At 59.6% G+C, this 227,069-nt stretch overlaps 6 protein-coding genes and 1 non-coding gene across 8 annotated transcripts; 6 read left to right on the forward strand and 1 right to left on the reverse strand.

The window, feature by feature from the left end:
* Positions 1-8,328: 8,328 nt before the first annotated feature.
* UBE2G1 (ubiquitin conjugating enzyme E2 G1) lies at positions 8,329-47,342 on the forward strand. Its single transcript, XM_029082195.2, has 6 exons — positions 8,329-8,442; positions 36,925-37,027; positions 41,270-41,367; positions 41,918-42,096; positions 44,459-44,583; positions 46,741-47,342. The coding sequence occupies exons 1-5, from the start codon at positions 8,397-8,399 to the stop codon at positions 44,543-44,545; spliced, it is 513 nt and encodes a 170-aa protein (XP_028938028.1). The 5' UTR covers positions 8,329-8,396; the 3' UTR covers positions 44,546-44,583; positions 46,741-47,342.
* Positions 47,343-52,376: 5,034 nt separating this feature from the next.
* Positions 52,377-76,129, forward strand: ANKFY1 (ankyrin repeat and FYVE domain containing 1). Its single transcript, XM_029082217.2, has 25 exons — positions 52,377-52,412; positions 57,976-58,168; positions 59,094-59,212; positions 59,315-59,450; positions 60,113-60,236; positions 60,714-60,863; positions 61,486-61,651; positions 63,834-64,038; positions 64,343-64,411; positions 64,872-65,071; positions 66,127-66,224; positions 66,657-66,882; positions 67,648-67,746; positions 68,290-68,443; positions 69,021-69,189; positions 69,525-69,643; positions 70,114-70,270; positions 71,341-71,541; positions 71,912-72,088; positions 72,220-72,367; positions 72,566-72,656; positions 72,828-72,952; positions 73,128-73,274; positions 73,381-73,471; positions 73,847-76,129. Exons 1-25 carry the CDS (start codon positions 52,403-52,405, stop codon positions 73,977-73,979), a joined length of 3,507 nt encoding a protein of 1,168 aa, XP_028938050.1. The 5' UTR covers positions 52,377-52,402; the 3' UTR covers positions 73,980-76,129.
* MIR1363 (microRNA mir-1363) lies at positions 65,330-65,455 on the forward strand. The gene has a single exon (NR_034758.1). It is a non-coding gene; the product is annotated as a microRNA mir-1363 (primary transcript).
* Positions 76,130-76,831: 702 nt separating the features above from the next.
* Positions 76,832-82,339, reverse strand: LOC100085968 (neuferricin). The gene is made up of 4 exons (XM_029082463.2): positions 82,072-82,339; positions 78,421-78,561; positions 77,921-78,107; positions 76,832-77,272 (listed from the first exon to the last, which is right to left on the reverse strand). Exons 1-4 carry the CDS (start codon positions 82,322-82,324, stop codon positions 77,059-77,061), a joined length of 795 nt encoding a protein of 264 aa, XP_028938296.1. The 5' UTR covers positions 82,325-82,339; the 3' UTR covers positions 76,832-77,058.
* A 167-nt stretch (positions 82,340-82,506) lies between these two features.
* ZZEF1 (zinc finger ZZ-type and EF-hand domain containing 1) lies at positions 82,507-143,531 on the forward strand. 2 transcript variants are annotated; one of them, XM_029081891.2, is made up of 55 exons: positions 82,507-82,865; positions 89,811-89,955; positions 91,797-91,991; positions 92,335-92,506; positions 93,096-93,295; positions 93,926-94,136; positions 95,044-95,160; positions 95,602-95,780; positions 96,818-96,916; positions 97,857-97,948; positions 98,212-98,360; positions 98,608-98,716; positions 99,557-99,772; positions 100,101-100,201; positions 100,824-101,002; positions 102,432-102,565; positions 103,123-103,193; positions 103,775-103,889; positions 104,932-105,091; positions 106,314-106,435; positions 106,541-106,663; positions 107,921-108,087; positions 109,546-109,627; positions 111,978-112,179; positions 113,316-113,458; positions 113,670-113,910; positions 115,693-115,772; positions 116,621-116,714; positions 117,662-118,145; positions 119,374-119,538; positions 120,509-120,628; positions 121,010-121,171; positions 122,757-122,886; positions 123,055-123,193; positions 124,379-124,544; positions 125,247-125,509; positions 126,710-126,882; positions 127,703-127,877; positions 128,117-128,256; positions 130,363-130,640; positions 131,317-131,491; positions 132,297-132,429; positions 132,934-133,148; positions 133,824-133,943; positions 134,269-134,448; positions 134,806-134,906; positions 135,009-135,138; positions 135,223-135,582; positions 136,381-136,524; positions 137,314-137,482; positions 137,652-137,750; positions 138,017-138,182; positions 138,943-139,096; positions 139,386-139,457; positions 141,305-143,531. In XM_029081891.2, exons 1-55 carry the CDS (start codon positions 82,548-82,550, stop codon positions 141,377-141,379), a joined length of 8,904 nt encoding a protein of 2,967 aa, XP_028937724.1. In that variant the 5' UTR covers positions 82,507-82,547; the 3' UTR covers positions 141,380-143,531. The 2 variants fall into 2 exon arrangements, with proteins under 2 accessions (XP_028937724.1, XP_028937725.1); XM_029081892.2 differs by having other exon boundaries at positions 137,368-137,482.
* Positions 143,532-162,750: 19,219 nt separating this feature from the next.
* Positions 162,751-196,040, forward strand: ATP2A3 (ATPase sarcoplasmic/endoplasmic reticulum Ca2+ transporting 3). Its single transcript, XM_029082308.2, is given in 23 exon segments — positions 162,751-163,546; positions 175,165-175,182; positions 175,419-175,447; positions 175,449-175,502; positions 176,894-176,980; positions 176,983-177,000; positions 177,412-177,550; positions 177,978-178,058; positions 179,140-179,225; positions 179,837-180,304; positions 182,824-182,912; positions 183,368-183,470; positions 184,443-184,574; positions 185,188-185,313; positions 186,045-186,263; positions 187,283-187,618; positions 188,013-188,233; positions 188,687-188,889; positions 189,842-189,927; positions 190,511-190,644; positions 191,489-191,606; positions 191,700-191,818; positions 193,672-196,040. Coding segments are annotated over 23 exon segments (3,591 nt in total). The 5' UTR covers positions 162,751-163,404; the 3' UTR covers positions 194,255-196,040.
* A 9,414-nt stretch (positions 196,041-205,454) lies between these two features.
* Positions 205,455-223,839, forward strand: P2RX1 (purinergic receptor P2X 1). Its single transcript, XM_029081753.2, has 13 exons — positions 205,455-205,591; positions 209,120-209,267; positions 210,556-210,627; positions 211,117-211,186; positions 211,488-211,584; positions 212,216-212,296; positions 214,676-214,817; positions 217,510-217,640; positions 218,337-218,424; positions 218,658-218,723; positions 222,305-222,406; positions 222,548-222,604; positions 222,914-223,839. The coding sequence occupies exons 1-12, from the start codon at positions 205,455-205,457 to the stop codon at positions 222,599-222,601; spliced, it is 1,188 nt and encodes a 395-aa protein (XP_028937586.1). The 3' UTR covers positions 222,602-222,604; positions 222,914-223,839.
* Positions 223,840-227,069: the final 3,230 nt, after the last annotated feature.

A 227,069-nucleotide genomic window follows, 5' to 3' on the forward strand; every position in this document is an offset into this window, starting at 1 on the left:
CGTGCATCTTCCGTATTGAATGACTAGGTTGCTCGAACGGGTGAGCAAGAGGGCGAGACGGAACAATCGAGAGTATTTCGGTGGTAAAAACATTTTTATTTTTAGAGAAGCAGCGTGGCTCAGTGGAAAGAGCCCAAGCTTGGGAGTCGGAGGTCGTGGGTTCTAATCCCGACTCCGCCACTTGTCTGCTGTTTGACCTTGGACAAGTCCCTTCACTTCTCTGCTCCCCAGTTACCTCGTCTGTAAAAATGGGGATTAAACAAATTTAAGTCCCACGGGGGACAATCTGATGACCCTGTATCTACCCCAGCGCTTAGAACAGAGCTCAGCACCTAGTAAGCGCTTAACAAATACCATCATTATTATTACCATTGTATGTTATTTGTTAGTCAATTATATTGCCTGAGCACTTGCTATTTATGGTGATTAAGTTGTCTATTTATCGTGATTAAGTGGTCTTGTTTTTGTCCGTCTGTCTCCCCCGATTAGACTGTGAGCCCATCCCTGGGCAGGGATGGGCTCTATCTGTTGCCGGATTGTCCACTCCCAGCGCTTAGTCCAGTGCTCTGCACATAGTAAGCGCTCAATAAATACTCTTGAATGAAGGTGCACAGCACTGCATTCATTCAATCGGATTTCTCGAGCGTTTACTGTGTGGCAGGACACTGTGGGGGAGCACACTACCACAGTGCTCTGCACACAGTAAGAGCTCCACAAATAAGACTGACAGACTGCTGGGCACGTAGTAGGCGCTTAAGAAATATCATGAAAAAAGAAGGATTCTTTCTGGGAGGAAAAGGTTGAAATGGAGCTGGGAAAGAAAACCACGAGGTGGCACCAAAGTCCACACCAAATAACCCCCTTCCACCTTTGGTCTGCAGCTAAAATAATAATAATAATGTTGGTATTTGTTAAGCGCTTACTATGTGCCGAGCACTGTTCTAAGCGCTGGGGTAGACAGAGGGGAATCAGGTTGTCCCACGTGGGGCTCACAGTCTTAATCCCCATTTTACAGATGAGGGAACTGAGGCACAGAGAAGTTAAGTAATGATAATAACAACAATAATAATAATAATAGCATTTAAGAGCTTACTAGGTGCTGCGCGCTATTCTAAGCGCTGGGGAAGATGCAGGGTAATCAGACTGTCCCCCGTGGGGCTCACAGTCTTAATCCCCTTTTTACAGATGAGGGAACTGGGCCCAGAGAAGTGAAGTGACTTGCCCAAGGTCACGCAGCAGACAAGTGGTGGAGTCGGGATTAGAATAATAATAATAATAGCGTTGGTATTTGTTACTGTTCTAAGCGCTGGGGAGGATACAAGGGGATCAGGTTGTCCCACGTGGGGCTCCCGGTCTTCATCCGCATTTTACAGATGAGGGAAGTGAGGCGCAGAGAAGTCAAGTGATTTGCCCAAAGCCACACAGCTGACAAGCGGCTGAACCGGGATCTGAACCCATAACCTCTGACTCACAAGCCCGGGCTCTTTCCACTAAGCCACGCTGCTTCTCTCAAAGCCAAATGGCTTTGGCAGGCAGCTCAGAGAGGAAAGTATTTATACACCCATACATGCATATATAATCTCTATCTATCTACATCTATACCTATCTCTATATATCTATCTCTTTATAGGTAGATAGAGAGATAAGATATATTTATACATAGAGAGAAGTACATTCAAGTACATTCATCTGTTCATGAATGACAAGTATATATTTTATAATAATAATGATGATAATAACGTTGGTATTTGTTAAGCGCTTACTATGTGCCGAGCACCGTTCTAAGCACTGGGGTAGATACAGAGCAATCAGGTTGTCCCACGTGAGGCTCACAGTTAATCCCCATTTTACAGATGAGGTAACTGAGGCACAGAGAAGTGAAGTGACTTGCCCACAGTCACACGGCTGACAAGTGGCAGAGGCGGGATTCGAACTCATGACCTCTGACTCCCAAGCCCGGGCTCTTTCCACTGAACCACGCTGCTTCTCTATTAAATATTATTAAATGTGTGCTTTTATCTACGGTTCTATTTCTCTATTCTGACGGTAGTGATGCCCGTCTCCTTGTTTTGTTTTGTTGTCTGTCTCCCCCTTCTAGACTGTGAGCCCGTTGTTGGGGAGGGATTGGCCCTATCTGTTGCCAAATCTTACTTTCCAAGCGCTTAGTACAGCGCTCTGCACATAGTAAGCGCTCAATGAATGCGACTGAATGAATGCACACAGTAAGCACTCAGTAAATACGATTGAATGAATGAAATATAGGTATTCTCTCTCTACATGGAGTTTCTCCTACCTGTAGTCTTGTGTGTGTTTCCCCTATGTGTGCGTACGTGTGTTTTTCCCTCCTACCTATCCCTCTGTGTGTCTATTTCCCCTGTTTGTGTGTGTATTTCCCCTACCTGTCCCCGAACGTGTGTCCGTTAATAATAATAGTAATAATGTTGGTATTTGTTAAGCGCCTACTATGTGCCGAGCACTGTTCTAAGCGCTGGGGTAGACACAGGGGAATCAGGTTGTCCCACGTGGGGCTCACAGTCTTCATCCCCATTTTACAGACGAGGGAACTGAGGCCCAGAGAAGTGAAGTGACTTGCCCACAGTCACACAGCCGACAAGCGGCAGAGCTGGGATTCGAACTCGTGAGCCCTGACTCCAAAGCCCGGGCTCTTTCCGCTGAGCCACGCTGCTTCTCCGCCCTCCCTACCGGTCTATTCCCTCTACCTATCCCAGCTGGTGAGCGTGCCTGGAATTCCAGGGTCAGGTCAGAGAAGGGACTAGGCCGGTGAGAGGATGAGAAAGAGCATGAGACACAGAGAGAGGGAGAGACAGAGAGAGTATGTGTGTATGTGTGAGGGAATAAATAATGATAATAATAATGTTGGTATTTGTTAAGCGCTTACTATGTGCAGAACACTGTTTTAAGCGCTGGGGTAGACACAGGGGAATCAGGTTGTCCCACGTGGGGCTCACAGTCTTCATCCCCATTTTACAGATGCAGGAACTGAGGCCCAGAGAATAATAATAATGTTGGTATTTGTTAAGCGCTTACTATGTGCCGAGCACTGTTCTAAGCGCTGGGGTAGACATAGGGGAATCAGGTTGTCCCACGTGGGGCTCACAGTCTTCATCCCCATTTTACAGATGAGGGAACTGAGGCCCAGAGAAGTGAAGTGACTCGCCCACAGTCACGCAGCTGACAAGTGGCAGAGCTGGGATTCGAACTCATGACCGCTGACTCCAAAGACCGTGCTCTTTCCACTCAACCCACCGTTCATTCATTCGATAGTATTTATCAAGCGCTTACTATGCGCAGAACACTGGACTAAGCGCTTGGAATGGACAAGTCGGCAACAGAAAGAGACCATCCCTGCCCAATGACGGGCTCACAGTCTAATCGGGGGAGTCAGACGGACAAAAACAAGACAACATAATCACGATAAGTAGAATCAAGGGGATGTACCCCTCATTAACAAAATAAATGAGGTAATAAAAATATAGACAAATGAGCACAATATTATCCGTCTGGACTTTGGGTTTGGATAATTCCTGTCCTCTTTCATGCAATCATTTATTGAGCACTTACTGAGTGCAAACCACTGGACTAAGTGCTTGGGAGAGTACAGTATTAGAGAAGCAGCGTGGCTTAGTGGAAAGAGCCCGGGCTTTGGAGTCAGAGGTCATGGGTTCGAATCCCAGCTCTGCCACTTGTCAGCTGTGTGACTGTGGGCAAGTCACTTCACTTCTCGGTGCCTCAGTTACCGCATCTGTAAAATGGGGATTAACTGTGAGCTTCACGTGGGACAACCTGATTACCCTGTATCTCCCCCAGTGCTTAGAACAGTGCTCTGCACATAGTAAGCGCTTAAAAAATACCAACATTATTATTATTACAATATAACAACACACGGACATATTCCTGCCCACAACGAGCTCAGTCTAGAGGGGGAGACGGACATTAATATAAATATAGAGAGAAATAGATAGATAAATGAATCAATCACATCTTCTAACTCTACGATAGGCTCCAAGCACTTATTACAATGCCCTGCAGGGAGAAGGAGAATCAATAAATAGCAGTGATGGACTTAATTGAGGAGTAGCCACTGGGTGAGCGGGAATTTTGAGGGAATACCATCCTTAACCGCAAGGATTGGATTAATCAGTTGTAATTACTGAGCACTCACTGTGTTCAGAGCACTCTATTAGGCACTTGGGAGAGCACAGTCTAGTCCGCAAACTCCCCGTGGGTAAACAATTGTATTTTTGGAGCGTTTACTGTGTGCAGAGCACTGTACCAAGAGCTGGGGCGAGTATAAGACGACAGGGGGGAATACAATACAACAGTAGGGTAATAATAATAATAATGTTGGTATTTGTTAAGCGCTTACTATGTGCCGAGCACTGTTCTAAGCGCTGGGGTAGACATAGGGGAATCAGGTTGTCCCACGTGGGGCTCACAGTCTTAATCCCCATTTTACAGATGAGGGAACTGAGGCACAGAGAAGTTAAGTGACTCGCCCACAGTCACACAGCCGACAAGTGGCAGAGCTGGGATTCGAACTCATGAGCAAATACATGGGTAGCAAATACACCGGCCAAATCTGTACTAATGTACTCTCCCAAGCTCTTACTACAGTGCTCTGCACACAGTAAGCGCTCAGTAAATACGATTGACCGACTGACTGAGGCAACTGCCCAGAAGACACCACCCACTCTTTCCCGTTAATAGGGATCAGTGGGGAAAACTCATGACCAAAATGGAATTTGTTTTTCCATTCCTCGGAAAGGACGCGGAAGGCAGATTTTGGCCCGTGCCTTATTCATTCATTCATTCAATAGTATTTATTGAGCGCTTACTATGTGCAGAGCACTGGACTAAGCGCTTGGAATGGACAAGTCGGCAACAGATAGAGACGATCCCTGCCCATTGACGGGCTTACAGTCTATTCGGGGGAGAAAGAGGGACAAAAACAATAGCAATAAATAGAATCCAGGGGATGTACAAGAGGCTTCCTGGATTTCTGACCTCGTGGCTATATTCCGACCTCAAGTGCAACTGTGTGGACGCTTTAATAATGTTGGTATTTGTTAAGCGCTTACTATGTGCAGAGCACTGTTCTAAGCGCTGGGGTAGATACAGGGTGATCAGGTGGTCCCACGTGGGGCTCACAGTCTTCATCCCCAGTTTACAGATGAGGGAACTGAGGCCCAGAGAAGTGAAGTGACTTGCCCGCAGTCACACAGCTGACAAGTGGCAGAGCCGGGAGTCGAACCCATGACCTTTAGCGTCGGTCATGTTGACGTGATTTCCACTGTTTGCAGGTCCAAATTATTATTAGTATTTTCTAAAATAAGTACACAGAATCAACAAAGGATGCGGGACGGGTTCAAAGTAAGCAGCGTGGTACAGAGGAAAGAGCGCGGGCTTGGGAGTCAGAGTTCATGGGTTCGAATCCCAGCTCCACCACTTGCCAGCTGTGTGACTTTGGGCAAGTCACTTCACTTCTCTGGGCCTCAGTTACCTCATCTGTAAAATGGGGATTAAAACTGTGAGCCCCACATGGGACAACCTGATTACTTGTATCCCCCAGCGCTTAGAACAGTGCTTTGCACATAGTAAGCGCTTAACAAATACCACCATTTATTTTTATTTTACGACTGGATTTGTTCCGAAGAGCATGCCGTACTCTTATAGAGTAATAGTGTTACCTTGGCCTTCAGATGGCATAATAATAATAATAATAATAATGATAGCTTGTATTTTGATGGTGCCTTTGTTCAGTGTGGAAAGCATAATCATTACTCCTTATATACACAAAGAAGCGCCATATCCACTGTGCCATAAAGCCCTTTTTTGTGAATTAGGTTATAGCAAGGGTTCACACCAGAGGATGTATTTTGGCTCTTGCAGAGGCAGGAAAGGCAACTATCAAAAGCTGGCAGGGATTGGTGACCATTTTTCGCCCCTTGGGCAATCTGGGAGGAAGGGCAGGCCTCAGGGGTAGTGGGGAGCTATATAATCATAATAATTGGGGTATTTGTTAAGCGCTCACTACCTGCCTTGGCTCAGTGGAAAGAGCCCGGGCTTGGGAGTCAGAGGTCATGGGTTCAAATCCCAGCTCTGCCACGTGTCAGCTGTGTGACTGTGGGCGAGTCACTTCACTTCTCTGGGCCTCAGTGACCTCATCTGTAAAATGGGGATTAACACTGTGAGCCTCCCTTGGGACAACCTGATGACCCTGTATCTCCCCCAGCGCTTAGAACAGTGCTCTGCACATAGTAAGCGCTTAACAACTACCAACATTATTATGCCAGGCACTGCATTAAGAGCTGGGGTGGATCTAAGCAAATCAGGTTGGACCCAATCCCTGTCCCATTTGGGGCTCACAGTCTTCACCCCCATTTTACAGAGAGGGTAACTGAGGCACAGGGAAATGAAGTGAGGTCACGCAGCAGACGAGCGGTGGGGCTGGGATTAGAACCCAGGTCCTTCTGACTTCCAGGTCTGTGCTCTATCCACTAGACCACACTACTTCCCGCCCCAGAGGCGGGGGGCAATTCCCAGTGGGGTTCAGAGATGACAGGCTTGCATCAATCCCAAATACCATAATCATTATTATTATCTGTAAAATAGGGAATCAGAGTGTGAGCCTCACGTGGGACAACCCGATGACCCTGGATCTCCCCCAGCGCTTAGAACAGTGCTCGGCACATAGGAAGCGCTTCACAAATATCAACGTTATTATTATTATTCACTTCTCTGGGCCTCCGGTCCCTCGTCTGTCAAATGGGGATTAATACCAATAATGTTGGTGTTTGTTCATTCAGTAGTATTTATGGAGCGCTTACAGATGTTGGTATTTGTGAAGCGCTTACTATGTGCAGAGCACTGTTCTAAGCGCTGGGGAGATACAGGGGAATCAGGTTGTCCCACGTGGGGCTCACAGTCTTAATCCCCATTTTACAGATGAGGTAACTGAGGCCCAGAGAAGTGAAGTGACTCGCCCACAGTCACACAGCTGACAAGTGGCAGAGCCGGGAGTCGAACCCATAACCTCTGACTCCGAAGCCCAGGCTCTTTCCACTGAGCCACGCTGCTTCTCTATGTGCAGAGCGCTGTACTAAGCGCTTGCAATGGACAAATCGGTAACAGATTTGTTTTTTAAGCGCTTACTACGTGCAGAGCACTGTTCTAAGTGCTGGGATAGATACAGGGTCATCAGGTTGTCCCACGTGAGGCTCCCAGTTAATCCCCATTTTCCAGATGAGGGAACTGAGGCCCAGAGAAGTGAAGTGACTGGGCCACAGTCACCCAGCTGACAAGGGGCAGAGGTGGGATTCGAACCCATGACCTCTGACTCCCAAGTCCAGGCTCTTTCCACCGAGCCACGCTGCTCCTTGTGAGCCCCACGTGGAACAGGGACTGTCCAACCCCATTAGGTCGAATAATAATACTAATAATGTTGGTATTTGTTAAGCGCTTGCTATGTGCAGAGCCCTGTTCTAAGCGTTGGGGGAGACACAGGGTCATCAGGTTGTCCCACGTGAGGCTCCCAGTCTTCATCCCCATTTTACAGATGAGGGAACTGAGGCCCAGAGAAGTGACTTGCCCCCGGTCCCCCAGCTGACAAGGGGCAGAAGCGGGATTGGAACCCATGACTTCTGACTCCCCAGCCCGGGGCTCTTTCCACTGAGCCACGCTGCCGTTTAGTACGATGCCGGGCACGTGGTGAGCGATTAAAAGAACGGCTCAATTCTTCTTCTGCTGTGGGGAGGACCCCGAGCTCGACCTCCCCGTCATGGCGTCGGGGGGGGGGAGGGGGGGAAGGGACCTTCCCAAGATGGCGGCGGGGGCGGGGAGCCAGAGCGCGAGCGGAGGCGGCGCGTGGCCTCGTCGGGGGGGGGGGAGGGGCGCGAGGCGGCGGGGGGGGGCGCGGGCCCGGCGCGAGGCGGGGTCTGGCGCGCGCGGCCGGGGGGCGGGGCCCGGCGCGCGCGGCGTCGGAGGGCGGGGCCCGGCGCGAGGCGGGGGCGTGACCCGGCGCGCGCGTCATCGGGGGCGGGGCCCGGCGCGAGGCGGGGGGCGGGGCCCGGCGCGCGCGTCGTCGGAGGGGGCGGGGCCCGGGGGCGCGGAGGAGGCCCCCAGCGCGCCTGCGCGGAGCGGCCCTGCACGCAGCGAGGCCGTGTCGGGGGTCGGAGCCGAGGGAGGCGGCGGCGGCGGCGGCGGCGGCCCAGCTCCCCCTCCCTCCCTCCCTCCCTTCCCTCCTCCCCTCCCCCTCCCCCCGGGCGGCCGCGAGAGGAGGCCCAGCCGGCCGCAGCCGCCCGCACGCCGCCCCCGGGGCTCCCCTCGTCCACGGGGGCCTGCCCCCGGGCCCCGCTCCCCGCTCCCCGGCCGGGAGGATGACGGAGCTGCAGTCGGCGCTGCTCCTGCGAAGACAGCTGGCAGGTACGGCGGGGGAGGCGGCCGGGACCCCCACCTCCTCCCCCTCCCTGCCTCGAAGAGGGGCCGGGGCGGGGCTCCCCCTTTATAAAGCAGCACCCTCGGGGGGGGGGGGGGCTGCAGGAGGAACCCCCCGATGTCCCCGGCGGGGGGGAATCCCCTCTCGCCCCCCAAGAGCGCTCGAGGGGGGGGGGGGCGGGCGAGACCCCCGTGCCGTCGCCGGTGACGTGGGGCGGGTGGAGAAGAGGGCATCACCCGACATCAACTTCACACTTCCTCGGTGGGGGCGGGGAGGACTCGGAGGCGAAGGCGAACGGGGCCGGGTTGACCTTTAACCCCGCAGGCCTCGGGGGTGGGGGGGAAGGGAGAGCGTGTCTATAAGTGTGTGTGTTGGGGTGGGGGGCGGTCAGCGTCTGCGCTTTCCTGCCCCGCTGCAGGAGGGGGAGGGGGTCAGGCCGGTTGCTTAGGCGGGGGGGAGGGGGGTCGCCGCCTTTGTGTCCCAGTGATGTCCCGGCGCCGGGACTCCCACCCCCGGGAGGGCGGGACGGGGCGGGACGGGGCGGGCCCCGGAGCCGCCCCCACCCCCTTTGTGGGCCGGTCGGTCCTTCGGCCGGCTTTGCCTTTACAAGGGGTCGGCTGGGGCTTCGGCGCTGCCCGCCCGGCCGGAGCATGCGCGCTGCGGGGGCCGGGCGCGCGCGCCTGCGCCCTGGCGGCGCGCGGGGGGGGGGGAGAGAAACCGTGCGCGCGCGAGCGCGCCTGCGCCCTGGCGGCGCGCGGCGAGGGGGCGGGGGGGGGGAAACCGTGCTCGCGCCAGCGCGCCTGCGCCCTGGCGGCGCGCGGCGGGCGGGGGGGGGAGAGACCGTGCGCGCGCCAGCGCCCTGGCGGCGGGCGGGGGGAGAAACCGTGCGCGCGCGCTAGCGCGCCTGCGCCCTGGCGGCGCGCGGCGGGGGGTGGGGGTGGGGGGAGAAACCGTGTGCGAGCGCGCCTGCGCCCTGGCCAGGCGGGCGGCCTCACAATGCAGCCCCACGTGCTGCCAGATTTAAAGAGAAAGGAGCCCGGCCTCGCCGGCCACCAACAATCATCATAATGTTGGTATCGGTGAAGCGCTTACTCTGTGCAGAGCACTGTTCTAGGCGCTGGGGGAGATCCAGGGTCATCAGGTGGTCCCACGGGAGGCTCACCGTCTCCATCCCCATTGTACAGATGAGGTCACTGAGGCCCAGGGAAGGGACTCGCCCACAGTCACACAGCCGACAAGCGGCAGAGCCGGGAGTCGAACTCATGACCTCCGACTCCGAAGCCCGGGTTCTTTCCACTGAGCCACGCTGCTTCCCATAACTCAAGGCCTCCGCCCCACCGGTTGGCTGAAGGTGTCGCTCCCGCCATCCTGCCGCCCCGCGGTTTTCCAGAGAGAGCGGCCGGGCTGAGTCTCCGTTCCCTTGGGCACGCTCCTCTGCGCCCCGGTGACCTCATCCGTCATGGGGACGGGTCATAATCACCACGATGGCATCTGGGGAAGCGCCTCCTCTGCGCAAAGCGCTGTGCTAAGCGCTGGGGAGGGTGCAAGGGGACCAGGTGGGCCCACGTGGGGCTGGCAGTCTTCGTCCGCCACTGGTGGGCTGGGTGACGTGGGGCCAGGCACTTCACTGGGCCTCAGTGGCCTCATCTGTCAAATGGGGATGAAGACTTGGAGCCCCGCTCCAACCTGATCACCTTGTATTCCCCCTCCAGTGCTTAGAACAGTACTTAGCACATAGTTTGCGCTTATCCCGGATCCGCCCCTTGTCAGCTGGGTGACTTTGGGCAAGTCACTTCACTTTAGAGAAACAGCATGGCTCAGTGGAAAGAACCCGGGCTTGGGAGTCAGAGGTCATGAGTTCGAATCCTGGCTCTGCCACTTTTGTCAGCTGTGTGACTGTGGGCGAGTCACTTCACTTCTCTGGGCCTCAGTGACCTCATCTGTAAAATGGGGATGAAAACTGTGAGCCTCACGTGGGACGACCTGATGACCCTATATCTCCCCCAGCGCTTAGAACAAGTGCTCGGCACATAGTAAGCGCTTAACAAATACCAACATTATTATTAACAAATGCCATTATTATTAATAATAATAATCCCCATTTGACAGATGAGGGAACTGAGGCGCAGGGAAGTGAAGTGACTTGCCCAAAGTCACAGAGCTGACAAGCGGCGGAGCCGGGATGAAGACCGGGAGTCCTTCAGGGGACAGGGACTAGGTCCAACTCGATTTGCTACGAATAATAATAATGATGATTGTGGTATCAAGCCCTTGTTAAGCGCTTAGTCCTGCGCATAGTAAGTGCTCAGTAAATACGATTGAATGAATGCATGAATTATTGTGTGCCATGCACTGTTCTAAACGCTGGAGCAGATACAAGGTAATCAGGTTGGCCACGGTCCACGCCCCTCACCGGGGCTCACGATCTTGATACCCATTTGACGGATGAGGAAACTGAGGCACAGAGCACTTAAGTGACTTGTCCAAGGTCACGCAGCAGATATGTGGCGGAGCCGGAGTTAGAACCCATGACCTCGGACTCCCAGGCCCGTGCTCTTTCCACTAGGCTAGTCCACCCCGGCGCTTAGTAGAGTGCTTGGCACATAGTAAGCGCTTAACAGATACGATCCAATAAAAACAAATACCGTAATTATCGTTATTGGAGCGGGAGGCAAGGGGGCTCGGGAGGGGTGGGCACGGAGGGGCTCCGGTTTTTAAAAGCCACGGCCGCGCGGATCGTGTTCGAAGGAAATGGGACCGGGCAACCTTAGAAAGGCACCGTCGCATCCTGTATTTGTTTTCAAGTCCGTCGTCTTGGGCCAGGTAACTGGGAGGGGTGGTTTTTGTTTGTTTTCAAGGGGAGGAGGCAGAGGAGATTAGTCCCGTTTATTCCTCTTGGAACTCTTCGATTACAACAGGAAAAGGTTGGCGGCCTTCTCCCGGAACGCGGCCGGCTCCATAGTGGAGAACCCTTACGGCTTTGACCGGGCAGCAGAATGAAACCCGGGTCCTGCCCTGTCAACTCTTTCCTCCTTAGCCTTGTGAAAGGAGAAGGGTGACAAAAGTTGAAGTGCGTAGGAAAGCCGGGTAGGTTCCGGGCCGCTATTATTAACACTATTACCCGTACCAGTATTTTTAAACTCACATCTGTTCGCTCTTGCAGGAACACCCCAAATCGAAGGCAGGGAACAATGACCTTCCTCGTATGACGGTGTGTCTCGAGATGTTGACGGACACACGATTCCTAGCCTCGCGGAGCTGCGGCAGGGTAGTTTACGGGGGCCGAAGGGCTGTTTGGAAAGCAGTTGGCGGAGCCGGGCACAGTTGAAATGATAGACTGAGTTTACGTCAGTTGAGTTCGGCGAGCGATTTCGATCCCTGGTGCAAATCCGGAGCGGCCACTGATTGATTTCGGTCATGTCGTTCTCTCGTGTTTAGGCGCTTAACTCTGTGCCGGGCACCGGAGTGGATAGAAGTGAGTCGGGTCGGACATAGTCCCCGTCCCGCCTGGGACTCCCGGTCTAAGTAGGAGGAAGAAGAGTAGGAAAACCCTAATCTTGTGTTCTTGGACCAGAAAAATGCCATCATCTCTGACTTTTTGACACCCAGATAATGACTGCCCTCTTTCTCCGAGTTCACGTAACGTGTGTCCGAACGAAATAGGAAAAATGACTGTGAGCCCTGGCCGAGGACCAGAATATTCTCCGTTGTTTCAAATGCTCTAGAAACAATAAGTAAATAGAAAGCCTGGAATGAGCCAGCAGGGGCTTCTCGTGAACCTCCCCTTTGCCCGCCTCCCAAAGGAAAGTCCTCTCCCGCTTGTAAAGTCACTGAACCAGACCCGCTCTCCACTACCCAAATTATTTTTTTGCAGCATAACAATAATAATTATTGCCGTGGTATTGGTCGAGCGCTTACTCCGTGTCAAACATTATTCTGAGCGGTCGGGGGGAGATACAAGTGAATCAGATTGGTTGCTGTCTCTGTCCCACATGGGGCTCGCGGTCTAAGAGGGAGGGAGAACAGGTATTGATTCCTCAGTTAGTTGAGGAAGTGAAGCCCTGAGAAGTCAAGTGACTTGCCCAGGGTCACGCTGCAGGCCCGTGGCGGAGCAGGGATTAGAACTCAGGTGCTCTGACTCCCCTTCCTGGGCTTTTTCCCATCGTGACTTGAGAGCGGAGGACTCGTGTTTGCAATCTGGTAGTGTATGAAGTCGATGCCCCCCCTCCCCGGGTACCCCGGTTAGCTGTTTTGGGGGTGCCTTTGCTCATTCATCCAGATGACGCCTCTCTAACGTAACTTGGGGTGGACATCTTTGAGACTTCTCCGCAAAGAACCATCTCCAGCTCTGAGTTGGATTTGGGCTGCTTTTCCTTGTCACTGTTGTGGTGGAGGCAACTGAAGAAGCCATAGTAGTAGTGACCGCAGTCGTGGTATTTAGTGAGCGCCCACGGGCAAGTACAACGCATAGAAGCGTGACATATTCCTGCCCTCTAGGAGCTTGCCTTCTCCTCCGTCCATAAGTGCTTGGTATTTACTGAGTTCCTCCTGTGAGCCGAGCACTGTATAAGGACTTAAAAAAAGGGCGGTATAATGGAGTTGGTTCATTCATTTATTTATTGAGCGCTTACTGCGTGCAGAGCACCGTACTAAGCGCTTGGAAAGTACAATTTGGTGACAGATAGAGACTATCCCTACCCAACAACGGGCTCACTGTCTAGAAGGGGGAGACAGACAACAAAACAAGTAGGCGGGCATCAGTACCATCAACATAGTTAAATAGAATCGTAGATATGTACATATCATTAATAAAATAAATAGAGTAATAAATATGTACAAATAGACACAAGTGCTGTGGGGAGGGGAAGGGGGTAGAGCGGAGGGAGGGAGTACGGGGGTTGGGGAGGGGAGGAAGGGCGGAGGGAAAGGGAGGGCTCAGTCTGGGAAGGCCTCTTGGAGGAGGTGAGCCCTCAGTAGTTGGTTGACACGATCCCTGCCCACAATGATCCTACAGCCTACAGGGCGGGGGGCGACAGACAGAAAATATTGGCAATGGAGTAGACAAAAGAGTTGATCGCGTGATTGAGTAAACATAAAATACAAAATAATAGCAATAAAGTTATGGCATTAAGGGCTTATGTGCTAAGCGCCGAGGTAGGTAGAGGATCACCACATGGTGGGGAAAAGCGCTTAGGATGGGTATAAGTATATGTGTAGTGAACCCTCCTAAGCGCTTAGTACTGTGTTCTGCACATAGTAAGTGCTCAGTAAATAGTACTGATTGATTTACAAGGACTTGAGTTAAGAGGGAGGAGTTGGGCGGCATAAAGCAGTCGGTAAAGGAAACCTCTGGGACAGCGCTTATTTTATTTCCTTGTGCGAGCGTTGGGGACTAGTACGCGAGGAAGTCTCGTCAGGGTATCACCGGAGGGTATTTTGGGCGCTCTGAGAAGGTAGTTGAAGTAATCATGTTTTGCAGGCGTTGACTCTGGCCAGAAATAAACAAGGGAGCTCCCACCGGCTCAGGGTCGTCTTCAGATTTCTTTCCCCAAGTGACCAGAGGGCCACGGCGATTTCAAAATGAGCCTCCTCCTTTCGGGCCGAAGTTAGTTGTCCAGATTTGGTCTCACGTGCCGGCCAGCCTGTGAAATTCACTGGTCCGTAGCACTGGCCCATCGGTCTCTTCCGAAACCTCCTTTACTTTGCGCAGGGGACTCAATCCTCAGAGCCCGTGCATGGAAAATGCTCCTTTAAATTAAGCCCTGGTCAAGAGTCCTCTGGCTTTCCAAAAGTGGGTAGCACGGCCCGTTGGCATCGCCCCGCCGCCCCCGGGCAACGGATGAGCCCCGACTCTGCTCTAGCTGTATAAATAATAATAAAAATTGTGAAAATCCTTGAGAAGCAGCGTTGTCTAGTGGATAGAACCCGAGCTTGGGAGTCAGAAGGGCCTCGGTTCCAATCCTGGCTATACCCACTTGTCTGCTTCACTTCTGTGGGCCTCCGTTCCCTCGTCTGTAAAATGGGGATGAAGACTTCGAGCCCTCTGTGGGACAGGGACCGTGTCCAACCTAATGAGCTTGTTTCTACTTGATCACTTAGAGCAGGGCCCGACTCGTAGCAAACAAATCCAAGCGGAGAGCCCCTTCCTGGGCCGACCCTCCAGCCCTGCCGGAGACCTCTGGTCGGCCAGAGGAGGGCTTTTTGAAGAGAGTGGAGGATTCTCGTTCCAGATGACCGTGGATCCGGCACCTAGAGGCTGGCCTTTTCCTAAGCAGACCTGGGTTCCTCTCCACCTTTTGGTGTCTCCTCTCTGCCTCCCCCCTCTCCATTTGTCCCCCAGGACCCCCCAGGCCCTGCTGCTGGGGTCCCAGAGAGAGCTCTTGGCCAGTGGATTGGCGGCAACCAAAGGAAGTGGTTGGTTTTGAAGTCTTCTTGTCGGGGACGCGGGGGAGAGAACTGTCCCCTGGTCGGCTCCGTGCGGTAGACCCGGTGGGGAAGAAGCCCCGTGTTCTTCTTCCCCGCAGTCTCCGGGGCAAGAATGAGCCGCACCAGCAAGGGGTGAGCACGCCTTCCCTCTCGGACCGCGTCCCTCTCTCAGATTCTCAGTCAGACCGAGTTAACGCCCGCTTCCCCCCTTGTTGCTGTGTGATTTTGGGGAAGCAGCATGGCCTGGTGGATAGTGCCTGGCCCTGGGATTCAGAAGGTCATGGCTTCTAGTCCCGGCTCCACCACTTGTCTGCTCTGTGCCTGGGCAAGTCACTTTACCTCTCTGTGCCTCGGTCACCTCACCTGGAAAATGGGGATTGAAGCTGCGAGCTCCACATGGACGGAAACTGTTTCCAACCCAAATTTCTTTTGTCCACCCCAGCGTTTAGTACAGTGCCTGGCACATTGCGTACCATAATTACCATCATTATTTATTATTACTTTGGACAAGTCACCTCTTTAGGGTCTCCATTTCCTCATCTATAAAATGGGGATTCTCCCTCCCCTTAAGACTGTGAGCGTGGGACAGGGACTGAGTCCCTGCTCAGTACGGTGCCTGATGCATGATAAGTGCTTAACAAATACCGCGATTATTATCTTTATTGAAGTCTGGAGAGGCAGGTCCAACCGGCACCGGCAGTGACCTCTGCCGTCTCCGGGTCGGCCAGCCCCACGTGGCGCTCGGCTCAGGCTGGCCCTCTGCCCGGTTGTGGGGGGCCGGGGGGTCCTGCTGGTGTCCGCGGCTGGGCCGGAACGAGGCCGAAGCCGCCCCGGTTACGTAGTAGGTGCTTAACAGATACCCCTTATTATTATTTTAATTGATAATAATAAATCCAATTGCTCTGTGAGCTCCAAGGCCTCGGCCGCAGCCAGAGGTCAGGCTTGGTGCCCGCAACCAGAGCCCTTTTCCGGGATCGCTGGCTTATTGGTGCCCTTCCAGCCTCCCTGCTTCCTTGGATTTCTTTCTTTTTCTGTGATTCTGTCATCCTCAAAACCAGTAAAGACTTTGAAGACCCGACATACCCATGGGCTACTATTCCTGGAAACAAGGGTCCCAACAATCAATGTAAAATGTTGGGCCTGAGGCAGAGCTGCAGTCGTATATTGTCTTATAAGAAGGCCAAGACGAGGACAGTCGGTAAGGAAAACTCAAGTGTGACCCCATGTAGGTCGGTCAATCATATTGAACACTTACTGTGTGCGGAGCACTGTATTAAACCCTTGGAAGAGTGCAATGTAGCAGAGAGTAGACACATTCCCTGCCTACAGTAAGTTTCCAGTCTAGAGGGAGAGACAGGCATTAATATAAATAAATGAATGATGGATGTGAACATATGTGCCGTGGGGCTGAGGGGGGGTGACTAAAGGGAACAAATCAGGGTGACGAAGAAGGGAGTGGTGGAAGAAGAGGAAATGAGAGTTTAATCAGGGAAGGCCTCTTGGAGGAGACGTGCCTTGAATAAGGCTTTGAAGGGGAAGAGAGTAATTGCCCGTGGGATGTGAAGAGGGAGGGCTTTCCTGGCCTGAGGCAGGACATAGGTGAGATGTCGGTGTCGAGGCAGATGAGATGGAAGTACAGTGAGTAGGTTGGCATCAGAGAAGCCAAGTTTGTGGGCCGGATTGTAGGAGAATAGGGAGGTAAGTTGGGGGAGAGCTGATTAAGTGATTTAAAGCAGACGGTGAGCAGTTTCTATATGATGCAGAGGTGGATAGGCAACCACTGGAGGTCCTTGAGGAGCGGGGAAACGTGGTCTGAAGCTTTTTGTAGAAAAATGATCCCAGGAGCAGAGTGAAGTATGGACTGGAGTGGGGAGAGACAGGAGGCGGCGAGGTCGGCAAGGAGGCTGATACAGGAATCAAGGCAGGATAAGGTAAATGTTGGATTGACATGGTAGCAATCTGGATGGAGAGGAAAGAGTGGATTTTAGTGAAGCTGTGAAGGTTGAACCAACAGGATTTAGTTATAGACTGAATATGAGGGTTGAATGAGATAATCAAAGGTAATGCCAAGGTTGTGGACATGGGAGACAGGAATGATGGTGGTGCTGTCTACAGTGACAGGAAAATCACAGGAAGGACAGGGTTTGGGTGGGAAAGTAAGAAGTTCTGTTTTGGACATGTTAAAAATGAGGTAAGTCATTCCAACCACTTCCTTCTAGAACTCAGGCTTCTAAATTGTGTTGGGGAGCAATTTTGGAAGAAACAGCGTGTCTGGCCCTAATTTAACGTGGCTGGGTTTTAAGCAAGTGATGGACAGTGGACTTTGAGCAGTATTTCCACCTCCCACCTCTCCCCTGGTCCCCACGCTCCTCTTCCAGATTCTTGTGAATTGGAGGAGGCAGATCGTACAACGGCGGAATAGCTTGTCCCAAACTTCTCCTCCTCGTGGGTCGTCTTCAGCCCACCTGGATTTCACTGATTTGAAGCCCCCTCCGGTCGGTCAGTCGGTGGAATTAATGAAGCGCTCACTTTGTTCAGAGCACTGTAGTGAGCGCTTGGGAGAATCCCACATAACAGAGCCGATAGACCCGAGAGTCAGGACCTGGATTCTGATCCCACCTGTGCCGTGTCCCTGCTCTGTGATCTTGGGCAAGTGGCTTAACTTTTCTGGGCCTCAGTTCCCTCATCTGTAAAATGGGGATTCAATAACTGATGCCTCTCCTACCTAGATTGTGACCCCCGCTGCCCAAGATGCGACGAGGTGACCTTTAATCTACCGTAGCGCTTAGTATGGTGCTTGGCATGTAGTAAACACTTACTACTATTATCGCGATTATTCTTCAAGCGGAGTTCTCTTGTGAAAACTGTAAGCAAAATCCTGCTTTATCGCTTTCAAGCCTTGGGTAACGTTACCAATGTTAAGCGCAGTCAAGACCTGTGGGCAGGTGGACAGGACACTCTGTCCACCCAGAAAGCGGGCCTTCCCCTCGTGCTCTGAGCCGATCACTGTCCGGGGAGGCTGGAGAGCGTCTGCCGTGACCAGCACACGTGCCAGTCCGGGAAGGTTGTAGAGTGACCGCTGCGGCCAGCACGTGTGTCAATCTGGGTAGGTTCGAGGCCATGTCGGAAGAGGCCTGTGCCATGTGCAGCCCCTGCCTGGTGGCGTTTTCCATCCGGAACCCGCCTCCCCCAGCCGGTGGAGTTGCCCGAGGACCCAGGGTGCGAGAACACGTGGCCCCCAGAGCCCGAGGTGTGAGGGAGGGGAGCGAGGGGCTGCCCGGTGAGGGGCTAGCCTGGAAGCTCATTCTGGCCAGGCTAATTCTGCCGTATTGGACTCTCCCAAGCACTTAGTACAGTGCTCTGTACACAGGAAGCACTCAGTAAATACCATTGAGTGATCTATTGACGGTAAGATCCTCGCAGGGTCAGCCCGATGGTTTCAAAGTAGGGGCCGGACTCCGAGCCGGAGCCCGACAGAGCAAACTCTCGGTGGGTGGCCAGTGTTGGGGTTCGTTTACAGAAAGTCAGAGGGCACCATCCTTCACCCGGGTACAAGGAGAAGCCTCCGGTATTACTTCTGTGACAGGTTTCTGTTTGAGAGGGGCAAGAGCTTTCAGACGGCCATGCGGGAGGGTGTGTGGGCGTGTGTGTTGCGAGGGGGGAGAGGGAGTTGTCAGGGGCTGTGACCCCCTCCTGACTGGTAACTTAAAGACCCCCGGCCCCCGAGGGGCTTTTTAGTGAGCTGAAGCCCAGTGAAGCCATCCATCTAACCTGTTATGGGGGGCCTCGGGTCCCTTTTTGGATCTTCAGAGAAGCATCAGGAAAGACCAGCCTGGAGTTGTCGTTTTGGAGGTGAAAAGGCAGGTCCCCGGCCATGCTGGAGAAACCCGAGGAGCAACGCGGCCTGGTGGATACAGCATGGACCTGGGAGTTAGAGGACCCGGGTTCTAATCCCGGCTCCACCGTTTGTCTTCTGTGCGGCCCTGGGCTTGTCACTACACTTCCATGGGCCTCGGTTTCCTCATCTGTAAAACGGGGATAACGGTTGGGAGCCCCACCTGGGACATGGACTGTGTCCAACTTGATTAGCTCGTATCTACCCCGGTGCTTAGTGCAACGTTTGGCATGTAGTAAGGGCTTGACAGATAGCTTTTTTTTAAAAAAGAAAACCCCGACCGGACCTTTCTCTGTGCTGAATGGGGAGCTCTGACACTCAGCGCGCGTTTCCCCCCGACTAGAGACTCTCGGGCCTCCTCGGCACCCGGGGCACGTCCAGCCAGTGTTTCCGGGCCACCCCTGCCCCTCCGGTGGGCCCCGTGCGGCCGGCTAACGGCGCCGGTCACCAGGCCCGGCCGAGTCAAGTTCGGTGGTTTGGGTCGAGCGTAGCATGGGAAAGGGGGGTGGGGCTTGGTTGTCGGGGACGGGAGGGAGTTTGGTGGATGGGGACTGAGAGGAGGATGGGGACAGCGGGTGAGTAATGACACAGAAGGACAGGATAAGCCTCGGCCTCGGCATTCCCCGGGGGACCGTGGAGCGGCCTCCCTCTGCCTCCTGAAGTGCCAGAACCTGTCCCGGGACCCACTTAACCAGGCCGGATGGTCTTCCCCGGTATTCCCGGGAGAGGGGATCCCGACGCCAGGAGACGCAGCCAGCCGACATCCTTCTTCCACATAGCCCCGGGCCCGCCGTGGTTGGAGAGCGCTTGCCTAGCGGGGCCACGGCTCCGGCCTCCTCGCGAAGCGACGGGGAAACGGGCCGGCGCCTCTCGGCTTTCGTCCGGAAGCCGCACCTCCTTCGCTGACTGGAAGAGAGCTGTGATCGGCTCCCGCGGGGAGTCCAGGGAGCCTTTCCCGAGAAGGAAAACGAGGTTCTCCCGGCAGTTCGGAAGAACGCCACGGCCCACGACGCCGGAGAACAGGTTCGGAGAGCCTATTATTAGCCCCGTCCAACGCGGTGGAGATGCGCCGCTGGGATTACTCAACTCGGCCTATCCGGATTATGGCAAACACTGTCATCCACATTATGAATCATGGGAGTGGAAGCGTAGGTTGGGTTTTCTTAATATGGCATATGCCCCTAGCCGCTCTGCTCCCTCCCCCTTCTCAAGTTCGAGTCCCCGGAATCTGGGCTATTTTTACTCGTGGAACTGTATCTCCTGGAGCCGACTCTGATTTCAAACTCGGAGAATCAACAAGAGCCTCGTGCCGGCAACACGCGGGTTATGTAATAGGGGACCAGTCAGTCCTCTAGGCCGAAAGCTCGTTGCGGGCAGGCGACGCGTCGATCCGCTCTGTTATGCTGTACTCTCCGAAGCGCTTAGCACAGTGCTCTGCACCCAGTAAGTGCTCGATAAATACCATTGATCGATTGGCTAGGAAGTGAGGCTTCCCCGGCGGCGGGAACGTGTCTACTAAGCCAGTTGTACGCTCCGAGGCGCTCAGTAGGTTTGACTGGTAGGAGGATAAGCTTTTTTTTTTATGGTATTCAAGCTCTTATTATGTGCCAGGCACTGTACTAAGCACTGGGGTAGTTACAAGCTAATCAGATTGGACACAGTCCCTGTCCCACATAAGGCCCCGGTCTGTCCCCATCGTGTAGATGAAGTAACTGAGGCTCAGAGAAGCGAAGTGACTTGCCCGGGGTCATACAGCAGACGAGTAACGGAGCTGGGATTAGAACTCGGGTCCTCTAACTCCCAGACCCAAGCTTTTCCCACTAGACCCCACTGTGTCTTGTCCCGGTGGTTTACTTCTGTTATCTCAAGCAGTTTAGTTGGGAATGGAGCTGGCAGTATCACGGTTCAACACTGTATTCCTCCCCACCCCCTTTCCCACCCCCGACGACTATTTTTTTTCCTCTTTAAACAGGGGTCATCCTGGAAACCCCCCAACTTGTTTTGTAAAGACTTCATGTTCTCCCTGCCACAATGGACCTTACTTAACGGTCGGCGAATTGGGTGGGTGAGAAAATCATCTGAAGTCGATTTAACTTATTTGTGAATGGCATGATTGACCTAGGAATAGTAAGTGTAATGTTTAAGCGCTCACCATAGGCCAAGCACTGTACTAAGCGGTGGGGTCGGTACAAGCTAATCAGATTGGGGCTCACAGTCTAAGTAGGAAGGAGAACAGGTAATAATAATAATAATGTTGGTATTTATTAAGCGCTTACTATGTGCAGAGCACTGTTCTAAGCGCTGGGGGAGATACAGGGTAATCAGGTTGTCCCACGTGAGGCTCACGGTTAATCCCCATTTTACAGTTGAGGTAACTGAGGCACAGAGAAGTTAAGTGACTCGCCCACAGTCACACAGCTGACAGGTGGCAGAACCGGGAGTCGAACCCATGACCTCTGACTCCGAAGCCCAGGCTCTTTCCACAGAGCCACGCTTCTTCCCCTACTGAATCCCCAGTTTGTAGACGTGGGAACTGAGGCCCAGAGAAATGAAGCGATTGGCCCGAGGTCGCACAGCAGTCAATTGGATTTATTGAGCGTTTTGTGTGCAGGGCACTGTACTGAGGTCTTGGGAGAGTACAGTACATCACCATTAGCCGTCACATTCCCTGCCCGTAAGGAGCCGGGATTAGGAACCGGGTCCTCTGACTCTCGGGCCCATACCCTTTCCACCGGGCCACGCTGCTTCCCAGGAATGTGGGACCGGTGAACCACGAGAAAGGATCTGTGGGATTTAGGTACAGTTGTATCTCCGCTGGATGAGAGGCAAAACTTAAATATACACTAAAACTAAAAACGAAATAAACTAAACGTAAAGCGCAAGCCCATCTGGGACTTGGGGCGTCGGTGCGAGGAAACGACCCAGCCCGTCGGGGGGCTTCTTCATTCGCGGGTGCCCGGTCGGGTCGGACAACCGAAGTCGCGGGGCAGTTCGGGGGCGGTGCGCCGCGTCCCGTGGGCGAGGCCGAGGCCACCGCTCGGGTCCCCGGAGGAGGAATTGGGTGGGTTGGTTTCAGCGGCCATCCGTTCTGCCCCGCTCACCTGACCGAGGGGACTCTCAGGCCCCCGTGCACCTCTGTGCCGGGGTTGGGCGGGTTTCAGGTGAGCAGACCCTCTGTGGGAATGGGCGGTCCGTCTGTGCTGGCTCTGTCTCCCCGCCTTGCCAGGAGGATGCCCCGTGGGCGGTCAGGCTCCGGGGAATCATTTCGGAGGCACACCAGGCGAAGAAGAGAAGGAAGGAGATTCGTTTTCTCGGGGAAGGTCACTTGCTCTGATGACTGCCACTTTCCCGCCCTTCACGCGTTTCTAGGTGTCTCCCGGCGTCCCACTAACCAGCAGCCTGGCGGCCCCCGACGTGCCACCCCACGTGCAGCATCGTGTGTGAATCGTGGCCTAGTGGATAGAGCCCGGGCCTGGGAGTCAGAGCACCTGGGTTCTAATCCTGGCTCCACCACGTGTCTACTGTGTGACCTTGGGCGAGTTGCTTCATTTCTCTGGGCCTCAGGTACCTCATCTGGTTCATGGCGATTAAGACTGTGAGCCCCATTGTGGGACGGGGACTGGGTCCGATCCAATTACCTTGCATGTACCCTAGCACTTAGGACAGTGCTTGGCACGTAATAAGTGCTTAAGAAATGCTCTGATTATTATATGATCTCCCCCAGCCTCCCCACAATCTCTCCCGTCGAGGCTGGTTTGATCCGTCCCCTCCCACCCCCCAGGTCACTTGTAGTCAGGATTTTAATCGTGGATTGCAGGTATAGATACAGCTACTGGAGAAGCAGCGTAGCCTAGTGGATAGAGCATGGGTCCGGGAGTCGGAAGGTCATGAGTTCTAATCGCGGCTCTTCCACCTGTCTGCCACGTGGCCTTGGATAAGTCACCTCCTCTGCCTCAATTCCCTCATCTGGAAAATGGAATGTGCGCCCTTTGTGGGGCAGAGACCGTGTCCGACTCATTTATCTCGTACCTACCCCAGCGCTTAGAACAGTGCTTGGCACACAGTAAGTGCTTAACAAATACCGTAATTATTGTTATTATTATTGTAATACAGCTTCATTGGATTTATGGCAGCCGTCCTCACCGTGGATCAACTCAGTGGGTTTGGGAGCGCGCCCTGTTCCGTGAAGCAGTTCCGTTGAAATAACTTACTAAATGGATGGAATTTTTCGAAGCATCAAATTAAATTTCACTTTCATCCGAACCCTGGTATGTCATCATTCCTATATGATCGGCAGTAGTCAGTTTGACCTTAATAATTCTTTGAATTCGGGTTCGTCGGGCGCTTTTATTTTCCCAGGCGGCTTTTACATTCCGAATGACACTTCTTCCTCCCAACATCCCTGGCGGGAGGGCGTGACAGACAGTACCAATCTTCCCTTTTTGCAGGTGGGGAAACCGAGGCCCAGCACTGACTCTTTCTCTGGGCTCCTGCTTCACAGATTAGCCCCGGCAAGAATCCTCCACTGTACCGGGGGCGATGAGCCCCATCCGAGGGTTGGCCTCTGTGCCTATTCTCTCACTGGTTCTGGGACCCCTCTTCTCCTACCTACTTCCCCGCTGTTCTCAAGTAGCCGGGTGGCCGGCCACCGGTGGTTTTGTTTTTTTAAAATGGTATTTGTTAAGCGTTTACTACGGATCAAACAGCGTTCTAAGCTCTGGGGTAGGTACAAGTTAATTAGGTCGGACGCAGTCCCTGCTCTTCATGGGACTCACCGTCTAAGTTGGGAAGTGGTCATTACTGGGGATGAGGGGAGGGGAGGACAGATCTTCCTTTCCTAAGTTTTCCACTGAATATTGTTGCAAGAGCCCCGTTCTGAAACCCCCTGGGTTTTGTGACCCGAAGCCTTTCTTTGCATTCCCTCTTCCAAATCTTTCATTGTCTCCTTGTGAGCTCCTGGTGCCTGTAGATTATTTTGCCTAATTTGTTTTGAGAAGAGTGCTTGTCTTTTTTTTCCTCTTCTCCTTCCCTTTTGGCTTCGCTGGTGGTGCTTTCCAGAGACATCCCCTGAGCCTTGGTCTCTAGAGTTGGGGTTTGTTGAAATGGAGAGGAAAATTACTCGTACTCCTGTATTTCTCTGAAGAGACCCTTGCAAAAGGATGCAGAGCAGTGCCAGAGTTGGTGAGGAACTCGGTCCCCAAATCCCTGCTTTTGCTTCCCCTTCCAGGAAAGGACTCCTCATTATTGATCTTCGACTCTCCTGGAGAGACGGCGGTCGCCAGCAGTGTTAAGTTTCGGGCCACAGGGCTACCGAGCCCCACTTTGTAATGGTTTCTCTCTCCGTTTATTTTAACCTTCAGAATAATCCCCCTCCCCCCCCTCCCCACTATACGCCCTCGAGATGGGTAGTAATAATAGTGGAATTTAACAATGGTTCTTGTTAAGCACTTAACTATGTGCCAAGCACCATTCTAAGGGCTGGGGTAGATACAAGTTAATCAGGTCGGACACAATCCCTGGCCCACGTGGGGCTCACAGTCTTAATCCCCATTTTGCAGATGAGGGAACTGAGGCCCAGAGAAGTTGTGGCTTGCCCAAAGTCACACAGCAGACATGTGGCAGACCCGGGGTTAGAACCCAGGTCCTTCTGACTCCCAGGCCCGTGCTCTGTCCACGCTTACTATGTGCAGAACACTGTTCTAAGCGCTGGGGTAGACACAGGGGAATCAGGTTGTCCCACGTGGGGCTCACAGTCTTAATCCCCATTTTACAGATGAGGTAACTGAGGCACAGAGCAGTTAAGTGACTTGCCCACAGTCACACAGCTGACAAGTGGCACTAAGCCACCCTCCTCATTTTAACCCTTACTCTGTGCCAAGCCCTGTACTAAGTGCCGGAATAGGCGTAAAATCATCAGATTGGACACCGCCCCTGTCCCACATGGGGCTCACGGTTCAAGGGGGAGAGAAGACGGGTGTTGAATCCCATTTTACCGATGAGGAAGCTGAGGCCCAGAGAAGTGAAGCGATCTGCTCGAGTTCAGGCCAGCGGCAGAGCCAAGATCAGAACCCACATCCCCTGACTCCCAGGCCCGGGCTCTTTCCACTAGGCCATCCCACTGCACTGCCCAAAATAGGGGGTTGTAGCTCGCTGGAGATCATAAGACGGGTGAGTCAATGGATGGTATTTATCGAGCGCCCACCGTATGCAGAGTACTGTACTAAGCGCTTGGGAGAGGACGACACGGTCAAGTGTTCTCAGGCCCCACGGTGGATCGTCACGGCGGGTCTCGGAGAGAGCCCCGTTCCTTAGGACGCCTTGAGGAAATCGGGAGAGGAGGTTAAAGTTAAAGAAGGACAGCGCCGCCAAAGAGAAGCTATCGAAGGAACGCAAAATGGAGGTTCCGATGGTTTTGGCCGGAGTGAATCCAGCCTCGAGTCTCCCGAGTGGGGTGAGGAGGGTGTTTACGTGCCATCGTGTCTGCCGCTGTCAATAAATCAGTCATATTTATTGAGCACTTCCTGTTTGCAGAGTGCTGGGGGGAGAGTACAATGTAACAGAGTTGATAATGATAATGATGATTTATATTAAGCACTTACTATGTGCTGGGAACTGTACTAAGAGCTGGAATGGATACAAGCAAATCAGGGTGGATTTGCCCTGCCCACAGTGAGCTTACAGTCTAGATGGGGAGACAGGCCTGAACATAAAGCAGCATGGCCTAGTGGATAAAGCAGTGGGCAGGGAATCGGGCAGACCTGGGTTCTAGTCCCGGATCTGCCATACGTCTGCTGCGTGACTTTGGACAAGTCGCTTAACTTCTCTCTGCCTCAGTTACCTCACCTGTAAAATGGGGAATTAAGACTGAGAGCCCCACACGGGACAGGGATTGTGTCCAACCTGATTAACTTGTACCTACCCCAGTGCTTAGACTAGTGCCCGGCATGTAGTACAAGTGCTCAAAAATACCATAAACACTTAAATTCCGGCTTTGGAATCGTAATATTTGTTAAGCACTTAATCTGCGCCGGACACCGTACTGAGCGCCGGGGTGGATACAAGCCAGTCGGCGGGAAGCCCCCTTGAGGCTGTTAAGCTGCTGCCGGGACTTTGGGGTGGCCACCGCCTGGCCAGATCCCTGTTTCCAGGCCCGGATCTGACGGCACCGTCCGCCACGCGGGGTCCGGACTTCCCGGGGTGCCCGACCTCGACGAGCGCATCCGTCCGGTAGCACACGTCCACTTGGATCTCCCCCGGGATCCGCCGCAGAAATGGATTCGAACCAGGCTAATCCAGGTTTCTTCCTCTGTCCCATCATTTCACCGGGAGGTTGGAACTCGACGGCATTCCTCCCCCATCCAATTCTCCCGCAGGCTCCGGGTTTTGGGGGCCGAACTGAGGCCGGGCACCCGGCACGTTTGGGTGGACGCCAGACCGAAGCGGAGACCGAGGTGGTCGTGTGATACTGCTCAAAGCCAAAGCTGGGGCTCCGTGGCGAGAGAGAGGCGGCCGGCGGGGGCCGGAGAAGTAGAGTGGTCCGGCGGAAAGGGTGCAGGCCCGGGAGTCAGAAGGCCTGGGTTCTAATCCCGGCTCTTCCGCTCACCTGCTGTGAGGGACCTTGGATGAGTCGCTTCACTCCCATGGGCCTCCGTTTCATTCTCGGTAAAATGGGTGTTCAACCCATGGCCTCCCTCCTGATTAGCTTGAAGCCCCCGTGTCGGGGGCAGGGACCGTGTCCAACTCAGTCATCTCGCTTCTACTCCACCGTACGGTAGAATGCTTGCCACCTAGTAAGCGCTTAATAAATAGCCCCAGTATTATGCCCTCCTTTCCTCTACTCCCACTCCTTTCTGACTTGCTCCCATTTTATTCATCCCCCCTCGCACCCTCACAGCACTTAGGTCCATATCTGTCATTTCTTTCTTTCCGTTAATGTCCGTCTCCCCTTCTAGACTGTAAACTCGTTTTGGGGAGGGAACGTGTCTGTTCTGTTGTATTCTCCCAAATGCTTATTACAGTGCTGTGTTCACAGTAAGTGCTCAATGAATATGATTGGCTATGATCAGGAAGGGGACAGAGGAGTCGGTGGGAGCCTGGATGGAAGAGGACGAAGGGGTGGCTGGGCCGGTTTGGAGGCAGGACGGGAAAATGAGAGTCCCCAGCTGTAGAGAACGCAGAGACTCCTGCCTGGGGGACACGCGGAGACAAAACGGGGTACACTCTCACGGCCTGCTGGCGGGCGCTCACCGGCCAGTGAGCAGAAGGCGTGCCAAAAATTGAATGCGCCCTCGGTCATCCCCAAGAATTGTAAAAGCAGTCCTTCGTTCGTTCAGTCCGATTTATTGAGTGCTTACTGTGTGTGCAGAGCACTGAACTAAGCACTTGGGAGAGGACAAGAGAATGATATAACGAAGGGTGGAGGGGGGAGCACATGCAGGCGAACACCCAGAGAGGTCAAACGATACGTGCCGAAGGGCTACTGAGGGTGGCCTTTCGGTTGCCGTGGCCTGGCCGGGTGGGAATCGCTCTGGAAAAATAAGACCGTAAGCTCATTTTTAGACCCTAAGCTAGTTATGGGCAGGAAACATGTCGGCTAATTCGGGTGTATCGGACTCTCCCAAACGCTTAGCGCAGCGCTCTAAGCACAGTAAGCACTCGATAAATGCCATCGACTGAGTGATTGAAAAAGTTCCTGGGAAAGGTGGGATTTGAGGAGGCCTTTGGAGAGAGGGAGAGCCGTGGCCTGGAAGGGTAGGGGGTGTCAAGGATGGAGAACCGTTCGCTCATTAGAAGAGTGGCTTTTACGGAGGTCATTGCAGCCTGGATTGCCCTAATAACGTTGGAAGGAAATGGGGATAAAGAAGCAGGTGACCCATCCATCCCTTAGGTTAGTCGAAGTAAGATTGCAAGGAAAGATTTCCCCGAGGGTCCCCTTTTGGTTTCTGAGACTCCTGTAAAGGAAACGTTGAGCCCGGTGAATGGACCATCGCCAGCTTCTCCCCTGGCTGCCGATGTCACCCTTTCTACTTTGGGAAGGAATCCCGCTAAGCGCTTTCTAGGTGCCAGGCACTATACTAGATACTGGGGTGGTTACAAGCAGATGGGGTTGGATACAGTCTCCCTCCCACGTGGGGATCCCAGTCTCCATCCCTGTTTTCCAGCTGAGGGAACTGAGGCCCAGAGAAGTGAAGCGACTTGCCCAGGGTCACCCAGCAGAGAAGTGGCAGAGCCGGGATGAGAACCCAGGTCCTTCCGACCCCCCCGGGCCCGGGTTCTGTCCACCGGGCAACGCTACTTCTCTATCTCCCCGCTGCGGGAAACCTGCCCACCCCGGGTACTGCTCCGGGATGCCGCGTTGCCTTCGTGCAGGGTATCGCGAAGACGGAAGCTCCTTGTGGGCAGGGACCGTGGCGCCCGTGGAGTCCTGGGCATCGCGGCCTGCAAAGGATGCCAGGAGGTGACATCTACTCCTACTGCTGGTTCGGCTTGGGAGAACCCTGAGGGAGGAGGTTGCAGCCGAGCGTAACGGCATGAATGTGGGCAGAAACTGCAGTGTGGGAGAGAGTCCTAGAGAGAGCAACTTCTGCCTAAGCACACGCTCCTCGGACAGCTTATAACTGTGAGGTCTGTTGTGGCGTACGCTCCCAAGCCCTTAGTACAGTGCTCTGCACAGAGTCAGCACTCAGTAAATACTGACGACGATACAGTGGCCGCAGAACTACCCGGGAAGCAGCGTGGCTTAGTGGAGAGAACATGGGCCCGGGAGACACAGAACCTGTGGGGTGATCTTGGACGAGTCGCTTCACGGCTCGGAGCCTCAGTTTCCTCACTTGACAAGTGGGGTGACCTCCTACTTGGACTGTGAGCCCGGCGAGGGGCGGGGACAGTGTCCAGCCTGACGATCCTGTATTTGTCCCCGTGTTTAGTACGGTGCTTGGCACGTAGCACTTAGCCGATACCTTTAAAAAATAAATCAGGAGCCTGGCGGATTCACAGTGAACAGACGTTAAAATAAATGCTACGAACCGTGCTCTACCCGGCACCCCTCCAGAGGAGAGGAGGTGGGTTTGGAGACCGGTGGGATTCATTCATTTAGACATGTTTATTGAGCACTAACTGTGTGCACAGCACTGTAGTAAGCGTTTGGGAGAATCCATTATATCAGTAAAGAGACACACTCCCTGCCCACAGTGAGCCGAGTTGGCCAGCGCCACAGGAAGCCCCGGTCACTCTGGCCGAACCAGGTTCCCCAACAGAATAATGGCCAGAGTCGGTGCGCGGTGGGTATCGGAACTGGAAAGGATACAGACGAAAGGATTCAGGTGAAAGGTGCACGCAGGCCGAAGGCCCCGACCCAGGAAGGGGCTACTTGTCCCGTGACCTGGTTAAGGCCGGCCGAGCACACGCGACTGGACGTTTCTGGCTTTTGTTTGGGGGAAGGGGGTGGGTTCCAGCGCACCCCAAAAGGCCGCGCTTAGGTCTCAGGCCTGGGGTAGTCCAGATATGTTATGCGGAGGGAAACAATCTCACCACATGGAAATCTTTTGGCAGGGCCCCAGGCTGAAAGGGAGCCGGGAGCGGCCAGGAGGAAGCCGCCGCCTGCCGGCAAGTCAGCAGACTTCCTGGAACCCGGAGGGGCGGGGGTTGGGGGGCGGGGAGCCTTTCCTCTGGGAAATCCCTTAGGCAATCAAAACTCCGAATCCGGGACCTCCCAGAGGTGGGTGTAACTCTCCCCCGACTGGACTGCCGGGGGGGGGGGGGGGGTGTTGATGGGGGAAGGAATGCCCCCGTGGCCTCTGAGAAATAGAGGCCAACCGGGCCCCCTCGGCTTCCTGGGACTGGTAGAGTCTGTGTGTGTCCGTCCCTCCCCGCAGCGCCGTGGCCGCCTTCCAACCGGACCTGCCCGGAGGACTTGAAAGCTCCCCGCTCCACCCGGGATTCGGGCGAGGGCGGCCTGCCAACCCCCCACCAATCCCCCGATCCAGAGTTGCGGGCCGGTGCCGGGGCCCCCCTGGCAGACTCGCTCCGGTTCTCCTGCGGCAAGTTGGTCTTCCCAGTTTTTGTTCCTGTTGTTGGCAGCTTGAGTCGGGCTTCCCGGCTCTTACCCTGAATGGCAACGATTTTTTTCCTCCCCACCTCCGTGCCAAGGTGTGGAGGTTCCATGTCAGGTGGTGGAGGGCGGGTACCCCGTGGACCAGGCTGGGGAAGCAGCTTGGCGTAGTGGCTAGAGCACTGGTAGAAGATCATGGGTTCTGATCCTGGCTCTGCCACTTGCCTGCTGGGTGACCTGGGGCAAGACATTTAACTTCCGGGCCGCAGTAAAACGGTAAGTGAGATTGTGAACCCCGTGTGGGATTGGGACGGCGTCCAACCCGATTTGCTTGTATCCACCCCACCGCTTAGTACAGTGCCTGGCACAGAGTGAGCACTTAAAAATACCACAATATTATCATTATTATTGTTCTGAAGAGTTCCTAGGCCCGGTCTCGCCCTCAGAAGCATTGGGTGGAATCCGTTCGCTCACAGGTCCAAGATTCCCTTTAATCTGGGCCAGGTGATAGCGTCCTTCTCCTGGGTGGGTCGGTCAATAAATACGATCGATTGATTGATTCTTCCACCGACCAGAGAGAGACTCGAGCCCAGGGGGAATCAGCATCTCTGCCTCCCAATAGAATTATCCGGGTGTTTCTTAAGCGCTTATGATGTGCCAAAGACTGCCCTGAGTGCTGGGACGGAAACAAGAAAATCAGGTCAGACACGATCCCCGTCTCACACGGGGCTCACAGTGTGAGGAGGAGGGAGAACGGGGATTGAACCCTCCCCGTTTTTCAGATGAAGGAACAGGCGCGGTGAAGTGACGTGTCCGAAGTCATGGAGAGGGCAGGCGGCACCGGGATTAGAACCCGGGACCCCGGCACCCAGGCCCGGGTTCTCTCCACAAGGCCCCGCTGCTTCTCCCGAGATGGTATCTCAGCACCAGAGCTGTGACTCTCGCAGGCCCCGGAAAGGAGGTGGGGGGGTGTCTCTGTGCGTGCTGGGTTGCCACGTGGGTATCTTACGAGACCACGACCAACCAGTCAGTAGCGAGTAAGAGCCTACTGTGTGCAGAGCGCTGTCCTAAGGTTGGTAGAGCGCAGCCGAATTAGTAGGCACAGTCCCTGTCCTCAAGGAGCTGCCAGGTTGGCTGGGGAGACAGACATCCAAGTGAATTTCAGGCAGGAGAGGATGTGGACATGAGTTAATGCGTAAGAAAACAGGCATTCATTCATTCAATAGTATTTATTGAGCGCTCACTATGTGCAGAGCACTGTACTAAGCGCTTGAAATGGACAGTTCGGCAACAGATAGAGACAGTCCCTGCCCATTGACGGGCTCACAGTCTAATCGGGGGAGACAGACGGACAAAAACAAGGCAACTTAATCACGATAAATAGAATCAAGGGGATGGACACCTCATTAGTAAAATTAATCGGGTAATAAAATTATATACAAATGAGCACAGTGCTGAGGGGAGGGGAAGGGAGAGGGGGAGGAGCAGAGGGAAAAGGGGGAAAGCAGGCAGGGAAGATGTGTACAATGTACAAAACTTTGGGGGGAGGTTTTGGTGCTTGGTATTTGTTAAGCACTTACTGTGTGCCAGACGCTGCACACAGGAACAAAGTGATCAGGTTGGACACAGTCTCTGCCTCACGGGGAGTTCGTAGTCTAAATTGGAGGGAGGGCGATTTAACCTCTATTTTACAGATGAGGTAATAGAGGCAAAGTGAAGCGACTTGCCCAAGGTGGAGCTGGGTCTGTCGTACTCTCCCAAGCGCTTAGTACAATGCTCTGTACCTAGTAAGCGCTCTGTAGATCCCACTGATTGATTGATTTTTCCCCTAGGCCACACTGCTTCCCCAACCAAGTGCCCCAAAGTTGGGTGTCCAACCGCGCTTAGATGGTGCAGAAGGGCTGAAGAGAACTTGGGGCGATGAGAAATTAAGAAGAGGGGAAAAGGAGCCTATTTTGGAGCCGAAGCTAGAGGGTCATAAACTCCCCTTAGAGCTCTGGGACTCCCCGAGAAGCCATTCTCTAGGAATGTCGCTCTTGGAAAACAACCTTTCTTCTGCGGAGTTTAGGTCCCTCTGGCTTAAACGAGCAATGGGGACTAGACTGAGAACACGAAGCTCACAGGAAAGCTTCTTAGCCAGTCTCTACCGTGTACCCGAAGCTTCTTTTTCTTTTCCTTTTTTTTCTTTTTCGTGTGGGCTTTGCCTTTACCTCTTCCTTCTCAGCTGTCCGAATCTTAGAACCCTTCAGGCCTTGCGCTGCTGGAGAAACGCAGCCCGTCTGTATCTTTTCGAGAGGCGCGGTGTGGCGGTCTCGGGACAGACCTAAAATTAGAGGAGCTGTTGGGTTGGGAGCCGGCGTCGGCGACCCGAAATAGTCAGCAGGCCGAGCCCCCGGGGAGCTTGGGAGGGGAGGAGAGGGGCTGTGGCAGGAAGCTGCCGCCCAGTGCAGCTGCCGATTTCCCCGGTGTGGGTTTTTGCACCCAAGACCGGAGGCGTGGTCCCTGGTCCCAACCGTTCTCCCCAACTTCCAAGTCCTGCTAAAATGATATCCCTCCTCCAGGAAGCCTTCCCTGACTAACCTCCCATCTCCCCACCCTACTCTCCATCTCTCTTTTTTTTTTTTAACGGCATTTGCTAAGCACTTACTATGTGCCAGGCCCTGTACTGAGCACTGGGGTAGATACAAGGTAGTCACGTTCGACACAGTCCGCGTCCCGCGAGGGGCTCGGTCTTAATCCTCTTTTCACACGTGAGGTAATTGAGGTACAGAGAAGTGAAGTGGCTTGCCCAAGGTCACACCGCAGACGAGGGGCGGAGCCGGGATTAGAACCCAGGTCCTTTTGACTCCCAGGCTCGTGTTCTAACCACTAGGCCATGCCGCTTCTCAAATAATGGTGTTTAAGTGCTGACTGTGCCAGGCATTGTACAAAGGGCTGGGGGAGTTATGACTCCCAGGTTGGACACGGTCCATGTCCCACACGGGGCTCATAGTCTTCATCCCCATTTTACAGATGAGGTAACTTGAATCTCAGGGAAGTGACTTGCCTAAGGTAACACAGCAGACAAGTGGCAGAGCTGGGATTAGAACCTGGGTCCTCTGACTCCTTTGATCTTTCCAGTAGGCCACACTGCTCCTTTGTTGCCTGTCCCCCTAAGCACTCTGCTACTCGTCTCACCCCTCACCACTGATGTCCAGATCCTCAAAAACCCTTTAACTTTCCCTCCCAGTAATTGATTTTGTCGACCGATTTTCCTGACCTCTCCCAAGCCCTTAGTTCAGTGCTCTGCACACAGTGAGTGCTCAATAAATGGCATCGATCGATAGATGGTTTGAATTTTCTGAATTAGAGACCTGGCCACGTAGGCGTAGGTGAGGCAGATCCCCCGAGGGGATTTGGCGGGAGCCGGAGCAGAGGCCGGGGACTGACCAGGAAAGAGTGATCCTTCCAGTTTGGGCTCCCTCAAACTTTGCCATTTCTCCCAGGGACGGGGAGCGAGAGTTTTGGGAATCACCAGCTGATTAATCAGGGCGCTTTAATTTGCGTAAAGTACCAATCAAGAGATTAAGCCTCCTAATCTCATTTGTGGAGAACCGGGTCCACTGCGGGTTATTTTTAATGCAGTGTGTGGTCTCCCTTCTGCGTCGTCTGTGCATTCGGGTCTGGACCCCTTAAGCGTTTTGATCTTGAGCTCCCAGCCGCACGGCACTGAACGTCCATAACTGTAATTTATTTATTTCACACTCGTATCTGTCTCCCCCTCTAGTCTGTAAGCTCCTCGTGGACCGGGATCACGTCTGTCAACTCTGTTGTACTCTCCCCAGCGCTTCGTCCAGTGCTCTGCACACAGTAAGCGCGTGATAAGCCCCATGCCTTCAGTCAGTAGTATTTATCGAGCCCTTACCTTGTGCAGAGCTCGTTTTGGGCGGGGAATGTCACTGTTTATTGTTGCATTGTACTTTTCCAAACACGTAGCACAGTGCTCTGCCCACAGTAAGGGCTTAATAAATGATTGAATAAATAAGTGCTCGGGAGAGTGCTGTATGGCACTAAACAGACCCAGTCCCTTGGGCCGAGACCGGTCGATGGGTCGTTTTTCATTTGAAGCGGGACGGGAAGGGGTAGGGGACTGACTTGGCTCGTGGACTCTCACGAAAGAATGTTCTAGAACCTCGGGCTCAGTAGTAGCTGCAGAGCTTGCCCTTAGAGCAAGACTCGGCATCAAGCCTGAGGGCAGCATTAAGTGCTTACTATGTGCCAGGCACTGTGCTGAGCACCGGGGTAGATACAAGACGATCGGAGCGGAAACGGCCCGTGTCCCACGTGGGGTTCACCGTCTTCAACCCCATTTTACGGACGAGGTCACCGGGGCACAGAGAAGTGAAGCGACGTACCCGGGGTCACGCAGCAGACAAGTGGCGGAGTGGGGATTAGAACCCAGATCCTTCCAATTCCCAGGCTGCTGCTATGTCCACTAGACCAGAAGCGGCGTGGCTCAGTGGAAAGAGCCTGGGCTTCGGAGTCAGAGGTCATGAGTTCGACTCCCGGCTCTGCCACTTGTCAGCTGTGTGACTGTGGGCGAGTCACTTGACTTCTCTGGGCCTCAGTTACCTCATCTGTAAAATGGGGATTAACTGTGAGCCTCACGTGGGACAACCTGATTACCCTGTACCTACCCCAGCGCTTAGAACAGTGCTCTGCACATAGTAAGCGCTTAACAAATACCAACATTATTATTATTATTATTATTAGACCACTCCTCCTCTCTGCGTCGAACGGGTTCCGTCCGGGCCACGTTCAGAAGCGCGAACCGAACTCTTCTACCCGGTGAGGCACGGCTTTATGCGTCTCACCTCTCACCAGCGCTAAAAATACCCTCAGGGCTTTTGCCTCAGATCTGGTCGGATGCTCTGGCACAGTCATTGCCGACCGCCCGTGTCGGTGGAGGGAAACGGTGAGCCGGTGATGTCAGCATGGGGTGAAGAGTGCCACATACGATCAGTCGTCGCATTTAGCCGCCCGGAGGCCCTTTCTGTTTAGTTGGTGTCGTGTGGCTGCTGGGCCTCAGCCTGGGGGTCCGTGGCGGGGGACGGAGGACACATCTGTGATAGGACCCCGGGGAGGGGAGGTTCAGGAGACCCCGGCGCCCCGGGAGGGGTGAGGTCAGCAACGTCGCCGACCCTAGGCGGCTCCCGCTGAGAGTGACTTTATGTTCAGGAAGGGGGCCGTCAATCAGTCGTATTTATTGAGCGCTTACCGTATGTAGAGCAGTCGTCGTTTCATTCAGTCAGATCTGTTGAGCGTTTACTGTGTGCAAAGCAGTGTGCTGAGCGCGTGGGAGAGTACAGCATAACAACCACGACCTCGTCCCTGGTTTCGGAAATCCGTCCTGGCCGGCTGTGTTGGTCCGGAGCGGCCCCTTCCTGGCCCCGTGGGTGCCTCTCCCCATCCTGACCCAGCCCTTGGCTCGTTTCTTGGTGGTCCCTTCCCGAGCTCTTGCTTGACTGAACCTTGCGGGCGGGGAAGGGAGCCTCCAACTCCGTGGTAGCCTGCTCTCCCCAAGAGCTTAACGCAGTGCTGCAGTGATCTCCCAACCCGGCGCGCGCCGTCTCGGCCGGTGTAGCCGTCGGCACCGGGCGTCGTCCTGCAGCCAGCTCGGGGCTGGGCTGTAGGAAGTGAAGATGGAGGGTGGGTGAGGAGGGGCAGCCGAAGCCGGGCCCGAGTCCTCCATCCCGGTGCTCCCCACGGCGTGCGTTGGCTCGTGGGGTCTCTATGGCACCTCTGACCCTCTGCGTGGGGGACGACGGAAGGGAAGGGGAGACTCGCAGAAACCAGCTTTGGCTGTCAGAGGCGGCTGCCTCCCCCACCCCCTTCACCGGCCCTCCCACCGACTCTTGCGGCCTGGTCCAGGTAGGGTCCCCGGCCCTCCGCCGAAGCGGGGGAGCGGTCCTCTTACACTTCTAATTTTTTGTAAAATTAGCTCCTCTGGGCCTCGGCATCCTCATCTGTAAAATGGGGATTAAGAGTGTGAGCCCCATGTGGGACAGGGACTCTGTCTCACCTGATTAGGATGTATCTACCCCAGCATTTAGAACAGTGCTGGACACACAGTAAAATGCTTAACAAATAACCTGATGATAATTAATCATCATCTTCTCCCTCCTACTTAGACTGCAAGCCCCATGTGGGACAGGGACTCTGACCATTTGATGATATCGAATGAACGCCAGCACCTAGTAAGTGCTTAACAAATACCAATATTATTATTATTATTGTTAATAATAATTATTATTGTAATTCTGCACCCAGACCCTCAAACCAAGGGTTTCTTTCCCCCCTTCATTGAGATGCATAGCCCAAGATGAGAGGCCCACAACCAAAGAACTGTTGTCTCCACTAGGCCGGAGAGCTAAGGGCTGTCATTTGGGACGAGCTGGGGAGAGCGTGGGGAAACAGAGGAACCTTTGAAGCCAAGGAGACTCCCTCCCATCGTCCCCACAGGCTCAGTTTTCACTCTTTTTTTCTGGTTTGTTTGTTTTTATGGTATTTGTTAAGCACCTACTATGTACCGGGCACTGTACTAAGCACTGGAGTAGATACAAAGTAATCAGGTTGGATCCAGTCCGTGTACCACATGGGGCTTACAGTCTTAATCCCCATTTCACAGATGAGGGAAGTGAAGCCCAGGGAAGCGATTTGCCCAAGGTTGCCCAGCAGATAAGTGGTGGAGCCGGGATTAGAACCCAGGTCCTCCTCACTCCCAGGCCTGTGCTCTAGCCACTGGGCCACGCTACTTCTCTGAGGGTGTCTTCTGTGTCCCCCCCCACCCCCCGCCCCGCTTCGTCTAGGTGCCCTGAGGACAGTGTGCAATTCTTCTCAGGAACATTCTTCCCAGCGCTTTACAGTCTTGCCAGAAACTCAGTCCCGTCGGGCACTCGCGGCTGAACTGGCCAAATGACCATCTGCCTCTCGAGGTTCGGGAGGCCGGGGGCATCCCGGGCCCGCCCCGTGCCGTTGGGTTCTTCCCGGCTCTCGGCGAATTACCGTCCGTGGGAACGATGATGGAGGCCCTGACCGGGCTTTTCCTTGTTCTTCCAGAACTCAACAAAAACCCAGTGGAAGGGTTTTCAGCAGGTCTGATAGACGACAATGATCTCTACCGGTGGGAAGTGCTGATCATCGGTCCTCCAGATACTCTCTAGTAAGTGCCTCTCTTCCTCTTCCCCCGCCTCCCCCCAGCCTCGTTGTCCCCCGGCTACCTGTTTTACCCCCCCCCCCCCCCCCGGGGCTTTTAAAAGAGTCTTGCCTACCTCACCTGGGCTCTTAGAAAACCAGGGTTTGGGGCTACTCTCCTGAAATTGGACGCTTACCTTTGGAAATCTGATTTTTGGCCACCCCCAACCCCACGGCGTTTACGTCGATATCTTTAAGTTATATATTATAAATTGCTTATTCATGTTAATGTCTGTCTCCCCCTCAAAACTGAAAGCTCCCTTCGGGCAGGAAGCACATCTGCTAATTCTGTTGTACTCTGCCAAACGCTCAGCACGGTGCCCTGCATATAGTAAGTGCTCTATAAGTACGATGGATTGATTGAAATTGGGGAAGGGGAGAGGGGCTCACTGTCAGAATGTCTCTGGGAACCCATTTTCTCTACTTAGGTTTACACGAGCCTAAGCGCCTTATATTAATGTCTTTCTCCCCCTCTAGACTGTAAGCTCGTTGTGGGCAGGGAACGTGTCTGTTTACTGTGTAGCATATTCTCTCAAGCGTTTAGTATGCTGCTGTGCACACAGTAAGCACTCAATGAATACGGTTGACTGACCGACTACTAAGCGCTTAGGAGAGTCCAGAATTAGTAGACACATTCCCTTCCCACAGCGAGGTTACAGTCTAGAGGGGGAGAAAGACAATATAATTTACATATATGTACATAAAGTGCTGTGGGTCTGGCGGTGGTGGGTGAATACTAAATTATTATTTATTATTATTATTACTATTAGTACTAAATACCCAAAGGGTACAGATGCAAGGACATAGATGACACCGAGGTGACAGAGAGTCTTGGAAGGGGACTTATAAGCGGGGCCTTAATAATAATTATGGTATTTGTTAAGCTCTAATGTGCCAAGCACTGTTCTAAGCCCTGGGATAGTAATCAGGTTGTCCCACGTGGAGCTCGCGGTCTTAATCCCCAGTTTACAGATGAGGTCACTGAGGCACGGGGAAGTGAGGCGGCTTGCCCATCGTCACACAGCAGACGAGCGGCGGAGCCGGGATCAGAACCCACGTCTTGTGACTCCCAAGCCCGGCCTGTTGCCTCTAAGCCATGCCGTTTCTCTTCTCGTAATGAGGCTTTGAAGGCGGGAAAAGAGGTGGTCTGAGGTATATGGAGGGGGAGGACGTTCCAGGCTGAGGCAGGATGTGGGAGAGGGGGTGGTGGCGAGGTAGACGAGATCGGGGTACAGTAAGCAAAGTAGCCGTAGGGGAGTAAAGCGTGCAGGCTGGGCTGTAAATAGGAGATCAGTGAGGTAAGGGAGAAGGGTGCAAGCCTCACTGAAGGCACGCCGTCTCCGAGAGGCCTTCCCTGACTCAGCCCCCCTTTCCTCTTCCCGCACTCCCTTTTGCTTTGCCCTGACTTGCTCCCTTTACTCGTTCCCCTCTCCCAACCCCATAGCACTGATGCACGTGTCTGTAATTTTATTTATTTACATTACTGTGTGGGTGTCCCCCTCTAGACTCGTTGTGGGGAGGGATTCTCGGTTTACTGTTGCATTGTCCTCTCCCAAGCGCTTAGTGTGACTGTGGGCAAGTCACTTTACTTCTCTGTGCCCCAGTTCCCTCATCTGTCAAATGGGGGTGAAGACTGTGAGCCTCACGTGGGGCCACCTGATGACCCTGTATCTACCCCAGCGCTTAGAACGGTGCTCTGCACATAGTAAGCGCTTAACAAATACCAACATTATTATTATTAGTAAGCGCTCAGTAAATCCAACTGGGATCGCTGGGATCCGAACCCGCCAGGCACTTGATGTTCCCGGCACCCCTCAGATCCAAAGCTCTCAGGTCTATATCCTTACCCCGATATTTCCCTTCTCTGGAATTGATTTGAACGTCTCCCTCTCTAGACCCTAAGCGCCTTATGGTAAGTGATGGTGCCTACCAGCTGTACTGCGGCCTTCCCAAGCGCTTAGTCCGGGGCTTCGCACCCAGTCAGTGCTCAAGAAATGTCTCTGCCCCACTGCAAGAAAGGAACCCTCCAATTTATTTATCTATCTCTTTAGGTATTTGTTTATAGTAAATGTCCCTCTCCCCCTCTAGACTGTGAGGCCGTTGTGGGCAGGAATAATAAAAATGGCATTTGTTAAGCGCTTACTATGTGCCAAGCACTGTTCTAAGCACTGGGAGGGATACAGGTGATCAGGTTGTCCCACGTGGGGCTCATGGTCTTCATCCCCATTTTACAGATGGGGGAACTGAGGCCCAGAGAAGTTGTGACTTGCCCCAAGTCACACAGCTGACAAGTGGCGGAGCCAGGATTATTAATAATAATAATAATAATAATAATAATAATGTTGGTATTTGTTAAGCGCTTACTATGTGCAGAGCACTGTTCTAAGCGCTGGGGTAGATACAGGGGAATCAGGTTGTCCCACGTGAGGCTCACAGTCTTCATCCCCATTTTACAGATGAGGTAACTGAGGCCCAGAGAAGTGAAGTGACTCGCCCACAGTCACACAGCTGCCGAGTGGCAGAGCCGGGATTCGAGCCCATGACCTCTGACTCCCAAGCCCGGGCTCTTCCCATGGCCTCTGACTCGCAAGCCCTTGCACTCTCCACTGAGCCATGTGTCTGTCGTTATAATGTACACTCCCAAGCGCTTAGTACAGTGCTTGGCACAAATTAAGCGCTCAGTAAATAGGTTTGAACGAATGAATGAACCCTCGACCGGATTGTGGTTCCTGTGGAGGAAGCGTTGCCGCGGTGGGACCACTAGGGGGCGAACACGGGCAACTCCAGGCGGCGAGCGCCCCCTAGTGGTCGGAGAGGGGCACTGCGCCTCCTTGAGGCCCATCATAATAATAATAATAATAATAATAATAATAATAATAATAATAATAATAAGCGCCTACTATGTTCTAAGCGCTGGGGGGATACAGGGTGATCAGGTTGTCCCACTTGGGGCTCACAGTCTTCATCCCCATTTTACAGATGAGGTAACTGAGACTCAGTGAAGTGACTTGCCCCAAGTCATACAGCTGACAAGCGGCGGAGCCGGGATTAGAACCCATGATCTCTGACTCCCAAGCCCAGGCTCTTTCCACTGAGCTACGCTGCTTCTCTACCAACATTACCAAATACCAACATTATTATTATAAGTTATAATTACGATATTTGTTAAGCGCTTGGCACATAGTAAGCTATGTGCCAAGCACTGTTCTAAGCGCCGGGGTAGATATAAGGGAGTCAGGTTGTCCCACATGGTGCTCACCGTCGTGGTCCCCATTTTATAGATGAGGTCACTGAGACACAGAGGAGTGAAATGATTTGCCCAAGGTGAGGCAGCAGACAAGTGGCGAAGCTGGGATTAGAATCTAGAGCCTGCTGACTCCCAGGCCTGCTTTTGATCCAGTGAGCCATGCCGCTTTTCAGTTTCTTCATGAATGCTTGCCTGTGGACAGTTAATCTTTTCATAACGGCTCCGCCCACAGAGCTACCCAATGCCAGCCCTCTGGGCCTACTTTAATAACCGAGATGCAGTGTGGCCCAGTGGCATGAGCACGGGCTTGGGAGTCAGAGGACGTGAGTTCTGATCCCGGCTTCGCCACTTGTCTGACCTTGGGCAAGTCATTTCAGTTCTGTGCCTCAGTTGCCTCATCTGTAAAATGGGGATTAAGACTGTGAGCCCCACGTGGGACAACTTGATTACCTTGTGTCCACCCCAGTGCTTAGAACAGTGCTTGGCACATAGTGCTGAGCAAATACCATAATTATTATAAGTGGGCTTCCTGCCTCGAGACTTGTTTGAGGGGACTTTTTGGGTCAAGCGTTTTAATCTTCGGGAGAAGGTCACAGGCGGATTTGTGGACAATCTGATATTGGTTCTTTTCTCCTCCGTTCTCTCCTGCACCACCCCCTCAAGCTCACGCTTTTTGCTCCTCCCCCACCCATCTCATCGTACCTGTCCCGTGACTCCTGACCGTTCCATCGCCGACCCGAGGCCCCTGCCCTCTCCTACGGTCCGTGGCTTTCAGTTACCATTTCTGGACAATTCTGTGGCTCAAACGTGCCCCGCCACCGGACACAGCCCAGCGACTCACTCGTGAGGCCCCGGGGCCGGGGCAGTCCGCTCTGGGTCCTCAGCAGTGGTGAAAATCCTAAGGGAGACAAAGAAGGGCTTTGAAGATGGTTGCTCATGGCCCATTGTTTTTCGATTTCCCAGTGAAGGTGGAGTTTTCAAGGCTCATCTCACTTTCCCAAAAGACTACCCCCTCAGGCCGCCGAAAATGAAATTCATCACGGAAATCTGGCACCCGAACGGTAAGCGGCCTCGGTATAGCTTCGTCGGCCTTGGGGGGTTGGGGGCTACGGTTCGGAAGGGAGAGGAAGGGCGGGCGGGGTTTGGATCCTCCCGAGACCCTAAGCCAGCAGACTTGGGGAGGCCCAGTGGGCCTCCCGCCCGCCCCAGTTGTCTTGAGGGCCGCCGTGCAGACAGCCCTTCGCCGGGCACAGGGTCGTGATGGTCCCAGCCTTTGGGGAGGTTTCCACCATTTCTTGTAAACCCTGGCCCGGTGGCATCGGTCGAGGTTTTTCTGAGCCCCTCCTATGTGCTGAGCACTGTAAGAGAGGCTTGAGATAGAACAATACAGTAGACGTGTTCCGTGAAAGCTAACGTTTAAAAAAAACAACGAAACCAAAAAATCCCATCTCACTCCTCGCACCGAAGCCCCCGGTCACTCTTTTGGCGAACCCCACTGGCAGGTGGGGCATCGGGCTCCGGCCCCGTTAGCGAACGGGGCCCAGAGCTCACAAAGTTAGCGTCGCTGGGGAGCGAGGCCCCGGCTCACGGCGGCTCAATGTTTCCACGCAGTCGACAAGAACGGCGACGTGTGCATCTCCATCCTGCATGAGCCCGGGGAGGATAAATACGGCTACGAGAAGCCAGAGGAGCGCTGGCTCCCCATCCACACGGTGGAGACCATCATGATCAGCGTCATTTCTATGCTGGCAGACCCCAACGGGGACTCCCCTGCCAACGTGGATGCAGCGGTAAGAGGCCGGGCTCCCCTCTCCCTGCTTCTCGAGAACCCTTCTGCGGGCGGGGGGGAGCCGAACCCGGTGGAGAAGGGCGGCCGGCTCAAGGAGCGCTTGGGCCGGAGATCGGGTCATTGGGGCACACCTCTGAGACGCTGGGTGGCCCTGGACCCGGGTCAGCGCGACTCCGGGGGCTCGTGCGGCTGCGGGGAGGGTCTCTGGAGGGCCACCTGGGAGAGACGAGGAGGGCAGAGAGTTGTATCGTCAGCAGTGGGGGGTTTTTTGTATGACATAGAGGCTTGGTGGGGGCAAAGTGGGAATGTCGAAAGCATGGTCTCGGGAGAGATCTGATTACTAGCTGGAGAGGGGGCTAGTTCGGGAGCCAGGAGACCGGCATTTCATTTCTCAAAAGCACATGCCTCGAAGCTTCTGGAAAAACAGGTTGAGAGGAGAGGGATCTGGACCAACTGGATTTGAACCAAGAAAGGCCCGGGCAGGAGGAGGGCAAGTGAGCGGCTGGCCAGCTTCCTCTGTCTCTGAGGAGTGAGGGGCTAGCATGAGACTCTCGAGGAGGGCGACCAGGTCGGTCCAACAGGAGAGACGCTTCCTCCCCCATCAGATCAGGTGAAAGAGGCTGGCTTAGATTCGAGCCGCCTTCCACGCCTGGGGGGCCCAAGGGGCCTGGGGTCTTCTCGGGCTCAGGAAAGGCAGAGTTGAAGGCAGGAATATCAGAGCTGCGGGCGGGATGAGATGGGCGGCCTCTCAAGCCGGCCACTCGAACGCTTCTGGGCCTCAGTCTAGATCAGCATTGCCGTCACCGGCCCGGTCGGGTCAGCCCTCTGGCCTCCGTTCCGGGCCTCGGTCCCAAATAGCCCCAAAGCCACGGGCGTTTCCCGGAGGGAAGCTCTCGCCGTGTGTCTGAGGATGGCCTGTTCTCCCCGAGCCTAGAAGCAGGTGGGAGTGGGAGGAGGGTTTTGAAAACCTAACCTAGTTTCACAGTGAAATAGCGGGGTGCAGCTTTCCAGCGGTCACTCATCCCATCCTAACCAGGGAGAAGGGCCCCAGTGCTTCCAAGCTCGACACTCGTCATTTGGGCCAAACAACTCAGCCCCTCTGAGGGCTAAGTGGAAACCCAGGACTTGTCCCTCTCTTCGAGTTAGTGAAAATACCTCAGAGGCATGGGGGAGGGTGGACCTGGGAGAGAGTGGCGTGGGGTGCCTGGCCCCACGAGCCCCACCTCTCATGGCCACATCCCGCAGCCCCCCAAGCCTGAATCGATGGTGAGGACCGGCTCCGACCAGCCGGGTGGGAACAAGAGCGGTTCCTCTCACAACTGGTGATGTGGCTCCTGTGGACTTGGCGGGCTTCAGAGCCGGTGGCCCAAAGGCATCCTTTCCTCTTTCGACCCACCCCGTTGGGCCGATTGCAGTTCTGCGTCCTCGCCGTCGGCTCCGTGACGGATTGAGTCCGCCCGGCGTCGGACTCCGCCGGCCTCTGCCTCCCCATCGCTTCAGGATGGAGAACAGCTGCGTGATCTGGAGCCCTCGGTTCCGGCTGGCAGGGTGCCCACGCCGCGGGTGCCCGACTCGGGGCCCGTCTCCCCGCGGACCTGTTTTTGGCCTCCTCCTCGCGGCTTTTGGGGCCGAGCGGGCGGCCTTGGAGTCAGTTGGGGCTGGAAGCGGACTCACGGTGGAAGTGGTAATGGTATTTTTTAGGTGCTTACCTTATGCAGAGCACTTTACTAGTTGCAGGGTAAGGACACAGTCGGAATTATCAATCCCAGTGGCACAGTGAGAATTATCGGTCGGTGGTAATCATTGGCATTTATTGAGTGCTTATCATGTGCAGAGCACTGCACTAAATCTTTGAGAGTACAATTCAGTTAGACCCAGGTCCTGGGTCTCGTGGGTCGGGGGGGTGGCCCTACCCACCCAGACTCACCTTCAACCTGATGGAGGGTCTGCTCTGAGCTACCAGTCCATCTTTGAGGGCTCTGGGGGCCAGGTGGAAGGTTTGTGCTGGGCTCTTTTCCCCCTCTACGTGAATTTTACCTTCTTGGAGGATACGGAGCCCCTCCGGTTTGGTCCTCCGGTGGCCCGTGGGGCCCTGAACTGGCTGGCCCCTTTGTTCACAGGAAAACTGGGAGACAGAGCGGGGTTCCGCAGCTGGTGGGGGCAAGCGTGGATATCCTGCCCCGAGGCCGGCAGCCTCTACTCCCAAACGCTCTCCCTTGATCGGCCGTCTCGGCCCCTCAGGCGACGGAAACCAAGCGCCCGTGATTTCCGGCTCCGAGCCCCGGCCGCTTTCCCCAAGAGCGACGCCTGTCCGAATGAGCGGCCCCGACCTGACGACTCCCTTGTCTCCCGTTCTCCTGCAGAAAGAATGGAGGGAAGACCGAAACGGAGAATTCAAGAGGAAAGTGGCCCGCTGTGTAAGAAAGAGCCAAGAGACTGCTTTTGAGTGACATTTATTCAGCAGCTATAGTAGCTTCACTTTTTCAGGGTAAGTGGTGGCGTCTGAGTCGCCGGCCCGCCCGCGGCGGCCTTCCGCTCGGACTCCGGAATTGGACGGGGCCGGCTCGCCGAGGTGCGTTTTTCCTCTCGGGGTGTCTCACCCTCCGCCCAGTGGTTCGTCCCGTCTCTTTGCCAAGTCCGGGGTCCAGGATCTCCAGTAGCTTTTCCGCGGGTTCTTGCAGATCACCCGGCCCGGGCGTCGCCGCTGTGCCTCTAAACCCCATCTCCTGGCGGGCGGCCTCCCTCCGGCTCGTGGGCCGCCAGCCCCCGCTACCGAGTCTCTCTGGGGCTGAGCCACGCTCTCCCGGTTTGGGGACCACCTTCCCCCGCGCCTGTCCGCCTCAGAGCACGGGGCAGTTCCCTCGGCAGCCTCACCCACCCGCTCACGGGGCTCTCTGAGGCGCAGGGCCAAGAAAATCGATCACACGACCGGCTTGACCTCGGATGCTCAGGTCCAGACCCTGCGCCCAATAGTCAATCAGCCAACCAATTAATGGTATTTATTGAGTGCTTACTATGTGCGGAGCACTGTACTAAGCACTCGGGCGAGTGCAATGCAGTCGAACTAGTTGAAGCGTTCCCTCTGTAAGCTTTGAGAGTGCAGGTGTTGTAGCCAACTGCCATGCTGACATCAGCGACCACTGGCGGAGTCATCTGGTTTGGGGGCTTTTAAAGGGGGCTCGCTCGGTCAGCCGGTCCGTCGGCGGGCCCGACGGAGGAACCTGCTGGGACCGAGCACTGTGCTAGGCGCTCGGGAGAGGAACCCGAGGGGCTGCAGCCTGGGCTTAGTGGAAAGCCGCCGAGCAGCCTCAAATCCCCGGGTGAGCGCTGGCGTTTTCTCTGTTCACTGTGCCATCTCGGCGGTGTTCTCCCTCTCCTGCCTGTGTCACTTCCTGTCTCTGCGGTCTCTCGCTCCACCCCAGAAGGAAGTTGAGGTTACCTTCCGGCCCCGTCGCCCCGCCCGGGTGGAAGCGAAGCGATTTCAAACGGCGGTAGGGATTTCCCAGACCTCGGGCCGCCTGGATCCATCTCGGGGCGACCGGGGACGGGTCTGCCAGAGCTGCCCCTTGGTCAGATGGGAGGGGGATCACGTCTGTGGGCGACGGCATCTCGGCCCCGGGGGGAGCCCCCCGCTCCTGGCTCCCTGGAGAAGAGCCCTCCCATCCTGGGGTCGCTCAAGCAAGGGTCCCCTCTCGCCCCAGGCTGGAAGGGGGTCATCGCCCGCCCAGCTGCAGAGCGTGGCGTCCGCCCTCCCCCGATCCTCCGCCCGCCCGCCCCACCCTTCCCCAGTCCACTCCCGGTCAGCCCTCCGGCTGTCTCGAGAGCCAGCGCAGACTTGTGGGAGGGGCCGAAGCATGTTGATGAAAACAAAAGAATAGTCTGGGAATGTCGAACATGTCGGTATATGGCCCGTAGGGGCCTGGCCTGTTATTTTTGCAGACGTTCCGGAACGGATCACCCTCAGCTTTAACCCGCGAGCCCTGGGGGGAGATATAAGAATAGTGGTAATCGTGGTCATTGTTCAGCAGCCGCTCTGTGCCAAACACTACACTAAGCACAGGGGTGGGTAGAAGAAAATCAGATCACACACAGTTCCTGTCCCACGTGGGGCTCCCAGGCCTAGGGGAGAAGCAGCATGGCCTAGCGGATAGAGCACGGGCCTGGGAGTCAAGAGGACCTGGGTTCTAATCCCAGCTCTGTCGCTCTGCTCTGGGACCTTGGGTAAGTCGCTTCACTTTTCTGGGTCTGTTACCTCCTTTGTAAAATGGGGTTTAAGACCGCGAGCTCCGTGTGGGACGGGGACCGCGTCCAACCTCGTATCTGCCCCAACGCTTGGTACGGTGCCTGGCACATAGTTAAATACCCCTTTAAAAATAATAATTGGGGGAGGAAGGAGAGGCATTTCATCCCTGTTTTACTGAGGGCCAGAAAAGCAAAGCGACCTGTCTGACATCTCCGAACCTCCAGCCCCCGTGCCCTTTCCGCCAGCCTGGGCTGCTTCTCACCCCATCCCGAATCCCCGGCCAAAGCCGAGGCGGGCCGAACGCCCCTTCCCTCCTCACCCTGGAGGGCCCTGGGGGGCCCGGGGGTGGGGGGGACCCCTGGGAACGCAGAGGTCACGAGCCATCTGTCTGTTGCGTTGCAGGTCTCCAATTGAGAAACATGGCACTGTTTTCCTGCACTCTACCCACCACTTGCTGGACTTCAGTTGTAAGACGTTGGCAAACACTGGCTGGAACTAGGCGGCAATAAAACAGGCCAGTGACCGACGCTGACCAGAGCCGAATTGGTGCCAACGGCCAAGAATGAATGATTGCGCATTTCGAATCCTCCTAATGAACTGCTTTAACCTTCAGGAAGAATTGTAAAGACCTGTACATAGCACAACAGGATCCGAATAATATATACACACACACCCCCCACACACACACACGTACATTCTCTCTCTCTCTCTCTCTCTCTCTCTCTCTTTCTCTCTCTCTCTCTCTTACACGCGTGGCTCGTGTACATCCACACACACCTTGTACCAAATAATGCTTTCTCGTAGTTAGGATCGAAAATCGTGTAAATTTGAAAGATTTTAGCAGGTTTTTCACCCCCCCTTCCCCCCATCTTCTTTGTTTCTTTATCAGTTAAAAGAGACTTCTCTGAAAGCATGTCGGATTAAAAACCAATTAGGATTTAAGGTTTTCCATTTAACTTTCCTTTGAACCATCGAGGCTTCATTAAAATCTTTCACTTACTAAACTTTTTGTATCTTCTTTGTTTGGAAACTCTCCCTCCCGCCCGGCCCCTCCCGGCACCTCCCTCTCCCCGCCCTCCCGCACCTCCCAGTCGAGTTCCGAACAGAAATGACCGAGGAGGAACCGCCCGAACCGAACGGCGACTTCAGACGGACACCCCCCGCGGGGAGCTTGGTCCGTGCGAGGGCAGAGCAGCGGTGGCCGCCTCTGTCGGGAGCGGAGGGTGGGTGACGGAAGGACTCGTGACCGGGAGGGCTGGGGGTGGGGGACGGAGGACGACCGACCGGCCGGGGGGAACGCACCCCGGGACGGGGCGGGCGGGCTTCCTGGACGACTCTGCCGTCTCCCCGGCCCCGACGTGGGACTCGGACGAACCGAGCGGGCCGGGCCGGCGGGGAACCTGCGGGTCCGAACCCGGACGCCCGGCCCCCTGCCTCCCACCCCCTTTCGGAGGCCCTTCACGGTCTTTGCCTTTGACTCTGCCGCGGAGTTTGCCTCACCTTAATGTACAAAGAAAATGCGATGTATATTTTCATGTAATTTGATTTTGGAATTCTGTCACCTTATGTAGTGAGTTCTTCCAAAATATAATTTTTTCCAATAATGACAAGTTGTGGGCTTTTTCTGTATGCAGCGAGGGGCGGGGTCCCGGGGGTCCGAGGAGCGCGGTGCGAGGGGGGACGGTCGCCCGCCGGGGGGGCGGGGTGCAGGCGGAAGAAGGGGCGCGTTTGGGGTACCCGGAGGCAAGGGAGAGACCGCGTTTCCCTCCCTCAATTCCCCCGGTCACCTCATCTTCTCGCCTCTACCTGGGGGCCGGTTTCCCGACTCGTTTGAGTCGGGTTCAGTTGGTGCAGGCTGTGACTTACCCCGAAGACCTAGGAGCGGCCGGAGCTCCCGGGTGGGGCGGGGCGGACTGGCCAGATTCGCCTTCGGGTTGGCAAATCCCCCTAGACTGGGTGTTCATCGTGGGCACGGAATGTGTCCATTTATTATGTTCTCCCAAGGGCTTAGTACAGTGCTCCGCGTGCGGTAAGCGCTCAGTAAATATGACTGAGTTGGTAGGCATGTTCCCTGCCCTCCACGAACTTCCGGTCTAGCGGAGATGCGAAGGGCAGGGGTGAGGTCGGGAAGGGGGCCGGTCCGGGATGCCCCTCTCCGTCCCGGCCCTGCCTTGGGGAACTGGCGATCGTAATTTCTCAAGGGGAAGGTGGTGGGGGAATTGGGGATCGGCTGCCAATCGATCCGTGGTATTGAACAGTAACTGTGTGCAGAGCACTGTACTGAGCACCAGGCACTAGAGTTGTTACACAGGATCCCCGCCCTCAAAGAGCAGTTTTGAGGTGGGGAGACGGGCCGGGACCACTGTCTGTGTCCCTTGACCCTTGGTTTTGGGAGGCAGGAGGGAGGGAGCAGCCTCCCGCTCCCCCACCCCAACCCAGGCACACACCTTGATGCTCTTTGGACTGGCGGATTTAGGAGAAAAAAGGTTTGGCCGGGCCTTTCTTTCCCTCCCCTTTGAAAGGGCCTTTTCAGGATCTGGCAGGCAGGAGTAGAGAGACTGAATAATGATCTGTTTGATCGTACCACTGGTTAACGATAATGATAGGGTTTGTTGAGCGCTTATTATGTTCCAAACACTGCTCTAAATGCTGGGGTAGATACAAGTTAATCAGGTTGGATACAGTCCCTACCCCACGTGGGGCTCACACTCTTCGTACCCATTTTACAAATGAGGTGACAGGCCCGGAGAAGTGACTCGCCCAAGGTCTCACAGCAAAGCGGTTGAGCCAGGATTAGAATCCATGACCTCCTTACTCCCAAGCCCGTGCTCTATCCACCACGGGGTGGGACGGTTCCTGTGACTCGTTGCGGTGACTGGGCAACGTAAGATTTCCCCACCCAGGGCTGGGCCTTCCAGGAAGTTGCGCCACTGATCTGTAATATTGACTGAGCGCCTACTTGGTGCAGACCCTGTACTAAGCGCTTGGAAGGCTCCAATGCAACGGAGTCGGTTGACTCTATCCCTGCCCGTGAGGAGCTTATGATCTACAGGGGGAGACAGACATTTGGAGAAGCAGTGTGGTCTCGTGGTTAGAGCACAGGCCTAGGCGTCAGAAGGACCTGGATTCTAGTCCCGGTTGCACCATTTGCCGGCTCTGTGACCTCACTTCTCTGAGCTTCAGAAACCTCATCTGCAAAATGGGGATTAAGGCCGTGAGCCCCATGTGCATCAGTGGGGAATCTATAATGGGGAATCCATAATTCTATTTATTTGGATGCTATCGATGCCTGTCTCGTTGTTTTGTTTTGCTGTCTGTCTCCCCCTTCTAGACTGTGAGCCCGTTGTTGGGTAGGGATTGCCTCTATCTGTTGCGAATTGTACTTTCCGAGCGCTTAGTACAGTCAGCACACAGTGAGTGCTCAACAAATGCGATTGAATGAATGAACGAACGAGGACTGTGTCCAATCAGTTTACCTTGTATCTACCCCAGCGCTAAGCCCGTCAAACGGCAGGGACTGTATCTGTTGCCGACTTGTTCATTCCAAGCGCTTAGTCCAGCGCTCTGCACATAGTAAGCGCTCAATAAATACTATTGAATGAATGAACAGTGCCTGGCCCACAGTGAGCGCTTAACAAATAGCATTAGAAAGGAAGCAATAGATTTCGGAGAGGGGAAAGAAGAGTTTTATTCACTGAGCTACTATTACTGTGGCCAAGGCCCAAGGCAAAGGAAGCCAAGGAACGTGACCGAGTTTTCAAGTGTCCCATTCCTGAGCAGTAGGAACCGACCACCTACTGTGTGCAGAGCGCTGTGCTTGTGGGATGGGCCGATAAAGTGTACCCTCCCACCCCCCACCCCCCACCCCCGGCCCTCCGGGACCTTCTAGTCTAACGCAGGAATAAATCAGACCTAAATCGACCGGGAGGCGGATTTGAGAGCGAGAAAACATTCCTTCATTAATTCATTCAGCTATCGAGCACTTAGCGCTTGGGAGATTTACAATATAACAATTAACATTCCCCCAACAAGTTTACAGTCATATAAGGACATTTTTACCCCCCTCTAGATTGTAAACTCGTTATGGGCAGGGAATATGTGTGCTATTTCTGTTGTACTCTCCCAAGTGCTTAGTTTAGTAAGCACTCAATAAATAAGATTGATTGATTATAATTTAATATGTGGTGTGGGGAACAAATGGTAACAACTAGAGGAACAATTAAAGCTGCCTTCTTATCAGGTTGGCAGTCACTCAAGGCCGGTCGCTGTGCCATTTCCTCCTCCCGCTGGCTCCACCTGACCGGCCGAATGAATTCAATTCATTCAATCGTATTTATTGAGGGCTTACTGTGTGCAGAACACTGTGCTAAACGTTTGGGAGAGCACAGAATAAGACACATTCCGTGCCCACAGCGAGCTTACAGACTAGATGAGAAGTAGTGTGGCTTAGTGGACAGAGCCTGGGCCTGCGAGTCAAAAGGACGTGGGTTCTAATCCCGGCTCCGCCACTTGTCCGTTGTGTGACGTTGGGCAAGTCAGTTCACATCTCTGTGCCTTGGTTATCTCATCCGTAAAAAGGGGATTGATAATAATAATAATAATGTAGGTATCTGTTAAGCGCTTACTATGTGCAGAGCACTGTTCTAAGCGCTGGGGGAGATACAGGGTAATCAAGTTGTCTCACGTGAGGCTCACAGTTATTCCCCATTTCAGATGAGGTAACTGAGGCCCAGAGAAGTGAAGTGACTTGCCCAGAATCAGCCAGCTGACAAGTGGCAGAGCTGGGATTCGAACCCATGACCTCTGACTGGGTTCTTTCCACTGAGCCACGCTGCTTATAATGAGGATGACGGACTTTGTTAAGCGCTTACTATATGTTAAGCGGTGTTCTAAGTGCTGGGGTGGATACAAGGTCATCAGGTTGTCCCATGTGGGGCTCAAAGTCTTCATCCCCATTTGACAGATGAGGTCACTGAGGCCCAGAGAAGTTAAGTGACTTCCCCCGAAGTCACACAGCTGATGAGTGACGGAGCGGAAATTAGAACCCACGTCCTCTGACTCCCAAGCCCGTGTTTTGCCACTAAATAATAATAATAATGTTGGTATTTGTGAAGCGCTTCCTATGTGCAGAGCACTGTTCTAAGCGCTGGGGAGATACAGGGTCATCAGGTGGCCCCACGTGAGGCTCACAGTCTTCACCCCCATTTGACAGATGAGGGAACTGAGGCCCAGAGAAGTGAAGTGACTTGCCCACAGTCACCCAGCTGACAAGCGGCAGAGCCGGGATTCGAACCCATGACCTCTGCCTCCCAAGCCCGGGCTCTTTCCACTGAGCCACGCTGCTTCTCCGGGTTGATTAACTGATTCAATTGCATCTGTTGAGTGCTGTGCGCTTCACAAATACCAACATTATTATTATTAGAGAAGCAGCGCGGCTCAGCGGAAAGAGCCCGGGCTTGGGAGGCAGAGGTCAGGGGTTCGAATCCCCACTATGCCACTTGTCAGCTGTGTGACTGTGGGCAAATCACTTCACTGGGCCTCAGTGACCTCATCTGGAAAATGGGGATGAAAGACTGTGAGCCTCACGAGGGACCACCTGATGACCCTGGATCTCCCCCAGCGCTTAGAACAGTGCTCTGCCCCTAGTAAGCGCTTCACAAATACCAACATTATTATTATCATAGTAAAGCTGTTCCCTGAGTCACGGTCTTCCAGGTCCCCTCAGCGGGGCGGCGCCTCACAGACGCTGCTGGGCCGTCGCCCTTTTTCCTCCCGCTCGTTCTCCCTCCCTCCTCCTCCTCCTCCCCGGTCTCTCAGTGTGCACCTTCCCCCTGCCTGGCTTCCCCTTTAGGGCATTTTCCCCGTGGGCGCGGCCGGCCGCAGTTTTCCCTCACGGGCTCCCGCTCGGGGGTCGTCGTCGTCGTCGTCTCCTTCCCGCCCCTTTTCCCGCCCCTTTTCCCGCGCGGAGCGGCTCTCGCGAGACTTGCGGCCTCTCTAAGCGGCGGCCGCCGCCCCAGCCCCCGCCTCTTCTCGCGAGATTTGCAGGCGGGGGCCCGGAGCCAACATGGCGGAAGGTAGAGAGCCGGGGGCCCGGGACGGCCCGACCCCTCCCCGCCCGACCCCCTCCTTCTCTTCCTCCTCCTCCTTCTTCTCCTCCTCCTCCTCCTCCTTCTCCTCCTTCTCCTCTTCTTCCTCCTCTTCGTCCTCCTCTTCCTCCGCCGGGGGGCGGCTGGCCCCTGGACCCGTTCCCATGGCAACCCCCGGGGCGGCTGCCGTGCCCGCGCGCGCCCCCCTGCGGGGGAGGAGGGGAAGGGGAGGAGATGGGGGGGGCCACCCCGCACCCCCACCGGGACCCGGGGAAGGACTGCTCGGGGAACCGGGAAATAGGCATATCGGTGGCGTTTGTTAAGCGCTTACTACGTGCAGAGCACTGGTCTAAGCGCCGGGGGAGAGACAGGGTCATCAGGTGGTCCCACGTGAGGCTCACAGGCTTCACCCCCATTTGACAGATGAGGGAACTGAGGCCCAGAGAAGGGTAATAATCATGTTGGCATTTAGGGGCTTGCTAGGTGCAGAGCACTGTTCTAAGCGCTGGGGGAGAGACAGGGTCATCAGGTCGTCCCACGTGAGGCTCACAGGCTTCACCCCCATTTGACAGATGAGGGAACTGAGGCCCGGAGAATGATATAATCATGTTGGCATTTAAGGGCTTACTGCGTGCAGAACACTGTTCTAAGCGCTGGGGGAGAGACAGGGTCGTCAGGTTGTCCCATGTGAGGCTCACAGTCTGGGAAGCAGCGTGGCTTAGTGGAAAAGAGCCTGGCCTTCGGAGTCAGAGGTCATGAGTTCGACTCCCGGCTCTGCCACTTGTCAGCTGTGTGACTGTGGGCAAGTCATTTCTCGTCTTTGGGCCTCATTGACCTCATCTGTAAAATGGGGATTAACTGTGAGCCTCACGTGGGAACCACCTGATGACCCTGTAGCTACCCCAGCGCTTAGAACAGTGCTCTGCACATAGTAAGCGCTTAACAAATACCAACATTATTATTCATCCCCATTTGACAGATGAAGTCTCTGAGGCCCAGAGAAGTGAAGTGACTGGCCCGCAGTCACACAGCTGACAAGGGGCGGAGCTGAGGAAAGAACTGGGCGGGGAACTGGGAAATAATAATAATGTTGGTATTTGTTAAGCGCTTACTATGTGCAGAGCACTGTTCTAAGCGCTGGGGGGGGGATACAAGATGATCAGGTTGTCCCACGTGGGGCTCATAGTTTTAATTCCTATTTTAATAATAATGGTGGTATTTGTTAATTGCTTACTGTGTGCAAAGCACTGTTTAAATGCTGGGGGGATGCAAAGTGATCAGATTGTCCCATGTGGGGCTAACAGTTTTAATCCCCATTGTAATAATAATAATGGTGGCATTTGTTAAGCGCTTACTATGTGCACAGCACTGTTCTAAGCGCTGGGGGGATACAAGGTGATCAGGTTATCCCATGTGGGGCTCACAGTTTTAATTCCCATTTTAATAATGTGGTATTTGTTAAGCGCTTACTATGTGCAAAGCACTGTTCTAAGCGCTGGGGGATACAAGGTGATCAGGTTGCCCCACGTGGGGCTCCCAGTCTTCATCCCCATTTGACAGGTGAGGGAACTGAGGCCCAGAGAAGTGAAACGACTGGCCCAAAGTCACACAGCTGGCAAGCGGTGGAGCCGGGATTAGAACCCGTGTCCTCTGACTCACAAGCCCGGGCTCTTTCCACGGAACCATGCTGCTTCTGAGAAAGAACTGACTGGGGAACCGGGAAAAGAGGCTGTCTGGGGAACCGGGAAGGACTGGCCGAGGAGCAGGGAAGTGAAATTTCCTGCCTCCGGGAACGAAACCGCTGAGCCGGGCGGTTCCCTCGCCCCGGGAGCCCGGTGGCGAGATCGGGTAGGGTGGGGGCTCTCCTCGACCCCAGGCTGGTTGGCTTGGCCCTTTACACTCAAATAATAATAATCATAGGCTGCGTTAAGCGCTTACTTTGTGGCAGGCACTGTACTAAGCGCAGGGCTGGATCCAAGCAAATTGGGTTGGGCACAATCCCTGTCCCACGTGGGGCTCGCAGTCTCAATCCCCATTCTCCAGATGAGGGAACTGAGGCCCAGTGAAGTGACTTGCTCAAAGTCAGCTGACAAGTGGCAGACCCGGGATTAGAACCCGTGACCTCCTGACTCCCAGGCCCGGGCTCTCTCCACTACGCCATGCTGCTTCTCAAGCTCGTTGTGGGCAGGGAATGTGTCTACCAAATCTGTCGAACTCTCCCAAGCGCTTAGGACAGTGCTGCACACACAGTAAGCGCTCAATAAATACCACTGATTCCTGCGGGAATGGCCAGGTGGGGACGGGAGCATCAGCCCCTCCAATCCATCCGTGGTCCTTATGCAGGGCTCCCTGGGGTCAGAGTCCAGTATAGTATTCATTCACTCGATCGTATTTATAATAATAATGTTGGTATTTGTGAGGCGCTTACTATGTGCCGAGCACTGTTCTAAGCGCTGGGGGAGATCCAGGGTCATCAGGTTGTCCCGCGTGAGGCTCCCGATCCCCATTTTACAGATGAGGTAACTGAGGCACCGAGAAGTTGTGACTTGCCCGAAGTCACCCAGCTGACGGGTGGCGGAGCGGGGATTAGAACCCGTGACCCGGGACTCCTAAACCCGCGCTCTTTCCACTGAGCCACGCTGCATTTATTGAGTGCTTACTATGTGCAGAGCACTCTACTAGGCTCTTGGGAGAGCACAATATAGCAGTAAACGGACACATTCCGTGCCCCAGACGAGCTCACAGTCTCCAGGAGAGTTGGTAGGCACCACCCACTGTTTTTTGCACTCCCAAATTTGAAACACGCGCTGAGCATCCTTCCAGCCAGAAATCTCTAAAGGGAGAAGCCTCGCCAAAGCCCACAGCCTCGGGGGGGGCTCGGAAGAGGATTTTCTGGGGGGCAGGAGACCGTTGCGGATATTGTTGCCCGTGAGCCCCGATTTCCCCAGATAATAAACAGTAAAGGCAAAAAGAATCCGTCAGTCGGTGGTGTTTATCGAGTGGTTACTGTATGCCGAGCACCGTACTAAGCCGGGGGGTGAGAAGCAGCGTGGCCTAATGGCTAGAGCTTGGGCCTGGGAGTCAGGGGGACCTGGGTTCTAATCCTGGCTCTGCCACTTCTATGCTTGGACAAGTCACTTCTGTGCCTCAGTTACTCATCTGTCAATTGGGGATTAAGACTGAGCCCCACGTGGAACGGAGACTGGGCCCAACCCAGTTTGCTTGTAGCCACCCCGGTGCTTAGTCGAGTGCCTGGCACGTAGTAAGCGCTTAACGAAACCACAATTGTTATTGTTATTAATAAGTGCTTGGGAGAGTCCAAGACAACAGAGCTGCTAGGCATGGTTCCTGCTTGCAGTCTAGAGGAGGAGACAGACATTAAAATAAATTATGGATTCGTTTAGAAGTGCTGCGGGGCTGAGGGTGAGGTGAATATCCAACGTTTAAAAGGTGTCACGTGAAGAAAACCCAGCTTAGGGCCATGGCTGTCCCAAAGCAGGGACTTTCCTCCGGGGAGTTAGGCTCCGGTCACTTGGTGTCTCGGACTGTCTGCGCCTCCCTAGCCCGACTCCATCGGACTGTGGCAGCTTGGGGTTCTGGGGTGCTCTGACTCAGTGATTTCACCTTCCCTTTGGCCTAGAGAAGCGGCCCGGCCTTCTGGGCAGAGCCCGGACCCGAGTTCTAATCCCGGCTCCGGCACTTGTCCGCTGTGTGACCTTGTGCCTCAGTTCCCTCATCTATAAAATGGGGATTGAGACTGGGAGCCCCAGGTGGGGCAGAAACTGTATCCAACCCGATCATCTTGTATCTATCCCGGTGCCTGGTACCTAGCAAGTGTTTAACAAATATTATTATTTGGCCTTTCTGAAATTGTCGCAGGGTGCGTTGCGGGCAAAGATCCGGCCCCTCCCCTCAGGTAGCAGCCCCTTGGAAAGAGAACCTGTCGGTAGAGTGCGGTCCTTAGTTCTCCAGGATCATCCATATTCTGTGGCGCCCCTACTAGCGATGATATTTCTTGCCCCGGGCCCGGAGGACGGAGCCCGGGCTTGGGAGTCGGAGGACCCGGCTTCTATTCCCGGCGCTGCCGCGTACCTGCTTTGACCTCGGACAAATGGTTTCACTTCCCTGGGCCTCACTTCCCTCCACTGCAGAGTGGGGATTTGATACCCGCTCTCCTTCCTACTTAAACCGTGAACCCCACGTGGGACCTGCTTTTAAATTCACCCCGGCACTCAGTACAATGCTGGGCACATAGTAAGTGCTCAACAAATACCGCGGTTATTGTGCCGAGCACCGTGCCGAGCACGAGGGGTGGAATCCGAAATTCTGATTCCGCCCAAGGATGGACTCAAGGAGTCTTTAAGGATTGTGGGGAGGGATGCGCTTGGATTTTGACCCCTTTTTACTCCCCACTCCCTCCCTCAGCCCCACGGCGCTTGTGTCCGTATCTGTAAGGTAAAGGCCGCGTGATCGCGTGCTATCGTGGGAGTTGAGGCGTGGGGGGTGGATGTGGCCTGCTCCTGCTGCCAGAAGCCAAGTGCCCACTCCCGGCGGAGGGGGTTGGGAGGGACAGAGAGGTGTTTGGCTCGCTCTCCCACCTTAATTCTTCTCCCGTCATCGTGCATGATCTCGTGGGGCATAGGGGATGGAACACGGGCCTGAGAGTCAGAAGGTCACGGGTTCCAATCCTACCTCCGCCACTTGTCTGCTGTGTGGCCTTGGGCAAGTTACTTCACTTCTCTGGACCTCAGTTACCTCTTTAAAATGGGGATTAAGACTGTGAGCCCCACAAGGGACTGTGTCCAACCCGATTTGCTCGTTTCCACCCCAGCGCTTAGTACAGTGCCTGGCACATAACGCTTAATAAATACCATAATTATTTTTATCATTATGTGGCATTAGTGCCTTAGCCGAATTTCAGACTGGCTGGCTTTGGGAGCCGGTGGCATCTCTGAGTCAAGTCAGTGGGTCGTATTTATTGAGCACTCGCAGTGTGCGGTGCACTGTACGAAGCGCTTGGGAGAGTACGGTAGAACAAGAGGACGGACACATTCCCTGACCACAACGAGCCGACGGCGTAGAAGTGTTTGGTTCCGGCAAAGAAGCTCGGTCAGTGGAGCCAGGGTGGGTTCGGCCCGACTCGAAGCGGTCGGGTTCTGGTTCCGAAGGAACGCGGCTGGATTAATGGCTTTCAGCCATCTCGCGCTCGGATCTACGGCCTTTATTCACCCCAGTCCCACAGCGCATAAGTTCATAGGTAGCCACGATTTATTTAGATGTAGGGGAAACGGCATAGTGTAGCGGATCAAGCACAAGCCTGGGAATCAGGTGGTCGTGGGTTCTAATCCCCCGGACGCAGGGGCCGCTCGGTAGGTGTCGTCGCAGCGGCTGACGTCCACGGGGTGGGCACAGAGATGCCTTTCTGGGGGCCAGAAGTTTGCTTTTCCTCCCCTCCCCCCCCCCCCGGCCCCCGTGTTGCTATTCTTGCCCCGGCCGCTTTGTCTGTGCCCACCCGTGGCGTGGCGCCACCGGCTGTCTGTCCTCATTGCAGAGGAGGTGGCCAAGCTGCAGAAGCACCTGGCCCTGCTGCGGCAGGAGTACGTCCGGCTGCAGAGCAAGCTGGCGGAGACGGAGAAGAGGTGCTCGCTGCTGGCCGCCCAGGCCGACGCCGGGAGCAGCGGTGACTCCTTCATCGGCCGCCTGCTCGCCATCGTGGCCGAGCTCTATCAGCAGGAGCAGTACAGGTAAGGAGGCCTCTGGCCCGTAGGGCTCGACGGGGCCTGCCGGGTGGTCCCCCCGCCCCGGGCCCCCCCTCACCTTCCGTCCCCCGGGGTCAGCTGCCGGGATCGGGTCCGCCTCCGGGTTCTCTACGGTGGGGCTCCGAGTCGGTCCTGGGCCACGTCCCGTCTCCATCCCCGGCCGTTCCCTTCGTCAGATCGGCGGAACGGCAATCCGCTTGCACGCTCCCACCCGCAGAGGCCCCTTGCCGTCGGCCTGTCTTCTGAAATAGCCCCGGCAAGAACACCTTGGAAGCGGGGACGTGAGCCAAGAGGGCATCCCTGACCGTCTGGGCGGCCCGCCCGCGGGTGTCCGGTCCCCGCCCCGCAGACTGCCCACCTTAGCTCTGTGGCCCAGGCCGGAAATGAAGTCGGAGTTTAAATCCGCACCCTCTGGCCGAGCAGGTGTTCCTCCTCGGTCCAGGGCGTAGCCTGGCTCCCGGGGAGGCCCGTGGCCGGCGCTCCCACTGACCACCGAGGCATGGGCCGCTCTAAGGGGGTCCCAGAGGAGTCTCTAGAGCCTGGCTGCCCGGAGCCAGGGCCTGGGATCAGTGCTGGCTTCCCACCCGGACACTCACCGCCCTGTTCACAGCAGGGCAGCGGCCAAAGCGACGCTGCTGCTGCCGGTCCCGAGAACCGGTCAGGCGAGGGTCCAGGATTCCCACCCAGCCCCAGGAGAGTCCAAAACCCCTCCCTCCTCACCCCGAGGAAATCTGGGGGTCTGGAGGAGTGGGGGCAAAGACCCCTGAAGGTTGTCTGCGTGACCTCCTTCCCGCTGCCCAGAGGGTTGGGAGGAGGGAGCTGCCCTCCTGATCCCACTCGGGATGGGGCGGTTGACCTTGGACTCTGATGGGCCCGCCCCGTCTGTCTGTCCGCCCGTCCGTCTGCCCAGCGACCTGAAGATCAAGGTCGGGGACCGGCACGTCCCCGCTCACAAGTTCGTCCTGGCGGCGCGCAGCGAGAACTGGAGCCTGGCCAGCCTGGCTGCCACAGAGGAGCTGGACCTGTCTGGTGAGTGTCCGGCGGGGTGGGCGGCCCTGGGGGGGACCACGGTCCTCCCTGCCCCGGGGGCCCGGCCGGAGACTGATGGCGGTGCCGCCTCCTCCCCCACAGATGCCAGCCCTGAGGTGAGCGTCGCTCTGCTGCGCTGGGTCTACACGGACGAGCTGGACCTGCGGGAAGATGACGTCTACCTGACGGAGCTCATGAGGCTGGCCAATCGCTTCCAGCTGCAGCTGCTCCGTGAAAGGCAAGTCTCCGGGCCTCCCGGGCCCGTCTGGCCCCGGAGCCTCGGTGAGTCTCGGGCGGGTGAGGTTGGGGCCGCCCAGAGGCCGTGCTGGTCCACGGGGGGCTTCCTCTGGGCTTCCTGGGCTTCCTGCTCCCGACCCGAATCTCTGAAACCTGACAGGATCCGCCCTCCTCTTCTCTCATTTGCCGGCGTTAATTGAGAGACCGTGCTCGGGGCTGAGCAGGCCACGGTTGCTTCTACCTCCCTCCCCGGGTCTGGGGTCGGTTGGGATGACCGGGCCTCGGCGGGACGTGCCGGAGCTGGTGCGCTTGTTCTGCGATCGGTTACCGGGGCTCCTCTCGAGCGCCTCTTTTGCGGTAGAGGGAGAAGGGTGGGCACCTACGTGGTGCGGGAGGGTCCGTGACAGGGGTCGTTGGGCAATCGTGGGCCCAAGGGGGCCGGGGCGCAGTAGCGGCCGCCCTGGCCGGACCGTTACGACTGACATCTTCCGTTTCTGGAAGGTCGGAATTTCTGCATTCGGCCCCGTGGCACCCCGGCAGGAGCGAGCTCCGAGGTGGCCGGTGGGGGTGGCGGAGGACGAGGCGGACCCCGGGGCCGACCCGGCCGGGGGATGGGGACGTCGTTCTGGGTCCGGTCGGGACTGACGGTCCTCTTTCCGGCAGGTGCGAGAAGGGGGTCATGTCCCTGGTGAACGTGAGAAACTGCATCCGTTTCTATCAGACGGCCGAGGAGCTGAATGCCAGCACGCTGGTCAACTACTGCGGCGAGATCATTGCCAGTCACTGGGTGAGCCCTGGCTGGGCCCGGCCTCTCCCACCCCCCTCTCCTCCCTGCCGCCGTGTTGTGAACGCTCGGCCCCGCCCCCGTCCCTCCGCATCTCGATCTCTCTCCTAGAGTTGGGAGGATCGTGCTCCGGGGTCTGTGGCTTTTCCAGGACCCGTTCCTGGGCAGACAAGAATGCGGGAGCGAGTGAGGGCATCCCGGAGGCTCCTCCTTCTGCCCCCCGGGGAAGGGCTTGAGCCCGCCGATCGAGGCCCAGTCAGAAAATCGTATTTATCGAGTTCTTACCTTGTGCAGAGCACTGTACTAAGCGCTAGGGAGAGCACGGTAGAAGAGTAAACAGACACATTCCCTGCCCCCAACGAGGTTACGGTTTAGAGGGGAAGACTATACGGGGGAGTCTAGAGGGGGCCCTCTCTGACCCCGGCCCGGCTGGCGTTTCCGTCGGTCATTCGGATTTTCCACCCTGCTCCCGTCCCCCAGGATGACCTGCGCAAGGAGGACTTCAGCAGCATGAGCGCCCAGCTGCTCTACAAGATGATCAAGTGGAAGACCGACTTCCCTCTGCACAAAGCCATCAGGGTGGAGAGGGAGGACGTGGTCTTCCTCTACCTCATCGAGATGGATTCCCAGGTACCGGCGGGAAGGTGGCCGGCTCCCCGGAGGAACGGCCGGGGGAAGCCGGGGGCGTGGAAGACAGAACCCGTTTTGGGCTCAACCCGAATTTACAAGGGGGGAGACAAGGAGAAAACGAAATGGGAAACTGTGAATGGAGGGAAGGAGGCAGGGAGGGAGAGACTGAGAGAGGAAGGGAGAGATTGAGAGAGACACTGTAGTTGGCAGTTAGGGGGAAATAAATAGGCTCCAGTCCAGAACCGACGGTCTACCATCTGCGCCGCTTCCCTGCCCTTCGCCACTCCCACTCTATCTTGATACCTGGGCCGTGTGATTGTACGTTGGGTGTGCTTAGAAGCACATCCAGAATTTGAGGCTGCTTCTGTTTACTGAAACTCGGTCTGCGCCCGGGGAGGGAAGTCTGTCTGTCTCCCCCCTCTAGACTGTGAGCTCATTGTGGGCTGAGGTTGTCACTCTATATTGCTGTATTGTTCTCAGTACTCTGCTCTGCACACAGTAAATGCTTAAAAAATATAGTAAATGAATGAAGTCCTAGTGGGAATGGGGGTGTCAGAGGTGGAGGAGGGGGCTGAAGGCCCCGGGGCCTTCCCTCCCCGACTCACCACGCTCATCCATCCAGTTGCCCGGGAAGCTGAATGAGCTGGATCCCAATGGAGACTTGGCGCTGGACCTGGCCCTGGCGCGGAGACTGGACAGCATCGCAACCACCTTGGTCAACCACCGGGCAGACGTGGACATGATGGACAAGGGGGGCTGGAGTCTGTTACACAGAGCCATCCAGAGAGGTAAGGAGGCGGCCCGGGAGAGGCCACTGACCCCAGGCGACAGACCCCCTGACCACCTCCCTCCCTCCCGGACCACCCTGAGGGTGTCATCGACCTCTCCCATCCCGGCCGGGGAGGGGCGAGGCAGGGGAGGATTTGAACGTCCTCGGCTCGGCGACTCTCTGGTGGCTTGACTTGACGTCTGGGGTCAGGTGGCCTCATGTAATGTTCAGCCTGAGATCTCTCCAATCTTTTAGCCAGGTGGGAAAAACAAGATAGAGCCCCGTTCCTTCAGCGAATGCAAAAGTTAAGAAGGACTGGACAGGGAAGCAGAATGGCTTAGTGGAAAGCGCACAGGCCTGGGAGGCAGAAGGACCTGGGTTCTAATCCTGGCTCTGTTAATTGCTTGCAGTGTGACCTTGGGCAAGTCACTTAACTTATCTGGGCCTCAGTGCCCTCAAGGGTATAATGGGGATTTAATACCCATTCTCCATCCTACTTCGACTGGGAGTCCCCTGCGGCACAGGGACTGTGTTCTACCTAATTACCTCTGTACCTACCCCAGCACTCGGAACGGCGTTTGAAACATAGGGCTTAACAAATGCTATTTAAAAAAAAAAGACTTTCCTGTCACCACTCTGCTATGGAGCCAGCTTGGCGTCCTACCAGTCGGCCCCCTGCCTAGGAAGGGACAACTTCTGCTTAGTGGCTGGGAAAGGAACAGTCTTGAGCTTAAGATTAACAAATACTATTAGTAATAGTATTACTCTTAAGCTCCTACTATGTGCAGAGCACTGTACTGGGTACTGGGGTTAAGGGCGAGGAAAGCTTATTGTGGGCAGGGAACGTTTCTGCTGATTCCCTTGTAGTGTACTCTCCCAAGCACTTAATACAGTGCTCTGCACATACAAAGCGCTCAATAAACGCGACTGATTGACAAGCCACTCAGATCAGACACCGTCCCTCTCCCTCAGGGAGTTCACAGTCTAAGCGGGAGGGAGAACAGGTTCTGAATCTCCATTTTACAGATGAGGAAGCTGGGGCCCAGTGAAGTGACTTGCCTGCGGTCATTCAGTAGGCCGTTGGCGGAGCCGGGATTAGAACTCGGCTCTTCTGTCCCCCAGGCCTGGGCTCTTTTCACTGGGCCACTAGGCAACCCCTTTCCTCTTGCGACAGTTCTGTCTCATCAGGAAGGAGCAGCAGGCGGGGTCCTGCCTTGCCTTCTCCCAACAGACCTTGCTCCCGAATCCATCTGTGGACTCAAGGGGTCAAAGTCCCCTTCCAGATTTCTGCAAGGAATAGTGCCTGCTTGTCCGCCCATACGAGAGCCTGCTTAAGGCAAGCTTGCAAGTAGCCAGTGGCCCCCTCGCCCAGGTAGTGGAAAAGGCCGCTTGTGGGCATTTGGCTCCCTTCATCATTCCTGCCTCAGAGCTGGGCAAGGAAACTGGCCTGGGGGCTGGCAGGGTTGGCTTCAGCTGGTTGTCTGCACGCGTAGGAGTGTGACGGGAAAATCGAGGCGTTCTCATGAATAAAAGTGTTTCCACAGAAGTCATGGGAACAGGTTGGGAGCGGAGGGGCGAGCAAGAGGCTTTGGGATGAGTCGGGGTCAAAGTTCAGATGGGATGGACTGAGGGCCGGCCCCGGGGGAGGAGGAGGAGGAGGAGGAACAGAAGACCCCAGAGCTGGGCTCCCATTCCCCTCGACGGAGGCTCACCAGCTGACGTCAAGTGGGTGAGGTGGGTAGGGGGTCTCTGAAATCGTGCCCGGGTGGCCTTCCTCAGCCTGATCCTGGCCAGAGAGATGTGAGGTGTGCTCTCTGCCCGCCCCCCTTGAGTAGAATGAACTCAAGCGGCGTCCTCTGTCAGCCAGTCAGTATTTAGTGAGTACTCACTGTGTGCCGAGCACTGGACTGAGCGCCTGGGAGAGTACAGTATAACCATGTACGGGCACGTTCCCTACCCACGTTGAACATACGGTCTAGAAGGGGAGACTGACGTTAATATAAATCAATGACAGATATGGACATAAGCGGTGTGGGGCAGGGAGGGGAGATGAATAAAGGGAGCGAATCAGGGCGACGTAGAAGGGAGTGGGAGAAGAGGAAAGGAGGGCTTAGTCAGGGAAGGCCCCTCGGAGGAGATGGGCCTTCGATAAGGCTTTGAGGCGGGGAGATTCATTGTCTCTGTGCTGTTTCCCGCCCCAGGAGACAGGTTTGCCGCCGACTTCCTGATCCGGCACGGGGCCCTGGTCAACGCTGCCACCAAGGCTGACCAGGAGACCCCCCTGCACCTGGTGGCCGCGTACAGCTCCAAGAAGCACCCGGCGGACGTCATGGCGGAGATGGCGCAGATCGCCGAATCCCTCCTAGCCACCGGCGCAAACCCCAACATGCAGGACTGCAGGGGCAGGTGGGTGGGGTGGGGCTCCCGGGGAACGCTGGTCCCCCACCCCCGCAAAACTTGGGAGACCCTCACACCCCTCCGTTCTGGTTCCCCTTTGCCCAAATGTGCCGGCTGGCGTGAGCGGCGTCCCCTCATGGGGGCGAAAGGAAGGGGGGTGACTGTCCACCAGAGACTCCTTCCCGGTGGGGGTGCCCAGCGGGTGTAAAGCCCCTGGGACAGCATGACGGGAGGGGCCGCCTCTATAGATGTGGGGGAATTGGCCGGACCTGTCTGACTTCTCTTCTGTCCGTCCGTCCGTCCGTCCGCCCAGGACCCCACTGCACTTGTCGATTCTGGCTCAGAACGAACACGTGTTCCACCAGCTGCTTCAGTGCAAACAGTACGTTGCCACGGTGGGGGTTTGTACCCGGAGGGGGGCAGAGGGGGACTGACCCAGTGCCCGCGGGTCAGCAGGGGTTGGGGGGGCCCCCGGGACGAGCAGCCGAGAGAGACTAGGGGAGAAAGGTGTAGACCACTCACAGCCCGGTTGGCCCTCGGGCCCAGAGGTATCGGGCAGCTGTGGAAAAGCGAGGTGGCCTGGCCGTCGGGTTGGAGAATCCCTGGCTCGGTCACCCCGCCTCCCCCGGCCTAGGGACCGTCGGCAGCCCCGGACCTGGGGAGTGTCTGGCCGGGACCGGCCCCGGCGTCAGAGAAGGGTTCCTCTCTGATGTAGAAATCGCTCAATGGGGGTGGAACGGGGAGAGCCGGGGGAGGAGCAGAGGGCCCCGGGGCCGGCCGGGAGGGTCGGGGGGCCGGCCGTGTCCTTGCCATGTCCCTGACGGGGCCCCGTGCCCTTCCAGGCTGGACCTGGAGCTGAAGGACCACGAGGGCAGCACGGCCTTGTGGCTGGCCGTCCAGTACATCAAGGTGTCTTCCGACCTGTCCGTCAATCCCTTCGAGGACGCCCCCGTGGTGAACGGCACGTCCTTTGACGAGAACAGCTTCGCCGCCCGGCTCATCCAGCGCGGGAGCAACACGGACGCCCCCGACGCCGGGACTGGTGAGGGCGGATGCAAGCCTTGGGGGGGTTGCATTACGACCAGCCGGCGAAGCCCTGACCCGGGGTTCCTCCGGCCCCCGGCCTGGTGCCGCGGCCCCTCGGGCCCGCTCCGGCAGGCTCCCAGACGGTTTTCTCGCCGAGGAGGCCCGACGTCCACGGCTGCGTGCCCGGCACTGCCGTGGGCCGTGGAGAAGGAGCAGCACGGCTAAGGGACCGCGTCTGCCTTCCGGGAGCCGGTCCTCTAATGGGGAGGGTGCGGAGACAGAGCCGGGTATGGGCAGAGGGACCGAGGGCCCCGGAACTCGAGCCGCAGCGAGATCCGACCCGGTCGAGCCCCTGGGGCTGTCCGTCCTGCTGTCCGGGTCCTCGTTCTGGATGAGTCTCCCCTCCCCAGGGCCCTGGGCGGTTACCCACTCCTACGTGTCTCAAGTTGAGATGCTTGATCCTCGACTTGAAGGCCTCCCACCAGCCATCTCCCTCTTCCCTACCTAGTCTGCATTGTCCCACTCCACCCCAGCTCGGACTCTCAGTTGGTCCCAAGCTAGCCTACTCGCCGGGCTTGCGTCCTCAACTCGCCCACCCGGAGAGCCTGGAACTCCCTCCCTCTTCCCCCGCACATCCACTGGAGCATCACTCTCCCCATCTTCCACGCCTCTTGAGATCCCACCTCTTCCAGGAGATCTTCCCCAGTTTCGTCTCCTGCCGACTACCCGCTCAGCCCCCGTGCCCTCGAGACCCTCCTCCCGGGCCCTTCAGGACAGATGCACGTCCGAGCTCGATCTCCCGAGCCCCTCCTAGATGTGTTTTACCGTCTCTCTGCTCTTTCTTGCCTCCTCGCCATCAGCTGGTCTGCGTCTAATAGATGAGGAGCGCTTCGGGGGCCAGGGTGGCGTCACCTATCCCCATACGACCCCTGGTGGCCCGGTCACCCTCGGCCCCTATGGCGGCGGCCTCCTGAACGTCTCGGGCCCATCTGGACGGGTGGGAGTGGGGTGCGGGGGGCAGGATCTTGTCAGGGAAGAGGGCCCAGAACTCAGGTCCGAATCCCCCTCCAGGGAACTGCTTGTTGCAGCGGGCCGCCGGGGCCCAGAATGAAGCCGCCGCACTCTTCCTGGCCGCTAACGGGGCACAGGTCAACCACCGGAACAAGCGGGTAAGTGGCAACGGGCCCGGAACGCCAGTGCCCCGAGGGGGCGGGGGTGGGAGTGGGCCTGACCGGAGCGGTGGTGCGGGCGGCCTCAGTCCGGCAGGGAGCGGAAGCCGGGTTGTCAGAGCGCCCTCCCACCTCCGTGCCCGTCTCGGGGCAGGGACGGGGCGACCCGCTCCCCGGTCTGCCCTGACCTTGCCTGATTTTCCTCCCCTCCCCCCGATCCCCGCCCCGGAACCTGCCCGAACCCCCCCGGTTGGGGGAAGCACTCCAGGTCCGGAGCCGGATGGGGGAGGCTCCCAATGGGTCAATTGATGGTGTTGGCTGAGCTCCTCATTTGGGAGAATACAGGCCCAGGCCCCGCCCACGGCCTACCCTGGGAGATGGAGTCAGAAAAAAGCGACGGCCTCGCGTCTCCTCTCGCTCCCGCTCCCCCAGGGAGAGACGTCTCTGCACACGGCCTGCCGGCACGGCCTGTCCAGCCTGACGGCCGAGCTCCTGCAGCAGGGCGCCAACCCGAATGTTCAGACCACAGAGGCTCCGCCGCCCGTCGGCCCCGCCGGTCCCGCCGGCCCCGCCGACAGCGTCTTTCTGCAGACGCCCCTGCACGTGGCCATCGCCCACAACCACCCCGACGTGGTTTCCGTCATCCTGGAACAGAAAGGTACTCGGGGCCGGGACCACTCGGGATCAACCCTGGCGGCCCAACTGGTTCAGCCCTGACTCTGGACTGAGCACCGGGTCCCCGCCTTCAGAGAGCTCACGGCCCGGCGGGGAGGAAGAGAGAGAGGGAGGCCCGGGGATCTTGTCCCCATTTTGCACAGGACACGGAGGCCCGGAGAGGTTGAGCGATCTGCCCGAGGGAACACGGCAGGCCGGGTCTCCTGCTTCTTCTCTGCCCCGCCACCTTGAACCCCCGGTTCCGTCGGCCAGGATTAGCTAATTGAATCAGTCCAGCGAAGTGAATTACAGAAGCTGCTGAGCAGCAGCATCACGGTCTCTGGCCAGGCCGCCCCACGGTCCACCTCCTGGACTCCCCTCTCTGCCCCTGTGCCCGGTCCATCCCTCGCGTGCCTCTCTCTCTTGACACTCGCCTGTTGCTTCCCTGCTTGCTTTGGGAGATCCCCTCTGAAGAGTGGGTGGCCCTTCCTCCACGCAGGGGCCCGTGTCCAGGCCGGGGGAAGCCTGAGGTTACAGCCCCCGGTTCTCACGGCCTTCGGTTCCGGCTGCTCCCCCGGGGACTTTAGCAGATGAACGAGCCCTCTCACCGGGGCGGTGCTGGGCCTCTCACCCCAGCGTCCCGCGCTGGCACCCCACTTTCCTGTCAGTATCGGGTGCCTCGTTTCCCAAAATAGTTAGCCTGCACCACTGTGGCACCTGCTAAGAGTTAATCGGGTGTTCGCGTCTGTCTGTGTTTCTGAAACCTTAGCTAATGCCCTGCACGCGACCAGCAACCTGCACATCATTCCGGACTTCAGCCTGAAGGACTCGAGGGACCAGACGGTGCTCGGGCTGGCTCTGTGGACAGGTGAGGGGCGCCGGCCCCGTGGACGGCGGCAAGTTGGGGAGGGGCCTGCGGCTCAGGGGCGGGACCCCGGGAACTTGGTTTGAACTGCCGATGATGCCGAGGAGAACGCTCCACTCCTTCCCTTGTCTTGGGTGCAACTGGGTTTATCCGGCAGCCTCCCCTGCCCCCAAGAAAAACGCCCGCTGCCCTGATCATCAGGCTGGAGTAGCTGGTGGTTAAAGGTGCTAGACTCTCCCGTTGCTCACCTCGGTTTTCCGGTGGGAGATGTGGCCCAGGAAGCAAGGTGGAGAGGGAGTGGAGAAGGGCAGGGCATTGATGGTAGTCGGTTTCGAACTGGATCCTGTTTCCCCGTCACTGCCAACCACGGTGTCTCTCTCAGTCTCTCCCTCCCTCCCTCGGGCACACTGACGCCCGAGGATGAGGACGCCTGCGGGACGGGCGTTTCTGGGGCCCCCGGTTTCCGCACGAAGCCTGCTGCTCCGGGGGTTGTATGGGGGATGGCATTGGCCCTGATCCCCGTTGTCCCCCGTGTACATCTTGCAGGCATGCACACGATCGCAGCCCAGCTCCTGGGCTCGGGGGCGGCCATCAACGACCCCATGTCGGACGGGCAGACCCTGCTGCACATGGCCATCCGGCGGCAGGACAGCAAGAGCGCCCTTTTCCTGCTGGAGCACCAGGCGGACATTAACGTCCGGTGAGCCGGTCGGGCCCTCGGGGAGGCCGGGTGGACGCCGGCGCTTGGTGGAAGACCTGCCCCCGGGGCGCTGATTCCGGGGTCTTGGCAGCGACCGGGCCTCGGCGGGTTGCTTGAGCCAGCCTGCCCGGCCTTCCGTGAGCCGGGGTTCCGATGGAGGGTCCGGGGGCTGCCGCCGGGCTGGCGGAAGTCAGCGTTTCCCCAGCGTGACCCGAGGCGGGACGGAAGGCCGAAGCTCTGGGCCCCAGAGCACAGAAGCCTGCGGGGCAGGAGCCAGGGTTGTTCCGGGGACACCCTCTACGGGTGGGTGGCAACCTGCTCCACGGGGGCTGCCGACTGGACGGGGCTCTCGCCTCTCAACCCCCCACAAAGCCACCCCCAGTGTCTACGGTGTCTTCTCCAGCGGGGCCACGCGTCCCCAACACGGGATGCCCCCCCCGAACCTGACTGGGGGGGAGCGTTCTCGTCACACCTGGGTGGGGCTCGCAAGGAGCTCGCCTTCCCCCGGGACCGCCCCTCCGCCCCCCCGTAGGAACAGTGGGTGCGACGGGCCCCGTCCCTGCCTGTCTTCCTCCAGAACCCAGGACGGGGAGACCGCCCTCCAGCTGGCCATCAAGAACCAGCTCCCTCTTGTGGTGGATGCCATCTGCACCCGTGGGGCAGATATGTCCGTGCCCGACGAACGGGGCAACCCCCCTCTGTGGCTGGCGCTGGAGAATGACCTGGAAGACATCGCGTCCACTCTGGTGAGGAGTTCCGCCGAGCGGATATACCCAGACACACACGTGTGCACACGTGTGCACGGCCTCCGGCCTCCCCCGCTCGAGCCGCCGCTTCTCTGGGCTGCCCGTGAACGGTGGCGGTCCCCTGCGCTCGCTGTTCTGCGTTGGGTGTGTCTGAGCCCCGCTAGCTGCAGACTGATCGGAGCCATCGTGAAAGCCTCCTTCCTCCCACTCTTCCCCATCCCGCCTGGCCCGGCGGCCCCTTGGCTGAGAGTGGGGGAGGCCGTGCCAGGAGGGGCCGCCGGCATCAACGGTCTACAGTGATGTCCTCCTCCTCCTCCTCCTCCTCCTCCTTCCAGGTCCGCCACGGCTGCGATGCCACGAGCTGGGGCCCGGGACCCGGCGGCTGCCTGCAGACCCTCCTGCACCGAGCCATCGACGAGAACCGAGAGCAGACCGCCTGCTTCCTCATCCGCAGGTCCGGGGCCCGGGACCGTTGGCCATCCTGTAGCCGCAACAGGGGGCAGGGGGTGCGGGCGGGCATCCTTCCCCAGCTCGAGCAGAGCCGGGCGGGGGGGACCATCCTGGAGGGTCTGGTGGTCTCCGAAGCAGGGGCCCGGGAAGCGGAGGACGTGGGCAAGGAGCCCGGCCTCTAGAGCTCGTGGACTCGGGGGGTGTCCGAGGCTGGGGGCCGTGGGGGGCCCAGGCTGCGTCCCCGGAGCCGCTGGGGGTCTCCGGCGCCCGCCCTGCTCCCCCCCGGGCAGCTCCGGCCGTGGCCTGGTCTCTGAGGCGGCGGCGGCCCCGGGGAACCGCAGGGGCCCAGCGGGGGAAAGGGCCGGATTGTCCCCTGGGAGGAGGGGACCAGGCTCTGCCGGGCCCCTTCCTCCCCATCTGGACCCAAGCTCGGGGGGGACCCCAACCGTGCCCTTGTCCTGCGTCTCCCCGCAGCGGTTGCGACGTGAACAGCGCCAGGCAGCCGGGGGCCAACGGGGAAGGAGAGGAAGAGGCGCGGGACGGGCAGACGCCGCTGCACCTGGCGGCCTCCTGGGGGCTGGAAGAGACGGTCCAGTGCCTCCTGGAGTTCGGTGCCAATGTCAACACACAGGTAACTGGGACTGTCACGGTTGGGGGAATCTGGACCTCCGGGACCCCGCGGCGGTCAGCCCGCCTCCGGCTGGGAGCCTCTAGGCTCCGGGTGGCGTGGGGGAAGAAGAACCTACCTCTTCCTAGCCATACCAGCCCCTGAACAACACTCCCGACGTGTGTGCCGCCGCACCCCGACCATCCCACCCCCCCGACTCTCCTCTCCGTCCCTGTGACCCAGCAAGGACCATCTGGCACCCCCGACTCTCCCCTCCCCTAACTCTCTCCTCCCCTTTCCACCCCTGAATCTCCCCTAGTAACACAACACGGACCATCCCGTGCCCCTGAGTCTCTCCTCTCCATCCCTTATTCTCCCCCAGTGACCCAGCACGGACCATCCCCTCCCCTCCCTTCAATTTCTACGGACCTATCGTCTCTCCTTTATTTCCTAGTTACTAACCGATCTCAATTGAATGACTAGATGGGCTTGTCTTGGTGCTTGGACAGTGCGCTGCATTCACATTTGTGTTCACGCAAACCTCTTTTCGACCTCATCATCAATCCATGAATGGTATTTATTGAGAGGTTACTGTGTGCAGAGCATTGTATTAGTCACTTGGGAGAGTCCAATATAAGACAGTTGGAAGCCCCATAAGGAGCTTCCAGTCGAGAGGCGGTGACAGACGTTAATAGAAACGCATGTTATGGATGTGGACCTAAGTACCGTGTGGGGGGAGGTGAATGTCGAACGTTGGACAAGACTTATAATGCCAGTGTGTTCCTGCCCGCTTCAGAGTCTGGGGTCCTGAGCCCAAGGGCCTGGCTGGGCCCGGGGCCCGGGGTCTCCGTGGGCCGGTAGCCGGGACCCGCGAGCCCCTCTCCGTCCACGGCCGGGCCGCTCAGAAACGAGGCTGGTGTGCGGCGAAGCCCATGCCGGTTCCGAAAGGGAGCCCGGGCGGATGGTCCCCTAGGCCGTCAGGCCCGGTCTGGGCTTCCGCTCATCTGGCGGTGGTGCCCGGTGCGGTGGGTGGTCCCCCCTCGACCCCCCCGGGCCAGGGCGCCGAGCCCACAACCCGCCCCTTCCTCGGACAGGACGCCGAGGGCCGAGCCCCTATCCACGTGGCCATCAGCACCCAGCACGGGGTCATCATCCAGCTGCTGGTCTCCCACCCAGACATCCGCCTGACCGCCCGGGACCGCCAGGGACTCACGCCCTTCGCCTGCGCCATGACGTACAAGAACAACAAGGCGGCCGAGTCCATCCTCAAGCGGGAGCCGGGGGCGGCCGAGCAGGTGCGTGGGGGCGTCGGGGGGCGGGAGGTGGACGTGGTGGGGGCCGGGGAGGGAGTGGGTTCACCCACTCCGGGGCCCGGCAGCCAGTGCCGAGAGCCTGAGAGACGCCTCCCGTTGACACGGCACCTCAGAGGCGGCCGGAGACCACCGGGCCTGTGCCTCCGGACAGCCCCCGCCCCACCGCTGCTGTTGCCCAGCAACCTTCCCGTCCCCTCTGGCCGCGTGATAACCAGGCCCCGTGGCGTGCTCCTCCGGCCGGCTTGGCCCGACGGTCCCTAAAAGGCCTACGGGCCCGGGCCACGACCGGGCTACAGGGTTGGGCCGAGCCGGCCGGCTCCCGCGGCCACGCCGACCCTGGCTTTGGTCACAGGTGGACAACAAGGGGCGGAACTTCCTCCACGTGGCCGTGCAGAACTCGGACATCGAGAGCGTGCTTTTCCTGATCAGCGTCCAGGCCAACGTGAACTCCCGGGTCCAGGATGCCTCCAAGCTGACCCCCCTCCACCTCGCCGTCCAGGCCGGGTCGGAGATCATCGTCCGCAACCTGGTAGGGCGGGCGCGGTGCCGCCCCTCGGACCCCTGGGTGCCGGGGGCGGGCCGGGGGAGCGGACGCGGGCCGGGGAGGCGGCTTACTGCCCTCCTTCACCCCGTGACGCTCCCGTTGGATCTGGCCCGCAGCTCCTCGCCGGGGCCAAGGTGAACGAGCTGACCAAGCACCGGCAGACGGCCCTGCACCTGGCCGCCCAGCAGGACCTGCCCACCATCTGCTCCGTCCTCCTGGAGAACGGGGTGGACTTTGCCGCCGTCGATGAGAACGGCAACAACGGTAACGGGCGGGGGAGGGCGGGGGGAGAGCGTGCCCACGGCGGCCCCCGGGGAGCCCCCGGCCGGGCTCGCTCCAGCCTGGTGTAACGAGGGAGCGGCTGGGCGAGACCTAGAGGTGGCGGCCCCGGGTCCGGGGGAGGGCGGGCAGGCGGCCGGGGCCTCCGTGGGTTGGAGTCGGACCGTGGTCCCCTCCCCGCAGCGCTTCACCTGTCCGTCATGCACGGGCGGCTGAATAACATCCGGGCCCTGCTGACCGAGTGCACCGTGGACGCCGAGGCCTTCAACCTCCGGTCAGCGGGCGGGGAGCGCGGCCCCGGGGGGGGCGTCACCGAGCCGCGGGCGGGGCTCGCTGCGGGGGGGGGGGCCGGGGGCCGTGTCCGCGCGGGCCACGGGGCCCGAGGGGGAGCGGGCGGGGCCGGCGGGAGCGGCGGGCGGCTGACCTCCCCGCCCGGCGTTCCCAGCGGCCAGTCTCCGATGCACATCCTGGGCCAGTACGGCAAGGAGAACGCCGCGGCCATCTTCGAGCTCTTCCTGGAGTGCATGCCTGAGTATCCCCTCGATCGGCCGGACGCCGAAGGCAACACAGGTGCGCGGCCCCCGGCATCCGGACCGCCACCGCTCCAGAGGCCGGGCCGGCGGCTGGGGCCACGGGGGGACGGTGGGCGGTGCCCCGCGGCGCTTGGGCGTTCTCGGTCGGGGGGCGCGGAGGGGCGGCGGGGCGGGTAGCGGAGGGGTGAGGTGTCGCGGGCTTTGCCTTTCAGTGCTGCTCCTGGCCTACATGAAGGGCAACGCCCACCTGTGCCGGGCCGTCGTCCGGGCCGGGGCCCGCCTCGGGGTCAACAACAGCCAGGGCGTCAACATCTTCAACTTCCAGGTGGCCACCAAACAGCTCCTGTTCCGGCTGCTCGGTGGGTCTGCCCGGGAGGGTTGGGCACGGGGCGGCCGGGGGGCGGCGGCGGGGGCCGGAACGGGTTTCTGAGCGGCGGCGGGGGCGTCTCCCACGGTGTCCGGCAGACATGCTGTCCAAGGAACCGCCCTGGTGCGACGGCTCCAACTGCTACGAGTGCACGGCCAGGTTCGGCGTCACCACGCGCAAACACCACTGGTAAGGCGTCTCCCCCGGCCCCCACCTCCCCGACGTCCCAGGGCGGGGCCCCGGGGGGGCGCGTGGGACCGTTACGTCCGGGTCGGCGGGGGGCACGGCTCCGGCGGGCCGGCGGCGCCTCCCCGCCCCCTTAGGGCCGGTTCCCGGAGGAGGCCGTGGGCTCCGGGTGGGCTCCCCACGGGGCCGACCGACCCGCCCATCCCACCTGCCGGAGCCCGGCAGGCCAAAGGCAGCTGGCAGCCGCACACGAGGGCCTCGGGGTCCGGGCCCCCCCGAATCCTCCCTCCTCCCAAGCCCGGGGCCGGTACTTCCCCCAGCACCCCCCGGCCTTCCCGGCTCACCGCCCCCGGCCCTTCCCGCCCCTTCCTCCCGCAGCCGGCACTGCGGCCGCCTCCTCTGCCACAAGTGCTCCACCAAGGAGATCCCCATTATCAAGTTCGACCTGAACAAGCCCGTCCGCGTGTGCAACATCTGCTTCGATGTGTTGACTCTGGGGGGCGTCTCCTAGGGGGCCCGGCGGGGACGCGGGGCGGTCCTAGCCGCTCGCCGGCTCGCCGGCCCCACGCCGGGCGGGACCCCGAAGCCGTGTCCCCCGCCCCCGATCCGTGATCCCGTCCGACGGCGGTCGTCGCCGGGGCCGGAGGCCCCGGGGGCCGGATGGGCGGGAGCCAAGAGCCGGGTGCGGTTGTGGCGGTCCCTCTGCCCGCGGGAACGGAACGAAACTCGGGATGTCATCCCTCCCTTCCCCTCTTCTCCCCGTCCCCCCACACCTCCCAACCCTCCCGCCCCAGCTGCCCAGCGCACACGGGTCCCGGGCCGGGGCGCCCGAGGACGGGCTTCGCCCCTCCCCGCCCCCACCGTCCACCCGCGCGGGGACCCTGGACGGGGCTGGGCCGCGGGGGTGACGTCCCTTCTTATCCCAAAGGCCGGGCCGGGCCGGGGGGCGGGGGTAGGGTAGGCCCTGCCCCTTCCCTCGGGCGAGGCCGCTCAGATTGAGTTGGGAGTGGGGCCCGCCGGGGCCTCGCTAGCGCAGCAGGAGGCTAGAGGGTCCGTGGGGTAGGGCCCACCCCCCCACCGCAGGGTGCCAGAGGGGCCCGGGGCGCCCGCGCGGCTCCTTCCCGCCCGGGTCCGGTCCGGCCGCGGTCCGGCCCGGGCACCCCCAGGGGCCACGCCGCCCGTTTCTGCGCCGGCAGAGGAAAAGGCACTTTATCCGGCTGCGCTTTCTCACGGAGCTGCAGCATCGAGGGGCCCGCCTGCTGACGTGGCACACGCGCACACGCGATCCTCCCTCACCTCCCCCCTCCGTGCCACCACCCCTGCACGCACGTGCACCTCTCCACGCACAACCCGCTCACCCAGGCGCCCCCACACCCGCGTGTACACGCTCACGCCTCCCCCTCCGCGTGTGCCCGCGTGGATGGTTCCACCTGGCAAGTTTTGCACCCGTGAAAACACACGCGTTCCCGCACCCATCTCACACCGCTGACCCCCTCCCCCCCCAACCCCAGCAGTAGATGCACAACTAACACAGTCGGGCGCGACCGGACACAGCGGGTGCCGTTTCCGGTCGGCCCCGCCTCGGAGGCCTCGGTCCATCCGCCGCGGGGCCGGGCGGGCGGCCCCCGCGTCGGCCGAGGCTCCGGGAGCGGGCAGCGCACCGGACTGGGGCGGGGGCCTGGGGGCTGGCCGCGGCCTCCCCCTCCCACCCCCGTGACCGGTCCTCTGCCTTTCCACACCCCGTCGTCGCAACGCGAAGCGCTTCCCCCGCCCACCCGCCCCGGGCTCGGGAGCCGACGCGGCCCGCCACGGTCTCTCCGGCAGCCCCCAAGTGACCAGGTTTGCCCCCCTCGACCGCCTCCCCCGGGCAACCGCTGCACGCTGGCCGCGAGGGCCGTGACCCCGCCACCGTGCCCTTGTGCCCTCCCGGAGCAGGCCGAGCCCCCGGGTGCGCTGCCGGCCGGCGCCGCCGGCCCTTGCCCACGTCCGTCTCTGCGTCCGCGTCCGGCGGGCAGGCGCGCCGCTGGGATTCGTAAGTTCCGTCCACTCCGGAGCCGCCGGGAGGGTTCGTTCACGAGACCGTGCCGTGTCGGTGCGTGCTTCCTGCCGTCCAACTCCCCTGCTGTCGCCGTTCGGGCACCCGGACCGGCCGCTTCCCTCGTGAGCGGGCTCGGAGGCTTGGGCACCGAATTTTCCCGGCGGCGGGACCTGTGATCTGATCCCCCTCTCGCCCCCGCCCTCGCTGGACCAGGCTGGACACGTCGCCTCAGCAGGGGTTGGTTTGGCAAGGAGTGGTTCTGACTAGGGTGTCCTCTCCCACGCGCTTCCCTCTTCCCCGGGCCGGGCCAGGGTACGGGCCCGTGACTCAGTGATCCGGTAAAACCTTGTGGTCTGGGTGTCCGCTCCCGGCCCCCACTACGGGGAGGCTCCCCCAGGCTCCACGTCCTGTGGGGGGACCGGTTCCCCTCCGCCCGCCCGCGGCGAGGGCGAGCGGTCGGCCTGCCCAGGCCGCCCCGGCGGGCCCGCGTCCCGACGTCTGCCCGCGGAGACCTCCCGCGAGCCTCTAGTTCCGCTAGCCCCCCTCTAAGCAATGACGGCAGCCCTAACGTGACACTAATATGCATTTCTTAAGCCAAAAATAAAATCGACTTTCTTTCAGAACCCGCCCTGCTCTTCGCGCCGTCCCCGAGTTGAGCCCCTTCGCCTCCAGGGTCGGCCACCCTGGGGAGGGGGTCTCGGGGGGGGGGCGTGAGCCGAGGGACCCCACCTCCCCCTCGACGTGGTTTCCTCAGCATCCGCCCCCGCCCTGGGGCGGAGGCGGGTCCCGCCATCTCCCCCTCCCCTGGATTCTGGCAGCCGCATCCCCCGCCTCTCCCCAGAACTGGCACCGGGCTTAAGGCCGGGCCGCACAAACCCGCCCGAGGATGTAACGGCTGGAAAAGGGTCCCCGTCCCTGCCAGGGAGCAGAAACGATCTCCGGCCGGTCGGTGCCGGCAGCGCCCGGTGCCCCCTGGGACTCGGCGCCGGCCTGAGCACTGAGAAAGGCCTTGGGTCGGGGCGGGCCCCAGGTGGGCGGGTGAAGGGGAAGGAGCCAGGTGACCCGGGCTCTACTGCCAACTCTGGCCCTGGCTGAGCGAGCTCGCGCGGGCAGGTCACTTGGCCGCTCTAGGTCTCGGCTTTCTCATCTGTAAAACGGGAGCATGATACAGGTGTGTGAAAGCACTCTGGGCTCTAAAAGGTCAGGCCGGCAGGGTTCCACCCACTACGAGACTCAGAGAGTTTAACGGTCCAGTGGGCTGGGGGGTAGGTCAACTGGCCACCCCGCCTCCCGCCCGACCCCATCCACAGCTGCCGTGCTCTGGGGAGGATGATGAAATGTCTTTTATTTGAACGGTTGGAATGTTCCCAGACTGGAAGTGCTTGCGCGAGGGAGGGTGGGGCCTCCCGGGTGCTCAGGTCAGCACGATGCCCAGAAGCGGTGCGGTCCCAGGGCCCGGCTTCCCCCGCTCCTGTCCAGCCCCCCTTCGGGCGAGGGGTGACGCGGGGTCCCCGATCCGGTGAGGGGTGACGCGGGGCCCCCGGCGTCCAGCTCAGCCCCGCGGGACGCAGGCGGCGGCTAGGGGGGCGCAGCCCTCGAACTCCTGCAGGCTCGGGTGGTCCAGGTCTCCTCGGCCGCGGTCCTCCGCCTCCGCCCGCCGGTCGGAGGGGGGCCCCGTGGGCCGCACGCAGACGCACTGGGGGCCCGTGGGGCCGGGCTGGTACAGCCGGCGAGGGACGCCAACCCAGTCCCTGCTCACGCCCCCGCTGCGGACAGGACAGGACAAGACGGAGCTGTCGCTTGCTCGGCTCCGGGGCCCGTTCCGGCCGCCGGAGGGAGGCCCGGCTGGTGGACCTTTAAGGGGAAGCGGGAGGAATCCTCCACCGCCGTCTGCCTCCGGGCCCCCCGAGGACCACGGGCGGATCCGGGGTCACGCGGGCCCCTAGGCGGGCAGCCCGGACTCCGGACTCCCGCCCTGGCTCTGGCCTGCCAGGGCCTCCTCCGTTCCCCTTCTGTAAAGTGGGGAGAGCTCCCCTCCTTCAGTAGGACGGCGGGGGGTCAAAGGAGGACGCGGGCAAGGAGCACTAGCAAAGTAACCCGCTCTCCATCATCCAGAACCTCGGGGCCCGCGGAGACCCACGGCTGATCCAAAGGCCTGCTCCTAGCAGAGCCTCCCGCGCCTTTCCAGGCCGCTCCCGAGCCTCGGTTTCTCCCGCCGAACCCCCGGGCCGCTGCTGGGGGACGGAGGGGCGGGGGGGGCCGAGATCCAGCGGGTGGAAGGGGACCCCCACGAGTCTCCTCCCCGTCCGAGAGCGGGCTGGGCTCCGACACCGGAGCCACGTCCGCCCCCCCCCCGTCCCGCTCGGCCCCGGCGGGACCGGGGCTACCCGTCGGGGGAGCGGAGGGTGGGTTACCTCTGCCTGGAGCACCAGAACCGGCTGCCGCCGGCGGCGCTCCACTCCGAGTTGCACGGCGGGAACTGGCGCTTCAGCTCGTCGTCCCGGGCCCGGGCCCGGAGCCCTTCGGCGATGGCGGCCTCGGCGAGCACCAGGGCCTGCGTGGGCTCGCCGTCCTCCCCGTAGAACCTCCCGACCAGCTTCCCTGAGGGAGAGGAGGGGCCGGAGTCGTGGCGGCCCACGGGGGCCCGGGGACGGGCTGGCGGGCAGAGCCCGGGGTGGCGGCGACCCACTTCGGGGGCGGGGCCCCTAACCCGGACCCAGCGGCCCGGGAGGTCCTCTCCCTCCCCCCGGCCCCCACTGGTCCGTACCTGACCGCTCTGGACAGAGGGCGTCTACGCCTCCGGCCCCCCGGGGCCGACCGAGGAGGTCGGTTCTGATGCGGGAGGTCGTCGAGGCGAGGGGGATGGGTTCCGGCCCCCCGGTCCCTCCCCGGCCCCCCAGCCCCGGGCACCTACCGACAAACTCGTAGTTCTTCTCGTAGAACAAGAGCCAGTTGTGCAGCGTCAGCATCTGGGCAGGCGACAGGTCGGACACATCATCCACCAGGCCCGTTTCACTGAAGTCCCCGGTGACGAACGCTCGTGAGGCATCACGGCCTGAAGGACGGAAGCCTCTGTTAGTAGCCGGGGGGGGGGGGGGGGGGGGGGGGCGCGGGGAGGGGGTCCCCAGCCTTGTGTACTGGCTGGGAGAGAAGGGGGGGAACTGAAAGAGAGAAGTCTCTATTAGAGGGAGGGGTCCCCGTCCATGTGTATTGGCCGGGGGTGGAGCAAGGTCACGACGAGAAGCGCTGGAGCAGATCCACAAGAGAGACCGTCGGTGTCCCTCCCTGGGCTCACAGTCCAAAAAGGATGGCTATTTTATCCCCGTGATACAGACGAGGGAACTGAGACCCAGGGAACCCATGTGATTTGTTGGTATATTGTACTCTCCCAAGCGCTTAGTCCAGTGTTTCGCACACAGTGAGCACTGTACACATCGAATGGATGAAGGTCACGGCGGCCCAGCGGGGACTAGTTCTGAGACTAAATCCGGGATGTCCCGGAACTCCCAGGCCCGTGCTTTTTCCACCTTTAAAGGGGTGGTCTTTCTAGGTCTAATGTCCGGGCTTTAGGGCAGAAGCCTCCATTAAAGGGGTGGGGGTGGGGTCTCTGCCTGGACATCAATGTCGCATTTATTAAGCGCTGTGTGCAGCGCATTGTACTGAGCACTTGGGAGAGTAGAATATAACAAGAGCGTCTTGTATTTGTATATTATTTCTTCCGCTACTTTCTTCCTGGTGTATCCTTCTCTGTTCTTTCTCCTCCTTCCGCTACCCGTTAGTCATTTTCTGTCTATCTGCCTCCCGCCTTAAAGTTCCCGGAGGGCGGCGATTGTGGGTCTTTTTCCAGTCGTCCTCTCCTCAACACTCAGTATCGTGCTTTGCGCTCTGGGAAGCGCTTGGAAATTACTTGGGGTGTTGACGACAGAACAGTGAGGGGCCCACGGAGCTCAGTAGTTAAATGTTTTTGTTGATGTTGTCCTGAATTGTTGAGCTCGGCCTTCTGGGTTCTTTTTTAATGGTATACGTTCAGCGCTTACTATGGGCCAGACACTGTACTAAGTGCTAGGGGAAAATACAAGCTAATCAGGTTGGATCCAATCCCTATCCCAGCTCTGCCACTTGTCAGCTGTGTGACTGTGGGCAAGTCACTTCACTTCTCTGGGCCTCAGTTACCTCATCTGTAAAATGGGGATTAAGACTGTGAGCCCCACGTGGGACAACCTGATTCCCCTGTATCTACTCCAGCGCTTAGAACAGTGCTCGGCACATAGTAAGCGCTTGACAGATACCAACATTATTATCCCACATGGGGCTCACAGTCATAATCTCCGTTTTACAGATGAAGTAACTGGGGCCCAGAGAAGTTAAGTGACTGGCCCAAGATCACGGCAGACGTGTGGCAGAGTCGCAATTAGAACCCAGGACCTTCTGACTCCCAAGCCCGTCCCCTTTCCACTAGGCCTCGCTGCTTCTCCCTCCTTGCAGCCCCAGGACGGAGCCAGGCGCGGCAGCAGCTCCTTAGGCGGAGGAAGGATGAGGAGGAGGGAGGCGCGGGTTCGGGACGTCGTCTACAGTCTTGTCAAAGGTGGTCAGAGGCCGCGTACCACACATCCCGCCGCGGCCAAGGTCTAGTCCCGCCTGGGAGGGTGACCGGGCCGGGCCCTCTTTTCTCGGACTGAGACCGCTTGCCAGACTCTGTGCTAAGCGCTAGGGCTGGCCCCAATCCACGCTGCTTGGAGCGGTGCAGCCTACTGGAAAGAGCCCCGGGGCCTGGGAGTCACAGTAACTGGGTTCTAATCCTCGCTCTGCCACTCGTCCGCTGCGTGACCTTGGCCAGGTCACTTCACTTCCTCTGTGCCTCAGTACCCTCATCGGCCCAGCGGGGATTCATTATCTCTTCTCTCTCCTACTAAAAAAGCGTGAGCCTCCGGTGGGGCCTGATTATCTTCTAACTATCCCTGCGCTTGGCACATACTGCTTAACAAATACCACAGATCATCAGCAACGGTATTTACGGAGCCCTCGCCGTGTGCAGAGCACTGTACTAAGCGCTCGGGAGAGTCCTACACAACAGATTCTGGCCGACAGGTTCCCTACCCACAAGGAGCCTGGAATCTGGAGGACCTCGGGCCCGTCGGCCCGCTGGGGGCCGGGAACGTGTCTGTTTATGGCCGTAGCGTCCTCTCCCGAGCGCCTAGTACAGTGCCCGCACCCAACAAGGGCTCAATCAAATGGGAAGCAGCATGGCTCAGTGGAAAGAGCCCAGGCTTGGGAGTCAGAGGTCATGGGTTCGAATCCAGGTTCTGCCCCTTGTCAGCTGTGTGACTGTGGGCAAGTCACTTAACTTCTCTGGGCCGCATCTGTAAAATGGGGATGAAGACTGTGAACCTCATGTGGGACAACCTGATCACCCTGTATCTCCCCCCTGCACTTAGAACAGTGCTGTGCACATAGTAAGCGCTTAACAAATACCATCATTATTATTTTTAATAGGCCCGTATTGGAGAAGCAGCATGGCTCGGTGGAAGCGGGGGAGTCGGAGGTGGTGGGTTCGAATTCCTGCTCCGCCGCTTGTCCGCTGGGTGAGTTTGGGCAAGTCACTTCACTCCTCGGTGACCTCGTCTGTCCAATGGGGATAAAGATCGTGAGCCTGATAATAATAATAATAATGTTGGTATTTGTTAAGCGCTTCCTATGTGCAGAGCCCTGTTCTAAGCTCTGGGGGAGATCCAGGGTCATCAGGTGGTGCCAGGTGAGGCTCCCAATTAATCCCCATTTTCCAGATGAGGTCAGTGAGGCCCAGAGAAGGGACTGGCCCAGGTGGCGGAACCCACGACCTCTGCCTCCCCAGCCCGGGCTCTTTCCACCGAGCCACGCTGCTTCTCTATAATACTGGTATCCGTTAAGCGCTTCCTATGGGCAGAGCCCTGTTCTAAGCGCTGGGGGGGGGGGGGGGGCTCCCGGTTAATCCCCACTTTCCAGATGAGGTCAGTGAGGCCCAGAGAAGGGACTGGCCCAGGTGCCAAGCGTAAGAACCCACGGCCTCTGCCTCCCCAGCCCGGGCTCTTTCCACCGAGCCACGCTGCTCCTCAATAATGTTGGCATTCGTTAAGCGCTTCCTATGGGCAGAGCCCTGTTCATTCATTCATTCATTCAATCGTATTTCTTGAGCGCTTCCTATGTGCAGAGCACCGGACTAAGCGCTTGGGATGAACAAGTCGGCCACAGATAGAGCCGGTCCCTGCCCTTTGAGGGGCTTACAGTCTAATCGGGGGAGACGCACAGACGAGAACAATGGCGATAAACAGAGTGAAGGGGAAGCACATCTCGTAAAAACAATGGCAACTAAAGAGAACCAAGGGGGCTCCCGGTTAATCCCCATTTTCCAGATGAGGTCAGTGAGGCCCGGAGAAGGGACCGGCCCGGCCGGCGAGCGGCAGGCCCCACGTCCTCCCCAGCCCGGGTTCTCTCCCAGCCTCGTGGCCTCCCCGCAGCGCCGGGGGGCAGAGGCGAGGCCGTCGGGATGACCGTTCCCCCGGCCGGGCCGGGGGAGGCTCCCCGGTACCTGCGAAGTGGCTGTAGGGCCGGCCGGGCCCGTAGTGGCCGCCGCCGGGGAGCACGTCGAAGACGCGGCCCAGCACGGCGAGGAAGAGCCCCGGGGCCCGGCCGCCGCCCCGGTATTGGCCCAGCTCGGCCGGCCTCAGCAGGCGGGGCCCGGCCGGCCGGCCCAGCAGCCAGGCCGCGGCCAGGCCCGCCGCCACCGCCCCGCCGGCCGCCCGGACCCAACATGGCGGCCGCGGGAGGGTCGGCGCCGCCATCTTGGATGAGGGCACGGCCCGGCCCGCCCCACGGCGGCCCCGCGCTCGCCCCCTGGCGCTTCGCGGCCTTTCGCGACGGACGGCGGCGCTTGACGGCAGTGAAGCCGAGCGGCCTCCTTTGCCCGTCCTCCCGCCGGCCGGGCTTGACAGGTGTCGGCGGGGAGGAGGAGGAGGAGGAGGAGGAGGAGAGGGCCGGGCGGCCGGGCGGCGGGCGAGGCCTCCGATGGGGAACGCGCCGAGCCACAGCAGCGAGGAGGAGGAGGCGGCGGCGGCGGCGGCGGCCGGGGGTCCGGCGGGACCGGGGCCGGGGCCGGTCCTGCCGCCGGCCCCGGCGCTGCTGGAGCAGGCCCGGCTGCGGGAGGCGGCGGCGCGGCTGCGGCCGGCGGCGCTGGGGGAGTCGCTGCTGTCGCGACATCACGGCGCGCTGCTGCGCTGGCTGGAGGAGCGGCTGGGCCGCGGCGACGACACCGTCACCCTCGACCAGTTCAGCGAGACCCTGGAGAGCCGCGGCGCCGGCTGCACCCGGGACCAGTGCGAGGAGGTGACCCCGCCACCCCCGAGCCCCCCGCGCTCCTCCGCCACCGCGGACGGAGCCCTCGCTCTCCGCACAACCCTCTCCTAAGCGCTCGGCCTTCTCTGGCCTGAGCGGCGGGTTCTGATCCCCCCCCCCCCCCCACCCGACGCTTGTCCGCCGGGTGACCCCGGCCGGGACACTTCGCTGCTCTGGGCCTCGCCGACCTCCTCTGCAAAATGGGGGTGAAGACTGGGAGCCCCACGTGGGACAACCTGATGACCTTGTATCTCCCCCAGCGCTTAGAACAGTGCTGGGCACATAGTAAGCGCTTAACAAATGCCAACGTTATCGTTATTATTATTACTATTATTAATCCCCCTCCATCCGCCACTTGTCCGCTGGGTGACCCCAGGCAGGCCACTTCCTTCATTCATTCATTCAATAGTATTTATTGATGACCTTGTATCTACCCTAGCGCTTAGAACAGTGCTGGGCATATAGTAAGCGCTTCACAAATACCGACATCATTATTATTATTAATCCCCCTCCATCCGCCACTTGTCCGCTGGGTGACCCCAGGCAGGCCACTTCGCTTCTCTGGGCCTCGCTGACCTCCTCTGCAAAATGGGGGTGAAGACTGGGAGCCCCACGTGGGACAACCTGAGGACCTTGTATCTACCCCAGTGCTTAGAACAGTGCTGGGCACGTAGTAAGCGCTTAACAAATACCAACATAATTTATTATTATTATTATTATTATTATTATTAATCCCCCTCCATCTGCCACTTGTCTGCTGGGTGACCCCGGGCAGGCCCCTTCACCTCTCTGGGCCTCAGTGACCTCCTCTGCAAAATGGGGCTTAAGACAGCGAGCCCCACATGGGACAACCCCATTACCTTGGATCTCAACCAGCGCTTGGAACAGTGCTCAGCACATAATAATAATGGTGGTATTTGTTAAGCGCTTACTACATGCAAAGCGCTGTTCTGAGTGCTGGAGGGGATGCAAGGTCATCAGGTTGTCCCACATGGGGCTCCCAGTTTTCATCCCCATTTTATAGATGAGGTCACTGAGGCGCAGAGAAGCACACAGTAAACACCCAAGTACCATCATCATTATTATTATTGCCTCAGTGCTTAGAACAGTGCCCAGCACGTAATAGTAATAATGTTGGTATTTGTTAAGCACTTACTATGTGCCAAGGACTCTTCTAAGCGCTGGAGTAGATCCAGGGTGATCAGGTTGTCCCACATGGGGCTCCCAGTCTTCATCCCCATTTGACTGATGAGGGAACTGAGGCCCAGAGAGGTGAAGTGACTTGCCCAAAGTCACCCAGCTGACAAGTGGCCGAGCCGGGATTAGAACCCACAACCTCTGACTCCCGAGCCCGGGCTTTTTCCACTAAGCCACGCTGCTTCTCTAGTAGTAAGCACTTAACCAATACCATAATTGTAATTGAGGGTACAACGCAACAATAAATGGTGACGATCCCTGCCCACAAGGAGCTTACATTCATTCATTCAGTCGTATTTATTGAGCGCTTACTATGTGCAGAGCACTGTACTAAGCGCTTGGAATGGACAATTCGGCAACAGATACCTGGGGAGAAGGGGGCTGAGGAGAATCGTGGGGTCTTGGGAGCCTTGGGGAAGAGGGGCTCTGAGGAGAATAATAATAATGATGATTATGGTATTTAAGCGCTCACTATGTGCCAGGCAGTGTACTAGACGCTAGGGTGGATAGGAGCAAATCAGGTTGGACACAGTCCCTGTCCCTTGTGGGGCTCACGGTCTCAATCCCCATTTGACAGATGAGGAAACTGAGGCCCAGAGAAGTGAAGCGACTTGCCCAAGGCCACACGGTAGACAAGCGGCGGAGTAGGATTAGAAACTTTGACCTTCTGACTCCCAGGCCCTGGAAGGAAGGCTGTGGAGAAAATTTGATCCGTTTTAATTTTATTTATTTTTATTGACGTCTGTCTCCTCCACTCTAGGACAGCGAGCTCAATGTGAGCAGGGAATGTCACTGTTTGTTTGTTGTCGTAGTGTACTTTCCCAAATTCTTAGTCCAGTGCTCTGCGCACAGTAAGCGCGTAATAAATATGGTTGATTGAAAGGGGACTGAGGAGAACTGTGGAGAACTCTAGGGTCATAGAGGAGTCAGGGAGGAGGAGGCTGAGGAGAATCATGGAGAGAGGAGCCAGGGGAAGAAGGGGGATGAGGAGAATGGTGGGGTGGGCGGCCATGGAGCGAGGATCTGACGGGAGAAGGGGGGCTGAGGAGAATCGTGGCGAGAGGAGCCGGGGGAAGAAGGGGCCTGAGGAGAATGGGGGGGGTGGGCGACCCTGGAGAGAGGGCTGTGGGGTAAAGGGGACTGAAGAGAATGGTGGGGTGGTGGGCTGTGGAGAGGGGAGCCATGGGCAGAAGGGGGCTGAGGAGAACTGTGAGGTGGGGGAGCCATGGAGAGATGAGATGTGGGTAGGAGGGGGTCGAGGAGAATCATACCGGGGACTTTGGAGAGAGGAGTTGTGGGGCTCAGAGGGGCCTGAGGACAATCATGGAGTGAGGGGCTATGGAGAGGAAGGGGCTGAGGAGAATCTTAGGGGAGAAGGGCCTTGGAGTGGGGAGGCTGGGGTAAGGTGCTGTGGGGAGGAAGAGGCTGAGAAGAATTATGGGGTGGGGGGCTTTGGAGAGAGGGACTGTGGAGAGGAGGGGGCTGAGGAGCATCTTAAGGAGAAGACCTTGGAGTGGGGAGGCTGGGGTCAGATGCTGTGAGGAGGAGGAGGCTGAGGCTGAGAAGAGTTGTGGGCTGGGGGTCCTGTGGGGAGGAGGGGGCTGAGGAGACGTCTCAGAGGAAGGGTCCGTGGAGAGGGGACTGAGGAGAATCCCCGAGAGTGGAGCCCTGAGGAAGGAGGCTGTGAGGCGGCGGGCTGGTCCTGCAGAGGGAGGGAGCCAGGAGGGGAGTAGAGGAGGGGTTTCTGTCAGTCCAGCCCTTGTGATGGAGAAGACCGCCGTGGGTTCCCGGGCCAGGGCCGCTGAAGTCCGGGAGCGGCCAAGAGGACTCCTTGACCCACGCTGGGGGCCATCTGGGTGACGGGGGAGGATCGGGGTGTGCAGAGCAGGCTTCTTCGTGGGGAGCTGCTGTAGGGAAGTAGGCCCACCTCTCCCTCCTGGAGGCTCTCCAGTGTTTTCGAGAGGCCTGTTGGGTGCCTGTTCTCCAAAACCGCCCTGGCGGAAGGCGGCACTGGGAGACGGTGTTTGTGGGGGTCTGTGGGGGTCCCGGAGGGTCTGGGGTCTCCCCCTAGCCTGGTGGGTCTGGACATCCTCTCGCCAGCGTGGGCCTCCAGCCCGGTAAAGGTGGTGTTTCCTGCCACTAGGATTTCTCCGGAGGGGCGACGCAGCCGTCTTGAGAAACAAAGTCGATGTCGAGAGAGGGAAGGGAAGGGAAGAGGGAGATGAAACGGAGATCGTGCCAGAGATTGGACTTTGCACGTTGTCTTAAGGGTTACAGGAAACCAATAATGGCAGTTGAGAGAAAATCTCACACCTAACGAATGCGTAGCATGCGCGGCCCTGCCGACACAGGAAGGAGCCTCAGAAGCAACGGCGCCTGCTGACCGACATCCACTGAAGGCGGCGTTAGCGTACTGGGTGCTCAGAAGTTCAGCAGGGGCACGAGACACGTTCCCTGCCCGCAGAGAACGTCCACCCTAACTGTGGGGAGGGCGTGGAAATACTGATGAGCCAGGGAACCAGAGTCAGTCGGTAAAATCAAATGTTCGATCGACACAAAGTGCCACGGGAGGGTATAAATAAATAATTACATACCTGAGGAAGCCGAAGGGTTAATAAGATCCAGGACCCCGGTAGTTGGGGAAGGACCCCAGATTATCTTTTCGAACACAGTAGGGTCGGCTTCTTTATGCCCCATACCCTCCGCTCCGGTGAAAAGAGAACAAAAAAGACATTGACCTATTTCCTTGGTGTGTGTTTTATGAAAAAGATCTGCAAGGATTTTGAACTAAGTTACGAAATGAAAATCCACTGAACAACAGCCATTTCTACTCCTTGAAGAGGGCTTTGACTCTAGTGCATCATTAATGTTGTCGAGCCTATATTTTTTTTTTAACACATTTACCAATTTGTGGCCAGTTGTGTGGTTTGGGTGTGGGGCAAGATAGTCTCAAATTTTCCTTTTAAAAACATTTCCAGAGCAGCATGAAGTGATTTTTTTTCCCTCCTTCAAGGAAATGAATGTTTGGGTTGTGTTAACGGGTGGGTTTTGCAGTCTCGTTTTCCCTTGAAATTTACTGGGTCAGCGTCAGTCAAATATAAAGCCCAGTCTCTGGCACTGTATTTCTAAGTGGTACTTACTAAATGCCTGTTGAGTGCTAAGCCCCACACTAAACACTTGGGAAACTATGGTTGCGTACAGTAGATGTGATTCCTGCCCCAAGGTACTTACAATCTCTGGTGTATAGAGCACTAAACTAGACATTTGGAGAGCACGGTAGAGACAGGATCCCTGCCCTCAGGGAAATTCTGGTCTAGCTGGGGAGACGTCAGGACAAAGACTGTAATTTGTCCGTAATTTCCTTATATTAATGTCTGTCTCCCCCTCTAGACTGTAAGCTCATTGTGGGCAGGGAATGTGTCTTTTTATTGTTACACCGTACTCTCCCGAGTGCTTAGTACAATGCTCTGCACACAGTAAGTGCTCAGTAAATACGATTGATTGACTGTACTGGCAGGAGGAAGAAGAAAAAGAGGAGAGGTAGATGAGTAAGAGCTAAGGTAATAGGGTTTGTGCGTAAGGAGTTCTGACTGAGAAACTTGAGCTGGGGGAGGTGGTTGGGAGCGAGGGAACTTCCCTAAAAGATCAGCTGAAAAAATGGGCTCCTTGGTGACCAGTCATCCAACAAAACCTCTGTAGAGGATACCGCAGGGCCCAGGCTCCGTCCAAGACGGGCCGGCAGCGGTAATGAGGGGGTGAGAGGGGTGGCGGCCTGACGACATGCACATTAGTCACAAGGATCCGATCTGTTTAACTTTGGCTCTGGGAATGCTAAAGAGGGGAGGGAGCAGGGAAAATGCGAGTGACCGTGGTGAAAGAACGATTTTGGGGCCACTGCTCCCCAGGGCTCCACTGACCTGGCTTCTGTGCCAGAACCACCAAACGCCTCTAAGCTCATTGCGGGCAGGGATTGTGTCTGTTATGTTGTTCTGTTGTACTCTCCCAAGTGCTTAGTACAGTGCTCTGCACACAGTAAGCACTCTGAAAATATGATTGACTGACTGGCTTCATGGTTTGACTGCCAGGCCCGTCCTCCCTGCCCCCTGACCTGCTGTTGCAGCGTCGAGGGATTGTCCACCGAGTGGTCACGCGAGCACGGTCTCTCTTGTAGTTGATCCGAGGACAAGGGACCAGAGTCTGACCTCCATGGCTTGGCTCCGGGAGGCCTGTGGGGAGAGGTTTTTCTCCGACCCAGGGGGCAGCCAGCTGGGATTGATTTGATCCGGAAGGCTGATGGCAAGTGACGTTCTGACAAGGCAGACGAGCACTCTCTAGACGTCTCGGTTACTGGAACTCTGTCTAGGCACTAGGGTGGGCTGGGTTTCTAGAGCGGGCAGCCAAGTGGAAGGCCCTGTTGGCCACTCGGGACGGGCTCGCCCCTCCCCTCAACTTAAGCCAAGGGTGTCCCAGGCAAGGGAGGGTCAGAAGCCGCTTTCCAAAAAACCCGAGCTTTGGTTATTGAGGCAGCAGTCAGCCGCTTTCTTGTCGGGACAGGATCAGATATGGTCTGGGGGAAAACGGGCAGGGTTCTCAGGGACTGCGTCGCTGTAGGGCCCCCGACTTAATAGCGGTGGCCATCTCTGAGAATCCAAAATATCCCGTCAAGCCACCGAGCCTCCCTTCTGTGTGAAAAAGAAGACAGAAAGAGGAGCGCCGGGGGGAAATGTGTCTTGTTCTTGGGTGGGACAACAACCTGGGGAGCCTTCTAGCCTCCGATCTCCGCGGTCGCCCGTTGGCCTCTTGCCCCTCAGGAAGATGTAGTATTGGGGTGCCGGGTCCCGATGCCAAAGCGTTTCTTTGGCAAATTCAACGGAGTGCGGAGCCCAGACCCCAGAAACGGGTTGGAGGAACTCCTCTTTAATCTTCAGGATTGGAATGTTTGCTAATTCTGTTACCTTGTCCTCTCCCGAGTGCTTAGTAAAGTGCTCTGAAGCGGCATGGCGTAGTGGTTAGAGCAGGGGCCTGGAAGTCAGAAGGTCATGGATTCTAATCCCGACTCCGCCACTTGTCTGCTGGGTGACTGTGGGCAAGTCACTTTACTTCTTTGGGCCTCAGTGACCTCATCTGGAAAATGGGGATTGAGACTCTCAGCCCACGTGGGACGGACTCTGTCCAGCCCCATTTGCCTGTATTCACCCCAGCGCTTAGTACGGTACCTGGCACATAGGAAGCGCTTAACAAATACCATTATTATCATTATTATTATAGTAAGTGCTCAATAAATACCATTGATCGATTGATTAGTTGGCAGTCGTCAGGTCATTCATTCATTAGGTCATCAGGAGAGACCCACAAGTGAGGCTTATTCAGGCCTTACTTCCTCAGATTGGATCTTGAGCATTTGGGAGATATAGGGTGGATGGACGGGGGAGTTTCTCCCCGGGGGTAGCGGAGGCCACCGTCTGCATCCAAGTGAGGCCTAAATCTGGCCATTGGTCACCCCCGGCCGGCAGGCCAACAGGTTGTTGTTCGTCGGGGTGCCGTGGGTCGAAATGGCACAGGACCCTCCGCACACAATCCAACTTTGAGGTCGCTTCAGCGAGTTGAACCTCCCCCGCCTCTGCTTCCCACCGTCGGCGTGGCCGGGGCTGAGATCCGGCACCTCGAGCGGAATGCACCCCGATGTGTATTCTGGGGGGGACCGAGGGTGCCAACCACGCTCCGCCCTCTGCCCCGCAGGCCTTTGCCCAGTTCGACGCCGAGGGGGACGGCGCCGTGGACGTGGAAGGGATGCTGGAGGCCCTCAAGAACTCTAGTGGGGCCAACCTCCAAGGGGAGCTGAGCCACGTCATCAGACAGCTCCAGGCCTGCTCGCTCGTTCCAGGTAAGAGCAGCCCGCTAGGCCGGGAGGGAGACCGGCTGGTGCCGGCCTTTCGGGTCCCTGGCCCTGCCCTCGGGCCGGGCCGGTGGGCGGGTTTAGAGATAGAGAAACGGTCCCTGGGTGCAATGGCCGCCCAGTCTGAGTATCTCCCCAAGTGCCCTCCAAGGCTCCGTCCAGGTCCGGTCAAAAAGGGAAACCCCCTTCCCTACGGATTTCGGCTTCAGTCGTCGGTCCCGGCGGCGTTCGGAACGGCCGAGGTGTCCTCGCCGTGGGCAGTGGAAACCCTGGATCCGCGTTTCCGGTCCATTCGGTGCTGTTAGGCTCCCCGTGGGTCCCGCCCTCACTTTCTGGCAGAGAAAAAATGTCTTGAATTCAAAGAAGAGCCTCGGAGGTTCGGGGTGGAGCAATAGCCGAGCAGTCTTTGCAACCCCGGAATGTCTTTGTTGACATTTTCGACTCCGAGCCCCGCTCGGGGTTGCGTGATTGTTTGGATGGATTTTCTCCCTGTCTCAGTAGCCTTTTCACACCGTTTTTATTGGCGTGTTTTGAAGAGTGCAGCTCCCTGCTCTCCCCTTTTATTTGTTTATTTTTAATGGTACTTGTTAAGCGCTTACTATGTGCCAGGCACCTACTAAGCACTGGGGTAGATAGAAGGCCGGACACAATTCACGGTCCACACGGGACTCACGTTTCAATCCCCATTTTACGGATGAGGTAACTAAGGCACAGGGAAGTCGTGACTTGCCCGAGGTCATTGCAACAGACAAGTGACGGAGTCAGGATTAGAACTCAGGTCCTCTGACCGCCAGGTCCGGGCTTTTCCCACTGGCCCACGCTGCTTTCCTTTTAGCAGTCTTTCCCAGCAAGCCAGTGTCAGGGCCTCTCTCTGCAAGGTGTACCTTGCCTTAAAAGTGTCCCTTCCTTTACTCATTCATTCATTCAATAGTATTTATTGAGCGCTTAGTATGTGCAGAGCACTGTACTAAGCGCTTGGAATGTACAAATCGGCAACAGATAGAGACGGTCCTTGCCCATTGATGGGCTTACAGTCTAATCGGGGGAGACAGACGGACAAAACTCCTTCTCAACCTTTAAAGTGTTTTGACTGGAGTGATGAAATCCCATTTCAATTTAGCATTAGGTAACGACAAATCTATTTAGCATAGATAAGGGCAGCTTTTACCTAGGACCGCACCAAAGAGAAAACTCAGGGTCTATGAGTATCGGTACAACATTGCTCTTTGATCGTAAAGTTATATTTACTTCCTCCAGCCGCCCTTTCCCGCCTGCCTATTCTATCTCTGCCCTCTTGCCCCGGTGGGAACGTGGCCAGCTGGGGCCGAGAGGGTGTTGGGGACACCACAGAAGCCGCTGATGCTGTCATCCACTATTCTGCCCCCATCTTTTCCAGTCTGGCCTTCTCAGGTCGGACTGTCGGCATCGCCTCTTTCCGCGCCCCAGCTCTCCCTTTTGAGCACGTGGCTCTTTGGGCTTCCCCAGAGGTGCCTCCTCCATAAGGGGCGCGAGGGCGACGTCCCCAGTGGGGTGTCTGAATGCCCGGCCTCGCCCACTCCGGGACTGGACACGAGACCCCATAAGGCATCTTTCCATGGCTCTCTGAAGCCCCTTCCCACCCGGCACTCATCTCCGCTGAAATCCCTGTCGCTGCCCCCTTTCTCCCCCTCCCGCCACTCACACACACAGGCTCCTGACAGAAAGGTAGCCCCCCATCGCTCTTCCCACATTAGACTGAAGCTCCCTGAGGGCAGGGGTTGGGGTCAGGTCTTCCCGGGCACCCCATGGAGGTTTCGGCGCCTTCGATGATGGCTTGGGGTTCGTCCTAGGTTTCATCGACATATTTTCCGAGCCGACGGAGCGGCGGGCCGTCCACGCGTCGCTGATCCTGCGCTTCCTCCACCGGAACCGCATCTCCAGCACCGCCATCCCCTACCCGGTGTTGGAGCACTGCAACAACATCTGCACCATGCGGTCCTCGGTGCTCAGGGATTCGCTGGACCAGCTGGCTCAGAAAGAGAAGGGTGAGTGCCGCAGCGCTCGCACCCGGGGCCCCCCGGCCCGAACGCGGCGGCTCTCTTTCCCGGGAAGCGGAGCACGTGGTGGGAAGCGTCAGGTCTGAGGAGGGGCTGCGGCCACGGTGGAGGGGGTGAGGCCGGAATCCCCCAGGGAACACCCCTCCGCACGATAGACGGCCCGACCCTGGCGGGCGGCAGCGGTGTCCGTCGGGGAGAATGGGGGGCTGGGAATCGGGAGACCCGGGCTCGACCCCCAGCCCAGCCGGGACGTTTGACGGTGTCGGGGCCGAGCCCCCGGAGAGTCGGATCTTTCCGAGTGGTCGGAGGCAGCCCCGGGATTTGTCCCTAGAATGTCCTGGGGATCCACGCGGGAGCCAGGAGTCGGACAAGCTGAAATCGGTCGCCAAGTGTTACACCTATATAGAGACCTCTTCCAACTCCGCCGACATCGACAAGATGACCAATGGAGAAACGTCGTCCTTCTGGCAGTCGGACGGGAGCGCGCGCTCCCACTGGATCCGGTGGGTGGCCGACGGAAGAAGGGGCCCGGGAAGATGGGGGGAACGGTTTGGAGGGCGAGACGGGGAAGCCTGGACCCGGTTGGGAGCGTCAGCATTTCTTCCAACGCATTGGGTGCCAGTCGGTCATATTTATTGAATGCTTATTGTGTGCAGAGCACTAAACTAAGCACTTGGGGGAGTACAGTAGAACAATATAACCGACACGTTCCCTGCCCACAAGGAGCTTACCGTCTACACACACTGGGAATGCGCCCGACCTACAAGCGGGGGAGAATGGGCTCACACGGAGCTTCCACTCTAATGTGGGAGACAGAGAGCAGTAGGTGGGCTTGAAAGCTCGTCGTGGGCAGGGAACGTGTCTGTTTATTGGTATATTGTACCCTCCCAAGCGTTAAGCGCAGTGCTGTGCGTAAGCGCTCAATAAATACGGTGGAAGGAATAGAATGCCAGTAATGACTGCCTGGAGCATAAGCTCCCCGAGGGCAGGGGACGTGCATCTTGTCCGATGCCCAGAGGGCCTCAGTGAATGCCGGCGATCGACGGATGGGATGGCTGGAGGGGCGGATGTGGCAGCCTGGTTTTCTCCCAGCCTGAAGATGAAGCCGGACGTGGTCCTGCGGCACCTGTCCATCGCGGTGGCGGCCACGGACCAGAGCTACATGCCGCAGCAGGTCACCGTAGCCGTGGGCAGGAACAGCGGCAGCCTCCAGGAGGTCCGAGACGTCCACATCCCCAGCAATGTCACCGGCTACGTCACCCTGCTGGAGAACGCCAACATCAGCCAGCCGTGTGAGTCAGCCGCGGCCCGCCGGGCTCCCTCCTCCCCGGGATGAAATCACGGGCGGACCGGAGACTGGGCACAGCCGCCGTGGCCGCGGCCCGACAGAGCGAGCGCCTCTCCCCTGCCACAGATGGGTTCGTCGGGGCCTCGGGCCCTGCCGGGAGCCCAGGAAGGCTGGGTTTTGGGCCGCCGAAGCCGCCTCCAGCAGTAGCGTGGGCCAGGGAGGAGTGGTGCTTCCCCGGGGACACAGCCGGGATGAAGGGATTTCGCGTGGCGCTGAGGAATGGAAGCTCAAACCGACTGCGCGATCTTTACCCAAACCTCAAAAGTCCACATTCTAGAAGCAACCTCCCAGCAGTACTTTGGCAAGGGTGGAAATGGCACAGACTCTTGAATTTAGAGTGTCATTTTCTTTCCAGAAACCCATCTGTCTCCCCAGGCCTCCGAGGCAAGTGGGCTTGTCCTCATTTAAAAGAGGGGAAACCAAGTCTTAGAACGGTTAGGAGGCTCTAGCCCAAGGAGAAACCCAGTGGCAGTTCCTGGGCCCATCCTGGAGTCAGTTCGTGGCTCGGGTCCTGGCTGTGGAGGAGAAGGAGGAAGAGGAGAAGCTGACCTGAGTCCCCCTTGCTGTTCCACAGATGTGCAGATTAACATCAAGCGATGTCTCAGCGACGGCTGCGACACCAGAATTCATGGCCTGAGGGCTGTCGGCTTCCAGAGAATTAAGAAAGTCGGAGTGTCCGTGTCGGACGCCTCTGCCATTTGGTATTGGTCCCTGCTGACTTCGCTAGTGACGGCGTCCATGGAGACGAATCCAGTCTTCGTTCAGACCATTTTGCACAACACTCAGTACGTACCACCCGTTCCCCCTCCCTCAAGGGCCACCCTCCTTTGCGAGATTCTTCCGGCGGGTTGCAGGGCCAGGGCCAGCGGGAGCCCACTGTGCCGTGGGTGTTGGGGGAATCCCCCCCCTCAGTCCAGCGTGGCACTGGGCAGACCGGATTAGGGGATGAGCGTCGGTAGTGTCGGCCCTCTCCCACCTCTCGGGCCCTTGGCCGGAGCTGTCCGGCTGGGTCCGCTAATGTGGTCGTGGTCCTGGGCCATCCCCCGCCACTGCTGGCGGAGACGCCTCCCACGCCCTTCTGCTCACCCCCAGCTTTGTGCCAGGCCTTGGGTCACCGGCGTTCCCCTGCCTGGGAAGTCCGTGCCCTAAGACCCCCCGCCCCGCCCTGCCCTGCCCCAAGGACGTCTCCCAGGAGACGCCGTCTTATCTGAAACCCTTCCCGGGCAGTGAAAACGTATTGTCGTCTCATCCCGTTCAGCAGGGTGGAAGACGGTGAGGGACACTCGATCGCTTGCCGTTTTCTGCCACAACAAAGCCCCTGACCAATTAGAAAGTCACCCAGACCGCTAACCCTACTCTTTAATTCCCTTTTCGAGATAATTTTCCCATCAGCCAGCAAGTCTGTAGGGCCAGAATTAATTCCGGCTGTTGGGTGGATTTGGTAGGGTCTAGCCCCCTGGTTCCAACTGCCAGTTAGGTGGGATGCTGAGCAGGAGTCAGAGTTCCTTTTTTAGGAAAATCTCCCTCTTCGAGAAAGCGAAAGGAGAAGAGGGGATGGCCGTGTGCTCCGAACGTGGGGTGGAAGTGTGGAGATCTGTCTGCGGCCGTCTCTACCGACCGCCGGGGCCGTTCCTTGCTGCAGACCGGGGCCCTGGGTCTCAGCTCTGACCGTGTGTTGGGTTTCGTCTCCAGGAAGGCTTTGCAGCACATGCCTCCCCTGTCCCTGTCCCCCGGCTCTGCGGACTTTTCCAACTTCCTGTCTCCCAACGTTCTGGAAGAGGTGGACAGCTTTCTCGTCCGCATAACCAGGTGAGCTCCGGACCGGTTCGGCCCTGGCGGAATTAGGGCCCCCGGGTCCGTGTGTATCTGGAAAGCCTCAAAGGCCCCAGGGAGCACCGTCCCCGTCGCCGGTTGACCGGATGCCGAATTGGCATCTGTTACTATTTTCTTACTTACCGTTTTTCAGGCACAGTTCTAAGCGCTGGGTTAGATACAAACTAATCAGGTTGAACACATTTCCTGCCCCATGTGGGGCTCACAGTCTTAATCCCCATTTTACAGACAAGTGAACCGAGGCACAGAGCAGTGAAGTGACTGACCTGAGTCCACACAGCAGACAAGTGGTAGAGTCGGGATTAGAGCCCAGGTCCTCCGACCCCAGCCCCGAACTCTTTCCACTTTCTCCCGTCATTTCCCGGGAGCAAACGGAGAGGTGCCAGGCGGGCTCATGTCTCCGTCGGTTGGTTTCAGCTGCTGTGCCACCCCAGATGTTGAACTGACCCTGCTGGCCTTCGCCCTTGCGAGAGGGAGCATTGCAAAGGTGATGAGTTCGCTGTGCACCATCAGCGGCCACCTGGATGCCCAGTTCAAGGCGTCATCTCTCATCTCTTCCATGGCCACAGTGAGACAGAACCTGCTGTATAAATACGGTACATAGTCCCGTCCCGGGGCAGCGGTGAGACGGAGCCCGCTGGGTCAGTACGGGACACAGCCCCGCCCCGGTGCAACAGGGAGATAGAGCATGCTGGATAAATATGGTACGCAGTCTCGCACCAGGGCAAGAGGGAGACAGAACATCCTGGATAAATACAGAATAAAACCCTGTCCCGTAGCAACTGGGAGACAGAGCATGCTGGATAAATATGGTGCACAGCCCCTTCCTGGGGCAACAGGGAGACGGAGCACACTGGCTGAATACGATATCCACCCCCGCCTCGGGGCAAGAGTGAGAGCGTGCTGGGTAAATAAAGGACACGTCCCCACCCCGGGGAGATGGTGGGACAGAACCTCCCGTTTGTATATGGTACATAGTCCCTCTCTGGGGCAATGGTGAGACAGAGCATGCTGGATAAATACGGTTACCCAGCCCCATCGCTGGGCAGTGGAGAAACAGAGCCTGCTAGATAAATACATAGCCACGGCCCAGAGGCAGAACTTGCGGTGTAAATACAGTATGCAGCCCCATCCTGGGGCACGAGTGAGACGGCCCTGCTGTTTAAATGTGATACCTAGCCCTTCCCCGGGGCAACATAAGGAATGGTCGGTCTCAGAGCTGCCAGAGAGTGGGAGTCTGGAGCCAGCAACCCCCTGCCACGGGGCCCCCAGAATCCGATCTGCATCTCTGATCTGGGTTCTTTTGAGTCTGCCCCGTACACGTCCGGAGCAAGGTTTCTTCAAAGCCACGTGCCTGCTCCGCGCCTAATGGTCCCATCACAGCCGCACCTGGAACCTTGTCACGAGCTCCGGTGGGCGTGGGCAGGGCCCGGCGGACTCCGTCTCCCGTACGGCGAGCCGAGCCGCCCCGTTTAGCTGCTGACGGAGGGATCCGGTTAACTTTGACCCGCTTCGTCCCGGCTGGGGTGCGGGGCGTCGGGTTGTGCTAGAGGAGACCGAGCCGGGTCCCCCTCGGCCCCCGTCGCTCGGATACACGCCGCCTCTCTAACACGCCGTCCCCCTGACTCACCAGGCAAGCCTCTTCAGCTCACCCTGCAGGCGTGTGACGTCAAGGGGAAGGAAGACAAGTCAGGGCCCGAGAACCTGCTGGCCGAGCCGTGGACCGGGGACGGTGAGTGGCCGGGGCGTGGCCGGTGGGGGTCGTCCCTCCCACCCTCCACCATCGAGAAGCCCGCCCGGTGGATGCGTGGAGTGGAGGGAGCCGAGGGCCCGGCCGAGGGATGGAGAAACGGAGGAAGCGTTGGGGTATCGAGAGTGCTCCCCCCAAAGGCCCAGGAGCAACTGTTGTTGCTCCTGAGAGCCAGCCACCGCTCGGTCAACTTTCGGCCGCTCTCGTCGAACCCTCACCAGGAGGTAGGGCTGCGGAGGCGATGGCCCCGGGTGTTGGAGCACTCTGCAGGAGGCCGTAGAATCACCAGGCCACTGATCGAGCCACCGCCTAAATGGCCAGTTTCCTCACTGGATCAGGCTGGGGACACTCTAAGGTTTACCCACAAACTGCCTAATTCTTATTGTCAAGCGCTTCATCAATCGATCGGTCAGTCGATCCCAAGCTCTTACTGGTGCAGAGCACCGTTCTTGGAGCTTCGGAGGGTCCTTCAATAGAGTAGGTAGATATAATCCTCTTCCTCAAGGAAGTTACAGTCTAGAGGGGGAGACCGACATGAAAGTAAATTAATGAGAGGGGAAATAGAGGATATGCACCTGGTTACCCAATAATATGAACTAAGTGCTTTCTTTCAATGTTGGTACAAGTCGAGGTGTTGGAGTTTGCCGAACGATGGGATAGCCTACCCCCTCAGTGGCCCGGGACTGCCAGAAGAACATTGGTTCTTTCAATGTTGGCGGAGTTTGGGGCAGAGGAGACTGGTTTCTCGGCAAGACAGTAGCCGGCAGATGCCAACTGTGCTTGGAATAGGGTGCCCACATTTCCCCTCCACCTTTACCTCCCTCTGGGCTCTCTGACACGGTGCCCTAGTGGGATTGGGATTCCCTCTCTGTCGGTCCCTCTGAGCTCAACCTTGTCCCCTTTTCCCTTCCTCCTCTTCCAGGCTTCCTCACCGAGACAGGGAAGACCAGAGCGAGCGCCATTTTTTCTACGGGAACGGGGTCCCCGTTCCAGGTCACCCAGATCAGAATCAAGGTAAGGTCCCCTCCGCCCCGTCCCCGCACAGCACCAGATCGTGGACTTGCTGTGGACATGAAGGCTGTTTTTCGGAAAAGGAACTCCTGCTGTCGGCGAAGAGCCTTCTTAGGGCTACGCCTGTTCCTCTTCTACGGAAACTGACCCAGGGGCCTGATGGCCAAGAGACCAGCCAGCTCAGTTGGCCCCAGCTTTGGTTCTAGCCCGCTGGGTTCTGTTCTCGGTCCTCATGGCCACCCGGCCCCCTCTCGCTCCCTTACCAGGTCCGGAGAGGTGGCATCGGGGCCCAGTGTGGCCTGGTTTTCGCCTACAACTGCCCGGCTGAAAGATTCCACGCAGAGGAGCACTTTAAAAGATTTGCAAAATACGACACGTGGAAGCTTCACCAATTCAGGCAGTTCCTTAAAGATAGGTAAGCAGGCGGGGAAACGCCAGGGTCTGGTAGGACATCCCGGGAGAAACCCAGGGGTCGCGACTGCCAGGTAAGCGCCCGGGTTTCCCTACCCCGAGATTCGGATTCCTGCCACGCTGCTTGCATCACACCTGTCGCCCCAGTGAGCGGGGAAGGCGAAAGGAAGACGCTCCCGGGGCCAGGATCGGCCTCGGGCTCCCGAGCGGCTCGGTGATCCCAGGTGCTCCCGGCTCCGTCTGTCCAGCAGGTCCGGCGGCCTCTCCGAGCTGGGGGAGGATGAGCCCGTGGGCTGGTTTGAGCTGGAGGAAGAGTGGGACGAAGTGGATGCCAAGATGCAACAGTGCCGGATTGCCAAAGTAAGGTCCGGCGGCGGGTGGCAGGGAGGGCCGAAGGGCGGCCCGTCCCGGGAGGTCGACGATGATTATCTTGCCTTCCCTGAGGAGTTTGAAGGATCAGCCTACCTCTCCCTCTGTCCCTAAAAAGTGTGAATAGTTATAGTAATAGTATTTATTGAGCACTCCCTGTGTGCAGAGCACTGGGAGAGAATCCCCGGATGGGAAGCAGAGACGGTCCCTAGCCCTTGACGCGGGGAATAAAAGTGTGTTGGGAGTAATATTCAGAATGGCCCTTGACACTAGAGCTTCAAAAAGTAGGCAAGAGGTCAAACGGGATGGTTTCCTGATAGTCTAACATTTTAACAATCTCTTTCCCACCCCCCTAGAGACTGTAAGTTCATTTTGGGCAGGGAATGTGCCTGCGAATTCTGTTGTTTTCTCCCAGAGGCTTAGTACAGTGATCTCACACAGAGTAAGCATTCAATATATACCATTGATTGCTGAGGCATCAGCTCCTTGAGGGCAGGGGTCTTCCAGTGCCAAGCTCTGAGCGCGGCACCGGCCTAGTTGGCTCCGATTGGCGGACCGAGCGGTTCGCGTGGCACTGGACTGGACCTAGCCCGTCAGCGCCCCTGAACCCAGGGCTCGGTGTCTCGCGGTCGGAGCCCAGCTCCACGAGGAATCTCCCCAACCCCGTCGAGTATTTTCCCTCGGGCAGCTTTTTCGGCTCGGCCATACATCCAGCTGAGCCGAGTTTTGAGGCCAGAACACGAGGAAGGAGACGACCGGCGCCCCGTGACCTCCCGGCTGCCTCGCTGCGATCCTGACTACCACGGTCCTCTTCTCCTCTCCTCCCCGCAGTACCTGATGGTGAAGTTCCTGTGTCCCCGGCAAGAGAACGCCGAGCGGCTAGGGGTACAGGGCCTGAGCCTCTTCGGATACCTTCGGCCCGAGACACTGGAGCCAGAACCAGGTGCCAACTGTGCCCACTGCAGACAGGACGGAGAGGGCACGGTCTGCGGAGCGACGCTACTCCTGAAGACGCTTTGTTTCGTCCAGCAGCTGGCCCAGGACCTGGTGAGCGCCCGCCGCCCAGGCCGGGGCTGGCCGGGGGAGGCAACCCCCGGCGTCAACGCCACCCGTGCGGGCCCTCAGGCCGGGCAGCAAGCGGGCAGGGCTGAGGTGTGCGGTGTGGTGCTAACTGTGGGGATCGCATTTGGTTGTCCCCTCCCGGCATCCTCGGCGAAAAGGAACGTGGTTCTGCCAGATAGCCTGGCCCGACCCGGGGATGGAGGCGGGGAGCGTGGCGTAGGGCCTTGGGCCGGGGCCTGGTTTTTACCTCCGGGTCCGGGATCCTTTTGGAAGCCCCTTTTTCTGCTGTCACTTCTCTGGTCTGCTCTTTCAGGTGCAGCAGAAAGAGCGGGGCTTAAAATACAGGTCGTTCCTGGACTTCTCGGGCCTCGATTGGCAACTCTTCTGGGATTTCTACAAGGCGTTAAAGGAAAAGTAGGTCAGAGTTTGTCACATTTCAGGGCCAAAGGCGGAGCCCGGCATTCTGCTGTCCTCCCTGGGTCCGGCCCTCTGCCGCCTTTACTCCGACCCTTCCTTTCCTGTGCCCTCACACTATCCTCGGGGGTGCCACCCTCGGGGGCGGAGAAGGGCCACCGAGAACAGAGGCCCTGGGCCTTGGGGCTCCCCTCCCCCCCGACTCCTCCTGCAGTGCTGTTCTGCTGGCCCCAAATGCCCCCGGGTCCAGGGACTCCAGGGTTCTCCTGGGGTGTCTGCGAGCAGGTCTACGACCTCCCTAAGTAGACCCCTCCCTCCCGACCCCCCATGCATTTCTCCCCAATTCCCCACTGCCCCAGGATCGGCCCTGCCCCAAGTGCTGAAATGGCGGTTCCTCTCACCCTATTAGATCGGGAGCCCCTCGAGTGCTTAGTCCGCCGACTACTTTGGGAACGCTCCCCGAGGTCCCGGCACGGTGCTCGGCAGATGGTAGTGCTCAGGCGGTGAGACTGTCGGTGCCGTGGCCCAAGCCTGGAGGGGGAGTTAGGTCCCTCTGTCCTCGACATCGCGGGGGAGTCCCGGGCCTCTCGGCCTCACGCCCGCCTTTTGCCGTTGTCCGCAGCCCCCGGGAAGAGTGCGCCTCTGCCCAGACGGTGCTCCTGCAGCTTCTCCAGAGCTGCTTCTCGGTGCTCACGGGCGACTCCCAGACCACCGGAGCTCAGGCGCAGGGAGCCGCAGCTTCGAGCGAAAAGTCGGACGGAGCCCAAGCCGCCCAGGAGCTCTACAGGCATCTGTGCGGAGGTGGTTTTCCGTTTAACTCCCGTCCGCCGGCCCCGGGTGTGAGGGCCTCGCCTTTTCGGGGCTTCGCGGGGAGACCGGTGCAGAGAGGCAGGGAAGGAGGGGAAGATTTAGGAGAAGGAGGGGGAGAGGGAAAAAGGGACAGGAAGCTCTGGGATGGTGGGAGAAGTGGAGTGGCCTGGTGGGAAGAGCCCAGTCCTGGGAGTTAGGAGTCCGGGGATCTAATCCCGGCTCTGCCACTTCCTTGCTGGATGACCTTGGGCAAGTCGCTTCACTTCTCTGGGCTTTAGTTTCCTCATCTGTAAAATGGGGATAATAATAGTCACGATTATGGTACTGGTTTAGCGCTTGCTAGGTGCCAAGCACCGTACTGAGCGCTGCGTGGATACGGCAGATCGGGTTGGACACAGTCCGTGTCCCACTTGGGGCTCACGGTCTCCATCCCCATTTTACAGATGAGGTAACTGAGGCCCAGAGAAGAGAAGTGACTTGCTCAAGGTCACACAGCAGACAAGTGGAGGAGCTGGGATTAGAACCCATGACCTTCTGACTCCCAGGCCTGTGCTCGCTCCACTGCGCCATGCCCTCCCTCCCTCCCCCTTAGACTGTGAGCCCCATGGGGGATGAAGACTGAATCCGATCTGATTTATCGCCTCAACCTCCATGCTTAGCCCAGTGCGTGGCACATAGTAAGCACTTAACCAATGTAACCGTCGTCCTCGTTTTTACTCGATGTAGTCAGCTAGGGCAGCGGAAGCAGCTTTTCTTTTCCCACCTGGCTGCTGTTTCAGATCACCCCGTAGGGGTGCACGATTGATCCCTGATGGACAAGCTTCTCCCCGGCCCGTTCCCGCCCTCACTGAGAATCAGACGCCTGTGTCCGGGGTCCCAAAGGGCAGCCTGGGAGCAGGGGATGGGCGACCGAGGCCTCCCCGCCCCGGCCCCGCGGCGGCTTCAGCCAGGGGACTGGCTACGGGCAATGGGCCGACGAGGATCAGCTCCTAAGGGAGCGAGGATGACCCCCGGATGCATTGCGCGGCGCTTGGTTCTGAGTGGACGAGCTGGCATGGACCTCTGGGTGCCCTCTGGGCGGGCGGGCCCGGGTCGAGGCCGGTGGCGAGGTTAGCGGATCTACCATGCTTTTCAAAATTGCACCAGGCGAGAGCCAGTCTGTGCCCACCGTCTGGCTTTCGGGGAAGTCCCTGCGCTTCCGGGGCTCTGGTGGGGCGGAGGGGCCGGCGACGGGGTGACTGGCCAATCACTTGCGGTCAGCGCTGCGGGTGGACCCGCTAAAATCCTTTCTCTTGCCAGTAGGGGTTAGGGTGGGCGAGTGGGTGGGCGGCGAGGGCAGGCCAGCGGGCCGGTCTCCGACAGCGCCGCGGGCAGACCGCCCCACGGCAACCGCCGAACCCCTTTCTCTCTCCCTCGTCAGTGGTGGACAGCGTGGGGGACGACCCGGCGCCGACGGAAACGCTGAGGCAAGAAATCTGGAACACCCTCCTTCACGGGGCCGCCCTCTTCTTCCCCGACCGACACGCCCGCCGCAGCCAACTCTTCGCCATGATGGTAACTCGCCCGCCACCGGCCCCGGGGCCCCCCGGGATCTCCTCCGCTTTCTCACGCTGGGCCACACTCCTTTCGCCCATGCCTCCATCTCAACTGCCCTGCCTTCCTCTGGTACTTGAGGAGTGGGCCGACCCGGTCTTCTGGCCCCCAGCATCCTGGCCCCTGGCTTCCGGACCTCCAGGCGGGACACTAACCTTAGAAGGGGAATCTCCCGAAACGTCTGAGAAGCCCCGGGACCGGTGTGATGCGGGTTGGCGGCCATCCGCCACCCAGCTTAGGCCGTGAGCCCTATGTGGGTCAGGGACTGCGTCCAACCCGGTAAACTTGTATCCACCTAGCGCTTAGAACAGAGCTTAGCACATGTTAAGCGCTTAACAGATGCATCCAAAACAGAGAAAACATCGTTTCCGACCCGTGGCTCTGTCTTTCCGGCGAAAAGCCGGCACTCCTCCCAGAGGCCCAGTCCGGCAGTTGCGAACGGGGTTGGCTCTTCTAGAACTTCCCTTAAGGCTGAATTTGCAGCGGGCTCTGAGGGCAAACTCTCCTCCGTCTCCTAGAAGGACATTACCGAACAGGAGCGCAAGCAGTCGGTGCCCCTCACCTTCAGGTCGCTGTGCACGTACTTCAGGTGAGTGCCCGGTTTCCCCCGGCAGCCGCTAAAATGTTGCGCCGTGCCGAGCCCTGGGCCCGGCGCCGAGGCGGAAGCGGGTCGAGCACGGGTCTCCGGTCCCGACGTAGCCGGTGGGGAGAACAGAGTTCTTATGCCCATTTTACAGAGGAGGAGACTGAGTCCCTGACAGGCTGAGAGACAAGCCGGGGCCAGAGCCGGTAATAGAACCCTGATCTCCTCTGGCCCTCTTTCCCCTGGGTCTCGCTAGCCCTCCTGCCTCCCATTCCTGGACTCCCCAAGGGCTTGCACCCCGGTATGGAGGGGCCCCTGCCCGCAGCCAAGGGGCGCCTTAGCCTTGGGGAACAGTTGGCACCATCTGCTGTTTTATTTAGAAGAACCGGAGGTCGACTTGTTTGTCTCTGGGCAGCGGCTCTCCCCAGAAAGCTCCCCTGATCGAATGGCTTCCCGGGGCCTTGGCAGAATGGGGCATGGGCAGAAGTTCAAATTCAGCCACCTCGAAGGAGGGGTGCCGGTGCAGGGCTGGATGGGGTTGGGTGAGCGGGCAGGGCCTCCTCACTCGGACTACTCTGACCCTCTAGTGACCGGGACCCGAGCGGCCTCCTCCTGCTGCCAGAGAAGGGCAGCGAGGCCGAACCGGACGTCGGCCAAGTGCTGGAGGTCATGGACACCTTGCAGCGGGTTGCCGCCCGGGAGGTAACCCGTGACCCGTCCGCCACGTCCCCGTCCCTCCGCGTCGACACGGGCCTATCGGCGTGGCTTCCCTTCGCCCCGGCCTGCTTTAGGGCGGCCTTGCGGATGGCACAAGGGGTTACGCCCCTCTTGGGGAGGCATACGGTTGATGAGGGCAGCAGAGTGAATTGGCGCTTGTGGTGGGACGGTAGCATAAAAGTCCGGAAAACTCCCCTACCGGGCAGACCTGGGTGAAGAGTAGACCAGGGTGGCTCACTGGGAAGTGACTCGTGAGGGGGCCCCACACCGAGAACATGTAACAGCAGGGCCTGGTGGAAAGAGCCCGGGCCTGGAGTCAGAGGACTTGGGTTCTAATCCCGGCTCCTCCAATTGCTTGCTGTGTGACTGGGCGAGTCATTTCACTTCTCTGTGCCTTCCAGCTTCATCAGATGTAAAGGGGATTCGATACCCGTTCTCCCTCCTGCTCGCACTGTTAGCCAGGGACCCCGGGGTCTCCGCAGGCTCGGGGGCGGGCAGAAAGGCAGCAATGCAACCCGGCGTCCTCGGTCATTTTGTCCGAGGTTTCGGTTTCCCCACGATGGAACCGCTGCTCTCCTCAGGGCTCTCCCCCACTCGACTAAGCTCGCTGCGGGCGGTGACCTCGCCTACCCACTCTGGGCTCTCAACCCAGCTCCGCCAAACGTCTGCCGTGTGACCTTGGGCAAGTCGCTTCAGTTCTCTGGGCCTCCGTTACCTCATCTGTAAAATGGGGATTAAGACTGAGCCCCATGTGAGAGAGGGACTGTATCCAACACGATTAACTTCCATCTACCCCAAGCACTTAGGAGAGCGGTTGGTACGTAGTAAGCACTTAACAAGTACCATAATTATTATTTAATAGCGCACTCTCCTAAGCGTTTAGTACGGGGCTGCGCGCTCCGTAAGTGCTCGGGGAAATACCGTCGATTCATCGGTTCTCCCCTTGCCGCTGCCGCCGCGCGGATCCCGTCAACCCCCGTTGTGGCCGGCGGTGGTCCGGCCCTCAGTGTGGACCTTTGCCTTGCAGTGCGAGCTGCTGCTGCAGGCCGGGGCCTCGCGGGAGAGCGGCTCCGCGCTCTCTTCCTTGTTCTGGTCCGTGCAGGGCAACCTGCTCTCCTGGTGCTACCTGCAGCTCCAGGCCAGCGACGCCGGAGCCAGGGAGCTCGCCGGCGACGTCATCCGCAAGTGTGAGTGCCCGCCCTCCTGGGGGCGGGGAGGCGGTGGGCCCGGGACCGGTTGGGGGAGGCGGGGCCGCCCCCCACTCCCATCCAGCCTTCTGGGGACGATCGGTCCCCCCGCAAACCTCCAGGCCCAAGTCTCTGAGCACGGCGGAGTTCAGGTCTCGGTTCTCGTGCGGACACTTTTTCTGATTGCGACGGTACTTAGGTAAACAGTTGGGAAGCAGCGTAGCCTAGTGGATAGGGCACAGGCCTGGGAGTCGGGACCCGAGTTCTAATGCCGGCCCCGCCACGTGTCTGCTGTATGATCTTGGGCAGGTCGCTTCACTTCTCCGGGCTTCAGTTACCTCATCTGTAAAATGGGGATTAAAACCGTGAGCCTCGTGGGACAGGGACTGTGTCCCGTCCAATTTGTTTGTATCCACCTTAAGCATTTAGTACGGTGCCTGGCACATAGTAAGCGCTTAAGAAATAACCCGTTTATTGTTACCGTTATTACTAAGCACTTACCGGGGAGACCTAAGATGATCCGATCAAACGGTTCCCCATCCCGTCTGAGAGGGAGGGAGAGCGGGGATCTGATCTCCGTTCCGCACGTGGGGAAACCGGGGCCCAGAGAGGTGAAGTGACTTGCCTGAGGTCACGCAGCAGGCCGGGTGCAGACTGGGACAGGAGGTGAAGGACTTGAGCGTGCGTGCGCTACCAGAAGCAAATCAAAGGCCCCCAAGAGGTGCGAAGAGGCCCCCTCTCTGAAACCTCCTGAAAGTGTCTGGTCTTGTTGCTTAGGGACGAGGACGTGGATCTGAGAGTTAAGGGACTTGGGTTCAAGTGCTTCACGTGCTCTCCGGGGAGCCCCACCCACTCAATTGCCCACAGGAATCCTGGCGGAAAGGAGATGTTGGCACAGTCTGAAAGTTGGGGAAGTCTGGTCCTGCTGTCATTCTGTCTGGGTGGTGGCCATCGTGCCCTCGGGCCATTCGGAGCAGGAGCGAATGTCCGTCTTAACCTCCGGGACACCACAGCGGGTCTTGCCGGGGGCCGACCCGACCTCGCGGCAGCTCGGCTCCCGACATCCGAGTGTTGGCGCTAGAACCTGACTGGCCGTGCCTCGGTCTCCCCGCCCCAGAGGTTAACGAGATTCGACCCCGAGAGTTACGAGCTGTCGGTGCGGCCCCTCCCGGGGATCGGCGCCACTTCCTGTTTCTGATTCTCTGTCTTTCCCCGTTGGTAGATGTGAGTCAGTTCCTATCCAGCGTGAGAGCGATTTTGGGGTCACTGCTGTCCCGGCACGGTGGGCAGACAGTGGTAGAGAAGCTGTGCAACTCGGTGTTCGCCATGGCGACCCGTCAGCTGGTGAGTAGCGGGAGACTGGGTGGGTGGGCAGTGGACTTGGGGTGTCACCTCTTCTGCGAGCAGAGGGGTGCGAGCTGACACCTCCTGGGGCCTGTGTCGGTGTAGGTCATCTTCCTGCTGGACTTCTACACGTTGGACATCCCGCACTGGGCCCTGTTGCAAGAATTCAGCACCTTAACGGACCTGTTGAAGAAACTGGGCAGCGAGCTGGGCGGGAGCCCACATAAGGTCCGGTCTAGATAGCGGGGGTGTCAGATGGCCATCTGCCCCCTACCGCCCTTCAGAACCTTCCCCCCCCCCCCCGCCCCCCCAGTGCGACCCCCTCCTCGCCGCTCGATCTTTTACTGGTGGCCTTTGACATCCTCCCAGGTGAACAGTGGGCCGGGGTTGCCTGCTTTAATCACCCAGAGGAGGGTGCTCCTTCCTCGGGGTGACCCACGCCCCTGGTAAGGCTGGAGTAGAATGGGTACTACGCTGCACCCTCATTCCCAGCGAGAGCTGGGTAGAGGTGAATCTGGGGTGGTCATTGTCAGGAGGCCTTGGGAAGAACCGAGTGGAAACTCTTGGGATGGAGCGCTCCCAACAGGCCCGATGTCCTCGGAGCAGAGTTTTCTGGGTGGGGAGCCCCGGTGCTTCAGTGTGGTCTGGCGGGGGGAGGGCCGCCGTGTTGGAACTGCACAAATCTGAGGCCCCCCTATCGACGTGGGTTGTCAACTGAAGGGACAGTGCCTGGATCCCAGACCCCACCCCCCCCCCCCAAAAATCCCCCCGGTACTCTGGGCCCTTATAGATGCCCCCGCACACTGGCTTTGAGTCTGTCTGTTCCATCTCTCCTTCCTGCATATCAACTCCCTCCTCCCACTGTTCCTGAGCTCCTCTCACTGGGCCTCACTCTCGACTCTCCCCATCTCCGTCCCTTCGCTCACACCATGCCCTTTGGCTGTAACTCCCCCACCACGCACATGCCCCGGATTCCTCAGGTCACTGCACTCCCGCCATCGAAGCATGCTGAAATCTCACCTCCTCCAAGAGGTCTTCCCCAGTAGATCTCTCCAGCCCCAGCCGGGTCGCCAGCAATCACTTCAAGCCCTCGGGTGGGAATCGTCCATCTGTCTGTGTTCCCTGCTCGTCCCTTTCGCCTGACCCGCTCCGGCTCGGCTACCCGTTCTATCCTGGTCCCTCTTCCTGCTCCCACTCTTCGCACGTCTCCCCGTGTCCCCCATTAGAATGGAAACTGCTCCGAGGGCGGGGGCCCTGGTCTGTACTTGGATTGAGTGCGTTCTGAAGTTCAGTCCGGTGCTTCGGTGCAACAGGTCCCCAGCACAGTGCTCTGCCCCCAGTAGGATCCCAGTAAGCCCCACCGGTCGGTTGGTTGGCCGGCCATCCCTGCCCGTGTGCGGCGGGTGAGTCCGGGCTGGCAGCGGGTCCAGAGGGAAGGACACCCCCCTACTCCCTCCCTCACCTCCGGGTGCTTCGCCTGCTCAGGTGGACCTGGAAGCGTGGCAGCAGGAGCAGCCGGTGGTGTTACGGACGTGGACGGTGGAATCGCCTCACAACTACGAGAACAACTGCCACGAGGTGTCGGTCTTCGTCAGCCCGGGGGCCACCTACTTCGAGGTGGAGTTCGACGACAAGTGCGAAACGGAAAAGAGGTGCGGCTGGTCGGGGTGACTGGGGTGGGGGGCGGTGAGGACGGGGAGAGAGGGCACGGTACGAGAGCCGGTAGGCACGTTCCCTACCCGCAACGAGCTTGCGTTTGGAAGGAAGATGGGGAGAGGAGGAGCGGGAAGGAGGGAGAGAAGGGTGTGAGGAAGGGGGAAGGCATGGAGGGGAAGGGGGAGAAAGGGTGAGCACTCTTCAAGTGCAAGCCTAGCTGGGCGCCGGACCCTCCACGCCCACCAACGGGGAGCCGCTCTCCACGAGCGTTCAGACCTCGTTACCCAGGAGGGGTGGGGCCGGCCTTGTCATCACGACTGATCACTGGACGCTGTCCCTGGGCCCCGAGCACTGAGAGCTGTGACCTCAGTGGAGCTAGTCCTCTTTTTCTTCTTTTTTTAAATGCTTACTAAGCGTCAAATACCATTCTAAGCTCTGGGGTAAGTACAGGTTAATTAGATTGGACTCAATCCTTGTCCAGCACGGACTTCCTCTTACAGTCTAAGTAAGAGGAAGAACAGATCTTTCCTCCCCATTTTACAGTTAACCGAAATACGAAAGTAAAGTGACTTACCCAAGGTCACACGGCAAGCAGCCGGCAGATCTGGGATTAGAACCCAGGTCTTGCGACTCCCAGGCCTGGACTCTGTCCAGCTAGGCCACGCTGTTGCTTCTTCCTGGGAGGACATGGGAGTTCCGTCACCCGGAGCCGGGCCCTTCCTCGGCTGGGCAGCCGGTCCGGCTCGCGGCCCAGAGAGTCGCAAATGCAGACTTGGAGGGGCCTCCCGCTGCCGAAGTAAATAATGCCCTCAGCCTATGGCACTGAAACGGGGTCTCCTCTCAGATCGTTCGTGCAGGAGATGGATTTCTTATCCTAGCGTTGTGGCGGAGTTCTTGGGGTTACTGTGAGCCAACCCGGAGCTTGGGTCCCCTGCAGGGGGCCGGCACGCGGCCTCTTTCCCTCGCTCCCGTTGAGACTCTCTGACACTTGGTCCGCTTCAAATCAGTCGGTCGTGTTTATTGAGCACTTGGTGTGGGGCACCGTACTAAGCGCTCGGGAGAGCACAATGTAACAGACACATTCCCTGCCCGCAGCGAGCCTACGGTCTAGAGAAGGAGGTGTCGGTCGGGTAGGGGTGGATGAGAGGGCGGGATGGGATCGGGCCGTTGGTTGGGGGCTGTAATTTGCTAGCCTTCTCCCGTAATCCCCAGTTGGGCTCTCTGGTTCGGGTTGTGGATGAGCTACTGTCCCCGTCTAACTGGAATATTGGGAAGCCCACCTGGGGTGCTGAGAGAGAAGCGTAAAGTAAGTGGGCTAGCACGTGTGAAAGCCCAGCAGCCGGTGGGCCCGGGGTGGGCCCCTTTTTCCGTCCGTCTCCTCCCCTTCCCCCCGCCGCACCCGGTGATGCCGGGGAGGAAGGAGATGGGAGTAACAGAAGCCAATGGCCCTACAGGTACGATTACCTGGAGTTCACCGATGCGCGAGGTGGGAAGACCCGCTACGACACAAAAGTTGGGACGGACAAGTGGCCCAAGGTGAGTGTGGTCTGCCTGTCCATCCCGTGCCGTCGGAGAGCTCTGTTTCTGCCAGAGGTCTCCCGCGTCCCCTTCTGCTCGCCCGGTGCCCCGGGCTGTCACCATCTTTCTCCCCCTTCCCCTCCATGCCTTCCCCCTTCCCCACACCCTTCTCTCCCTCCTTCCCGCTCCTCCTCTCCCCATCTTCCTACCGACTGCGAGCTTGTTGCGGGTAGAGGACGTGCCTACCGGCTCTTGTCTTGTGCTCTTTCAAACAATTAGTTCAGTCCTCTGCAGAGAGTGAACGCTCAGTAAACACCACTGAGTCACTTAGTGATTTCCCTTCGCGCCCCGCTACCCTTCCTGTCTCTCTCACTCCCGCTTCCTGCCTCCGTCTCCCCCTCTGACTTTCTCTGCATCCCTCTGTGTGTGTCGCTGTCTCTCTGCAACTCTGTCTCTGCGTGTCTCTCTGTCTTCTCCGGCGCCCGTGAACATGGCTCTCGTTTGCGAACTGAAGCCCAAAGAGGGGGCTCGGGCGGAGGTGGTGTTAGGGCTGTTGCTTTCCTGAGCGTTTCCCCACTCCGGTTCTGTCTCCCGGGTCTTCTGCCCCTCCAGCTTGCCCTCTGCTCCTGGCTCCCAGCACCCCCTCCACCCGGCCACTTCATCCGATCCGCCGGAGGCCGGGCCCGTGTCCGGTCCGCCCCGCCTCCGCCTGGGAATGCCCTCCCCTGGCCAGAGTGCAGCGGGCCACTCTCATGGGTCCGGTTGACCTGGGACCAGTCCTCGGTCCTGGAAAGGCTCTGGGGCTCCGGTGTCCTGCCGCCTCCTCCCTCCAGACCGCGGGCCCAGAGGCTCTGCGGCACCGAGGAGCCAGAAATGGGCAAGGAGCAGTTCCCGGCTCTGTTGCCGTGCCCGGAGGCAGGAGGAGGCAGGAGTCGGGAGAGGGTGTCGCCCCAGTGGTCTCCCGGTTGGAGTGGTGTTTCCCGGATTCGGGCCCGCTGTCCTCAGGTCCCCCGCCACTCCACCCCCCCCGTCCATCAGAGCAGGGAGCCTAGGGGTCCAGGGTGAGGGGCGGCCAGGCAGGAGGATCAAGGGCCAGGGGATCCTCAGAGCTTCGGGACGGATGGACCCGCGTCCCCGATGTCCAGCTCTCCTCCGGGGGCCGCGGCTTTGTCCGGCGGCTTGGCTTGTCACAGAGGGTCGTGGCAGAGGGCTGGGTGGGGGTCACAGGGTGCCGAACGCCGTGAGGGGAGAGCAGCCTCAGGCCCAGCTGTTCAGGGAAACTGACGGTCAAACTCGGGCCCGCTCTCCCTCCCCTCCCACCTCGGCCCCAACCTCCCGGGAGTCCTGGCCGTGTGATGGGTAGCCCGCCGCTGGTGGTAATAAAACTCGGACTTTAGGTTCAGGGCTTACTATGTGCCAAGCACTGTGCTGAGCACTGGGGTAGATAGAAGCAACGTAGCCTAGTGGATAGCACAGGCCTGGGAGCCAGAGGACTGGGGGTCTTATCCCAGCTCCTCCACTTGTCTGCTATGGGATCATGGGCAAGTCACTTCACTTCTGTGCCTCAGTTGCCTCTTCTGTAAAATGGGGATTAGAATTGCCAGCCCTGTGTGGGACATGGTTGCTGTCCAACCCGATTATCTTGTATCTACCCGAGTGCTTAGCACGGTGCCTGCCATACAGTAGTGCTTAATAACGATTTTCTTTGAAACAAAAAATCTATAAGATGCAGTTCCTATCTTACAAGGGGTTTTAGGGAGGGAGAACGTATTGAATACCTGTTTTACTGATGAGGAAGCTGATTGTGATTTCCTTGAGGATAGGGATCGTGTCTAATTCACTCAGTTAATCAATGGTATTTATGGAGCGCTTTCTGGGTGCAGAGCCCAGTACTTGGAAAAGTACTTGGAAAAGTGCAATACAACAGAATCTGTAGGCCCATTCCTTGCCCATCGTGACCTTAAAGTCTACAGGAGAGGCCGACGTTAAAACAGATGACGGTTAGGGAAAATAGAGTACAAGGATTTGTACGTGAGGGCTGTGGGCCTACCGACTCTATTGTACTGAACTCTCCCAAGCGCTTAGTTCAGTCCACGGTGCACAGTAATTGCTCGATAAGCAGTACCACCGATCGGCTGTTGATCGAGAAGGGAAAGAAGAGAAAGGGGAAGGCAAGCGACGGAGCCAGGAGGAGAACGCATGCTCTGCTTCTCCCATTAGGCCGCGCCGCTCCTCCCGGGTCTCCCGGCGGCCTCTCGGGTGACGGCGGGGTGCCGCTCAGCGACTGCGGGGCCGGTGATGGGGCGGGGGGGACCGTCATCTTCCTCTCGGACCCACTTGGCCCATTGAATGTTTTGTTGTCCAATAGAAAGTGACCTTTAAGGCTGGCCCCCGGCTGCAGTTTCTCTTTCACTCCGACAGCAGCAACAACGAATGGGGCTACAAGTTCTCCGTCACCGCGTTCGGCCTGCCCGACGTGGCCGTCTCCTGGGGCCTGGACCTGCAGCTCCTCATCTGCCGGCTGATGGGGCGCCTCGGCTCCCGCTGTCTGGCGCTCAGGTCCCCACCAGGTGCGCCTGCTTCCCCTGTGGGCCGGGGCTGGGGACAGCGCCGGGTGCCTTCTAGCTAATAATAATAATAATTGCGGCGTTAGTGAAGTGCTTACTGTGTGCCAGGCACTGTACCAGGCGCTGGGTGGAAATATAAGCAAATCGGGTTGGACACAGTTCCCGTCCCACTTGGGGCGCGCGGTCTTAATCCCTATTTTCCAGATGAGGGAACTGAGGCCCAGAGAAGTGAAGTGACTTGCCCAAGGTTACAAGCAGACAAGTGGCGGAGCCGAAATTAGAACCCATGACCTTCTGATGCCCAGGCTCGTGCTCTATCCGCTACGCCGGGCTGCTTCTAGCTCACGGGCTTCCAGCTTAACGGGCCCGACCTCCCTTGGGGAGAGTCCTGTAGTTCTGACCTCCCTCGGGGGCGAGTCCTACAGCCCCAGTTTCTCTCGGAGGAGAGTCCCACAACCCCAACTTACTCGAGGGGGTAATCCGGAAGTCCCAGATACAACTCAAGGGGAGAATCCTGCAGTCTCGACTTCCCCCAGGGAGAGTCCAGTAGTCTCGACCTCCCTCAGGGGAAAGTCCTGCAGCCCTGAGCTCCCTCGTGGGGAAGTCCTGCAACCCCAACCTCCCTTGGGGGAGAGTCGTACGGCCTCAGTTTCTCCTGGGGGGAGAATCCCTCAGCCCAGTTAACTCAAGGGGGGAATTCTAAAGTCTCAGCGAACTCCAGGGGACAATCCTGCAGGCTCGACTTCCCCCGGTAAGAGTCCAGTAGTCCCAACCTCTGTCGGGGGAGAGTCCTGTCACTCCGACCTCCCTTGGAGGAGAATCCAGCAGCCCCGACCTCCCTTGCGGAGACTCGGCAGTCCTGCTTTGGACCCTCTCCTCCCCGTCTGTCCCAGACAGCGGGGAACTAGGAGGGGAGTCAGGCCGGCCCTTTGAAACATCATCTCCATTCCGCCCTCGAGATGGTGGTGGCTGCATCTTCCCTGCCACCCATCGGGCGGGCGCCCTCCGGGAGCTTCGTGAACAAAGTAGGTCGTCGGATTAGCCGTCGTCCTCCCTCCGGGATCCCTTACTTTAACCCTTGCTCCGTGAACCCCCAGAGGCGCAGTGCCATCACCCGCTCGCCTTTCTTCCCTCCCTAGAGCCCGGCGGCCAGCCTGAGCCGTCCCCGGCCAAAGTGGCGGCCGTCCTCAACTCGCCCTTGTGGACGCCGGTCTTCCGTCACCGGCTGGGTGCAGAGGTGGGAGCGGACCAGCCCCCGCGGAGACTCTCGGAAAGCCAAGAGGTAGAGCGTGGCCTCGTCGGCGGGACGGGAGGCGGGGGGGAGGGCTGTGTCTGCTCTGCACCCCTCTTGGTCACGAGGGCTTGGGCATCCCCTTGGTCCCGAGGGAGGAGGCCCTGGGCCCACACCACAACTCTCCGGCGCCGGATGCCTCGGGCTGCACCCGTCCCCCCCCGAAACGCCTGGGACAACCGTCTCTGCCTTTTCCTCGCAGGCTAAGGACTTTCCCACGGACGCGTGCCGCAACTTTCTCCTACGCTTCGCAAAATCAGATCCTGCCCAGGGCTTCTGTGGGCAAAGTTCTGAGCTATTCAAAGGACTCACACAGGCATGTAAAAAACAAGCCCCAAAGACAGATATAGTTGCTGGTTCCACTGTTGATCGAGCTGTGAACTCCACATTTGCTGCTTTGGTGTATCTCACTCCAGATTTGTATGGGAAGCTACAGAAATATGGTAACTGTCCATTACAGAAGAATCTCTTTTACTGAAGACTAGTTGATAAATTGTACGAAATCCGGTCTTAGCTTGTAAAACTGTAAGGTAACTTGAGGGCTCCAGGACAACTCGAGGCGCACCTGCGGCCATTCAGGGGGCGACTGTAAATCTGACCTTCCCATTAGCTGCTGAGCGAGAAGCGTTCGCTTTCTCTAGGCTGTGGCCGCCCAAACCGCGTCCTCTGAGCCCTGCCCGATTTCTCTTTTTTGATCCTCTTGGGTTTCCCGGGCGGGGGAGACCCCAGGAGGAGCTTAAACCAGAGAGCCCCCGGAGGGGCGACCGTCAGGGAGGCCCAACCGCCGCGTGACGGCCCACCCGCCCTGCTGAGGGGAGAGATTGTTCTGTGCCGCTGGCCCCGTGGGACGGAAGTGAGAGGAACCAGGGCCACCTGAGGTGGCCTCGCTCGAGCCCGGGGAAGCCCAAAGAACCGACCGGCCCTAAAGCCCGGGAGGCTCTGTGTCGATTCAGTTCAATTCAGTTGTATTTATTGAGCGCTTACCGTGTGCAAAACACTCTACTAAACCCTTGGGAGAATACAATATTACAGTAAACTGACCCATTCCCTGCCCACACGAGTTTACAGACTAGAGATTCTCTCATTAATCCGCCTGGCTTTTGTGGAGTTAACCTCCTCTCTCCCCCACCTCGGTGGGGCCCCTCTCCAAGCCTTCCAAGACAGAATGTGGGGCTGCTGGTGGGGCGGGTGGTGTTTTTGTGGACCGTGAGCAGAGCCCGGTTACAGGCAAGATGGTGGTCCGGCCCGGTCCTCCTTCACTCGGGATTGGTGCTTTTCCTCTTGGCAGTCGTCCCCTCCTCCGGCCTCCTCCTCCCACCCCAGAGTGTTGCAGGTCACCCAGAAGCTGGCTAGGATGTGGCTCCCTGGAGTTGTGGCCCGGGGTCGCGGTGCACCCGGCGAGTCCCAGCAGGCTCGTCCAAAGCGGGCACCGGTGACAGCCTTGGTTTCACCCTCCTCCGTGTGTCAGCCCCAGGCAGTAGCGGGCAGCAGCGGGCAGTAGCGAGAGCCCCATTCTTCTGCTGACTCGACTCCAGCTTCGTCTAGTTAAGCCATCGTGCCCCCTGGAGAGCTCGGGCTGTCGGCCCCCTCCCTTCCATCCTCCCGCATACCCGGGGGTCCCCCTCGGTTTGGACCCCAGCGGGGCGGCTCTGCCCACCCCCCTTCCGTGGCCGCAAGTTGGCAGTTCACTCTCCCTGTGGCGTCTGTGGTGACGGTGAGCTGGGAGGCTCGGTGGGTCGGAGTCAGGCCTTGGCTTTCCGGGCGGCGGAACCTGGGCAACCAAGAAGGGGGGAGGGAGCTGAGAGGAGCCGGACACTGATCTGAAGTTCTCGGGGGGCTGGAAGTTAAGCGATAAGGGAACGCACCCGTGGACGGAACCGGGTCTTTGGTGGAGATGCCCAGGAATTGCCAGCTGCCTTAGAGACTTACTCGTGTGAAGGGATCGCTTCATCGATAGCATTCACCGGGCACCGCCGCAGGGTCGAGCCCTTAACCCAGCGCTCGAGGGAGTTCAACGAAAGCACGGCGCGAGGTCCCTGCCCTCATGAAGCTCCTACTTTGATGTGTCTGGGTTCGGGCCTAGAGCGGTGGAGAGGGGCCAGCGGGAGACCCTAAAGACCACTGTGGTTTTTCCTTTTCTTTAAAGCCAAAATCATGGGCAGTGTGGGGTTAGGGGCCTCAGAGAGACTAATGAACCCAAGGTCACTCTCCTCTCCTTTTCGCAGTTAACAGCGGTGGCCAGGTGCCCTTGGACGAAGACTTTACTCAGGTGTATTCACTAGCCGACGGGATTAGATTGTGGATGGTAAGACTGTTCCCTCAACGCTGACGATCTGCCGCCCTGCTCTCGAGCTCTTCGTTATCTTCTGCAGTATCTCCCTCCCTCCATCCTCTCTCCGTCCCTTCCCGCCTCTCTGGTCTTTTGGAAAGTGGTGAACTGTCAGGGTGGCCCTCCCACCGGAGGAGAGAAAGAGTTAGAGGATTCCATTTACAACCTGGTCAGTCTTCTGTAGCTGAGGCCTTGCTGGATGCAGAGCGCTGTGCCGAGCACCTGCTGGGGGCAGAGCACTGTTTTGAGTGGGCGCCTGCAAGGTGCAGAGCACTGTGTCGGGCATCCGCGATGGGCGGGATGCCCTACTGGGCACCTGGGAGGATACGAAAAGAAGTAGAAGTCTTGGCTGCTGCTCTCAAGGGGCTATCTGGTGGGGTAGGCCAGCAGATTCAGAGAGTAAGCATGCAGTGGGATCAAAAGTCCCTTTGGCCCAAGGAACTTCAGGAAAGAATAAATGGAATACGTGACGGGGGCTGATGGAGAGACCTGACCAGGGCAGTGGGGACCAGTCAGGGAAAACCTCCTCGAGGAGGTGAAACATCAGCCCCGTCCCAAAGGAGCCTCGGGTTTCCGCACCCGGCCCGTCACATCCGTCCACTTGTGGAGGCAGGGAGGTAGCACGTGTGTCAGATTGAGCGGGGGTGCTGGGAAGCAGGCGTGCAGGTCGTGGCCCCTAGTGCGGGCAGGGGTCCCAGCTGTGGTCCGGAGGCCCGCAGGACGGCCGAGCGGACGGTGGCCGCTGAGCCGTAGCCGGGGAGGAGGAGGGGTCGTCATCGGGCGGGAAGTCTCTCCCTCCATCTCTCCCTCCTTCCCTCCCACAGCTGGAGATGAAGCAGAGGTCCCTGTCGAGCCAGGGCCTTGAGGAGGAGGAGAAGCCGGGCGCGGAGATGGGCGAGGTGAACCCCAAGAGTCTCGGTGAGTCCCCCATCCTCCCCGGTCATGGAGAGGGAGAACGACGGAGGCTGAGGTGGGAAGAGAGAACGGTTGAGGTTGAGGTTCAGCCCTGAGACCCGGGGCTCAGGCAGAGGAATGGATTGTAGCCCACGGGTCTCAGAATATGTTCCCCCGGGGCTTCGGGGTTCCCTTCCTTCCCTTCTTTCCCCTCTCAACCCGACCCCTCCCCTTTGCCCATTACCTCTCCCCCTTCCCTCTCCCCTCCCCTCCCCACACGCCTTTCTCCTCTCCCCCACGCTCCCGCAGAAGCAGCGTGGCGTACTGAATAGAGCACGGGCCTGGGAGTCGGAAGGCCTGCCACTTTGCTGTGTGACCTTGGGCAAGTCACTTCTTCTCTCTCCCTCAGTTACTTCAGCTGTAAAATGGGGATTGAGACCGTGAGCCCCACGAGCCCTAATTTGCTTGCATCCACCCCAGCGCTTAGTCCGGTGCCTGGCACATAGTAAGCACTTAAGAAATACCGTAATTATTATTATTGCTATTATTACTTTCACACGCATACCTTTCCCTCGCACAGGCTCACATGCACACGCATACGGAATTGGCAGCAGCAGAAGCAGCCACTGCCCCCCCTCCCCAGTGCCCGCACCCCCACCGGTGACCCGGACCCCAGGGGTGCCACCGACGGTGACATTGGGGGCTGTGGAAGCGGGAGCGGGGTCGCTTCAGGCCTTTCTGGCTCCTGCCCCCGCTGTAGCTCCCACAGGTCTCTTCCCTGCAGACCCCCACCTAGCCTACCCCGAGTCCTCTCGTCCCCAGGTCGGCCGGAGGAACTTTTGCGTTCAGGATGCTCTGCCCTACCCCCGCCCGAGAGAGGACTGGGGACGGGGCAGCGGTCCGGGCCCCAGTGAATCAGAAACATCCTCATCCCTCCACCCCACTCACTCTTCCTCGTTCTTCCCCTTCAGCGAAGCAGTGCGTTCAGAAGAGCCTGTTGCTACTCAGATTCGCACCCCCGGGCCCCAAGATGGAAGACGCGGCCGACGAGACGTCGGAAGTGCCGGAGGAGCAGGGCCGCCCCCGGCCCCCAACCCCGTGTCCGTGGCCCGGCCCCGGCCCCGTGGTCGAAGAGCATTTCCGAGCCTCGGAGGGCCCCGGGGAGCCGAGCCGCCCGCCGGACCCCGCGGCCCGGAAGAAGCCAGGTGGGAGCCTCTCGCCCGCCCCGGCGCCCGCCAGCGCCCCGCCGGACCGCCCTGCCGCCCAGCCAGAGGACGCACCACCCTCGCCACCCTCCACGCCCACCCGCCGGGCCCAGCTGGGCCGGGGCCGGCTCAGGCTGCTGTCCTTCAGGTCGCTGGAGGAGCCCAAGCCGGCTCCCACGGTGAAGGAGAAGTACCCCATCCTCAAGAGCATCCTGGATTTTGTGAAGGACCAGTCCCTGTCCCATGAGAGGTGAGCGCCCCTCCCAAGCCTTTCCAGTTGGCCACGCTCCCCCGCCCCAATCACCAAGTTGTGGTAGTGGGGTTTGCATTGAATCAGTGAGGCCTGATTCAGAGGGAGTCAGTCTCTGGGCCAGATGGAAGCCTCCCTCGTTGAAATGACGTATGTAGGACAAGGACCCTCGTTCCAGTTGAGTCGGGGGATCTCGGCTCGGCGGGCCGTGGCCCTAACGCTTTCTGGGGACCGGGCCCTGGGACGGCGGCCGGCCCCCGGGAGCGGACACGGTCATTGCTCCACCGGGGCTCTCGGGTTCAGAGACGGGGGCGGTGCAGGGAGGAAGCTCATCACCTTTTCCCGGGTGAGGGGATCAGAGGTCCGGAGAGGTCCAGGGGTTTGCCTGAGGTCAACAGCACTTCCTTTGCTTGTCCTTCGAGCCCATGCTGCCCCCTTAGTATCTTTGGCTTTCTGAGCCTTGGGAAAACTGCCTGTCATCCGTCCACCTCCAAATCCCAGAAATTGGGCAAGACCTCTTCTTAGGGGAGCTCCCGGTCCCTCGGGGGGCTCCAGACTGCACCTGTGGCACCGTGGATGGCACCTCGGAGGCTGGGGCGGGGGTTCCTCGAGATGAGAGGGAGGCCGCCCCGGGCTGAGCGGGGGCCCGGCAGACCCTCGTGCTTTCTAGCGGCAGCAGTGGCAGCCGGGAGGGTGTCTGCTGGAGCACCTACGGTGTGCCGGACGTTAGATTAGGTGCTGGGCGAAGCCCACCAGGGGCATGAGGCCTGTCCCCCGCCCACCAGGATCAGACAGTCTCACAGATGAGTTAATCGGCTGCCCCAGAGGCACCCACCCTGCGGGGATGAGGGGACCTCTGCACCCCGGCCTCGGCCCCCAGTCCCAGACCGGACCGGGGAGTTCCCGAGTGGGAGCCAGGACACCCCAACACGGTGACTTTCTGAGCCAGCCGTCTCAGTCCTCACCCCCGCTGAAGCCCCACCACTGATTCTGTCACCAGTGTAGATCGAGCATCCACCGTGTGCGGGGCACTGTGCTCAGCGCCGTCTCAGAGGAAGTAGAGCCAGTGTGCCAGGATGAGCCATCTGCATGAGCCGAATTTTCTCAGCTCCGGAGATGGGCAGGGGCGGGGGACGGGGGCCGTGGCAGGGGTGGGCCGGGGGGGCTGGACGTCCAGGGCTGGAAGGCACCGGTGGCTCACCGGGAGCCTTCTGTGCTTGTGCCAAAGTGTTTTGCAGGTCCTGAGTCTGAGGAGGGCCCAGGCCCAGAGGGTCCGGGACGTGCTGCAGACCGTCCGGCTCTGCTTGGAGCAGCTGGCTCAGCCGCACTGCTTCCACCCGCCCTGCGTGCTCTTCCTGCTGGAGCTGCTCGCCTGCCAGAAGGACTTCGCCGGGTACGTGGCACCGCCCGCGGGCCCACCCCGGTCCTTGGGGCAGCCGCGCCACATTGCCTTGGGTGACCCTCTCGGGACACTCAGCCGTGGTGGACCCAGTTTGGTCCTCGTGGGCCTCCCGATCCCCGGGGAGCACCTCACATCAGGGCCCCGCCGATCCGCCCCCTGCCCGGCGGCAGCAGTGACAGCCTGTCCCAAGAGAGGCCCACTGGGCACCGGGCACTGCCAGCCGAGGGCTCGGACAAGCCACGTTCCTGGCCCGTAAGAAGCCTCCGCTCTAATGGGGGAATCGGACGTAGAAATTGGGAATGCACAAGTGCTGCGGGTGGCTGGAAAGAAATATATCCTTCAGTGCATCCCAGGAGTTACAGGGGATGGGTTTTCCCCTGTCCCTTCTCCCTTCTGGTCACCCCTTGCACTTGAATTTGTACCCCTTATTCACTCCACCCTCAGCCTGACAGCACTTAGGCCCTTATCCCTCATTTATTTTCATGTCTGTCTCCCGCTCTGAACTGTAAGCTCTTCGTGGGCAGGAACGTGTCTTCCAACTCTGTTTTATCATTACCGTGCTCTGCAGTCAGTAAGCACTCGCAGAGGCTCCATGGCCTAATGAAGAGGGCGCGGGCCAGCTCCGCCGCTTGCCCACTGTGTGACCTTGGGCAAGTCACTTCGCTTCTCTGTGCCTCAGTTACCTCATCCGCACAATGGAGATCCAATCCCTGTTCTCCCACTACTTAGACTGTGAGCCCCATGTGGGACCTGATGATCTTGTTTCTACGAACCCAGCGCTTAGTGCAGTGCGTGGCACATGGTAAGCGCTTAACAAATGCCATTATTGTTATGATATTTTATGATCATTATTGTAATTATCAAAATGATCAATTGTGTCGTGCATGGCCAGCCTGCTGTGAGGCCTCAGACTGAATGCTCTGGGGCGGAGCCTGGGATGGACGGTCGTTCTCTGTTCCAGCTACTTCGGACACCTGGAAGGCTGCGGGGCCGAGCTGCTCCAAGAAATCCGGGACTCCTTCTACCAGCTGGTTCTGTTTCTGGTCAACGCGGTCAGGGGCTTCGGCGGCCTGAACGACAGGTGCGGAGCCTCGCCGACACGAGGGCCGGCTGGGACGGGGACGGGCCAAGGGTGGTGTCCGGGGCGGGAGCCGGGGAGGCTTAGGCCGGGGCCCCGGGGACTCTTGCGGGGAGGGAGGGACCGGAGGCCGTAGCCGCTCGTCCCAGTTCTCTCAGCCACTCCTTTGGAATCCGGCTCCATCCGGCAGGGAGCAGACGGCCACCCCGCAGTGGGGAGACTCCCCCCGGAGCCAGGCGACCACCCTGAATCTTGCCCTCTCCCCTGCGGGGCGGCTCCCCGCAGGATCTGCGACGAAGCAACTGACTCAGCCCTGGGTCTCTTGTTGAGCACCCGCTGTGGCTGCCAACCGGTGCTCCAACTCCTCTTCTCCCGGCCATCCAGGTCGCTGCTCCCTGCCTTGTCCTGTGTCCAGACGTCCTTGCTTCACCTCCTGGATATGGGCTGGGAGCCGGGCGACCTGGAGTTCTTCGTCACCATCCAGCTCCCCAGTCTCCTACTGACCATGGCCCAGGAGAACATCAGTGTCCATGACAGCGGGATCTGGTGAGCTGAGCCCCACGGCCTCAAAGTGGGAAATAGAGGGAGAGCGAGAGACAAACGGGAGAAGGGAGAGGGAGGGGAGGCAGGGGAGAGAGAAGGAGGGAAGAGAGAGAACGCCAACACGAGAACGCACCCAAATGCATCCAAGGCTGGGAGGTGGGAGATTCTCTGGCCCAGTAATAATATTAATGGTATTTATTAAACACTTCTTACGTGTCAAGAACCGTTCCAAGCGCTAGAGTAGATGCAGGTTCATCAGGTCAGATAGAGTGCCTGTCCCGCAGGGGGCTAAGGAGGGAGAGCAGATATTGAATCCCCATATTCCAGTTGAGGAACTGAGGCAAAGAGAAGTTAAGTGAGTTACCCGAGGTCACACAGCGGGAAAATAACAGGCTGGTCAGGATCCTAGTGCCATCTCCGCCCTGGCCTCCTGCCTGTGGGTGTCCTCAGCCAAGTTACCTAGTTTCCTCAGTTTTTTCACCCGTGAAATGGAGAGAAGGTCGCCGTGTGGGGCAGGGACTGTGTCCAATCTGATGACTATGCACGTACCCTGGCGCCGAGCGGACACTATACGCTTAATTGGTGCCATAATTAGGAACAGAAGCATCCTGCCATGAAAGGCTGAGGCAGCTCTGGCTCCAACCGAGACTGACAGTTAGCCACGCTGGGTTGAGGGGGAGGGAGCGGTCCGGAGTCCATCTACAGGGTCCTCAGAGATGACCAGGGGGACACCAGGATCCCGGTGTCAGTGGAACAAGCACTTTAATAAGAAACATTTACTGGGGTGTTTTCCCTGAAAGCTGCCTTTGTCAAGTCATCATTTTCCCCAAGGTTTCCTTTTTTTTTTTTTTTTTTTTTTTAAGTTTTTAATGGTATTTTTAAGTGCTTATTATGTGCCAGGCACTGTTCTAAGCACTGGGGTAGACACAAGACATTCTGGTTGGACACAGTCCCTGTCCCAAATGGGGCCCACAATCTCAATCTCCATTTTATAGATGCGATAATTGAGGCACAGAGAAGTGAAGTGCCTTGTCCGAGGTCACACAGCAGACAAGTGGTGGAGCCGGGATCAGACCCAGGTCCTTCTGTCTCCCAGGCCTATGCTCTGTCTACTAGGCCCTGCTGCCTCTCGTGTTGTTCCCGAAATGGGGGTGGTTACTGGGGACCCTTTCCCCCTAGCCGCCATTTCCACGGCAGCCAATAGCCCGGGTGTTGGGAGCACCGGTTGGGATATTGGAGGTGGTAGGAAAAATGATTTGGGGGCATCTTCAGGGCTCCAGGCACTGGCCTGAGCACTCGAGAAGGTTCTTCAAAAGCATGAGACACATTCCCTGTCCGGGCTTCCCGTTAACGGTGCAGGGGAGAAATTGTTCATGAGGAAGAGGTGGTCCCGATCTCCGAGGCCAGCGACCCTGAGGCCGAATCCCGCGATCTTTCAGGCAGAGAGCTGGGGACGGAGCGGGACTCCGGGGTTGATTCCAGGGGTCCCCAGGCCTGGGCGGGGAGGAGCCGCACCCCGGAGTCGGGCCGACCTCGGGGCCTTCTCCAGCTCTGAGCCGTGGGCCGCCCGGGATTCGGTCTCCCCCAGCCAGTGGAGCGAGGAAGACGAGATGGCCGACTACGAGCAGAACCGCGAGTGGATGGACGGGTGTCAGGACGGGATGTTCGAGGCCTGGTACGAGAAGATCTCCCAAGCCGACCCAGAGAAGCAGAGGAGGGTGAGAGCCCCGGGCTGCCCCGGTGGGCGAGCGGGCGCTGGGGTGCCCGTGCCCTCGTCCCACCGAACGGCTTCCCTTCCCGGAGCACGGTGAGGGGGAAACGGGGATGCAAAGGAGGAGAGGGGCGGCGGAGACTGGCCGACTGATCGGGACCCCCACCCCCGGCAGATGCACATGTTCATCGCCCGCTACTGCAACCTGCTCAAAGTGGACATTTCCTGCGACGGCTGCGACGAGATCGCCCCGTGGCACCGCTACCGCTGCTTGCAGTGCAACGACATGGACCTGTGCAAGACGTGCTTCCTAGGTAACGGCGGAGGGTCACCCCACCGTGGGCGCTTGAGCGGCGGGCTGACGTTTGCCTCGTCGGTCCCCGGGGGCTTTGGGGCTGAGACCCCCTGGGAGCCGGGGCGGGAGAGGAATGGTCAGAGAGGCCCCATTGTAGGAGCCTGGGGAAGGGTCTCCTCCTCTGGGACTTCTGCAGTCCTGAGGCTCCTCCGGGGGTTTTCCGAGTCGGGTTTTTTCTCCCTCGATCATATGACGCTCCTCGGGGACAGGGGCAGGGTCCGTTCATTCAGTCTTATTTATCGGTCACCCACTGTGTGCAAAGCACTGTACCAAGTGCTTGGGAGAGTACAGTACAATGACAAGCAGACACATTCCCGGCCTTTAACGAGCTTACGGTCTAGAGAGAGAGGCAGACGTGAATAGAAATCAATAAATGATATAAGTGGACATAAGTGCTATGGGATTTGGGGGGGGCGGGATGAATAGAGGGAGCAAGTCTGGGTGACGCAGAGGGAGTGAGAGAAGAGGAGAGGAGGGCTTAATCAGGAAAGGCCTCTTGGAGGAGATGTGATTTCAGTAAGTGGTTGCAGGCAAGAGTCATTGTCAGATTCGAGGTGGGAGGGCATTCCTCCCTTCCTTTGTCAGGACAGGGATCCCCAGGGCCTTGTGCGATGTTTGGCATGTCGGCCTGTGCCGAAAAATACATTCAGGTGAAGTTGCTGTGGAACCCGTGGGCCGTCATCACTGTCATCATCATCATCATCATCTTCCTGGGCATATTGGGCCCCTGCTATATGTAGAGCGCTGGAATGTCCACACTGGCGGTCGAGTTGATGACCCTTTCCTTGGAGGAATTTCCATTTTCCATGGGCATGAGTGATAAAGCCAGTTCCGCGGTGCCCACGGTCCTAGTTGGGTCCCATCTGGGTCCCCGCAAGCCCAGCGAATGGACTAGGACGTGGTCCCGGGTGAGCGGTGGCTCTTGTCCCGGGCCGGCCGAGCGGGCGCCTCTGGTCCAGCGGATCCCTCACAAGGGCCCGGTACTCAGCGTCCACTCCCCCAGGAGGACCCTGAAGGCTCTTTCCAGCGGCCACGGCACCGGGCCCGGGACCCAGAGCTGGCAGAAGCAGGCGAGGCGGAGGAGAAGAGGCGGCAGCAGGGATGGGGGCTATCACTCAGGGCATTCTGGTCTGGCCGTCCGCAGGTGGAGTGAAGCCTGAGGGCCACGAGGACGACCATGAGATGGTGAACATGGAATACGCCTGTGACCAATGCCGGGGCGTCATCGTTGGCCGCCGGGTCAACTGTACCGTCTGCGACGACTTTGATCTCTGCTACGGCTGCTATTCTGCCAAGAGATATTCCGACAGGTACCATCCTCCCCGGCTCCTCGGGGCTCTTTGCCGGGGGCCGTGGAGGGGGCCGGTGTGGGTGGGGGCCTGGGCGGCGGTGACATCGTTATGGGTCTCAGTCGGAGAGAAGCTGGCGACACCCAACTCCCCCGCCACCCCCAGGGGCCGCAGTACAGTTCCAAGAGATCGGGGAGGCCTCAGGCGGTGGAGGAGGTTGTTCCACAGGGCCGCACGGGAGACGGTGTGCCCCACGAACCCGGGGTGGGGTTGACAGGCGATCTCCGGGGCACTGGAAAAGGATCTGGGAGTCATGGCGGAGCAGAAGCCCAATATGCCCACACAGTGGCGTCATTATTAAAAACGGTGGCCCCGCCGTGGATCCCGGAGAGCCCAGCATCCACAGGAGGCGAGGCCGTCCAATACTGGCCAGGGCCTTAGTGAAAGGCCCGGCCTTTTGTCGGATTCCTGGGAGCTGGTCCCTGAACCCGGGAAAGGACCGCGAGAGGCCGTGTACAGGTGGTTAGGTTAAGATCGAGATGGGGAAGATGATCAAGGGATAGAAGATACGTGCTTGGAGGCAAGGGAGGGGGGACCCGGAGGAAGGCGGGTGGACATGGTGGAGGCAGGGGGCTGGACCAGATGAAGCCGGCCGGCGCCTTGGCTTCCGAGCCTTCCGCCGGGACCCCAGTGCGCTCTCTGCCCCCTCCCCCTCTCCGACAGCCACCTGCCCAGCCACAACGTGACCGTGCTGCCGATGGTCACCGTCCGGATCAGCGACCGGCAGGGGCTCATCCAGCCCTACGTCCACAACTACTCCTGGCTGCTCTTCGCCGCGCTCGCCCTGTACAGCGCCGACCTGGCCGGCCCCCAGGACGGCGACGGCGAGCGGCTCGACCCGAAGGTGGCCCGCCAGGCCGCCGTGCTGCGGTGCCAGTGCATCCAGCTCGTCGGCGACTGCCTGCTCAAGGCCCAGCACGGCAGAAGTGAGCGGGCGTCCCCCATCCCCGACCCCCACAGACGACCGGCCGGGATCGGGTGGGGCAGACTGGCACCAGGGCCGCAGCGCGTCCCCCAGCGTGGGGGGTGGCGCCCAGGCGGGCCCTGCTACCCCTCACCCTGATTCCACCGCTACCCTTCCCGTTTCTTTGGCCAGAGCTTCTCGGGGCGGGGGTGGCGGGGACCAGGAGGGCTGAGGGCCAGGAGAGTTCAGGTGTCGGTCTTAGTAAATCAGTAAATATTTATTGAGTGCTTGCTGTGTGCCGAGCATTGTACTAAGTGCTTGGGAGAGTAAAAAGCAACAATATAACGGCCACGTTCCCCGCACACGACCAGCTGACGGTCTAGAGGGGTTCCGAGTCAGGATTTTTGTGACAGCGTAAGTTATTCCAGCCGTCCAAAAAAAGGAAAGGGCCATGTTGCTGAAATGCAAAACCATCCGGTCCCGATTGGGCGGCCTGGGCTAGTCGATTTGGAATTGGTCCCCGAGAAGTACTTTGCTGAAAGACGAGGCTTGTCGGAGCATCATCTTTACCAGGATTGTCTGGGGGTCCTGCCGTGGGCAGAGGTACCGGACCGGTCACCTGCTGCGTGCAGGGGCGCTGGACTGGGCTCCTCCTATTTCACAGTGGGCACGCAGTACCATCCTCTGCACCTGGTAGAAACTAGTAGTTGATGACTGTGGCAGTTGGCAAAACTGTGGTTGGTAGAAGCAAAGCCTTCTGAGACAAAGGGGATTGAGTCCCCGGGCCTTCTGACCCACCCACTGATGAAACTCTGATAGGGTCGGGATGAACACCGGCCTATCCTAAAACGCTGACCCTGCCCAGGTGACAAGGAGAAGCGGCGTGGCCTAGCGCAAAGAGCAAGGGGCTGGAAGTCAGAGGGCCTGGGTTCTAATTCCAGCTCTGCCATTTGTCTGCTCTATGACCTTGGGCAAGTTGCTTGTCCTCCGACTCCCGGTTCCATCCCCTTTCCACCAAGTCATGCTTCTTCTCTGACTCTCATCCCCTTACTCCTAGGCTCTTCCCACTAGGCTCTTCCCACTAGCAGCGTCGCTGCTTCCACGTCCTGTGTCCTCTCCACGAGCATCGCTCCGTCCCCTCACAGTGAGCAGGTGACGGGCCCTTGTTCTGGGTTTTGGACTCTGAAGGGACCTCTTTCCTCCCCGCTCTCTCCCCCGATAGGTCTTAAAGCGCTGGCTCTCCTGTGCCCACTGCCAGAGAACGAACGTGTTTCCGGCAGCTCCTCTGCCGACAGCTCCACCGTAGCGCTGGGGGAGCCCCCGAAGAAGAAGGCGGCGGAGGCCCGGGCCCCCGGCGGTGGCACGGATCTGTCCGGCCCTTGGTCAGGTAGCCGGGTAAGTGGCGTTTCTCTCTCTAGCCTGGAGCACGGGGGTCACCCCAGTCTGGGAATGGGTGATCAGGCCCGATTTTTTTTTTTTTAATCAATTTTTTTATGGTATTTGTAAATTGCTTTTTGCATGCTAATTGTATCTGTTAAGCGCTTACTATGTACCGGACACCGTACTAAGCTCTGGGGTGGATACCAGCAAATCGAGTTGGACACAGTGTCCACCTGATCACTGAATTCTGTAGAGCCCTGCCTCCTTGACTGGTGGGACCTGTGCACCTCCAAGTTCAGGGAGGGACACCAGGTTTACTGAGGGAACACAGCGTGGGGGTACCAGTGCCCCTGGCTGTCCACAAGTATGCTCACACCCCATATTCATTCATTCATTCATTCAATAGTATTTATTGAACACTTACTATGTGCAGAGCACTGTACTAAGCGCTTGGAATGTACAAATTGGCAACAGACAGAGACAGTCCCTGTCCTTTGACGGGCTTACAGTCTAATCGGGGGAGACAGGCAGACAAGAACAATGGCGATAGAGTCAAGGGGAAGAACATCTCATAAAAATAATGGCAAATAGAACCAGGGTGATATATATCTCATTAACCAAAATAATGGGAGAGCGATGCGGCGGGGAGAGCCTGCGGGCATGGCCTCTCACCCCTTGGTCCTCAGGAGGAAGATGCGAGGGAAGAGGGTGGACGGTTCCCCCTGCTCGGCCTGCTAGGGTGGCTGGTCGCAGGATGATCGTGCCCTACCCTCTCGTCACTAAGACTCTGCTCTCTCCCTCCTCACCCCACCACCTGTGTGTGTGTGTGTGTCAGGGAAAAGGGGGCTTGGGAGAAGGAACAGAGCCTCGTTTGGAGAACGGCCTCCTGGAGAGCCCCGGAGCGGGCAGTGGCCCCAGAGACCAGGAGGACCCAGCACAGCCTGCCCCGGAGTCGGCGACTCAGAACTCCGGCCCGTCGTCCGACGACAGTGTGTCCTCGGGGCTTCTGGGTGAGATCACTTACCCCCATCATTGCCACCTCAGGGATTCAAACCCCACCCCCAAGTTGGGAGCCGTTCCCTCACCGGGGTCATCATCCGCCTGGCAGGGTGTGTGGCCGGCACCGTCCGAGGAAGCGAGGCCCGCCGGTGTGGCCTCGAGCGTCTCCAGACTCCTCTCCGGGGCCGTCCCAGCTCTGTCATCGAATCTGCGATTCCCCACGGGAACCAGGTCTCCTGTCTCCACACAGACATGGAGAGTTCCCGGGATTCGAGCCCGGGCCCGGTGGAGGCGAAGCCCGTCATCCCGACCCCCGAACAGGTGTTTGCCGACTGCTCCCAGAAGAGGATTTTGGGACTGCTGGCGGCCATGCTGCCCCCGCTGAAACCGGTAAGTAGTGAAGCGGGAGCCTAAAGGGACAATTTGAGACATCTCACGGTGGACCTGGCCAACCAAGAGGCGAGGGGCTGTCGGGGTGGGAGTGTTCAGAGAAAGCCCCTCTGGCCTGAGGCTTTTGTGACTGAGCCCAAAGCTTCGGGGTTCTCTCCCCGCAGCCCAAGGATGGGCTCGCAAGCGGAAAGATTCATTCTGTCACCAGCCAAGCGGCCAGTGGGACATCTGGGGAGCCCAGAGCACTGTATTAGATGCCGGGGAGGGGACGGGAGCCATAGTGGGAGGCCCTCAATGACCTTCCGGGGCGGCTGACACAGGAGCCGGGAAGTACGGGTGGTTTGCATACGGTGGGGTTGGGAGACACGGCGCTGCTCCAGCTGGGTAGGGTAAATGACGAGTGAGAGAGCGAGCCTACAGCAGTCAGTCAGTGCTATTTGTTGTGTGCCCACAGCTCTGTGCTAAGCGCTCGGGAGAGTACACTATGACCGTATAACAGAGTCGGTAGACGTGTCCCCAGCCCACAACGAGCTCGGGAAACCCTGGGCCCAAGGTGGCTGTTGGAACGACCCGAGTCGGGGAGGTGGGATTCGTTGGGACAGGCTTCCTGGAGGAGACGTGGGATCCCCCGAGCAGCTCTTCCGGGTACCCGGGGAGCGCTGGATCCAGCAGGGCCTGGTGACACCTGGCCACCCCGGCCCCGCCTGGCTCTCTGGCCGGACCACGGAGTTCCCGGGCTGGGCTGGCTACATCCAAAGTAGTGGGTTCCAGTAGTGGCCAGTTCTGGCCACTGGGAAGCCTGTGCCCCCGCCCAGTTTGTCAGTCAGTTGGTCAGGCAGTCGGTGGTATCTGTTGAGCGCGTACTGTGTGCAGAGCACTGTGCTAAGTGCTGGGACAGTTCAGTACGGTGGAGTTGGTCGGCACAATTCCTGCCCACAATGAGCTTACAGTCCCGATCCCTCCTGAAATCCCCACCCCTGTTAAAATGACAAAATGCCCCCACCAGTTGGATCGTAATCATTCCCACTCTTTTGCTTGTCTTTGCGATGCTTATAGTGGTAATGATGATAACGTATTTATAGATTAAGGGGTTACTGGGTGCCAAACGCTGTACAAAGCACTGGTATAGATACCAGGTGGTCGAGTCAGACACAGTCCCTGTCCCACACGGGACTCACAGACAGAGGTAGGAGGGAGAAAAGGTATCGAATCCTCACTTTATAACTGAGGAAACCGAGGCCCAGAGAAATGAAATGACTTGCCCAAGGTCACACAACAGGCAAGTGGCGGAGCTGGGATTAGACCCCCCGAGGTCCCCTGACTCCCAGGTCCGGGTTCGTCCCACTAGGTCGTACTGCTTCCCCTGCTGCTGTTCTGTGCCGGGCTGGGGTCCTTTCACCCTGTGGATTGGTTTGGGACGTCCACTGGACGGGGTGAACTTAACCAGGCACGACATCCTAGATCTAGGTGGGTTCTAATCCCGGCTCCGCCACTTGTCAGCTGTGTCACTTTGGGCAAGTCACTTAACTTCTCTGGGCCTCAGTTACCTCATCTGCAAAATGGGGATTAAGACCGTGAGCCCCACGTGGCACCTGATCACCTTGTATCCCCCCCCAGTGCTTAAGAGCGCTTCGCTTATAGTAAGCTGTTAACAAATACCATCATTTTCATTATTATCGTTATTATTATCTTGACCAGAAGAAGTCGTGGTTGGGGTGGGGGAGGTATCGAGTGAGCATCCATTTGGTGCGTAGCACTGTGTGAAGCACTTGACCACTTCAGTCAGAACCGTGAGGGGCAGGAAGCGGAGCCAAAAGCCCGCGGCTGGGACTCAAGAGACCAGGACTTCTAGCCACAGCTCTGCCCCGGCCTGCTGGGAATCCCTGAGCGAGTCACTCACCCTTTCTGGGCCTCTGTTTTCTCATCCGTCAAATGGGGAGAGGGTTGACTGTGAGCCCCGGGTAGGCCAGGCACGTGTCCGATCTCGTGGCCCAGAATCTACCCCTGCACGTGGAGCCCAGTAGGCACTTCTGGGTGCCGTGGCATCAGTAATCAGTCAACAGCCGCGCTGCTCTCTTCTCCCGCCCCCTGTGCTCCTTCCCTCAGGGCGACGCCATGGCCCCGATGAACCTGGAGCAGACGCTGCCGCTGATGTTCCAGGTGGTCATCTCCAATGCCGGCCACCTGAACGAAACCTACCACCTGACCCTGGGCCTCCTGGGGCGGCTCATCGTCCGCCTCCCCCCGGCGGCGGTGGACGCCGCCGTCGCCCAGGTGCTGTCGGCCCAGCACGGCCCGTTCCCGGCCGGAGTCGGCCCCGCGGTCCCCGCCGGCTGGAAGACCACCCACCTCCTGTTCAGCCTCGGAGCGGTGTGCCTGGACAGGTATCCGACCGGTCCCGGCCAGCCTGGCCCCAGGACCCCTGGCCCCTCAGACCGACCGGAGGGGAATTGGTGGCCGGTCGGGGTCAGAGCGGTGCCCGGGGTCGGGGGACGGGGATGGACTCTAACCAGGGTTGAGGGCGGCGGACCCCTTCTCCCATCCCCGGGTGGGCACTCTGCAGGCTGCGAGCGTGGTCTCCTGCCGGAGTCAAGTGGAAGAGCAGGGTTGTGGATTGTTCCCGGGTGGCAGTAAAACTGCAAGCCCTCCAGAAATTGCCCTGGGGACCGTGATTGGCTCCCTGGTCACTGAGCCGTTGATGGTGCTTTTCCTTTTCCCAATCCACCCAGCCCCGGGTCCATCAATCCCCGGGAAATCGTCCTCCTCCTCCCTGGGTCCCCCTCAGATCTCCCGGTCCACCGTCACCCGTGCACATCCGGCTGCCTCCGCCAGAAGGGTGCCACCCTCACCCACCCTCCCAACTCTGCAGAGACATCGTAACCCACCCCAGAGCCCTAGTGGGACCGGTTGCAACTCTAAAATTTAATCCAGGAGCCACCCCAAGGAGGGGTATCGTTGGTGGGTTGGGAGGTGGGCCTCGTCACCTCCCATTACACGGAAACGTCTGTCTTCTCTTGTCTTGCTCTCTCCCCCTCGCCACGTCCTCGTACCGGTTCCCAGCCGCGTGGGCCTGGACTGGGCGTGCACCATGGCCGACATCCTCCGAGCCCTGGACGCTGCTCCTCAGTGGCATGACGTGATTGCCGCGTTCGGCGACCACTGCGTCAGGCAGCTGCCTTTCCAGCTGAAGCACACCAACATCTTCACCCTGCTAGTCCTCGTCGGCTTTCCCGAGGTCAGTCGCTTGGCGGCGGCCTCGTCCGCCCACACGGTCGTTGGGCTTGCCCCTGCCTGGGTGGTGGGGGCAGCTGGAATCCTCGAGAGGTGGTGGTCCGGCCCAGGAGAGCAGCATCTCTGGAGCGGGCTCGGGGGAATTTGGGGTGAGAGCCACAGTAGGTCGCTACGGGAGAAGTTAGGGATATAGCCGGTGTCGGCCGGGCACAGGGAGAGTCAGGGAGGAGAGGGGAGAGTCGGAGGTGTAGGATGGTCTGTCTCTTAACCATGAGGGCCGGTGTCCAGGAGCCCACGGTTGCTCCCAGCATCCGGGTGCCCCTGGATGGCTACTACCCTGTCACGGTGGTGTTTATGCCCTGATGGAAAGATACTGGGCCCTTCATTTCTGTTTAGCAAGGCTAAACCCAAAGATGGTAGAAAGCTGGATCGTGGGGTGACGGGAATATCTGGTCCCCCAAATCCACCAGCACCCTCTCAGCCAGAGGCAGGCGGCCACGCGGCGCGTCCGAGACCGGGCCGCTGCCATCGGTCCCGGGACCCCAGTCGCTCGCCGGGGCGGCTCCTCGCCTCGGCCGGCCAGTGGGAAAATGGAGCGGGCCAGGGGAGCCCCGGGGATCCAGCCGACCCCTCCTCCCTCTCCCTGTTGGCTTTGGCCCCTAAGCACCCTCCCCGCCCCCCGTTGTTCCTCTTACTCCCCCGCTTCCCCGGAGCCGGGCAGGGCTGGGTCATCAGGCAACCCCGGCAGGGTCTTTGCTGCGATCCAGATGGCCGGCTCCTCACGGCCCCGGTGGACGTCCCTTCCCCAGGTGCTGTGCACGGGGACGCGTTCGGTCTACCTGGACCACGCCAACGAGCCGCACAACGTCATCGTCCTGAAGCACTTCACCGACAGGAACCGCGCCGTCGTCGTGGACGTCAAAACGCGCAAGAGGAAGACAGGTTTGCAGCCTCGCGGCTCGGTCCGTTCTCCGGGCCCTCCCCACAGCTCCGTCCCCACCCTCCTCCCGATTCCACCCGGAAGACCCAGAGCGCTTTCCCAGCGGCCCGGGGACTGACAGGGAGAGGACACGGGAGATCTCCGGGGCACCTGGTGACTCCCCAGCTCCTCTCCGAGCGGGGAGCGGGTCATGTGTCGAGTGCCCAGCCACCATCCAAACCGCTGGACGCCTGTCCCGGGTGGGGTCGCCAATCTGCCTGTGAGCCCCATGGGGGACAGAAACTGTGTCCAACCCAGCGATCTACCTCAGTGCTTAGCCCAGCCCTCTACTTGTCACATAGGAAGCACTTGACAAGCACCAAAGTTATCCTCATGATTATCATCGTTAGTATTTGCAGTAAGAGGAGAGACCACCAACGGGAGCCCAGAACATCCTACAGAAAAGGGCTAAGCTTTGCTCTCCCCTTCCCCCCCCCCCCAACCCGTTGTTGTCCCCCGCCCGGCAGTGAAGGACTACCAGTTGGTCCAACAGAGCGGCCGTGAGGGCCCCGGCGACCCCGGGGGGCGGGCCCTGTGCCCCCAGCTGGAGCGGCACCTCGAGCACTTGGCGTTCATCACCAGCCACCTCCTGCAGACCGGTCTGGACCCCGGCTTCGCCGAGGCGGTGGAGGCCACGTGGGTCTTGTCTCTCGCTCTCAAGGGGCTGTACAAAACCCTGCAGGTATCCTGGAGGCCCCAGGGCCCGGCCCGGGGCCGTGGGAGGGGCGACCCCGGTGGGGGTGGGCCCTGTCCGGGGTGTGGCAGGAGAGCCATCGGGGTGGGTGGCGGGGATGAGCAGTACAGTGCGAAGACTGTAGAGTCAGCAGACCCGATCCCAGCCCTCGAGGAGCTCACCGTCCAGCGAGGGCTTCCACCCGGTTTCCGGCTTTTGGCCTTGCCAGTTGGTGACACCCCAGCCTGGGGCTAAGAAATACGAGTCCCGTGGGCACCCCACCCCCACCTTCTCGGCCCTTTGCCCGGGCAGAGGGTGGCCCCTCCTGGGGACTGGGAAGGGAAGAGGAAGTCAGGCAAGGGGCCCTGGGAAATCTCTCCTGCAGTCACACCGGTCATTTGGGCTCACCTCGAACCCCCAGTCACGGTGTGCTGAGCCCCTGCTGTGGGGCCCCGGGGGATCGCAGAGAAAGCCCAGGCGGGGTCCTTGCCTTCGAGGAGCTTCCCGTCACGGGGACCTCCCCGCCCCGGGAAAGCCGCCGGGAATCTGCATCCACAGCCCTTCGGAGGGGCCCGGGGTCTCTGACCCCTTGACTGAAAGACCATCTCGGGCAAATGCGTCCTCGGGCCCCCGGCGGGTGGGCGGAGGGGCGGGGCTGAGGCTCTCCCGGTCGGTCAATTACAGAGCCATGGCTTCGAGGAGAGCCGGGCCGCCTTCGTCCGGTCGGGCCTGCTGAAGCTTTTGGTGAAGAAGTGCAGCAAGGGAACTGGCTTCAGTAAAACGTGGCTGCTGCGGGACTTGGAGGTGAGGCCCCAGGGGCCCCGGCGGGATGGCGCGACTCCATCAAGCCTCCCTCCGTGGGTTTTATTGAGCGCTCATTGTGTGCAGAGCACTGGTTTAAGCCCTTGGGAGAGGACAGTGCAGGAGTTTGCTCCCAGGAGCTTGCAGTCTAGGCAGGGGCTGTTGACGGACTCCGGGAGCCGGGAGGGGGTCGCCTCAACAGGAACGGGGATGAGGTGGAACGGGTGCCACCTCCGGAAGTGCTCTACTGGGCGCCGGGGACTCCCCGCCCACAAGATGACCGCACACACCCGCGTCAGGTCGACCACGTCTGATCCCTTTCTCCCAGATCCTGGCCATCACCCTGTACTCCTCCAAGAAGGAGATGGGCAGCGTGGCCCAGCGCGACGACCTCGCCCTCGAGCGGGACGCGGGCTCCGAGGCGGAGTCGGCCGCCACCAGCCCCGTCGACCGCGGCAAGCTGGACCCCCTCGAGGGTCTGGACGAGGCCACCAAAATCTGCCTCCTGGTGCGTTGGGTCCGGTCTTCCCTACGCGGCCTCCCATCCCCTCACTCTGGTGCTTTTTCTGTCTGGATCTGCGATGGCCGGTGGGGTTCTGGAGAGGTCCCGGGCCTGTCGCGGACCGGTCAGCTGGCCGGTTGGGAGGGTGCGGGGCCGGGCCGTGTGCCAAACCCGGCTCTGCCCCGGGCAGGCTGTAACTCCTCCACCTGCCTGTCCCGGGCTTGGGGGAGGCCCCGGGGCAAGGTGTCTCTGGGCAGAACACAAGGGCACCCCCGGGAGCAGAGCCACCCGCCCAGCCCCCGGGGGTGGACATCCGCCCGCCACCCTCTCGAGCCCCGGCCTCTCTCCCGCCTCGGGTTGCAGATGACTCACGACGCGCTGAACGCGCCTCTGCATGTTCTCCGCACCGTGTACGAGCTGCAGATGAGCAGGACGGATCCGTCGATCCCCGAGGCGCAGAAGAGGTGAGGCGGGGACGGGGGCGGTCCGGCCGGGAGCATCCGCGGGGCCGGGGGCGGCGGCCGGGGCCCCGGGGACGTGCGGCCCAAGCCCTCCCCTTTCTCAAGGTTCGACAACGATGGCATCCCTACCGAGGAGCAGCTCCGCTCGCTGGCCCGGACGTGGCAGCCCGGCCCGCGCCCCGAGGAACAGAGTTCCAAAGCGCTGGACACGGACATGATCATCCTGCCGTGTCTGGTAGGTCGCTGCCGGCCCCCGACCCCACCCCGCGGAGGGTCCCCACCCCCCGACCCTCTGACGGTGGGACTCCCCCGTTCCCAGTCCGAACCCGGGCCCTGCGACAAGGCTGCGGCGGAGCTGACTCCGGCCACCCAGAAGCTGATCACCAACACCGAGGGAGACCTGCAGCTGGCTTACGCCAAGCAGCGGCGCAGCAAGAGCTCGGCGCTCCTGCACAAGGAGCTGGACTCCAGGTGCAAGCGGCCCGCGCGGCCCTACCTGTACCGCGTCAACGAGGCCACGGCCGTCCTGTACGCGCGCCACGTGCTGGCCTCGCTGCTCGCCGACTGGCCCGACCACGTGCCGCTCGGCGAGGAGACCCTGGACCTCAGCGGCGCCGCTCACATGACCTACATCCTGGACACGCTCATGCAGCTGGAGGAGAAGCAGCTGTGGGAGAAGGTCAGCCCCCTCCCGTCGCCCGTCCCCTCCGTCCCACGGGGCTGGGCCGCCCGGGGAGTTGAGCCGGAACCGGTGGCCGTGGGTCATCGTCCCCGGCCACCCGTCCCTGCCGACCTGCCGCAGAGCGGGTGGTTTGCCCTGAGCCATCCGCGTGCATTCTCTCACCCGGTGCCCCCGGGAGGGGATCCGGGATCTCAGAGGAACGTTAGCGGGGAGAGACATCAGGTTCCCGGAGGGCTAAAGCAGCAAGATGGGGCCTGTCGTCCCAGCCGGTCCTCACCCCAGTCCACCCGGCCCAGGACTCTGTGTCTGACAGGACACGGGATGCCACGGGGAGGGTCTCTGGGCTGATCACCCACCTTCGTGTCTGTGGATGGACTACGCAACCCTCCGACTCTCCCCTCTCCATCCCTGACTTCCTCGGCGACTCAGCGTGGACCATCTCACCCCCCGACTCCCTTCTTCATCCCCGACTCTCCCCGGTGACCCAGCACGGACCATCCAACCCCCTGACTCTCTCCTCTCCATCCTCGACTCCCTCATTGATCCAGCGTAGATCATCCGACCCCCCGACTCTCCCCCGGCACCTGGCATTTTTTGCTCGTGCATGGGTCTGCCCAAAGCCCTCCGGACCCGGACCTGCTGGCGTTCCTGGCTGCAGTAGCTCCTCTGGGAACGGATTCCCCGTGCCCACCGTCCACTGCAGGGGATTCCGTATTTGTTTTAGGTTCCCCTTATCCCACAGAGGCCCATCCCCAACCCCGGGCGGACACCCGCACTACCTTTGGGTCTCCCCAGATCCTGCGGAAGGTCCTGCGCGTCTGCGACACAAGCATGCTGGGAACCATGGCCCTGACGGCGTGCCAGTTCATGGAGGAGCCCGGCATGGCCGTCCAAGTGCGCGAGTCTAAACACCCCTACAACAACAACACCAACTTCGAGGTGCGGCCCGGGGGCGGCAGGAGGCGTGCCGGGAAAACGGGCGGGAGGAGGGTGAGAGCCGGCGTGGGGACCTGGGACGGGGTGCCAGGTGAGCCCGGGAGGGAGGGAGGGAGTCTCAGTCGGCCTTCTCCGGCCAAGAGGAGACGCTGGGGGGTGAGCAAGGGATAGGCGATCAGAACTCGGAGCTGGAAGAGTCCATGGCTGCCAGGGCCCTTTCCTGGATTCCCCCTTTGCTCTGCCCCGCCTCAACCCCACAGCCCACCCAGGCTAAGACTCCTGTTTCTGACGAGTATCAAGACACTAGGAGGAACCAGGTGTCCCGGTCGCCCTCCCGGACACCTCCCGTCGTGGTTAGGTTGGGACCGTCCATCACCCCTGACTCCCCTCTCCGTCCCTGGCTCTCTCCAGTGACCCAGCAAGGATCATCCATTACCCTTGAGTTTCCCCCCAGTGGCCCACCACGGACCACCCAGCATCCCTGATTCCCCCCTCTCCGTTCCTGATTCTCCTCCCATAAGCCATCATTTAAGTGAGACTTTCTATCTTCCCTAAAAATCTACCTTCTACTAAGGAGGCCGCCTGGTCTCCGTCAGGACTGCGCCTGGTCCCTGTTGGAGGACTGGGGTGACTCTGCCCACCGCTGCAAGGGTTGGGGTGAATGTGCCCGTCCGAGTGGGTCGAGGCGGCTGTGCCCGGTCTCCTTTGGGAGGGCTTTGGGGGGGGGGGGGCGGCGACCGTGCCCGGTCTCCGTTGGGAGGGTCGGGGTGAATGTGCCCGTTCCCCTCACAGGACAAAGTTCACATTCCCGGGGCGATCTACCTCTCCATTAAATTTGACTCTCAGTGCAACACGGAGGAGGGCTGCGACGAGCTGGCCATGGCCAGCAGCAGCGACTTCCAGCAGGACCGGCACAACTTCAGCGGCTCACTGCAGAAGTGGACGGACTTCGAGCTTCCAGGTAAGGCCGTCCCCGCCGCCGCCGCCGCGGCTCCTCCCGTAAGCGGAGGTGGGCGCGGACCCCCACGGCGGGGGCCACGGCGAGCCCGGTGGCGGGGAGATGCGGGGGGGCGGTCTAGCCACGGCTTCCCTCCCGGCCCGGTGGCGCATCTCGCTCCCCTTGCCGCCAGGAGACACGTTGTACTACAGATTCACTTCCGACATGAGCAACACCGAGTGGGGCTACAGATTCACCGTGACCGCGGGGCACCTGGGGAGATTTCAGACAGGTGAGAGGCCACCCCGTCCCCAGTCGTTCCCTGCCCGCGGCCGACCCTCCCACTCCGCGCTCAACAGAAACTACCGTCGTTCTCAGTATTACTCGGCGCTTGGAAAGTTCAGAATAGCCAAGTGACCCGTTCCCCGGCCACAAGGACTTCCACTCTCCCCCGGGGAGACGGATATAGGAGAGAGAGAGGATGGCAGGCGGGCCCGGGGTAGAACACGCTCATTTCGGCCCCGGTTGAAGTGCCGTGGTGGGGGGTTGTTTTTCCAGGATTTGAGATTCTGAAGCAGATGCTGTCCGAAGAAAGGGTGACCCCCCACCTCCCGCTGGCCAAAGTCTGGGAGTGGCAAGTGGGCGTGGCCTGCCGCCAAACCGGCCACCAGCGGCTGAAAGCCGTGCACCTGCTGCTCAGGATCGTGCAGTGCGGCACCAGGAGGTGAGGGCCGGAGGGCCGTCCGGACGCCGTCCCCGAGGGTCAGCGAGTTTAGAATGGCGGCCGGGGCACCCGACGGCCATCGGCTCGAGGGCTGGGAGCCCGAGGGCCCCCAGGGAGCGGTAGTCGCTCGTAGGTTCCGCTGGGAGTCTTTCCCCGGCGGTGATTTCCTTGGGCAGGGGGCTGGGGGTGCGTCCGGCCCAGGGCCCGAGCCTCATGAGTAGCCGCAGGGGGGATTGAGCTGGGGCTTTGCCCCTCGAGAGGACAGGAGACCCATCTCCGCCATCGGAACACACTGAGCGGTTCATCCGGGAACCTCGGGGAGCGTGGTGGCTGATGGCAGGTGTCATCCTAGATATAAGAAGCAGCATGGCATAATGGATAAAGCGTGGGGCTGGGAGTCAGAAGGTCATGGGTTCTAATCCCAGCTCTGCCGCCTGTCTGCTCTGTGACCTTGGGCAAGTCACTTCACTTCCCTGAGCCTCACCTCATCAGCAAAACGGGGATTGAGACTGTGAGCCCCACATGGGACGGGGGCTGTGCCCAACTAGATTTGCTTGTGTCCACCCCGGCGCTTAGTACAGTCCCTGGCACAAAGTAAGCGCTTAACCAGTACCATTATTATTATTATTTCTCCTCCCTCATTGTTTCCCGGTTCCCCCTGCTTTCCACACTTCCCCTCTGCTTCCTCCCTTCTTCCTCCTATCCCCGTTGCCACCTCCGCTCCCCCCCATCCCCTCACGTTCCCCCGTTTGGCCTCCAGCGACCTCTGTGACCTCACGCTGTTGAAGCCCCTGTGGCAGCTGTTCACCCAAATGGAGAACAGCCTGGGCCAGGACGGGACCAGGCCGGGCACCCTCCTTCCGCTCCACCGGGCCCTCACGGAACTCTTCTTCGTCACCGAGAATCGAGTCCAGGTGCGGCGGCCGCAGAGCCGGACGGCGCGGCTCCGGAAGGGCCTCGGGCGCCGAGGAGCCGGAGACGGTCTGGGGGTGCCCGTGGACGGACCCCGGAGCCCCAGGGGGAGCGGGAGGGGGGGGCGGGCGGGCGGACGGTGGAGGCGGTGTGTGTCTGGCATCGGTTTGTGGCATCCTGTTGCCTGCTCCCGTGACGGGTGGAGGAGCGGGATGGGATTGGGCGGCCGTGCGGCCCTTAGGGGTCCGTCACCTCCGCCGGCACCCCAGGACTTGTTTTCTTAAACCCCAGGAGCTCAGCTCTCTGCAGGACTACCTGCTTGCCTTAACCACCGACGCTCACCTGCTGCGCTGCACGGCCCAGGTAACCGGGGTCCCGGGGCTCCGCGGCGTCACCCCCGGCCCCTGCCACCCTGCACCCCCCCCCCGGCCCCCGCCACCTCAGCCGTGCCCCCGGATCTTCTTTCCTAATTCCTCCGTCCCCGGGCCCCGCTTCCTCTGCCCTGCCTTACCAGCCCCGGCTCCAATTTGATGTCGTCACGGTGGAGTCCTCTGGGCCCCCCAGAACGAAGACCCAACACCCCCTGACCCTCCCTGGAACTTCTTTTCCCACCGGTGAAATGCTCAAAGGGTCCTGCCACTGAGGCTGCCCGTAGCGCCCTCTGTGGCCTGGGGGAGATTGCGGTCAGCTTTTCCTTAGGGCCAAATTCTCCGTCGGGGGCCGGGGGCCCGAGCAGAGGCTTCACCCGGCGCAGCGTGTGCCAGCCTTCAGTCAGTGGTATTTACTGAACGGAGTTGGTAGACGCATTCCCTGCTCACAGCAAACTAACAGGGGAAGACAAGCATTAATATAAATAAATTATGGATATGTACAGAAGTGCCGAGGGGCTGAGGGTGGGGATGAAGACCATATGCCCAAAGGTCATAGATCCAAGCGCAGGCTTCCTCAGGGTAGCCTTCTCTAGCTGAGAAGCGGGTCTCAGAGCGAGCCGTCCCAGGCGCCCGGCTCAGGGCCTGGCCCAGAATGGGCACCGGCTCAATCTTGGGTCAGATGAGTGGCATAGCCATTCTTGGATTGATTCAGTGCCCGCTCTTAGCCGTGTGTGCCCAGCGGTGGGCCAGATGCCAGATCATCAGGTCGGACCAGGTCCCCGTTACCTGCGGGCTCGGCTCCCCTGCGTCCATGGTAGTATCTGGCCTGGTGCCCTCTGTCAGTCTCACTCTGGACACGGAGTCGCTTCTTTCTGGGAAGGGGCACCCAGCTGCTTGTGATGCTTCTGCCCCTGCCCGGTGGACCCGTGGGATCGTTAGCTGCCAGATGGAATCGCCACCCGGAAACACCTTCCGAGTCAGAAATTCGGGCTTCGCGTCATCCCTGGGAGCGTCGCCCCTCGGGGATGGGTTTTCTAGACGATTCTGGGCCCAAACACCTTCTCTGGCGCTTTGGTGAGGCGGGGCAACCGGAAGTCAGAGAATCTGGGCTTTTCCCAGGCGGCTTTCTGTAGTGAAGTCATGCCGTTCCTGGACTCCTTAGTCTGTCAGTTCATGTACCTGCAGTGGGCAGGGGGCTGTGCGGGCCACCTCCAGGGTGCAGAGTGCTGTCATGGGCGCTTCGAGTGTGCTGAGTGCTGTATTGTGCTCCCACTATGGGCAATGGATTGTACTGGGCTTCTGTTGTGGGCCGTGTGCTGTCCTGAGCACCTGTAGGATGCTGTATTGAGCTCCTAATGTGAGTAGCAGATTGAATTGGACTCCTGCTGTGGGCAAGGTGCTGAACTGGGCACCTACAGGGTGCCGAATTGGGCTCCAGCTGGGAGCAGTGGATCGTGCTGGGCTTCTGCTGTGGGCGGGGTGCCGTACTGGGCTCCCATTGTGAGTAGCGGGTCGTCCTGGGAGCCCGCAGTGGGCCGGACACTGTCCGGAGCTCCTGAACTAGTCTGGTGGAAGTAAGACATCCCCCGTCCCTGCCCTTGTGGCGAGTTCCATCTGGCTCCCGACCCATTGCTCCTCCCAGGTGGTCCACTGGGTGGACGGAAATCCCACCCTGGGCCCGAGTCCACGGGGACCCAAGTCTGCGGTCGCATGAGTCCGGAATCGTCCGTTCGGCTGCCGAGAGAGACAGAGTGCCAACGCTTACCACAACCGCCCGACGTCCCTGTGGGAAGGGGCCGTTTTCGGGGGCCGCGTAACCTCTCCGTTTCGTTCCCGCAGGCTCTGAAAAACATTGCTGCTATCAGCCTCGCTATTAACTACCCCAACAAGACCACCAGCTTCTGGACTGGGTAGTGACCGCCTTCCCCCGGCTCGCGTCAGCCAGTTCGGGTCGTCCCGGCGCCTAGGAAAAGCCTCTAAATCCGCTCACAGAATGTCTCTCCAGCTCGTCTCTGGGCCGTTTGCTCCCTTCCCCCCATCACCCCCCCAGACTCCTTGCACTTGCCCCTCAGTGTCGATCCGCGGGCGGAGCCGCCCCTGCAGGGGAGAAGCTCACGCTTGGGAAGGAGACGCTCGCGCGTCACGTCCACAGACCCGCCGCCGAATCGCCTCCGTGTCCAGAGACCTGCCCCTTCCGTGTCCCGGGAACCACCACCTCGCCGTCTCTGAATTGGAGAACCTTCCGCCTCACGGTCTCGTTGTCCGAGAACCCTCCACCTCCTCCGCCTCTGTTTCCTAGGACCTCCCGCCTCACCATCTCCGTGTCTGAGAACTCGCCACCTCCACGTCCGAGAACCCGCCGCCTCACCGTCTTCGTGTCCAAGAACCCGCCACCGCATCATCCCCGTGTCTTAGAAGCCACCGTTTCCGTGCCCGAGAAGCGGCCGCCTCAACACCTTTGTTTCCAAAAGTCCATCCGTACCACCATCTTGCCTCGGAGGGATACCAGGGACTTGTTTCGGTGCCCAGAGGGCGAATGGCAGCCGACCTGCTCTGACGGGTGCCAAAGCTGCCGCTTGCCCCCTGGTAGAGGGGTGGCCCGAAGAAGGTGCCAGATAGAGGTGGGTTCTCACCCCGTTCCAAGGAGCAGCCCCTCCCTCTTGAGGCGAGCACCTCCCGCCTCCGAGCGGGACTGTTTCCGTGGGACCCCTCCCGTGGTCGGGCAGACCCCTTCCCAGGGTGCCTCGCAAGAGGATCCACGGGAAATTGAGAGCGAGCCAGAGGGCCTCGTGGCGCGTGCTGGGTCGGACCTGCTTAACTCCAGGCCTGGCCCAGCCCGACTTCCCAGGAACACCAAGTCCTCTCCGGAGCGGGTGAGAAGATTTCTGGACTCCCTCCATCTGATAATGGAAAACCCGAGGGGCCCCCGGTCCCGCGCTGGATTTGAGGTCTGTCCCTCCAGCCACGTTGGCGGCCTGGGAAACCAGCCCGTGGTCCTGGAGGAAGAGGAGGAAGAGACGGGCAGACTCTGAGGATTCTCGTGGCGGGAGGCTGCAGCTGTCAGGGCCGAAAGCCAGGGAAGGACCTCCCCGTAGTCCGTTCACAGAAATGGCAGGAGGGAGTCACCCTGAGCCCCGGCCCAGCCCGGCCCACATCGATTTGAATCCAGAGCCAGAAGATCCATATGGAGAACCCCAGCTTTTCTCCAGCTCCCGGGACCGAGGGAAGACGGGGCCGGGGAGAGGCCCCCCTCACGTGAGGGTGTCTGCCGAGGCAGCTGGGTGCCCGAAGAGCCAAGAGCCATCACGGGTCCTTCGCCGCCGCCATCCCCGGATCCCTGCATCCCCCACATGCCAGCTGCCTCCCCACCAGCCCCCGACCCTGACAGGAAGCAGATCCTGGAGCCGTCCGTGTCTCCCTTCAGAAAAAAACAGCCCCGAAAGACGCCAGCCCGTTCCAGTCACCTCCCACCTAGGTCAACCCCTCTAGATTCCGGTTTTGGACGGGCCTCAGTGGGTCATCTCGGCCTCCCCGCCCCTCACCTCCGAAATCCGGCTCCCTCCTCCAGGTGGAGCAGACGTCCCGGATGCCAGGGCCGGCAAGCCTGCTGCTCTGGGCCTCACACTGCCTTACGGAGAGAGTCGGGGGCCCCGCCGCGCCCCACAGCCCCTCCGGCCGCCCTCCTCGGGCCGAACGGCAGGGCTCCCGGTGGAAGCCGGCCTCCTGCGATCAACGGGCAGCGGCCCGGACCGAGGCGGGCTGGGAAACGTGCCGAGTGCAGCACCCGGAACCCTCCGCTCCGAACCCCAGACGACACCGCCCGGGAGGGAAGGGTCACCCATCCCGCCGACTCAGCAGACGGATTTTCATTCGGTCCCTAAACAGTTTTTCATTTCTTTTCTTACGGGTTTACTATTTTGAATCTTTCTTATTTGGTTGGAGAGAAAGCATTTAGGTGATTCCAGATGAGCTCAACATGTACAAAGAAAGTTATAGTTGTGGGTAAAATATGCAAATGAAGAGAAATATATTGTAAAAATTCTATATAAAAAAAACCATACGACGAGCCTGTGTATAGACTTCCTTTCCCCCAATGGCCTGCCTTCTCGCTGTCCGGAAACTTGGGCGGGTGGCAGACCTTCTCATAGCGGGAGTTTCTACAGAGGCCCAAGCCCCAAAAGGGTGAGAATCGTGCGTTTCGAGAAAGATCCTGCCTCGGGACCATGGATGCAATCTATGGAATCCCGTATCCTTTTTTCTCCCCTCCTTTAAGATGCTTTATTCTCTGTCCCCTCTCCCGTCTCCCCCCAAACCACGGTTTGGGACCAGTCGTCCTCCAGGTCGAGCCCAGGGGGGCCGAGCTGGGCCGAAGGAGGGACGGCCGCTGTGATGGCCTCGGGGCCCGCTGGGACCCGTAGCCCCGGCAGACTCCCTCAGGGGCCCGATCCCCTGTGGATAAACGGAAGGCACCCATTGTAGAAAAACAGCAGACAGGTCCATCCTCGGGGAGGATGGGCAAGAGCGGGGCCCCCTCCGGACGGTCCCCGCGTGAGGAATCTCCCTCTCCCCTCCGGGGCTTGGCGTGAGAGGTGTGAGACTGGCCAATGGAACTCATTTCCTGTTAGGCGATCGTGTCATTTCCAGGCGGTCAGCGAGCGTGGCAAGTACGGCGGGCCAGGGCTCCGCGGGCGTCCCTGACCCCACGGGCTCCCGGGGCAGCCAGCGAGTTTTCAGGAGCCGGGGGGGACGGCCAAGGTTAGGCCCTGCCAGCCGCGGGAGAGCCGTAGGATAGCGACGATTAGCAGCCCTGGCAGGCCACAGCTGGGTGAGCGGCGGGACAGCGACACCAGTGAATAGCGCTTCTGGCAGGCCACGGTTGTGTGAATAGCGGGACGGCGACCATTAGCGTCCCCGCCGAGCCCCAGTCCGGTAAGCTTCGGGACGGCGCTGATCGGTGGCCCTGCCAGGCTATAGTCCCGTGGACTGCGGGACCGAAATAATTAGTGCCGCCCCCCAGCCCCACCGAGAAATCTTATCTCTGATTCACAGCAGAGGAAACCGGCTGAGGAAGTGAGCGGGCACTTTCTCCTGTTCACACTTCAAGATCGTGGGTGAGTTGGAGGGTAGCAGGCAGCTCCGGCCCCTCCCTTCCCTGCTCGCTCCTCCCCCTTCCCCCCCATGCCCTTCATCTAAACGCATCAGCGGGAGCAAAGCAGGGCTCTGTCGTCCCCATTGCACAGAGGGGGATGCTGAGGCCCAGAGAAGTTCAGTAACTTTTAAAATTATTATTAATAATAATAATAATCATTGTGGTATTTTTTAAGCGCTTACTATGTGCCAGGCACTGTATTAAGCGCTGGGTTGGATACAAGCTAAGCAGCTCGGACACAGTCCCCGTCCCACGTGGGGCTCAAAATGTTAATCCTCATTTTGCAGATGAGGGAACCGAGGGCCAGAGAAATTACGTGACTTGCCCGAGGTCATATAGCAGACAACTAGCGGAGCAGGGATTAGAACCCAGCTCCTTCTGACTCCGGGCCCTGGTTCTCTCCACTAGGTCGTGCTGCTTCTCTTCTGAGATGGGCCCAAGGTCCCGTCCCGGTGCGGGTAAGGCGAGAATGGAGCCGAGAGAAGAGGAGATCAGTGGCTCTGCCGTCCACCCGCCGGCTAGTGAAAACTCTACACCAGCGGCCCAGGAAGCCACAAGGCAGCACGGGCAGATTAGAAACCAGAGGCGGGAGCGGTGGGCGGCGGGCACGTACCAGTCGAAAGGGGACTCTTCTGTGCTCGGCGCTGGGGATCCGTCCCCACGGGAGGCCGAGCAGCTGGAAGAGCAGCAAGTCCAAGCGGGAGTTTAGCGGATCCACGGACGAGCCTCCTGGTCGCTGGCTCACTGGGGGGAGAGTCGGGGACGGAGAAGGAAGAGTCGGCGGCGTGGGGTGGTCCGTGCTGGGTCACTGGGCGGCAGAGAGGGGAGCCAGGGATGCGGGATGAGTAATAACAATCACGGTGGTCTTTGTCGAGCGCTTACTATGTGCCAGACACTGTACTGAGCACTGGGGTTATGGGGTTGGACGCAGTCCCCGTCCCATGTGGGGCTCGCAGTTTAAGTAGAAGGGAGTAGGATTTAATCCCCCTATTACAGTTGAGGAAACTGAGGAACAGAAGAGTGACTTGCCCAAGGTGACGCAGCAGACAAACGGCAGAGCCGGGATTAGAACCCGTGACCTTCCGACTTCCAAGCCCGTGCTCTATTCAGTACGACGCGTTGCTTCACGACACCATGCTGCTGGCTCCCTGAGGGGAGATCAAGAGTGTGAGGTGGCCCAAGCTGGGTCCCCGGGGCAGACCGGGGGGGTGGGGGGAGTGGCACTGGGGGTGACCCGGGAAAATCAGATTAAAGACTGTCCCACAAGGGACTTGCATCTAAGGTGAGGGAAGAGGGGATCTCATTCCCATTTTGCAGAGGAGGAAACCGAGGCCCAGAGAACTTCTTGCCAAAGAAGGCTCAGCTATCAAGTAGGGGAGTGAGCTGACAAGGAAGATGAGGAGAGCAGGCGACTCAGCCCCATTGTACAGATGGGAAGCCGGAGGCCGCGGCTCTTGCCCAGGGTCCCAGAGGGGGACCAGGAGGGCCGTGGGCACGGGGATCGGCCTCCCGGGGATGTAGACGGCCACCGTCCGGTAGCCCCCCGGAGCTCGCGCGGCCTAGTGGAAACAGCACGGGCCTGGGAGTCAGAGGACCTGGTTTCTAATCCCGGCTCTGCCAATTGCTTGCTGGGTGACCTTGGGCAAGCCATTTGTCTGGCCTCAGTTTCCTCAACTGTAATAGGGGGATTAAATCCTACTCCCTTCTACTTAAACTGCGAGCCCCACGTGGCACGGGGACCGTGTCCAACCTGATAACCCCAGCGCTTAGAATAGCGTTTGACACGCGGTAGCCGCTCGATAGATGCCGTAAAACTGACAAGCCCGTCCCCTTCCCCCGCCGGCCACGCGGACAACCGGGAAAGGGCACCTCTGGTCCGACCTGGGGCGGGGACTCTGCGCTCCGACGGCTTCCTGCCGGGACTGGCCACGGGCCCAGCTAAACAGTTCAACAATGCTCGGGTCAAATCGATATTGTGTAGCTCCCCCCCCCCGCCCCCCCGCCCCCATCCCGCCAAGGCCGACTCCCTTTCCGAGGGCGAGGCTCCCACCGCCTCCCCCTGGCCTGCGGTGCTCTGGCGTCAGGATCGGGGGCTGGGGGGGCCACTGGACGCGCCGCCCAAACAGTCAGCTGTGGGATTTAAGAGCTCACTGCGGGCCAAGCGCTGTGCGGAGCTTCGGGAAGGGTTCAGGTTAGTCAGATGGGAGACGTCCCTGGCCGATAATAATGATGATGGTATTTGTTAAGCGCTTACTATGTGACAAGCACTGTTCTAAATGCCGGGGTAGATACAAGGCAATCAGGCTCACGGTCTCAATCCCCATTTTACAGATGAGGTAACTGAGAATACTAAGAGAAATTGACTTGCCCAAAGTCACACAGCTGACAAGTGGCGGAGTTGGATTTAGAACCCACAACCTCTGACTCCCAAGCCGGGGCTCTTTCCACTAAGCCACGCTGCTTCTCTTCACACTCGGGCTCCCCGTCTAAGAGGGAGGGAGGGAGAGCAGGCCTCGCCCCACCATTTTACAGATGAGGAAATGGAGGCCCAGAGAGTGGCAGGCTGGGGACAAGACAAGCAGGACTAGAACACCGCTCCGAGGAAGAGGATCGCCCAATCTTCTGAGATTCTGGGGAAAATAGCATCTCCACCCCCGCCCCCCCCGGGACAAAGCCTCAGCCCTCGTGGCTGGTACAGTCCTTCCTTTCACCGTGCTGCGCTCTGACAGGACCCCCAACGCCCCCCCCCCCCCCAGAGGGACAGATAGGAAACATGTCTCTGGTGTTGGGGGTACCGTGCTCTCAACTCAGTGGACCCCAGTTGCAGAGCCCTGCTTTTGGGGGTGGGGGGCACCCAGAGCAGCACTGTACGCAGCGGGCACTCAGAATGGTGCTCTTCGCATCATAGACCTCTCCCTAATCTGCACTCTGCTCACGGTAGCGGCCCTGCGCACAGTAGGTGCCCAGTAGAGCTCCCGCTACCCAGGGGGTGCCCAGGACAACCCTCTGCACACAGTGGAAGCCCAACACAGTGCTCTGCACACGGTGGCTGCCCGGCACGGCGCTCCGCACAAAATAGACGGTCCCCTCCCACCCTACCAGGGTCAGCAGCCGCAGCTACCGTGAGCGGGGCCCAGGTGGAGAGGCCCGGCTCGGGCTTCAGCACTGTCCTTGGCCCTCTGTCCGCCCCCTGCCCCAAGCCATATCCGTTGCCCTCCTCGGGGCAGGTGGCGGGGTGTCCGCCGTCTGGTCCGCTCTGGAAAAATAGGAATAAATACGTTCCTGTCGGCCCACGGCCCAGAACTGAGAGATCCCGGGCAACGGGAGTCATGGAAACGGTTTTGGGGGCGGAGGAAGGGGGGATGGGAGGAAGAAGGGGGACAGGCGGGGGGACAGCCACCAGCTCGCCCCACTGGGGGCAGCTCTGGCTTCTCCGCCCGACACCTGCGCCGGGAGGAGACCCCTGGCAGTGGAAGGCAAAAGTCAAGGCCCCCAGCCACCAAAGAGATCGACTGAATCCCCATTCCGTGGGGATCAGGCGCTTGAGGAAGCAGCACGATCACATGGAAAGAGCCCGGGCTTGGAAGTCAGAGGGCGTGGGTTCTAATGCGGCCTCTGCCACATGTCTGCCGCGTGTCCTTCGGCAAGTCACTTCACTTCTGTGGGCCTCAATGCCCTCATCTGTAAAATGGGGATTGAGCCTGTGAGCCCCACGGGGCACAGGGACTGTGTCCAGCCCGACTTCCCTGTTTCCAACCCAGCGCTTAGTACAGTGCCTGGCATATAGGAAGCGCTTCATCATCATTATTATTAAAGTGAAGCAGAGAAGCAGCGTGGCTCATTGGAAAGAGCCCGGGCTTGGGAGTCAGAGGTCAAGGGTTCGAATCCCGACTCTGCCACTTGTCAGCTGTGTGACTGTGGGCAAATCACTTAGCTTCTCTGTGCCTCAGTTCCCTCATCTGTAAAATGGGGATTAAAGCTGAGAGCCCCACGTGGGACAACCTGATGACCCTGTATCTCCCCCAGCGCTTAGAACAGTGCTCTGCACATAGTGAGCGCTTAACAAATACCGACATCATTATTATTATTATTATTAAAGTGTAATATGATCATTATAACTCAGTAGCCCGCGGGGCCCAGCAGATGTTCCAGTTTATGGCCGCTAGAGGGCGTCAAATCCCCCCTCCTCCGATCGTTGACGCCCCGGAGATGTGCGGTACATTGAGCGTGCGCGGTTGCTAGGACACAAGTAGGGTATCCGGGGGCTACAAGGCCCCGGAGCAGACCAGGGGAGAGCCAGCTCTCCCCCGTTCCTTGTCTCCCTCCTCCCCCCTCCCCCCAGCCGCCCCTCTGGCTCTGTCGGGTTAATAATAATGTTGGTATTTGTTAAGCGCTCACTATGTGCAGAGCACTGTTCTAAGCGCTGGGGGGGGAGATACAGGGTCATCAGGTTGTCCCACGTGGGGCTCACGGTCTTCACCCCCATTTTACAGATGAGGTAACTGAGGCACCGAGAAGTGAAGTGACTTGCCCACAGTCACACAGCTGACAAGTGGCAGAGCCGGGATTCGAACCCATGACCTCTGACTCCAAAGCCCGTGCTCTCTCCACTGAGCCACGCTGCTTCAGTCAATCAGTCCATCGTATTTATTGAGCACTTACTCTGTGCGGAACACCGTACTAAATGCTTGGGCGAGTACAGTGTAATAATGATCAGACACCTCCCCTGCCCACAAAGAGCTCTGCTGCCCTTCCAGAGTCAGGGGGAGGGGGCTGCTCCAGGGCGGGCCTGGGAGAACCCCTCTGGCCCACGAGCGAGGACGGCTCCCAGCATCCCTCGGCCGGGGTGGGGGGACCCCAAGTGACAGACCTTGTCTGTGGGGGCGGGGGCAGCGGAGGAACCCCTCCGGCATCTCCCCTAAGCCGCGGAGTGGTTCGGAGTGGGTTTGGGGCACCCCAGATCTCTCTGCCCCAAGGTTGGGGCCCGCTCCAAGCCAGAGCCCGACAGGGAAGTGCTCCTTCTTCCCCCAGCCGCGGGGAGCCCGGGGCGATCACTGCCACGGGGACAGGGCAGCAGCAACAGCAGAGGAATGACCGGCAGGCTGCAGAGGGCTTGGCACATTCCCCGCTTAGCCGTCGCGGCCGGGTGACTGGGCTAGAGATGAGGGAGGGGTCGTCGTCCCGCCATCCGGTTCCTCCTAGGGTCCTAGGGCCCCTGTGGGACTCAGTTGTATTTATTGATAATGATAATAATAATATGGTATTCGTTAAGCACTCACTTTGTGCCAAGCCCTGTTCTAAGCACTGGGGGGATACAAAGTGATCAGCTGGTCTCTCGTGGGGCTCCCGGTTTTTTCAACCCCATTTTCCAGATGAGGTAACTGAAGCACAGAGAAGTGACTTGCCCAAAGTCTCACGGCTGTTAAGTGGCGGAGTCAGGATTAGAACCCACGACCTCTGACTCCCAGACCCGGGCTCTTACCACTGAGCCACGCTGCTTCTCCATTGAGTACTTACTGGGTGCAGAGCACTGTCCTAAGCACTTGGGAGAGGACGGTACTCTAACGGACACGTTCTCTGCCCACAAGGAGCTTACGGTCTAGAGGGGGAGACAGACGTGGATAGAAATAAGTCAATGACAGATAAGTCAGATAAAACAGATAAGTCAAAAGTGCTGTGGGGCTGGGAACAGGGATGAGTACAAGGAGCAAATCACGGTGACGCAGAAGGGAGTTGGAGAAGAGGAAAAGAGGGCTTAGTCAGGGGAGGCCTCTTGGAGGAGTTGTGCCTTCGGTAAGGCTTAGAAGAGGGGGGAGGATCGTTGTCGGATCTGAGGAGGGAGGGCGTTCCAGATCAGAGGCAGGACGCGGCAGAGAGGTCGGCGGCGAGATAGATGAGATGGAGGTACAGTGAGACTGTTGGTATTAGAGAAGTGAAGGGTGTGGGCTGGGCTGGCGGAGTGTTGGGCTGGAAGGGCCAGGGGGACGTCTGCCAAATTTGGGGATGACCAGACCAGAACCCCACCATCAGAGAGAATGGCAGTAAACCAACCAGTACTTCCAGTGTGCCCTGGGCACCTTCTGTGTGCCAGGCATTTAACTGGGCACCTATTGTTTGCTGAGCACTGAACTGGGCATCTACTATGTGCCAAACACTATCCCAGGTACCTACCGCGTGCCAAGCGTCGTGCTGGGTGCGTTCCGGGTGCCAGGTGCTCTGGTTCAGCTTCTACTGTGTACTGAGCACTATAGTTTCAGAAGATGTGACCCCTGCCCCTCGACCACCTGGGCTGCCCCTCCCCAGGTGGAGGCCTGGTCTGGTCCGGGGGCGGAGGGGGCTGCAGACTCCCCGACCCGTGACCCTCCTTCCCCCTCCCCCTGGACCCAGGAGACCGGCCGACCGAACCACGCTCCCGGAGCCGGTCACCGCCCCGCCTCACCCGACATCTGATTCATTTGTTTATTCAGTAGTATTTATTGAGTGCTTACTATGTGCAGAGCACTGGACTGAGCGCTTGGAATGGACAGTTCGGCAAGAGAGAGACAATCCCTGCCCGGTGTTACGTTCATCTCCCCACCTCTGCCCTGCTTTGGCCCCGCCCCGCGCTCCCACCCGTTCCCGGCTGTCTCTTCCTCATTTCCCTAAAGTCTTTCCTGGTCTCCAGCTGTCGTCGGACTCGGGCAATGATTGACTGCACGCCCTCTGCCCTCTTGGTTTCCACCTGCCCGATATCCGGCCCCGATTTGGCTATGGAAAGCAGCGGTGGTGGCATCCCACCTCCCCGCCCCCACCAGCCTCAGTCCCGAGCCCGTCTCCCTTGGGGTTCCCCCCGACGTGATGCCCAGGAGACCGATTCAGCGCCCACTGTGTGCCGCGCGCTTTGCCAAGATCATCGACCCGCCCCGGCCCCTCTCCCCATGGCCATCCCCATTAGTAGTGGGCTAGAGGGGCAGAAGGACCCCACTGTACGATGAGAAAACTGAGGCCCAGAGAGGGGAAGCGATTGACCCAAGGTCACCCAGCAGGCCCCGGAGGCAGAGGTGTGGTACCTGACTCCCGGACCTGGGCTCTTTCCCTACCCCCTGGCAGCCGGCCATCAGGCTCAGCTCCTGTCTCCGGTGGGCCTCCCTCCCCGCGGGGCTGAGCGGCCGAGGGCCCGGTGGGCTCAGGTCGGGCCTCGGCCCGGGCTCTCGGGCGGAAAGTCGAACAGGATTCACTTTGCAGATGAAGGGATTTCCATGGATCACTGGGATCCAAATCACTGGATTTTGTTAGGCCGTCCGGGCCCTGATTCCTGTCTCCTGCCTGTCTGTCTGCCTGTCTGTCCGCCTGAATCTGCCTCTCGATTGATGGATCGATCGTCGGTATTTATTAAGCACTTACAATGTGCAGAGCACCGCATTAAGTGCTTGGGAGAGCGGTATACAACAGAATTAACAGACACGTTCCCTCGTATCTGACAATGACTCTCCCCCTGTTCAAAGGCTTATTGAGGGCCTGTCTCCTCCAAGAGGCCTTCCCTGACGAAGCCCTCATTTCTTCTTCACCCACTCCCTTCTTCATCTCCCCGATTCGCTCCCTTTATTCACCTCTCCTTCAGCCCAAAGCACTTATGTTCCTAACCGCCATTCATTTCTTTCTATCAATGCCTGTCTCCCCCTCTATACCGTGAGCTCGTCATGGGCAGAGAATATATCTACCAACTCTGTCGTACTGTACTCTCCCAAATGCTTAGTACAGTGTACACAGTAAGCACTCAGTAAATACCTATGATTGACCGACTGACTACCGATAACGGACATACAATCTAGAGAGATTTTACAGTCCTTGGGTCTCTGTTTCTTTCTCTGCTCGTCTCTGTGTCTATTTCTCTTCCTCCGTCTCTGCGTCTCTCGTCTTCCCTGGGTTTCTCTGTGTCTTTATCTCATCGTCACTATGTGTTTCGTCACTTTGGGTCTGTCTCTGTTTCTCTATCTTTCTCCTGCCCGGCTCTCCATCTTCTTTGCCCTGTGTCTCCATCCCTCCGCTTCTGTCTCTCCGTTGGTCTCTCGCTCGCTCTCTCCCTGTGGGTGTCGGCATCCCTCTGTGCGTCTCTGTCTCCCTGCACCTCTCGCTCTCCCGAAAGTCTCCCAGCCCTCCACGATCCCCCGCAGGCCCCGCCGGTGAACCTGGCAGGACGTACCGGGCAGGCTTCTCCCTAGGTGAAGAGGACAACTGCCTTGAGGGCTCCTGAGTCACCGAGACAAACCGGGCAACCCGAGATGGCAGAAGCCCGGCCGTGACCACCGGAAACGGGCAGGCTCGCGGTTGGGTTTGGCCCCGGCCCCACGCGACACAGAGGAGTAGTAATAGTATTTACTGAGTGTCCGCTGTGAGCAGAGCACTGTACCAGGTGCCTTGCGAAAGGATAAATTAAAAAATGTAACATTCCCTGCCCAAAAGGGCCCTGGGCAGAGCTGAGCCCTTGAGAGGGTCCAACAGAGTCTACAGACACAATGCCTGCCCTGGGTGAGCTTCTAGTCTACTGGGTGCAGAGAGCAGTGCTCAGCCCTTGGGAGAGTACAATAGGTTTATTAACAATAATAATAATCACAGTGGCATTTGTTAAGCATTTACTATGTGCCAAACACCGTACTAAGCGCAGGGGTTGATACAGTTAAATTGGGTTGGACACAGTCCCCGCCCCACATGGGCCTCACGCTGTCAATCCCCATTTTACAGATGAGGTAAGTGGGGCCCAGAGAAGTGAAGTGACTTGCCCAAGGTCACACGGCAGACACGTGGAAGACCCAGATTAAAACCGAGGTCCTCCTGACTCCCAGGCCCCGGTTCTATCCATTAGGAAGTGCTTCTTTTAGCTGATTAGCAGGCGTGATGCCTGCCCTCGAGGAGCTGACAGTCTACTTTGTGTGGAGTGCAGTGCTGAGCCCTAGGGAGAGCCCAGTAGGGTTAGCAGACAAGATGCCTGACCTGGAGAAGCTTCCAGTCTAGCGGAATAAGCCAGGAAGAAGGCGACAGCCCCCGCTTGGATAACGACCCCCTAAAGTGGTGGGGATTTTGAGGCTTCACCGGCTCTGGGTCCCCCTGCCGTCCGAGACCCAGGGGCCGACCGAGTCCCGGGCACCTCTCCTTCTGGGGACCGCCCCGGGCTGACGGCCGGCGAGGGGTGATGGGGCCCGAAATGTCAGGCCTCCGCACGTGGACGGGTTGAGGAGCGGTCAGGACAGGACAGGTCGTGGATGCCCGCCGTGGGGGGAGGATATTTCTGGCCGGGCCTGCCGGGGAGTGGAGCTTCCTGTGGGGGCTGGGGCAGCAGCGGGGGGAGACCCGGCTATCGATGCCTCGGGGTGAAGTGTCCCGTTCTTGGCGAGGGATTTTCAGAAAGGAAGTGCGGGGGTGGACGAAGGGCAAGCCAAACCGAGTCAGAGGAGCCTGGGGCCGTCGGAGAGCAAAGGCGAGACCCGCAGGCCTGAAGGGGGGGGGGGTCGGCCCTCTGCCAGCATGAGCCCTCCCCGCCGCCTGCAGGGTGCCCGCCCGAGGGCATGGGGAGGTGGTGGCGTGGACCGCCCAACAGCCCCCGTGGGGTGCCGCGAGGTGAAACGCTGGCACCGTGGGGGCGGAGGGGCCCTGCTTCCGGCGGCGGCAGCGGCGGGAGCGGGCTGGCGGGCAGAGATAAGGGGGTCGGGGGAGGAAGCGAGCCGAGGGAGCCGCGTCCCGCTTCCTTTTCGGGTCCCGGGGTGAGGAGGACGACGTTTCAGAGGAGCCGACGGGCAGGGCTGAGCACAGAGGGGCTCCCGCCTGGGAGGGAGTGGGGGGCTAGGGGATGTATTCGGCACTTACTCTGCAGCAAGCACTACGCTGAGCTCTGAGGTGGGTGCAGGAGTGCCAGCTCAGACACAATCTCCAGCCCACATAGAGCTCCTCGTCTAGGAGGGAGAAGAGGGATCTCATCTCCGTCTTACGGTTGCAGAAACTGAGGCCCAGAGAGGTTGAGTGACTTCCCCGAGGTCACATAGTAGGTCGGGAGCAGAGCTGGGAATAGAACCCGGGTCTCCCGACCGCCGACCCCTCACTCCGTCCTCCGACCCGGCTGCCTAATAACAGTATGGTATAACGGATAAAGCCCGGGCCTGGAAGTCAGAAAGCCATGGGTTCTAATCCCAGCTCCACCGCCTGTCTGCTGTGTGACCTCAGGCAAGTCACTTCACCTCTCTGCGCCTCAGTTCCCTCATCTGTAAAATGGGGATCGAGACGGTGAGCCCCGTGCGGGGCAGGGACTGTGTCCGACCCGATCAGCTTGTATCCACCCCAGTGCTGAGTACAGTGCCTGACACACAGTAGGCACTTAACAAATACCATAATAATTATTATTGTTATTAGAAAAATGGGGAGAGAACGCTTGTCTGTCCCTGTGGGCTTCGCCGCTTGGCCTGGGGTGGGAAGCGGGAGACCGCCCTGCCCCGACTGAGTCTGCCACTAACCTGTTATCTCCTTCTCAACCCCCTGCCACCCCCACCTCGACTCCCAAGAGAGTCCTCCTGCACCTCCGTAGCCCATGGGTCTGCAACCCCCAGAGCTCTTATGTTCTTATCTTTCTATGCCACTGCTTCCTTCTGCCTGTAATTTCTTCAGCAGCCGTTTCCCCACTACACTTTGAGGTCCTCGAGGGCAGGGATCGTGCCTACCAACTCTGTGGTCCACGCCTAAGCGCTCGGTACAGTACTCTTCGCGCGGTACACTGTGGAGAAGCAGCATGGCCTAGGGTAAAGAGCACAGGCTAGGGAATGAAAGGACCTGGATTCTACTCCTGGCTCTGCCATTTACCTGCTGTGTGACCTTGGGCCAGATATTTCATTTCTCTGGGCCTCAGTTTCCTCATCAGTAAAATGGGGATTCAATAACCGTCCTCTCTTACTTAGACTCGGAGCCCCCCGTGAGACGGGGACTATGTTAGACTTGATGAACTCGCGTCTACCCCAGCACTCAGCTTGACACACAGTGAGCACTCAACAAATATCATCATTATTATTACACTGTGAATTCCTTGAGGCCAGGGATCATTTCCATCAACTCCGTGGTCTCTCCTAAGCGCTCAGGACATTGCCCTGCGTACAAGCAGACTTTGTTTCTTGATGGCAGGGATCAAGTCTATGAATTCTACTGTATCTCCCAAGTGCTCAGTAGAGCACTCTGCAAACAGTAGACTGAACTCCTCCCACTCAGAGATCGTGTCCACCAACTCTATGGTTCTCTCCTAAGCGCTCAGTACAGCATGTCGGTCGGGACACGCCCGGTTCTGCCCGAGGGCCTCTTGGCACCAGGCCGCAGGTTTGTTTCACTGCTCCACCCACGGCCGAGGCCGGGCCGCCAGCCCAGGTTGCCGGGGGCTGGAGGACGGAAGGTTCCAAGGGAGAGCAGGAAACAGGCCTGCCCCCCCGTGGGGGAGAGCACGGGGAGCCCTCCCCATCGGGGAATGGGCAGTTGGGGTCACCGGCTGGGACAGAGGGGTTTGGACACAGTGGCTGGGCTGGGTCCCTGGGGGAGAAGAGGGAATGGAGGAGGGGAGAGTCAGGGGTGTTGGATGGTCCTTTCTGGGGAGAGGGGAGAGGCAGGAGGCTGGGATGGTCCGTGCTGGGTCACTGGGGGAGAGTCAGGGGTGTTGGATGATCCGTGCTGGATTACGAGGGCAGAGTCCGGGGATAATAAAAATATTAATAATTGTGGTATTTGTTAAGTACCTACTAGATGCCACTCTTTGTCCTAAGCTCTGGGGTAGATACAAAGTGATCAGGTTGGACACAGTCCCTGTCCCACGTGGGGCTCACAGTCTTAATCCCCATTTTACAGATGAGATAACTGAGGCCCAGAGAAGTTAAGGGATTTGCCCGAGGTCACACAGCAGACCTGTGGAAGATCCGGGATTAGAACTCACATCCTCCCTCTCCCAGCCCCAGGGGAAAGAAAGTCAGGGATGTGGGATGTTCCGTGCTGGGTCATTGGGGGAGAGTCGGGGATGGAGAGGGGAGAGTCAGGGGTGTGGGGTGTTCCATGATGTGTCACTGGGGGACAGTGAGGGATGGAGAAGGGAGAGGCAGAGATGTGGGGTGGTCCGTGCTGGGTCACTGGGTTAGAGTTAGGGATGGACAAGGGAGAGTCGGGGGCGTTGAATAGTCCCTGCTGGGTCCCCGGGAGAGAATCTAGGTGGCGGACCTCTGATGAGGAGGAGGAGGGAAGGAGAAAACTGATTGGATGGGATGGTTGAGCTCCACTTTCTCCTAAGGACTTTCGGGTCCAATCATGAATGAGAAAACCAACGGTGCCTCCAGGATTTTGAAACCCAAACGGAAATGAATCGATCTCTAACTCTGTCTCTCACTCTCTGATCACTCCTTTCTCCTTTTCCTTGTTTTATTAATTTTTTTTTATGGGATTTGTTAAACGCTTACCATGTGCCAGGCACCATAAGCACTGAGGTACATACAAGATAATGGGGTTGGACGCGGTTCTTGTCCCACGTAGCGTTCACAGGCTTAACCCTCTTCTCCTTATCAGTCTGAAAAAACTCTGAAGAAGTCATCATGTCCATCCCCCTGCTTCCTCCCACCCCCTCCCCTGAGGCCAGAATCGTTAGTGATTTTCAAGCCTCTCCAGTGAAGGACCCTAGGCAAAACACTGAACTTGGCACTTGACCAAACACTTTCGGGTTTAGTAGACACGATTCCTGCCCTCAAACAGTTTAAAATTCTAGCCAGGAAGGTGGGCACTAAAGTAAATTACTGACCGGAGGGAGCAGAAGGGTTTAAAGATGCATACATAAGTGCTTTGGGGGGTTAGGAGGGTGAGTCCCCAAGTGCTTAGGGCTGTGAGGCCTTTGGGGTGCCTGTCACCTAAAGCACTGAGTATAGTGCTCTGCACACAGTAAACACCTAGTAAATTCCATGAATTGAAAAGCAGTGTGGCTTGAAGAAAGATTCTGGGCCTGGGAATCAGAGAACCTGGGTTTTCATCCCTCCTCTGCCACTTGCCTGGTGGGTAACCATTAGGATAACCCTTAACTTCTCTGGGCCTCAGTTTCTTCATCTGCAAAATGGGGATTCCATACCTATTCTTCCTCCTCTTAAACTGTGAGCCCAGTGTAGGACAGTGGCTGTGTTAATAATAATAATAACGGTATTTGTTAGGCGCTAAGTATGTACTAAGCGCAGGGGTAGATACGAAGTAATCAGGTTGGGCCCAGTCCCTGTCCCACATGGGACTTACAGTGTTAATCCCCATTTTCCAAATGAGGTAACTGAGGCCCAGAGAAGTGAAGTGACTTGCCCAAAGGCACACAGCAGACACGAGGCAGAGCCAGGATTAGGAATCACATCCTCTGACTCCCAAGCCTGCGTTCTTGCTACTAGGCCATGCTGCTCCTAACCTGCTTATCTTGTATTTACTGTTTAACTTGCTTATCCCGTTTCTACCCCAACACTTAGAACAATGCTTGGCACACAGTAAGCGCTTAACAAACACGATTATTACTCCTTTTATTATTATTGTCATTATCATGCTTATGTAAAGACTGGGAGGCCTGGGCCTAACACTGGGAACGCATCCAATTTCTCGAGCAGTTTCATCGGCGTCTCCTCGGAGCCATAGTCGAAGTCACCAGGCGAGGAGGGTAACCGACCTCGAGATCCTGGAGGGCAGTCCGCTCATCGGCATGGAGGCGGTGATGAGCGTGACCACGCTCCGCCGGACGGGACGCCGGCGGAGAATGGACGAAGCAGGGGACCCGAGGAAAGGCCGCTCCGGGGGAGACCGACGGGGACCCGCGCCCTCTGAGAGGAGAGAAGGAACTCGTCAGAGGCACAGCGAAGCCGAGCAGCGGACTGTTGGGAGACCGAGGAGGCAGGCGGACAGGCCTGGCGTGCGGCCGCTGGGAGAGGAGTGTGGGCGGCGGACGCTACGGGATCACCGAGAGAGCAAGAGGCAGGCTCAGTTGCTCTGGAGTTGTCCCACTTCTCTCCAGCGTATTCCCAGGGCAGGACGGCATCAGACCCTGTACGAGGTAAGCTGTCGCCTCAGGGAGCCACGGGCTGGGGGCGGCCTGGGCGGGATCTCCCAAAGATGGCGGCCGCCCTGTACTTTCACAAGGCCGCGGCCTCCAGTCCTTCTCAAAAATGACCGTCGCTTGGCCTCCCTCAAATGCGGCTGAGTCACCACCCTTCTCAAAGATGGCAGCGAGATGGAGGGACTCCGTCGGTAGGAGGTAAGTTAGAGCCTGGGGGCGGCCCTCCGGTCCCGTCTCCGAAAGCAGCCCCGCTCCTAGCATCCTTCTCGAATCTTCACAGGGGCCTGGCAGGCCGGGTCGGGCCGGGCCATGCCGGGAGGTCTGTTGGGGGTGAGCTGGGCTGCTCTGCCACCCTTTCCCACCCGCTGAGGTCAAACCTCGCCCATCCTGCCCCTGTCGAGCTGCTCCCGCTCGCTTCGGGACTCCTGACGTCCGACGCTTGGGCGGGCCCCGACGGGAAACCCGGCCGGGGCCGCCGATCCCGCCCTTCGCGTGTGGAGCCCCTTTACCACCAGGATCAGCCAGACCTGGACTCCTCTGGACGGGGAGGGCGTCCAGCCCACTCCCTGCTGAAGAGTGGGCCCCCGGGGGCCCGGGATTTTCTTGAGCACGGCCCCCCTTGAGCGTGGAAAGGCCGAGAATGGCAGGAAGAGGCCCGGTCCGGTGGGGGCCGGCCGCCGGCCCGGGCAGGAGAATACCAGGAAGTGGACAGGCCGTTCAGAGTGCCCGGTCCACCACGGGGTGGGTGTGTGGGGGGGAACAGAACCGTTGTCCACCGTGTTCGCCTGAGCGGACTTGAGAAGGGAGGAGGTGTGGCGGGTAGGGGGTGGGTGGCGGGGAAAGGATGCAATAGACTGTGGACTGTGGGAGAGACACCTGCCTGGGGACTGGGGGCCCCCGCCCACCCCCTTCATCGTTCATCGTTCATTCAGCGGGGCCCTGCGGGTAGCGTAGGACAGAGGCCCAATTTCCCTATGTGGGGCAGGCGGTTTGCATTGCAGTTTGAACTGAATTTACAAAACAAAGAACCGGGCAGGATGATGGTGGGGGTGGGGTGAGAGGGGGGCACTCGGGGAGAGGCTTGGTTGGGGAAGGGGGTCCGGCTTTGAGGACCACAGCAAGGCTCTGCCACAGGGAGGGAGCGACCGGCCTTTCTATAACTTGGACATTCTCCTGTCGGCCGTCCAGGGGTCTGGACAGAAGCCGCCTCGGTCACCATGGGCAGAAGTGGGCAGGGCTACCGTGGCACCATGGGCAGAAGCGGGCAGGGCCGCCTCAGGCACCATGGGCAGACGTGGGTGGGGCAGGCTGGGCGGTAGGATGCCAGGGTCCGATCGAAGGGCAGGGACTGTCTCTATGTGTTACCAATTTGTACATTCCAAGCGCTTAGTACAGTGCTCTGCACATAGTAAGTGCTCAATAAATACTACTGAATGAATGAATGAATGAATGAACCCTGCTTAGCCCCCGGTGCCTCGTGGCGGGCTCTCGGCCCTCAGCCCCTCTCCACTCCGGTGCCCGCTTCCTCCTCCCTCTGACTCACCCCAGCGGTCCGAGAAGAGCGGAGGACCCTCCAAATCCCAATCCGGACAGTAGCCCTGGGATGACGGGGTCCTTCTCTCACCTGTAAAGCGGGGAGCCAGGTGGACCGGTCTCCCCCCTCCCGCCACGGCAGTGGTTCGGGTCTCATCCCGGCCGGCTGCTGAGGGCGACCCCCGCCAAGAGGCTCCCGGGGTCAGAGGTCATCACAGTGCGGGCCGGGGAGGGGGCGCTGAGACGGTACCGGCCTGCGACAGCCGGCTCACCCAGTCGACCTGGGGGGTTCCGCACCTTGCCTGTGAGACAGGAAGGGCGGCAGAGGCAGGGGTCGATCTCCCCATTTTACAGATAGGGAAATGGAGAACACAGAGCGATTCGGGTTCCGAAAGCAGGCCCGGCACAGACCAGGACTGGAACTTGACAGTGGCTCCACTGCACTCGTGATCATATCTGTTATTTTGCATGTCTAGAACATAAGCTTCTCGTGGCCAGGAGGCATGTCTACCTACTCTGTTGCACAGGACTCTCCCAAGCGCTCAGTACTGTGCTCTGCGCACAGGAAGTGTTTAATAAATACCATCGATCTTAATAATAATTATGGAATTCATTAAGCACTTACTAAATGCCAGGCACTATACTACCCACTGAGGTGGTGACAAGCAAATTGGGTTGGACACTGTCCCTGTCTCACTTGGGGCTCACGGTCTCAATCCCCGTTTTACAGATGAGATAACTGAGGGGCAGAGAAGTGAAGTGTCTAAAGTACCACAGCCCACAAACGGTGGAGCCGGGATTAGAACCCATGTCCTTCTGACTCCCAGGCCCAGGCTCTATCCATTGTGCCACGCTGCTTCTCTGCTTGAAAGGAGCTTACAGTTTACTGGGGAAGATGGGCATTAAAGTAGATTAGGGGTAGGAGAAATATATTAGGATGTGGACATTTGCTGCGGAGTTGGGGTGAACATCAGAGTGCTAAAAGAGTACACAGACAAGTACCTTGTGGACGCGAACAATCTGGATAGGGCAGATGAGGGCTTGATCGTCATTCAGTCAACCGAGGGTATTCATTGAGCACTTACTACATGCAGAGCACTGTACTAAGCGCTTGAGAGAGTACAGTGCAACAGAATGAGCAGATACGTCCCCCGCCCGTAACGAGCTTCCAGGTTAGAGGGGCTTAGTCAGGGAAGGCTGGAGTCCGGAGACACCGGCCTCCATCACCGCCCGGGGCCCGGCCACAAGAGCTCGTCCGGTCTCTCTCTGTGTGTCTCTGTCTCTGTCTCTCATCTCGGAAGGGGAGCAGGTGGGCCCCGGGGCTTCCGTGAAAAGCGTCCACGGTTCAGTGAGATTCCTGGGCTCGGCCCCAGGGGCGGAGGGGGCGAAGAGAACGGGTGGGGGGAGGTTTTCTCTGGGCAGACACCTGCCAGCCTCCGCCCGCCCAAGCTATGCAAACTCAGGAGCGCCCGGCTCAAGGAGGGAAGCTGGAGGCAGTCAGCCAGAAACCCACCCGCCCCCTCGCTCCGTCCCGTGCCAGAGCAGGCCCGGCCAGCGACCGAGCAGGAAGAGACGGTGCCCACCGGTCCTCCCCTCCCCCCCCCGGCCGGCCTCACGGGGCTCCCCGGAAGCTGAGGACGTGCTGGGCCTACCGGGCCGCACCCCGCCCTTCCCCTCGCCCCACCCCGGTCTGGCTCCCAGCGTGGCCAGTGGGGACCGGGCCTGTCTGTGGTCTCCGGAGAGCCGTTCCCTCCCGGTCCCCCCGTGGGCCCCCCGAGGGGCAGCTGGGGACCACCCTTGCCCAGGGTGACAGGTGGCATGGCAGGTGGAATGGCTGGCCTCCCTTCCCTCCTCCTCCCTCTCCTTTTTCCTTCCCTTCCATCCCTCCTCCTCTCCCACTCGTGTAAAGTTTGGGGCCCCAATCCCAGGCAGCCCCTCTCCTGCTCTCCCGCCTCCCTCTTGGAGCCCATCACTCTAGAGCGAAGCCCCTCGGTCGTCTGCATCTTCCCTCACCCTCCCTCAATCGTCTTTCCTGTGTTCGCTCCTGGGGCCTCCGTGGGCAGAGTTATGACACTCGTCACTTCACCGGAGAAGCAGCGTGGCTCAGCGGCAGGGGCCCGAGTTTGGGAGTCAGAGGTCGTGGGTTCTAATCCCGGCTCCGCCGCTTGCCAGCTGGGTGACTTTGGGCAGGTCACTTGACTTCTCTGGGCCTCAGTGACCTCATCTGGAAAATGGGGGTGAAAACGGTGAGCCCCACGTGGGACAACCCGATCACCTTGTATCCCCCAGCGCTTAGAACGGTGCCGGGCACGTAGTAAGCGCTTAACAAATATCATCATCATCATGGTGATGATTATGTAAATGGGATCCCTGCTCTCCGGCGTTGGGCGGGGAGGGGGAGATCCCCGGCGGGGGCGGGGTCTGGGGGGGCGGGGGCGGGGCTGATCTCCCCCGTCCACGAGGGGGCGGGCTTCCCCCCGCCCCCGCGGCCCCTAGGGAGGAGGAGGAGGAGGAGGAGGAGGAGGAGGAGGGAGGGAGGGCCCCTCGGGCGCAGCATCCTCCCGCCGGGGGCAGCGCTTTAGCGGGGTAGTTAGTTTGCAGCCGCTGCCCATGGCTCCGCGCTGCAGCAGCAGCCTCAGCCTCCGGCCGCCAGGACCGTAGCCCCTCCCCAGGACCGGTCGGCAGCCCCCCTCGGGACCGGACGGTAGCCCCCCAGGACCGCAAGGCAGCCCTCCCCGGGACCGGACAGCAGCCCCCCCACCCGGGACCGGACAGGAGCCCTCCACACGGGACCGGACAGCAGCCCCCGACCCAGGACCGGACGGGAGCCCTCGGGACCGGACAGTTCACCCCCCCCCCCCCCCCCCCCGCACCAGGACCGGACAGCAGCCCTCCCCAAGACCGGACGGGAGCCCTCCCCGGGACCGCACAGCAGCCCTCCCTTCTGCCCAGGATCTGACGGTAGCCCCCCAGGACCGGACGGCAGCCCCCTCCCCACCCCGGGACCGGACGGTAGCCTCCGCCCCACCCCCCCGGAGCGGCGAGCAGCCCCCGGTGTCCGCTGCGGTTGGGGGAGGCGGAGAGGGCGGGAAGTAGGGCAGGGAGGGGACGGTGTCCCGGCCGGCGTCCCCGCCCGGAGCGCAGGTGGGAGGCCCGGGCCACCCCGCTCCCCGCCTGCCCGCGGCGCCGCCCGGAGCCGGCATGGAGGAGGAGGCGGCCCCCCGGGCCCCGGCCCCCCACGAGCTGCCGGCGGCCGCCGTGCTGCGGACCTTCGCCGTGGACCAGAGCCGCGGGCTGAGCCCGGAGCAGGTGCTCCTCAGCCGGGACAAGTACGGGCCCAACGGTGAGTCGGGGGGCCGGCCCCACGCCGGGACTCGCCCGCCCCCTTCTCCCCTCTCCCCTTCCCCCCACGCAGGATCATCTTCCCTCTTCTTTTCCCCCTTTGCATTCGGGCCCGGACCCCTCCACGCGAGACGGTGCCCGCCCCCACGCGGGACGGTGTCCCCCCCCCTCAGTGGAGGCCGGATCCTCCGTTTGAATCTACAGCGAGTCGGTTTCCCCCCCGGGGGGACGGGAGGAGGTCGTGCTCCCCCCCCCCACCACGAGAGAGGCCCTCCCCTCCCCCCACGCGGGGCAGGCAGGGTCCCCGCGCGATCGTCTCTCTCGTGGGCCGCAGGAGGCCGGGGGTCCTCTCCGATTCCATCTCCGGCGCTGCCCCCCCGTCCGTCCCCTTCCCTCCCCTCCCTTCCCCCTCCGGGCTGGGACAGGAAACAGGGGAGTGGAAACTGTTTGGGTTGTGAAGAGGACGTGGGGTTTTGGCTCTCTGTGTATATGTGTGTGTGTGTGTGAGAGAGAGAAAGAGAGAGAGAGAGAGAGAGTGCCTATGTGCCTATGGAGTATGTATGTGTATTGTTGTGTTCCCACCAGTGCATCACTGTGGGCCTGGGCAAGTAAGGATGTGTTTCTGAGAAGTGTGCGTGTGTCTGTGTCCCTAAGAAAGAGTGCGTATGTTGGTATGAACCTATGAAAGGGACCGTGTGTGTGTGTGTGTGTGTGTGTGCGTGTGTATGCTGGTGTCTATTTTGGGGTGTGCATGTGTGTGTCTGTGCGTGCGAGCGCCTTCCAGGTAAGAAAGTCTTGCAGAATGGCCCCGGTTAGAGTGGAAGCTCCTTGTGGGCACCGACGGTCCTAGGGCCGGGAGGGGGGAGTTGTGGCTCAGCTGTGGCTCGGGCGCGTTGCGGGAGGACCCGGAAGACCCTCCACCTCTCCGGCCTGTCAAGCCCAGAAGCCCCTCACCCTGTTGGAGCTGGGTGGGCTCTCAGGGAGCCCCGGAGAGGGACCCATTCTGAGGTGGGAGGTGGGAGGAGGTAGGGCTGGCTGCTTGGGCCATGGACCCTTCCTCCACCTCTCCCCCCTCCGGCAGAGGCCGTCCTGAGCTGGAAGGGCACTCAGGGGCAGCTTCCTCCAGAATGAGAGCAGAGCACAGCGCCCAGTGTTCCCTGACAGGGCCCAGGCTCCCGGGATCGCGGGAAGGTCCTGGATCGGAGGGGTGTGGGGGTGGGAGGGGAGGAGGAGGAGGAGCGGAAGACAGGGTGCGTGCCCAGGGATGCCCTTCCACCCTCCCCACCCAGCTACAACCCAGGCTACCCTCAGCTAAGCTCACGGGCCGGGGCCGCCAAGAGGAAGAAAGAGCGTCTGACGACGCCCTCCCCAGGAAACCACCCCCAAACCACTCCGTGTCTCAGGCTGGTGGGTATGGGACCGCGGCTCCCTCCGGCTGGCCGGGGTGGCTCAGAGACCGCCCGCCTCCACGGGGGCAATTTAGCCCCCACAGCCGGAACCCCAGGGCACCGGTCCCATCATTCCCATTGCTCTTGTTTCTCTCTTGCTGTCAAAATCAATCTAACAATCACTCGTATTTGTTGTGCTCCGACTATGTGCAGAGCACTATACTATGTGCTTGGGAAAGTACGGTAGAGTTGATAGACACTGTCCCTGCCCTCAAGGAGCTTCCAGACCAGTGGGAGAGACAGATACTGGAATAATCGAGGACCGTCTCGGGAGCTCTGCCCTCTTGAGGGCCCGGGGACGGGGCCAGGGGAGGGGAGAGAAGAGGCAGGGACGGGCAGTGCCACCGGAGACGCAGTTTGGGTTTCTGGGGGTTTGGGAAATTCACGTCTAGGGTGAGCGCTATCTCCCGGGAGCAAAGTGCACCTCTGTCCGCCGCTCAGAATCGTGGCATGGTCCCTCGGCCCCTGGGCCCCTCGTGCAGCTATCCCAGCGTCGCCCGGGCAGCGGGCGGCTAGAGAAGCGAGGGAGCTCCGGGCGGGCGGAAACGGAGCTCTGGGCCCGAGGCTGCTGAGGGCCGGGGCTGGAGCCGGAACCGGGCTGCATCTACTGGATTCCCGGGCTTCCGGCTGCGGGGGCGATGGGCCCGGTGTCCCCGGTTTCCGGCGTGGGGGTTGGATCCGGTGTCCCGGGGGTCTGGCCGTGGGGGTGATGGGACAGATGGCCCCCTCATAGCTGTGAGGGCCGGGGCTCCAGCCTCGCTCCCACCAGATCCCAAGAGCTCCTGGTAAGACCCCGTGGGGATTGGGCCCGCCTGGCCTGTGAGCTCTGAGCGGCCTGGGTGCCATCCCCCCGCCCCCCGACCCCCCACTCCCAACAGGGAACCGTCAGGGCCTCTCAGAGTCGGCGCGCAGAAACCCAACTTCCACAGGAAATTAGGCCTCCTTTGGTGCCCGCCGCTGCCCCCGGCCCCGCTGCCCCGTTGAGTTAGGCGTCGACCCAGCCTGCTGGGGGCACGTGCCTGCTGATTTTTAGGAAAGAGGTTCGGTTTTCCCGGCGCCTCCCTGATCTCCCCCCTCCCTCTGGCTCCCAGAGCAGCAGCCGCAAAACCGGAGTCTACACCTGAGAACGCGCTGACCGCACCCCCCGCCCCATGCCCGGTCCTCCCCCTCCCTGCCCACGCCGTCTCGGTCCCCACCCATGCCCTCCCTCTCCTCACCCGGCCTGCCCGTGTCCATTCAATCCCTGTCCACCCTGCCCATACCCTTCCCCATCCACACCCCCTGGTCCACACCCACCCCACTCATGCCCACTCCGCCCACACCCATACCTTGCCTCCTCCCAGGTGGAAACCAAGCCCAGAGGCTGAGGCAGTTTGCAGGCTCAGGTCCTCTGCCCCGCCCTCACCCCACTGAGCCTCACTTTTCTCTGCCCCCCAATTCCTGTACTTCGACGTGTTGGGGCCGTGCTTGCTTCGGAGAGACTGCGGGGGCTAGTGACGGAGACCTTTGAACTCTCAACAGTAAATCCATGACCCTCTCTGTCTCTGCTTCTCTGTCTCTCTCTTTCTGCCTTACTGTCTCTTCTTCTCTTCCTCCCTGCCCCTCTATCTTTCTCTACCTCTCTGCCTCTGCCTCTCTGCCTCTCTGCCTCTATCTGCCTCTCTCTGCTTCCCTCTTTTCTGTGTGTCTGCCTCTCCTTTCCCCGCGGGCTGTCCCGGAGGGAACCCCGACTCCACCCTGAAATCCCTGCCACTCCTGCCCCACTCCCACCCGGTCGTCTCCCCTGCTCGGTTGGCTCTTCGGCTCGTGGGCCCGTGGACCCGTGGGTCCGTGGACCGGCGGGCCCCTAGACGACTAATTACCGTCAGGGTGAGGAGGGGACAGGGAGGAGTCCTTGACGTGAGGTCAAAGGTCACTTTCCAGGCTCCAGGCTGGGGAGCCGCAGGGGAAGGCTGGGGAACCCACCCTTACCCATCCCTGACTGTGCCAGGGAGGGATGCCTGCCCCAGACTGGGCCGGGGTGCAGAGACCAGATGGGCGCAGAGTGGTGTGAAAGAGGGCACCCACTGGTAGCAGAGCACTGCGTGGGACCCTCTGGGTGCGGGCACTGGAGTGGGGTGGTTTCTGAGTGTAGGGCAGGGATCAAGTGCAGGAAGCCTCTCAGGGGAGGGGCCCTGGAGGAAGCCAGTGAAGTGGGGTGTGGTTTGTTGGGTCTAAATGGGGAGGGACTTCCAGGCGGGGGAGGCATGAGCCATGGGTGAGAGGTGGGGGATGGCAGGGGCCTGTTGGCACCAAGGGATGGGTTGTTCTGGGCTGCTGCTTGGCCCCCTTCTCCTGAGTTCCACCCTGCCTGGCTTCTGCCCCACCCCTGCCCCTGCCCTTCCCTTGCCCTGTCCCAGCCCCAGCCCCGGCCCCGGCCCCGCCTTCGCATACAGGCTAACCCCCTCCTCCCCACACCAGGCACCACCGCCCGCCCGCCCTCCCGGCTTCCCCCCCGCAGCAAGCCCGATGACTGGGAAAGAGTTCCTGGGGAAGGTGGGGAAGACGGTCAAGGCCTGTTAATAGTCCGTCCTTCTCCCCACCTCTGACATTTGGAAAAGCCGAAATACCAGTTTCCTCTTTCCGGAAGAAGGGAAGGGGGAGACGGGAGGCTCTTTAACCCGTTCTCCCCTGGCCGGGCTGTGAACTGCTCCGGAGTCCTGCTTGGCCCCTCCTTGGGGGGACAGGGTTCCGGGGGGACCTCGCCCCCGCCCTGGGTTGTAGCAGAGGTTGTGCCCCGCTTCCAGAGCCAGAGGGGTTGGCTCGCCTTGGTCTTGTTGTCCTCGTGATTTCTGCAACCTCTACATTCACCTGGGGCCCTCTCCGCTCCCTCTGCAGGATTCCCGACTGATCTGCGCGGAAGCATTAAGGGAGTCAGGAATGGGGAGGGGAGAGTCAGGGATGTGGGATGGTCCTCGCTGGGTCCTTGGGGGAGAGCCAGGGTCAGAGAGGGGAGAGTTGAGGGTGTGGGATAGTTTGTGCTGGGTCACTGGGGGCGAGTCAGGGGTGTTGGACGGTTCGTATGGATGGTTCGTTCTGGGCCACTGGGAAGAGGCAGGGATGGAGAGTCAGGGGTGTGGGATGGTCCGTGCTGGGTCACTGGGGAAGAGTCGGGAATGGAGAGGGGAGAGTCAGGATGGGGGATGATCCGTGCTGGGTCACTCGGGGAGAGTCGGGGATGGATGGGGAGAGTCAGGGTGGGTGGGATGGTCCGTGCTGGATCACTGGGGCAGAGTCTGGGATGGAGAGAGGAGAGTCAGGTGTTGGATGGTCCATTCGTGACCATCAGAGTGGGTGTTCAGGAGGGCGACCAGCAGCCGGTTCCTCCCAGAACCCCTAGCGCCACAGACAGAAGCCATCCGGGAACGAGTAAGCCGTGGGGGCCCCCCTCGGGGAACCGTTCTCGGCCCAGAGGTGTCGGGGAAACCTTCCTCCGCTAACCAGTGGAGCCCTCGCCCCATCCCCCCCGCCACCTCCCGCCGCCCCCAACGTCACCAGCGGCTTCCTGAGGCCGGGGAAAGTCTCCCTGGGGGAACCCGGCTCCTTGCCGTTGTCCGCCAGCCGGGCTGAACCGGTCAGCGGGGTCAGGGGGCCCTGGGGCTTGGCTGCGGGTGGCTTTTTCCACTCCGGTCGGAGATGGAAAATTTGTCTCTGCACCGATCTCCCAGCGGCCATGGGGGGCGGCTGTAGGGAGAGGACCGGGGGCCACCCTGCCTGTGCACCGCGGAGCCCTGGCGGGCCAGATCTACGCTCCCCCCCGCCGCGGCGGGCAGACCCACACTCTCCTCCGTGCTCTCCCCACATGATGGGGTGGACCCACGCTTCCCCCCAAACCCTCCACAATGGGGCAGACCCACGTTGTCTCCACCACGGGGGGAAGGGGGACAGGGGCAGGGAGCGGGCAGGCCATCCAGGCTGGGGCTTCCTCTGTATGTAGTTCCGGGCCTGCAGGTCCTGTGGTGGGAGCGGGGCTGGGGTCAGGGCCAGGGTCAAGGCCGGGGTCAGGGCAATCCTGACTGAGTGTTGGGGGGGGGGGGGGAGTTTACCCCCTGCAGGCGGGGGGAGGTCCAGGAGCTCCCAACCTCCCGGCCCTCTTTGGGGCCTTGCTCCTCCGGGCCTCCCAGCTATGTCTGTTGGCTCTGTTTTACTCTGTAGTGCTCAGTACAGTGCTCTGCACACTACACACACCTCACCTAGTAAAGTGCTGTGCACCCAGTAAGTACCCTGTACAGTTCTCTTCAAACATGGGCACTCAGCACAGCATTCTGCACACAGTAGATGCCCAGCACAGCGGGGCCCACAAGTTCTTGTGTCACACTGTCCACCCCGCCGGCCGTTCCCTTGTGGTCTGAAGCACCTTCCTGTCCCTGGGGCCCTGGGGCAGGGTGGGGGAGGGGAAGGCAGGGAGGGCAGGGGGCGGGGCAGGACAGGAGGGGGAAGGAAGGACCCGGAAGGGCAGAGAGGGCAGGGGGCGGGCTAGAATTCTTGGAAAGGGAAATCCTGGTGACCACGTTCCTGGTAGGGGAGAGGGGTCCGAGAGCCGCGGTGTGCCGGGCGGGGGAAAGCCCCAGCCCGAGGACACCCCAGTCTGGGGATCCGGCGGTGAGGAGAAGGCCCGGGATGAGCTGGGGCAAGCTTGGGGTCCACCAAGCCGGGGAGGCGGAGCAGGGCAGACAGGGCATTGGGGTTCCTCAAATCCCACCCTAAGGACAGGGACCCCTACCAGAGCCAGAGGGGGTAGGTTCAGGACAAACGAAAAACACCCCTGCCCCCAGAGCTCTGAGATCTGTTCCCCAGAGCCCGGGACTCTGGTAGAGCCAGAGGGGTTTGGACAGAGCATCTCTCTGTGCTGGGTCCCGGGGGGAGAATCGGGGATGGAGAGGAGAGAGACAGGGGTGTGGGATGGTCCGAGCCGGGTCACCGGGGAAGAGTAATGCCTGTCAGAAGGCACACTGTAGGTCACAGGGGGCGAGTCGGGGGTGGAGACGGGAGAGTGAGGGGTGTTGGAGTGTCTACGCTGGGTCACCCGGGGAGAGTAATGCGCGTCAGATGGTCCATGTTGAGTCACTGGGGGAGAGTCAGAGGTGGCGAGGGGAGAATCAGGGTTGTTGGATGGTCTGATTTGGATTACCAAGGGAGAGTAGTGGATGTAGGTGCTACACGTTGGGTCACTGGGGGAGAGACAGAGGTGTTGGATGGTCCATGTTCCATCACTGAGGGAGTCAAGGGTTCCATTCCTCTATATGATGGAGGGTGTCCAGGAGGGCAATAGGTACGTGGGGGGGGCCCCTCCCAGAGGCCCCTCCCTCTGTGAACCCTTTTCTCCCATCCCAGTGGGAGCAGAGGGGCTGAGCGCAAGAGGCTGTTGTTACGCTGAGCTGTTCTGTGTCAGAAGTCAAAGTCGTTTAGGATTTGTGAATCCGTCCAAGGAAGTGAGGGCTCGGAGGGCCTCCCTCACGAACGTCCCCCGAGGCCCCCCGCCCCGTCCCACGCAGGGCAGGGGATCAGCGGGAGAGACCAGAGTCCGTCCAGGCCGCCGCCGCCACCGTCACCGCCCCGAGAACCAGCCCGGCCGGCCTTCCCCACTCGCAATGTCAGTGTTGGCGCCCAAAATAGATCTCTTGAGAACAGGCTAGAAAATGTATTTATATTTCTCCTCCTTCTCCAACCCCTTCCTTCCATCCCTGCCTCCCTCCCTCTCTTTCCCTTCTCCCGTCTGGTCCACTGGACTCCCCTCCCCCTCTAGGGCTCCGTCTCCATGGAGAAGGGAGCCGCCACTGCGCGACCTCGGACCAGGGGAAACGCAGGGCAGGATCGATGATCGATCAATCAATCGATCATTCACATTTATCGAGCATTTACTGTGTGCAGAGCACTGTACTAAGCGCTTGGGAGAGTAATAATAATAATCATGGTATTTTTTAAGCGGTATTTTTTAACGCTCTTTCCACGGAGCCTCGCTGCTTCTCTAAAACAGAGTTGGTAGACACGTTTCCCTGCCCAAAACGAGATAACAGGGTCCGGGAGATGGTGGATTCTGGTGGTGGTCCTACTCTTGTTATTGATAATAATAATAATAATAACAATAATAATCAGTGGCATTTGTTGAGCGCTTACTGTGTGCAGAGCTCTGTACTAAGCACTTGGGAGAGTACAATGCAACAGAGTCAGTAGACACGTTTCCCTGCCCACAGTGAGTTTATAGACTAGAGCTTAATATTTGGAGTCCCGAAGCGGTTACTGTGTGTCCCTGTCCCGCATGGGGCTCACGCTCCCAGAGGGAGGGAGATCAGGTTTCAAATCCCCATTTTACAGATGAAGAAACTGAGGCTCAGAGAAGTTAAGTGACTCGCCCAAGGTCCCCCAGCAGGCGAGTGGCAGAGCCGGGTCTAGAAGCCCAGGCCTGGGCTTTTTCCACTGCGCTATGCTGCTCTTCTGCGGGGAGGGAGCCCCAGTTGTCACTGGGGCTGCCTTACCCCCCAACTACTCTTCCAAGTGCATAGCACTGTGCTCAGCCCCCCAAGAGGTCCTCAGTAAGTACCACCAATGGATTGATTGAAACCGAAATGGCCCTCCGGGCCGCCTCCCCCCAACCCTGTCCGCCGACGGGCCTGTGTGGTTTCTGTTTCCTGCAGCAGTTGCTGACGTGACACCCTCGGGTGCCGGCAAGGAAGCCTGAACCGTTATGGGCCCCACCACCGAGTGCCCCCCTCCTCCCACTCGGGGGGAGCCAGGCCCACTTCCTGCGCCAACTTCCCAGACATTTCCGCCTCGGCCGGGTTCGGGGGGCCGGGGGAGGGGACCACCGCTCCCCGCCGGGGGTCCGAGTCCCTCCGGGGCTGCTGGGCAGAGAGAGTGGGCCTCTGACAGCTGTGGCCCAGTGTGGCCCCTGAGACCCCTCTCACCACCGACCCATCCCCCCGACTGGATCGAGGCCTGCGGCGGGCAGAGCGCTGTGCTGGGTGCCTCCTGTGTGCGTACTGGGTGACCCCCTGTGCGCAGAGAGCCGCGCTGGGTGTTTCCTGAGAGGAGAACACTAGCTTGGCTGTTTCCTGCTTGCGGAGTGCTGGGTTGGACACCTGCCGCTGAATGCAGAGTGCAGCGCTGGGTGCTTCCTCTGAGCAGGACACTGTGCTCTGCACCTCCTATGTGCAGAGAGCTCTAGTGGGTGAACCGCTGTGTGCAGAGTACTGTGCTGGACACCTGCTGAGTAAAGAGTGCTTTACTGGACATCCCCTCCGTGCTCAGAGCGGAGTGGGGAACCCGGGGGAACCCGGAAGTAAAAGTTTCAGTCGCTGCCCTTATAATTGAATGGGTGAGAGAAACAAACAGAAATGATGAATGTCCCCAAAGGGAAAAGGGGGTGCATCAGAGTCCGGGGGGGGACAGGGACTGTGGCCCACCCAATGCTGTCGTACCTATCCCGCTGCTTAGTACAGTGCTCCGAGTTCGTGTAACGTGTGGGCATGCGTGTCCGTGTGCAATCATGTGTGCCTTTGCCCGAGAGATGCACAAGACCGCCTGTGTACACGGTGGGTGCCAGGAGGAAGGGGCCCCCAGGGTGGAAGCCCGAGATCCCTGCGGCTCCACGTGCCCCCGCCTGGAGGAATTCCGGGCCGCCCGCGGGCGCTGTGGCTCGGGGCCGAGCCGAAGCCTTATAGGGTGGACCCAGAAACCTTCCTTCGGCCTGGGGGACCCTTCCTCCGTCCCCCTCATCCCCCCCGGCCCGGCCCCGGCTTCAGGAAGTCCCTACTGGTCTCTGTCCCGAGCGCTCCCGCTGCTGCTGCCGAGGCCCGGACCAGGCCGGGATTCCTCTAACTTTGGCCCTCCCGAGCCCCGGTGGCCTTAATCTGTGCCTGGCGTACCCCGCACCCCCCACGCCCCCGGTCAGATCTGGCGGATTGTGGCTCCTCCAGCCTGGGCTGGGGTCAGAGGGCGGGGAGAAGGATTAGCCCGAATTATTTCTGCTGCCCGTTGGGCGGGAACAAAGGTCTCTTTTAGCTCTCCTTGCGCACATTTTCCGTCGCCCCGGGGGTCTCCTCTTCCGCCGCCCCCGCCCCTGCTCCAACGGCGCCCTAGCCACCAGAGGGGCCAAGGAGAGGGTTCAGGGGGTCCAGCCCCGGGTGTCCCTGGCGCCTCCGGTGCCCCCTGGCAGCACACAGCGCTCTGCTTTCCGGAGCCCGGGCCTGCGCGCACGAGTGGTGTGCGCGCACTGGGTGGCATCGGTGGGTGTGAATTTGTGTCTGTGGGTGATTTTTGTGGGTGGGCTTGTGTATCCGTGGGAGACCGCGAAAGTGGGTGTGCATGCCGGCCACGGTGTCCCTGGTTCCCGGGGTGCCCCCGGCCCACGGGAAGGCGCGACCACAAGCTGGACCCCCGACCCTCGCCCCCAGCCTTGAACGGCCACCCCAGCCCCCCAGCCTTAGTCTCTGCTCCCCGGCCCTTGTCCCCGACCCCTGCCCCTTCCCGAGCCTGTTGGGGAGCTTAACGGGGCCGGCCAGGGTCGCCCGCCTTTGGGGTCGCCGGCTCCGAAAACCACAGGAAGCCAGCCGGCCGGGGGGAGTTCTGGGGGCGGACCAGGGCCCGGCTGCCCCGGCAATTGCGGGTGGGTTCTCCCCGCGTCGCTTCCTCTTTTTGGCTTCTTAAAAATAGGCCCGCGGGGATGCCGGGAATGGGCGGCGGAGTGGGGGTGGGGGTGGCAGGGAGGGCCCGGGGGGTCATGCCTGGTGCCACGAGGCATGCCGATAATGGGGGCGGGTCGGGGGGGAGGCTACCTCTGTGACGGCCCCAGTCCCGGTGGAGGCGTCCTCGGGAGCCGGAGGATGTGTGGCATTAACAGCGGTGGCCCAGACCAGGGCTGCTACCGTCAGAGCGGGAGGTCCGTGGGATTGGGCCGCAGCGTGAAAGGGGCGAGTTTGGTGTGAAGGACACTTCGGAGAAGAAGAGGAGCAGCATGGTCCGGTGGAAAGAGACCGGGCCTGGGAGCCAGAAGAACTCTGGGTTCTAATCCCGACTCTGCCACTTGTCTGCTGTGTGATCTTGGGCAAGTCACTTCACTTCTCTGTACCTCAGTTTCCTCATCTGTGAAATGGGGATTAAGACTGTGAGCCCCATGTGGGACATGGACTCTGGCCAACCCGATTAGCTCGTATCTACCCCAGAGCTTAATACAGTGCCGAGCACATAGTAAACACTTAACAGATTCCATAACAAGGCCCTCACCCCCAAAAAAATCCTGTCACAACGGCTAAGATTCCTCAAGAGGGTCTCTTCCCTAGTGGGCTTGGGGCCAGCCCAGCACGGTGGATGTATTAAGAGCTTAATCTGTCTCCCCTCCCAGAAATGGGGCCAGATGGTTTCACCAGTGTCTTGCAAGAGGGCCTGGGGGAAGGGGACCAGACCTCGGCAGAGAGGGAGTGGAGAGGCGGGCCTCAATTGGGAGGGGAGGGCTGGGGAGTGGGCCTCTGGGGGGTGGGGCTGGAGTTGGGGGTGGGGCACACCCCGGTAAGAAAAGGGTGGGGGATGGATGAGCGGGACCATCCTCCCTGAGGAGGGGGCAGTGGGCGGGCGGCTCCTCTCCCCATGGTTTATTAAGGGAGAGAGCCCCGTGTGCTTGACCGACCACAGCCGTGGGCATTTCTGGCTTTGCCCCGGGCCGGAAAGGGGGATCCTGCCGAGGGATGGACGGTCCACCAGCTGGGGGGCCTGGGCCAGGGAACTGGAACCTGAGAGCTGACTTTGGGCAAGCCCCATGACCTCTCCAGCTGTATCCCCCCGGGGCCACTGGGAGAGGATGGGACTTGGTGGGCTCCGGTGGAGATGTGGATATTTGGAAGAATCTGAGAGTGAGTGAGTCTGGGGTCCTGGCTGCGGGAGTGGGTGGGGGGCTCTGGAAAGGGACTCGAACTGGGCCCGGGGCCCCCAAGCCACTCATTGTACCCCTCGCCCTACCCCGAGTGTGACCTTGAGAACTGATGCTGCTCGTGGCCTTTGTGGTCCCTGGGACTGCAGGGTCCAGCCTGGGGTGAGGGGATGGGTGGGCCAGCTCCCCAACCCTCGCTCCCACCACTGACCAACCTCTCTCTACCCTGCCGGGTCCGCCTTTCCCACGGGATCTCACCGGAACCTACAGAGCTCCCGGCCGAGGAGAGTGAGTACCTGCCCTGGGTTCGAATCCCCTCTCTCAGGGTCCCTACCCACCGTGGACTCCCAGTCTGGAGGCAGGGGGGTGGTCTGGGGCATCGCTGTGAACAGGAGTCCCTGCCCCTCTCCTCTCAGCCCCTGCCCTGGGGGTGGGGGTGGGCCTGGGTCCGGGAAGAGGAGGCCATGGGTGGGGGTCATGGGTGGGGGTCACCAGATGGGATCACGAGCATTTCCCCGTCGCAGGGAAGTCCCTCTGGGAGCTGGTGCTCGAGGCAGTTCGAAGATCTCCTCGTTCGTATCCTCCTCCTGGCCGCCTTCGTCTCCTTTGTAGTACCTCGCCCTACCCTGCCCTTCCAATCAATCGTCAGTCATATTTATTGAACATTTGGCTGTGCAGAGCACTGTACTAAGCACTTGGGGGAATTCAGTACAACAGAGTTGGGAGACGTGTTCCCTTCCCACAGTGAGCTTACAGTCTAGAGTGGGGAGACGGGCATTAATGTAAATGATGGATATGGATATAAATGCTGTGGAGCTGAAGGACGGATGAATAAATGGCGCAAATAATAATAATAAATAATAATAATAATAATAATGGTATCTTGTTCAGCGCTTACCATGTGCCAAGCAATGTTCTAAGCTCGGGGTAGTTACAAGGTAATCAGGTGTCCCACGTGGGGCTCACAGTCTTAATCCCATTTTCCAGATGAGGTAAGCGAGGCCCAGAGCAAGTTAAATGACTTGTCCAAGGTCACACAGCAGAGCAAGTGGCAGAGCCGGGATTAGAACCCATGACCTCTGACTCCCAGCCCGGGCTCTTTCCACTGAGTCACGGCTGCTTCTCAAGTGCAAGGGTGACACAGAAGGGAACGGGAGGAGAAGGGAATGAGGGCCTAGTTGGGGAAAGACCTCTTAAAGGAGATGTGCCTGCGATAAGGCTTGGAAGATGGGAATGTCGGCTATGAACAAAAGAGGGAGTTCCAGGCCAGGCCAAAGGCAGGATGTGGACGAGAGGTCGGGGCTGAGATAGACGAGAATGAGGTGCAGTGAGTAAGGTTGGCATTTGAGACCCAATGGAGCGCGGGGTTGGGTCGTAATAGTAATCGAGAGGTGAGATAGGAGGGGGCGAGGTCACTGAGTGCTTTAAAGACAGTGGTAAGGAGTGTCTGTTTGACAAAAGAGGCGGATGGGAGACCACTGGACAATCTGGGAACTGGGCAAACATGGACTGAATGGTCTATAGAAGAACCATCCGGGCAGCAGTGTGGAGCCGTGGGCTGGAGTGGGGAGAACAGGAGGCGGGGATGGTGAGCGAGGAGTGGTAATCAAGGTGGATAGGATAAAACGCTTGATTGATGGGAGTGGCCGTTCGGATGGAGAGGAAAGAGTGGATTTAGCGATGTTGCGAAAGTTGAAGTGACAGAATTGGTGACATTGAATATGTGGGTTGATCTGAGAGCATGAGTGGAGGATAACGCCAAGGTTACAGGCTTTGTGAGTCAGGGAGGTTGGTGGGACTGCTTACAGTGATGGGAAAGTCAGTGGGAAGGGGAGAGAGGATCTGGGTGGAGAGATGAGGAGTTCTGTTTAGATAGGTTAAGCTCAAGGTGTCAGCGGACCTCACCTGGCCCCTCCCTACTTGCCCCCCTCACCTCTCCCCACCTGCCCTGCCTCTCCTCTCCCCATTGCCCCCGTTGATCCTTGCTCCCGGCCCACAGGTGCTGGCCTGGTTAGAGGAGGGGGAAGAGACGGTCACCGCGTTCGTGGAGCCGATCGTCATCCTCCTCATCCTCCTCAGCCAATGCCCGTCGTGGGAGTGTGGCAGGTGCGAGCAGCTCCGTGGCCCCGGGCGTCCGTGTGCCGGCGGGTGCAGGCGTGGGCCCCCGTGTGTTCTGTGTGTGCGCCACCGCATGGGAGCATGTACGTCTGCTGTGCCTCAGTGTCTGGGTGCGGCGTCCGTGCCCTCTGTCCCCGCTCATCACCCAGCACAGCGTTCTGCACACAATGGGGCACGGCGCCTCCTCGCTGGGAGCCCGGACCCCATCGTGACTCACCGGGGGTGGCCTGAGGGTTGAGGGAGGGCGTTGCGGGAGGCTTCGAGGGTCACAGTTCTGGACCTCCAGGGAGTTGGCCCGTCCCCTGCCCCCTCTGCCACTCTCCCCGTGCCCCCGGGCCCTGCTCTCCGGCTGCCCCACTCTGTCCCCCCCCACCCGGTGACCTCTGCACCCGCCCGCAGGAGAGGAACGCGGAGAGCGCCATCGAGGCACTGAAGGAGTATGAGCCGGAGATGGGGAAGGTGATCCGCGCGGGCCGCAAGGGCGTGCAGAGGGTCCGGGCCCGTGACATCGTCCCCGGGGACATCGTCGAGGTGGCAGGTGAGGCCCTCCCCGGGGGTAGGAGTGGGGGGGGGAGGGGCCCCGCCAGCAAGGAGGAATTCTCCGTTCTGCAGGGGTTATGGGGGTCCTGGGGTCTGGGGCCAATTCCCCCAGGCAGCAGACAAACCGCTGATGCATTTCCGGATGGTGGGGGGCAGGGGCCTCACCTCTGGCAGCCCAGGAGGGCAGAGGGCTCCTGGTTCCTCCCCGCACCCAGGTTGCCCTGCCCGAGCCAGCCCCCGTCAGAGGCGGCGCGGTGAGGACCGGGGACCAGGTGTGGCCGGGCCGAGGGAACTTCCATCCTGGCCACTGGGGCGGGGAAACGGAGACGCTCAGCCTCTGGCCACCGCCGGACTCGGCCAGCGGACCTCGGCCAGGGGACACGCCCCAGCCTCAACGGGGCCTCTGCCTCTCCCTCGCCCTCCAGTTGGTGACAAGGTCCCGGCCGACATCCGCATCATCGAGGTCAAGTCCACCACGTTGAGAGTGGACCAGTCCATCCTCACAGGTGAAGGCCCGGTGCGGGAGGGAGAGGATCGGGGTCCAGCCAGGGCGGGGAGGAGCGAGGGCCTCCAGGTAGGGCCGGGGGTGACGCTGAGCTGTCTGGGAAGGTGGGGGGGGGGGGTGGTCAGGCCAGGCAAGGAGAACGAGGCCTGTGCCCCTTATTCGGTCTGCATCTGTCCACAGCCGGGCCGCTCAGGGGCCGGGCTGAACAGGGGCCGGTATTCATTCGTTTAATAGTATTTATTGAGTGCTTACTATGTGCAAAGCACCGTACTAAGTGCTTGGAATGTACAGTTCGGCAACAGATAGAGACAGTCGCTGCCCGATAACGGGCTTACAGTCTAAACGACTGTTCCACCCCCGCTAGTCTGGAAAGTGGGTAGGGGGGGCGGGGAGGAGCACCCCCTCCACTTTACCAAGACGGGGAGGAGCAGAGCCAACTCTGCCCTGCACTTTGGTGAGATCACCCCAGGTGCCACCAGTTCCCGCGGACTCCCCCAGGAGTTCGGCTTCCTGGCGATCTGCCCTCTCCCTGGGCAGAGGTCATCTGACCCTGCTGCTAGATGGCTGCTGGGCTCTCAGCCGGTCTGACCTCCGAAGCGAGGGAAGGAGCCAGCGTGCAGGCGGGCCACCGGTGCTAGGCCTGGGCCTGTCAGCCGTTGGCCTCCGCCCTCAGCGGAGCTGCCGTTGGCACAGGCGCCCCAGGAACCCAACATTCAGGGGCACAGCCCCCCGATCCTGACAGATGGCTGAGGGGGCGGCCAGAGACAGAGACAGGGAGAGCATGAGGGGGTGAGGCGCGGGGGCCAGAAACAATGAAGGCACGAGTGGGGAAGGGGGGGCCAGATCAGGGGTCTCCATGCAGACTCCCTGACTGAACGGGGGTTTCCATCTGGACCCTGTGGGGCCCTGCCAGCCGGCCGGGCGGAGTTGGGTTTGGGGGTTGCTGCCGGCAGGCTGGGCGGGGGGTCACGGGGAGGCTTTCGGCTGTCTGGGTGGGAGTTGGGGGAGCCCGCGGGGCCCGGTGCGGGGAGGGTGGTCGGTGGTCTCCTGACCCCGATCTCGCCGCCTGGGTGCCCGAGCAGGTGAATCCGTGTCGGTGACCAAGCACGCGGACCCCATCCCCGACCCCCGCGCCGTCAACCAGGACAAGAGGAACATGCTGTTTTCGGTAAGTGCCCCTCCGGCCCCCGAGCCCCCCGGCCACACCTCCCCGCGGCCCCACCTGCTCTCCCTCCCTCCCCACAGGCGGGTGAGCGGTGATCGGAGTGAGCGACCCCCTTGCCCCGGCTCCCACAACGAGGGTCCCGGGTCCGACTCGGACTCCAGTCTGAGACCCGGGCCCGGTGGCGGCATCCCCCTGGGCGAGAGGGCTGGGCCCCGGGTGAGAAGCTGCCCCTCCGGCTATCGGGACGGGATGTGACAGCACCTGGCACCCCTCACCGTGCCCCCCCCAGGCCCTCACCTCCATCCATGCCTCCCCGCCAGCAGAGGACATGACTGCCACTTCCTGGAAGGAGGGCAGGGGACATGACTACTACATCCTGCACCGGCCAGGCTTTCTGTGCCAATGAGTCCGGGTCTCCCCAGCCTGAGAGGACCAGCCGATCCGAACTGGGGGTCTGGGGCACCCTTTGGGAGAGGGGGCACAGGGAGGGCCTTCCCCGGAGCAGAGCCCCGGCAGGCCCCGGGTGGGAGCCCCAGGCCGGTGTAGACCCCTCCCCCAAGGACAGCGACTTATCGTGGGCGGTCCAGTGACCCACCCTTCCTGCCGGCCCACAGGGCACCAATGTCGCCGCGGGCAAGGCGACGGGTGTGGTGGTCGCCACGGGCATCCGCACGGAGATCGGCAAGATCCGGGACCAGATGGTGGCCGGGTCCGGGGCGGAGCGGACGCCGTTGCAGCAGAAGCTGGACGAGTTCAGCCGTCAGCTGTCCAAGGTCATCTCGCTGGTGTGCGCGGCCGTGTGGATCATCAACATCGGCCACTTCGGCGACCCCGTCCACGGCGGCTCCTGGCCGCGAGGCGCCGTCTACTACTTCAAGATCGCCGTGGCCCTGGCCGTGGCCGCCATCCCCGAGGGCCTACCGGCCGTCATCACCACGTGCCTGGCCCTGGGCACCCGCCGCATGGCCAAGAAGAACGCCATCGTCCGGAGCCTGCCCTCCGTGGAGACGCTGGGCTGCACCTCGGTCATCTGCTCCGACAAGACCGGCACCCTGACCACCAATCAGATGTCTGTGAGCCGGGTGAGCCCCTGTGCCCGTGGCTCCTCCCTCCTCCTCCTCTTCCTGCTCCTCCTGCTCCTCCTCCCATCCTTCCTGACTTCCTCTCTCCTCCCCTTCATCCTCTCAGCCTCCCCAGTCACCTCCTCCTTTCCTCCCTAAACCTCCTTCTCCTAAGCTTACAGCCTATTATTATAATTATTATCACCCTCCCCAAGTCCCCTCCCCCTCCTCTCTGAATCTTCTCTTTCTCCTCCTGTCATCCCAGAATCTGCACCTCCTCCTCCTCCTCGTCCTCCTTCTGCCTCCTCCTCTTCTGTTTCCACCTCCTTCCTCATTTGGATAAATTTATAGTGGAGGAATACTCCTTGCTGGGTCATAATAATAATAATAATGTTGGTATTTGTTAAGCACTTACTATGTGCCGAGCACTGTTCTAAGCGCTGGGGTAGACATAGGGGAATCAGGTTGTCCCACGTGGGGCTCACAGTCTTAATCCCCATTTTACAGATGAGGGAACTGAGGCACAGAGAAGTTAAGTGACTCGCCCACAGTCACACAGCCGACAAGTGGCAGAGCTGGGATTCGAACTCATGAGCCCTGACTCCAAAGCCCGTGCTCTTTCCACTGAGCCATGCTGCTTCTCTGGGGGAGACCTGGGTTCGAGTCCCTGCTCCACCTGCTGGGTGACCCCGGGCAATTCCCTGAACCTCTCGGGGCCTCCCTTTCCCCGTCTGTGAAATGGGGAGATCTATCCCTGCTTCTCTCTGCCTCCCAGGGTCGACCAAGGGTCCGTCCGACTGCAAGGGAGTATCAGTGGGGCAGCAGAAGGCTGGCGCAGATGGCCTGGGTTAACCTTTAACAGGAGGGAGTTCCCCTGGGGAGCCCAGCTGGCTGGCACGAGGGCGGAGGTGGGCGGCAGATCCTGGTTCCTGGTGGCTTGGGTCAATATTGACGCTGGGCAACTGGGCGGCCCCTCCCTCGTGGCCCGCGCCCGCCGGCCGGGACCGGGGACCGGCCGTCCCGGCTGCAGACGGTGACGTGGGAAAGCGGGACTCCGGGAGGGTGGGGAACCTCTCCAGTGACGGGAATTCCCAGGGGCTCCCCGCCCCGGGGACCCCGCGCCCCCGCCCTCCGCTCGGAGGAGCCGGAAGCCCCGGAGGACAAGGTCAGGGCCCAGCCAACCTCACTGAGCTTAGGCAAAGCACTGATTTGTAACCGCTGCAGGAGGCTGGAGGGGATGGGCTGGGGAGAAGCCGACCCATCTTCCAGGGCGACGGGCGGGCGGGATACCTTTGGAATGGAAAGAAGCATTACTTGAGCCCACGCTTGGACCATGGGATAATAATAATTATTATTATCATTACAATTATGGTACTTGTTAAGCGCTTACTGAGTGCCAAACACTATTCTGAGCACTGGGGTAGATTCAAGATCATCAGGTTGGACAAGGTCCCTGTCCCACATGGGGCTCACAGTCTTAATCCCCATTTTACAGAGGAGGTAACTGAGGCCCAGAGAAGTGAAGTGACTTGCTCGGAGTCACACAGGAGGCATGTGCTCGTGCACACGTCCTCCGTGGCTTGTTCAAGCAAGCCCATGCTACACGCTTGTATGTTTGTGTGCTTACCCGCATTTAAGTTTGAAAAGCAGCATGGCGTAGCGGGTAGAGCATGGGTCCGGGAGTTAGAAGGTCATGGGTTCTAATCCAGGTTCTGGCACTTGTCTGCTGTGTGACCTTGGGCAGGCCAGTTCACTTTTCTGTGCCTCAATTACCTCATCTGTAAAATGGGGATCGAGACTGTGAGCCCCATAGCGGACAGGGACCGTGTCCCACCCAATTTGCTTGTATCCACCCCAGTGCTTAGTACGGTGCCTGGCACAGAGTAAGCACTTAACAAATACCGTAATTACTATTATTAAGTTCTCTAGCTCTTGGGCTTGCTGGACTGACCCTGGCGTAATTCCTCTGAGGCGGCCATAAGTGGAGGGTAGAGATGAGCCGAGCCCTGGAAAGCTTCCCGGGGGCCGGGGGACGTTGGCCATGAAAATCTGGCCAAGACCCTGGGGTGTCCTCCTCTTGGCCTGGCCCAGGCAGCTTTTGCTTGGGGCCGGTGGAGGCTTACGTTAGAGGTTCAGCGAGGTCCTGGGGGCGTCGGGTAGACCACAGACGAACGTCCCTGTTGCTTCCCTGCAGGAGAGGCAGGGAAGAAGAGGGGAGAGTCAGGGGTATGGGATGGTCCATGCTTGGTCCCTGAGGGAAGGTCAAGGATGGAGAGGGGAGAGTCAGGAATGTTGGATGGTCCATGCTGGGTCAGTGAGGAGAGTCAAGGGTGGTGGATGGTCTGTGCTTGATCCCTGCGGGAGAGTCGGGATGGAAAGGAGTGCCTTAGGGATGGACAGTGGCGGGCCAGGGGCGGTGGGGACGAGCAGTGCGGAGAAGCGAGGGGCAGCAGGGACGGACAGGCAGACGGGGATTAGGGTTAGGGTTAGGTGCAACCCGGGCCCCGGCCTCTAACGTCCCCTCCGTGATCTCTCCGCAGATGTTCATCCTGGACAAGGTCACGGAGCAGGACTGCAGCCTGCACGAGTTCAGCATCACCGGCTCCACCTATGCCCCCGAGGGCCTTGTGTGCGTGGGAAGGAGTCCGGGCTGGGGCTGGGGGCCGAGGGGACCGCTGGGGCTCTGGAGGATGGGGGGGAGGGGACAGAGGCCTAGGAGCCAGGGAAGGCGGCCCGTCGGACACTCCACCCTAGAAACTCGCAGACACCAGGCCTGAAGAGATTCCTCCCCTTCCTTCTCCTTTTCCGCTCCCTCCTCATCTCCCTTCTTCCCCTCTCCCTCCTCTTCCTCCTCCCTCCCCTCCTCCTGCTGAACCCCAGCTGTGCAACTGTAGGTAGAGGCTGGGCCTGGTGCGCGCACACACACACACAAACACACACACACACACAAACACACGCAGCCATCTGAGTCTCGCTCTCAGGGTCCTTTCCCCCTCCTTAGGGCAGGGCCGGGGGGAGATGGGGGGGAGGCCCACGTGCCACAGGATTAGCAGTAACCCGGTCCTCCCCCGGTCCCGGCCGCAGGCTGAAGGACGGTGTGCCGGTGCGCTGCGGGCAATTTGACGGGCTCATGGAGGTGGCCACCATCTGCGCCCTCTGCAATGACTCCTCTCTGGACTACAACGAGGTGCGTGTGCCTCTCTGCGGGCACTTGCCTGCGGGTGGGCACGTCCGCAGTGCTTGGGGGGGAGAGGAGGTGTGTCGGGTGCGTGTGTGTGTGTGTGTGCACGTGTGTGCTCAAACACTCTAGTCTGGAGGTGTTTGTGTGTGCATGGTTGCCCATCCACCTCTGCGTCAAACAGGAACTCCTCACCACTGGTTTTAAAACAGTCGGTCCCCTTGCCCCCTCCTGCCTCACCTCTCTGCTCTCTTCCTACAACCCGCCCGCACGCTTTGCTCCTCTCATGCCAACCTCCTCACTGTACCTCCATCTCATCTATTTCGCCGCTGACCTCTCGCCCACGTCCCGCCTCTGGCCTGGAATGCCCTCCCTCCTCATTTTCGACTGACAATTCCTCTCCCCTCCTTCGAAGCTTTATTGAAGGCACGGCTCCTCCGAGAAGCCTTCCCTGATTAAACGCTCCTTTCCTCTTCTCCTGCTCCCATCTGCATCACCCTGACTCGCTCCCTTTATTTACCACCCCCGCCCCAGCCTCACAGCCCTAAATCCATAATTTATTCATTTATATTAATATCTGCCTCCCCCTCTAGACTGTAAGCTGCCTATGGGCAGGGAACGTGTCTGTTATATTGTGCCGTCCTCTCCCAAGCGCTTGGTACGGTGCTCTGCGCACAGTAAGCCCTCGATAAATACGATCGGTCGACCCATCGCATGAGTACATGCGGTGTGCACGTGTGTATGTGTGCAGATGTATGGGCGTATAGGTGTACTAGTCGTGGAGAACCCCCAGACGACGCCGGGGAAGACCTCTGGGAGAGGCCGGGGTTTTTGCTCGCTCTCCGCGGATTCCCCCGCACCTGTTGGTCAGAGGGGGCACGGCCCACCGGCTCTCCCTCCCTCCGGGAGAGGAGCTCAGACCCTCGTCCCCCACGGCCCACCCTGGGCCTCCCTGAAGGTCAGTGCCTCCCGCCCACCCAGGCCAAGAAAGTGTACGAGAAGGTCGGGGAGGCCACGGAAACGGCGCTGACGTGCTTGGTGGAGAAGATGAACGTGTTCGACACGGACCTCCGGTCCCTCACCGAAGTGGAGCGGGCCAGCGCCTCCAACTCGGTGAGAGGGGCTGGGGGAGGAGCGGTCCACCCTTCTTTTAGGCATTGAGTCAGTGCGTACTAGGTACTGTGTCGAGGAGGAAACCGAGACAGACAGGGGTGACGTTTCTCACCTCAGGAGACCCAGCGGTAGGGCAGGGTCTAGAAGCCGAGCCTCCGGACACCTGCCCTGCACTCTGCCCATTAAGCCATCCTGCCTCCTGTCGGCCTTGTCGCTCTCGAGCAGGAGTAGCGTTCCCACAGGTGGGGAAACTGAGGCCCAGAGGTTCAGCCGGGGCCCTCTGGGGAGCCAGGGGCTCAGCGGCTCTCCAGACCACCAGCCCCCTCCCATCTTTCCTAGCCCCGATTCAGTCAATCGTATTTACTGAGCGTTTACTGTGTGCGGAGCACGGTGCTAAGCGCTATCATTTCCCTTCCCTCCCTGTCCCTTTTCCTCTCCCGCGACCAGATCCAGAACGCTGTTAGGCCTTAGTGGAAGGGCTGGCTATTCCCCAAGTTCTCCCCCTCCCACCCCCTCCCGGGGTACGGCGAAGCGAAGGTGCGGCCCCCCTGCGGCCCCCTCCCCCGCCTCTGACCCACCCTCTCCCCCCCCCACCCCGTGCTCTCCCCTGCAGGTGATCCGACAGCTGATGCGGAAGGAGTTCACCCTGGAGTTCTCCCGGGACCGCAAGTCCATGTCTGTCTACTGCACGCCCACCAGGCCCAGCCCCTCCAACTCCAGCAGCAAGATGTTCGTGAAGGTAGAGCCGGGGCGCCGGGGGGGCGGTGGCGCGGGGCCGGTGGAGGGCCAGAGGGGCCTGGCCCAGCTCAGGTCCTGAGTCCCCTGCCCCCTTGCCTGCCCCCAACCAGGGTCTGCAAGGCTGCAGGGGGAAGGGGGGAGGTGGGAGCTTGTGACCCAGAGGCTGGGAGCCCCCGGGGCACCCACACCTGCACAGTTCTCCCCCCAAGCTCCCGGGACTACATAATAAGAATCATTCTGGTATTCGTTAAGCACCTACTGTGTGCCAGGCGATGTAATCCCGGCTCCTCCACTTGCCTGCTGTGTGACCTCGGGCAAGTCACTTTGCTTGTCTGGGCCTCAGTTCCCTCATCTGTAAATGGGGAGTGAGACTGAGCCCCACGTGGGACAGGGACGGTGTCCAACCCGATTTTCCTGCATCCGCCCCAGCGCTTAGTATACAGTGCCTGCCACATAGTAATCACTTAACAAACATCCCGATTATTATTATTATGACGAGGCCCCGGCGGCACAGTGATAAGTGCTCTGAGGTGGGAGCGAGTGGCAAGCGAGGCCAGGGTCGTCCACCCACCCGATCCGCTCCGGCTGACTCCCCGGCGTCCTGGGCACCGGAGAGGGCCGGGGGGCTGGGTCTAGATGAGGATGGGCCTCGGGGTCAAGGGGGCGTGGGCGTGACGCGAGACCCTCAGCCCCCAGCCCCGCGCTGAGCTGGCCCCTCGCTCCGATCGACAGGGAGCCCCCGAGAGTGTGATCGAGCGCTGCAGGTACGTGAGGGTGGGCAGCCACACGGTCCCGCTCACGGGCACGGTGCGGGAGACCGTCCTGGCACGCATCCGGGCGTGGGGCACGGGCAGCGACACCCTGCGCTGCCTGGCGCTGGCCACCCGCGACGCCCCGCCCAGGAGGGAGGAGATGCAGCTGGAGGACGCCTCCCAGTTCGCCACCTACGAGGTGAGGACTCCGGGGGGGGGGGGGGCCCGCTTCCCCACCAAATCAGTCAAGCCGGGGTATTCATTGAGCGCTTACTGGCCGGAGGGGCATTGGACTAACCGCCGGGAGAGTCCGATAGAACAATACAACAGGCTCAAGGACTTCCAGGCTGGCTGCCTCCCCTTCCCCCTGCCCTTCCTGCCCCCACAGCCTTCTCCCTCTTCGCCTCCTCTTCCTCCCTCTCCTCTTCCTCCTTTCCCCTGGGAGTGGGATACGAGGGGCACGGCTCGGTGGATAGAGCACCAGCCCAGGAGTCGGAAAGACCCGCGTTTTAATCCCGCCGCCGCCACACGTCTGCCGTGTGACCTTGGGCAAATTACTTTCACTTCTCTGGGCCTCAGTTACCTCATCTGTAAAATGGGGATAAGGGGATTAGCCCCATGTGGTACAGGGACTGTGCCCGACTTGATTAACTTGTATCTATCTTACTGCTGAGAACGGTGCTTGGCACATAGGAAGTGCTTAACAAGTACCATAATAATAATATCGTAATCATTACAGAGTCCTCGCCCGGTCTCTCGGGTGGTCAGAGCACCCACCGCCTCCCCCCACGGCATCTCTGTGTAGGGCACTACGCTGGACGTCTTCTGGGTACACGGTGCGGTGCTGGGTACCTCCTGGGGTGCAGAGGACTGTATTGGGCACAAGCAATGCCGCGCGCCTGCCTTGTTTAACCTCCCGAGGCAGTTTGGTAGAGGGAATTGAGCCCATCTGCCCCGGAGGAGCTGCCAGCCTGGGCTGGAGACAGGCAGACACAGACGCACACACACTCACACGCTCGCTCCATCCCCCCAGCGGTAAGAACGGCGTTCAGCCGGCTGGCATCAGCCAGAGTCTGGGGAGCGAGGACCGGAGGGCTCAGAGAGGCCTGGGGCGGCTGCAGACACCCCCCGGGGGGGGGGGGGAGATTGATGGGGAGGAGGGTGGGGAGCCGGGTGGGGCATCCAGCTGACCCCAGCCACTCCCCCCGATCCCGGCAGAGCCAGCTGACGTTGGTGGGCTGCGTGGGCATGCTGGACCCCCCGCGCCAGGAGGTGAGCGCGTCCATCGAGCTGTGCCGCCAGGCGGGCATCCGCGTGGTCATGATCACCGGGGACAACAAGGCCACGGCCGTGGCCGTCTGCCGGCGCATCGGCATCCTGTCCCAGACGGAGGAGGCGGACGGCCGGGCCTTCACCGGCCGTGAGTTCGACGACCTGACGCCGGAGGACCAGCGACGCGCCTGCGGGTCGGCCTGCTGCTTCGCCCGTGTGGAGCCCGCCCACAAGTCCAAGATCGTCGAGTACCTGCAGTCCTTCCACGAGATCACCGCCATGGTGCGAGCCCGGGGGTCGTGCCCGTCCCCCTCCAGCTGCCGGCCGGGGGGGACCGGGCGGGGCGAGGGGGTCACCCCACCCACGGCCCCGCCTCACCCCCAGCGGTCCCCTCTCTTGGGGCCGGGTGCGGGACATTTGTGGGAAGGTTAGGTGTGGTGAAAGACTGGACGGTCACCATCATCGTCGACGGTCACTGAGCCTCTTGGGTACAGAGCACTTCCTGGACGCTTGATGAGTGCAGAGCACTGTACTGGACGCTTGGAGCGTGCAGAGCACTGAACTGAGAGCCCGCCGTGTGCAGCGCGGAGGACTGGGCCTGGGGAAGATGCGAGTGACGGGTTGGCGTCCCGAAAACATCCCCCAGCCCTGACGGCACCCCTTGCTCCCCCGGCAGACGGGTGACGGTGTGAACGACGCCCCGGCGCTGAAGAGGGCGGAGATCGGCATCGCCATGGGGTCCGGCACGGCGGTGGCCAAGTCGGCGGCGGAGATGGTGCTGTCGGATGACAACTTCTCCACCATCGTGGCGGCCGTGGAAGAGGGCCGCGCCATCTACAACAACATGAAGCAGTTCATCCGCTACCTCATCTCCTCCAACGTCGGCGAGGTGGTCTGGTGAGTCTGGCCGCCCAACCGGCCGTCCCCCGCGGGCTCCCGGTCCTCCCGTCCGCCCGCCGCCCCCGAGGCGCCGCCGGGGGCCTCCGAGCCTTCCCTCCCCTGGCCCCGGTGGGTGGGGCCTGGCCGAGGGGTCCAGGAGGGAGAGGAGGGCAGGGCCCGGCGGTGCCAACTTGGGAAGGCCTCCCAGAGGAGAGGGCTTTAGGATGCTGGGTGGGGCTAGGGTCAGTGTCTCAGCTACCGTCAGGCCAATGCATGGATCCGGGTGATGTAGCACAGACGATAAATATGACCGATCGACTGATGGATGGATGTGGCCCCAGGCCGGCTGGAGCCCCACTGGGTCGATCCGTGCCCTCAGGCCATTTCTGCCATCGGGGTACGGTGGGGAGGGTCCTGAACTGGGAGAAGCCCAAGCTGGACCCCTGACCTCCCGGCCGGTTCCGCGTTCAGCATCTTCCTGACGGCCGTCCTGGGGTTGCCCGAGGCCCTGATCCCCGTCCAGCTGCTGTGGGTCAACCTGGTGACCGACGGGCTGCCGGCCACGGCCCTGGGCTTCAACCCTCCCGACCTGGACATCATGGCGAAGAAGCCCCGCGACCCCCGGGAGCCCCTCATCAGCGGCTGGCTCCTCTTCCGCTACCTGGCAGTCGGGGGTGAGAGGGACCGGGGGGTGGCCTGGAAGCTGAGAGGCCCACGGGAGGGAGGCCGTGGCCCGGGGAGCCACGGTGGGGAGACCATCCTGGGCTGGAGGGCTGGGATCCTGCCATCCACACTGGTGCTGGAGACCCGTGGGGGTCTGAAGCTGAAAAGTCACCCCTCTTCTGACCCATCTACCCAGGCGGGGCTGGGGAGGGGAGAGTCAGGGGTGTTGCATGGTCCACGATGAGTCGCTAGAGGAGATTTAGGGGTGTCACGTGGTCTGTGCTGGGTCACCGGGGGAGAGTCGGGGGTGTCGGGCGGACCGACCCTAACCACGAGGGCGGGTGTCCAGGAGGACAACCGGTAGCCTTTTTGTGTGTTTTCATGGTCTCGTTAAGTACTTACTACGTGCCAGGCACTGCACTAATCGATGTGGTAGATATAAGCTGATCAGATAGGACAGAGTTCATGTCCCACGTGGGCTCACAGTCTTAATCCCCATTTTACAGAGGAGATCACTGAGGCACAGAAATGAGATCCCAGGTTCCTCTGATGGAAATAGAGTCCTGTGCTGGATTGACTCCCTGGCTGACCCGGGGGCCTCTCTCGGGGGCCGAGGGTCTCGAAGTGGCCACCGCTCCAGATAGGGATGTGCCCAGGTGGTCCCGGGGATTTCTTTCCAGGGGCTCGATTCCTCTCGGTCCTCCCCACGCCCCACGTGAGGAAGGGGACAGTCCGCCGTGCCTCCTCCTTCCCTGCAGAATGGAACTGGCGGATGGGGGCTGGGGGGCCATGAATGTGGGGGGAGGCCTGGGGGCTCGACTGGGGTCCGGTCCCAGCTCTGTCGGGGAGGCCACGGGGCGTGGGGGTGGACGGTCTGACCGTCCCCGCCCTGAGGCCGGGGGCTGGGCCGGATGAAACCGTGACCCCGTCCATGCCAAGCGGCTCTCTGTCTCCCGGGCACAGTGTACGTGGGGCTGGCCACGGTGGGCGCCGCCACCTGGTGGTTCTTGTACGACGCCGACGGGCCTCAAGTCACCTTCCACCAACTGGTGAGAGCGGGTGGGCGGACGGCGGGGCCGGGAAGTCCACCGTGGGAAAGGTCCCAGGGGCCGGAGAGAGTAGCCGGGACCCACCCGGAGGCAGGGGGATGGACTTCGTGACCCCTTTCAGCCCTTCCACCCTCCCAGTGGAGGAGCCTCCTGCCACCCGTCCCAAAGCCGGCGGCGCCGCCAGGGCGGCGGGCCGACGCTGGGGCCACCGGGACCCCCCACCAGTCGCGGGCCATCCGCCCAGGGCTGGGGTCCGCCACACCCCCGGTCGTGGGGCACCCAGGCCCTCGCGCTCACGCTCGAACCCACCCCACACACTGTCCCTCGCCCTCTCGCCTTCCACTCTCGCTCTGTCCCCCCACAGGCGGGCCGGGGCTGGAGCCGGCGGGTCTTCCCCCTGAAGCCCCCGCTGGTCGTCTCCGTCCCAACCAACCGAGGAAGCCCCTGCCCCAGTTTTGGTTTCTGGGGCCCCGGTTGGGTGGGGGTGCGTGTGGGTCGGGGGGGGGGGTCCAGGTGGGATGACCCTGGACATCCCTGGTCCACCGTAACCCCGCCCCCGGATGTCTCCTTGTCCTCTTTGCAGAGAAACTTCATGAGATGCACAGAGCACAACCCACTCTTTGAAGGGGTGGACTGTGGGGTCTTTGAGTCCCACTACCCCACCACCATGGCGCTGTCGGTGCTGGTGACCATCGAGATGTGCAATGCCCTCAACAGGTACGATCCCCGGGGAGGCGGGAGGGCAGCCTGGGCCCCGCCGGGCACGACCTTACCGGGCAGCTCTGAGAAAGCCGCTTCACCTCTCTGACCAGAGGGACCCGTTGCTTCCCAGGGCAGATCCGCTGACCTCAGGCCTTCTTGGAGGTCTTTTGGAGGCCAGGAGCTGGGCTTGTGGGGGCGACTGTGTTTTAGACCCTAGTTTGAAACAGAGAGAGTGGTGGAATTCAGGGTTGCAAAAGTTGGGATCGTGTAGACCAGGCTTGCCTGCAGATCAGCCCGGAGTCCCCGGGAAGAACCTCCCAATTACCCCCTAACGTCGATCCGTCAATCTATCCATCTGTAGTAATAATAATGATGATACTAATAATAATGGTGGTATTTATTAAGCGCTTACTACGTGCCAGGCACGGTGCTTGGTGCTGTATACAAGCAAATCAGGTTGGACACAGTTCCTCTGCCATGTGGGGTTCACAGTCTCAATTCCCCTTTTACAGATGAGGGAACTGAGACACAGAGAAGTCAAGTAACTGACTCAGGGTCACACATCAGACAAGTGGCGGAGCTGGGTTTAGAACCCATGACCTTCTGACTCCCAGGCCCGTGCTCTATCCACTAGGCCGTGCAGTACTTACTGAATGCCTGCTGTGTGGGAGGTACTGTACTGAGCTCCGGGGAAAGAGCCACGGAGGGAATGGATCCGAACTGTGCTCCCGAGGAGCTCCCGGGAGTGCGTCCCCCAGCCCCGAGCTCTGTTCCGGGTGCCCCCCGGCCCCCCAGCTCCGCGGCCCATCTCCCCCCCAGCTCCCCCGCAACAAACTCCTGTCCCTCTGTGCCTTGGCAGCGTCTCCGAGAACCAGTCGTTGTTGCGGATGCCACCGTGGCTCAACTGGTGGCTGCTGGGGGCCATCGTGATGTCTATGGCCCTGCACTTCATCATCCTCTACGTCAAGCCCATGCCGGTGAGTGTGTCCGGCCTTCCCCTCCCCTTGCCGGCCGTCCCCTTCCCCCGCCGGCCACCCATCGCCTGTCTTCCTTCCTCTCCCCCTCTGCAGCTCGTCTTCCAGGTGACCCCCTTGAACTGGGGCCAGTGGCTGGTGGTGATGCAGATCTCCTTCCCGGTCATCCTGCTGGACGAGGGCCTGAAGTTCCTCTCTCGCCAGCGACCGGGAGGGTAAGGTGACCCCTTCCCTCTGGCTGACCGGCCCCACCCCACCGTCTCTGGTCAACAGAACTGTTGGAAACCCCCCTTCCCTCCTTCCAACCTCCACGAGCCACGGCCGGACACTCAATTTGGATCTGGCGGGAAGGGTCAGATCCCTCCCGGGAGGCTTGGAGCAAACAGCATGACCTCTCGCCCCCGTTGAGCCTCTGAAGGAGCCCTCCGGCCACTGTCCTGGGAATTGAAAGGGAAGGTTGGAGCCCGTCCACAGGGCCCCAGCGCTGGTGTCCAGGGGTCCGGCGCCTGCTCCTCCTCCCCCTGCCCCCGGCCCCGCCCCCAGGGTCATCCAGCGAGGGGTCGGGAATCTGTCCGGAATCCCAGCGTCCGAAGGCTCGGCTGCCGCAGGATGGAGTGGAGTGAGAGACAAGATAGCGTACCGTTCCCAGGCCAGCGGGAAGCCTTTTAGGGAAGTCTGGCCTCTCCACTGCCAGCAGCACAGCTCCCCGTTGTGATTTATGGGGGAAAGACCAGAGGGGGGCGGGCATGTGGGAAGGGCTCGGGGGCTGCTGGGGTCCTGGGTGGAGCTTGGGGTCCTGGGGGAGTGCTTCAGGTCCTGGGAGCAGAGCTCAAGGTCTCTGGAGGAGTTTGGCGTTCCAGGAGGAGCACGAGGTCCTGGGTCGAGGGCCTGCTTTTGCCACACTGGGGCTTGGTCTGAGGGGTGAACTCCAGGGGTTTGGGTTGGGGGCTGTTTGGTAGGGAGACTGAGGGAACGGTCCACGGGGCTTTTCTGTCTGATGCCCTACCGACCCCTCCCTGGATGACCCCTGTCGGCCCCGGTTAGCCGACGCACCTGGAGGGCCGGGCGCCGGGACGAGCAGCTTGAGCGGAAGTGACCCCGGTGGGCACCGTGCCCAGACGACCACGAGGCATCCGGTCTTTCTGGGGCCTCTGGTGGTTCCTGGCCGGGGCAGAGGGGCACAGGCAGGGCTGATCTTTCCAGGAGTCTCTTTCTCCCAACTGGCTGGTGGGTGACTCTCACCAGAGCCCATGTTTTAATGGCAAGTGAGAGGGCCGTCTCCTGGCCCCCAGGGCCTGCGGGCCGATCTAAGGGAGGTACCATCATTCAGTGGGGTCAGAGCACATGGAATCTGCTCCCACTGGACATTACACAGGTCGAATATAGGGAAAGAAAGAGAGAGAGAGAGCATGCTAAAGCACACCTCGGAGGTCCAGTGATGAGGGAACCTCCTCGGTGGGCCACTGTGGGGGATGGAGAAGGGAGATGGTCCACGCTGGGTAACTGGGTGACAGTCTTAGACGGAGAGGGAGAGTCAGGGGTGCTTGAAGGTCCGCGTTGGGTCACGGGCGAGACCCCCCCAACCCTGAGGATGGGTGTCCAAGAGGGTGACCAGCACCTGGGTTATGCTCAGCATCCTGATGTCCATGTCGGAGGCAGAGTCTAGGCTGGGTGGACCACGGGGCTGACGGAGGGTTGGTCATATGGAAAGGTATGGAAGCCACCGGCCACTTAGGGAGGAAGGGGCAGAGCCAATCAGCCAGTGAATCCATCTGTAAAATGAGGATGAAGACTGTGAGCCCCACGTGAGGCAGGGGACCGTGTCCACCCTGATTTGCTTGTGTCCACCCTAGCGCTTAGTACAGTGCCTGGCACATAGTAAGTGCTTGACAAACACCATAATAATAATAATCATTATTATTATTATTACTATCCACTGAATGTGCCGAAGCAGAGAGAAGCGGCGGCTGCCCTCCCAGTGGCTTCCTGGGGCAGGGCTGGAGTGCGGCCCTCAGGGTGCACGGGGGAGTTCACAGTTGCTCTCTTCCTCTCCGAATCTTTCCTCCAGGGGAGAAGGACAAAAAGTGACCGGGAGGCCGGCAGAGCTGGCAGAGCCGCTGAGGGGCCCAGGTGGCACCGAAGACCCCCGAGGGCACCCATTCCCCGGCAGCCACGCCGGGCTGCGGAGATCGAGCCGCTGGTCCCCGGGGTCCCTGGCCCAACCTAGTGGAGGGGAAACCTGTATTTTTATTCCGTCGCATTCCGGAGGGTCCGGGGGTCCCTTCCGCTGGGTCTGGAGTACCCCACCTCCCAACCCATCCCGCCTTCTGGCACTGCCTCTCTCCCCACGACCCTCTCCGTGTGGGCGGCGAGGTGAACGAGGCCGGCCCTCCGTGGACTGCCCGCTCGGGCACACGGGGGGCCGCTGGGAGCTCGGGGATGTCCAGAGATCGGCTTGGCAGGCAGGGTGTCCTGGCCCTCAGCTGGACATCCCCTGCCAAGCAAGGTGCCACCTTTTGGGGCTGCCCCACCCCCGCCCTGGGCCCTTCTCCTACTGGAGCAGGCCTGGGGTGCGGGTGCCCGCAGACCCCACTTCGTTCTCTAGGCTCCCTGCATTCCACCTGTGTCTCCCTCTGCCCCTCTGTGTCTGAAGAACAAGGCTGGTTCCCTTCATGCTCCATGGATCTGTTTCACTGGGTTGCTGGGTAAGGGGGGTGTGCATTTGGTGGGGGAGAATCTCCCCTCTGCTCTGCTCCCCCCCACAGCACCCGGGGGCAAAACCACAGCTGGAGGTCAAGAGGAGTGGACAACCTCCTCCTCCCTGCCCCCTTGTCCCCCTCCTCCCTGTCCCCCTCATCCCCCTCCTTCCTATGTCCCTCCTCCCAGCATCCTGCCTATTCCTTGCCTCCCCGCGCTGAGTCCCTCCTCCCTGCCTCCCTAAAGGGGCACTGTTTCCAGAAATAGTTGGGGGTTTGGGAACTCTGGAGGAATTTTCTCGGCAAGGAACTGGACCCCCATCGCTTTAGGCCTACGTGCTGAGTTGGGCCAAGGGGCTCACGGGTGATTCCTTGGGAGACTGGGAAAATCCCTGCGCTGAAAGGCCTGGAGCTATCCCGATGACCTCTTGGAGGCAGATGAACGGAGATGACCGCCAAGAGTGGCCTCTCTAACCCCAGAACTGTGGTTGGAAGGGAAGAGGGGACGGGGAGGTCGAGGTGGGCCGGAGCGCCCCGGACCGCCCTGCCTCTGTCTCCCTCTGGCAGGGGTGGGGGAGGCGGGTTAGACCCAGAAGTGGGCATGACCCTTCCTCACCTGGAAAAGGTGATGCAGCTTCTGGCATGCCAGGGGCCCCAGCAGACTGGGGTAGTGAGAACCACTGTGTTGCGAGGGTGGGATTTGGCGGGCGGAGGGAGGAAGGGGGCGGTGTGTGTGTGCGTGTGTGTGCATGCATGTGTATGTATTTTAAATTTTTTTCTGAATGGGCAAAAGGCTTTCTGCAGCTTTTGGGTTTCTCCCTGCCCTGGTAGTGAGTGAAGAGAAAACACCTGGGCTCCTGCTTCCCTGCCCAGTGAGATTCGGGGGAGAGAGGGGAAGAGGGCCCCAAATCCTTTTAAATCAATCTCTTGCTCGGCACCTCCTCTCACGTTGAAACGGGGTAGGGGGCTGGCTGTCAGACCCCAGCCTCGCCACTATCCTTTTCCACAGAGATGTCCCCCCACCCTCCCATAACCGAATGTGGGGAGAGATGGTGGTATCCCCAGCCTGGGCATCCCCTCCCCAAGCCGATTCACCACTTAGGGGAATACTCTTAGTTGTATTTATAGTGGGGGGGGGGAGTAGGGAGTGACTTGGATGCCTCCCTCAACCCTCCCCACAGCCCCTGCTGTGCTCCCAGGAAAGGTCACCCTGGGGGCTGGACGCAATGCAGGCCAGGAGGAGGGGCGAGACCGCAAGGGGTCACCCGGAGTGGACGACCCCAAGACCCCCAAGAACGTGGCCCTCTGGTTTGGGGCCATCTCAATCACCTGGACCGGATCCATTAGTAGACTCACACCATTGGTGTGAGCTCTCTGGCCTGAGGGCTGATAGGGCGACGTGGGTCTGGGCAGAGACAGGGGACACCCTTCCCCAAAACCTCATGATAGAGACCGAGGATTGCTCTGCCCCCTACACTTTAGAGCGGGGAGGTTAGGGGGGAGGAAGCGCCCACTGGAGTTTTCTACCGGATTCCAGGAGAGCGGTATTTCGGGGGCCCCTGGGGATGGCTAAGGTGCCCACAGACAGGAGTGGAGAAGAGAGGGGGCGGGAGAGGGAGCGGGGCATCGCCGTAGTTTCACAGGAGTGGCCTGCTGGGTTTGCACAATACTGAGGTGATTGTTATCTATTCATGAAAATATGGAAATAAAAACGGTTTTCCTGGTGTGTGCTCCCTTTGGCCGTCAGCATGCATTTATCCCTCGAGTGGACCCCTCCGCCTGCCTCCACCCCATCCCCCATCCCGTCTGACAGTCTCACGACCCCCCGCCCCTCATCCGGGGTCCCGGACCCTCTTATCCAGGAGGGCCTGAGGTCTCCCGTCAGGACTGAAGGCGACTCAGGAACTCCTTGGGGCCGCAGGGTGCGATCTTTATTTTCCCAAAGTGCTTCTCATCTATCGTCCTTTTGGTCCTCCCCACAGCCCTCTGGAGGGTATCTGAGCGAGGAAACTGAGGCCCAGAAAGGGTAAGAGGCTGTCCCCTGCCTCTCCTCCCACGCGGTGCGCGCACACCACACCGGAAGCGTGGGGGAGCGGGTAGGCAATGGTGGCCCAGGCCACAAGCCCAAGTGGGGTGCTGACGCCGCCGCCCGCCGCGGGGGCTCTCCTGGGGGTGGGGGGGAGAGACAACCCCTCAGGGGACCTGGGGCTTCTCTCCTCAGGGCTAATCTCCCCCTCCCCTCTGTCCACCTGCAGGAGACCCCGCAGGTGACCCATGGCTTCACCCCTCAGGACTGGCCCCCGCTCCTCCGCCCTCCTGCAGGGGACCTCCTTGGGTGACAGGTGGCTTCTCCCCTCGGAGGTGCCCCTCCTTCGGCCCTGGGGACTATGGACTCAGGGGGCACCCCCACCCCCCGTTGGAGATCAGAGTGGGCAGGGGGTCTGGCTGAGGTGTGCCCCTCCCGGGAACTCAGAGTGGAGTTGGGTTGGGTTGAGGGTGGCCCAGGCGAGCAGGGCCTCTCCCTCCATCCCCCGCCCCTGGGTTGGTCACTGTGTCACTGAGTACCGGCTCTGTCCCTGGGTCGGTCACCCGATCACTGGGTGCCCTGAAGCCTCTGCTCCGAAACAGGCTCGAGGCGATCATCCTCCCCTCGTTCCCCTCACACACAGGGAAGCTCCCCTGGGGTTCTTGGGGAGTGAACCCACAGTGACCCCACGGCTGCCCCTGCCCATCCTCCCCGGCAGCCGCGGAGAGGAAGGCAGCATTCCTTCCCTCCTACCGCCGACCAGACAGCTCCCTTTGCCCTCAGGGGAGGAAAATGGGCAAGAAAAGACCCTCCCAGAAAATCAAGGGCATTCACTGGCCTTGGCAGCCCGCAGAACAGGGTTCTAAAGCACTCGGTGAGGACCTCCGACGCAAGACATGTTCTCTGCCTTCAGGAGCTTCCACTCGAATGGCGGGGGCAGGTAGGCACGTTATATACCCATTCCCTCCAAAAAAGTCACCTCCTCCAGGTGGCCCTCCCTGACAACTCCTCACCCCTTCAACTCATATAGGCAAATCCCTCAGCCACTCTGCACAGTGGGCTTACCTGTCTATTACTTAATTATTGATCTGTCCACTTGGTTTTGTTATTTATAATAATAATAACTGTGATATCTGTTGAGTGCTTATTATGTGCCAGACACTGTACTAAGCTCTGGGGTGGATATAAGCAAATCGGGTTGGACGCAGTCCCTATACCACATGGGGCTCACGGTCTCAATCCCCATTTTACAGATGAGGTAATTAAGTCACCGAGAAATGAAGTGACTTGCCCGAGGTCACACAGCAGATGTGGCAGAGTCGGGATTAGAACCCATGACCTCCTGACTCCCAGGCCTGTTGTTTCTCTTATCCCTAATGCGGAGTTATCCGTTTATGTCAATCAATAATAATAATAATAATAACTGTGGAATTTGCTAAGCGACTACAATGTGCCAGGCACTGTACTAAGCGCTGGGGTGGATACGAGCAAATTGGGTTGGACACGGTCTCTGTCCTACATAGGGCTCACAGCCTTAATCCCCATTCTACAGCTGAGGGAACTAAGGCACAGAGAAGTGCAGTGACTTGCCCAAAGTCACACAGCAGACAAGTGGCGGAGGCAGGATTAGAACTCATTACCTTCTGACTCCCGGACCCGTGCTCTATCCACTAGACCGCACTGCTTTTCTAAATCGATCAGTGGTGTCGATTGCCTCCCTACTAAACGCAGGGCCCTGTACCCGAGTGTTTGACGGAGATCAACAGTCAATGGTATAATCAGTGTTATTTATTGAGCGCTTACTCTATGCACAGCAGTATACTGAGTGCCTGAGAATATAATACAACAGAGTTCTTTGCTCACATTGAGCTTACAGTCTAGGGAAAAGCAGGCATTAATATAAATTCATGCTTTTCTTTGCTCACAATGAGCTTACAGTCTAGGGGGAAAGCAGGCATTAATATAAATAAATGCTATTATACAATCATGGTAATTTATACTGTCAAAAATTTACCTTTGTTACTCTGCAGATATTTTTGTCTGCCTTTCTCAGTTGGAGTGGAAGCTCAGCGTGAGCAAGAAATGTGTCTCGTGCTTATCGTGGGTTCAAATCCCATTCTGCCACTTGTCAGCTGTGTGACTGTGGGCAAGTCACTTCACTTCTCTGGGCCTCAGTGACCTCATCTGTAAAATGGGGATTAAGACTGTGAGCCTCACGTGGGACAACCTGATGACCCTGTATCTCCCCCAGCGCTTAGAACAGTGCTCTGCACATAGTAAGCGCTTAACAAAACCAACATTATTGGTTGGTGTTGCCGGTTGGTGTGAGGTGGATGGGCAACAATCGAAGGGTTCTGGGGTATGGGGAGACGTGCGTAAGGTGACATTTTAGAAAGAAGATCTGGATAGCAGAGGAAAGTACCATTGGTTAAAAGCCATTGATTAAAAAGTATGGACTGGAGAAGGGAGAGGCTGGAGGCAGGGAGGTCAGCGAAGAGGCTGAGATAGGAGTCGAGAATTGATTAAAAAGTATGGACTGGAGAAGGGAGAGGCTGGAGGCAGGGAGGTCAGCGAAGAGGCTGAGATAGGAGTCGAGACGGGCTACGATCGGTTGTCGGGCCGCCGTGGGAGCCGTTTGGTTGGTGAGGAAGAGGCGGATCCGCGACGTGGAGAGGAAACGCTTATCTGCTCGTCTCCTCGAACAGGCCCGGCGTTGAACACCTGGCCCGGGGCTCTGCCTGCAGTGGGCATCCGGTCTGTTCTTAGCGTGTTGATGGCGGTGGGGATGGTGATCAGGGTGAGCTTCCCCATCCCCCCTTTCCTTTCGGCTCTGGTTGACAGGGAGACGCTGTGCAGAAGATCCCCGGGAAGAGGGTGAGAGCATTCAAGTCTCCCTCCACATTGGGACCACTGCCCAAGGAGCACTTAGCAAAACCTTACGCCGGGGGCACTCCTCCCCTCACCCCACCTTGCCCCCCAACTCTTCCCACCAGCCCCCGGCCCCACTGCTTCCACCGAGAGGCCGGGAGGGGCTGGTCTCTGGTCTTTCCATCTTGGGGTCAGTCTCTCTGCGTGTTTAGAGCCCCGATCGACGTCTGTTCACGTGATCCATCTCCTGCAGGAGCGAAGGCAGCCGGGGCCAAGAAGCCCAGTGGGTACTGCGCTACCTCGGCCTGCTCTCATCTATCTCGCTGCGGACCCCACATCCTGCCTCTGGCCTGGAAAGGCTTCCTTTCTCGTACCTAATAGAAAATGACTCTCCCTGCCTTCAAAATATTATTGAAGACCCATCTCCTCCAAGAGACCTTCCCTGCCTAAGCCCTCCTTTCCTCTTTTCCCACTCCTTTCTGTGACACCGACTCACTACCTTTTTTGTCACCCACCCCCCCAGCCCCACAGCACTTACGTCCGTATCCGTACTTTATTTATAATATTGTCTTTCTCTCCCTTTAGACTCTAAGAACGATGTGGGCAGAGAGTGTGTCAGTTTATTGTTCTATTGTACTCTCCCAGTCGCTTAGTCCAGTCCTGGAATGAATGAATGAATGCTCTGGGACGAGTCAATTCCTGAATCGTTCGAGGGTGGTGGGAAACATTATTTAAAGAAAGATCAGAAATAGCCACAGGAGGGCCATATGAGGCAGTGGACGGCGGAGTCCGGCTCCCTCCGTCTGGGGCTTTGCCATGCAGTGAGAAATCCCTGTTGACTGCCCGGGCAGCTCCAGCTGGGCCAGTCAGTAGGCTCCGGGACCCACCGGGATCTCCATGGCGGGGCAGCAGAGCCCGGGGCCGGAGGGAAGAAAGGAAGCATGCTAGATGTTTGCGAATGCCCTTCGCCACCCACACCAGCTTTGCCTCTGGCAGAGGGCGGGCACGGCTCTACCCTCTTCCCGGGAGAAGCCTGATCCAGCCACACCTGCGGTCACCTATTCCCCTCTCCCAGGGCACTGAAACGGAAATGCATCTGGAGGGGACATCGCCGGGGGCCGGCCCTCCCGGCCTGACCCCCGGGAGGAGGAAGGCAGCGCCGACCCCAGCCTCCAAGCCTGCAGCTCAACAGAATGCATGCAACCAGTTAATAATTATGGTATTTTTTTAAGTGCTTACTATGTGCCAAACACCATACTAAGCGCTGGGGTGGGTACAAGTAAATCAGCTTGGTCGCAGTCCCTGTCCCACGTGGGGCTCACAGTCTCAATCCCTCAGACCGAGGGAAGCGCACAGCCAGTGCTCCCAGAATGCGCGTGGTGGTTTGGGGTGGGGTGGGGGGGAGGGCACGGTGGGAGGCGGTCTCCTTGCCCATGTATGTGCCCTCCCCAGCATGCCCTCTGTGCCCCTGGGGCCCAGAGCGGAGATGGCTTTCCCACAGACCGCTGCGTGGCATCTTTCCAAAACAAATCAAAACCCAGAGTCAGTTGGCCCCACTCTCCTCTGCCCGGGGCTCCGGGCCCATGCGTCTCACCCGAATCGTTCCCTCAAGTCCCTTCCCGGCCCCCAGCTCCGGGCCCCCAGGAGATATGGGGTCTGCCTCAGATGGGTCGAGTGACCTCAGGGAGGGAGCGAGGAGGCAGGGTTTTGGGGGGAGCAGGCGTGATGGGGTCGGGGCAGGTTTGAAGAACCGTTAAGTCAGGGGGCACTTGTTTTGGGGGGAGGGGTCTTTCTAGCCACTCTCGGCTCTGGTGGGAGCCCCCGGGGAGCGAGGCTGGAGTCCAGCTCGGACTACTCTGGGAGAAATGGTGGCTTCACCCCCAGAGCTGGGACCCGAGGACACCAGCCCCTTCGCCCCCAAAGCGGGAGCCGAGTTACCGGCCCCAACGTCCCCAGGCCTGGGAACCAGGTCAGGGTGAAATCCCGCTGCCTTCACCCTCTCCCGTGGGGGCTGCTGGGACAAATAAGGCCCCGAGTTGGAAGAGCGGCGTTGCGATACGCCCTCTGGCACCCATTCTGGCCTGGCACCCCGCTCCGCGCCTGGAATCTAAATGGGTCTGATCCATTCACCCGCTCCCCGCCGCGCCGGCCTCGCCAGCACCTCCAGAGCGAGGGCCGGGGCCGGTGAGATGCGGAGACCTGGCCCGGCCACCCCATCCTGTCATCACTCAGAGGCTCGGCCTCGGTCCCCAGGGGCCGCCCTGGCCGCCACCCACCCCTCTCCGGTGCGAAAGCGACAGCAAGGGTCGGGCCGCCTGGCAGGGGGAAGACTGCCCGGGCCCCCTCCTCCTGCCCCGGCCTTGCACTCTCCACCGAGCCTCCGCCCGCCGCACCCAGAGGAGGCCCCCGCCCCTTCCCCCGTTCCCGCGGCTCCGGCCAGCCGAGCCGGCTGCTTTCTCGACCCGTGGACGGCGGGCGCTCCTGGCCTTCCCTAAAAGGCCGGCCGGCGCCCGGAGCCCGCGGCTGTTTCCCCAACTGGAGTTTGGGCTTATAAGGCCGGAGAGTGGCTGACCTCCGGTGGGGGCCGGGGGCCGGGCCCCGGCCCGGCCTGGTTTGTCGGTCGTCGTCGGCCCGTTCATCCGAATGTGTCGTTCTGCCTGCCTCAGCCCGCACCGCCCAACGTGGATCCCTTTCCCGGGGGTCACCTAGCGAGGTTGGTCTTCGGGCACACCGGCAGGGCTTGGCCGTCTGGACAGACTTGGGGAGAATCAGGGGTCTGGGGCAGTCTGTGCTGGGTCTCTTGGGGAGAGTCAGGGAAGGAGAGGGAAGAGTCTGGGATGTGGGATGGTCCCTGCTGAGTCGCTGAGGGAGAGTCAGGGATGGAGAGTGGGGGGCAAGGGATGTGGATGGGCCATTTTGAGGGATAGGGCAGGGAAGGGACATCGTTTCTGCCAAAACCCCCAGCTGACCGATCGCGATGGGGAAGAGGTTTATGACTGGTCCAAGGCCCTGCCTCTGCCCCTCCCACGTCCCCACGCCAGTGTAGCAGAGCGGATACCCTTGGTCAGCTGGCCCCTCGGGCCAGTGGCAGACCTTCCTGCTCCCCCAGACCCTGGGGTCTTCTCTCTGAAATCACCCTGGTCCTCAGGGGGTCCCACGATAAGGGAGGATCCAGGGGTTCCAGGTATGAACCCAAGCCTCTTTCTCAATACGGGGTGACTGCTCGGCATGGAGCCACCCTCATCCACTCCCGGGTTTGGCTAATTTCCACCGTGGCCTTCCCCCACCGGGCCAGCTGCAGAGGCGCCTCTTGGGCCAGGGGCTTCTCACCGTGGGGTCCTTGGGGCCCACGAAGCCGGACCACCCTCCCTCCCGCCCCTAACCTCCGGCGGCGTGCCCAGGTTTCCCCGCCGGCCGGCCCCATCCAAGAACGGGCCTCCTCAGTAGGGACGAGAAACGGTGGTGCGGCGGCCGTTGGGACTGGAGGGGAAGGTGCTTTCAGCAGGATTTGGCAACATCCTGAAGCAGCCCGGGCTGAGAGCGTTGCCCCAGAGGTTGGGACCCCCGGGCTGTTAAAGCTCCCCCAGGGCTTCTTCCCCATTCCTTAGGGCAGGGATAGGTGCGTGCAGAGGCTCTGTGGATGCAGGAACGCTAGTGGCCGCGGCAGCTCAACCAATCAGTATTTCCTTCAATTGTATTTATTGAGCGCTTACTATGTGCAGAGCACTGTACTAAGCGCTGGGGAAAATACAACACAACAATAAACGGTGACATTTCCTGCCCACAACAAGCTCACAGTCTACAGCACTTGTGTGGCTTAGTGGAAAGAGCCCGGGCTTGGGAGTCAGAGGTGGGTTCTTATCCCGGCTCTGTCACCGATCAGCTTTGTGGCCTTGGGCAAGTCACTTGACTTCTCTGTGCCTCAGTTATCTCATCTCTAAAATGGGGATTGAGACTGTGAGCCCCACGTGGGACAACCCGATTACCTTGTATCTCTCCCAGCGCTTACAGCAGTGCTCGGCACATAGTAAGCACTTAACGAATACCATCGTCATCGTTATTATTATTAGAGTTAGGGAGACAGACATCAATACAAGTAAACTATGCTTCTTGTGGACAGAGCAGTCAGTTGTATTTATTGAGCATTTATTGTGTGCAGAGCACTTGGAACATGTAGTACAACAATATAACAGACAGTCCCCACCCACATCGAGCGGGAGACAGCCATGAATATAAAGAAATAAATTATGGATGTGGACACAAGTGCCGTGGGGCGGAGGGAGTGCAGGGAGCAAATCCAAGCTCAAGGGGGATGCAGAAGGGAGGGGGAGACCACCCGCTCCCCGCGGACCCCGGCGTAGCACTGGGTGCCGGTAAGCGGCAGCCACCCGAGTGTCGGGGGGCCCGCTCGCAGACCGACGGTCATCTTCTCTCGGGGGCTGTCCGCCCGCCGAAAGCTTGGGAAACTCTCGTCCGGTGTCTCATTTCCCCCGCTGCCCCCGAGGGTCACCCCCCACGTCCTCTGGACCGGGGAACCGCTGAAAGCCATTGGCCGCCGGCACCGGACCCTCAAGCACTCTCTTCCTTGCTCGCTTACCGGCCTGTTGAATGACCTCTGGCCCGCCACTCCCCCCCTCTGTTTCCTCCTCCTTCTCCACCCAGGTGGGCCTCCCGTCCAGCCCCGGCGAAGACCCTGAGGAGGGGAAGGAGCCTGAGCTCCCCTTCCCACACTCCTCCCCCCCGCCCCGGGCTGCCGGAGCCCGGGAGAGGGCGGGAAGGTGGTCCCAGGCTCTCTCTCTCTCCCGGGCTCTCCTGGCTGCCTGTGGGCTCGTGGTAGGAAAGCAGCCTCTTCCATTTCCCCGTTTGGCACGGCTTCCCTCCCCCTCGCCCGGCTCCACCGGGTAGTAACCAGCTGCCCACCCCCACCCCAGCGGCCTCCCGCCCCCCCAGGTGGGGCACATCACAACCTTTCCTCCAAGGGCTACGAAATCTGGCCAACTGCAGTGTGGGTGGTAGGCTGGCTGCTGCGGGCTAAGCACAGGGTGGGGCCAGGGCGCTGCCTATTTAGGGTCCGACCCCCAGCCGAGAGGCACAGCAGGAACAATAATAATAATGATGATGATGATGATGGTATTTGTTACGTGTTTACTGTGTACCAGGCACTGTACTACCAGTGCTGGGGTAGATATATGCAAAGTGGGTTGGACACAGTTCCTGTCCCCACGTGAGGCTCGTAGTCTCAACCCCGATTTTACAGATGAGGGAACAGAGGCCCAGAGAAGTAAAGTGACTTGCCCAAGGTCACACAGCAGACAAGTGGCAGAGCAGGGATTAGAACTCAGCGGAGCAGGGATTAGAACTCATGACCTTCTGACTCCCAGGCCCAAGCTCTATCCCCTGCACCGTGCTGCTTCTCACGAATTCTCAGGATCGGAAATGACGGTGTTGATTGAGTCCACACTCGGTGCCAAGAACTCTGCCGAGCGTGGGGGGTAGACTCAGGAGATTCAGATTGGCCACACGGGGTTCACAGCCATAAGAGGGCTGGAAGGTAGAGAATCCCCACCCCATTTTATGTGAGGAAATTGAGGCAGCAAGCGGCCACTCCAGCGACACCCCTCCGCCCAGCCCCACGCTTGCTGCAGTTTCCCTGGGCTGGCGGAGGGCGGGGAGGTGGTGTCCCGGGGACCGCCCCCCGACTCACCCCTGGTTCCCCTGGACCAGGGAAGGAGCTGGGGCAAGGGTAGAGAGGGTGCCCCAAGACCCTAGGCACAACCCTGGCCTCTCCACCGGCTCCCCTGGGCCGGAGGGGGAGTGGGGAGGGGGTGTCCCGAGGACCTCCGGTGGATTCCCCTGGGTGAGGGCCGCCTCTGCTGCCCGTCGAGGGTCTTATCTCTCTGGAGCACGGCCCGGCCGGCAGGCCGGCCGGCCGCATGCACTGCTGACCCTTTCCTGCCGACAGCTTGCGTTTCCTGCGCTGCCAGAGCCTCTGAAGCCTCTGTCGCTGCCGGGCTTGGGGCCCCGCCTCTCCCCCCCGCCCCCGGTCTTCCCCTTCCCACCCCCCCCCAACCCCCCCGCCGATCTAAGCGAATCCATCCCCCGGCACTGCTCTCCGTCCCCACCCAGCCCGGCCCTCAGAACCCGGTGGCCGCGACCAGGGGGACGAAGCTCCGGGGGCGGGGGCCGGGCCAGGCCGGGGCGGGTCGGTGGGGGGCAGGTGGCCAGGGCCAACGGGGGAGCCCCCCGGCCCTCCCGGCAGCCATGCAGCGGCGGCTCGAGGGCAAGGTGTCCTCCTTCTTCTTCGAGTACGACACCCCAGGATGGTGCTCCGTGCGCAACAAGAAAGTGGGGGTCACCTTTCGGCTGATCCAGCTCGTGGTCCTCGTCTACGTCATCGGGTGAGGATGGGACCGGTCCTCTGGGTTGGGGGGAGGGGGTCATCTCGTCCATCCCCCTGCCTCCGGGCTGGGCTCCGGCGGCCGGGCGGCTCGGCCGGGCGTCGTGGGGATCCCCGGGGTGGGTAGTGGAGCCCCAGAGCTCCTCCCCTCTCCTGGGCGTCGGGGCCTGAAGCCGGGGGCTCCCGCCCGGGATCACGGCCACGGCGGGGGAGATGTGAGAGGGGGACCAGGGCCCGGGGGGGAGGAGGGTCGTCGGGGGAACCTACATTCCTGAGCAGGTCTCGGGGTCTGCCGGGCCAGCGGGACGGAGCTGGATGGAGAGAAACCAGATTCCTGTGGGTGGGGAGGGCACCGTGCATGGGTGTGTTGGGGTGTGGATGTGGTGTCAAATTCAGACCGACGGGAGTGGTGTGAGGGGGCGTGGGGGGGCCTAGCATCTCAGGGCCGGGAGGAGACCGTGCGGGGCGGAGGCCGCTGGGGGCCGGGGCCCCCGGGGGCAGGGCACCAGCTGTCGGGGCAGAGGGTGGGGTGGGCCAGGGCGGTGTCCACGGCCACCCCTTGGTGAGGGGCCCCCGCCCACACCCCCTCACAGGTGCTCCTTATCTCTCTCTCTCACACACTCACACCCACAAACACACTCACACATACCCACACACCTCTCTGAGAGAGGAAGTAGGAGTTAGTGAGAGCGGCCTCCGGCAGCCGCCGCAGCAGATGAGCAGGGGGGCCGGGCGAGGCCTCGGTCCCGGCGGAGACCCCGCTGGCGGCGGCGGCACCGGGCCCGGTTTCCCCGCTCGCTCCGTTGGGCCGAAGTCCCCCGCTCTCCGGAGCCTTACCAGCAGCGCCCGCCCGACCCCCCCGTCCTCCCGCCACGGGGCCGGGAAATTCTGCGGCTGCAGAGTGTCCGTGTCTTAGCCCCCGGGGGTCCAGGTCCCACCGCGTCAGGGGAGGGGGCCGGCCAGCCCGAGACGGACAGAAGGAGCCTGGAGCCGCTGCCTGCCAGACCTGATAGCTCGGCCCAGGAAAACCACAGAGGAAGAAGGGAGCGGCCCGTTCCCCAGCTCTGGGACGACGGCCGGGGTCAAGGGACTTGGACTAGGCCGCTCGCCCTCTCCGCCTCGCTCTGAGACGTTGGCCGGGGTCAGGGGGCTTGGGCTAGGCCACCCGCCCTCCCCGCCTCACTCCCGGGATTCTCCCCGGCAAGACGACGTGGTGGGACCGTGGCCCGGCCGACGAGGTCCGGCCTGTTGTCTGGAGCCTGCCAGTCGACGCCCCCAGTCCCCGGGACCGGGATCCCCCCGCGGGCTGGTGGAACCTGGAAGCCGAAACCTCCCCAAGCCCCCAGAACGTCCTGCCCCACACCCCGATGAGAGTCTGGGGGAAGGGGATGCCACGAGCAGGACTTTCAGTTCCAATATTCTCCAGCTTCTGCTCCGACTCCCCCTCCCCCCCGCCCGGAACGGACCAGGGCGTCTGTTTCTCTTAGGACAGGATGGGGGATGGGGACAGGGTGGGAAAGCTGCGTTCGAGGGACCCTGAGCATGGACGGAGTGAACAGTCCAGGAGTGCCAAGATGCCAGCGGCCAGCCCCGACCGATATCCCCCAGTAAAAGTAATCATCATCAGTGCGCTCGTTGGTCAGCGCTTACCATGGGCCAAGCACCGTACTGAGCACTAGATCAAACACGAGACCCTCAGGTCAGACACAGTCCTTGTCCCCCAGTCTAAGTAAGGGACAAGCAAGTGAATCCCCATTGGACAGATGAGGAAACTGAGTCCCGGAGAAGTGAAGGTAATCTATCGTACTACTATTGGTCTTGAGCGGTACGGGTTGCGCTTCTCTTGCATTACGCTCTGCATGGTTACAAGCCCACCACAGACCGAGAGGGAGGCCAGGAAGTGCAGCAGCAGACCACGTTACGCCTACGCCTCCGGCCACGATTCGCCTCTAACGATAAGAATAATAATTGCGGTGTTCGGTAAGCGCTCACGATGAGCCAAGCACCGTACTAAGCGCCGGGGCGGATACGAGCAAATCGGGATGGATAACGTCCCCGTCCCACGTGGGGCTCGAAGTTTCCATCCCCATTTTATAGATGAGGGAACTAGGGCCCAGAGAAGTAAAGTGACTTGCCCTAGGTCACACGGCAGACAAGTGGCGGAGTCGGGATTGGAACCCATGCCCTCCGGAAAGCCCGGCCCCCACGCAAGTGGAAGCAAGGGTTATCTGTGAAGCTGCCCCGTGTGCCCATAGATGGCAAGATGGTCCACTTTATGGGGATGGACTGGGGGGAGCCGGGGCCGGGGGGGGGCTTGGTCAGCACCAACTTTGGGTATGCGACTGCCGTGGTGGAAAATTCCTCTCCACACCACCCGTCCCAGGAGGCCGTAGGCGCTGACGCATTTCCTTCCCTGACCCGGGCCTTGTAGATCGATCGATCGATCGATCGATCGATGGGGTCACGGTCTGTGGGTACCGAGCAGCGGGGCGGCACAGACGGGACAGATGGAATGCCACCCAGCCCGCCCCTCCCCCCACCAGGAGTTTCCACTCTAATGGCCCGGACAGATGGATGCTTTCACTTTGGAATGGGGACGGGGGAGTTTATAACCAGTGGCTTAAAGGAAAAAGAAAGCTCGAGCGGGTTATTTTTGTTGCAAGCCTGGACCGCGAGATCCCATCCATCCCCCGCTTCCAAGCCGTCAGGCCTGGGAGTAAGTCAGTCAGTCGGTCGTATCCTCTGAGCGCTTACGGTGTGCAGAGCACCGTCCTAAGTGCTTGGGGACAGTACAGTAAAACAGTAAAAGGACGCATTCCTGGCCCACAATAAGCTTACAGTCTAGAGAGGGAAACAGTCATTAATAGAATAAAGAAATTACAGACATGTATACAAATGCTGTGGAGCTGGGAGCGGGGAATGAAACATCTCTGACCGCAACAACTGTCCCGGGACGCTTTCTCTTCCCGGAGCCGAGTTCCGGCCTGGTTTATTTCTAGCCCCTGATGCCCTGCCGCTCCCCGTGTCCGCCGCCCCGGAGGCTGGGGCGGGTGGGGAGCAGCCAGATTCGAGGAGCTTTGAGGGCGACTGAGGCACAACTCCCAGAATGCCGTGGGACCTAGGGGAGGCCGGGAAGACCGAGCGTCACCAGGGAGCGAGAGCCGCCAAGGGGGCCAGGAGGGGCGAGGGAAGTTGAGCCTCCCGGTTCAGCCAAGCCCATCCCAACTTTGGGGCGTTGTAGGCAGGGAATGTGTCCGATTACTGTTGTATTGTACTCTCCCAAGTGCTCAGTACAGTGCTCCGCACACAGTAAGTCCTCAAAAAATACAACCGAATTGAACGAATGAACGGATATCGGCCCACACCCCGACCGAAGCGGGGTAGACTGGAAGCTCCTCGAGGGCGGGTATCGTATCTCCTCCCTCTGCCGTCCTCTCCCAAACGTCGTGTGCGTGGCGGGTGCTGTGTCGATGCTATTTTATCTCCTCTCCCTCTCCCCGCCCCCTGCCCTCCGTGGGCCGGCCTCCAGATGGGTGTTCCTGTACGAGAAAGGCTACCAGTCGGCCGACAGTCTCATCAGCTCCGTCTCGGTGAAGTTCAAAGGGCTGACGGTGACTAACGTGACCGGTATGGGCCCGCACATCTGGGACGTGGCCGATTACGTCTTCCCGCCACAGGTGAGCCTCGGAGGTGCCGAGGGCCCCAGGCTGCTAGAATCCCGGTCCCACTCGCTGCTTGGGCATCGGGCCCGGCCCCCATCACCTCCCAGGTGCCAGTGGGCACCAGGCTAGGGGGACCAGCCTCCCCAACCCACCCCTCGAAGCCCTGAGAACTCCTTTCTCTTTGACCCCCGCCTCTGGTCTAGAAGCCCCTTCCTGCGGGGAGCCCTCAGGGATTTTTTTTTAATGGTATGTGTTAAGCACTTACTAGGTGCCAGGCACTGCACTAAGCTCTGGGGCATATATAAGTTCATCAGGCAGAATCCCTGTCCCATGTAGGATTCACCGTCTTCATCCCCATTTTACTGATGAGAAGTGAAGCGATTTGCCCAAGGGCACACAGCAGAGAAATGGCAGAGCTGGGATTAGAACCCAGGTCCTTCTGACTTCCAGGCCCATGCTCTATCCACTAGGCCAAATGTGTTCTGCAAATGTGTGCAGATCGATACGTAAATCTAGTCAGGGTATGTAAACAGAGAAGCAGCATGGCTCAGTGGAAAGAGCACGGGCTTTGGAGTCAGAGGTCATGGGTTTGAATCCTGGCTCCGCCACTCATCAGCTGTGTGACTGTGGGCAAGTCACTTAACTTCTCTGTGCCTCAGCTACCTCATCTGTAAAATGGGGATTAAGACTGTGAGCCCTACGTGGGACAACCTGATTCCCTTGTGTCCACCCCAGCGCTTAGAACAGTGCTCTGCACATAGTAAGCGCTTAACAAATACCAATATTATTATTATTATTATTAAATGTGAGCTCCCCCAGTTGGATGGAGAAAATCAGGCAATTTTGGATTAAAAAAAGGCCCTTCGGGGGCCAATGTATTCTCTTTCAGTCTGTTTCTGTTTCTATCTTTCCCTGTGTGTCCTTCTGCCTCTTTTTCTCTCTTGGCCTCTATGTCTTGTTCTCCGTCTTACTGGATGGGCAGTCAGAGATGGAGTGAGGAGAGAGCTGGGGTGGGGGAGGGTCCATGCTGGGTCACTAGGGGAGAGTCAGGGATGGAGAGGGGAGAATCAAAGGTGGGGGGGGTGTTCTCTTTAATCATGAGGGTGGATGTCCAGGGAGGCAACCAGCACATGATTTCTCCAGTATCCTGGTGGGCACGAGATGACTGGGCAGGGGATAGGAAGGGGACACTGCTCTGGGCCCAGTATTCTCACAAGTCCCTGGCCCCAGCCCTTCTCTCCCCTAAGGACCCCAAGTTCCATCACCCTTCCAGCCTGACCCTGACTTGTTCTCCCTCCTCCAGGGGTCCAGCTCATTTGTGGTCATGACCAACTTCATCCTCACCACCGATCAGCAGCAAGGCAATTGCCCAGAGGTGAAGCCCGGCCACTCCACCCCGCTGGGCTTGGGGAGTTGGGGCAGACCAGACGGCGGTGGGAGGGCCTTGTTGGATATCCGGGTGGGCCGGGCTCTCCCACTCTGCTTCCCCCACCTTGGAACTGGAAGGCCCCCCGGGCCTCCACCCCGGCCTCCCCCTACCGAAAGCCCCTGTGGTGAACATCCACTCGCGCTAATTCTCTCCCTCGCGGTGTCTCCCGGGGCAGGAAGAGAGGCAGCTCCCCATCAACCGGGACGGAAGGGCAGAGTGGGGCTCTGGGCCACCATTTCCCCCCGCTTTCAAGGTCGAAGGTGTTCTTTTAGAGCTCACTCCACCGTGACGCCCCTACAAGCCCGGATCCGTGGCCCCCACTCTGGAATACATCGAGGGGACACCTCAGGGACCAGGGGATTGGACGAGGCCACCTCTGACCGCACGTGTGACCCCTGGCCGGCTCCGGCCACTTCTGCTGTCCCCTCGCTACAGCTCCCCCAGGATGGGACGTGTCAAAATGACCAGGATTGCCCCCAGGGACTGTACAAGCGCACGAGCCAAGGTGAAACCCATTACCCTCGATGCCCTGGGACCCGGGGTCCCACCCCCCCAGAATGCAGGCTGGTTCTCCGAAATGGGCTCTGGCCTCTGCCCGAGGGGCTGGTTGGAGGGAGAGCTAGAGGGTGGGGAACACGTTCAGTCCCAAGACTCCATGAGTACCCCCTTGGAGCCCCCTCACCCAATTCCCTCCAGGAGCCCCAGGGCTGCCCCCTCACTTCCCTCCTGGGAAAATGTCCACCCACCACCACCGTTCTGCCGAGAGTCCCACCTCTCCCCGTCCATTCCCCCCTTTCTTCCCTCAGGCATCAAGACCGGCCGGTGCGTCTCCTTCAACAAGACGGTCAAGACCTGCGAAGTCTTTGCCTGGTGTCCCCTGGAGGTGGATGACAACATTCCTGAGTAAGAGCCCCCCACCCCCCCCCCCGGCCACCTTCAGGTTTCTGCCCCCAATGCCAAACCCCGAGGTCCCCCTTGACCTCGGGGCTCCCAGTAAGGGGCACGGGGATGCACGGAGAGATGCCAGCCCCACGGGGACGATGGGGCTGGGACCCCGGATTCCCAACTCGGGGAGCGATGGAGCACTGCCTCTTGGCTCTGGGCAGCCTGCCAGCCCTCTCTATCCTGCCCTCCCCCCCGACCCCGTTAGGATCAGTCCCCAGCCTATCTAGCTTGACTCCTCCAAAGCCCTACCCACCCCGCAGTGCCCAGTAAAGTGCTCTGAGATGTCCAGCTCAGCACCTCGAGCACAACGGGCGTCCAGTGCAGCTACCGGCTGATCCTGTTTTCCTCCTGCCTCTCCATGCTCTCCTCTTGCCCCTGTTTCCCCCGGAAGGCTTGGGTGGCCACCAAGCCCTTGACAAATCTGCGTCTTGTCTCCTGCCTAGACCGAGAACTCTCTGTGGGCAGGGAATGTGTCTACCGACTCCTTTATATTGTATTCTCCCAAGCGCTTCTTACAGTGCTCTGCACACAGTAAGCGCTCAGTCGATATCATTGATTCCTTGATCGTTTGACTGACTGCCTCTCCTAGTCCTCCCCTGCTCCAAGAGGCCGAGAACTTCACCCTATTCATCAAGAACAGCATCAGTTTCCCTCGGTTCAAGGTCAACAGGTGAGCTGGTCGGAGGGATAGATACAGGATGATGATAATAATAATAATAATCATTTTAAAAACTACTGTGCTATTTGTTAAGTGCTTGCTCTGGGCCAATGACTGTACTAAGTCCTGAGGTAGATACAGCAGCGTGGCTTAGTCGAAAGAGCACGGGCTTGGGAGTCTGAGATCGTGGGTTCTAATCCTGCTCGGCCTCTTATCAGCTGTGTGACTTTGGGCAAGTTATTTCACTTCTCTGTGCCTCAGTTCCCTCATCTGTAAAATGAGGATTAAGACTGTGAGCCCCATGTGGGACACCCTGATTACCTTGTATCTACCCCAGCGCTTAGAACAGTGCTTGGCACATAGTAAGTGCTTAACAAATGCTAATATTATACAAGATCATCAGGTCAGACACAGTCTCCTGCCCACATAGGACTGGGGGGGGGGTCTAAGAGGGAGGGAGAGCAGGGCTTAGGGAAGCAGCGTGGCTCAGGGGAAAGAGCCCGGGCTTGGGAGTCAGAGGTCATGGGTTCGAATCCTAGCTCTGCTACTTGTCAGCTGTGTGACTGTGGGCAAGTCGCTTAACTTCTCTGTGCCTCAGTTGCCTCATCTGTAAAATGGGGATTAAGACTGTGAACCTCACGAGGGACAACCTGATTAGCTTGTATCTCCCCCAGCGCTTAGAACAGTGCTCTGCACCTAGTAAGCGCTTAACAAATACCAACATTATTATTATTTTAGGCCACAGATAAGGAACAGGCCCAAAGAAGGTGAATGACTTGCCCAAGGTCATCCAGCAGGCCGGCGACAGAACTGAGACCAGAAACTCGGTCACCTCTCTCCCCGTGACAGTCAAGTCATATTTGTGGAGCACTTGCCGTGTCCAGAGCACTGTACTGAGTGCTTGGGAGAGTAGAGTACAGCAGAGTTGGTAGACATATTCCCTGTCTGCAAGGAGCTTACAGACTAGACGGGGGAGACACATTAATTACGGATATGAATATAAGGGCTGTGGGGCTGAGGGAGGGGTGGAATAAATGGTGTACATCTAAGTTGCAAGGGGGACACAGAAGGGAATGGGAGGACAGGAAATGAGGGCTTAGTCAGGGAAGGCCTCTTGGAGGAGATGGGCAAGCACTTATCCTCTCCCACCTTGATTATCGTATCGGCCCCCTTGCAGACCTCCCTATCTCCTGTCTCTTTCCACTCCAGTCTATACTCCATTCTGCTGCCCGAATCATTTTCCTTCAAAAACGTTGAGACCATGTTTCCCCACTCCTCAAGAAGCTCCTTTGGTTGCCCATTCTCCCCCTCATCAAGCAAAAGCTCCTCACCACTGACTTTAAAGCACTTAACCACCTCGCCCCCTCCCACCTCACCTCGCCGCTCTCCTACTACAACCCAGACCGCACACTTTGTTCCTCTGGTGCTAACCATCTCACTGTACGACGATCTTACCTATCTCGCCGCCGACCTCTCTCCCACATCCTACCTCTGGCCTGAAACTCTCTCCCTCCTCAAATCGGGCAGATAATTGCTCTCCCCAACCTCAAAGCCTTATCGAAGGCACATCTCCCGCAGGAAGCCTCTCCTGACCGAGCCCTCCTCTCCTTTTCTCCCACTCCCTTCTGTGACTCTCATACTCGCTCCTTCATCCTCCCCTCCCTCCCCCACAGCTCGTATGTATAGATCTGTAATTTATTTATCTATTTATTCATTTATTTATTTATATTAATGTCTGTCTCCCCCTCTAGATTGTGAGCTCGTTGTGGGCAGGGAATGTGTCCGATGTTGTGTTGTACTCTCCCAAGCGCTCGGTAGAGTGCTTTGCACACAGTAAGTGCTCAATAAATACGATTGAATGAATGTGCTTTTAATAAGCCTTTGAAGTTGGGGAGAGTGACTGTCTGTCAGATATGAAGAGGGAGGGCAGTCCAGACCAGAGGCCGGATGTAGGCTGGGCCTTTTTCACTTGCCCTGCCTCCAATGTCTGATATGTATGTGGCGGGGGGGTGGAGGGGGTCGGGGCGGGGAGGGGTATATGTGATTGCACAGGTGGGACGGGCGTGCGTCCCCATGTGTTCCCCAGTCCTTCATTTGGTTAGTGCCTTGATGGTGGGGGTTGTGCAGGACCTCAGTCCCGCCCCGCCCCTGCGGTCGTGGTGAGAGTCAAGGGGCCGTCTCCTACCCAAGGCGTTCACGGGCTGCCCGCCATCTGTGAGCGAGGGGAGCCGGCCGTTCCGACCGGTACAGACCCAAAAGAGGCCATCCTGACCGTTGGTCAGTCCGGGCCCAGAGGTCCTTTGGGTTGTGAGCGCAAGAAAATTTCCCCTGGGTGCCCCCACCGGCCCGGCCCCCTCCCCCAGAGTTATTCAGGTCCCTCTCCCGGCACAGGCGCAACCTGGTGGAGTCCATCGATAACAAGTACCTGAAAAATTGCTTGTACCACAAGACGCGGGACCCTCTGTGCCCCGTCTTCAAACTGGGCTACATCGTGAGCGAGTCAGGACAGGACTTCAGGGCCCTGGCCTTGAAGGTACGGGGAGCTCCGGGATTCCCCCGGGTGGGGACGGAGGGCGGCGGCGGAGGAGGGAAGGGACCCGTGCCGGTGGGCGGAGTGGGGACCCAAAGGCCCGGGACCAGTCTGGAGGGCCATCCCTGGTCCCGGAGCTCTAGGCCGAGATGCCCTGGGCACCCCGGGATGCCCTGGACCCCGGGGAAGGGGGGGGGTTCCTGCAGATAGCGGGGGGTACCAGTCACCACAGCGCGACCCCATCTAACCGTCAACCGAGGGTAAGTGCCAAGCGCCTACTCAGGGCAGGGCACTGGAGTTAGCACTGGGCAGTTCTGGACAGAAGGAAGACACGCAGACCCTCAAGGGGCTCACAGTGTATAGGGGAAGTGGCGGGCAGACAGGCAGAAAAAAACCAGTTAGCAATAATGGGAACGCCAGGATAGGGCAGGAAGAAGCAGGCTGCTGGTTGGGAAAAGGTCCGAGCTCCTTGGGGGCGGAACTGAGGACCGGGGGCCTGACGGGGGTGAAGGAAACTTGTTTGTGGAGCACCTCCTAAGGGAAGTGGCATGGCCTAGTGGGTAGAGCGTGGGTCTGGGAAACAGGGGACCTGGGTTCTAATCTCAGCTCCATCACTTTCCTCCTGTGTGACCTTGGACAAGTCACTTCACTTCTCTGCTCTTCAGTTTCCTCAACACCAAAATGGGAATTTAGTACCTTTTTTTCTCTCCTCCTTAGACTGTGAGGCCCCACTGGGACAGGGACTATGTCTGACCTGATTAACTTGTATCTACCCCAGTGCTTAGAGCAGTGTTTGACAGAGAGTTAGCACTTAACAAATGCCATGAACTGTGAGCCTCCCCTTCGTGGGACAACCCGATTACCTTGTATCTACCCCAGCGCTTAGAACAGTGCTCGACATACAGTAAGCGCTTAACGAATTCCATAATTATTATCATTAAAATAACAACGAAAAGGAAACCTCTCCATGAACACCTTTAGCCATAAATGAGAGGCCTAGTCTTCCTAGAATGCCTTGAGAATGAGAATGAATCAGCAAGCCGGGTGGAGCCTTTTAAATTTAGGAGAGGGAATGGTGGTACTCTCACACCCTTTCAGTCTCTCTTTCTCTTTTTCTGCCTGCCGGGACTCACTCTGATAGCCTTGCTGATTCGTAAGTACACACGCTCAGAACTTTGAACCTCCCTTAGCTAAGGAAGTTTACTTGGGGATTTAGAGTCGTTTACGGCTCTATCAAAGTCGAGGGTATGTCTTGGGACATGTATGAAATCTGGATCCGGTCTAGTTTTCTGCCCAGTCCCTCCTTTAATTCAACCAACCTTTGGCTTCTGGGCATTTTCGAGGGCCTGGGGGCGCGGGTCCCAGATTCGTGATCCGAGACGTTAGGAATAATAATAATGATGGTGTTTGTTAAGCTCTTACTACGTGCAGAACACTGTTTTAAATGCTGGGGGAGATACAGGGTAATCAGGTTGTCCCACGTGAGGCTCACAGTCTTCATCCCCATTTTACAGATGAGGGAACTGAGGCACAGAGAAGTGAAGTGACTCGCCCACAGTCACACAGCTGACAAGTGGCAGACCCGGGATTCGAACCCATGACCTATAACTCCTAAGCCCAGGCTCTTTCCACTGAGCCGCGCCGCTTCTCTAAATCGCCCACGTTCCAGGCTCTCCTCTCCAGAGCCCCCCATCCTTCCGAGCCCCGACTCCTTCCCCGGCAAATTCACGTTCTTACCTGGATCCGATGCCCCAGTTTGGTCTAACGAAACCGGGGGCTGGGTCGGGGCCGGTCCCAGATCACCTGGCCAGCTGCGCCTGCCGCTGACCCCTCACCCCCCCGGAGCTGCTCCTCAAGCCCGGGAACCTGCTCGGCCTTAACTCCACTGTAGAGAAGCAGCATGGCTCAGTGGAAAGAGCAAGGGTGGGGAGTCAGAGATCATGGGTTCAAATGCCGGCTCTGCCGCTCGTCAGCTGTGTGACTGTGGGCAAGTCACTTAACTTCTCTGGGCCTCAGTTCCCTCATCTGTAAAATGGGGATGAAGACTGTGAGCCTCACGTGGGACGACCTGATGACCCTGTATCTCCCCCAGCGTTTAGAACAGTGCTTTGCACATAGTAAGCGCTTAACAAATATCAACATTATTATTATTATTATTGTAGACCCCCCACACACAGCAGTAGAGAAGCAGTGTGGCCTAATGGATAGAGCAGGGGCCTGAGAATCAGAGGAACCTGGATTCTAATTTCGGCTCTGTCGCTTTTCTGCTGTGTGACCTCGGGTAAATCGCTTCACTTCTCTGGGCCTCAGCCACCTCAGCGTTGACGTGGGGATTAAGACTGGGGACAGGGACTGTGTCCATCCCGATTTGCTTGCATTCACTCCAGCGCCCAGTGCCTGGCACATAGTAAGTGCTTAACAGATGCCCCAGTCTAATTATAGTTCGGACGACCCAGGATGCAGGGATACTTGGACCCCTTCTCCCCCGCCCCAAACTACACGCCCCCCTGAGAGGGAAGGGGGAGAGGTTCTTGATTGAGATGATGTCCCCGGGTTGGAATTGAGCAGAAGCAGTAGGGTCAGCCTGACCAGCCTGGACTGGGGCTGCAGTGGGGGGGCCGTGGAGCGCGACAGACGAGGGAAACCGAGGAGTTCTAGGGGTGTCGACCGTCTCTGGTCCTTCTGCCCCGGGCAGGGGGGCGTGGTGGGCATCACCATCGACTGGAACTGCGACCTGGACTGGCCAGTGAGATTCTGCAAACCCGTCTACCAGTTCCACAGCCTGTACGACGAAGGGAACAAGATCTCTTCCGGGTTCAACTTCAGGTGCGGATCCCCGGCCCCGACTCGGCCCGTCCCCGCGGGCCGGTTAGGCCGTCAGCCGGGGAGGGCGGACAGCCGGTCGGGGCTGCTAGCTCTGGAGCTTATCTGCAAGGGTGGCCTAATCCCAAAGTGGGTGGTGGGTGTCGGGGGGCGGGCTCAGGGCAATGCTGGCATTCGGTTTCCGATCTCCTTACCCGTCCCTCTCCCTCTCAATTGGCAACCAGTTCTGAGCCCCTTCCACTCCCCACCCAAGCCCTCCGTCTCGTTGATCTGAGGGTCTTCTAGTGGCTGGGGCTGAGCTGGGCCCTCTCCCCCCCCCCCCCCCCCCCAGGGACCACCTTGGGGCTCGCCCCCCTTCACCCAAGCCCTCCGGAGTGTCCATCCGGCCGGCGTCCTCGGGGGTGTCATCCTTGGGGGTGTCAACCTGGCTCCCTGGACAATTTCAGGGACCTTGCAGGAAGTGGGACAGAGGAGGGCGGGGTCCCAGCAGTCCTTACCAAGAAGGCTAGGTGGTATGTTGGGGTCCCCAGCCTGGGGCCTGGCCACTCCCCGGGGCCTCTCCCTTTCACTTCCCGGCTCAGTGTAGACGCACCCGGAAACGGGATCGGCCGGGTAGAGTGGGAAGCCCGGTGGAGCCGGGGCCCGCCGTCCGGGAGAGGAGGACGTGAGCCGGCTTGGGTCTCTGCCGCCCGGCCCCAGGTTCGCCCGGTACTACACCAACGGGACCAGCCGGAGAAAGCTGTTCAAGGTGTTCGGCATCCAGTTCGACATCATGGTGGACGGAAAGGTGAGGGCCCCGGATCCCGGCTCGACACCTTCCCCCATTCCCCACCTGCCCGTTGCCCCCCAGGGTTGGGGGGCGGCAGGGGGGCGGAAGTCTCCGGGGGTGGGAGGCGGTGTCCGCGCCGGCGGGGCAGAGAGAGGCGCGCTCAGACCTTGGGGTGGGGGCCGGGGCCGGGCTTCCCCCGGGCATGACATCCACCCCCTTCTCTCCCTGGGCGCCCCGCTCCGCTCGGGCAGGCTGGGAAATTCGACATCATCCCCACCATGACCACCATTGGTTCTGGGATCGGGATCTTCGGGGTGGTGAGTTCCAGGGTGAGCGGGGGGCGGGGGAGGCCAGTCCCTCCCCTCGCCCCCCGCCTGCCACCTTTTGCTGGGGAAGCCGGGGGTGGGGGTGGGCATCGTGTGGGGTGGGGGTGGGAGAGTGGGGAGGAATATCTAAGGGACGTGTGGGAAGCAGGAGGAGACAGAACCCTGTCAGGGGCTGCCCCGGGACTCAAACTTGGAGGGACTGGCCCCGGGTAGTTTTTTTGTTTTTATTTTTATTTTTTAGTGGTATTTGTTGCCATTTAATGGGGAAGCAGCATGCCTTAGTGGATAGAGTTCGGGCCTGGGATTCAGAAGGACCTGGGTTCTAATCCCGGCTCCTCCACTTGTCCGCTGGGTGACCTTGGGTAAATCATTTCACTTTTCTGTTTCTCCGTTACCTCATCTGTAAAATGAAGATTCAGACTGTGAGCCCCATGTGGGATGGGAACTGTGTCCAACCCAATTACCTTGTATCTACCACAGCGCTTAGAACAGTGTCTGGAATATAGCAGCACTTAACAAATACCACAGTTCTTATTATTGTTTGTTGAGTGCTTATTATGTGCCGGAGACTGTTCTAAGCACTTGGGTAGATATAAAGTAATCAAACAGTCATTCATTCAGTCGTATTTCTTGAGCGCTTACTATGTGCAGAGCACTGTACTAAGCAGCACGGCTCGTGGCGCAGTGGAAAGAGCATGGGCTTTGGAGTCAGGGCTCATGAGTTCGAATCCCAGCTCTGCCACTTGTCAGCTGTGTGACTGTGGGCGAGTCACTTAACTTCTCTGTGCCTCAGTTCCCTCATCTGTAAAATGGGGATTAAGACTGTGAGCCCCACGTGGGACAACCTGATTCCCCTGTGTTTACCCCAGCGCTTAGAACAGTGTTCTGCACATAGTAAGTGCTTAACAAATACCAACATTATTCAGTGGAAAGACCACGGGCTTGAGAGTCAGAGGTCATGGGTTCGACTCCCGGCTCTGCCGCTTGTCAGCTGTGTGACTGTGGGCAAGTCACTTCACTTCTCTGTGCCTCAGTTCCCTCATCTGTAAAATGGGGATTAAGATAGTGAGCCTCACGTGGGACAACCTGATTACCCTGTATCTCCCCCAGCATTTAGAACAGTGTTCTGCACATAGTAAGCGCTTAATAAATGCCAACATTATTATTATGATGATTATTACAATTCAGCCACAGAGAGAGACAATCCCTGCCCAACAGTGGGCTCACAATCTAACAGAGACTAACAGCCACAGCTTTGCTAATACACACACGTTCACAGACATGTTCCCACACACACAAGCACACACGTGGACGGACAGATACGTCTACACAAGATCCAGGCCTGGGAGGCGGGGGACTGGCAGGGATGACCCCTCTCCAGACCCTTTCCTTCTCCCTCTCTGGAGGAGTCGCCGACCCCAAGCGAAAGGGGGAGAAAGAGGGATCCGAAGGGGGCCTAGGGGTTGGGCTGAGGATGGGGCACAGGGAAGCCGTCCCCATGCGTCCAGCGGCCTGGGAAGATGCCCTTCTGCCCTCCCAAGGTGGCATCCATTCCTCTGCGCCTGCATCCTTCCCAGGCTCGCACACAGGGCCCAGGAAAGCAGGGATGGATGTTGGATTTACAAAGGGGGGAGACTACAGGGGATGGGCAAGGCCCCCTGACCACTGGGCTGGGGGTCGCCAGCCGGGTTGGCCAAAGCCCCTTCCTCGGATCACCGGGGCCGCTTGGAGGGCGGGGGTCGAAACAGCAGGCAGGACTCTGGACCACATTTCCGGCGGGGATTCATTCATTCCATCGTATTTATTAAGCGCTGCCTGTGTGCAGAGCACTGTACTAAGCGCTTGGGAAGGCCCAACGGAGCAGTGAAGAGTGACAGTCCCTGCCCACAACGAGCTCACAGTCTAGACGGTGAAGAAGCAGCGAGGCTCAGTGGAAAGAACCCGGGCTTGGGAGTCAGAGGTCGTGGGTTCTAATCCCGGCTCCGCCGCTTGTCGGCTGTGTGACTTTGGGAGGGTCGCTTCACTTCTCTGGGCCTCAGTTCCCTCGTCTGGAAAATGGGGATGAAGACTGGGAGCCCCACTTGGGACAACCTGATGACCTTGTATTCCCCCCCCGCAGTGCCTAGAACAGTGCTTGGCACATAGTAAGCGCTTAACAAATGCCAACATTATTATTAGACGGGGAGAGACAGACATCATTACGAATAAGACATCAATATAAAAGAAATACAATTACAGTGCTGTGGGGCGGGGACGGGGGGAAGAGCAAAGGGAGCAAGTGACGCAGAAGGGAGTGGGAGAGGAGGAAAAATGGGGCTTGGTCAGGGAAGGCTTTTTGGAGGAGATGGGCCTTCAGTTAGGCTTTGAAGGGTTGGAGAGTAATTGTCTGGTGGATTTGAGGAGGGAGGGAGTCCCAGGCCAGAGGTGGGATGTGGGCCAGGGGTCGGCGACCAGACAGGCGAGATCAAGGCACAGCGAGAAGGTTAGCAGCAGAGGAACCAAGTATGGGGGCCGGGTTGTAGGAGAGAAGCAAGGTGAGGGAGGAGAGGGAGAAGTGATAGAGTGCTTTAAAACCAGTGGTGAGGAGTTTTTGTTTGATATGGAGGTAGATAGGCAGCCACTAGAGATTTCGGAGGAAGCGGATGACATGACCTGAACGTTTCTGTAGAAAGATGATCCGACCAGCGGAGTGAAGTATGGACTGGAGTTGAGAGAGACGGGGGGGGCTGGGAGGTCAGCAAGGAGGCCGATGCAGTAATCTAGGCGGGATAGGATGAGTAATTGCACTTATGCGATAGGAGTCTGGCTGGAGAGGAAAGGGCAGATTTTAGCAATGTTATGAAGGTGAGACTGACAGGATTTGGTGACGATTTGGTGACCGATGTCAGCCACTGTGAAACCGCCACTCCTTCCTTCCTTCCTTCCCTTCCTCCCTCCCTCCCAGCCTCTGTGAGCCTGTGGCCCGCCCAGGCCAGGACTCCAGCTCCGACGGGGACACCAGAGGAGTTGGTGCCCCGGGGTTACGGGTGGACCATCTCACATCCTCGGCTCTCCCCTCTCCATCTTTGACAATTCCCCAGTGACTCCAACACCCCTGACTCTTCCCCACTCCATCCCTGACTCTCCCCCAGTGAGCCAGCATGGACGTCCAACACCCCTGACCCTTACCCCTTCTATCCCTGACTCTCCCCCGGGTTCTAATTCCGGGCTCCTCCACCGCTTCTCTGCTGTGCGACCTGGGACGGGTCACTTCACTTCTCTGGGCCTCAGTTCCCTCACCTGTAAAACGGGGATGAAGTCTGTGAGCCCCGGGTGGGACAGAGACCGAGTCCCACGTGATTAGCTTGTATCTCCCCCAGCGCTTATTATAGCGCCCGAGACACAGTAAGGGCTTTACTAACACCGTTTTAAAAAGTGACGGGCGGTAGGAACCCAGGCGAGCCGAGTGATGGCAGTGGGTGACAGTGGCGTTCATTGTGTTGCACCGGGCGGCGTCCTCCCGGGGTCCGGGGCCCAGGTGGAGGGGGACGGTGGGTCCCCGGGCTGGGCCCTGAGTTTTCCCTCACTCCCAGGCCACCGTTCTTTGTGACCTGCTGCTGCTGCATATCCTGCCCAAACGGCACTATTACAAGCAGAAGAAGTTCAAGTACGCCGAAGAAGTGGGGCCCGGACCCGTAGGTGCCCGACCTGGGGGGGGGGGGGGGGCGGGGGTAGCGGGGGGCGGGAGGCGGGTGGGCAGCTCTGGTTCCGGGCCCGGGACCACCTGGGAGCCGCCCAGGTGGTCCCGGCCAATCCCCGCTCGGCGTATGTTGCAGGACCGGCAGAATCTGGCCGCCGGGTCCTCGAGGGAGGGCCTGAAGACCCCATGATGGGTAAGTGGGCGACCCCGCCCGGGTGGTTAGTCCCTATCACGTCTGTGTCTGTTGAGTGCCCACGCCGTGCCAAGCATCGGGGTAGATACAGGACCATCAGGGGCGAACAAGGTCCCCCACAGGGCTGACGGTTTCAGGGGAGGGGCAGCACGGTTCTTATCCCCACTGACTGGAGCCCAGAGAGGGTGAAGCTCCTGATCGAGGTCACGCAGCAGGCCGGACCCCAAGCGGATCCCCAGAGAGTGGGGGAGCGTGAGGGAGGGGAACCTCCGGCCAAGACCTGACTCCTCCCTGACCGTGCCTCCGCAGGCCTTGCTGACCAGGACCCCTCCCCGCCCCGCCTCCCCGGGACGTGACCGGGCACAGAAGTCCCGAGCCCGGCCCGGCCTCAACTTCGGCCCCTGGGGCCCGCACCGTGTGAGCCTTCCCTAGCCTGTTTACAGTCCGGTGGTCCGAGCCAGAGGCTGAACCCCGAGCATCACCCCCCAACACTCACACTGCACCCCTACAGCATCCACTCCGACCCCAGAGCTGGCTGACTTCTCCCAGCACCTCCACTGGTGGGTCTGGCCCGTTTAGACCCATTCCTCTTCGGACGGGGCGGGTGTTAGGGTAGGGGCACCCCAGGTTTCCGACACCACGGAAGCCGGGGCGGGCCCCCAGAGTGGGGCTGGACACCTGCCGTTGTTTCATCCCTCACCCCCCGGGCAACCCCGGACTGGATGGTCCCGATGCAGACCCGTGGCCCGGGGAGGGGCATTGGGTCACCCAGGCCTCCCCCGTCCCTCTAAACCCCGGGTGGGGGCACTTAGACCAACCCCACACGGGGGCCCGGGGTCAGGCCTCCTCAGCTGCCCACCTCTCCCCCACTGTCTGCCAGGCCTCGGGTGCTTCGCTTCCTCCCCACCCCTCCTCTCCATCGCTTCGGATCTACACCTTCCCGCCCGTAGGCCGGGACGCGAGTCCGGGTCCCTCCCACGCCCACAGCGTCTGCAGTGTGTCACGGTCTGGGGTCACGGGGGCCGGGGGTAGAGGTCACGGGAGGTGGGGGTCTGCTTGGGTTCTGGAGGATTCTGAGATCTGGGATGGGGTCAGGGGAGGAGAAGGGGATGCTGGAAGATCCCTTATCTCCCCAAAGACTGCAGTGACCCTTAGTCGATATGGATCACTGCGGGAGGGAGGGAGGGTGGGAGAGAACGGATGTTTTGTAATAAAATGGATTGTGATAAAAACCACCCACCAGTTTCACTTCATCGGCCCTCTCAGTGACCCTCCCCACCGCCCCCCGGTCAGCCCCACTGTCCACCCAACTCAAGGCGCTGCTTCTGACAGAGAGAGACTGTACGTTGGTTGTTCTCCTGGACATCCAATCAGACTGTAAGCTTGTTGTGGGCAGGGAATCCTACTGTTTATTGTATTGTACGGTCCCAAGCGCTTAGTACACCGCTCTGCACGCAGTAAGCGCTCAGTAAATACAATTGAATGAATGGTCAGGGGTGACTGACCCTCCCTTCTACGACCCTGGCTCTCCCCCATAGACCATCCACCCCTGACCCTCCCGTCTCCATCCCTGGCTCTCCCCCCATTGACCCAGCAGGGACCATCCCACGCCCCATGACTCTCCCCCAAGAGACCCAGCTCGGACCATCCAACCCCCGCGACTTTCCCCTCTCCATCCCCGACTAGCGACCCAGCGCAGATGCTCATCCATGAAGCGGCCCACCCTATATTTGACGGCCCGGCTCTCAGTGGGAACGGGCTCTGTGTTTTCTACCATCCTCCAGCCAAGTTGCTGGGGGTGCAGAGGAATAATAATAATAATAAGTGCTAGAAGCCGGGGACAACCCCTGTAGAAGCTGGCGGATGAGGAGGCCGGTTGGAGGCGTTCACTTTGCTGGTCAGAAGAGGGCTCTCTGGAGTTGTGGGAAAACCAGCCATTCTCAAGGAGAGGGGTGACCTGAGCCTCCCACCCCTCTTCTCTCCCCCCCACCCCCTTTATTTTAAAGGGATTTTTTAAGTGCTTACTATGTGTCGGGCACCGTACTAAACGTTAGGTAGCTACAAGTTAATCAGGTTGGACACAGCCCACATCCCACACGGGGCTCACGCGCTTAATCCCCATTTTACTGTTGAGGCAACTGAGGCGCAGAGAAATTGCCCAAGGTGACGGAGCATTCATTCATTCAATAGTATTTACTGAGGGCTCACTATGTGCAGAGCACTGTACTAAGCGCTTGGAAAGTACAAATCGGCAAAGAGAGAGACAGTCCCTGCCCACTGTCGGGCTTACAGTCTAATCAGGGGAGACAGACAAAAACGATAGCAATGAATAGAATCAAGGGGAGGTACATCTCATTAAAACAATAGCAATAAATAGAATCAAGGTGATGTACATCTCATTAACAAAATAAATAGGGTAATGAAAATTATATACAATTGAGCAGAGGAGCACAGTGCTGAGGAGAAGGGAGAGGGGAGGAGCAGAGGGAAAGGGGCTTAGCTGAGAGGAGGCGAAGAGGGGGCTAGAAGGGAAGCAGAGGGAGCAGAGGGAAAAGGGGAAGCTCAGTCTGGGAAGGCCTCTTGGAGGAGGTGAGCTCTAAGTGGGGCTTTGAAGAGGGGAAGAGAATTAGAGCAGACAGGTGTCAGAGTTGGGATTTGAACCCGGGGCCTTCTGACTCTCAGGCCTCGAGCTCTCTCCGCTCAGCCGGCCCTCCTGGTTTTCTCTCTCTTCCCCGAAACACCCTTCCCATCTGCGCGCATGTTGAGGGGGATGAGATGGGACAGAGGGACGGGGGCGTGGGGGCGGTGCGCGGCGGGGCTGAACCTTCAGGACCCACCCTGCCAGCTGCCACTTGGGGAAAATCTAGAGAGGAGGAAGGCGGGGCTGCATCTGGTGAATGTAAAAACCTGCCCTCCGTAATCCGGCCCCCCAGGCCCGGCCCAGCGTCCTAGGACCGCATTCTGGTTTATTCTCCTCCCCGGGGGCAGGCTGGGTTTAGGCAAAGAGAGACAGGCGGTGTCAGTGTGGCCTAGTGGAGTGAGCTGGGGCCTGGAAGTCCGAGGATCCGGGTTCTAGTCCTAGCTCTGCCTTTGGCCTGCTGTGTGAGCTGGCCAAGTTACTTAATCTCTCTGGGCCTCCACTGCTTCATTTGTAAAATAGTGATAAGATCCTGTGAGTGCTTTGTGGGGCAGGGACTGTATCCGATGTGATTATCAGGTTGAGCATATACTAAACGCGTACTACATTCAAGAATAATACCAGTCCTGCCGGGAGGCAGGAGAATGGATGTGATGACCTCTGGAGGGCCCCTCCTGCCTGCAGTTGCTCTGATCTCCTTCCTGCATCCCTCCCCATTACTCGATTCCCCCCGGAAACTGAATCCTTCACGGTATCTTCCTTGCTGCCGCTGCCTCCCTTTGTTTTCCTAACTTGGCCAGGGTGGAACTGGGGCGGGGGGGGGGAGATGGGGTGGAGGGAGACAGGGCAGAGGGGAGCCGGGGCAGGGCAGTGCCAGCCTCCGTGCCCCTGCCTCTCAGGGGGCCTCCACAGAGAGGTGGGCAGCAGGCCGGGCGATCCCGACTCTCCTGACTTTAGCCTAAAGGCTTCGGCCCTTCCCCAGCCCTCTCCCCTCTGCCCCCGAGGCCACATTTACCCAAGGAGACCCCCCCCCAGCCCCCACATTGACCCTGGGCACTTAAGTTCGCTGCGTCCTCACGGCCGGGATCGTCCTCCCCACCTGTCAGATGAGGAAACGGGGACCCGAAGAGGCGAAGCGACTCGTCCCACGTCAGAAGAGGCGAAGCGACTTGCCCCAGGTCAGACAGCGGGATGGTGGGGGTCGGTGGGGACCAGAGTTGGGACTAGAACCCGGGATTCCCCCCCACACACATCTATTCCTGGACACCCCACCCATGTACCAGTACAGCCCCCCATATACACACTGCCTTATGTCTGTACACACACGTGCACACTAACAGCATGCACCAATACACTCCCCCCACACTGACATACCCTGACACATAACTGATTATTATTAGGAATAATAATAACCTATAGCCGCACCTTCACATACAATGACCCGCACGTACATTGACACGTGCACCAATACACCCACGTGGACGGAGAGACGCACACCCACACACCCACACGGACACACCCTCATACAGACACACGCTCTTCTGTTTCCTGCTGTGTGATAAGCTGTGACCAGAATGCCACAGCGTGGGAGCGGAAGACTGGACCTAGAGACCGGGGAGCGCCCACATCCCCCCGACACCTGCAGGAGACACCCACCCTCCCCCTTCCGTCCGTCTTCCGAGGTTATCCAGGCCGGGGGGAGGAAGGGGCAGTCCGGGTGACCGCAGGACGGTCACGAGTGCGGGCCGTCGAGGGCTGGGGACGGATGGGACTCGAGGGCGAGGGGGACTCTCAGGTGGACGAAGGAAAGGGCCTGTCTCCCCCTCG

This window comes from Ornithorhynchus anatinus, chromosome 17, assembly GCF_004115215.2.
Source record: "Ornithorhynchus anatinus isolate Pmale09 chromosome 17, mOrnAna1.pri.v4, whole genome shotgun sequence".
Classification (NCBI taxonomy): Eukaryota; Metazoa; Chordata; class Mammalia; order Monotremata; family Ornithorhynchidae; genus Ornithorhynchus; species Ornithorhynchus anatinus.

Bases quoted from the DNA above. Each gene is read 5' to 3' on its own strand.
- LOC100085968 (XM_029082463.2), bottom strand. From the start codon at position 82,324: ATGGCGGCGCCGACCCTCCCGCGGCCGCCATGTTGGGTCCGGGCGGCC. The intron at 78,108-78,420 runs GTAGGTGCCCGG...CCTCTCCCTCAG, and splicing joins GAAGAACTACGAGTTTGTCG to GGAAGCTGGTCGGGAGGTTC. The intron at 77,273-77,920 runs GTAACCCACCCT...TCCTGTCCGCAG, and splicing joins TTCTGGTGCTCCAGGCAGAG to CGGGGGCGTGAGCAGGGACT.
- ANKFY1 (XM_029082217.2), top strand. The intron at 60,864-61,485 runs GTACCGGCGGGA...TCATCCATCCAG, and splicing joins TCATCGAGATGGATTCCCAG to TTGCCCGGGAAGCTGAATGA. The intron at 70,271-71,340 runs GTAACTGGGACT...TTCCTCGGACAG, and splicing joins GTGCCAATGTCAACACACAG to GACGCCGAGGGCCGAGCCCC.
- P2RX1 (XM_029081753.2), top strand. From the start codon at position 205,455: ATGCAGCGGCGGCTCGAGGGCAAGGTGTCCTCCTTCTTCTTCGAGTAC. The intron at 210,628-211,116 runs GTGAAGCCCGGC...CCCTCGCTACAG, and splicing joins AGCAAGGCAATTGCCCAGAG to CTCCCCCAGGATGGGACGTG. The intron at 211,187-211,487 runs GTGAAACCCATT...TTCTTCCCTCAG, and splicing joins GTACAAGCGCACGAGCCAAG to GCATCAAGACCGGCCGGTGC.
- ZZEF1 (XM_029081891.2), top strand. From the start codon at position 82,548: ATGGGGAACGCGCCGAGCCACAGCAGCGAGGAGGAGGAGGCGGCGGCG. The intron at 82,866-89,810 runs GTGACCCCGCCA...TCTGCCCCGCAG, and splicing joins CCCGGGACCAGTGCGAGGAG to GCCTTTGCCCAGTTCGACGC. The intron at 133,149-133,823 runs GTATCCTGGAGG...GGTCAATTACAG, and splicing joins GGCTGTACAAAACCCTGCAG to AGCCATGGCTTCGAGGAGAG.
- UBE2G1 (XM_029082195.2), top strand. From the start codon at position 8,397: ATGACGGAGCTGCAGTCGGCGCTGCTCCTGCGAAGACAGCTGGCAG. The intron at 41,368-41,917 runs GTAAGCGGCCTC...GTTTCCACGCAG, and splicing joins GGAAATCTGGCACCCGAACG to TCGACAAGAACGGCGACGTG. The intron at 42,097-44,458 runs GTAAGAGGCCGG...GTTCTCCTGCAG, and splicing joins CTGCCAACGTGGATGCAGCG to AAAGAATGGAGGGAAGACCG.